Raw genomic sequence first — 288,358 nt, forward strand, 5'->3', positions numbered from 1 at the left:
ATCTATACGGAGTGCATGATATCGCCAACTCTCAGATTTCACATGCCAATGGCACGCTGCCAGCCATCTTCCTCCTCCTCCATCACCACGCCACCCTCCCTTTTGTATCCTTCCATTGCAGGGGCCTCCGTTTACCAAGTGTGCCCAGAGCAGCCAGGCACCATAACCCTCCCCAGCCAAGATGCGGCGTGCTGGGACGGTGTCCCCCCTCTCACTCCCTGACATTCCTTTCTGACAGGCCTTTACATCTGCCTGCGCCGCACTCCGTCGGCAGACAAAGAAATTAATACCCCAAGTGACTGTGTTTTAATTAAGCAATTTCATGCAAATTACACATTTTAGATTGTCAAATAATATACTGCACAAAATGGAAGGCTGGCTGATCTGATATGCATGGAGCGTTTTTCTTCCAGGGCACTGTGCATACATGGAAAATGAACAAAAATGCTAATTTCTAATCTATTATGCAAACAGTATGATACTTACATAGATTTGCACGCTTTCTCGGTATGGCTGAGCAATGCCTTTGTATTGTGTATTTAAGGTGCTGGAGTGTTTAAAAGTCTTGTTTTTGTACCCTTTTGGACGCTGTTTACATCGGTTTTCGTTCCGCGCCACAAATAAAAATCATGAGTTCGAGTTTTTGTTTGTTTGTTTGTTTGTGTTGGTCTATTATTTAAATGACATCGAACACAAATTAGCATAATGAATCACACAAATGCATAATGAACAAATTATACACAATGTAAACATAAATAAAAATAAAAAAACAGCCATTATATTAATGCCAATTATACTGGGGGGGAAATCACGTAACTAACAATATGTACAAATTATTCAAATGTGAACAAAAGCCTTTTTTTCTTTCCCCAAGTTGATTTGATTTAATATTAGAGTAGATCTGTGAAAAAAAATAAAAAGGCCTCTAGAAACCACAGGAACAAAAGTCGGTGAGCACAGGTAGCACAATGAGGCCCTCATTAACAAAGGCAAGGGAGGATTCTTGCTGTTTCTTTGTGATTCAAATACATTTAATCAAAGGTTTGTTTCAATATACTGGTACTTAATAGTGTACATTACCACATACAATATGTCTGAATGAATTGCAGTCCTTCTAGTAGGCTTTTTTAATGGGAACAAATAGCAGGATAGGAATAGGGAACCGAAGCGGTAATGGCAGGGTACGACACGGCTGTTGACGCGGTTTCTTCATCTTCAGCACAGAGTTGTTCTTTAAATGGACCTTCATACCGTAATTGTGCGCGGTGCACATTAAAATCAGGAAACAATAAAGGAACAGGGCTCCAAACCAAGTCTAAAAGATCCTTTCCCAATTACGACGCTTTGAAATCAGACTTATGAGCCCCTCCTGTGTTTGTGTGCAAGTGTGTGTATGTGTGTGTGTGTGAAGGTTTTAAAGCGATCCCACTCACCTTAATCAAGTCAACAAGGGGGTGGAGGTGGGTGCCTGGATGGTGCTCGTGTGTGATTGAATTTTGATGTGCGTCATTGAGGAGTGATTTCCAAGAACCGAACTGGCGGCCGCGCAGCGTGACTTCTCCTCAGGTGGCACATGCATTTCATGGGGAGGTTCACGTGCGTCCACGGGGTCCAGTACACTGAGGTCAGAGCTGTTTGAGGTGAAATAATGTTCGAGTTAACAACAAGGTGAAGAATTTGGACACAAAGATCCACAACAATCTAGAGAGACAGCAAGGAGAAAATAATGCTAAATGGCAATTCTAAAATGCAGCTAATCATCGATCCATCCATAATTTACTTCTGCTGTTGTTTATACATGAGCAAAATGTAATTTTGCATGTGGTTTGACTTTTACAGTTCATACAGCACTTTAAAGTTTCATTTGATAACATTAGGTAACTACATTAGTTGGCATGAACAGTACTTTAGAAATTATTTATTACTTTTTTAGCTTTTATTATTTTAGTGGTCCCACTTCATATTAGATAGCCTTAACTATAAGGTACTTACTTCACAAAATAATTACAGTGTTACTGAATTCATATAGTTTTGCAAAACACTTTTGCTACTGAGGTTAGATATAGGTAAGGTTAGGGACAGGTTTGGTGGTATTTACATGGAGGATATTTTTTTTTAATATAAGAACAATTTAAACATGTACAGCATGTACAAAATAAATGCGTTGTATCAAATTATTAATTTAAAATGTAAATATGTAGCTGTTAAAACCACATAATATCAAGTGGGACCACCTTACTAATACATTAATAAAATCAAAAGTTTTATGTCAACATTAGATAATGCACTGTAAACTAACATTTACTATATATTAACTATTGTTGCTGAATTACATTAATACATAATAATAGTTGTTATATCATTCTAAATTCATAATTTATAAACTTCATACATTCTATTTGGGTGTCAAATGCACATTTATTATTTTTGATAAAACTTTTTATTGATAAAAAGATGATCTGCAAAAACACAAGTCAGGATATGTACCTTTTATTTATTTATTTTTTTTACTTCTATTAACTCTTTAAACTGAAAAATAAAGTTTCAAGTGTCTTTTTTCAAAACATACATAACTGTGTGCATATTCCAGGGGGTTTAAGAAAGACATTTTCCGGGTTTGGTTCTAAAAGAGAGGTGTAATTCAAAGGGTTAATACAGTTTGATTTTAAGGACATTTACATTTATTTTGAATGCCAACCATTTAGGAACTAATGTGTTGCCACACGCTTAAAAACAAAAGTTCTTTATTGGTGTTAAAAAAAAAGTTAAAAACTTGAAACACCCATGGCTCTTCATAATGAGAAAATGTTCTTTAGATTATATATATATATATATATATATATATATATATATATATATATATATATATATATATATATATATAAAGCATGTGCTCAAGAAAAAAAAAAGTTATATTAAGAAATGTTCACAGTTTCTACCATGATATATGTTTAAAAAAATTCTGATATTATCTGCCTTTCAAACACATCCAAAGAAGCAATTAAACTTTTTTCAAGACAAGCACTTCCACAAGGCCTCCTGTTTCTCTAAACTTCCCTCTTGCACTCTTTCTTTTCCTTATGTTCCCGAGTTTCCCTCTCTGATCTAAATAAGGAACCTGATCTAAATTTGAGGACCATTCGGTGTCCAACTTGAAGACATTGCGGTCGCTGAGTGAACCGGTGGCGTCAAGCAGCCCCTCTGAGAGCCTGCCGTTCTGCGGTCAGCCCGTCGAATATAAACACTGCTCCAATGACAGAGCGGGGTATCACAAGCTGGCAGACAGGCGTTCTCCCTCTGTTCACTGTAACAAGATATTAACAGTAATTATATGATCCTGAGGCAATCTGATTAACACAGAGAAAAAGCCTTATTGATCCCAGGTGCGGATCAGCAGCCAAGGATAAATATTTATCCTGCATCTCTCTATGATGGTATAGAGCCACTCAAAACATGCTTGTCAAACAGAGAGAGTTTATGACAGTATCAAGATGAACCCAGTCTGTGAGAGATGATGGGTAAACGAGCTGGAAATGGAAAGCTGGCAGAGAAACGAAAAATGGGATAATGACGTATTAGGCTGGGCATTACATCACTTATAAAATTAACTCCAGGTATAAATATAGACTGGTTTAACTCTCTGCAGACCTGGCACAGAACTGGAGAAGTTCACTTCAAGACTTCACCAATGTACAGTGAAGGCATCAGATATTGATGGTATCAAGGTACTTTTAAAGATACCAGCTAATTAATGATTAATATTCATTTAACAGAGTATTTACTGAAAAGTACCAAAAACATGGTACAAATGTTTTATTGATATATAGTGAAGTGAAGTCAAGTCAAGTCTGCTTTATTGTCATTTATTCCACATGTACAGCACATACATACAGAGAATTTAAACTGCGTTACTCTCAGACCCTTGGTGCATAAAGATAACACTAACATTAGAGCATAAAAATACAGACAGATACAGATTAAATATAAAATACAACTATACAAATAAGGGCATGTAAAAAAAACTGTTTTAATACAAATAAAGCAGCACAAGGCACATTGTAGACTACACTACAGTGCAGATAAAATGACTTTAGTGCAAAAGAGCTTATTCAGATTGATTTAAAGTGACAAAAAGCTCAGAGAGCAGTTCTTTATTTAAACTGACTGAATAGTCGTTGAATGAGGTGGTGAGCAGACCAATGCTGCACAAAGTGACTGGTGCAGGTCAGAGTTTGTTAGTGGGAGGGGAATGGAAGGACCTGGTGATGTGGGAGCTGCGGGGAGGGGAGGCAAGGTCGGAAGGGAGTTCAGCTTCCTGACAGCGTGATGAATGAAGCTGTCCTTCAGTCTGCTGGTCCTAGCCTGGAGACTCCGCAGTCTCCTCCCTTATGGCAGCAGACTGAAGAAGCTGTGTGAGTGGTAAGTGGGATCACCTGTGATGCAGAGGGCTTTATGGTTGATACGGGTTCCGTAAATGTCCTGGAGGGAAGGGAGAGAGACACCAATAATCTTCTCAGCAGCTCTCACTATGCATTGAAGTGACTTGCGGCAGGACGCGTTGCAGACACCATACCACGCAGTGATGCAGCTAGTCAGGATGCTCTCGATGGGGCCTCTGTAGAAGGTGCATATGATGGGGGCCAGAAGTATAGCATGGAAGTACCATCATGTATATTACAAAGCCTTCTGAATCCACCAATGTACCATGGTACTACCACAGTACTTTTCTCAGGTGCTCCAAGACATTTCCAAAAATACCATAGTAGTTCCATACCACCAAAGTCAAGGTATATCAGAGAATGCCATGATATATGTCAAAAACTCCATGGTTTTATCATGCTTTGTGTCCAAAAACACATGAAGTAACCACAGTACTCTGAAGTATTAAAAAAAAATACTTTGGTAATATCTCGGCACATGTCTAAAAATGTGGATTACCATAGTACTCTGAAGTATTTCAGAGAACACTATGGTAATACTATGGTACAAGTAAAAAAATAGGAAAGAAAAATTGATTAACCATAATATTCCACAGTATTTAATTTTTTTTTTATGGTAATACCATGGTACGTACAAAAAAATATATAGATTTACCATAATATTCTGTAATATTTCAAAGAATATATACCATAGTATATGTCATTAAAGCCATGTTATTATAATTTCCATTTCCAAACAATCATTGTATATGGCAAATTATATGATAGATACCATAGTAAAACCATGTTTATTTTTTTTGTCATGTTTTCAAAGTCTTTCACAAATTTTGTGCTATTGTTATGACCTCCGCTCAAGACGTAATGTGCTAGAAAGCGTTCCCAGAGAATGACGAGTCTCTCTCGGTGAGCTGACAAACATCCTCTGCAGTGTGCGGCTCATTAAATCTGCCTCTGGGTAATCCAATTGATCTGCAATTCGTTTTAAGTAGCATTAAATCAATGCGCACAGACATGAAAAGCCGGGCTCCTCGTTGACTTCAGTGGAGCTACCTGCAACACTTTGTAATATTGATAATACGCCACTCTCTCCATTTGAGCTTCCTTTTTTTCTCATGCAAATGATAGCTGTTTGTAACCGGGCCTGATCAGCGGGGTAAGAAAAGGGAGTTGAATGCCGCAGGGAATTGATTTAACTCTAGAACAATGCCAGGAATCGCAACGCTTTTCTCTAAGACTGCCTGTGTGCAGAGATAGTGTTTATCTTGAGTGTAATCCCAGCTTCTCTGCGTCTTTAGTGGAGACCATGGGCCTAAAGCAAGACAGATGCTGTAAATGAGGATTTCCACCTGCCGTTTACAAACAACACATGCTGAGGTGTCAGTGCAATGCAACACTGTTATTCTTAATGAGAATTATCTGATTTTACATTTAAATTAAAAAAAAAATCCTTGAAAGCTTACTTGAGAAGCAACGCTGTTTATGATGCATTTTTAATAAAAAATCCATTGCCACAAATTTGGTAAAACAAAATACACAATGTATATTTGAAATACAATATATAAAAAAGTCTTAATATATTATCCGGTGTTGCTTCTAAAGTACATTCATCTTATTTTTAAATTATATATATACAGTCATAAATAAATACTCTTCCCAAAATATGACGCAGGGGTTAAAGTGTGACAGATGCTTTGGGGTAAGCTGTGCCAATCCAATGCAGAAATACTATCACAAATATTTTTAATATTACTAGTACAATTTAAAATGTTGACAATTGTTGCACTTTATTACGGTTATTACAGGTAATTGAAACTAGAACAATAAAAATATAATATAAATATAATATAAAATATGAAAAAATCCAACTTTCCATTTATTTCAACTTGATGTTACTATGTATATATATATACAATACTAACTAAACTATATAAGGCAAAAAGAAAAAAAAAAAGAAATAAAAATGAATACAAACTATTAATAAAAACTATAACACTGGTTGCACTACACCGAAAAACATTTCTAAAAGTAAACCTACTCCAGAATTTAGGAAAACATGAAAATTAATCAGCAAAACAAGACTTTACAATAGCTTTGTGCATTAGTAAATTATATTCATGTTCATATTTTTTAGCTCATAACTGGACCACATTTTTCCATATCTCTGTTGCCAAGTTCTTCTTGAAATATAACTAGTCATATTAGTGTACTCTTAGTGAACAACTTAATTAAAAAGTGGCACAGTGTCTTTATATATAGTACATAGTACTGTATAGTATATATAGTTCAAAGGTGAAGGAATGAACAAACAATGTAATTCCACAATTAAAAGCACACGTCAGGCATTACAATTCCTGCTATTGACAAATCAAACTTAATAAAATTAGAAATGGATTCCAAAAGCAAGCTCCCAGTGTGATGTGCAGCCCTTCATCTGAATATTACAGCGTAATTAGGTCAGGCTGTTGAATTTTTAATGCTCTCTGAAATCATATTCGTGCTCACTGTGTGTCAGGTAGAGCCCAGCTCCGACAATACATCATCATGCAGTGACACCAACATAATGGCCATCCCTTCAAATGTGTGACCTTTTCCAAGCATGCACAGCCCGGCGCGACATATCCAGCCACCGCGTTTGGCAGGAACCCCCTCACGTGTCATACGCACCAGAGGGAATGAATGCTCAATACTCAACTATCAAATAAGCCTTTGATTCATAATTATTGTAGACAATTGAAGATGGGTTTACAGTGAGGTGTACAGTGCCACACCAAATAGGAAACGTACTTGTGTAACTAATTGAGCAATATTTATGAATGATGAATGATAACTCAAATCCTTGGACCTTAAGGTAAGGTGTGCAACAGCTTGTTTCGATTGCAGACTTACAATGTACAACTAATTAAAAAGGGGAAAATTATATATCTAAGACTCAAATACCATTTACTGTAGATTTAAGTCATCTATTAAACTGGACCAGGAAGAACCCATCAAACCACATATTAAAACCACCCTGAACACCTTAATTGCACAGCAATTCACAGCCATGCTCTTTGATTTTGGACAGAATTTTTGTTGAGATTTTATTAAAATATGAAATACAAATGAAATATGAAAATTAAGCAGAAAAATAAGTGGTTTTTATGGCACTTGTTAAATAATTTCTTAAAATATATTTTTGAAATATTTACATTTTTATTAAAAGGATTCATCAGATTTATCCACTATATTTTTGCTACTTTTCCAAGTGGCTTTTAGTACAAATTGAATTGATTCACCTTGTATTATAAAAAATTGAAAATTGTGCAGCAAAATAAGACTTTTAAATAGCAATTGTGCATTCATAAATCTTTTCTTTATATTTGCATTTTAATTCAAATTAAACAGATTATCGTTATACTTTTGCTACTTTTTCAACAACCTTTTAGATATAGATTGCATTATTTTACCCTAAAACTATAATGCTATGCTCTCATTATTTAAATCTCACTAAAAATGAACCGTCCACTGTGTGGATGCATGAGGAGAGCGGATACTCCAGTGTGCAGTGGAGGTGGCCACCCTAAGGCCGTAACAAAGAGCCCTTTCTTACAACAGGGTCTTTAATGTGAACAGCTCTGTGAAAAAGGTTAAAGGTCAATGGTACCCACTTTCCTGATACTTTTAACCCCCTAATAGACAAGAAGAGACAAAGCATACAATTATGACTGCCCTCCACCAGCTCAGACAGGCCCGTTGTTATTAAAACAGATGGAAGAAAAAAGGTGCGGATCAGGGGAGAACTCTAGTTGACACTTTGCTCACCCTTAGTGTGTAAAATCCTTCATTAGAGAGTGATAGCTCATCCAGTGCCAGCTTTTCAACCCAAACCTCCCTCCTGATCCCATAATTATGCCGAGATGGAAATGATTGCATCTGGAGTTTCCAAACTGACAACTCTATTTGCACCGAAATAATCCTCTTTCTTGGCTCCTGATACCTGAGAATAATCTACCCAGTGGAGCAGGAAGGAATCGCATCCCCCTGCCCGCGCTCTGACATAGCCCCTCAGTAATTTAGCCATCCAGCATGGGCTTTTTGAAGCATCCTGTATCCTAACTGGAGCTTTTAGCTTAGCCTGTTATGCTGTAATTTAGGCCAGGCTCGGAGGCTGACAGCTTACATATGTGCTGGGTGTGTTGTGGGGATCCTAAGATTACAGCACCTGCCAATAAAATGCATGACAGAGTGCTGAGAGGCCAGTACGGAGCACAGTTCTTGTGTAGATACGTTGTGAAACTGACCCTACAATCCTCCATGGTATTCACATTAACACCCTCAGCTTTAACTGGTTTATACAAAAGTTTCGAGTCTGGCTTGCATCATTTACAGTTCTTGTTTTGCCATCTTTGGATAATTTCCTTTCCTTTCCAAGAAATAAAAATGTTCAAAGGCTAAAATTTTACGAAAAATATAAAAACATATTTAATATAATACAAAATACCAAAAAATAAAAAATGTGCAACATATCAAATATGAATTCAAATATGAATGCAATGTAAAATATGCACTAGTAATAAAAATATAAAAATACAATAATATTTAATTTTATGTTAAAGTCAAATCAGAGCAATAAAAGATCAAAGCAATACAAATCTCAAAAGTTGTGTTTGGGAATAGTGCAAACTGCAAATGAAATGTTTGTAAAAATTGTTGAATAAGAGAAAACTAGAATCACACTGGTAAAAAGTGTGTGTGTGTGTGTGTGTGTGTGTGTGTATATAAATGAAAGATTTGGGATGCTTAATTTAAGATTAAAACGAGACATTAAAAATATATTACTTTAAAAATAAATAAATATTTTAATCAAAAATAAACAAAAATAAGACAATAATTAAAATATATACATTTAAATATTTAATTAAGCTAAACTAAAATGTTAATATTTCCTTATGATAAAAATTTCCAAAAGTGTGTGTGTGTGCGTGCGCGCGCAATGCAAACTGCAGAAGAAATGCTTACAAAAAAATAAAAAGTGATGAATAAGAGAAAAACGTGAGTCACACTGGCTAGAAAACTGCACCTTAAAACAGCATTAACAACTTATGAGGCCCATTCATTAACCGGCCGGGTGTTAATCCATCACTGAGAGAGAACCATGAAGGACGTCCTCTTACAAGGCCCTGGCAGGAATAATCATACGGTTCTGAAATTAAAATTCAGAGGATGGTCCATGTATCACCGGCTAGTGAGAGGCCGTGAGATAATAAAGGCAACGTAGGTAATAATAAATAGAAGACAGTGAATGAGAGTCATAAATACCCTAGCGAGCGCTAGTACAGAGGCATGTTTGACAGTATCGTGACGATCGGTAAATACACGCTGTTTATCCATTTGACCTGACACTTTCAGTGCAGACGAGAAAGAAGGAGTGTGTGGGGGATGAAGAAAGACTCCCATCACAGGTAAAGATTCATAGAAACTATAACAACTATTACAATGATTTGTTTTAAGGAGCAGAGAAGCACATTTTCTGTGAATAAGTACTGAGTGACTGACTTGAAAGGTCAAATCAAGTTCAGTTCCTTCATTTCCAAGTACAGACCTTAGTCAAAGGAGATGCCGTGTTCAATTAGGCACAAATGAAATCAATAATGGATTTGTTTCTTACAAACAAGCAGGTTTTCACTGCACAAGATGTTAAATGCTGGACTGTAGTGGTGTGTATTACTTGTGGATTAGTGTGATGTTCATTCACTGCACAGAATCCACTGGTGAGCAAGTGATGCAATGCTAAATTTCTCCAAATGTGTTCTGATGAAGAAACAAACTCATCTACATCTTGGATGGCCTGAGCAGGTGTACATTTTCAGAAGTATTCTTATAAGACAGTCGACAAAGATCTCTCTTGGCCTGAATCTGAATGTGTTAACACTATTAATACATTGCATATTTTCATAAAGAAGCATCCTACTCAAATAGCATGATAGACAGCCAATACAACTATGTTAATTGTAATCGACCGAGTGGGAGGTTTCACAGACATGATGTGTCTTTCATGATGTTACCGTCTTTAGCCACTGAATAATAATTATCAGAGCCATTCCTCTCTGGCTTCACAGGTTAAGTATAAATCAATAAACATGTAATCACAGATCAGTGTGTTTCAATACTTCTTGATTGGTCAATATGCTGTTCCAGTCACGCTAAAGACTTGATATAGCAAGTTAAGAAACAAAAAATACACTGACATTCAAAAGTTATTTTTTTAATAATTGCTTTCTATTTGAATACACATATATTAAAATGCAATTAATTTCTGTGGTGCAATGCAGAAACATGATACGTCTCATCATTATCAATGCTTTTTAACATTAGCGTGTGTCTCTGTATACTGTATAACAAATATAAGCAATCTTTAAGTTACCTGACAAAACATTTACAAAGAAACACTTTTGCCTAACAATGCTTCCTTGCCTTGACTATATTCACAATACTACACAAACTCTCTGACCTTACTGCTTAATCGTTCACAGTTATGAGTCACCTGTGAAAGACCGGAAGACACCGCTGTAGAGGTTATGATGGTGAAGACTGACCCCTGACATCTGAGCTCTCTGTAGGCCGCTTGTGTGTGTGTGTGTGTGTGTGTGGCGGCAGGATCTCCCTGGGCATCTAGGGTCACTAATAAGGAGATGTTTATGCAGAGTGTGTGTCAGAATCTTGGTGTCTTTCCCCCCCCTTTCCTTCCCTTCTCTGTTTTCAATTATTTACAATTTTTGAGAAGGAGAGAGGAAGAGGGAAAAAAATAAGGAGAAATAAGTAGTCAAGCTTTTGGACGTTTCTCGATGCCGTACCGCACTTTTCTCAGAAACATCATGCATTTTTAAAGTTAATAAAGCCTATTCCTTACCTTTTATCCAGACTTTTTAATGTTGTGCGAGAGAGGAGAAACTGGGAACATCAGAGTGCTACTCAGAGACATCGGCTGTGTCCTCAGGTTCAGTGTGATGAACCAGACCATGTCCCTGAGGAAACCGTGCACACATCATTATTACACTAATGACACGAAAGAAAATAGCACCAAATAATACAGCATTGCTACTCTAGAGGTGCTTTTTGGCTCAGAGTGGACTACTGATAATAGGCATCATGTTTGAGCTTTGGTGTCAATTAAGTTTTTGTGCCGCTTTTTGGTTTTCATTCAGTATTTATGGAAAAGCAGAACGACAAAGAAGAAAAACATGAACAGTTTTTTGATGTTTAAACTTTAAGATTTAAGAAAGCGCTGTCAGAGCTGCGGTGCAATCAATAATTACTCATATAAATGTGATTAAGAATGAGTAGATTGATTTGAAAATTTACCACAGGCATTTTATGTAAAGGCCTAAATGTATATTTTTTTTATTATTAAAGGAAATTAAATTCTAAATTAAAAGAAAAAAAGAAAAGAAAATGTTTAATGACTGCTAAGAAATATATTGAAATAAAAATGTGACTAAATTACACATTATATTATTAATTCATAAAAATAAATGTATGGTGAATAAACATTACACGTGGCAGATTCTATGTAAATAAGATTTATATACATTATAGAGCGGCTTTAAAAAAAGTATTTCTTCTTCTTGCTATTGTCTTCTGAAGACAAAACCGGCAGTCTAGTGGTACAAGTCCTATGAATGATTTTTCTTTACCTGGTGTGTTTGTGTGCACTTTGGTTGAACTATCGGCTCAAACATGAGCATTTCCACTGAGCAAAAAAAGGTAGCGGGTGGATTTGGTAGGGAGTCTGACTGAGATGGTCATAAATCAAGGCCAGCCTGGCAGGATTCCGACAGGCTGCTATGGCTTTATCTGCTGAACAGCTTTCATCCTCCTCAACCCGTTTATGCATATCCACTGGATATCCCACCTCCACGGTGTCCAAAGCTCGGGCTCAAGGCCTCTCCAAACCTGCAGTCTTCCCAAAGATCCCTGCCCTTCCACTTAATTGATTCTGCTGGGGTGTCAAAAAAAGAGAAATATATATCTCATCATTTATTTAGGCATGCTTTGATATGGGTGATATTTAAAAAGGGTTAATACATACAGTATAAGGCTTCATTCTCGTGGGTGGGTTTAAAATTTCATGAACAACTATCTGAAAAATAAAAAAAGAAATAGTTGCAAGTTTAGAGAAATGCCACTTTTTAGATTCTTAACTTGATTATGAACTGACTGACTGAACATGAACTGACAGTATGAATGCAGAGTACTGCTCTACAAAAGAAAAAATAATAATTCAGAGAATAGAAAACAAATATTTCAGAGTGTATCCATTGAAGAAAAAATACAATATTTTATCCAGCAGGAAATGACTTGGATCATCAAAACTGGCCTGCACATGACAGATGGCTGGAGGGAAGGGTTAAAAGGGTTTGGTGATGTCACCTGAAAAGGAAAATTGATTATGAGCAAGATACATTTTGATAAAAGATCACAATGATTATCCATCCATCTCTCTATCAAACCTTCTTCTATTCAGCAATCCATCCATCCCTATGCCAAACCATCTACTTCTATACATCCATCTATCTACCAACTTATCTGCTTCTGGTCTTTATCCATCTATCCATCCATATCTAACCATCTGTGGTACCTACCCATGTAGTTCTCTATCTATCTATCTATCTATCTATCTATCTATCTATCTATCTATCTATCTATCTATCTATCTATCTATCTATCTATCTATCTATCTATACTCATCATGTGCAGTAGTATCTACCTAGACATTCATCCATTCATATCTGCCCATTTACACCATCTACCCACTCATTTACTTCTATTCATCTATCTATCCATCTCTTCACCAATCTATCCAGCCATCCTGGCAATTCCCATTTTTTTTCTAAAAAAAAACAAAGTGGGAAGTCGTGGTCTAGTGGTTAGAAAGTTTGACTCCTAACCCTAGGGTTGTGGGTTCGAATCTCGGCCTGGCAATAACAAGACTTAGGTGCTCTTGAGCAAGGCACTGAACCCCAACTGCTCCCTGGGCGCCGCAGCATAAATGGCTGCCCACTGCTCCGGGTGTGTGTTCACAGTGTGTGTGTGTTCACTGCTGTGTGTGAGTGCACTTTGGATGGGTTAAATGCAGAGCACGAATTCGGAGTATGGGTCACCATACTTGGCTGAATGTCACTTCACTATCCATATATAAATCCATCCATTCTATGTATTGTTTTCTTTTTCATCTAAACACCAATAGAGAAATACATGTATTTCTTGGTCTCAATGGACAACTACCATTGATTTCAGATCTTAGACTCTCAGATCGGCCTACAGTGTCCTGACGTAACGTGCCTGTAATCACTAGAACACAAAGGGGAAAAGGAGAGGAGAGGAAGGTGGAAGCACAGGGACGGTGACGGCCCGAGATGCCGGCGGAGCCGTGGAGAGCGAGCAGGGAAAGGCAGCAGGCTTCAGCCCCCAGCATATTCATAAATCAGCTCTTTCAGGAGCTGTCAGCCACTCCATAATGAGGGTTATTATTCAGCTCGGGTGTCAAAGTTACTATCAAAGGACCGTCTCTGGAAGGCCCTCTCACACTGCTCCTTGTTAAATAAACAGCGGCGTACACAAAATGGCAAACAAGACGTGGGTCAACCTGATACAGAGCGGGGCCACGCGGGCCTCTGGAGTAATTTACCCTTCGGGAATAGCCGACTGGGGAGATGGATGATATCAGGCCCTTCAGAAAGATTAATGGAGAGAGAGGACAACAGAAAAGAAGAAGTGAGAAGAACGGAGATGCTGGAGATGCAGAAGGAGAGATGGCATCACATCTTTGTATCTAGAAAGGGGTAATAAAGTTCTTGTTCAATACTGGACGTTTTGACCAAGAAATCCTAATATTTACCCCAGTTATCTGTTTATCCATTTAAACAATGCATGCTCTTCACAAATTGGTGGTAAAAATAATTACCAACCATAAAAAAAGCTCATTGCAAAAAAGGCTGCTCACCTATATGCCATATATTAAGGCATATAAAATAAAGTTAAACGAATAACGACTAATCTATCAAAATTGCAGAGCTCCTACAACTGACAGCAAAATTCCCCACATCACTTGACCTCTCATTGATAACAGTCTAATATTAACCCTCTAAGAATATATGCTTTAAAAAATTCATTCTCTTTATTACTTTGTTAATATCAGATAGTGGCCTCGGAGCTGAGGGTAGTATTAATTTTGAATACTTGAAGGGGGCAGAGGAGACGAGGGGGCGAGAACTGAGCTGTATGGCAAATGAAAGGGCTAATCTCTGTTTAACATTAACAAGGGCTCCACACATCCAGAGAGGCACAAGATTATAGCTCTCAACGTGGGACTCTGGGTTATGGCTGCACTGAAATACTTGAATGAATATTAAAAATGAACTGCGTTTTCATACACAGTGGGTAATGGAGTAACTTACTATGAAATACTTGAGTAGTACTTTATCATATTTATTTAATAGTGTCTGATTAGTCAATTATGTCATTCAGTGGTCAAATATGTTTTCATAATGATCAGTAAACTAACTATTGCTATAGCTGAATGTTTCTCATATCATATAACCATACTGATTATTTTTAGATTAATTTTAAATATTTGTTTTATTTAAAAAAACAACCAATTAACAAAATTAATTATACTTTTTAATAATGTGACTGCAAATATATACTTTATACAGTAATACTAATAAACAATGAAACATTTAATAATAAGCATTTAAATAAACTTTAAAAATATAGACCTTCAATGATTCATATTTAAATATCATGAAACTGATCTGACACTGATTATGGAGAATTACTTGTTACTAAAATATTTAATTGATAAAAGTGTCACAATACTGAAAACAGCAAATTAATTAAAAACAAACACACAAAAAACAACAAAAACAATTACTATCACTATACAAAAATGATTATCGTTATTATTAATCAAATGTATTAAGCTTTATATTCTGTAATTAGTATTTAAATATTAAATGGAAGACAAAAGATTCATATTTATAATCTCATGACACCAATTACATAATGTTGAATTACCTATTAATACATTAATTAGTAAAGAAAAAAAAAAACAATGCTGAAAAGAGCAAATCTGTTAAAAATCAACAAAAATGATTTATAGTTTTAGCGCAGCAAGATGCATGTCACAGAAATGGAGCACAAAAATCACTTTCGACACAGAGAAAGGGTTTATAATATAATTATATTTAGTTGGCTTCTTGGGTGGTAAAATCAATTAAATCCCACGTTGAGTAAATGAGAGGAAAGCACTGATAGTTGCAGGCCATTCCTCAAATTGTCATAATTACCACAGCCAGAGGGGTCACCATCACAGAGCCCGTTCAAGGACAAAAAAAGAGACTTCCCCAGGAGGAAGAGGAAAAGCTTTCCTCTTCTGTTTAAAGAGGAGAGCAACTCCAAACAGTCAGGAGTTGTCATCGCGGGCATTGATTTTCATCTCACCTACCTGAAGGCAACAGATTAATCTTTTACATCTGTGAGTTTCAGACAGGCCTTCACACTGTGCGAAAAATCACCAACGTACCCGAAACCAATTAATGATTTTGTCATTTCAGTGCCAGGACACCGCATGTTTGTTAAAAGTATCTCTGCGATGGTAATTTGCACCATCTGTTCTCATACTAGTGAAGAAAGCTGAAATATGTGATGCGTTTAAGCTCAATAATATGTCATGTGACTGGTAGGGCCGTGTCTGGTGGACATGAAGAGAACATATGTTGTCTTCCAGCCCGCGGGCTGACATTGAAGATGAGAAAAGACAGTACTTCAAGGCAAATGCCGTCCCTGTAGAAAGCCTGCCAGAACCTATATGGCTCAGTGTATTGACAAATCTCTTGTGGACGGCACAGACATGGAGGTTTACGGCGCTAGTCTCTTTCAGTCCCCATCGCTGTGATGGGAAGGACTGAAGTCTTCAAAACAGGTCACCGTCCCAGGGCGGCTCGGGGGAATCCTGAGGACACATTGACTGACACCTTATGGGGCCAAAGGTAAAAACAGAGTGGAGGTAACGGCTCATCTTTGAATTGAATTGAATTGAACAGCTGAAGATACGGTAACCTGGTTTAACATGGCCCACTTGTTTATTACGCACAAGAGGTTGAGGTTTAATTGCAGTGCTGAGGTGAGACTTTGGCCTGAAGATGGATGAGACAGAGATAGATTCCTGCCATTGGAGACTGCAAAACAGACCAGAACCACCGGTGATGAATGACGAGTCAGAAGCTCCGTTTTCCCCAGGGAAACCATCCTGTAGAAAAGGTAGGAAAGATGACAGCCACCCTTTACTGCTACTAACTCATCCACACTCTTAAAATTTTTCCAAAACTGCGTTTTCGCAGTGATGCCATAGAAGAGCCACATTAGGTTCTCCAAAGAACCTTCTACTGTCAACAGATTAAAAGACCCAATGATTTTCTTAGAGTGAAGAACATTTTATAAGAACATCTATAAAGATTCCATGGATGTTCTTCAAGGTTCTTCATGGAAACATAGATGCCAAAAAGAACCTTTATTTGTAGTGTAGGCAAAACAGTGATTATATACAAATCACTCACAATACTTCAATGGTGGCACAGGATAACTCAACGTTTAGTATCAAAACATCTCAACGGACAGATGAGAAGAAAGGGAAGGGGGTATCGGGGGAAGTAAGACGAAAAATAACAAGTGGCATGTCTGCAAATTAGCTTTGACTGCTCAACAAGGAGCTTGTGTTGACAAGGGAGAGCTGATCTGATTTGCTGACACCAGCAAAGACAAAAAAAAGAAAAGAGACAAAACAAATCTAATCATCCCTTTCTATCAAGAGGAAATCGCTGCCTTCTTTCCACAAAGACCCCCCTTGCTTAAATCAATTTCTAACAAACTTGATTCTGAGGCGGTAACGGGGGGAATCAACAGTACCTTTCAACTTAATTCAGTGCCGCGCTCTGGGAGAGAGCAACTTTCATCCATCACCATCATGTGCCGGGAGCACAGCTGTACTGTAACTCTATACACACACACACTCATACACAACACAAGACCCGGCGGAGGGAAAACCCCTGTAAATACATCTCAACATCAGTTTACATGCCCAAACCAATCAATATTGGCATGTTGTGATGGGAGTCACAAGCTTTTCTTATGGAATTCAGTTTTGAACTAAATACTAAAACTATATTGCATTTATGATTTATTAAAATGTTATTTATTGCTACAAGACACTTTTTTAAATTACCATCTTTACACACTGCGATAAATATTCTGCCAGTAAGGAAGTTGAGATGTTCAGTAACTGTGCTTGGATAAATATTATCCATTAAAACAACTGGCTCATAAGAGTCATTTGTTCTTAAGCAAACAGTACGCTTTCGACATTGCATATAATGTTTTTTTTTTTTTTTTTTTTGAAAAAATTGATCTTTTTAATGAATCGGTCAACAAGATTAAAAAAGTTAAGAGTTAAAGAAGTCTAGAAGAAATGACTCTGAGTCAGTTATTTGAATGAATCCAAAGACTCAAACTCTTCTCTAAATTTATCAGAGGAGTTACTAAACTAACATCTGATTAATGCCGGTCTGGATATATTTAAAAACATAACATTATCAACATTTTCAAAGAGAGTTAGTTGACAGAGTCAATTCATTAGTAATATGTTACATGTGCTAATGTATTTATTGCTTTTTTTATTACAGTATTCTGTGGTAATCAGTGGCACAACTATTGCTTCTCAACACTAGCTCACATTAAAAAGGATGCAATTGTTAGCAACTTCTCCATTTATGATGATTAAGAAACACTCATACTTGCCTAAAAAGTCACCTGTTCCTCCTGAGATTATAAAGCGCAGGTGGTGAAGTTTGCACTCCGTTAAAAGCAAGATGAATCTACAGAGACAAGCAAGAGACAAAAAATTAGATGATGCATTTAATAATATTTTTGTTTCACTAACGTGGCTTCAAATTGCTTGAAATGGTGAAACTGTTTCAGCCTTTAAATTTGGTATTATTCCAGTAGTTAACAACAAATGTGTCCAACTTCATATTATTTCTCTACCAGTTGACCTGACAGGGAACACTGACTATAGAAGGACAGCTTAAGCTAATGCACGCTCCAGCGCCCCTAGTGGTGCATCGAGAGTGCAATTCATTCTTGTTTGTGTGAAGCGTCTGCGTTCGCATACTCACATAGAGAGTGCGTTTTGGCCAAGACTGGCAGCTTGCACAGGTGAACATGCCTCGATGATTTGCGGATGGAAGCAAAGACCCTTCTGTATCGTTTCTTTTCTTACTTCACTCTGGCCACATCCTCCCTTCCTTCCACCCCCCCGCCACTTCCTGTCATTAAGCCTTTCACTGCCTGTCCCTAAAATAATCCGAGCAGTTTTTTGTCAATCCACTAATAATTCAATTTAGCAGGCCCGGCACAGAGCTCCGCCATTAGTTTTGAGGACGTGATTTAAGATTGATGACTTGTGCCCCTTGGGAGTCTGTTTCATGAGGTGCTGGGGGGTGGCGGGGGGGCGCCGCGGCCAAGGTGCGGAGGGAGAACAGGCATGGGAGTCGAGCGAATTAAACTTTGGAATTGATTTTCTTAAAATTTGAGTTGACTAATGTGACAAGTCGCAGCGGTGAACGGCAGAGCGCTGGGTTAAAAAACCCGTGGCCTGTCTCCTCCAGGCTTCTCACAATGACACGGCAGCGAGAGAGAGAAAATGTGTGTTAGGAGGCCTTGTGCATGCACACACACACACACACACAAACATATGCTGCCGCTCAGTCGTCAACCTGCTGTCACCGACACAAATTACAGCCAGGAGAGAGAGAGAAAGCAAAGAAGAGAGACAGACCTCACATCACCACAGCCTCGGAGCTGCAGGTACTGCAGGTAGTGCTGACAAGGGACAGGTCACTGCTGTGACATTGTTGAATAATTCAAGAAAAGAAAGAAGGAATGAGGGGGGGAAAGAGAGAGGGAGTAGATAAGTCAATGACAAAAAGTATAGAACATGTATGGGTGGATACTCTCAGCTTGTCGTAACACTCTGCTGCTGTGCCATCAAAAGCAACATATTGCAGTGTCTACAAGTTACATCACTGCAATACAATACTTCTGGTCTGGGAGGCCACATCTGCTAACATTTGCATTCGTCTGGCTGTCGGAGCACAAATCATGGCCTCCCAATCCCTCTGAAATTAAAGTTGACCTCAAAATTAAGATTCTTAAAGGCATATCCGCAATTTTTTTTTTAAATCATAATAAAAAATGTTAACCAACATTTTTTTTTTAAATACTCATATAAGATATATATGAAATAAGTGTCAGCAGCCCAATAAAAGCAGATTTATTTTACATGGAGCCGGTCATCTGATGGAGGCCGCCATTTAAAGATCACATGATCAGTCAGTCCCCCATTAGATATTACACACCAGTGTTATTTTAGTAATACTGAGATACTATTTTTAATCATTCATCTCTCATTTTATTTGTACTGTATATTTTCCCTTTTCATTTGAGTCAAAGTTTTAGTAAGCATTTTGTATTTTTTGTTTTTGTATATCTATATAGTTTTTATTTTCGTTTTACTTCAGTTATTGTAGAACATCAAGGTAAACTAAACTGTTACGACCTCTAGGGGTATATTTTTATTAACTTTTTTGTGGCTCTCATCGAAATCACTTTTTAAAACTACTTTTTCTTTTTGTACCGGCAAGCTTTTGTACCGATTATTTTTTCCACAACTAACTGTGTTTCCATTCAGGTGTTTCGCACGTCCTTTTTATGATCCAGTGGATGGCTGATGTCTCGCCATACATTTTTCCTCATAGAAGTCACAAAAACATCAGTTGAAAAAGGTCAATGGGTTGTGAATGCTGTTTTGTTGAACTGGGGTCTAGATATTAGTCCCTTTCAAACTTCACAATAAAATATAGCACGCTTGCGCTCAAAATTACCACCTACTAGACCACCAAACAGACTGAATTATTTTCTTCATTAACAGCAACGGGGTTGTAATTCCCCGGCCAATGTGAGTCACAAAGTGGTCCCGTTTGATCCAATGGTGCAATTCAGAAACGACTTAAAGAAGCGGTAAGCAAAGACAGCCAAACGACGTGGCCCCTGATGAGTGAATGCTGGAATTGGTTTCACGCTCGAGCGCAGCCTTTAAGACAAAGTACCTCAGGAGATAATTATAGTGTCAAGCATCCGCCAGACCAGCCATTGACGATTGGCCAATATTTAGCTTTAATTAAATCAAAGCAGAAATGTAATTTCTCCTGAGTGATCTTTACACAGAAAGTCGACTTTAGAAAAACACAACATAAGTCTGAACGTGCCGCCTTTCGTCCCCTTTGTCACTGCTGAAGTTTATTTTGTGACTAAACACAACGCCCTGCGCACGTGAAACCTGAAAACTAATGAAACAATGAACTTTGAGAAGTGTTCATTCACCTGAGAGGCAAAGATTTAATGTGTTTATTTCAGACTTTCTCAGCTTGGGCTCATGTGACATCTAGGTCTTATTGATTTAACTAATCACAAACTTTTCTGAGATTTATTGTGATTTCTTATACATCATTTGGAATCAAATATACTTTATTTACAGACTGAATCCCTGCATAATAATATAGGTGTTCTTCTTAAGGTTGGACGGGCTGCATTAGCATGAATAATGCTTGCCACAGGAAGTAACAAAAAAAAAATAGAATATTTAAAACACAACTCATGGAACAAGACAAGGCTGATTTAATAAAAAAAAGGCAAAATGTGTTATTAATATGATTAAGCGCAGTTGCGCTACATGTTGGTGCGCTGCCCACGAGGCTATTGACACCAACCTGCTGTAGAAATGTACGATCCTACAGAAACACTTCAACATTAGGCCAAGTTTTCAGAATATTGCTGAGAATGGCATAAAAACAGCGAATTATGTGCACATACCTGCAGTAAGAGTATCCTAAAATAGACCACCTCCACAAAACGCTCACCGGAGACATCACAAATATTTAAAACCTATTACTTTCAGTGCCTGAGCTTAAAGTCGTGCTATTGATTTCATTTGCTGGCATCCAACAGAAAGGGCTGAACTCTTCCCTGCCTGCTGTTTGGGAATATGGGAATGTTTGGCTATAATCATAGAGTGGACTATTGATCTTGCTATTTTAATATGTTGTGTGAGCAGCTCTGTTTGACTGCCTTTTTTCATTAGCCGAAGGCTCTCTGCCTTCAAGCCGGGGAATTAAAACTGCCTCTTTCTCTGTTTGGACTGCCGGATGAAGCGGCCAAGAAAGGTCAATACAAAATTAATATGGGCATTAATATTCGTAATGCAAACCTGACGCGTGCAAAGTCTTAGTTTTGACTGAGGTCCGCACAAAGTTAGATATGATCCTCCTGAGGCAGCCTGAGGGATGACGGGGTGCACATTAATTGCGACTGTCTTGCGGACATCATAAACTCGCAGCTGATGCTGATCAGAGTGCTTCGGCGATGAATGTGAATCATTTTAATTGATTGTAAAACAGCGGGGGGGAAAGTGCTTCAGCAGCGAAAACATTCAGAGGTTGCCTCTGTGTTAAGAGATTTAATTACATTTATAATATGAGAAGGGATTTGACTATGCAAATTCCTTTAAACTGAAGAGTGTTGTATGTAAACACGCCAGTTGATCGGTGCCCGGGAGGGGAGTGAAGGGATGATCTGTCTGAAACAGAGAGCCTACACAAGATGCAGAAGAAATAAATGAAGAAAACATACCGGGGTCTTCCCACTGGCATCTACTGTTCTTAAATTAAGCTAATTATAATTACTATAGACTAACTAACCCAAAGCTCAACTCCACTCTAAAGTTTTGCATTTAGTTCCATTATGATGCGGTTTTACCCATGGGCTCGACAAGGTATCCACATTTCTCAGATTTGACTGTCTTAATGAGGATATCTGGAAACATCTGGAGACATTTGACCCTCATAAAGAAAGCAAAACCTGGCAAAAGTCCACGCATATACGTACACACACATTGGCCTTGAAATTCAATCAGAAGTGGTCACAGAAGGTAATTTAAGACTTGAAGATGTCTGCATTACATTCCAGGTGTAAATAGCGATTTGTCCCAGCTGAACACTTGTGATCAGATCACCAGACAGACACATATTACTACCAGTATAAATAGGTTCGGTTATGGGCTAATAACTAGAAAGTATTACGATTCTAGGCCAAAGACTTTGTCTTACCAAACTAGAAGTACAGTAGTGTGTTTTCCAAGTAAAAAGAGGGCTGTGCTAGAGAATTCCCATCTGTGTAGATGTACCTGCTGTTATTTATGAGGGCTCTTGTTTAGGCATGCACACCACAGATGCTTGTAATTAATCCAGAATGCAATTAGATATTGTTTCAATTCACAGCTGAGTGTAATTAACTTCTGGGGTCCTTTCTCTCCGAGCAAACTAGCACTGGTTTGAATTAGATAGTATGAGTAGGATTTCTAATCTCTAACCTAACCTAAGGAAAGAAGTGCAGGACTAACTTCATGTTTTCTTTCAGAAATAATCAATCAGATTGTTTAACTGGCATGTTGTTCAGATCATACGAGGACAGAGGTCACAATTGCAAAGGATCCTGAAATGAGAAGCTAATACAGTAAGTTTAGGTGTCCAATCCAGTTAGTGATGGGGTGTACTTGTTTCATCAGTAAGGGCCATAATATTTTTTCAATTAAATAATTATATTTGCAAGAACTGAAAGAAAATTTGGAAGATTTATACAGCCAAATTGTTTAATGCTAAGATTTATGTTTGAATCCTCTCCTTTGGTTGAAAGAAAATCTGATTCTCCCAGGTCTTTATACTCTAACTTTCAGCTTTGGAGTAAATCTATGGCTGCTTTCCATAAGACCACCCTTTGGTTTGTGTTAATGGGGGCCGTTAAGGTCTTTCCAGAGTGTAGACGAGTGGAGCAAAGCTCCATTTATGTTGCTTATGAGGCTTTGGGTGAGCTGGGAAGCGGACCACCTTTCTCTCTGGCTGTGCTGGGCCGTTCTGCCATATCCTTCACTGGGGTGACGCTTCACGGATTCGCCTTGACCTCCCCACCATTTCCAGCCATCAATCTGTGGCCAAGCTGCCTTCTGCCTTTGTAGATGGGCACATCTTTTTATTCTAAATCCGCTCTCATTACGGTTCCTCTCAGCCGGTCAGTAAGAAGACCTCAGCTGAAAGTTGGGGAGGTAATTGAGCGGAGCTTTCCCTGCGCTTCAGACCCAAAGCGAAGGCTGCCTGCCCGGCTCCTATTTGCCTAGATTCAGGAGGTAGTGGCCATGGCTGGGCTGTCGGCCGGACTTCATCTGAGCGTTCATGTCTGGGCAGTGGGTTCGTCGCCTCATTATCAGCCGGTAGAACTGTCAGAAGTGGGAAAAACTAGGTTGTAATGTAATCTGGTCACTGGACTTTTTCCTCTTCTTAATGACGGCCTTTCTCGTTCTCTCTGCCCTTCTGCTCTTCCTAGTCACGTCTGATAGACTCACGCGGTAAGGAGAACGGGCCGATTGCATAATATGATATTGATCTTCACCCGCGGGCAAGCGCCATTATCGCTGATAACCATGTAGACAAGACAAACAATCTAAAATTAAGAAAAAAAAATAGAAGGAAAGAATGCATTAATTCGCAGTGCAAATCTCCGAACATCTGTTAACTAGTTAGGCTTGGTTAATAAGCAAAATAATTAGGGTTTCGTCGTGTTTGATTCCCTCAGCTTCTTCTTCTGTGTTCATATCTGGAGAGCAACGAGCGCTGCTACCCTCAGGCAGAGGAAGCAATAATATGAGCCCAGGAGAGCCATTCACAGGCACGAAGAGAGGAGGCATCCAGAGGAGGCTCCCCGGCTCTCCACCTGGGCGTCTGGGAGGCTAAACGGCGCAGATATCGCTTATTAAACCATCTGCCTCATGCTAATTAGATTATCGCAGATAAAGAGAAGGAGTTTTCTTTGTACATTTTAATGAGATAATGTGTCAACCAATTGCACAGGGAAGATGGATGCAATTCGGGGGCCGCCTGCAGAATTTCAGGTGAAGGTGTGCAGGGGAACAGATGCAGGTTTGAGGGTGATTAATCGCATGTATCCCAAAAAAAAAAAAAAAAAAACAGCTAAGGGGAATGAAAATAAAAACAGAGTACAGAACCTCTAGGATAAAACTTATTATCCGAAAGCTGCAATGATGGATCGACTTCATGGTTCGAGGACACCGAATCGGCAATTCACAAGCATTACTGAGTTTTTCTTCAACTCACAATCCATAGATCATTAAATATTATTAACTACAATTCAGATGCCATAAAAATCTGTATCAAAACAAACTGTGAAATAAACAAAGCATATCAATATTTATTATGTAAAAAAGATCAAAATCATTTCAATACTTTTAATATTTTTTTTACATTTTAAGTGAATAACATGCACGTGTCATTTCCTCCACAACAAATGATTTTAAAACAACTTTTTTTTCTCAAAAGTGAGAAGAGTGAGACAAAAATGTCAGCAAAGAACATCCATGAGAAGAAACGAGACAAAGCAAATAGTATTTTATTACTGTTTTTTTCTGTAATTGTCAAATTGTGTATGTATGAAAAAGTATGATTTAGTATGGGTTTATGATTTAAAAAATAGCTAGCTATTAAAATAAGCCTTAAAGTTAATTAACAAAAGTCTTAAAGTTTTTTTAAAAGGTCAACATTTTAAATAATGTTAACATTTTAAAGGTTATTTTCACCACTGAAATTTGTGGTAGAAATTAATGTATGAATAAGATTTTAATTGAATAGAGGTGGTAGAAATTAAATTAGTTTGGAAATGTTCATGACTTTGGGTAAAGAAAAGTGAAAAGAGTGTAAGTGTGTTCTAAAAGATTTTCCAAAAATACATATGTCTAAAAAAAGCCCCAAGTTGAAGGAACAATCTATTATTATTCATACTAAATATAATCATAAATCTAGGACCAAACAAGACCAGTATTGATTCAGTATTGTACGCCGGTAACAGGACTGACATAAAACACCTGGTCTAACAAGCACCTGGTTTCCCTTTTTGCTCTACGTAGATAAATTTCAGCTCTGAAGGAGGGAAAACTGAGAGCTCTGCTAACTAATGAAGCAAAGGCTATCGATTAGGCCCGTCACAAGAGGAAGGCATAAAAGTACACATTCAATAAAGGACTTCATATCCCGTCCAGCTAGTGTAAAGGTTAAGTGCTAAGAAATATTACCGGGATCAATACGCGACTGCAACTTCACATATAGCACGCCATGTCTTCTCACCTTCTCACAAGACATTTTACAGAACGGAAAGGAAGTCCCATTTCTGTGAAAAAGCATGGAAGCTCGCAACCAGTGGCGAAAACCCCAGTTCATTGCTCGCTGCTGGTTAGCGGCATCTTGTAATAAAGCCTTCGCTGTCATCAGCAACTCAGCAGTGTAAACTGGAGCTTATTAAAATTTAATAACCGTCACTTTGTCTCTGTTCACAATAAATAACAAACTCAATTTCCTCCCCGTTACGGCAAGAGAGGCTCCTTAAGCAAGACAAATGAATGGTTTGCAGCACAGACTAACAACATTAACTGGCTAATTAAACAACAATAGAGGATGCCGGGGCTTCTTGCGATAATTATGCAATGTAGTTTAATGAAAAGGTTAACTGTGCATGAGGAATACGATGTCTTTGACTCCGTGCCAGACCAGTTGGGAAGCAGAAAAACACATTTTCTTGATTCAGGCAAATGAAATATGTTGCACAGCCCCTGCTTGGTGTTTTCTACAGACTCCAGCCATTAGTATCCCAGACAGCACAAACCTTAAATGAGGTGTAAGCATATGCTTTGATGGCTCTGTGATGATCTATTCTCAATTCAGTTCAGTGGGGCCATGGCTTTATGGTTAGCATGTAGTACTGTAGTGCTCACGTGGGAGATGTGGGTTCAAATCAGGTTCACATCTGGTCCCAACGCCATTCAGTCCTTTTCATCCCATCATTTCCTGCCAAATATACATTTGTACACTTCTGTAAATTAAAAAAGCAAAAAAAGAGCTACACTGTATGTGTGTGTGTTATATATATATATATATATATATATATATATATATATACACACACACACACACACACACACACACACACACACACAGGTCCATCTCAATAAATTAGAATGTCAAGTTATATATATAAGTATATATATATATATATAGTGTGTATATACACATGAATATACACACACTGTTTTTAGAAATTAGACATTTAATAAAGTTGCAACAAACTGATCAAAAGTGACAGTAGAGAAATAATGCAAGAAAATATTTCCATATAAAAACTTTTAAAAATTGTATTCATCCAAAAAAAACTTTGCTCCACAAAAATAAGTGGTACAACACTGATAACATTTCCAACATTAATAATAATAAAAACATTTCATGAAACATCAAATCATATTAGAAAAATATGAAAAAATATGAAAATATTTTAGAATAGTAATAAAAAGAAATAGTAAGAGTAATGGTGCTGAAAATTAAGCTATGCATCACTGAAATTATTTATATTTTGAAATATATTAAAATAGAAAACATTTTATTTGTTTGTTTGCATGGGATACATATATAAATCACAGCGCAAATCTAAGAACAGCTTTGAGCTCAGGATCATCTGATAGGTGAAATCCTTACACAGCAGCAGACTCAGTGTGCTTCATATACCTCTATGCCTTTGGAAGCTTGCAGCGGCTGGAGTATACAGATGTGACTTCCAGTGTGGCTTCCTGGGGTTGATCAGGTGACTTACTGAGAGCTCTCCTCCACTGGCCTTCTCTCACTGAAATGCTCTGAGAATGTAATTACAGCCCCTGCTGAGAGGTATGGATAGCCATTTCAGTCAGCCGCATTTCCATAAGCTAAGCCTTTAAATATTCCATTAATTGATAATGTAAATGCCCTTGAGACGCAGACTTTAAGCTGGTAAATCACTACTGGGGCCTCCTTTCCATTGCAACACTACAGTCTCAGAAACAAAAGCTCTTCTAAAACCTTCCAACGGAGACCCAACGGCCCTCCTGTTTCTACATCTACACAGCAAGCCGTTTTTTTTACATCTATATACCACCACAAGTTTACTAATTATGAAGGGTTTAGATGTGGTTTTCACTAGTCCCTTGGATGAAAAGGCAACACTGGCCTTGTCAGCTAGTTTTCATGATATTGTTAAAATGTCACTTTAGTTTGTGTACTGTTCTTCAGAATGGCTTTTTTTTTTTTTTTCATTTGAGATGTAGCAAAAACAAGAAATTAGAGATCATGAATGCAATTTGAAGAGCTCGAACCTGTATTATACATATGAGAATCATCACAGCTCAACATGCCTGGAAAATACACAAAGCTCCTCCTAATGTTCTTAGCCACTGATGTTCTACAAAATTGATTAAAAAATGAATATATATGCTCAGCATTATTTAAAACATAGCAAACCATGCTGCTTAGAAATGTGTGCATATTCCAACCACAGAGTGTTTATTAATTGAAATAAAAACCCTCTAGAGGAGTCAAAAACAAGCAAGGGATCAATAATGTATGGCTGCGCATTGTGCACACGATGCGGCTTTTAATTATTCAGTAAACGAACTGACATACAAGTCCATTAGTGTTTTTTTTAAACACAAAATTACTGTGCAGAAGAGCAGATAGCTTTCACTTTTTCATGGCTTACGAGCTTAAAGAATTTATGATAGAAAAATATTTATCTCGTTTTGAAAGCGTAGGATGCAAATCTCCAATGATGAACCATAATGGATGATGTCTCTTCAAAAATAAATGCGCCGTACGGAGCATTCCCACTGCAGGCGTTTGAGAGGCTTTTGTCATGAATTTGTGATGAACTGTTGGTTGACAAATAGAAAAACATGAATATTGTAAGCATTTACACCGTTTTACTTACAAGTTGACACATTTAATATGCTCACTAAAAGCTAACAGGTTTAAATGACTTTTCCTCTTGCTGAGCGCAGAAATGTATTTTGCATGCAAGAGTGATTGTGTAAAAAGTCTTGTAAAGAGATGCATGTATGTTCTTGTATAACAGCATCTGTGCATAACATTTATCAAAAAAAATATTGCAGAATATTGCTCAGAACATGGTCACAAGCAGAAGCATGTAAACTCATGCACATACAGCAACAAAACTGCCACTATATATATATATATATAGATATAGATTACTTTACATACATATATTCAAATGAATCACATAATATGCTGATTAATCAAATGAATCACAGTTAATTTCATCACATATGTTTTGTATATGTATGTATATATGCAGACTGACATGCAATGAATGTCATGGGTCTTTTTTTTAAGATGCCTCTGTAAAGTTCCAAATCCCAATGTTATTTTCTACTGAAGTGTGATTTTTTTTTTTTTTTTGCTTTATAATATAAATTACAATTGTTAGTCCAAAATACCAATCTAAGGGTCTTACTAAAGGGCCCAAAAGATATCCATCACAACTGTTTGTTACTAGTAAACGTCAGTGCCTTTGATCACTTCTTAGCTGCGTACACATTAATGATTTATTTTCCATACACCCCTGGAGGTGTGCTTAAAGTATTTACGCACCCTTCCTTTCCACCGCCTCATCTATCCCACAAACATGTCACCTCGTTACGCAAACTGACAGGAGTCAAAAAAGAAAGCAGAGACGGTAAACAGCTACACGACTCCGGGACCGAGCATTGCTTTCAGAAGATCACAGAGCTGAAATTGCACCTGACATTTCAAAAGACAAAAAAGTTACGCGCGCGCACACTCCGCTGACAGAGTTTCTCCCCTGTTGCCCTCTCTGGGGTGTTTCTTTATTAATGAGCAGCACACATAAAACGCAACAGTATGACTGAGGGTGTCACTCATCAAAAAAACTCCATTCACAGCCGTCTCCTCGCATGGAGAGGAACCGTTCTTTCTTATAAGGACCAGAGACAATCGCTGATTGCCTGGTCTTTCAGATGACCAGACCTTCAAGCCTCATTTTTCAGACATGGTATGAATATTGTATGCAAAGTGAAGCTAGTTTTTGGCAGCACAGGGAGGCTAGGAAGGAGCCGTAGATATACAGAGGAAGGCTTTTCCTCAAAGACAGCTTTACTCTGTGGAGATGTGTGTGCGTTTGTGTGTTTTTTTGTGTGCAGGAAAAAGTGAAACCAAGAAAATACTTGAGTGAGTGACACTTTTTTTATTTTTTTCCCAAGCAAGAACTGTTATTTTATTCTTCTAATGCAACACGCCAACCTCTGGATGTTGTTTTTTCCCCCCTTTAAGATGTGACGCAGTAATGCGCTAATTTCTTTTCTAAGCTAGAAAACAAGACAAAAACATTCCCAAAATAGAATCAACTCTGCATTTAATTGTCCATATAATCAAAGAAGCTGAGCACGACAGAAGTTTTGGTGTGCACAGCAGAGGCGGCCGCTGTAACTCATAGCTGTGGGGCTAATAGGGTGGAGGGGGGAGAGTCTGGCAGGGACAGGTTTGATGTGGAGCTGTCACTGATGGAGAAGGTAGCTGAGCATGTCCAAAACACCAAACACAGACCTCTGCTCCTCCTCTGCTCCAAAAAACAGAATACAGGAACACAGTTGTTTGAATAATAAATACTTGTGGCACTCGAGTGGCATGGTGCCTGCAGAGACGCGCGCCCAGAAAACGATGTTGATGTGTGGGGAAAGCCAGGCCCGACATATGTTGCCATGAATAAGGTATACGGGACACATCAATGCAGCTTCCGGATTTCAGGTGCAGGAGTTTCTCTCTGGCGTAAATTGACACATCCTGAGAGGGAATAAACTTTTGCAGGAAAAGCAACGTCCTTAGAAAAAATTTGCCACAATTCATGTCCCGAGTTGCTGACCAAGTCTGTGGAAGTTTCTCTGCTGATTTTCTTGGGAGATGGTATCTTATTACCTGTATAAAACCCCACTGGAGGAATAAAAAAAAACTGTCTCTTGCTGGTCATTAACTGGCTGATATGGCCGGGGTGGCCATCTTGGATATTACATTTCTGGACTGATTATCAGTTACTATCATAATACAGCCGACAATTATACAACAGATTATATTAAAAGTCTACAGCATTTTCTCCAAATAAAAACAAATAAATAAAACTAAAATCAACAGTTTCCCAGAATAGCTTATTAGCTTTCTAATTAAATTATTATTGTGGCCTGTGACACATTGTGAGTTTTTCTGGATGAAGTTGTTCTGAAGTGAATTTAGAAGTCAAATTTGAAATTTGTATAAGATGGTTAATTAAATTATACATTTCTTTCAAATTAACTTTACAAAGGTGATCTAAATGTAGGAAATTGTGATACTGACTGATTCCAGCAACATCTAATTCATTTATAACTGTCACTTTTGTTCCATATTTACAAAGCATTTATTAATTGTTATTGTGCCTGTTTGTTGATCAATCGATTTTTGGATTCTGTGTGCGTGTTTTGTGATGGCTGTGATGCATGAAATGATTTATAAAAAATGGAAGATACATATCAAGGAGTTTATGATAATACATTAATTAATAATCTCTATAAAAATAAAAAACATGATACATATATACTGTGCATCCTCGGTCTTGGTCAGCATGGTCAGAACTAGAAGACCACAAACTTGCATTCAGGTCTGGCTCTGTTCTGGTACAGAACTCTATTCACATTGGAAATTGCCAATCTGGTTAGTGCTAGCTAGTTAACATGACCACAAATGGCTACACTTTCTAAACACAAGTCCCTGGTCTCTTCAATTCAACATTACACAAAGAAAAATATGACTTTTGAGCTTCCTTTCTGGCTGCAAGGATCTTATAGTAAAATAATTACTTAATGTTTTAGGCGACTTTAGTATGCAATCCAGAAGTTCTTGCCTGAAGTAAAGGCAGTAGAGCAAATACAAATGAAAAACAGAACCATCATTGATGAGATGCTCTAGAAGACGAACTTTACCTGCAGCCTCCCAGACAAAAGTCTAAAAAGTGGCATCCGGTGGCGTTTCAGGATGGGACATCGTGAACTCTAATTTTAAGGCTGGCTCCATTCTGGCGTGTAACGCTTTTCACATCTAATATTCAGTTTTATTCTGAAATATGACACAATATGAAGTAAAATGGGTTTCAAATGTCATTCCTGACTTAAACTATGTTCCAAGACACAGTTTGACCACCTAAACTTAGTATAACTTCTTTTTTTCCACCAGGGAGTCTACTTTACATACAAAAAAAGGTTTAAAAAGGCTCTTAATTCATGTTTTGAAAAAGATCACCGGACAGCTGACTAATAAAAATCAAACCGTACGCATGCAGGTACTAGTGGCGGAATATTTCATCCACTTTAGGACAGCGGTGTCTTTTGATGGCCCTGGGAATGGAGCCATTTTAGTAGTTGATGTGTCCATCCGTCGCCGATATCTAATACGCTGTTGCGCCGCGCACCGAACATGACAGAAAATCATTAGCCACCATTGGCTGCTAACTGTCACATGAATGATTGAAGAAGCAGTGAAGCGTTCAGTTTTGCATGGCAGTTAAACGTCCGCCTGAAAGACCGAGAGCCCGGCGAGACCCATGATGAAGCATCTTGGGAGAAGGCCACCGTCACCCTCCAACAGAAAGTGAGCGGGAGGGGAAAGAGCACCTGTGTTACAGCCAGCTAAGATCTGACACCGGGGTCAGTCGAGCCATATGGTGTCTGTTCTATACCAAAGAACTCTAAATGCCAGCTGATAGTGCAGTGAGTCGCTTTGCTACGAGATGTGGCTTTGCACAGCTAGCCGGACACAAAGAGGAAGTCAACACTTGAAGGGCACAAAGGGGAACGCTACCTTCTCAAAATCTCTGTAATCCCAGTCCCAAGGTGGTTTGAAGGGAGAGGATTTGCCTAGCAGACCAGTGGACGGGAGCAATGCCTGCAGACTGGAGGAAAGAGTCGTTCTGACATCGCTCCCCCAAGTGTGAGCCTCTATACTGTAATGAAAGGCCGTTTCCTGTCTTCTCCCCATACTGGGCCGTGTAGAGATTCTCCAGAGTTCCCCTGAGCCCCATCAGCTCCTCCTGAGAGAGAAAGAGAGAGAAAGACACACACACACACACACACACACACACACACAGACGGAGACTCCTCAAGGGATTGACCAGTCTGTCTGTGCTCACTGACTACAGACGGTGTTATTCCGGCTCCCTCTCATCTCCGCAGTCCGTGTTCATTAAGGTCATTACTGTAAAATGTTTTTCCTTGGTTTCAAAGTGGGAAACACGTGAATTAAAAAGGTGGAAAATCGTCAAATTACAAATTGAGCCAGCACCTCAATTATTTGCTTCATTTGATAATAACGTGTGGTTAATTATTCAAAGAGGTTAATTAAAACGAGGCTGATGAAACTGGAATAATGCGAGGGCTGCTAATATTTTCCCGTTTGTCCAACTTGCATGTTGGAGCTAAATATTTTTGACAATTAAATCCTAATTAATATAAACATCAAAAGATATTAAATCAACACTCACATGTTCACTCAATCATGTGTCTCAGCGCTTAATGGGTTTGCCATAAAATGTACAGGAATATTATATTACTCTCATTCATTTTATATATGTCTACATCAAAATCATGAACCGACTGAGACCTTATTGCATTAAAAACTGTATATTTTAAATACAAAAGGAGTATTCTCCCCAACTAGCATTTAGTAAATTATTAAGCACAAACCAGCAGAACATTGCAATGATTTTACTACAGTTAACTGGTGTAGATATGCACCACGAAGTGGAGAAACTAAAACCCTCTAAACCTGGTAAAATTACTGTAATAAATGACAATGTGACAAAAGACCCAATGCTCAATACAACTAAATAATAATACTAATAATAATAAATAATACTAATAATAAAAAAGATGCAATTATTTGTTAAACGTGAGGCCTTTTGGGGTATGTTATTATTATCATCATTAATATTAAGACCGCAAAGAGTGATTACACTTTATTTTTTATTATTTTCCTTTTTAAATTTGGTGAATTAGCATAATTGTTGTTCATTTATTGTGTTCATTTTTACTGGTTTATAATTGCAGTGAATTAACTGAACTGATAGGTGGTCAATGATGGCATTATATAAAAAAATGCTAAAAAATGGCTCGTCTATAAATTTTTGAATCTGGAATTATGCATTTTATAAATGTGTAATGTAATCATACAAGCAAGCCGTACTGAAATGAAAGCAAACATTGTGTTTTTATTGGTGTCAGTGTGGATACCAGGTTAAGTTGGCGAACGATAATCAGGGAGGTGAAAGCACTTGCTCAGTCCCACTGGAGAGTCTTGACGTGAGCCCTACGGGGCATTATTATGGGACCCGGAGCGATGTTTCTGCTCCCAGTCTAACCGCCCTGCCAGTCAGCTTGTTTTATTTACTCTGAGCGCTGTGTCCATCTCACTGATCTGTCTGCAAGGGCTGGGGAAATAAAGCTGTTCGTCTTTTTATGGCTGCCGGTACTGTTTACGGCTGATGTGTCCTAACCGCCAGCCGAAGCTATTTATCTGCCTCCAGACGTCCGGCTCACTCGCTATGATTCCCTCGTGCAATATTTCACCTCGATCTCCATCCTCGACTGAAGTGTGTATACACATGTGTTTGGCGCTCACCGGGTGAATATCTACAAACATAAAAAGACATTTAGATGATCACAGTTGTTTAACAGTTTAAAAGTTAGTTAAAATGGTTAGTAAAAAGGTTAGAAATCTTTCTTGCAGTATTTGCATAAACCTTAAAAGGATAGTTCACCCAAAAAAAAAAAATTATTATAATAAATCTTATCACTTAAATGTTTTTCAGTAGTTGAAAACAAAAATAAGATATTTTGAAGAATGTTCCATATACTATAAAATTCAGGGGCTACCATCAATGGTTTGGTTACTAACATTCTTCAAAATATTTGTGTTTAGCAGAAAAGAATACAGGTTTGGACCAAGTGGAGGGTGACTAATAATGACAGAATCTTTGTATTTTAGACACTATTGCATCTTACTTATGTGTGCTACCAAGATTAACTACATCTCAAAATATATTCATATACTCAAATTCTATAACTATCCTCAATAACAATACTATAAAATAGTTATATTTTATTAATTACTATTCATTAAAAACTTTTTCTTATTAAAACAGATATATATATATATATATATTTTTTTTTAAGATTTCTCACTATATGAAAACAAACTTGTTTCCACCAAAAGCATCATGAAAGATTCTGCTGTTTTTCCATTTCCCCTCCCGTCTCCAGTCAGTAGGAACTGACCGGGCTTTTCGACTAAAATATTTTCATCATGGGCTGGCAGCACCCTTTCATGCTTTCTCCTGCAGAGTTCATATAGACATGCTTGGTTTAAACCACCTTATTAAAGAAAAGAAAAAAAGAAAAAAGGGATTGCAGGAGGAGGGTGTGCGTGCGGGGGAGAGAAAGAGAGAAAACGAGAAAAAAAAAAAAAAAAGATGCCGGGGCCTGTAGTAAATCCTGACACTTCCACGCACACTTGAATTTGGTTTCAAACACTTGTCTTTCCGTACCATAATAGATGTCAGCTCCTCTGATGTCGCACTAGCAGGAGGCTGAATAAGGTCTCACTCTTCTGCGTTTTGAAGCTATCAGTCGACGCGACTCTGTGTTGTGCCACATCAAAAAGGGAAGACACCGCATCACCTGCCGTGCTCTGAGCGAAGTATCTTCAAATCAGTTGTCCAAGACATTTCCCCCTATTAGTGCTCCACTCCCACACAGGCTTAAAGACGCAGACGGGCCCCTTTTGGATGTGCTAAGCGGGCCTCTGTGTTACAGCTGATAGATCATACAGCCTAGCTGCTTTTATTACGCTGAGTGGTGACATGTCCGTTAAAGCTCTGCGTGGAGAGGCGAGAAAAGAGGCTGGGGATGTAACGCAGGGATGGAGACACAAGCTGGTACGCAAATAATAAACAAAAGCACACTTGTGTTCACCCAGCCACTGCTGAGTGTGTTTGAAAATGCCACGTTTACTTCAGAGAACATGGCAGAACGCATTATTACAGCTAATAAGTAAACAGCTGGTCAGAAATACCCCCAAAAAGATTTTCATTCCCATTTTTGTGGAAATCCGAATCATATAAAGGAGGCTCAGATAGACAATACATGCACAATATAAATATATGGTTTCAGTCACAATAGAGCACAACTTATTGTAACCTAACGCTTAATCATGAAGTTTAACATGGTCAACTTTTCGGAAAGACAAATTATGTCAAGTAACACACATGCTTTTGAAATTTCATAGCTCTGGTACTCACATGGGTGACACGGTTCGAGTCAGGCCTGTGATGTTTCCTCATCTATTTTCCCAAATCTATTTCATGTCTCCTCCTCATGGTTTCTTTCTAAAATTATCTCTCAAAAAGACCTCAAAAGTCCAAAAAATTTGAAATGGATCGAATGTATTTAAAATGTACAAAATAATAAAAAAATATAATAAAAATGAATAAATGATAAATGAAACAAAACACATTTAAATTGAAACATATTAAATGTTATTAACAAACTGCAAAGAAACGTAAAATAAAGAACTGCGGATAAAATCAAATATAACTGAAGCTAGTTTGAGGCGATGCTCTTGATTTCAGAAACGCCTGAAATACATGAATGCATAAAAAGAATGACAAAAATAAATATACTCACAAATAACATAATACAATTAATCATTATTATTATTATTATAAAATCCCTTGTGCATGTGATTGGCTGCCATGGAAGTGGTGTTTGGTGTATATGAAATAAACTATAGGTACATCTACACTATGGGGCTGTATACAGATGCAAGACTCAGGGGTGTCTGTTTGCCTGTGTGTGTGCATTTCCTGAAAGCACGTGGGTACTGGAAGTGTGTGTTTTGGGGGTGAGTGTAATCCGAGTAGATCATGTTTTCCAGACCTCAGATGAAGAAAAACAGCTCTGGCAGTCTGCCGTTTCATCTCCTGCACTGGGGTCCAAAACAAAGAGAAGATGATTGATTGGATGATGAATAATTTAGAGGCGGAGAGCTGTGGGACGAGCAGCACAAGCGTGAGGCTGCCCCGCTCCTGGTCTCTCCTTAAAGATTGCATTACAAGAAAAAGTTGCCCCTGATTATACTAATGTGTGTCACTGTTCATTTGCTAAACTGTTTTATGGAAAACGAAAAGAAGCCAAAACAGAGTGGCACTTTGGGAGGAAAGAAAACGGAGGATCACGTGCAGTTAGTGCAGAGCGGATTCAACGTACCTGCTCACACTCAAACAGAATCCGTTCCTACAGATCTTTGGGCTGAGGTGGACTCCTTATTACATGTCTCTGTAATGTTTGAAGATATTTAATGAACATGCAGTACAATACACTGAATGAGCATAAATGTAAATGAGCACATCCTTAATATAAAGCACCTCTCCTCTCAGTTAGGAACAGTTACAAAGATGCTGGTTCAACACCATTCCCCCATTGCAGTTACAGGACAGACCACAGGGGGCGCTGATGTGATGCATTAGCAGCCACACAAAATGAAGAGGAGATACACACAGGGCTTTTTTCCAATATCAACTCTCATGAAATTTCATTTGGATTGTAAATGTACAGTAATTTACTGTCATAAATGTGTAATGGGCCCCTAAATCCACCGACATTGTGCTGGCTAATCAACTCATTTGAAAATGAATAGAGATCTATTAAGAAAGAACTCAGCATTTTGCATGGTTAAAAATGGACTTTTCCGCTAAAAGCCAGGAACTTTTTTGGGGAGCGTTGTTGATGCAGGTCTCATTTTCTACAATTTCCTCTAACAGCCTAAACTTAGTTCAAATTTATCATAGCCATTTCAAAACAGAATGTTTCAAAAATCCCCTTTGAATTAGATTATTGCACATGAAAACAAAACCGCATTTACAATGTTATTTAAAATTGAAAAAAGCCTTTTTAATTAAGAAAATAAAAGATACATTTTAAAAAGCAACAGGAAAATGCACTACAAAACTGATTATTAGTTATGTTCATATTTAAATTTTTTATATTATTTTATATATTTTTTTATAGATTTAATGCAAAAATACAAATTAACAGTTGATATATGATTTGCAATTACTTTATTAAATGAACAACAACATTCAAAAAAAGACAAGTCTAAAACAGAAAAAAAGAAAAGGATATAACTTCACAACACATTGATGAAAAACCACTATGCTAATATCCCAAGAGGCAATCCACTGTAAAAACATGTAATCAAATTGAATTTCAATTTTGTGACCAAGTGGTGTGTAATGGAAAGATTGCTGGATGCAAATCACCTGCGCTCCTAGTCAGAAATCAAGTGGCGTGTGCATGCGTGAGTGTGTGTGAGAGCGAGAGTATAATTCACCCCCCGGTAAGAGTAAATTCAGAACGGTGAGGGTGAATCAGTGTCGAGGCGAATGATTGAGCCCTCTTCCTCAGATCCCGCCATCAATGTACAAATGAACAGCTTGGAGGTGAGATACCTGGTGAGGAAGAGGCGCTATCACACCAGTCGTCATTATTCGTCTCCTGTAGTCCCTGAGAATACTGACGCCGAGGGTCCAGGAAGGGGTGGGCCAAGATGGTGTCCTGTTCCAGGCTTATAATGGCCTCCAGGACAGAGAGAGATGGAGTACTGACAGACTGAGGCAGTGTGACAGGGCGCTGCTGCACTCTTTTAATTCTTCCACTTCTATAGCCCATCACTCCTGTGCAGGGTACGGCGGACAGCGCTGGGAGGGCTACTGTGTGTGATGTGAAGCGGACCAGCATCCACACACACGTGTGCTTAAAAAAAATGACTGAAGGCTCATCTATCACAGGAAAAGTGCTGCTGTGTTTCTGGTTGTAGTGTGGTGGGAAGTTGTAAGGTCAGAGTAATTAAGAAAGACCTGCCTTTAAGGTTAGGGTATCTCTGGCCAGCTTTAAAAGTCCTTTCAAACAGCATTTTCAGTGCATTCTGTGCTTAACGTGAGCTTGAATTTATCATTGCAGTGTTTAGAAGTTTGAAGCTTCTGCATTGAAATTTTTTTACAACTTTTACTCACCCTCTCATCATTCCAAAGCTGTATGTCTGTCTTTCTTCTGTGGAACATAAGATATTGTTTAATGTGTTAGAACGTTTATCCAAAAATAACAGATAGAACAAAAAGAGTATAAAAAAAAAAAAACCTGTTAACATAAAAAAAATACCAAGGTCTTGAGAAACCTTTATATGAGGGAGGAAAAAATAAGTAATTATTTGGTCAGATTAACATATAGAATTGTGGAACAGTTAGTTGGTCATAAATGACATAAGTATCAATTGTTTAATAGAAGTTTTTAGGCAAATAATGGCTTCAATTTTGGCCTATCGAAAGGGTTCAGACTATAATGAATAAGTAATATGGGCCACTTTTGTGGTAAATACAATACTATACCATTAAACACGGACACTAGAACCTTACCGTAACAATGATGAAGCACCGTTCATGGCATGAAATGAAGTTTCCAATGCAACTGACTCTGAACAATCCCAGCTGCTGCTCTGTGTCATAGATCTCTCAGGTAATTTTGAGGTGAAGTCATTTTAACCTGAGAACACACACAGGTTGCAGCTGAAGTCTCTGGAAAAGAAATGGAGGATGATAAGTAAGCAGTAAATACCAGTCCCAGCGAGGTATAGTGTTATACTCCTCTGACAGGAAAGAGACTGACATCACTGGAAAACAAAGAACAATAACACCACACATGCCCAAAACTTTGTTGACATGAATTTTGCCCATTTATATCATAAATTGAGCATTCTAAAGTTTAAACTGTTTTGAATTGGCTTAGATGAATTATCATATCTCATTTCACCGAAATAAGATTTTCTGTTGAATTAAGTGCTCAATTTGTGTTAAATGATTGACAACTATTTGGAGTAATTGATTCTATAATGAGATAGAATTCATGAACGAACCTTCTGCATTTGATTACATATTTTGGATTATTGTATCTTCATGCAGCTAGTGAGTTTACTCTAAATAATAGGAGAAAAAGCAATTATCTCTAAACAATTTCACAATAGTCTTGTTAACAAGTCCAATTTACCACAATTATATTTTCGAAACGGTGGGTATTTGAAATCTTCATCCTGTAATTCTTCACTGAGACCGTAACTGTAAATGTGATTTTTGTTTATTTTTAAAAACTGATGGACTATTTAAATTCATTTTCTAATGATAAATGACAGAAGGCTGCAGAAATAAATGCAAACTCTTCTCATATATTTCATAGTTCCAAAATAAGTCACTAAAATGTGTTTACCCAAATGATCCTGCTTGGATGCTTATCCTTTGTTCTTGATATTGTGTCACACTTTCTCAAGCATTAATGTTTTTTTGTAGCCTGTTATGATAGCTGTATTCTCTCAATCATTCTGAGTGCCAAATTCTGATTTCAATATCACTGAGCCGATGAGGGAAGAAACTCATATATGCAGAGCATGCTGGAAGACCAAAGAGTATATAGGACCTGGGTGATTTTTAAGAATCGCATGAGGCTCTAGTGCTCAGGACAAATACTACTCACTCACAACCATCACTGATGCTCAGTGAGCCCAGATTCATTTTGAACAAAACAATGCAGAAACACAATATCAGTAGACTCAAATACCTACTTCAAATGACTTTGGGCAAGACACACCCAGAGACTCCAAACGCCATCAGAGCAGCACTTTAACAGTCTTCTCCTCAGTACTTCACTGGTCAAAGAGAATGCAAATGACATGCCAGTCAAATCACCTCAGAGGCATGGGATGCGTTTGGAGCCTGTTTAAAAGGCCAGACACATAACTATGGTTTACAACACTGTATGAGTGGGAAGAGAATGAGAAAGAGACAAAAACACAGCTGATATTTTTGAAGCCGGCAGACGCTCCACATGGGGATTGCGAGCGCTCATCATCTTGTTTAGAGTGCATTAGCAGGCAGCGCCTCAGCCTCCTTTGCTCTAGTTTTCTTGTTGTCGGGGTGGAGTGTCCTGAGGCGATAACAGGAGCTATCCCTCCCTCTCTTTTCATTCCCCAGTACGCAGGGGCCTAATTTTCCATCAGCAAAGCATGAAATCAGCTGAGAATGTCACACAACAAGAGTCGCTGCGGCTTTGCTACGTGAATTTCGGCCTCTAAATAAAGTTAAACTCCTGGATGTAAGTAAAGTAGCCATGCCTGCGGTTTGTAGACTTGGTTCGAGTGAGTTAAACAACACACGCCAATTATCTAGAAATAGCCTTGAATTTATTCATTTAATTTAAAATCGGGGAATTCAACAAACATCAAGCAACATGTCACTGATACCCCAGACCAAGTTATTACTTTTATAAGTGATCAGACTAACCATTTTTATCTGGCAGATAATAAACTAAAAAAGTCTTATCTACACTAGGTAGTAAAATATCAAAAATACTTGGATTTGAGCCCAAGAACGCTCAAGTAATCACCTAGTAACTTCCCAATAAAAACAAAGTAAATGTATAGCACTGCCTGACAACCATTCCACAAAAGTACACACTGCTCACATTTTTTGTACACTAAATGTACTGTTATGTTTCAAAAGTTTCGGGTTGGAAAGATTTTTTTTTGTTTTTGAAAGAAGTCTCTTATGTCAACCAAGACTGCATTTGATCAATATGATCAATATGTTGATATTGGTTTTCTTTCTATTTAATCATAAATACAGTAAAAATGGCGCTATACTGCAATATTCTTAATACCGATACCGATTTTTAAAATCGATTTAGCGATATTTTCCCCGATAATTAAGCGTTTTACCATAATCAAGTATCAGTTTTGTAATATCAGATTCACCTAAATGCCACGATCTGCTGGGTGTTTGAGAATTCCGTGCTGGATCACCATTGCAGCATTTCTGAGGGGAGACGAGACAACAACGGCATGCAGGTACTTAATTTGCTGTAGTTAATAAACTATTTAACATAACAGCCATTTATGCACAAATTAGAGGCATTACATAAAAGCGTGACTCCTTGAGTTGGTCTCTATTTCTTAAAGCCATGTTAAATAATCCATCAAGTCCTGTCCCAATATAGACACACAACTTTACCAGAATTAAATAATATGCAGTCATGAATGAGCGCATGTTGGAAATAAAAGCACTGAATTTAATTCTCTCTCTGTTGTCTATGCTCATAGTTAGTCTCGTGAAGTTGGAGTCACGTAGATAATCCGTCAAGATCCTCTCCCAATAAAGACGCAACTTTGCATGAGTTAAATAATACAGCCTGAATTTAATTCTCTCTCTGTTGTAAATTTGCTCATCATTAGTCTCGTGAAGTCACTTTCATATTGCTGTTCACTCAGCGGATTGATGATCAGGAAATGCTCCAGCACGGCAACTGCATGTAACTTTTAACAAGATTCACTTGTTTAAAACACCTTAAATTGTATTAACATTTCATATCTAACCTTTATTTTGCGAATAAACATCGAAATAAATACAACTTAATTATTACTGCCACGAGCGATCGCAGTGGGACGAATAGTTCTGTGTAACTGCATAGATAAACCGCGCTCTCAGCAGGCATTTCATAATGTAGAAGGACAAAACCATTATTAATCATTTTGATATAACATTCCAACTGAGAAATGCACTAAAATACGATGTTATGTTTGTTATATTCCAATACTCCAGAGAATATTATTCAGTGAATGAACATTATTCAGTGAATTATTCTCGACTCTGTAGCTATTAAACAGCTTATAAACCTACAGGAACGGTAGAACGGTTTATTTATTTTCTCCATTTGAAAACATTAGACATTCTACATTTATTTTGCTTATGGTTAATTTAAGAGTTGTTTCTGTGGAGGCTTTTTAGAAATAAAAAGTTTTTTTATTGTTGTAATATAAAGATTACATTTAACATGAAAGACTTATTTTCAACACTTAAAAAAAAAACTGAAAAGAGGAAAAAACAAAGTAAAGTATGTTCTTACTTTATAACAGTAAATAAATATTGGTTCTGCATATCGGTTATCGGGCACATAAACATGCAAATAATTGGTATCGGTTAATATATATATATATATATATATATATATATATATATATATCGGTCGATCACTAATTTTCAGCATCATTCCTCTTCAGTGTCTCATGATCCTTCAAAAATCATTCTAATATGCTGATTTAATTCTCAAGACACATGTATTTATATTTAAAACAATTGTGCTGCTTTTTTTTCTTGCCAGTATTCTTTAATGAATAAATAGAACATTATAAATGTTGGTAACACTTTTTAAAGATGTCCTTGCATGTTACATGTACTTACTATTATAATAACAATAAATTATGCATAATTACTGTACATGCAAGTAAACCTAAGACAAACCCTAATCCTAACCATAACCACATAGTACTGTAAGTACATGTAGTTATTTACATTACTCAATACTTAAGGACACAAGGACACCTTAAAACAAAGTGTAACCTACAGTAAATGTCTTTACTGTCACTTTTGATCAATTCAATACATCCTCATCAATATATAAAAAAAAAAATTCTTACTGACTAAAAGTTTTTATTAAAAGAATCATACAAAAAAATCTTACAAGAAACATTTGCCCATAGAGGAGTGTGAGGACTGTTTAAGTTTTGAAGTTGCTCAGAAAGTGAAAACTTTTAGAGAACAAATACGAGTCAAACTGAACTCACAGATGTGGTACTTTGCACTCCAGCAGTTCAGACTCCAATCGCAACTTCTTTCTCTCGTTCTGCTACACAAAACAACTTCCTTCATCAGAGGACGGTTACTCCAACAAACACGCACCCTAAGAGAGCAAGAGCATTTGAGCTATTTCTCTGTACTGACTGACAAAAAACCATGCAAAATAGATGACAAGAACACAAAAAAGGGAACATAATAAACCGGAGCTCAGTTATGATGGTTTTCCCTCTCAATAATGAATCGCCATCAGTGTAGCATCAACATGCAGAGAAGAGAAAAATACTGTAAGCTTGGCTCTCTCCGAGAACAAAACTTCTATATTTAATCTGTGCAGAGAGCGTCTTGTGTGCAAAGTACAAAAAAACAAAATGGATCACAAGTTCTGTGGCATGCAAATTGCATCCCGGATACACTCTGAGCTTATCTGGCCTTGTCTTTGTGATTGACAGGATTTTTTTTTAAATGTGCAGATTATAAATATTTATAATTGGGTTGATATCAGCGGCGCTGAGTTGCCAACTGCATCTATTGAACTAAGGGAGGCAAGGAGACAGCGCTGTAAATCTTAGAGCACAATATGGCATGCAGATGGCATGGCACGCTGATAAATAAGCCTAGCTTTTGAGCGCTGCCACTTTTTTCCGCGAGTTAATGAGTGGAGCTATTTCAGTTTGGAGCTGTCAGCGCTGACGTGCGGTGCGGTCCTCTGCGGACTGCGCACGGCTCCTTGGGTTCAGGGTGAAGTCAACGGGAGCTCGCCGGTTCTCGCGTAATGGGAGGTGACAGTGAAACGAAGGGGGGAGACGGCGGGGAAAATTTGGAACTGGATATCCAAGCGCAAAAGAACCTGATCCAGAACCCAGGAATATCACTGAAAATCGTTTGAGAGCACAGGAAGCGGCACCGTGTCCGTCCTTGCACGGATGTCGTGCACGTTTTACCCCAGACTGCATCTGTCTTACATAAGACGTATGCTATATATTGCCTGACAGGGGTGACTCCCTCGCTCTTCCCGCCGTACAGCCTCGTCAGAGCCGTCCAACATCAACATCTCCTCTCCAAATAGGAGCTCCGAGCCTCCTCTGGTCCTCGGAGTATTGCGGCAGAGCAAATCTCCACACAGTGGGCACTATTCTTCTAGAAAGGGCTTCAGGTTGAGGAATTTGGACACAGCCACAATGGCTTCATTATTCTTCTGTTGCCTGGCCCACTGAGAGTCTAAAACAGCTCTCTCCGGACTGCTGTCAGCCTTCCCCGTTTCCCCTAACAGAGCAAGAGAGAAAAAAGGGAGGGAAAGAGAGCAAGCAGACTTGATATGATGGTATGTTTTTTTCCGAGACACAAACAGTTTGCCTTGGAAAAAAAAAGACAAAAAATGGAGAATTAAACCGGGAAGTCTCAGCAGAGGGCCAGCGTTTGACAACTAGGTCAACTAAAGGTTCGCTTGCACATCTCTGCTTAGTGTTTTCCATTAATAAAACCACAGAATATTAAAGCTTAGACTGAAAACTACAGCATGAACCATCTTGGAGTTTTCTGCCACTGTGGGAATTGCTTCGGTTGAGGAGCTACGGTTGTGATTTCAGCGATACGATCATGTATGGCCTCGGCGGTCGTATTGAACTCAAATCTACTGAACCTCGCAGAATCTAAAATAGCCACCCGTCTTTGATTGCTTTGCGGCACGTGGGTTCATACGGTGCCTCACGGTATCGTGAGCTCTTTCAGCCTCGGATCAAATGTGAAACACCAGGCTAGGCCTGCATTAGACTGTGTACTGCATAAACTCGCCCGGCTTTCCAATAGTCAGGATCGAGGGCAAGCCTGCACATCTTCTCCGCTCAGAGATATCTCAGTGTATATTAAAAAGAAAAAACGGCATGACTTTGTGCCAAACTTTGACATTTAGCTACTGATCTGATACTAAGTTACACATAAATACATGTAAATGTGCAAACAAACAAAATTAGTCACATTTTTTCCCTTCGTCCTCTCATTCTATGCTATATTAAATCCCAAGGGGTGTTTGAATTTAAAGCAAGCATGAAATCCAAACCCTTCAAGCAGATTAAATTCAGAATCAAGCAGCCCATGTAAATGCTGTGACAACAGGGGGCCCTGTGCAATTAGCATGCTGGCTACTGCTAGTGCAATTAGGCAAACCAGGCAGCAAGAGCTGGGAGCCGGGGACATTGAGAAAGGGCCTGTATTTCCATTTTTTCCAGAGGACAGAAGTGTGTGAATCAGAATGAGAGAAATAAATGTTTCTGTTTCCTAATTTAATACTTTATACACTGAAAATAAACCAAGAAAAAGAAATTTAGCGTCGCTATGGGGAAATTTGTCAGTAAACAAGCCCAGAGCAGAGCGGCTGTTGGGAGAAAAGACCCATTTAGAGGAATCTCTCAGGTGGATCCATCAAAGTGGCAAGCTGAGGAACACAATGGAGGACCACCTAGAGGAATAAAATGCTCTCATTTGAGGGTACATCACATAAACAAGCATGACAGGAAAATTCTCTCTGAGCGTCCCACTGGAAATGCATGCAAACACGTTAGACTTAAACAAAAGGTAAAATTAATGTCAGTAAACAAAACCTGAATCCAGTGGGATACAGAACGTAACATGAAAATCATTTAGAACTACTAAAAGAAAATTAAATGAAATGCAGCATTTACTCGCCCTCATATCGTTCCAAACCTGTATGAGATTCTTTCTTCTGTGGGAATGAAGAGATTAGCGTTTATTCAGAACAGATGCAATGGATCAAAAGAGAGAGTGATACATTTACAATGTAGAACATTTCCATTTCAAATAAACATGGTTCTTTTAAGCTTTCTATTCATCAAAGCATTCTGAAAAACGTTAAGCTGTTTTCAACATTGATAATAATAAGAAATGTTTCTTAAGCAGCTAATCGGTATATTAGAATGATTTCTGATGGATCGTGTGACACTGAAGACTGGAGTAATTCAGCTTTACATCACAGGAACACATTACATTTTAAAATATATTTAAATAGAAATAAATTACCTTAAATTGTAAAAAAAAAAAAAAAATCACAATATTCAAATAAAGGCATGGTAAGCATAAGAGACTTGTTTCAGAAACATTAAACAATCTTATTAACTGAATTTTTGAGTTATCACAAAGTTAACATGACTTCAGAAAACTAAATAATAATGCAAAATAATAATAATAGAAAGTCAAACAGGTTTGGCATGACACGCAGGTGTGTGAAATACAATTTAAATTCTTAGGGTGAACTCTAAAAACTAAAACTGTCAAAACATACAAAGAACAAGGCTTTCTTCAGTTTGTCAGCTGATTGATCCCTGATAGGTCAAAATTCTTGGCTCCATTTTGTTTTCACATTCATGCATCTTTCCAGTGTGTTTGCGTGTCATATTGATGTGGACAGCTGCCACGAGCGATAGTTCCAGTGCGATGTGCCATTCCCAGACTGCTGATTTTGGAGAGCTCTGTGATCTCCCATTGGGTTGAGTGTCTTTAGCCCAAGGGCTTAAACTCATCTCACACTCCCAAAGCCCAACTCTGGACACATGACTACCTGTCAGGGGAGAGGCAATTGGGCTGCTCGACTGCAGCTGGGGTCCAGTACACACACACACACACACAGTCATTTAATGGAGCATGCCAAGGTGATGGCAGACTTCTCCTGCATGTCTAACCCTTGCTGCTCATTTTTCCCCTCAGTCAGTCTGATGGGTCTTATTTGACATCTATTATAATGTGGTATAGACTCCATAGCACTCACAGCATGGTGAGACCGGAGATTCAAACACTGTGGTGAATACTACACTTTACTTTCTTAGACTTTAATCAGAGCAGATGCCATATTCAATTCGACAAATGAAAACGAGGCTTTGGGATAAAAGTACAGCCTGTTCACTATGCCATCTCTTTCAGCCAAAAAAAAACTGAAACAGTCAAATCTCCAGTGGTCATAAACTCTGGAAAATGAGTTGTGGAAATTAAACAGGACCTAAGACCTTAAGGCAGTATGACATAATGAACAGACCATACATCTGACCATCACAACCTCGTTTTCATTTGCAAATTGAATACGACATCTACTAGAGCAAAATCAATTATTAGATAACAATTTGGAATTGATGATATATGAAATTATAAAGTATTATATTATGTTCTATTATATATTCAGACTAATTCTCAAACGAACTAAGAATGATTTATTCGAAATATCTCATTATAAGTTCTCTTAGTTATATAAATGTGAGAAATTATTTCTCTTTTAATGCAAATATAAACTGTGCATATATATTTTACAAAGCTATTTTATATCAATTAAATTTGTAAAATTTGTTAATATTGCTAATATTGAAGCATTTGGATATAAGAAAAGTGCATTATAAATAAAATGCATTATTATTATTCATATTTTTATAATAGATATTTTTTACTCTATTTATTTTGTTTATGGACAAGTTGGGTCAAATTGGGAAAGAAAATGACTTTCAGGGATGACTTTTAGGAGGACCACTTTTAAGAAACTAAAATAAGTGTTTTGATTTGGCAAATATTTTTGGTTCATAATTTCTAATCTACAATTCACTTCACTATTATTTAAAAATATGAACAATAGCTGTAGTGTATGTGGTTGTAAAAAAGAAAAGAATGTAATGACTAAATTCCAGCCATTGCTGACATTATGTCAGAGATGCACAGAAAGAGGATCGGTGCTGGTTTTCTTTCCTGTTGCCTGTGGTTCTCTCTTCCCCTTTAGGCTAGCAGTACTTCCTCCAGTTTAGGAGCACATGGGCAGTAGTGGAGAAGGCTTCAGTTGTCCCAAGCAACCACAAGATACAACTTCTGTGCAACAAACCACAAAAGCGGCAAGACCTAGAAGCATGCATTTCAAATGTTGGTTCTAAAGACATCTTATTATTAGTAACAATGAACTTCAGCAATGTTGCTTTTTAACCAAGGTAGTACACACATTAAACTACAATCATTTCTCTACAAAAACAGATGCTCAATGACTCATGTGGCTCATAATCATGTTTTTCTTGGCAGTTATTCTAGGTTACTCCAAACATACTGATCACAAATAGGAAAAATACTGGAAGTGCTAGAACAAGTTCAATTTGCACATGTGACTGCAAAGAGTGAATCACAGTTGTTCTAGGGCCCTCTGAAGATTTCTCCAAATTCTGTTTTCTTAGGGTGAAGTCAACAGTGTCCTTTACAGGGTGTACTTCTGATCCCTGATCATACAGAAATAGAAAGACGTTAAATGCAGCATGTGTCCTGAAGAGCTGGGTGATGCTATTGTTCTCAGATGGTGGTTTGACAGAGAAAGGACTTCAAGACTGTATAATAATGCTTCACTTAAGAACAAGTGACGTTAAAGACATGATTATTGTGAAGTGACTCACTCTATAGCAGCAAAGATGAAGACACATTACAATATAGAATTACTTCAGAATGATAACGGACAATTAATCATATTTCTAAATTAATAAATTACATATAATATAAAATTATTATATTTCACTCCAATATCATTATTTTTTACGTACATTATTTATTTATTTATTTATTTATTATTAAATTTTTTGGGATACATTTGAAAATTTAAACATTTGTAGTACTGTAATAAAATTGCAAAAAAAAAAAAAGTGCTACAAATTGTATTATTACTAATATTACTAATAGTAGAACTGTCTTTTTAATGCATGCCACACATACATATTGTGATACAGTGCTTAATCTTGAAAAAAATATTAATAATTTAATTTACTCATATTTTATCATATATACACATATGTACACTTACTGTAACACAGTGACAAATATTTTATTGAAGTTATTTCTTCATACATTAGCATTTATTTATATTTTAGCATCATGCTAATTCTGAAGGTTTTACCTTATGAAAAAGAAATAAATATATAGAATAGATAGAAAAATAGAAGTTATTTCTTTGTTTTGCATAAGAGGAAATATGATTGGAACTAAATATAATATTGCATTGCTATAATGCTTTATCTGATACCATCCATGATACTTCATTGACGTTTGTCTCAACCTAAAATCTTTCAAAAATTTCAAAAGAGCTAGGCCTACATAAAAGATTTAGAAGAAAAGAAAACAGATGAATGAGTGAACAGAGAGAGAGAGAGAGAGAGAGAGAGAGAGAGAGAGAGAGAGAGGTAGATACAGAGCTTGTGCCATGAAACTCTGATGTGGGTACATAAACATTAAGGCCAAGGAATGGAAAAGAGCATATTTGAGTGTAAACTGATGATCGTATTAAAGGGGCTGTGGGCTCACTCTGTGGCCTGTTACTGCTTTACAACATGGACTTCCACTTTTTACAGAGGGGGTTTTCTACTCTAGGTTTGGCTGCACAGTGAGGTCTTTGGACAAGGGCCCCTCGTTGGCACAGAAAGCCTCTCGGCATGGACTACAATGTTTCAATTACAGTCCACGTGAGCGAGGGAATTCAGAAGCGCTGACAAAAATGACAGAACAGATGCAAAACTGAAGCAAAGAACACTGCAAACTGCAAAACTTGTAGACACATTGCTCGAAAGCAACAAGGCGAATGCTATTTTCATCTGTAATATCACAGAAAGCAGTGAAACAAAAGGTTTCGCTAACAAAGCTTTCCACAGAGACTTGACACTGGTGTTAGTATCTATTTACATACTGAGAATGCGCTCGCAGCAATTTGCATAATGTTTTTCTGTAGCCGCGTGCTCTGGGGAGCTGCATTGTAACATATTGGTGCTTAATGAACTCTGAAAAAATTGATTTTCCACAGAGTAAATTAAGAAATGCATTATAGCTGTTAAAGCAATCTTGGGGGAAATCTGAGACTTCCACGGCGAAAGTATGCTTAGAAAGTAATAAATTACATGTTACACTTATTTGCTTTAATTCATGCTAATTTCACCCAATTAATGTATCACAGAAGCTTTGTGCGCTGTCACAAGAGATTTAATTATTTATCCAGGGATTTTGTTTTTCTTCTTGTATGTTTGCCGCATAGTGTCTACCTCAAAGCACGTATATTGGTTGAAGTGTTTATGCTAATAAACGTCTGATGTATTTGCACTGCTGTCTTAATGACTCTGTGTGTTTACTTTATACACTGATTCTTTGTTATTTTTATTGCAGCTAATGAGCGTGGCTGTGTTCCAAATCACACTAATAGTATGTACATCTCTGATGATAAAGTACATACCTTTAAATATGTTTTAAGACAATGAACCATTGGTCTCCCTCATCACATTCTAGCATTAAAATGTAGCTTATCCAAGTCATTTCACTTGCAGCTTTATGTATTTTTAGTCAACACTAAAGCAGCTTCTCACTTTCGACCGCAATCTGAAATCGATGATACAAGACAGGACATTCAATGAGAAAGAATCAGTCAAAACAGAACAATTATTCCACAACCTACTCTTTACAGCACAAAGAATGAATGCACACTTTGAAAATCTAACAGGAAAAATAACTTTGACATACTATGATTTAAGATGCACATATTCTTATTTTGCATTATGGATAGTGTGTGAACCGGCTAGAGCTGGGGATATGGTCAAAAATATTATCATTATATATTATTTATCATCATTATAATAGAGAAGGAAATACTTTTCACAATTAACTCCAATAGAGCCCCTAAATGGTGTTTTATGATTTGATACAAATTTATCATCGAAATTGTCTAATAAAAATTAATTAATAAAAATGTTAATTGCAATCAAATTAATGCAACAATTATTTTACAATAAAACAAGATTTTTTTTTTTTTTATCAAATATGATGCTGCACAACACAACCGTAAAAATTATGAAAGAATATCTTGGGTGGACAATATTACTTAAAATAAAAATAATATTATTATAACGTTTCATTGCATATTTGACGGTAGCTTTTTCTCAAATGAAACGGTGAAAAGGTAAAAGGTGACTCAGAGCAGCTCTGGAGATGTAGCTCATGATGCACACATTGAAAACATCAAGTGTCACGTGTGTTTGAGAGACATAAAACATTCTGACTTACTAACAACATGCACTGACTGGCTATTGTCGAGTCTATTTCTGATTTGTGATAGACTGTTAGATTAATCCATATTGAGCAAACTGTCCAGAGCTTATCATCGTTAAACAATATCATATCGAGACTGCAATAAAATGTATTGCCCAGCCCACATGCATCACATAACATGCACTGCTGAAAAAGAAAGAAAGAGACAAAAAGTGGATAGAAAGACCCCTTCTGTGTATTATCCCCTTCTCATGAAGCATGAGTCTCTGATTTATGAGTCTGAAACAGCGGCCTGATTGTTTTCTCTTCCTGTGAGCGACATGGACAGGAGATCTGCCTTCCTTTGCGCTTTGGCACATGCCGATGAGTCATTGTTTACAGACTTTTCAGATCTGCTGCCCTCAAAACAACCTTCCTGACAGGACTTTTCCATTCACTCAGAATGCAGGCAATTCAAAGCCTGACACTGTGAAGTCAAACAAGCCCTTTTTTAAGATCTAAGGTTAAACTCCTCTTCTTCTTGTGGGCCATGGTGACATTAAATTAAAGCTAGCTCTTCAAAAACACATTCACTCTCTCTCTCTCTCACACACACACACACACACACACACACACACACACACACACACACACGGTTTGCATTTCTTACCAGAAGTCTTATAGGACATCTGTGGACAGTTTCAAACATTTGCACTCCATGCAACACAGTTCCACTCACTATACAAGCCGGTTATGTCTTAAAGGCATTGATACACATCATTAAATCCCACAAATTCTGTTGTACATGCTGGAATCATTTTGCTTGAATTAGAGCTTTGTTTACCGGCTACAGTAAACAAAAACATCTATCTACCACCCAGACCTTTTTACAGCCTGTAGTTATGCGGTTTATAGCTATTTAGTGGTTTTACCAATGCTTGATAGTGTTTGATTTTGGCTGTTTATGTCTTTAACTTGAAAACATTTTAACTATAACTATTATGCTATGAATCTTTTTTGTTTCTTATAATATATATTATTTATTATATTTTTAGCCAATGACAATGTTTTCTTGAACGCATGGCATGGGAATGCAGCTTTATTTAAGATTAAATGTATTAATATTTTTAGCTTGGCCGTGACAGTTCTGTTTTCCCGAACACACAAAAATTGAAATTCTTTATTCTAAAAAAGTATAAAGAAATATCTTGATTTTTTTTTTATTATTATTATTTAGCCAATGAAAATGTAGTTTTAAAAACATGGGACAGAAATTCTGCTATACTCAAGAATTGCTTTTTTGTGGTACCGTATATAGATTTTTTTTTGTCGTTGTTGCGGTTTTTGTTGTTTTTGCATAGATTATATTCAGTACATGGAAACAAAGCTAACTCCTGACAGATAAAATCAAGTTCCTAAATTGTCACACTGTAGAAGTAGAATGGCTTACGAAGGCAGTTTCATTATGATAAACAAAGAAATCTGCCCTAAACTGACACATTGTAGAGCTGTCAAAGAGTTTTAGTCACAGACCAAACCAAGGATAAAGAGAAACCCTGCCCAACATCCCTTTCTCTAGCGACACCTTCAATTTCTGGGGCAGCTGTGACTGTCCCATTCTGTTGATATTAAAAAGCTTATGTGGTGCTGGTTTTCCAGTAAATTAGAGAAAACAAAATCTCTTGATTAGTCAGTTAAGTGCCACATTAGTCTGGGACTTAATTAACAGATAGGGCAGCCTCTTTAAGGATATGCTACGATGTGTACAGAATGTTTAAACAGGAGATTGAACAAATGGAGCTTGTTAAACCTCGCTGCGAGTCACTTGACATCTTACACGACTGCAACTAGGGCTTCACAAATAGAACGTCAGGCTGCAGAGCGCCATAGATTTTGCTATGCTAATCTGGGATGGGGCAAGAAGAAGTACCACGCAACACCAGCTGGCACAACAGGATGTAAACACTCACAGAATCACAGGCTTGGCAGTCCAAAGAGCTGATGCAAGCAGACACGCACCGATACACTCGTGCATGATCAGACACATAGGTAACCCTGCATGGATTGCACTTTGAAAGACTGAGGATACCTGAAGAGACCATATAGGGAAGAAAAATCCTAAATGAGATCACTTATAATTCTCCTAGAAAGCAATGAGATGAAATGGAGAGCAAATGTCGAGTTTTCCTCTCAAAGCACCTGTTTCTCAGATGTTTCTCCTCTCACCGATGTCAAATTGTGCTGACAAGTGCAATCAATCAAAGTGAAAGATCTCAATCTGAACTCAAACACTTCTCAAATACTTCCGACATCAAAACACTATAGGTTTTCACTCCCTACAGTTTGTCAATAACTAGAACGAGTCTGGAAGGGCATAATTGACAAGCGTTTACTTTTTTTGTGGTGGGGCTCTTGTCTGAAGTTTAAAAACACTGGTGTACCCGTAAGTCAATCACATAACATTTGGTTTTGACGTGTATTATGCGCCAGTTCAGCTGCCTCAAACTTCCACTGGAAACACAGATATGCTGCGAACAAAAAAATAATAATCAAGCGAGTTTCGCTGTCTCTTTAACCTGAGCCTGCATGAGAGCAATCAAGGGGGACACAATCACAATTATTGCCTTGCCGGACTTTGGCCTCCCCAGTTTGTCGCTGACGATTGGTAACAGTTGACAAATTAAACTTTTCCCAAAACCTGTCGGGAGTAGGGCCACAACAACACCTCCATTCAAAATGTGAAACAAACACTCTTCTTGTTCGGGCTTCAGTTGGAAAATGCCGGGTATATTCTCCACAACAGAGCGAATTGCATCCAGTGTCTCCATATTTGCGATCGTTTTCGATTTCCTTAACCTAAACTGCAATCTTAAATTCAGCAATTACGCTTAGTTTAGCTTCTACGTCACGGCTCTCAGCCTGCCCTCTGTTCATTGATTGGACGGCTGTTGCGAAGCCAGAGGAAATCTGGGAGATGGTATGCTTATGCTATCTCATACGGAGTACAGAAGCGAACTGAAATTGTGCGGAAGTACGAATTCTGACGTAGTCAGGCTAGTCAATAACTGTCTCAAGTCTTAATTTGTTCTACATTTACTATCAAGAAAAAACAATAAGATATTGAAGTTGTTACTGTAATGAAAACTGATGACTTCAAAGTTTCCCGGGAAAATAATTAAGTTAGTTAATTAAATTTCTGGAGCTATAAAACAGCAATCTGCAAACAGTAACATTTTATCTTTTAAATCCTACTGTAGGTTTGCATAATAACAACTTAATTACAATAATGACAATTGCATAATTAAATTGCTCCAAAAGCAACCTTAGGTGTAATATCACCCAAGACAAAGTTGGTATTAAAACATAACTAATATCCTATGACAAAGCAACCTCTGAATAATAAAACTTCCCTCTGGGTAAATGTATAACTGCTCATTGACTTCCTCAGTAGTTGCGAAAATAATAATAGTGATGATCAGGTATATCGCATCATTTTCAGGAAATGGCAACTGTAAATTCACACAAGACAATCCAGACACGGTGCTACCAAATTCATATCTGTAATTTAAGAGATGAGAAAAAGGCGGATATTTCCTTTTGAGGTGGAATAAATTATGCATCATTTCATTCCAAAGAGAGGTAATATTATACTGGCTTTGTCTGTCCTACTTTATAAATCCTGAGCTTTAAAACACTCACAAATGCACGCACACCAACACGATCCCTTTCACGCTAACACACACACACAAACGACACGATTTTTGCCAGTGCCATGAGATTTAGGAGCCAGTACACTAAAACATCACAGTTCACTGGCTGTGTTGCCGTCTCAGCGTCACATTCTATCCAGAACAATGCGATAGCTGACAGCTTGCACAAAGATTCATCCGGCTAAGCGGAATTATTTCTGCCATGTGCTAATTTATTAACAACCTGTGCATGCTCTAATGTAGTAAATTTGCATATACATTTTTAACCTGAAAGCCAGATCATGAATATTCCTCGGGCAGTGGAGTATTTCTCTTTGTTAGTCACTTTCGATTCTTAGAAGAGGGACTGAGATGAGAAAGAGAAGCCACAATCGCTCCAATCTTCCATGAGGCACGTATTCTTCCAGGGCCGTATTCTGGTCCTTCCTTAACCTTTTGATCAGAACACAGCTGAATCCCACATTAAACCAGTTACGGTATGTTGCAATTTACTGCATCTACATGCGTTTGACTTGAAATAACGTAATAATGCAGGAAATATATCACATTCAGTAATGCAGAAGTAGTGCAAGCACAGTGGAATGAGGATGGAGATTAAATTAATGAAGGAACAGGTCTAGGAAGCTGGGGTGGCGGATTTTCATGAAAGACCACAGGATGAGCAGCTATTACGAGGGTGGTGTGGGGACACAAGCGGTTATCCCAGTGAGAGCAGGCTGCAGGTGCGCGTTTCACACACCTGTGAAGTTTCCCTGTATTCCCTCACGTCGCCCAGCGATGCAACAATCAGATGCAGACATAAACACCACACTGCTGTGTGCAACAAATAGTACCTGTCAGCCTGACAGGTTGCCTCTGAATGGTAAATAAGTAAAACAGAGACATAAACAGGTGTAGCTATTGTCTGAGGAGCCTGAAAAACAAATCAAGAACATCTGTAATGGTGTAATTACAGCAGAAAACAGATTTAATCTTGTCTAAGCTTGTTCTGAAAGATTATCTCAGGTTCAACCAGGAGAAGTAAAAAAAAGAAGATCAGTTAGTTCTGGTGCTTTGGTTGGCCTTTTTTTTTTTAGCTTAGTATAATAATACCAACATCTTTATATTATAATACCTATAATTAGCATTACATCCATCCGTCTATCATTTTTTATTTTAAATAATGTAATGTATATAATATTTATCTATTACAGGGATTACTACCTAGCAGGAAGTTGTCATGAAAATAAATGTCAATGTAAAAATCATACTGAAAGACATCTTAAATGATCTTAAAATAGGCCTCATTTTCTTTAAGCAAAATATACATTATTTCATTTTCAGTTGATTTGAGTGTAAAATATGGGTTTTGTGTTCCATTTATAGTAGCACCCTCTATCATAATGTTTTGATGTCAGCGTAAAGATCGCATCAGATCTGCACACTGACAGACTTGAGTAAACACGCTAGCCAGATCTGACATGCCACTGACTTCACCACAAGATATCAGACTGAAAAAACTAAGTGATTAAACTGTTTATCTTTTATAAACCATGCATTCCACTGCTGATTGACAAAACCATAAATAGCCAAATGTGCTGCACGTTCAGATGCATCTTTAAAGGCCAGAAGAAAACTGATATCATGTGTTTTTTTCTTTAATTACTGTCAAATCCAGCGTGTGTGGATCGCTATACACACGCTCAAAGCATCGCGGCAAACAAAACTGCCAATCATTGAGAATGACTATAGGCTATTGAGGCCTTTCATTTAAGTGATGTAAAGAGCAAACAATCAGCCCCCTACTTTGGTACCCACAACACATCCATATCAAAGAATGACAAGTAGCAAAGGTGACATCCAATTTCTAGCTCAAGGACTGCGAACAAGCAAATAAACAGGCATTTCCGAGCCACACGTCCAATTTAATTTGCCTCTCCCATGGTTCAATGCATTCAGGGGGTGCAAAAAAAAAAAAGTTGAAGGTGCAAAACTTTAATGTCTAGCTAATAGGCTAGACAAGCCTTCACAGCTGACTCTTGATAAGCAGTTGAAAAAGTTGGGAAAATGCATATGAAAAGTTAAGACATACAGTATGTTCAAAATACGTCTCAATGTGTCTCTTTCATTTTAAACCCAAAGCCGGTGTTGTCAGTGCTCGACTTCAAAAAGACGAGCTGTAGAAACTTTGAACTGCTCTGTGCCCCGTCTGTGGCTGTGGGCTTGTTTTCCTGATCTCGCTAACTACCGCTTGCTGTCGTTACATTGCTGTTGCTTCGCCTGCAGGTAAAGAGAGATTAAACAGCATGCGGTGCCCTTGTAAAGTAGCAAAGGTTTTATGGAGGGGGTCTTTAAATATTTAAGGTGTGAGTACAATGAGGCAGAGCTGAAATACAAAATACAAACCTGCAAATCATTTACATTTCATTCGCTGTGTCTGTTTTACACTTAATACAATTTTTAGGAACAAAATTCCAAAAAGGAAGATAAACGCACAATATGACAAGCTGTTTGTCGTGAGGTGATTGTCATAGGTTAGAAACGGGCTGTATTTTTCCTCGTTCCCAAAAATAATACACGAAAGAATTAAAATTAAACAAAATCTGCTATATAAGAGTTTTTCATGTCACCATTTTTGTCACTTCACAAGCGTATTTCAGCTATTTTTCAAATCTGAAATTACAAGAAAACAAAAATACTGAATTCAAAACATCCCCAGCCCTTGTCACAGTCAATTAAGTTGGCTAGGTAATGAATACATTGTAAGGCATCCTCCATGTGTGAGGGTTTAAATGGCGACAGAACCAGAGGAGATTAATTGAGAGTGACATTTTTGAACTCTATTTTTCCCCCTTCCATGTCCTCCACAACTTGCCTTTGCTTAACTGATTGACAGATCTACCTTTCAAACACTACTCTCTGAAAGACTGTCCACTCAAAAGCCTCATTGACTCTGATGTTTAAAAAGGGCAGGATGGTACATTATGCATATGGCGATGAACAGAAGTGCTTGACTTCAAGACAAGGGATGGGTTTGGCTCACAAGGCAACATTTTTTATTGAACACTACTTCTACGCAAATTGATTCAATAAAACGTATTAGTCATGATTTAAGAAATCTTTTAAAACAACAAATAAAAAAAATATGTGCATTATGCATGGCAAATAATGTTGGTATGTTATTCAGATTGTGTTCTGGTCATTTTGACCAGGAGAGGAACTTTGTTTTCCCAAATATGCTAATAGTTATTGTTAATGTTATTACACTGGACTAAATCCAACTGCTATGCTCATACAAGGTATAACAACTTTGGATCAATTTTGTACTTCTTGGAAATTTCCCATTCCAAAATTACTGGCCTACTACCAAATATCAGATTTAATCTTTGTGTCAACTTGCGGTCTTTCAATTACCACAGGTTTGTTTTGTGTTGTTCCTGTTAGGAAATGTTAGGTTGTAGGTCTCATTAATCACGGACCTCAGTTTTTGAGTGAATATTGCCAAAATTATCCACTTACATAAGGTGCATAAGCTCAGATCAATCTGGCCCATGACCAATCAGTACCAAAAAGAACAAAACCCCTGCTAATTGAAAGAAAACAGGTTGACAAAAACTTGATTCCAAGATCTGGTCATAATATAGTGGGATTTACAAGCAATTTTTAAAAAGCTGATTTTCAGCACAGTACAAAGGATATTATATAACTGACAAATTCTGTTCTGTTAATTGATAAAGGGGTTTAATTTACAGTTCACAATGTGTCTTAAGAATTTAACTGTACAGAAAATGTAACCTTTGAAAGCCATATATCTCTGTACATATTTCAGAAGAATGAAGCATTGCTTTGGCTCTACAGTACTTCTGCCATAAATATCACTAAAACAGCCATAATGCTGGGTTAGCTAAGGGCCAGAGGCCACTAGTTATCATCTTTAAGCTCTTTATCATTCAATATCATAGTACACGCTTGCACAAATCAAACTGCATATTTGCGTGTCCTCTTATGATGCAAGAACAGTGCAACTACAACTCTGAATATGTAATTTTAGAGTACTATAAAAGGTGCCGGGCAACGGCAGATATTCATTTCTGCCATACGGGGTGGAGGTGGTGGCCACGGGTCTCTAATGACTTATTTAATATTGTAAGAGAAATGACCCTGGTACCAAGGAGCGCTACGTCTCTTCAGCCTTAAAACAGAAACAATGGAGCCACCTTAATTGTGACATTACAAGCGGTGGCACAGAGAGGAACAGAGGGGGTTTGATTAAAAGGAGAAGAGGTGGATGACTTTGTGAAAAGGTCACTACACACTTACCTGGACTTCTCAACTCCCCCTCTTTCTGTACAAGAAAAAAAGTGGAAGAATATGGAGGAAAAAGAACAAAAAAAAACTCTCCCATGTGATTAGAGATGAATTCCAATATTTTCAGCAATGCCATTAGTGAAATAAGATGGTAATTTTCCAGCAGGCGGTATCTGGGCAGAAAATGAAGGAAGTGAGGGGGAGGCAGCAGGTTGTTGGTGGAAACAGAAGGCAGCACAGGTGGGGTGGTGTCGAGGTTAATTGAGAGGTTAACAGGGACAAAGGTTTGTCAAAGGTCAGGGAAGACCACAAGCCAGTGGGAAAGGCTCCGGTTTCTCCTGACTTATGCAATGTGGGTGGCCATGTCCCTGATGTAACAGTGCAATCCCTATTTCTTTAGTGAATGATTTTATTAAAAGGCAGATTTTAGTCATTAGAAACCAAGGTGGATAATGACCAATATAATAAAATGTTGAATATATATATTAATGTTCAGAAATTTGGGGTCATTTTTATTTTTTTAATTAAAACTTTTATTCAGTAAGGATGCATTAACTTGATCAAAAGTGTGAAGCTTTTTTTTTTTTTTTACTTGATAGTCAAGTGTGAAGTTTTTTTTTTTTTTTTTTTTTTTAACATTAGTCATCAAATATACTCCTGAAAAAAAAAATTGTGTTTGCCAAAAACAAATTAAGTAGAACAACTGCTGTCAGCATTGATCATGATAAAAAATTATTGGATCATGTGACACTGAAGCTAAAAGTTCCGCTTTGCCATCACAAATAAATTACATTTTGAAATGCATTCAAACACAAAATAATTAAATTAGATTAAATTGCATAATGATATTGCAGAATATTATTGTTCACTGACCCCAAACTTTTGAACAATAGTGTTAATACAATTTGTTTACCATATTTGTCAATATATAAATGTGCATTATGCATTGCAAAAGATGTTACAGTATCTATATTACAGTATGTAACAGACAAAATGGGAAAAATTCTGATAATTGACAAAGGGGCAAAGTCATGCCATTCGGAAGCATAATTAACCACCTTCTGTTGTACAACTGAATAGACTGTACAGCTCCTCTAACCTTTAATTCAGCATGACGTACCATCCTGAATCTATCACATACCTTTAAAATCTCTCTGGAGACATTCCAATTTGATCCGCTGACTATGATGCTAACGATACACATTATATCCATCTCTGAACCTTGTACAGGTGAGTCAATTACCACATGGCTGAATGCGATGGGAAACAGCCCAGCTCCACTGATGCATGACATGCACCTGATAAACATTCAGACCACGGGCAGCTTTTTGAGAATAAAACGGGTAGCCGATTTTCAGTGAATAATCACACAATTCTGCATCACAAGCAGTCTCCAGTTTAACATTTTATTTTTAGAAAATTGCAATGTTGATGGTCCATTAACAAAACAACCCTTGGTACATACTGAAAACATTTAAAAAGTGAATTGAGGACAAAGAGGAAAAACACAAACATCAAAATGGGCTGAATACAGTATGAATACAGATAAAAAATGCTAAGCTCTATTCACATTCTTAAAAAAAAAAATAAGTTCCATAATTATGGCACCTGATTTTTTATATGTGAAAAGATTGCTTTTTTTTTAATAGACTATTACATTTTTGTCTGCTCTTCTGATATTGTAATTAGCTACAGATTTGAAGACACATTTGTGTTGCAATTAAATTTAAATAACTGCCTATTTTCATCTTAGTCTTTATTTATTAAATAGTTGTTTTGCTCTGAACAGGGAGATTTTACATCCATTTATTTGTCAATGTATAGATTTTTGTACTGATCTATTTATGTGCATTTTTCAATTTCTCTTCAATATATATAAATAAGAAATTCCTTCAAATTAATTTGGAGATTAAAACCTCAAGGAAATAACATGAGTTTTAGTTTGCTTACTATTAAAATGCATCTCTTTCATTTGAAAAGCCTTTACAGTAACAAACTTTAAGCATCTTAAATCAATTATACTTTGCATATTTTCAGTGTAAAAGAGCCAGTCTATGTAAGTTGTTTTTAAAGTGAGTCTCGTCAAAAGACACACAAGAACTAGTCTGATTTTGGAGAGGTAAAGTCTATAGAGGTAAAGTTGTTTGTTTTGAACCGGGTTCAGTTGAATTTTTCAGGTCAGTTCAGTCACACGGTGTTCTGAAGTGCAGTTTGGCAAATATGTCATGAGCAGTTCTTACTAGATGAGTCAGACGAATCACAAACGCACGGCGTACCGAAGGCATTGGGCACTATGAACAAAAAACCAACTGTGTTAACGTTGTGATGCTAACATTAGCTTACATAATGGCGACAAATGCCAGCTTTGTACAATTCACAAGAAGGCCTTAGGCAATGCAATCTGAACTACATGTATGGTTTAACAGTCAAGGAAAATAACACTATGCCATAGTGTATTTAGTATTCACGTAAGTACTAAAGCAAAAAGGTGCTTTTATAGGGTATCTTTAGCAAAGGCTTAATAAAGAAAAACAAAAAGTCAAGTTTACACGTAACTTGTAGAGTTACGAAAAATCTTGCATAAAGTGGATTTCGGCATCTGCATTCTACACTATTCTGTGTATCCAGTTCATCTGTGTTCATTTCTTTAAAGCAACAGCAAGCTAACTGCTCATGTCGTTTCAAGAACTTAGGGACATTTAATTAAATGAGCTACAGTAGACAGTTTAAATAAAGACTACGAAATTTGGCATCATTTAAACAGCCCTCCCTGTTTTTCAGAAGCAGTTCAAAATAAGAATCCCAGTTAACACCCACAAAGGTTTGACCTCTGACAGTGTGAAAGTGCTGCGTTTCTCTCAAATTACAGTGATGTGCAGCACGACCTCAAGTTGTGTGACGTCTACCGTTTTAATTTCAACATCTGCAAGTTTTTAAAATTATAAAGTGTGAAGTGTCTTTAAAAACATAATGTCAAAAAACATTTGCAAAGAGATGTAAAAACAGTAAATAGAACAAGCTCCGATACATTAAAGCATTTAATATAAAGCACTGAATATCTATGTTTTTATGCATTTTTTTAGTCTACGAGGATACGTGAAGTATGTCATGTATTTTAGTCCCTTTATGGTCATCTTGAGCTAAGGAACAGATTTTTCAGAAGTGTGAATAGAAAACACTCCATAGATCTCACTCCCACATAGTCACAGACACAAACACACTCCCTCTCTTAACATCTGTCCTGGCTTTGGCCCACATGTATCAGGGCTTTTATGTCGGGAAACAGATCCCGCAGCACTCCATGCAGATCTCCAGGCAGTCCGAGGACTCACAGCATGCATCCATAATGCCACAGTCCATGTCACAAGGGCAGTTGCAGTCGTCTCCCAGGTCGTCTGCGCAGCAGCAGCAGCAACAGGCTTCGGACGTGCAGGTGCCGCACGATGCCTGAGTCACCACCATATTGCACAGAGTGAGAAATTCACAAAACAGGCAGGCCAGGATGCAGTGGACACAGCAGTCTGCTCTCAGAGTATTGCAGTGGGCAGAGCAGAAAAAAAACAAAAGAATTGAATAAACATAAAAAAATTTTATTAATTCTTTTTATTTAGTGTTCTACATTTCACACAATGATATTTGCTATGCATTTTGCTGTTGCCAGTGGTGCAAAAACTACAAACTTCACCTTTATAATCAAATTCACAAAAATTTTCCTTAATATTAAATCATTTAAAAGGGTAAATATTTATTTTTTATGTTTTAAAGCAAAATCTTATTACATTTTTTTATATTAGTATTATTATATTATAATATATTAGTATTAGTAATACGGGGTAACAGTATGTGTGTTGTATGTGTGAGAAGGAGGTGAAGACGGTGGTTTAGCAGCGGTGAGAGCAAAAGAGGAATCAGAGAAATTCAAAAGGAATGAATTCCACTTTTGGGTTGATTAGTAGCTTTGTGAATAATGGGGTTATTATCATGCAAAAGCACAGGGTTGGTCACGTAAAGCTGATTAACAGCGTCCAACATTTTCGCCAGCAAATTGGCGTGTTAATGCTGTCGTTTCGCTTATCTCTGATTAACATTTAACCTTCCTCTCAGAGGGCCACCACATTCGATGCCAAATTACTGTTGTTTAAGATGACATGGATACACAGTTTTGCAGGAGCACTAGCCGAGCATCTTTTAGGAAACTAAAAAATTATAAAATAAAAAAAACTAAAAAAAAAAACTAATGTATTTACATAGAGTAACCAGGCAGCCAAGTGGCCTGTTCGTGAATATATATTGTTTTAAAATAACCATCTGTCCAACTGTTAACTGTTTGTATAGGTAAAAAGGGGGTTTTGTCAAAGCGCTTGCCAGCAGTTTGTTGGGATACGTAAATAAATAAAACTATTTACTAGCATTTTCTGTGTTCCGTGTGTTTTTTTTTTTTTTATGTAGAGGACTTAAAGGCTGAAACCTTACCTCTCTCAGTTGAGGTAAATACTCTGATTTACTTTACAATCAGACTGTAGTGTGGTAATATGTACAGGGCATACAAAGTTAATGTGAATTACAGAAAAACCTAACTACAACAAAATGTCAATGTAAAAAGAGAACATTTTTCACTCAAACTAACATTACAGCTTCAATAAGCAGAAAGATGCACACATTGCGCTTCCGCATAAACAGTGCCGTAGAGAATAACAGTGAACCCCTACCAGCCTGGACGTGCCGCTCGGACCTCTAATCAACTGTAGAACCCAAACTGTGGTGCATTGGAGAAATCACAGCGATGTGTTGTGTATCGTTATCAGCCTAAAACCTGAATTTGCATGGCTTTCATCAGTCCGTGGTGAGCTGTCAGAGAGATCGCTGGGTTTGATTGGGCTCTGGTGAGGAGGGGGGGAGAGAGAGAGCAAGGACGATGCCTGAAGACCACTGGATGTTCATGTTTGTTTGATCAAAGTGATTTTTTTTGTAGGCGTTGGAGCTGACCAGCGGTGGTGCTGTGCAGCCTGGACAGTGTTTGAACATGAAACAAGTTTGCATGCAGGCCCACCAAAGGCTTAAAACACCAGCTTTCTGAAAGGTCAAACAGCTGTACTTCTAGATTTCGCCCATGCCAACTTATAGGACAGCCACATCAACCATTTACAAATAAAGTACTTTTATATACGATACATATTAATCAAGAATTGCATGCTTGCTATTTGATTAGTCATGAATTAAATAGTGGTTCCATTTGCGCCATACCGGTGTTATTTTAGTATCCTTGAGATACAATTTTAATTTTTAGATTTGTATGAATTTAAGCATATTAAGTTAAACAAGTGAAAAATGTTGCTTTGGCAACTAGCTGAAATAAAGTTGTTGTTGTTTTTTTGATGTTATTTAAAGTTCAATTTATATCAAGCAATGATAACTTTTTATATAGTTTAAGTTAACTATAATAACCCTGTGCCATTCTATTAAACAAGTATGAAAAATTACCCATGTCCACATCGATTCTTTCACTCTATTTTTCTTGTCTTTTTTTTTATCTAACAATTTCTTTCTAGAAACGGATTTAAAAGCTACAGTACATAATGAATTCCCTTGGATGTATAATTTATCAGCAGCGATTAGTGTGAATCTTAAGGAATGAGAGTCTGTGTAATGTACACAGGAGACAGTCTGCCTTATCTCAGCTGCAAAACCGACACCGGCCCAAAGAGAGGGTTCATGTTTAATGTCAGCCCGAGCGAAGGATGCCCAGAATCCACCAGGCCAAAAACAGCCCCAGCGCCTTGGAGGAAATAGTTCGAGACATCTGGAAAACTCCAAAGGCTAACATCAAAAAGAAAGGCAGCTTGACATAAAACAAGCTGGAAGAGTCACAGGCCGGCGAGCGGTGTGGGAACGTTCAAATGAAGAAAGACTGACTGCTCCATTGGTCGTACATGGCGGCTTTAGAGACCAAATGAGAGGGGGATAAAATAAAATAAAAAAGCAGTTAATTTGCAGTCAATACGGAAGTGAGAGCAGTAAACTTTTTGAAAGAGAGATCCAGATACGCTAGGGAAGCTGCAAAAATGGGAAAACACGGCATTACGATGCACCGCTAATGACCGTGCTAGCTTTCTGCGTACACCCCGCAGCCTTAATTGAATTTGTCAGAGGGATTTTAGACGACTGCGTGCTTACAACACAACACAATCACAAACACACCATCACTCAAGGTCCTAACCCACCCGCAACAGAACAAAAGATCTCTCAATTAGTTGATTTTCTGCTGTTATCGCAGGCGGCGACGGCGGCCAAGAACAGGAGGAATCGCAATCCCCTGAGCAGAGATCTTGCAAAGCTTTATTCTTCAGCTTCCCAGGCTGTTTAGAGGCTAATTTCACAGGCAAACAGATTATGGTAATCCGTGTAAACATTAAAACACAACAGCTTGCTGTTTTCCAGGGGGAAATTACTACTTGAGAGAGAACATATTGATTCAAAACACAGTTCTACAAATAACGCACGCACGCACACAAGCTGTAATGAGACAGACTTATTGAACTGTTCACCCACCCCCCCTCCAATTAAGATGTGAAAACTATGACGCCTTTTAAGATACACATTTCTGTTAAATCAGTGGGAAGATGATAACGATGCTACACACACCTCGCAGTAGGCTCCTACTCGCAAATCAGTGATACATTTTTTTGAAAACTTTCCAGTCTTGGAAATTTTTCACATAGTTTCCTGCCTGCTCACACACACAGGATCATGTGTCCCCCAGTAAGTGTGTGTGCCTAAGGTTACTTTTATAATAAATGCATTTTAATATTAAAGTAAACAAACATTTAAAAATATAGAAACAAATTGATGTTTCAACCTGCATGTAAGCCTGTATTAGTCAAATTATTTTTAGAAATACAAATCAAGTACAGTCCAATGAACATAGTACAAGAAAATCTTCTCTTAATAAAACCAACTACTGTAGCAAAAGAAACATCAACAACGTACTATGCATAGAGCATAGACGGTTATAAATAAGTGAATAAACTAACTAAATTCATTTAAAATTAAAAAAAGAACTTCTTTTTTCCTGGACTTTTCCTGAACTTCCAGAAACACATCAGCAGGAAAAAGTCACACTCGTCAAGCTATTTTATATTTTTAAATGCTTTTGGGTTAAGTACAGTCACTGTTGGCATCCCGAGCCATTCAGAATGATGATTCCCAAATTATCTCTTCTAATTCAGATGAATGCTAGGTGGCATTGAATGAAACATAGAAAACATACAAAGTGCTTTACAGAAAATCCAAAGTGCTCAGCAAGTGCAAGACTTTGCTTGATTTAAACGGGTTATGGTATCAGACAGGCATGATTGAACATCACGCAGTAAAGAAACCGCAATACATGAGCCAGAAAAGCTTCGCTGGTACACAGGAGCAAGGCTGAGAGCCGGTCTTAATGAGAGGATACTGTGAGAGAAGGTAGCGTCAGCCCCTGCTGAGGTGGGGTTGACACATGGCAGACCGCCCGCTCTCCGAAGTCTTGTTAAAAGGTCACACCTTGGTGACCATTACTAATGCACCAGCGATCTCCTTCATTACTGCCCTCTTCTTACCATCACACCTGACAATGTGCAAGCTGCTTTTTTCAGCTCGGCCTACTGTTTTTCCTTCCCATTTGTAAGACAATACAACACCACAGAAATAAAGAGATCAATCTAGTTGGAGTTATGAAGGATTAGATAAAGCAGTGCATTTATGGGAAACAGAACAGAAAAGTCACATATTAGTTGCGGTTAGACGAAGGGAGGGGAAGACCAGGATAAGAAATCTGCAAGCACATAAAGTTTGTGTGCGAGTGTATGTTTGCGTGTAGAATATCACATACCCTCTGGAGTTGAGCCGGGTTTATGGGAACCCGTAGAGCTGCTTTTGCTCCTTCTGCTGCTGTCGCTGTGGACCGACAGACTAGAGCGAAGCTTTCTCTGCATGCGGTGCGAGACAGGTGACGGGTGCTTCCTGGACTCAGATGTGGGACCGGCAGAGGGTGGCTGTGTGACCCCGCGGGGTGTGCCGTGGCCGTTACCTAGCACTGTGTGCAGACCGTTCTGCTGTCTGGCAGCCTCTCCGTCGATGCCATGTTGCAGCGATGTTGCTGGTTGGGGCAGAGGCTGAGGTTGAGCTAAAGAGAAAGAGACAGATTTTTTTGTAATCATCGGTTTGGACCAGAGAGACTTCACAGCTGGATTGGTAATATGGTGTTTTGGCTGAATTACTGGCCTTTTATAGCTTTTATTGCAATATTAAACAAATAAAACAAGAAAATAACTTTATGGCGAAACTTGAATGACAACTTCAAAATAAATTTCAAGTAAAAAAAAAAACAAACCCATGATTTTTTTTTTATTTAGCAAAAATTCACCAAAATGTTAATCACAAACTTTACACAGAGGATTCATATGTTCCATCATGCCCTGTAGAAAACTGAAATAAGGACTCTGTCTCCCATTCCAATTGCACTTAATCCCAGTTTATTAATGAGCTAATTATAATTAATATAATTTAGTAATTTCAAGGGAAAACGCAACAGTGCTTGATTGTATTTTTATTTATTTTTATATAAAAATAACAGTTCTAAATTCCCAATCCTAGCACTATGAGCTCCATAACCTAAATACGCACTTCCATAAAACCAGGTGCTATCAGTCCTCGTACATGTGACACACATGACAAGGTCGGATTCTGAACTGAGAGGCTCTATCTGATGCAACAGTAGCCATGGCAAAGTGAGGACCTTTAGTGACACTAGTGTGTGTTCAGCTCTGCTGGGAGTCTTCTGCGTTCTCCTTCAGGATACGTACATCATGTTTATTGAGCTTCTTTGAATTATTCAACATTTTCCCTTATTTCTTTTTTTTTTTTTTACTTTATTCTGGCTTTTATGCAATGATCTTTGCATTTCGTGTGGTGTGTTTTAAGGCAGCGACAACTGAAATTCTCCGAGCATGTGAAATGAGTTTTCTCTTAATTACTTTTTTCTTTTGATGGGAGGTCCACACTGACTGTGCTATTATTGTTAACAAGAGAAGAAATCCAGCCCACCTCTTTATAACAACATATCATCCTGGGAAGACGCTGAGGGGAATGTAAAATAACACAATTAAAAACAGCCCATGGCAGCCTCATCAGCCACCTGTCTATCTGCATGTACACTACAGCTAGCAAACAGAAGCGATAACACTTTCAAACACATGTAGAGAACCAAAAGGATACTCTATTGGCTATCAAGAGGCTTCATTTGTTTAATTATGATTCAATTAATTTTTGTATATTTAATAATCACTATACAAAGTGTGGAGCAATGGTCACCAAAACTCAAGACTAGATGGGTGTTGGTCAGTGTTGTTATTGTTAACTAAAACTATTTAAAAATGTTTTAGTTAATTTGCTAATAAAAACACAATAAATATTAGATCAAATATTTAATTCAATATTTGAATTTTTTTACATAAAAATGAGCTTTTAAAATAATTTTTCAAAAAATATTTATATTATTTAAATGTATTCAAATTTAAATCAACTTCAAATTATTATATTTCAGTAAGTAAAGAAAAACTTTTTTTTTGGCTATTGCTTAAAAGTGTTACTTATTTTCAATTTTATATTTGTATTAAAACTAAATCTGAATTTAATATACACTAGTCAAAATTTGAATTGGAACAAAACCTTTCATCAAAGTTGCCTAAAACCTAAAACAAAATGTGTTCTGGTCTTAGGACAACTTTGATGAACTTTTCTGATCCACTACAAATGTTGACTACTATATATTATATATAGCCGTACATACACACATTTCACTTACCGACCGATGTTGTCCAACAAAACAATGTTAAGCTATGTTGATTACTCCATTACAGTCAGTGTTATCATAAAACTAGACTTGTAGTTTTAAAATATACTTTTATTGTCCAACTACATATATTTCAACAAAGTGTATATTTTAGTCAGAATTATTGCGCTCCTAACATCCTGAGCTCTGTCTGTATGGCGCGCAAGAGCGGCAGTGCTTGTTCACTAAAGACTGTGAAGTTTAGCAGAGAATCCCAAAGCAGGAGGTTCATACACTTCTGACAGAAAAAATATAAATATTTTCATGGCTTTCTTACATTTACAGATGGGGAATATACCAGTGACAGCACATCTCAAACACATTAAACAGCACAAGCAGCCTAGTGTCAGCGGCACAAGCAGCCCTTCTGTCAGAGCATATAATGGGCCGAGCTGCTTAAACTAATATGCGAAACGCAACCATAAACTATATCTTAGCAGTTTTTAAAGGCCTTAATATGAAGCTTGTCACATGTTTAGAACAAATTGGATTATGCACTTTCTCCACAGCACCTCAGTCTTTGTCCTCCGCTATATCTTCAGACATTCTTGTATCAAACTACTGTGTATTGATATATATGGTATTGTCTGATATCGAATCCCTTATAAAGAAAATATCTATATATCATACAAACTCAATATACTGCCCAGCCCTAGTTCAGGGTCACAAATGGTCTTTTCTCCAAGAACATTTTTAATCAAGCTTTTTTAAGTTAAAGGGGTCATATGATGCTTTTTAAATATCGTTATTTTGTGTATTTGTGTAACAGAATATGTTGATATGCTTTAATGAAAACAAAAAACACATTTTACTGTACATTACAGTAGGTCCTCTATGCCCCGCCTCTCTCAAACACATCGTTTTCTACAAAGTCCCCTCCTTCCGACAAGCACAGTCTGCTCTGATTGGCCAACTGACCCAGTGCATTGCAATTGGGCGAACACCACAAGCACTCATCGGAAATGTTACCCGCCTTTCCATAATCGTGAGCTTCACCTTTAAAAGTAATTGTAAAGACAGTTAATAATGTCTTTAATTTTACCATCAGTTCAAACCCCAAAGGGGAACAGAGTCGCGTGACAGACGCAATCATGAAGCCCATAAGTGTTTTCAGTACACAAGCCACGGACGGTTAAAACAGCTGACTCCACTGTTTGACCATCTCTCTCGCGCTCTCTCTCACTCACACTCACACACACAACTCAAAGGAAAAATTAAAAATCCCATCATATGACCCCTTTAAAAAAAAAAAAAAGAAAGAAAAATCATATATATAACGATGAGTAACTTAACGTAATCCCAGGTTCTTTGATAACAGAGTGAGGTGTTTCACTATGGGAATCGCTTTGGGCGTGACCAACTACGGAAGCTCCTATGCCACCACGTCTGTCTTTGACAGACAGGTCGACCTGAGATCAGGCTCCGCCCCCACCTATATTACTCAGGTCGACCCCTACGAAGTCATTAAGAGAGATTTCTTCCCGTTCCTATGCAAGGAGGGAAGTGTTGGTGAAACACCTCACTCTGTTATCAAAGAACCTGGGATTACGTTAAGTAACCCATCGTTCTTTTTCTAACTTCGCTCGGTGTTTCACTATGGGAGATATAGACCACTCCCGGATTGCAACATACGCTATACCAATCATATGGGACTTGACGTGCTGACTCCTAACACTGCATGAGCTAAGGATGGCTCAGACACGTTCAGTCTATAAAATCGCACAAAAGTGTGCGGTGTGGCCCAGCTTGCTGCAGCACAGATCTCCTGGACCGAAACACCTCTGAGTAAGGCCCATGATGTCGCCATGCCCCTAGTTGAGTGGGCCCTTAAGCCCTCGGGAGGTTGGGAACCTCTGCATGCATATGCTAAGGAAATAGCTTCTACAATCCAGTGGGACAGTCGCTGACGTGACAATGGCTTCCCCTTGTGAGGAGTAGCCCATGACACGAACAGTTGGTCATTTTTCCTGAAACCTGCTGTCCTTTCTACGTACACACGAAGTGCTCGTACAGGACACAAGGCATTCAACCTCCCCTCCTCTGGAGAAGAGAACGGAGGAGGGTGAAAAGCTGCAAGATCTGTAGTTTGACATCTATATGACGAATCCACTACTTTAGGTACGAACGCCGGGTTAGGGCGAAAGGAAACCCTTGTAAACCCTGCAGAAAACTGCAGACAAGATGGGCTGACCGACAGTGCCTGTAAGTCACTCACCCTCTTAGCTGACACCAGCGCTAACAGTAGTGCTGTCTTGAGCGAGAGAAACTTTAACCCTATAGCTTCCAATGGCTCAAAAGGGTGTTGAGAAAGGGCCTCTAAGACTGTAGACAAATCCCACAATGGGACCATTCGCCTGGCCCCTGGACTCTTACGTCGTGCCCCCTTCATAAATCGACTTATTAAAGGGTGCTGACCTGCTGTCTTGTCACCAAAACCCACATGACAAGCAGATATAGCCGCTAAGTATACCTTTATTGTAGAAAAAGCTTTCCCTTTATCTAGCAGATCCTGCAGGAAACATAAAATGTCCCTCACTGAACATTGAAAAGGGACAATATGAATCCGTCCACACCATTCATCAAAGACTCGCCACTTATTACTATACAGTGAACGAGTGGAAGAGGCTCTTGCACTCTGTATAGTGTGTATGACCGATGGGGGCAGACCTGCTGCACTTAAATTCCACCTTTCACGGGCCAGGCCCAGAGAGCTATCCTGTCTGGGTGAGGATGGTAGATTTCCCCCCCCGCTTGTGACAGGAGGTCCCTCCGGGGAGGGAGGGGCCACGGCTGACCCGACAGTAGTTGAACAATCTCGGCCACCCAAGGTCTGGAAGGCCAACGTGGGGCTATCAGTATCAGCGACAATCCCATTTCCCTCACCCTGGCTAGAGTGGGTGAAATCAGGCTCAGAGGGGGAAATGCATACAGCAGGACATTTGGCCATTGGTGGGCTAAAGCATCCACACCCAATGGTGCATTTCCGTCTGCCAGAGAGAAGTACAGAGGACATTGGGCGTTTTCCTGCGAGGCGAAGAGATCTACGACCGCCTGGCCGTATCTCTGCCATATCTGCTTCACCACCTGGGGATGAAGCTTCCACTCTCCGTACAGGGGATTTCCTCTGGACAACAAGTCTGCCCCCCTGTTCAATATCCCTGGAACATGGGTTGCCCTGATGGATAAAAGACTTATGTCGCACCACACAATCAGCTCTTTTGCCAGCTGGTGCAGCTGAAGAGAGCGTGTGCCTCCCTGTCGGTTGATATAAGCAACCACTGTGGAATTGTCTGTTTTCACTAAAACATGCTGACCCCTGATGAAGCTCAGAAAATGTTTCAGCGCTAGAAACACTGCCAACAATTCCAAGTAATTTATGTGTTTGTGAATTAGCTGAGGGGGCCAAACGCCGTTCACAGTTCTGCCCATTAGAGCCGCTCCCCAGCCCTTTAATGATGCGTCCGTCGTCATAGTGACTCTCGACGACACTGCCCCCAGGGGAATCCCCGATCTGAGGGTCGCGGGGCTTTTCCAACGTCTGAGCGCTCTGACGCACGCATACGTCACTCTCACCTGTCGGTTGAGATGACGCCGAGAACACAGACGCAGATGCGCGACCCAGCGCTGAAAGTCTCTCATTATTAGTAGTCCCAGTCGTACTACAGATATCACTGAAGCCATTAAGCCCAGCATTCGCAGGCACAGTCTGAACGGGACAACTTTCCCCCTCTGAAAACGGGAGAGACATTGAGTGAATGACGCGATCCTCCTCTCTGTCAGAGTGACTCGATAAGAGAGGGAGTTTATACTGAGCCCCAGATATTCTGCGTGCTGAGCTGGCTCTAAGCGGCTCTTTTCCATGTTTATTCTGAATCCCAAGCTGTTGAGATGCAGTAACACCATATCTGCGTCTTTGATTGCTTGCTCTTTCGACGAGGCGCAAATCAGATAATCGTCTATGTACGACAGTATTCTTATCCCCCTGTTTCTCAATGGGAAAAGTGCTGCTTCCACACATTTGCTGAATACTCTTGGTGCTAGACACAGACCAAAGGGCATTGTCTGAAATTCGTAAGCAGTGCCTCGAAAAGCAAACCTGAGATACTTCCTGTGAGACGGGTAAATATCTATGTGAAAATACGCGTCTGACAGATCGATCGTCACAAACCAGTCGTTCTGGCGGATGGATCGACAAAGTGTCTTGTGTGTCAACATTTTGAATGAATATTTCCGTAGGTGCTTGTTTAACACACGGAGATCTAGAATTGGACGCAGAGATATGCTCCCCTTCTTTGGGATCACAAAGTAACGGGAATAAAAGCCCTGACAGCTCACTTCCTTTGGCACTACTCTGATGGCTCGTTTTTCTAAAAGACAGTCTATCTCGGCCGTCAGGACGCGAGCTGACTCTCCCTCGGCCGCTGAGGCTATTATACCATTGAATCTGGGTGGTTTCATGGCAAATTGAAGCCTGTATCCCCGTGAAATCGTGTTTACAACCCACGGATGAGCTGCGCATGCGCGCCAACTGAGTATGCGAGCCGAGAGAGGTCCCCTGTATACTTCCCCAACGCCGGCGCGTTTTGATGACGTCATTACCGTCTCCGCGCTGACCCCTTCTGGAGGTGCGCGCGCTCCCTCCAGCGGAGAGGCTAGGGATACACATCTCAATGTTTGGATTTTTTTGCAATCTATCGCCCTCGGCTGACTGCCTGGCTGCGATAGTGAAACATTTATTGTGTTTAATGAGTTGGGGGAGCACGTCGCCCTCAGCCTGTGGCCTGGATGCGATAATGCATTTTTTATTAAACATTCCCCTGAACTGATGGGCGTTTGAAAACCCAGTGTAAGTGCTTGGTGACACTTGAGAACGTTTTGAACTTGATTGCTTATAGCTGGAGCCCTTACTGAACTGAGAACAACAGGGCTGGACCCCCTCTTTCTCTTTGCGGGCGGAGAGAGAAGTGACGGGGAACATTCGCGTGTCAGGTCGCACGCTTCTTCTTCCGATCCTCGGGGTGGGGTGGGCGGTTTCTCGCCGCCGCGGCCGCAAATGAATGTTTCCCCCCGGGTCCGGAGCCATCAGATCTCGGACGATAGCCCACTTGCTGTCCGCTGGGAGGCGGTCTCACACTCCTAGCTCCCGTCTGCCTTCCTCTCGCCGCAGCGGCTGCTGCAAAACCTTGCCGTGCTGGCTGAGAGGGTGGTCGCGGTGTTTGCTTGCGCGGTAAACAGAGGTTAAAAGCCTCGTCCTCCTGTTTCCTGAGGGTGCTGGTTTCTCTCATTTTCTCGAGAGCTGGTCCGAAAAGGCCCTTAGTTGGGTCGAACGCAGCGTCCATCACCTCAGCTTTTTGAGCGTCGCCTAAACCAGACAGGTTCAGCCATAACGCTCTCTCACCTGAAACGGCCAAGCCCATAACACGGCCACAGCCCTGAACCGCGCCACGAGAAGAGCGGAGAATTAGGTCGTTTACCACACATATCTCGTCCCAGAGAGCTGGGTTCGGCACTCCTGTATCTAATTGTCGCCCCATCTCCTCCAAAATCTCCGCCTGGTACGCTGACAGTAAAGTCACCGCGTTCAGCGAGCACACTGACTGCGCCGCATACTTGTACATCCTCTGATAGATGGACGCGGTCAGGCGCTCCATCTTGTTCGGCAGCGAAATTTGGGAAGAGGCAGAAATAGGTCGACGATATGGATGGAGGTGATAGGCCACTGAAGACTCTATCGCTGGGGGTCCGGCCAGCCCCAGCTCTCCCATTCCTTGGATCTCAAGTTTAGAGCATCCCTTGGTCGGGAGCTTGCTCTTAAAGGGGCTACCCCAATGGCGGGACATCTCCTTCATGCACGCCGGCACGGCGGGTAGGAGTTGTCTCGTTGTGGTTAGAGCAGGCGGTAGCTTTTTCCCGTCATAAAGGTCCCTCTCTGCTCCCTCTGAATCCTGGGCCGCGGGCCACGCTAGGCCCAGTTTTGCCGCGGCTCGCTTGCATACCTCGTGCAGGTTACTGTCTGCCTGCGAGCCAGTGTCAGTCGCGCTAGGAGGTCTAGACTGCTGGACAGGGAAGAGAGAGTTGTCTTCCTCCTCCTCTTCGTCCATGTCCAAGTCGAGGAGGTCAGAGTTAGCATCGCCCTCTGCGTCCTCGTCTCCCGGCTCCTCATCCTCGTGTGCGAGAAGGCCATCGAACAGAGGAGGCATATCCGGGGATTCGGCTTCCATCATCTCAGCCCAGCTCGTCGTAGTAGCTCGCTGATGATCGTTAGCCTTAGTTTTCGCGATGGTTCCAGCCAGACATGGGTCCTGCTGACTAGCCACCGCCACTCTCAGCCTTCTCTCCAAAATTTTAACCGGCAATGACGCACAGTGAACGCACGTTTGTGGGTCCGCAAGCGACGTTTGAGCGTGCTTGGCGCCCATGCACACAATGCACATGGGATGGGGATCCCTGCCCGAGACGGTTGCTCCACATGATGATGGACACGGGCGGGGTGCGGGTTCCTTCTTCGACTCATTCCCTTTGGCTGGGGTAATGACTGTCGACATGACGGCTGGAGAGAGAAAGAGAGATTCGAAGACTCGTCGTAACACGTTAGTCCGATTAATGGTTCACAGGGTAGTTAGCCCTTTTCGCGGCTCGCCCTGACGCGTAAAGCCTATGGTGGCTTGACACCACTGAAAATCCTATCGTCGTGATAACACGCGATAATCTGAACAGAATAGCTCGCCTTGACGCGGACACTATTCGGTGTGACACTCAACACAGTACCAATCCAATCCACTGATGTCGCGTTCGGTAGCGTACTCCAATGACGGCCCGCCAGTTGAACAGTTAAGCGAAATCAGCGAAAAGTTCGGACTTGCTGAGAGAGCTTGTAGTCCCTCACGGGAAGAAAGCGAGAATGACTTCGTAGGGGTCGACCTGAGTAATATAGGTGGGGGCGGAGCCTGATCTCAGGTCGACCTGTCTGTCAAAGACAGACGTGGTGGCATAGGAGCTTCCGTAGTTGGTCACGCCCAAAGCGATTCCCATAGTGAAACACCGAGCGAAGTTAGAAAAAGAACTTGAGTTTCTTAAGATTACATCATGTTGCTCCAAAGGACTGTCCTTATAATAAAAGTTACTGTAAGCTGTTTATTTACACATTTAATTAAAAATTAAATATTGACTTATAATAATGCACTTTTTTTCTTTTTTTTGGAGGTTTTAAAATCCTCAATCCTCAAAAGCTCTTTCATAGTCTAACTGCATGCTTGGTAGCTACCTTACTTACAAATAAAATCAAGTTTTAAAAACATAAATCAACAGCAGTTTTTAACAAGAAATAATCTATTAACTGATATTTGTACATCAGGACAGTCCACCCAGAGAGGTCTGATGTTAAGTGTGCTGCCCTAGGGCACAATGGTGATGGTTTATGGATCCTCTCTTGCAGCATTTGAACCAGACCTGATCTTTAATCACAACATTACATTACCTTCTGCTTCACCAGACAGCCTCAAAAGCGTCCCAGTCAGGAACACGTTGCACATGCATATTGCAACACGTTGCCAGAACAATAGAACAGAGATTGTTGTGGGCATCTGGTGCACACTGATAGGATCGCATGGGCCTGACAAAAGCCCAAAGGCCAATGCAACCCAAAAGAAAAGTTCTCCCTCAATAAAATATAAATGTTGCCTTCAACCCAAGGTATGATAGGTGATAAAAATTGAATACCTGCACTAAGCGTAAAAAACAAGCATTGTATTTCAATCGGTGATTGTACACAAGCTGACAGGTCCCATTAAAACACCATGTTATGGTGCGGAAGGGAGGGAGGGGTGAAAAGAAAACAGTCCAAATTGGTCTTCTAACCGCTCTGCTTCCAACATATCAACAACTGTTGAGAGTGTACATTTGTAGTTGAATAATACATGGTATTCCTCTACACACTCTGTCAAACACATCAGAGCCAAACAGGGGGTGAGTGCTTCTTGACTGTCTAAGCAGCATCCCAATTTGGTCCCCTGGATCTGACAGCCTCAAATATCCTGGGAGCATTTTTAAAAGGCCAGTGTTTGATGGATTCATGAAGAACACACAAATATAATTGCCATTTGTCACCGCACGTTCGGCGTACGCCCCACGCGGGGACGGTGAGCCGGGACGCCCAGGAGAGATGCCGTACCACCATGGAGTCGCTTTCTATGTAAAACTGTGGATAAACACCCCTTTGCCTTGGTGTCACAGAAAATAGCTCCGCTGGAAGAATTCAAAATTGTACCCCAAAGACGTGGAAGCAGAGCATGGCGGACCTCCCAAGAACGAATATGTATGAACATCAACAGCGTGGAGCGGCATAAACAAGACGGTGAAAATTCGGTCAAGCAGGAGCGATGTTAGAAAGGAGGTGAGACAGGGCAGGATGTTCTCTCATTTGTGCTGCTCTCTATGGAGACTGAAAGGTAAAGAGAGAGAGACAGAAAAAAAAAAAAGTAGGTCCCTGTTTTTTTGCGGCTCGAGGCCTTTTAATATTTCATCCTAAGAGTGGAGCTGTTTGCTGTGCCCCATTAGGATGCCCATCAAACGGAACATACATTAATTCACTTGTCAACTCATGTCATCCAGCTAAACAGCCCCCATCCATTTCTTATCATCATCTGCTAATGGCTAACAATCATTACCTGTACAAAAGAGTTCGCCAGCAAAAAAAAAACACAAAGTACTGGTCGACAATGAGAACATGAGGGTAAAAACATCTGAAGATGAAATGGTCAAGTTAGTGGAGATTTCAGCTTAAATGTTTTGATCTTTTGTAGGGTGGTGAAGTTATAACTGAAAACAAGAATAATATGCGATTCTTCCCAGTTTAATCAGGTTTTATTACAAATTATATAATCAGCCGAAAGTCTAAAGCTCTGGTTTTTATAAATATATTTTTTTAATGAAATAAATTAAAATGCTAAAAACTAAAATATTAAAATGATAATTAAAAAATAATTAAATATAAAATTACATTAAACTGACAATATTATTAATATATAAATCCATAATATGTTTATTTTAAAATTAAATGTATATGAAAAGATCAATTCTAATTCTCTAATATCAAATATATATTAAAAAAACATTATTTGAAAAATACTAATAAAAAGATGGAAACATAATCCTTCAGTCTAGGATTTCTGTATTAGAATTTGTTTAGCTCTTGTATATATAAATGCAACACAAATAACTGTTTAATGCTCCATGGGCCCATCTCTCTGATTGAAATGCTAATTTGTAAATGTGCACTGACCTACCAGGAGTTTCCACCATCTCCCAAAACAGCCCGGGGTGGCATTTCTCCTAACAAACACCTATGGCAAGCTTACACCTTTCAATCCAAAGAAATATACTCGCTCAGTAGAAATGATGTCCCCATATTTGGTTGGAGGGAAGGAAAGTAGAATGAATATTATTAAAAAGGGCTGCGACAGAAAAAAAAAAAGAAAAAAAAAAAAAACCTTCAGCATATTAAAAATCGTTTACTCTACTTGACCTTCCAACTCTGTGGCAAGGTCTTACCTCCTGAAAAGAGAAGTAAAATAATTTACATTTTCACTTAGGTGATTTATTGGCCACGCCTGATCCATTTTGTACATAAGATGATTCTAAACCTACCAAATAAAGTGTAAAACGAAAGGTACAAATTGCACAGGTGTCTGGTTCACCCAGAACTTTCCTGATATTGTCTCATGCACAACAGCTATATTTTATATATATATATATATATATATATATATATATATATATATATATATATATATATATATATATATATATATATATATATATATATATATATATAATTATTATTATTTATTTATTTGTGTCCAATTTGTGTCTTTAATACATTTATTTGAGACTACTGTGTGTCTTGATCACAGTAATTGCCCTGTTCTTTGAAGCTGCTCCAAATGTCACATGCCAGAACTACTTTAACTCTATTACGGCACCTCCTCCGGTTTGCTGGCACCCTACAATATCTAATTTCTGAGAGACACCGTAGCTCACATCTTATTTTATACTCATTTCTAGCAGAAGATGAATAGGTAGTCACTATTACTCAGCTTTTTTTGTGCTACAGCACACTTTTAATTCTTTCTGACAATCATTTAAATTTGGCTCTTCGAATGAAACCTGCCGTAGAGAGGTGACACCTGAGAAGGCGTTTAATATTCCAGGGCCACCCTTTTTCGCAGTCATTCACTGTCTGTCCCGCTCTCGCTCGCCTATTCTTTCACTCCATCTCTCTGTAACAATGACAAGCTGAGCCAGGCGCCTGGGATTTACTAATTTCAAATTTAGTAATTTGGCTGCTGATTGAGTGGAAAAAAATAACCCCTTCGGACCTTGTTCTGCTTAATTACATTTTATAAGGCAGTCGGCAACTCCAAAGACAAGGAGAGAGATTGTGAAGGCTTGAGCTTTTCATCAATTATACTTCCATTTCAAATCTGCATTTACACTATGTGGCGTGCTAGCCATCAAAATCATCCAAACCCTCCAGAAATCCCTATGATAGCATGAAACAGGCACAACCTATTTTCAAATGAATACTTATTGACTTTGTGATCTTAAGGAAGTCCTGTATTAAGATGGTTTTGGATTAACCACCCTTGGATTGAACACATTTCACCACACACACACACACACATTACCTATGTAAAGCAACATTTATTTGTTCAAACACAGCCAATGAAATAGACATTGAACTAAAGTGGCAGGGCTTTTTTTTTTTTTTCAAGATGCGTTTTTTAAAATGTTCCCATACATTGATTTATTTGTGGCGGCCCGTCACAATATAAAAACGGACCACCACAAATAGATTTTTCAAAAGGCTTTTACTACGTTGAATAAACATGAGCACTGCACAAAACCGGCATGGGTGTATTTATATCACTATAATGCTCAAGGAAAACAAGTGTCTTTAGAAAATGTTCAATGTCATTTCTATTTCATCTTGCCTGTAATGCCTGATAAAGCAGCGTTTGTGAGCTCAGCACTGCTTTGTGTACAGCTGTTAGTGGAAAACCTTTATCTCTCCCACTCTAAAAGCACCTCCTGCTGGCAGAAAATGAATTTGCCCATCCAAGTCTGTTTTATCCATAGTGATTTGCATTCAAGTTTATATAATCAAATTGAACCCATTACGTAAACATTGATATCGTCTTGCTCTTCTGATTGCACTACAAGAGCTTGTTGTTGTTGCTGCTAAATTAGGCCAAAACCAAAGTTTTCCTACTTTCACCTTGTTTCGAAACACTAAACAACACTCATCTTCCCTTCTATCCGTTTCCATCATGATGGAATGGAAGAATGCCATAAACGCAGAAGTTTTTCACAAACGCGGTTATAAATGCACATCTTGCACGGATTTAGCCGTTTTACACAGCTACCACATTTTCTCGAAAGATCAATTATGACGTGACTCAGACCGAGCCTGAGGGAGCTGCCAAACTTCATACGTTGAAGACTACTCCACCCTCCCTCCTGACGACTGCAAACAAAAACTCCAGCAACACAGATGTGAGGAGGCTGGGGGTGTATTTTCAGTTTCAGTTACATCGGTGACTCAAAGATTCCACCAAATCCACCAAAAAAAAAGGACTTGCATAAGGATCCAGATGCAGCCTGCATCTCTTGGAGGCTGTACAGCATGAGGCCAGACATATAGCGATCCTTACAGAGACACTCCAGGGGCAACTAAATCCAGCTAGGAGAGTTTATTAAAAATATATATCTATCTATGGACAAGGTTCCTTTATTTGCTCAGCTTCAATCTCAGCATTAACTGCACTAATGTGACAGCTGTGGGTCACTGGACTCTGTCTTCGGGGTGCCAATCAAGACCTTAAGCCCAAGAATCAGGCTAAAGGACAGGGGTGCTCGTCTGTTTCTGAGAGGCTTTTTAACGGGAGATGGCCGTATCGATTTTAGCAGTAGCGAGAACGCTGTCTGAATGGAGTTGGTCGGTGGCTCCCCAGTCACCCCCGAGTGATCAGAGGCCTGGCGGAATGACCTAGCAGAGGTGCAGTGAACCTGCAAACATGCAGGGCAGGAGGGGAGCACATCACGAGAGATCACTGTAATAGAAAAGGGGTTTAACCTTAATGTTGAAGCCAAAACCCTGTTAGAGGACCAGTAATCCCTCCTGCTCAACTCTCATAACAAGTGCTTTTCTGCCTGGAAAAGGCAGCGTTGTGTTCTGGTTGCATTCATGCTCTCAAACATGCATCGGTGTACCGTTAATCAAAGCGTGGGCCTCAAATCTACATCTTATTAACAGTCAGACGCCACTTTGCAATCTATTCTTCTTCGCATAGTTCAAACCCCAGTGCAGTTTCCCATAATGTCTACCTTGCGAATGAAAAAACACTGAGCTGATGGTCAATGAGAACAATCAGAAACCTATAGCTCACAGATGTGTAGATCACCTATTCTCTAAGGTAATTTAAATAAATTTTACACACATAAATCTGCAGAGCACCAAAAGAGCTTCGGCAATTGCGAGGACGCTCACTGAAACGCTTGGAATTTTTCCATATGAAATATGTCTACACCAAGACAATGAGGAAATAATTAGCAGAGAGGTAGAATCACAATGGTCATTTTAATCAACCCCTGCGCAAGCATTTCACCCTATTTATTCCAGTTTTGATTCCATGACCCACGGCTAAGTAATCACTTGAAAATTACTCCTCTGTTCTAATGGGCTCTTGCGTCTGAGGAACACGTGGTCTGAAAAATTTGCATCTTGAATCAATCAACTCTTTCCGCCCAAAATGATCGAAATAAAGGCACTCTTCGAAAGTTAATGCAGGTGAAATGCATGTGTACTGTCTTAGAAATATTGGTTTGATTTTGAGAATTAATAGGAAAGCCTAATCATGAAAGTAACCACAAATACCTGATCCTAGACCTAACATACCCCTGAGTGAGATCACAAAATTCCTGCCATAACTGAATGCACAGAATGATATAAATGCTAAAAATGACTGACAATCATGTGAAATATTCAGTGATTAAGCACCTCTTGATCATTACATCAGTCTCTTGAAATTCATTCAGGACAAAACAAGCTTTTCAGTCATTCAGCTAGGAGGCTGCCACATCCCACACACATGAAACTGTGAGAATCTGGATGTGTAATTGTACTGTATTGTCTTTATTGAAGCCCAAAATGACACCGATAGCTCAAGCATCGTCCATTTCTGTTCGCCCATGTAAGTTAACGGACAATGCTGAATAACCGTGCTTCATATTTAGTGAACTCTGCTAGAAAATTAAAGTAAAAATATAAGATAAAATGTTGTAAAGTGGCCAGTCAAGTTGATTTCCTATCGATTCCTGCTCTGGGTTTAAAACATCACATAATACTTCCTAATCAAATTAGTGCACTGCCCTACGACCCTACTCCATCCATACTAGGCCAGACAACCTCATATACATTGTATAGGGTCACATACAGAATCTTGGGTAGATATTCACTTATAATCATTTATTAATAATAACTTTTAAAAGTGAATATATTTTAAAATAATTTATTCCTGTGATGGCACAGTTGCTTATTATTATCAATGTTAAAAAAAGTTCTGCTTAATATATTTGTGGAAACAGTGATACATTTTTTTTAGGTTTCTTTCATACATAGAAACCCCAAAAGAACAATATTCAGTTGAAAAAGAAATATCTTTACCATCACATTTGATCAACTGAATGCATTCTGAAAAGCATTCAAATTATTCATTTCTTTCAAAAAGAAAAACCTTTCTGACCCCAAACCTTTGAAAGTATGTGCATATCACTAGTACAAACTCATCTCAAGAGAGAAAATTAGGACAAAGTCAGCATACTGCAAGAGAGACAGATAAGGAAAAGGAAGAACAAGAGAGAGAGAGAGAGAGAGAGAGAGAGAGAGGAAACAAGGTTGATAGATTAGAAACAGGCTATTTTTGTGTCAAATGTGCATCTTGCAGGGAAGAGTTTTCTATCGAAGTCCACCAGATTTCCACACAACAGGACTGTGGGAAGTAGGTGTGTCAGGACTTTCCCCCTCCAAAAGTGGTGAACATTTTCCAATCACATCCTTTGTTTCAAATCTTTGTTTGCCTAATTATTTCCAACCGTCTCAGTGATGAGTGAGAATTTCCAACACTCCACATCCATCTGACCTCATTTGCATAAAACAATGCCTTGAGTTAGTCAGTTCAACAACTGAGCTGATCCAACTTCAATCTTACATACGGAACAACAACCTCTGAGATGTTATCAAGCTCAACATTTTTAAAGTGCACAAACCCGTATGAGCAGAACAAGAAAAATCCTTATGATGCAACCTTATGCTTCACCAGGTAAGAGAGCACCTATTTCAGTACATTCAAGTTCTCAGCCTTGATTTCCAGATCCAGGCCAAACAAGGCCAAACCACAATGGGATATCCTTGCTCACTAAGCTTCTGAGACTTTGGCAGGAGAACAGCTGAAAGTAACAACTTCAATGCAATAGAAAGACGCTGGTTCAATTTCAGTACATTTTCTTTTAATCAACACAAAACGTCACACAAATTACCAAGACTCAATGCTTATGCACCTATAGCATTATCTTACCAACTAAAATCAGCAAGCAAAAAGGGCTTACATATACATTATTCATTATCGTAATCTCAAATCAAAGCTAACCCCAAAGGCAAAGAATATCAGCACAGCAGTGAATACTGAAATCAATTATCATCACAGTAAACGTTTTAAAATCACATCAGTGTTTTTTTTAGATGTAAGCTTCAGTTTTCAGTGGTGCAGAACTGTAGGAAATGCTGACAAAGGTTGATAATCCATATGAGATTAGAACACAAACTCTTTGAAGTTTGTGACAAAGTACTGACTAGCAACAAGAGAAACATTTTTAATCAGATCAGTTTCATATACGCATCACTGACTGATAAAAAATAAATAAAATAAAGTTCAAAACTAGACATTTCTGATTCAATAAAATTGTTAAAGGGAACTGTTTTTCTGTAGAAATGGCATCTGTTACACTGCTTCAGTTGTATAAAGTGAAAGTTATGATTCATTCTCAGTCAATTGAATACTAAACTTTCGAGCAACATTCACCAAAAAATATGCATAAACAACTCACTGGAGTCTGGCCAAGGATGTCAAGCATGTTTGGATTACACTACTCACACATTTGTTAACACTTACTTCTTACAAGGTCATTATGGGATTGGTTCTCGGTCATGTGATCCTGCCCGTCTGAAGTGGCATCCCCTGGTATCGTAGTTTGGGATTTTTCTGTAGCATCTGAGGATTCATCAGTGCAGCTGTTGCATTTATCTGGACAAAAAAAAAAAAAAAAACATTTTTCTTTAGAAGGTTTTGCTCTACTTCACAGCTGCCTGGAAGCCAAGCATGCAAAAGGCCAATACTGAGGTTCATACTGGCTCGCCTCAGTATCAAGAATAGAAAGACGAGCTCTAATTTGCCAGATAAAACAGATTCCTTTGTTGAACAGTTGCAAAACCATGTGGGCGGATCAGGTAGGCCTGGGCCAGAACTCTGGATCTAATTTTCTCGATTCTGCTCCCGGGTATACGATACCTGCCAAGGTTTTTACAGCCATAAAGAGCGCATTCATCTAAACTGGGAAATGGTTGTGAGCAAAACCTGCCTGATAGGCATACAAAAAGATAGGCAACCTTTAAATGCTGCACTTAAACTTACTCAGCTCTAAGTCCGTAGAGTAAACGAGGCGGTATGCTTCTCCAATTCATTCTATTTGAAGTGGCCTTCAATGTGGCCGCACTCATATGGAGGCAGTAGGCGACCACTCATTTATTTAGTACTGTCAAAGCAGTCCTGTTACACAAACGTGTTTTTCCGTCACTCAACTGCATGCTGGTAATAAAGCATGTGACTCAGCAAACAGAAGTGCGTTTTCACTTTTGGTGAGACTAGAGTGTTTCGTTTTGGGTTTTTTCCTTTCTACAGCCCTCGTTACAGCATATCATGGGACAAGATCAATACAATACAGTAGCTCTAATACAGAGATTGATATCACTTCATCTGGGCTTGAGGCTGATGAATGGAAACCCTTTATTCCAGCCATGACTCCTCAAATGCACATACAGTACCAGCAGCCTCGTGATGCATCGCTGTATTTAGTGATTACAGTTTGAAATAAATTGCTCTATTCTCCAAGCATACACAGTCCCCGGGGAGGGAAATCCAGTCTTAACGGAGAGACTTTGAAGGCCCTACAAAAATCCATTTGTCACCGGAGCCTGTGATTGCTTACTTTGTCCTACTTTGCCATTTTTTGACAGTGCTATAATGATGCTTGGTATAAATAGGATGGTTAACGGTTCAGTGCCTAAGAAAAAAAAAATAAAAAGAAGAGGGGGGCCAAGCTTATTTTACATGTGATAATCTCCCAAGCAACTAGGAAGTTAATTAAAAGCTATAATTGGCAGTGGTTCCTGCTAATAGTTACCAAGGCGCTCCTTCAATCTTTATTGGAAAATAATGAAAACATTATCATGTCTACTGGCGCAACATACATACAGAGAATCTGTTTGCTACTTGCTATTTATGCAAGTCAGTTACTGCAAGTGGGTTCATCAAGAATGGGATACCAGGTAAAGTGAGACAAATAACTGATTTTATGATCAATTATCTTAAAAAATAAAATCAGGAGATAAAACAAATGCAATAATTAGCAATAAGGGTCAAGAAGCAAATGTTTTAATTTGTCTGATGTTATTACAGTGGGCATTGTCATAATGCTCTTTTATATTTCTAAAACAAAAAAACTTTGAAAAAATAAAAAAGGACAAAATAAATAAAAATATAAAAACTGCTCTAATCATGCTTTGTACTATTTAACACACATTTGCTATAAATTCAAAACCACTGTTTGACTTTTGCTGATGATTTCCCAGTTGTAAGTGTAATAAATTGACTAACTGTGTTTAAATACCTGTAACGTTCATTATCACACTAAAGCCATATTAACAATTGTTTGGAGACTGTCATAACATTACATAAAAGGCTTTTGTTAGTTCTTTATATGCATATAATAATATGCATCCATCATTAATCGTCACAGCCCCAATACAAACATACAATTCATCATTCATGTTTCAAAACATGCATTCAATACAATAAAACAATCCGCACTTCCATTATATACATATGAATCAGAATCTCAAAAATTGAGATTTTTCCCGTCTCTCACCTGTTGATTTGGACAGAAGTGGGTTTGTCTCCTCTTGTAGCTGCTTTTTTGGCCCTTCAGGCCCCTCCAGAGGCAAAATAGTCTCCGAGGACATGAGCCAGATGTTTAGATACTAAACACACCCAAAAAAACAACAATCCCCCACGCAATCAGCCCTCAAACCTGTGAGAAAAACAACAAATTATGAATCACTGCGAACCCGATTCACTGCGTTACAGTAAACAAACTCAAATCCAATATCTTTCTTAAGGGGTGAGTGACGTCATACGGCGAAATGTCGTTAAAGTTAGTGGAAAGTTTCGCTTAGGTTTTTGTCTCCACAAACGAAACTCAAAATGCCTCAAACACACTCCTAAACAGCCTAGCAACTTCTTAAGTCAATATTTTGTGTTTGCCAAACGTGTAGCAAATCATTTCGAAGTCTGCTGGTTACCTTTCAAACATGTAAACTCCCAAACGCCATTATTCGCATCCTTTCTTCGGGCAAAACGGAGTCCCGTTAGAAAATGTTTCTTTACTAGTCTGTTTTTACGATTAAAATTCTGTGAAAACTATCTGATTCCTCCCAAAAACAGTACAAAAATCCCTGTCAAGTAGACGCTGAATGATGAGTTTGTGCGCGAGACTCCCGCGCGCTCGAGCTGCTGCTGCTGGAGAAACTTTGAGCTCAAACATTTTCATCACATCCGGATTCCGATGATCACAACCAGCTGCATTCAGATGTTCAAGCTGAGACTGTGAATTGTTCGTGAACTGAGACTGTTTGTTAAAAGACTACGTCTGTCTTACAGACACGCATGTTTGTTTACCTAGCGACCTGAAGGAGTACTTCAAATTCTGACTTCAGTTGTTCCCACCATACCAACCTGTCTAAATATAGCATAACGTTACTTGTGAACCAGATGCATCTAAAGGTTGTTGAAGTAGACTATTTATAAATGATAATCCAGGATTTTTGATTTCATGAGAACATTTTTACTTTTCTATTAAAAAGTGTTTCCAGCCTTGACAATTGCAAATTAAAAAACTAAAACAAACAATCAAATTAGGATTAATTAATATATACTTATTAATATAAATATAAATATTAACACTGTCTCTTTAATAACCCTATAAAATATACTATTAAAAACAGTATGCTATTAAAAAAAGTTCATAGCCTTGACAGTTCCCTGACATTTATGTTTGTTTATTTATTTATTTAATAAATACATGTTTTTTGTAAGTTTTTTTACTGTTTCATTGACTGAGCAACTTTTGAATAAATTATTCAAATAAATTTTTGAAATAAACACAAAATAATTTTTTGACTTCTTGATTTCTTGTGAACATTTTTACTTGTATCTATCTATCTATCTATCTATCTATCTATCTATCTATCTATCTATCTATCTATCTATCTATCTATCTATCTATCTATCTATCTATCTATCTATGCTGGTGGCTAAGCAAGGCAGATAACCAGGAGTTAAGAGTAAGAGGTTTTCCATAATGGTGAGAACAACAGATTTCTATTGCGATTACATCAGTGCTTACGCAGTGTCTTTAAAACCTTTAAATTCTCAGCTGTCTGAAATATGCATGCATACATAGCCTACACAAAGAGCCCTCACCTGATTCAGTCCATTCTCGTGATGGCCTTGCTGGTGGATATAGCGTATGAGCATGGAAGTGATTGATGTGAAATATGCCCTCCTCATTGACTGGGTGAACTCCATTTTCTGCTCCTAATACAGAAATCACTCCAGGTCTGTGGCATAATGATTTACGATGAATCTGTGTCAATGTTGAACTCACAAACCCCACCTAATCCATCTTGCAGAGACCCTCCTCGCTGCAGAGAAATGCTGTATTCTCCATTTATAAGTGTTGAATCTATTACCCCACTGATTGGTAATAACTTTCGGCCTCTGTGCCCCTTAGACAATAATTACTCAGATACTGATGCTCTTTGGGACCCAGCACCAAAGGTACAACTCAGCATCAGCAGGGCTTAGCTGACCTGACTTGCTTTCAAAGTTATACCTTTCAAAGTTACAAGTATAGCCTATTTAAGGGATGGGTTACCAGAAAATGAATGCGTTGTGTGAGAAACAGACGAAAATCTAATTATTATTCCCTTACATTCAAATCAAAGTGACATGGAGTAGTTTTATTTATTGAAAAGAGCATGTTGCTGACATGAGTGTGGGTAAATAATGAAAGGAATGTATTTTTTGGGTCCATTGTTGCTTTAATACGTTGGAAAAAGTCTCTAGTTTCAAATTTTAATTGTAAAAGTGACAGTGGCGTCTTAGTGTGAGGTAGTAGAGTTGGCATAAATGCATTTACACAACAATTACAGCTATATAATTTGATACTAGAGTCTAAGAAGGGTCAGAGCAGGCAAAATATCTAGTCTGACTTTTATATGGCATTATGTCTTTACACTAAATTTGAGCATGCACATTGCAGCCTTAACATGGCTGTGTAAAGGATGCCTTTCCTAAAAGCCAAAATCATACATTCCCAATTGAATATTTCATTGTGTTTTTGTTCACACGAGACAGCAGTTCTATGATATCCTGTGTATTCCGCAGTGACACTGCCACACAAATATTTATCTTGTGTTAAATCATGCACTTCTGAGCCGGAATAAGGAACTGAAGTCACAGAGAGTGCGTCAAGCCGTCATGTTATGTCAGCAAAGCATCTGTCAGAGTCACATTTCAGAGCAAAGGGGAAACGTCTCTATTGACTTCATCTGTTTGTGTGGCAGCATGCCTGATTGCTGAAACGCTGCCAAATCACCCTGGGTAATCCCACTCGACGGAGTCCCTCCGAACGTTGGGGTTCACAGTGCATGCATGCAGGAAAACCGTCTGTCACCTCAACAACATCGCTGACAAAAAGCCACCTACCGTGATTTAGTAAATATTTGAGCTAAAGCAGCAAGAGTGGATGCATACATGGCAACACAGGAACAATGGGCAAATAAAAAACAAACCAGAATTGAAAATGTGAGCTTTTTTTTTTTTTGGAAGCTACACTGACCCAATAGCCACTTAAAATTGTTCTTTGAGAGACTCTCGCACTGCTGAGTAATTATCATATGAATAACAGAAAATGCAAAGATCCTACGAGTACAAGAAGTGATATGCACACGCTCAGAGATCCGCCTACAGAAGTAGCTGCAGTGTTTTGTGTGAGCTTGATGTAAGGAACCCACTTTGAAGTTGGCAATTTCCTCAACTTCTAGATTGGCTTTCCTGAGAAAACTGTGCCACTCAATTATACCTGTTATTCATCAAGGAGAACAAATTGCTCCAAGCAGGCAGGCAGGCAGCGAGGGTTACCTGTAGCTAACAAAAAGGCGCAGGAGGCCCCTTGCGGAGCGCTGCGACTCGACTCTCTGCGTTCTTACCATTTGGTTTTTGTTATGGAATTAAAATTTCACACCAAATGGGTAGAAGGAAATGTGGTGGAATAGGAAACCTGTAATTAGCACTAATGAGCTTATTCTTGGGCTCTGTGATTGGAATAAAAATGCGAGACTTACCGATACTTTTCCCATCTCGACTTTAATGGCCAGCAAAAGAAAGGTGTCACTTTGAACCAAGGCGCAGGCACAATGCACATCAGTAACTGATCAAATCTTCAAAGAAACCTCGCAGAAGTCTCAGCTGAATGAAAAGAAGTTAATAAGTCCTGCTTTGAAGCCAACAGAAAGCCCCCCTACTTCTCAAGCGGACCGTGAAAACTGGACGAACCCTGACGACCTGGATGATTAATGGCGTTATGGTTATTTTTGACCATTTTTTTTCCATATTCGTACTCTTTAGGTCATTCTCCGATCAACATGCTAACGGCACTTGTTGTCCATTTTAACAGTAGGGACATCAGGGGACATTATCAGGGCAGCGCTGAGGTGGCATGGATAAATAAACTCATTAAAACAACAGGCCTCGTGATTAACAATGTGTAATTGCTACGATAGAACCAAAAACAAACATAATTTATTGCATGGTGAGAGAGAGAGAGAGTCAGAGGACGAGAACAGTGGGGTGGCTTGTATACGCTAAATGCACATCTGGAAGGAACTGTTCAACCACTAAAATATGCAGGTATAATCAGTAACAAATGTCTGCACAGGCATGTTTTAAGTTCATAAATATGTATCTCTAAAATAAAAAGAATTTTGTTTGCTGTATGTCTGCGAGTTGTTAGATACTGTAACTAATAACATACTTTAAAGTAAAAGGCCATTGCCCAGTGTCTGCTGTGAAGTGCAGGCTGGAGCGTGCAGTCGCCATGACTTACACATGAACAGCTGCAAAAGCACTTGTGATCAAAGTACTGAGCCATATGCAGCCAATCTGACCTGGTTGACATTTCACTAACAACCTAAAATATATGTCAAATTATCCAGTCTGTCGCAATACCCCAGATTTGCTTTTAAGGATGTGGGTGTTCATGTATATTGAAAGAAAGATCTTGGAAAAGAACATGGAGCAGAGAAGACTGCTTTCTGAAAAGTCAAAAAGATATCAAAAACCATACTATTAACTTTCTTATTGCATATTTCTGGTCATACATTTCCAGATTTATCAGTACACATTATCATATTTTACATTTGCCAGACAAAGTACGTTTTTCCAAAGTATGCTTTTTTTGCATGGAAGTCATTCATTTGTGCAAGTTCATGCATTCCCTGGGAATCGAACCCATAACCTTGGTGTTAATAGTATAATGTGCTATTGCTTGAGGACCCCTACTTAAAAAAAAAAATACACCTTCTCAAGCATTACACCATCCTTTGTTTTTCATTCCACTTTCTTTGCATTCACCTTTGGATTCATACTTTGGTTACCTCTACCAACAAAAATATTTCCAAACAAAGCCACAAGCAGTTACATCTTGCAGCTCAATAAACGAAACAAAAACACCAGTATGTGGGTATACAACTTGCAACACACAGTATGTGGTGTTTCATTTATGAATGAATCATGTTTTGAATGAATTTATTGTGTAACTTTATGTCTTCCTCATAAAATTTACTTTTTTCAATGGATTTATTCAAATGACTCACATATAAACACAGCCATCAACTGGCATAACAAGTTGCATTTAAAGAGCAATATGACAAATTTTACCCACATATGAATTCAAACTTGTGTAGCTAGAAACATTTAACATAATTGCTTAGAGCATGTTTCTGGCCTCATTTAGCAGAAAGCCTTACGTTTTCAGTTTGTGGATTCCCTGGGAATCAAACCCATGACTTTACATTTGCTAATGTGATATGCTACTATTTGAGCTATGGAAATGCTAATGCAAATGCCTCAAATGTGTTCTGATTCACACTAATATCGCTGTACATTATTATCATAATCTCTAAGGAACTTGTTTATTGATGTGCTAATATTGTCATTCTAATCTCAGTTGTTTATTGTGACTCACAGATGTGGATTTAAAATAAACATTAGTAGGTAACAAGGGTCACGCTCAGGCAGGGGGTGGGTGGCATTTTTTTCCAGGCATACGTGACGTCCCATATTCACACTGCCCTGCAGTAAGCCCCCTCACGCTGAGCATACATACCCCTGAGTCCTGTTAACCCACCCCCGGGTACCCATGGATCAGTCTGGACACACACACACACACTCCTGCGAGAAGCCTCCATGCATTATTGAAATACGGGAGAGAACACTAGCATTTCCACCCACTCTGATTAATTTAATGCTCTCTCTAAGTCCAAGATTAGGCTCTGGCATAGGTCGTAATTAAATATTGAAAATAAGAAAGTGCAGGAATATTCAATTCTTTTTTAAAAAATCAGAGTTTTAATTTACCTCATGCGGTGGCGGCCTCGGTCACCTGCAGAGAGAGAATCCACACCACATCACCAGATGCATGAAGCCCGGCTTGGCAAGGCCGTGCCTTTAAATTGAGCCCCCGTTCCAATTTATAGAACAGGAGTCAAATATTTATCCAGTTGATGAGGCAAACGCAGCATGCTGCACTGACAATAATTAAAATCCGGCCCAGACAAAGGTGAACACCTGATCATTTCTAATAGTCTGTATTCGCATGGTCAGACCTGGCGCAGTTGATTTTTGTAGCTGCCTACTAGAAGTGTGAAGAAGTCTAAAGTGTATTTACACTACGGTAAACACAGCATGTTGAGCTCAACATTTGTCAGAGTGACAGTGTCCATGTGGTTTGTTGTTATTAAACTATTTAAATCACATAGTACTGGCTATGTCTGTCTGTCTGTCTATCTATCTATCTATCCAAGTCACATTTGTATCTGCATATAATATACATAAAAATAAAAAATGAACATGTTAATACAATATTTATAGATACATGCCCAAATTCTTTTAACTGAATTTATTATTTTGGGTGTTGTTATATACCAGTTTATTAATGTGAGATGTCATCTAATAATTCTGATAATAATGAGAGTGCTTTCTCTTCAAATAAACATTTGAAACATCTGACTGTATGTGTCTTAAATATATTTCTTTTTGGCAGCGTACAGTTAAACATGTCCTTCTAAATGTCATGTCTAAGCCGCATCATGGCATGGCACGAGAGATGCGTGTTTAAGCGAGGATTCCGACAAATCACAGATCAAAGTTGTCTAATTATGTAAATCATGAATTCTCCAAATGTCAGCATTAGGAAAGAGGATTAGGATTTGCCATGGTAAATGATAAATTACCTATCAAGCAGACGAATCAACAAAAGTGCAGCTAATGTAACGCACATTTGGCCAGTTTGAGAGATGTGGGTTTGTTATCAAATAAACAGTGAAATGGATTGAATTACAGTTTAATGGTGAAAAAGCAAACACTGCCAGTCAATTTAAAGTGGTTCTTCTGTTAGACAGTGAAATTTTATCTAAGACCACAAATGGTTCCCAGGAATAGATTCTGTACTACTAAACAGACACTACACATGACCAAACAGCTGTTGAGATGTTCTTGGATTGTGTGTGTGTGTGCGCGCGCTATCTGGTATTTATCTCCTGGTCATGGTGACAGCAGAATGTAAATTTGGCAAAGCACACTCCACAGATGGCAACGGCAGCCAAGAATCTGACCCATTTTCTCAGTTTCTCTAAAAGTCAGGCCACCCTGCTGCAGACACGAAGCACTGGGCTTATGAGACCAGCATGTATGTTCATTGATTTCTTGTATTGATGTCCAGCCAACAACAAATAAAACACAAACTAATAACATAATCATGACTTTATTTACTAGCCTACATGATGACACCATACAAAATCCCGCCCATCAGTCCATAAATATAGAACATATGGTCCGACAGCTCTACATAAGCCTGTACTTTAGTGTTAATAAGAAATTCAGGCCTGTGTGATTGCACCTGGTCTGTCTGTTCCTGAAAATTCCTGAAATCCACTGTAGCGTCATGAATAAAAAATCATGCCATCTTGCCTGCAGGTCTGTGGTGTTACTCACCTCCACGCAAAACACACCAGAATAAACTTGAGACAGAACAAAACATTCGATATTACACCCTATTTGCATATCATTAGCAGAGCAGGAATCACCACCCCCTATGGGTTACTGGCTTATAAATATATTTAAATATATAAATATCATGAATACATTCATTGATATTGCCCTTGCATCCCCAAAAATGCACTGCTGCCATTATATAGCTATTTCTCCTGGGAGTGAAATGACATATTTGCAGAATCTCAGTCAGACATGTACACATTCACACACACAAAAAAGCAAGAAGTTATTGGTGTGTTTTTCTACTTTTATCATCCTCATGCTGGAAACTGACTTAAACCACTCTTCTCCTTGTTCTGTTTTTGCGGTTCACAAGACAGAGCGATTACATCAGTGTCTTCAAGCCTGAAGACGTGAGCATGGCTCGGGGCGAACACCTGGATGTGGTTACAGCAGTGGTTGAAGGGCAAAGTGTGTATGTGTGTGTAGCGGAGAGATACACAGCCACTCTGATCGGCTCCCTTGCAACCTCAGAGAAGCCCTCAGAAACTCTTATCACATGCGATTAATATTACAACCCTTCAGTCATGAGACAAGAGGCCACCCAAGTTTCCCATAAGGCCTTTAGTTTAGCGCTGCTGGCCTGTGTGTCGCTGTTTTGAAGAGCGAGAGTGAAATGTGTCACCCTTCCTGTCTCAGACTCAACCGCTTGATGCGCAATATCCTGGAGATTTAATGTCTAGACAACAAACAATGACCTATTTTTAGCTATTTTGTTAGTACATGATTTATCAGTGCACATTATTATTTAAAAAAAATGTCAATTGTTTTGAAAAACATACTAAATTAATGTTAAATTAATATTCTGATTAAATGTCAATAATTTTTCCATAAATAAAAAATGTATTTCTTCTATATATTGAATGGTTTACCAAAACATAATGAACTTCTCCTCCCCTGATACCACTTTCATTTTCAGTTGACATCATTTTTTTAAGACGTGTAATATAATGCACAAGTAATATGGACTACTCTTTTTAATTTACTTTTTTTTTTTTTTTTTTGGAGATTGAATGGCCCTGGTCACTATACGCTTTCATTTTATGTAAAGAGCACTCTCACAATTCCACTGAAGAAAGTCTTACAGAAGTAAATGATTTCATTTTTAAGCAAACTTCTCCTTTAAGGACAGCTTATTAAGAACACTTTCTTGTTAGTGCTTGACCTTGCTATCTCAACCTGTCATGTGACCATGATTCATCCAATCCTTTCATCGTTACTTGTTGCTAGCACATTGCTGCCGTACTCCACTTAGCCAATTAACAGTAAAATAAAACCAAACAGATTTGAGCTGATAAATCTTTAATGGTACGAGGGATTTAACACAAATGCACACTTGACAGTGCTAATTTAAAATAAATACTGAGCTTGATTAAAAATTCCCCCGGCTGATGGAAGATAAATGTTTAAATAATTTATCAGATTTAATTGACATGACTGTGATGTTGTAAACAGAAATATTTTGATGTTCATAATGTATTTCGACACCATGGTTTCTTGGGCCTCATCCAAGAGAGAAAGGCAGCAAAAAAAGGGAGACGACTGCGAAAGTGGTAAAGGGATATGTGTGTATGTATGCATGCAGATTTGTGTGTGTGTGTGTAGCTGTCTGATTCATACACTAGCTATGCACTGTGTAAATGAACTTTTGCTCATCTGTATTTACACATTACAGAGTTTGAGTGTAAGCTGCACTGCCATTGGGCATTTTATAATGAGTTATTATGGGAAAAAAGATGAAAGGATAGGGAGAAAAGGAAAAAGGGAAGGATGGTAAATTAAATGAAAAGTGACGAGAAGAGCATTGCAGTCCTGAAGCTCAAACAATAAAGCATGGTGCTAGCAACGTCAAGGTTATTGGTTCGATTCTCAGGGAATGTGTGAACTAATGTGTATTTTTTAATGTAATACAGGTTGCTTTGGATAAAAGTGTCTTTTAAATGCATGAATGTAAAAAAAAATAAGTGAGAATGGAGGAGAAACAGATCTGCATAAAGGAAATCTCTTTGAATATACATAACAACCCCCGAGGTTATGGGTTTGATTCCCAGGGAATGTGTGAACTCATATAATTTATACAGTACTTTAAATGCAGTATAAGTTGCATTGGATAAAAGCACCTGCTTAGTTCATACAGTAAATAAAAGAACAAGTGAGGCCAGAATGAGAGGAGAAACCGGGATTTATCTTTAAGCACAACTAATAACCTCTCATTCTTAAGGTTCAGGGTCCAAGGTTTTGGGTTTGATTCCCACGGAATACAAGAACTGATAAAATGTATATACTGCAAAAATGTATGCAATATAAGTTGCTTTGGAAATACTACTACCAATAATAATGAGGTGAGAATGAGAGGAGAAACAGATGAGCATAAAGGAATCTATTTAAACACAACTAGCAACACTAAAGTTGTAGGTTTGATTTCCAGGGAATGCATGGATTGATTAAATGTTAACTTTAAATGTGATCATTTAATTTGGATAAAAGTGGCTACTAAATGCATAAATGTTAAAAAGATGAGAGGAGAAATAGATGAGCATAAAGTAATTATTATTAAAATACAACTAGCGACCATAAGGTTATGGGTTTGATTGCCAAAGAATGTGTGAATTGTATGCAATAAGTAAATGAATGTTTCTGTGGATAAATGTGTCTGCTAAATGCATGAATGTAAAAAATAAAAATAAAAATAGTGAAGCAGGAATGAGAGGAGAAAGAGATGAGCAAAAAGGAATTCAGCCTCACCCTGGAAAACTGACACTAAGAAAACATGTAAATACAGCAAGACATTCATTGTCAACATGTGCACATCTACTCTCCGTCATCCAGCAGGGCAGGCCGCGGGGGAGGATGTGACATGAAACTTCCTGAGACGCTGATCTCAAACCCACGAGTGGCATGTCAACCAGCTCCCATCCCAGATAAGACTCATCAGAATGCCGATAGAACGGCTTGAGAATGTCCACCAAGCAAACATCTCATCTATAAACAAACACTCTCACTCACCACCCTAAATGAATACATCAAAATTTGATGGAGCGGCCATGTTGCAGATCCACGACCCACAGCAAGACACGCCATGATACAATGTATACCAGCATACATGAATAGCAAACAAGAGGTTGCGATTGCCAGATGCTGTTGACTGAATTTTTAAAGATGTTTTTGGGATTTGACACAGGCACGACAGGGAAACACAAAGGCATACATGCTAACCCAAGCATTCTGATCCAGTAAACAGAGAAGATTTGAGAGGTGGAGTACACAATCTCAGTTTCAAAGCTGTACAAATCACATCAAGTTTACTGAAAATGCAGTGTAACACACAGAAACTACACGAAAGAGCATCTGCTTTGTGCTGACATTTCAGCACAAGATAGTTTATTGTGCCCTGTCGCCCCGCACATCAAAGGCAGACGTCGCTTTTAAATGAAGTCGCCCAAGTGGCAGAGCTTTTTATTAACTTCCAATCAATAAACATGCAGTCGGGGCGAGAGGTAATCAGGAAACACTGCCAAATAAGCTGACAATGAATCAAAGCTGCTGCTCGGAGGCAACAGCTAAATCCTAACAAGCAGTTTATTACCGGTAGCTGTTACTGACATTAGTCAAAACCAAGAAAGATAAAATAGAATAAGGAATGTGATGCTGGGAAAGCGCCCACAGGCTGCGTGTTCCTCGCATGCTTTTGATAACTGCACGCCTCCTCTTTGATATGATAACAAATATAAATTGTTTAAAAACATCAAATGCATGGGAAGTCAGGACCCACACTTCTATGGAACAGATGCAGCGGCGGACGAAAACTCAAGGTGCTGAAAGTTTGTCTATATGGGACGATTAGCTGCTTTTCTGGAAAAGTTTCCTTTTGTTTTAACAGAACCTCATCAGCTGGTCTAGAATTGGTTTCTCAAACCAATCGGCATTTGCTAAATGCATATATGTAAAAAATTATTTACATGAGAATGAGAGGATAAACAGATGAACATAAAGAAATACTCTTTAAACAAAATTAATAACCCCAAGGTTATGGGTTCGATTCCCAGGAAATGCGTGCACTAATAAACTCTAAACTTTAAATGCAATTATTTCCTTTGGATAAAAGTGCCTGCTAAATGTAAAAAGATGAGAAGAGACACAGATGAGAATAAAAGAATTCTCTTTAAACACAACTACATTTACATTCACATTTATGTTTAGTCATTTAGCAGATACTTTTATCCAAAGCGACTTACAAATTAGGAAAATAGAAGCAATCAAAATCAACAAAAGGACAATGATATGCAAGTGCTATAACAAGTCTCAGTTAGCTTAATCTAGTACACATAGCAAGGTTTTTTAACTAATAACTAGCAAACGGGTTCGATTCCCAAGGAATACATGAACTAATAAACTTTGCAAATGCAATCATTTGCTTTGAATAAAAGCTCCTAGTAAATGTAAAAAAAGATGAGAGGATAAACAGATGAGCATAACGAAATTCTCTTTAAAAACAACTAGCAACCATGTTATGGGTTCGATTCCCAGAGAACATGAGAACTAATAAACTATAAACGTTAAAAAGCAATAATTTGCTTTGAATAAACGTGCCTGCTAAATGCATAAATGTAAAAAAGTTAATATAAGAAACAGATGAGTATGAACAACTAGCAACCTCAAGGTTATGGGTTCTATTCCCAGAGAACTAATTAAAAAACAAAAGATGAAAGTTGAAGCAGATTCTAGGGTATTCTGGGCACTTGCTATAGCATTGCTAGTTGGCTTGTTAGGGTTTTAGGAGTTTGTTCAAATCACTAAGCCTCAGTATCAACAATAATAATAGTGATGCATGTCTTAGCAAAAACAAATTGAAATCATCAGCCATATACTGTAAAATTAAGAGTTCTTCAGAGCCCAGTTTGAATCCCAAGTTCTCTATCCATTTTGGCATTCTGTTGGTATGTCAGACAGTGTGAAGAGCTTGTAAAACTTACGACAGGTTTAACATCAGGTGAAGGGGCAGCTTGAAATCAAGCCTGCTCTTGTTCAGGAGTTTGTTGTTTAAAACCCAGGCTAAACTGAAGCAGGAGTTATTAAAGGGCTGTACAGCGGATAGTGTGTGATCCATATGCCTCTGGTATACTAAGAAGATGCTACTGAGGAAAAAAAAATCTCATCCAAATAATTTTCTTGCCCTACAGGCAGTTACATGCAAATAAGAGATCAAAAGCATGTTGGGTGAAAAAAAAGCAGATTGGTGTGAATATCATCAAGCAGTGGACTACATGCACTGGAGAAAAATGATGCTTATGCTCACTGACCAGGTACAGAGAGAGAGAAAGAGAGGAAGAGAGAGGCAGCAGAGCTCTTCACATGAAACTACAGCATCTTTGATCAGCATATACACGGACACCACTTTTCTTCAATATAAGTTCAGCATCCCAGAGAAAAGATGTGAGGCTTTTGAAAATACATGCACACTCATATATAGGCAACGCTAACCTAACTATCTAAATGAGCATTTATTAAAGACTTAAATAGCTAATAGCTACTAAACAAGGCTGTAAATGACAGAAGTACATTTCATTCAGTTGATTATAATATAATAATATACAAATAACTATACAAAATAAGAACTTACACCCATAAAAATAGAATTCCTGCCCTTTATTACATTTACATACTAAATAAATGGTAAATAAATAGCAAATATATAAAAAGTAAATTTATAAAAATACATTTGTATTAAATAAAATTGAGAGGACAATATTGTCTCTAAAGTATACTAAAATATGTTAAGCTAAATCTGGTTATGACACCTACAGCTGCTGTTAACACACTCTTTTTCTCTCACACACCTGCAAGAAAAATGCATGCATTCAGATTATGTATGGACACATTTAAGGCAATTAAATCTGATCAAACGTTTTAAAACACAGACATATTATCATTATTATTATTATTATTATTTTAGCAATTTGATTTTGAATTTCTATTTAAAGTAGGGCTATTACTATTTTTTTCTGTTTAGTGTTAGGTCTTCATCACATCAGAGGAGAACTGGCCTCAAACACTGCATTGCTGTGACTATTGGTTCATGTTAATAGTCCATAATACAGGGCCTTGACCAGAGGTCACTGTAAATTCCATTACAGCATCTTTAAGGACTTTCAAATATTTGCATATTTAATATCTGTTAAATATTTACACATTTAAATGGCCAAATATATATGAAAACTACACCTGATAAAACGATTCAGCTCCAAAATCATGTCCTTAATTGTGCTCTGATAGTGTTTTTTAATTGAAAGATTTCTGCATGTATAATTTAATAAGATGTACATTTGAAATCGTATTAATGTGATGTTCTAGGGCACAGGCAAAGCCAGTGTATGCATTCAGACCCCAAAAAGCGAGTTAATTTTACTGGAGAATAGATATTTGCTTTAATCTCTAAGGAGTCGTGCCATTTAAATCCTCCAGTCATGGCGTGTGAATGCCAGCTATCCAGAGCAGCGCGCGAGAGAGGCTTCATCCGGCTGGATTAGAGACACATCCAAACACACAGCTGCATTTTTAACACTGGTCAGCAGAAGCATTGAAAGAGAGAGAGAGAGAGGGAGAGAGAAAGGAAGGCTTCTCCATTGAACACGAAGCTTTAATCCATCCTCTCATATCTTTTTCACCCTCTCTTTCTCTCTCGCCGCACCTTTCCGTGCCTCATTATTGCCAATCATTTGAATGCGAGTGCCCACTGTCACCTGCTCTGTAATCTGATTACTTCATGCAAGAATTAGTATGTATATTTAATGCAGGATTTTCTTCTCTTTTTTTTATCCCTCTCTTCTCAATCTTGATGAATGCACGGGCGAGGAGCGCGGCTGCCAGCGTCATGCTAATAAATGACATCTGATTTATGCATCTGTATTCTTTTATTTATAAAAAATAGCAAGCAGTCCGATATTAATAATACAAGTGGATCCACTTTGATTAGGCCGGCGCGGCGAGCTGTGCATATTCAGCATTACAATTAAATCTTCTGATGTGAAATAGGAATGACACGCTAATGAAGCGAGCCAGCGAGCCTGAACCAAGACTGTCCAACATCATTATGGGATATCTCAGATGAAGAGTAATTACGCGCGGAACACTGAAATGTCATTAAAAATCTTCAGTAAGTGATTTAACCCACTATTCCTCACTAACGCCAGACTGTTTTTTTCTCCTCCACCCAAGACCGAGGCCGAGCGGAAAGTTCATCTTCAGAAGTTCTGGATGAAGCGGGAAAAAATAATCATAATCATATGCAGGGACTTAAGAGAGTGATACAATCGAGAGTCCTAATTCACTTTTAATTCGGTGCGTCGGTACTCTATACTGGGGGCACGTAATTGAAATCATTCTTTAATCAATTCTGATGATTTGGCAATTAGGTCGTGGTCTGTTTCCTGAGGTCGCCCTGAAATTGATAGCGACATTACTCAGGACTCTTTTAAATATCAAATCTCATATGTGGCCTGTATGTTTAATATATGTTCATGTATTTCATCTGATTTCTGCGCGTCTGAAATCCCCCCTGGACAATAAAAATGTAATATTATTATTATTATTATTAGTGTTATTTAAAGAACATGATTCAAAACAACTGTGCAAAAACTTCTGACCAGTATATGAATATAATTATGTGTCTGATCAGTGTCAGCAAGTGTTTATGACTTTCATTATTTAATTTTTTTTTTCTTTACTGGGAAGCTTTTGTGTAAAAATAATACCAGTTCTCCTGACTTTTAATTATCTTTGTGTGTTTTTGTGCTATATAAATAAACTCAGCTTTACTTTTTTATGAGACGTGGCTCTTAATTTCATCAATGCTTGTTGTTAACCCCTACGTGAAATTACATTTCATTACGAACGCCCATCATGCAAACAATTTTCTCCCATTTATTTTTAGCCTGCACAATAACTCTCGCATTTGAATCCAAATGGTGGTCCGCATCTTTAAGTGGCTCAGTGATCTGTGATATAATGTGTCAGGGGTTTTGTGGCGATGCAGAAAAGCAAATCAGTAATGGGGCCATCGTCAGCTGAGAGCAGGAGACGGGGTGAACACCAGCAACCCTGAGGAGGAGAGACAGATAGACAGAGAGGGAGCCGTCCAACCCAAACGTGCCTTGCAGCCATGCAATTATTTTCTGCAGTGTGTTCCAATATCAACTCGAGAGCAATGCAAATTATTTAAGACACACTTTTTTAGGAGCTGCAATTATAATAATGATGATCTCAATTAGCGTTGCCATTGCCTCGGACTATTTAGCAGGCGATTCTGCAGCCGCAGGCGAGTCCCCACTGGAGAGCAGGAACACAATGTCAGGGCTGAGCGGAGAGGGACGCTTTTGGCCTCTGAATCTCTAAACCTAATTTTGATATATATGTATATATATATATATATATTTTCACTATAGCACATCATTTTTGACACTCTTTGCTAAGAGACAACTAAATTAGGCTGTTGTATATGCAGACTGTCATATTAAAGATGCAGTCGACTATCACACCCAATCATTTAAATAGGACTCTGGGTTTATGAAAACAAACAAAATCACATATGGAGTACTGCACTGAATGTTAAAATACACTTGTGAAAATATAGCTGCAGGAACCACGTTAAATTGTTAACATGACACTAATTTGATAAAATCACTTACCTTAGGATGTCTGTTTAAGTTTCTATCACATTTATCAACTTAGTTTGACCATTTTAAGTCGGTTCACACTATAACTTTGATGTGCAATGAATGTCCAGCCGCCTAGAAAAATAGCAGTACTATAATAAACATATGATTTGTGCATATAATATGTAATATATATATATATATATATATATATATATATATATATATATATATATATATATATATATATATATATATATATATAGATGTGTGTGTGTGTGTCTGTGTGTGTGTGTGTTAACAAAACTGGGAGCTCACTTCAAAGTAACACTCTACAGACTTCCATTGCAGGTGCTTTACATTCCTAAATATAAAGGTTCCAAAAGAAGGTTTTCAGAGTAGAACAATTTTTAGTTCCCCAAAGAACATTTCTGTGAACAGTTCTTAAAATACCTTCTTCTTCTTTGGTAGTGTGAAGAACAGGATATAAAATAAGATCATTTAACACCCATGTGCATATTTGTCTTAAAGGTACAGTGCATTTTTTTTTTTCAATGTTAAAAGAACAGTTCAACCAAAAATGAAAACATGATGGAAATGTAAAGAATTTCTTCATTTTAACATATTTGGAGAAATGTAACATTACTTTTATTTTTGTTTTTCGTGCTATTTTTATTAGTCGACTAGGAAATTAGTAAATGTGACACCTCTACCTAAAGAACAAAATGTATGCTGACCTATTTCAGCTCTCTCAGTTCATGTGGAAAAGGCTTGCACCGCTATCCCATTCTTTTATTCATTGCTCTGTAAATAACTCCACTTTATGAAAAGCAGCGAATGTGACTCACGAATACCTCTAACCACAAGTCATTATTATTTCATGGCCTTTGAAAGAGGGGTCTGTAATGTGGCTCACACTTTAATGTCTGCGCTCGCTCTGATGTTGTGTGGTACACAGCGGCCCTTGTTGCACGTCGTATACCATCCCTCACTTGAATTCACAAACACTTCCAAGTGCATAAAAAGCACGGAAGAAGTGCTGCGGAAACTGCTGGAGTAACTGCGGCAAACCGGGCGCAGGGGGGCATTTGATTGGGCAAAACCAAATTCTTCTCAGTGACCAGTGGAAGAGCTGCTAAAAGACGGATTCTCAGGGGCCTGCTAGCTCTGTCTTTGTGGTAAAGTCGAATCCCTTCAGAGTAAAAGGCCACTGACGGAGCGGCCCATCAGTCGAGATAAAACTGTTATGCATGAAAATGAGAGCTGGGTCACACCAGGGACTTGGGTTCAATCACAGCCTGCCCATGCACCTGCTCGTGACTTTGACAAGTTTGCTTTTACTATTTTACGCGCCTTTTACAATTTTCTTGCAAATTCGTGGTCAACGCATTTCAATTTCAAAGGCAGAAATGAGGTTAAATCACATCTGTCTGCACTGACCCTGAGTAAAACGTGCCGTTTCCTTGGGAAAAGTGTTCATTTGTTTGATCAGAATAAAACCAGGATAAGAAATAAGAGCATTTAACACCCACATACATACTTGTCTTAAATGTACAGCACTTTTTTTTTTTGTTTCAATATTAAAGGAACAGTTCACCCAAAAATGAAAATTTACTCACCCTTAGGCCATCCAAGATGAGTTTGTTTTTAATTCAGAACAGATTTTGGGAAAGGTAGCATTACATCACTTGCTCACCAATGAATACTCTGCAGTGAATGGGTGCCGTCAGAATGAAAGTCTGCGGTTTTCCTGCCGAATTGGGCTACTTTAACAATGTTGACACGGGTTGTTTTTAATGTCTGCGGGTTTTAGCGACCCCAATAATGTGATATTTGTCCCCTAAAATGTGAATTTAACCAGTTGAACCCTGCCAATTAAACTTGTATTTTACCCCCCAGAACGTGATTTTCCCTGGGGACCCGCCTAGTTAAAATGACTTATTGATGGATGCAGCTTTTCGCTTCACAAGACATTAATTGATGGACAGCAGTTGCGTTATTGTTATGCTTTTATCAGCTGTTTAGACTCTCATTTTGACAACACCCCTGCAGAGAATCCACTGGTGAGCAAGTGATGTTATGTAATATAGTCTAAATATTTCCAAATCTGTTACTGTAATCCTACATCTTGGATGGCCTGTAGCCATTTTTAGCAAAATTTCTTTTTTTTTTTCTCTTTTGTGTGAACTATTGCTTTAACTGTCACTCACGTTTTTGAAGATAGACTTGAATGTGCGTGATACAAACCAAAATTTATATAATTCATGACTGAAAACATTTTGTAACATGATATTGATGTACCATTTACATGTTAATGCAATGTTTGAATTTAAAATGGGTTTTAAAGGATGAATTTTGCGATTTTAAGTTTTCAGTTGACATATAATTTCTAAAATGTGATAGAGAAAAAGGCAAACCTTTCCACCGATATACAGTTTGTCAAGATAAGATTAGATTTAATTGTAATATAGTGAAGTAAATGTAGGCGTCCCGTATACGGGACGGGTGACAGTCAATTAAGATTCCTTTTTCCTACCCTAACTTAAACTGCACAGACCATTGAGAGTATGACATCAGTAGGTTTAAACGTTGTTCTTTATGTTTTAATGGTCTCAAATTTTGGCTCAACCAATAGCGTGAGTTCGGGGCAGGACATCGGTCAGTTTCTTTATTATTCATTATTATTATTATCAATCCTAATTGGTTACAAAGTCACTAACAAAAGACTTAGCGACTCGGCTAACGTGCTATGCAGATGCCCGGACGCCATGCATTATTTCTGGGAAATAAACCGCTCCCTCACGCCCTGCTTTCATCGTTTAAAAGTAAACACGCTGCAGCTCAGCAGGGGGCCAAAATCATAGCAAATACGCATGAAGATGTGCCGTTTCCCCCTCAGAGGACCCAACTGCATCCAAAATAGCCTTTTCGAGTAAGTTGCGCTGGGCCTCGCTCTCCTCAGATCAAAGCCGAGGACAGAGAACAAGGGCCGCGTCCATTACGCGCACCTCTGGCTGCCTGGGCGGCTCCTCTCCCCTCGTCTAAACAACACTCGAGGTGCCGAGAGCCGGAACAAAGCCATGTAAGTCGGCTATTAAAGTTTTATTGTTTTTTTCCCGCCTCTCTTTTCCGAGCTGTTTTTGAGTTCCTGCGACGAATTCCTCCACGTTGCATAAAAGCATAATGCAGCCCCATTTCCACAGACTGCGTCTTTGTAGAATAAAAAATATATGTGTACAAAAAAAAAAAAGAACTCCCTGATGTTGGAGGTAGACAGTTGCTTTTCAAATCCTAGTTTTGGTCCTTTATTTTATTCAGCAGTGAAAAGCCATGAATACAGAAAATAATGACGGCCGTTACAGTTCTCAATCGTGACCTCTATCGCAGAAATCCGTAACATATGGACACAGTACACGGTAATGAAAAGTATCAAAAAGGAGTCTCGATTCGAAGGAACCGAATCTAAACGCAAAGTCAAAAACAACCAAAAGGTAGTCACCAATTACATAAACATTTTTTTTTTTTTTTTTGCTACAGTCTCAATTTACTGTATAGTACACAGGGGATCATATTCCCGGAGAATGATAGTTATTAAAAAGGATACATGACTCAACTGCCAGACGTAATGCTTCAGAACGTATGCACAGAGGTACAAGCAATAAATACACACATTAGGAAAAGCCTTACAGCTACGCAACGCAGATGCAGGAAAAGCAGGTTTGCTATTCTTAGCAAGCAATGAGAGAACAGTAAAAATTCAGGAAATTCAGGAGAAAAAAACACTGATCTTTTTAGCTTAGAAAAAAAAATGTCTGGTAAATTCATGGGTCCACCAACATTTTTTTTTTGTATCTTTTTACATAATATGCACAATTATCAAAATTACAGACAAAATCATCCCAGAAAAAAAACCCAGACAATCCTAAAATCTATTGGAGGGGATTGCCGATCCGGAGGTTCTTCTGGTATTATGTGCAAGCAACTATTTTAGACATTTTTTTAAAATGTTTTTACAAAACCCATGCAAACTCTACAGGAAATATGCATTCTGTGGCTGAGAGTTTCTTTTGCCGATCATCATCATCATCATCATCTCCTCCCGGAAACAGTATAGCTGAGGTATGCACACTTTATGCACTTAGTCCATCAACATCATCATCATCATCCTGACGTTTTATTATACGTGTTTATTAATTCTTATTTCCAGTCCACCAAATGAATTTAGACATGCATTTTTTTAATAACACAATATCCCCTTACAGGTATTTTTACATATTCATTCTACAAATGTTCTGAGGACAAACTAGTTCAATGCAAACCTTCCACATCTGCCTTTGGGAATGTAAACTGGTGCTTTTGGTGACATCCTGTGTGAATCGGGCGGAAAAATGTGTCAGTGGCGTTCTAACGATTCGTGCAATCGGCCATTTTTCGCGTTGTGAAGAGGTAGAAGCCTTTTTTGGATAAGTGGGAGAACCCTTTTTGTATCTTCTTATTCAAAGACGCTGCGTCCTTATTTTTGGTGCCATAAAATTATTATGAATGTCATCTTCAAGTCAATTTGCTGAGTCTAGCAAAGGATAAGGGATACGCTTTGTTCCTGGATCCAGCTTCGCTGTCTTATTAGTGTGTGTGTGTGTGTGTGTGAGAGAGAGAGAGTGTGTGTTGGTGTGCTAAAACTAGCAGCCAACCCTTCGGTTTGGCACAAAACGAGAACAACTGCACAGTATGTTTCACACACAGAGAGAGACAAACTTTGACATTATCGGTTACAACACAAAGCAGTTATCCGTTTCAGATGGGTTTTCTGCATTAGAGAACAATCAAGGAAAAAGAGAGAGAAGAAAAGGAAACAGGCTTTGCGTTATTTTCATCTCCATCCGCTGTATAAGAAGAGGCAGAAGTCTGTATAACTTTGGTTTGACTGAAAACAGAAGCAAACTTTAAAGCAACAACCGCTTTTCCTTGATGACATCAGCAACGTTCAAATCAAAGTGTTTCATCTCAAATAACCAGTTGCTACTTATACACCATACATGGTTTAACCACAAACCTTCCCATGATCCAACACGGGCTGTGTCTATATAGCCATGAATTATACAATGAGTCTGAATCAATGGAGCGAAGCAAACGTCAGCTGGAAAAAGATTCGTCCTCTTCCTGTCATGGCTCTGTTGTTTGCTTTTACAATATAACCAAGCCACATCATTTCATATCGACTTGAAATCATGACTTTTTTGGCTTCACTAGATATCTTAAAGTTTGGTTACTATATTTTCGGTTTCGGCTCTGAAGAAACTGACGGATATAAGACATGACACGTTGGACAGTCACAATGAACAGTACATTTCACTAGTTAAAACGATAACAAGATGGCTTACGCAAATCATAATAATAATAAAAAAGAAGGAATACTAAAGAAACGTTTTCTGCACTTCCACAAATGGTTGTTTTGGTCATGATCCATTTATAGCTGCTCTCTCGCTCTACCTCTGTGATGGTCGCTGAATCGAGGTCTTCCCGTTTTATTTGGGGTCGACTGACATCACGAGGTCGGAGCGAGCGCTCCGTAAGTCGATCAAATTACATTAAAATCATTTTCTCTTTGTACAGGGCTAAAGGAGACGATCCCAGAGGTTATTCGAAGGTAGTTAGTGGAAAAAAATCTTCTCTTTGTACTAGTTAAAGTCACAGAAGACTGACCAAAGAGGCTGGCGGCTTCTGTCTAAGCTATCGGCCGTTGATAGTGTTGGCTTTGGTTTCTAGCTGTTGCCTGTGACTCTTTGCAGGTAGACAAAGCTTTAGAACAAGGAGGTAAAGAGACTAGAAGAATATGCAGAAACGCATCTTTTTCTTTCGTGTTTTTCCTCTCAGCGTGATACTCGCAGCACATTTCACGTTTTCAGCAGAAACGGAGCTAGTGAGACTCGAGACCTACTTTGTGAACTTTTTTTTTTTTTTGATGGCTGCAACAGTCTTGATACCTTGGTTGTGTTACTGATGTGATTTGAAGAAATGCCATTTACAGTTGGTGGTGCCGCAAACATGACTCAAAATGAACGTAAGCTACATTACGGGCAAAACAAAACGACAATGATGGGGGGGCGGGGGGGGGCAAAAACAAATTAACAACAACAACAACAAAAAACAGCTTTTTTTCCTTTTAAAAATTTTGTCAACATACAGGCAGTTACACTAATTTTTGATACTACTTGTGTGCAAAAAATAACAGAGCAACAACTTGAATTGAACCAGCAATTGCATCTAACACCGACGACTACTGTGGCTTGGATATTCACAAACTTAAAACTTCTTTTTTTGGCAGTATATGTGGCCGTTGGCATTCTACAAAACGGACTTGCTCCCGTTTCACTTCTGTCTTTTTTCGGTCCGTGAGCCTCGTGTTCGTTGTGTGAGGTGGCCGAGCTGATTCGAATGAAATCTTGTCCTTTTGTTCTTCCTTTTATGTTTGTTTTTAAACAGCAGACGTCTCATGTCTGTCCATCTGTGGTCCCTAAAGATCTGCGCTATAGATTTTCTTCGGGCCAGTCTCCAGATGCATGCTAAATAAATACTCCCGCCTGCTGCTTCCAGTCTTTTTGGGTTCGCGGTGGTTGTGGATTAGTATAGGGGCGGGGCCTGAAAGGGGCAGAGCCCTGGCGGAGGGGTGGGGCAAAATAGTCATTCCAGATCCTCCGATAGGTTGCCCTCCTCAAGCTCCCGGTCATCATCCAGCTCAGGACTGTGATTGGCTGTGGTCACCAATGACATCGGACAGTCCTCGTCATCCATGTTTAGTGGCTCCTCCTTGACGTGAATTGGAGGCCTGTGCAAGCGAAAAAAAATGATAAAAAATTTAGAGGAAGGTCTGGTCAAAAGATTACACTAATACTGCATTTATTTAATAAAAAAAAAAAAAAACAGTACAATAATATGAGATATTTTTACAACATAAAGAAAACTTCAAATTTATTTTATATGTTACTAATTTATTCCAGTAATCAAAGTTGAATTTTTAGCATCATTACTGCAGCCTTCAGAAATCATTCTAATATGCTGATCTTGTGCTCAAGACACATTACTTATTATAAATGCTGAACAGTTGTGCTACTCAATATTTTTGTGGGAATGTCATACATTTCTCTCAGGTTTCTTTGATGAATAGAGAGTTAAAAAGAACAGCTTTTAGATTAAATTGAATTTTTTTTGTAACGTAAAAGTCTTTGCTGTCACTTTTGATCAGTTTAATACGTATCTTCAGAATAAAAGTATTAATTTCTTTCGAAATCTTACTGACCCTGAACTTCTGCATGGTAGTGTAATAATAATAATAATAATAATAATAGTCTTAATAACAACATATAAACAAACAAATAAATAAATAAACAGGATTTTCAGGACCTTATAAAACAAGAAAAAATTGTTTATCCACATCAACTCTGGGGACCCACCGGTGGGTCCAATACTGCATATGCCTATTTAAAAAAAAAAAACAACAAAAAAATCAAAATAACAGCTGAAGTGGTTATTTTACAATAACGACCATCTTATCCCACTTATTACTTATTAAATAAATAAATGGACATAAAATATGATTTAAGTTCAAATTATATTGTTAAATAAGACAGAGACATGAAACTAGAACAGCTATAGAGAAATGTGGTTGCCAGTATATATTTTCCCCAGCGTTACACAAAAAATATTTGAAAGCAAAAATGCAGCTACTGACCAATCAGAATCAAGCATCACAGGAAGTGGCCAAATAAAAGAACCTATAGGCTCCGTAGTCCGTAGTAAAAGCAAATCTACTCTAAGATCTAATAACAAAACTGTAATGAAACACAAAACAGTGTAAAACAAAAAAAAGTACCGGTAACTCATCAAGCTTGCAAAAAAGATTAGACATGCATTCAACACGGCACCCTTAACACAAGATGTGCGTTTTCAAAGTCGCCAAAAAAAAAAAGCGTTAACAACAATTAAACCCCGATTAATGAAGCGCATGTGGAAACGTGAAACCGTTGACAGTAAAATATGCTCGCCGCTGAGAAGTTTACTGATGGCACCTGCTATTTAAAAGGGAAAAAAGGAGTAGCTGCAGCCCCATTATAAATAATGGAGAATTTCTCATCCTCTCGCCCCTGGAGCAAAGAGGGGGGGTTTGTTGGGTGGGCGGGGGTAGAGTGGAGCTTTTTTTTTTTTTATCTTGTTAATAGAAAGTGCAGGCCTTCGTTAATATGCAGTGGTCGTGATGGCACTTCTCAAGTGAGGAGACAACCTGCAGCTAGACTCCACCATTAATCAACTTCAGACTGCCAGTTGCCTCGGACACCATGATCCATGTTTTTAACTCCAAATGGATGAATATCTTTACCGACTGTCAATAAATGTAGGGAGGAGGGTAAAAAAATGGTGAAAAAACACGGAGTGGTTTGGCGATGAGCAGCGAGATGCTGAAACGAGGGCGGAAGTAGGGTTACTAACAAGAATAATAACTCTGTCATACACAAACAAGGCTTAACATGATCTCGGGCCCTTGGCAGGGAGAGAGGTTTGTGCTACCATGATAAATCTGACAAAACCTAATTATTTCTGACACGTCGGATGCATCAGGAAATCCCGCTGGACTGGAGAGAGAGAGAGAGAGAGAGAGAGAGAGAGAGAAAGAGAGAGGAATCCTTATCAACTAGTCTCTGTATTAGGCCGTGTCTGGCTGCTCTCTCCTGGGTCGCGCTCATCAATGGCACGGGGAACTTTGAATATGAAAAGAATTTTAAAAGGTACAGATTACTTTAATATTTATAGCAAAATAGATTAATATTCAGATGTGGAAGCGCCGGGATGTTTCTGTCTCCTGTACTCAGCTACGTGCGCAGGAGAGAAAGGGGCCGACTACGCCGGACCGCCACAATGATATATTTCACACCCTCAAGAAATACCTGCGAATGCGAATTAAAAAGTTCTCCTTCCTTTATTAAAGCAATTAATTCAAGCACAATGGCATTTGGTCATCAGACAATGTAATCTTGAGTAAAGATACACCCTCGTTGGCATGTCCATTGACTATTACTAGTTATTTTTTCTTTTAATGTGAATTTGACATGGTTTAATATAAATTGCATAGGCTTATGGAATTGGTTATTGTAATTTCCATTAGTTCTTATAATTTAACAGTCATGTTAAACATAAAAACATTGGTATAATGTTTGCAATCATTTATTTTGGTCATTGCAACAAAATCGATCAATAAAAGTCGTTTTTGACTGTCACTGTCAGTTTGTTGAAATTTTATACAATGTTGTAATTTTTGCAACTTTATCATTTGCATAAATTCACTCCCTGCGATTTTTACAATGATGATGCTAACATGTTCATAGACATCTATTTTGCCATCAAAACATTTTGTAACTTTTCACCTGCCGCATTTATATACAAACTGATACACACTTAAGGATATTATGAAGCAACAAATAATCAAGCTTTAGTCTTCAAACAACATAATCTTGGGATTTAACGCAATCACCTGCGATTGCATATGTTTTTGTCATTTTAATTTGTCTTAATCTGCTCATTACTAAAGTTCTTAGTAGTTTTTATGCAGTTTTCGTAACTGTATTTAAGTAAATCGTTTATTCTCATCATTGCTCTGCAATCTTAACCATAATAATGATGCCACAATCTATTTTGTTATCAAAAATGTGTACATAGAATGTTCACCTGTGGTTTAAAAAGATATTTGTCATTATAGTTCACCATGTTTTTATTAGGTCTTATCATTTTGCTGACACTAGAGCCATAAAATTGAAACTATAATGTTAGTAAACATCCATTTTGTCATAATTATGTTTGATGGGGCTATAAAAGACAGCACTGACCGTCAACGCTCACCTAACGTTTTACAGGCCACATTTATCGTACAATAACAAACAGATATACTTAAAGATATTACGGCGAGACAAATGATCCCGGTCGGTCCGACGTTCCACTGGCCATTAAGCTCGACACAGGCCTTTACTTCTAATGTGAAGAAGCATGGCTTACAGCTTTCATTTGCATTAATTATAAATCAGCGGCATGCTTGTGAGGTCGGAGGAGGAAGGAGAGAGGAAGAGAGAAATGATTAGTCCTTGCCGTCCCTTCTCCACTGTATTAAGATGTCAGGATGAGTCATTTTGTGTTTAATGAGAGGCTGGCATGAGAAAATCTGGAGCCAGAGTCTGTGCCAGTCTGTGTGTGTGTGTGTGTGTGTGTGTGTAGACACTGGCACAGTGCTTGAGCAAAGATGCTTCCCATGCCCAAAATGATCAGAGACAACTACAAACACTACCAATTTCAAGTGTGTGGGTTTAATAGTGTTTAAAATGTTTTATTGCATGGTTCTCCGGAATACTTGATTCTGATTGGTCAGTTGCAGCACAGTGATGAAATCTATGCATATATATATTCTGATTAATTACCGCAAAACATTCTTTCTTTTTTTTTACCACAAAATGCACATAATTCCTTAAACAAATGAAGGAAAATTGGAAATATTTATCAATTTTACTTTCATAAAGTGACATTTTTCAGAGTAAGCAGTGGATAAACAGTAAGTAAAATTTAAATGTTCTCAATTTAATCCATTGAAAATTCACTTGATAAGTGCATTTAAAAAAATTATGATTCTATTTTATTTCATATTGAATTTTTAGATTATCTTTGTATTTTGCATGCATGAAAGCAAACAAAATAGAGAAAACAGAACATGTCAAAAATCATACATGTGCTCATACGCACACATCTAGTCAGACAGAAGCCATTAATGCAACATGTTCAGAGAAAGGTTAGTCAAATTGTTCTGTTTCTCAGGAGACAAAATGTGAATATGTTGTCCTCTTTAGCCTCTTCATTATTAAATGCAGCCCTTGAAAAAGCCACCAGCAAAACATATTTCTTCCATTTTGAGCATGTAGAGGTCATGTAACAGTGACTTCACCTTTATTGAGCATTTATGTCTTAATGCTTCGGCCAGAAAGAAAGAAAGAAAATATGACAGACGGACCGGCAGAAAGAGAGAGAGGGGGTCTAAAAACACCAGACTTAACTGTCCGTTATTAAAAGTTAAATAACCTGAGGGAGTGAGTACACAGGGATTCTGTCTGGATCTCAGATTTGGCCCAATTCACACTACTGTCCCACTTCTGAATCAAACACACTCCTATTAACACACATTTCCAGAGTGCGCAGTGTGTTTTTTAGCTAATAGGGTCTTGGGGTTAGCATTAGTAACTCTGCACATGGAAATGCATGAAATGTGTGCATGTGCAGGTCTGATGGCGTGCGACACACTTCCCGCTGCCCTTAACGCTCGTGCTACTATCTTTGGCTCGGTAAACACAGCCATCCAGCATGAGTGACATCACTGATTAGGGCGAGCACATGTTCTATATCACCATTCCTCCGACCGGCACCGCATTAATCTTTCATCAGCCTGTGCTCTCTCTCTCTGTCTCTTTCTTTCTCTCTGTGAGCCATTAAAAAAGATGGAAAGGCAAAGATTTTTAAGTAATTAATGATATAGTTAGCTGCTAAATATTAATAGGAACAGTCTTGCATAAAATATAACATCTAAACCTCTGCGATGCGGACAGTGGGGTAATTACAAGGGAATCTATAATTATGGCAGCCTTCACTTCTTACCTATTTTTACTGTATGTAAGAGCTGTAATCCAAGAACCAAATGTACACTTAACCTTCAGGTCTAGAGTTTTTTTTTGTATGCATATGTAATTTAAATGTAATTAAGGAACCTTTGGAATACTTATACCTCTGCTAGTTCAAAGTGATAAATAAATAAATAGATTTTTTATAATTAATAAATAATTATTTTATCACTGTGAATGTACAATACTCAATTTTCTGGCACAAAAAAACATTGCTTTTCGCCATAATTTTTAAACACCTTCCCTTAACATTTTATAAATTGTAAATAAATAACATCAATATTAACTTTATTTTATTATCGCTAAACTATAATGATTCTCTCAAAATTGAAGGTAAATGAGCAGTTTACAACCCATTTTATTTCCATGAAATTACGCATCTTAAAATGAAACTGGATAAACATTGAGTAAGTTTGGTGAATTTGGTGAATTTAAAGGCAATTTAGGAATTAATTTAAAAATTAGTGGATTTAATTTAATCAATTTAGGAACCTTGTGAATACAGAATAATACAGTGCTATAAATCTGAAATAACATATATTTTTTTATAAATAATAATTATTTCTATTTAATTTCAATAATAATTCATTATTTCAGGATCTTAAATACAAACTAAAATAAAAATTGACCCATATACTGTACCACATGTTGTTGTTCCTCATGATAAAAAAATATTAATATATACAATATTTATATTTATAGTATTATCAATATTAGCTAATAAAATAGTCCTTTTTTCATGATCCAATCAAATTCTGTTAGATGAAATCAAGCCATGATGAATATTTTGTATACCCATTACATTACTGACTTAATGTGCCACTTTCTGTCTAAATGCATGTGTATGTGTGTGTTTGTGTGTGTGTGAGAGAACTCACAGTTGGGTCTGTGGGGAGTATCCAGGACTGCTGTGTCCGTTAGTGTCCAGGTGATCTAGTGTGCCGTTGAGATCTTCATGCATGCTGCTCTGTAATAGGCCGGTCGGGCTGCCACTCATCAGTCCTGGAGGACTCGCCCCCATCATACCTGACGCACTATTCATCAAGCCTGGATTACCCAGCAACGGCAAAGAGGTCTCCGCCAACGCAGCCTACGAGAGAAAGAGCGAGAGAGAGAGAGAGAGAGGGAATAGTTATACTCAAGAATTTCCAAGGCTTTTCAGCAGTCGGCATGTCACAGCACACAGCTTCCAGCTCGTTCCAGATTATCTCCTCTTTCTTATCGAGTTACTTCCAAATTATTGCTGAAGAATCAGTATGATAAAAACAGATGAGAACTGCCACAAAGTGGCAGGAAAAAAAACAACTGGAAAGTTTCGAAGTTGCAAAAACAATCTCTTCACCTTACAAGACAGGCCTCAAATGAAAAGTGAATAAAGAAAGCCCGAGCATCCACATGATAATGAAACCATCCAAAACTTTACCTCAAAACAGTCAAAGAAAAAAAAAGACTCCTGACATTTTTGCCTCCTGCACATTAAAGTTATATACAGTAATTAAATTTTAAAGTTTTTGCCACGAGCACCTCGCTGGCCGACACTGCGAAGCCAAATCATTTATGACAGTTTGGATAAATATTAATGATTATGCCCTCGCATTTGCACAGGCTGCTATCAATCTGAGGCCAGGCTGGCAGAGAAGGTACCTGCCTCTACCACACGGTGTCCTTCTAGACTCTCACTGCCTGTGCCAACCTCACACACACACACACACACACACTACCTGTAAGCTGGCGTTGAGAGCTGCCCCATAACCCAGACTGGATGGCAGGTTCTTAACCAGCGTTGGGCTCCTGAACACAACACCACAAATGTTGAATTATATATCTATTAATCTGACTGTAATAACATCTGAAAAACACTTATAGTGTGTTTGTTTGTGTGTACCCTGTTATCTTCTGAGATCTGCGTTTCTGATATTCCATTTCGTCCACGGTCCACACGGCACCCTTTACGTTCTCCACCCGGACGAAACACTTGTGCAGGCTGAGGTTGTGTCGCACTGCATTCTGTTAAACACACACACATACAAAAAATATTTAATGAGTGCATTTACTTCAATACATTTATTTACAATGCAAGATTTATCCATGCATGTTATTCTAAAAAAGTATTTTTAAAGCTTTCTGCTGGTTTAATAAAAAATGAAAAATATTAACCAATCATATCACTGACTATTATCTACTGCTAAACACTATTATTGTTGTAACATACTATGACAGTTATTTAAAGATTAATGGCAGTAATGATTAGGAAATGTAGATGTTTCGGGTTTATAAAATAAAAGGAAAAAAGAATCAAGAAATCAAGAAGCATAAATAAAAAATAAAGGAATAAGGCGTGTATTGTACGTCGCCATAAAAGAATCTAATTAAAACATGTAGCAAAGAAGCCAAATAATAACCTTTGCTCATATTACATTTTTTTCATGTTTTATTTGAGGGGCGGGTGTTTTTTTGCTCTAAGAAAAGGGAGAGAGAGGAATAAAAAAAAACCCTCAGACGCAGATCTCGCATCTGACCTGAAAATCCCAGGATTTGATTGATCTTAATGCCCATGGCTCTGAATATGATAATTTTAATATTAATGAGCAAATGAGCAGTTTTATTATGCATGCTATATAGTTATAACTAATAAGCTGGCGGGGCTGAGAGCTCGATCCCCAAGCTGAGCTGATGAGACCAAGCACAGATATTAAATCACCTTTCATTCCTTTTTAAAAATTCTTTCTGTTAATAAAATGACAAGCCCGTCACCAGCCGGCCGTGCCCGGGCCCTCACAAAAGAGCAGGGAGGCTCCGAATGGAAATTCCTGCTCCGCTATTGTAGAAGGAGGGACCCGAATATGCCGAAAGCCCCCTCTTTGTTCCAGTTGGGACCAGATTAAAATAGGGAGTTGATAAGGACAGAAGCGAAGAGAGCTGGAAACAGGGATGCATATGTGGCCACAAGGCCATAAAATGCCTAAAAACACTCTTCCTTGCATCTCCAAACACACGCTCCGGCATAAATAAGTCGCGGCCCAGCATGCATCTGTACGGGGAGCTATTGCACACCCTTGTGGAGCTGTAATCATACACCAGCATCATTAGCAAGCCAAATCCAAATTAATTCACTTTGCTAAATCTAGTGCTGGGAAATGCTTCGCATGCTGATGAGAGCCGGAGAAACCTTTGAGAGGACCTGCATCGAAGTTAAAATAGAAAGGGAAGAACGGCTGTGTATCTTATCGACACACCCCGCGCTCTCCTGTCTAAAAATAGAGGATGGTTTTTATTGTATCCTCCTTTTCTTTTCATCCCCGTCTGACAATGTATTTGTTGGGACAGAGATACAAATGAGGCCTTTTGTACTGGGAAATAAAGTGTGCTTCTTGGATGACAGGGGCATTAGCGCTTTACAGCCAAGCGGGTCTTTACCCCTCTCTCCATTTATCTTGTTCTCTTTTACTTTTTGTCTTGCTGCACGAGTTATAGTGTGTATGAAGCCTCAGCCGACATCAACAACAACAAGAAAAGGGATATAGCAGAGTATCCCTACAAGGCAAACAGTTAATTAACTGTTTTTAACTAATTAACCAATAATATGCAGGGTGGGGAGGGAGAAAAAATGAAAAGGAGACACTGAGAAAGCAGTAATACGCCACGTCTAACAAAAGGTGCTGATGATTGAGTGGCTGGTTAGTAATTAGCGCATCAGAGCGCACACCTCCCCATCAAGACTCGGCTATTAATTGCACCAAATTAGAAAACGATATCAGAGGCTGAATTATTCTTTCGCTTGTCACAGAGCGAGATAAAGAGAGAATTCGTCCTTTTCAGGATGCAGGTTAAATATTGGCGCGACTGCCGCTGAACGGCCCACGTCCCTTGCAGGCCTGAATAGCATGTTACCTTCCAGGTGGCGGCGTTGCGTCTGAAGTAGGCGAAGGTGCGCGTGAACCAGCTGTAGATTTCGTTGAGTGTTAGCTGCATGTCACCTGACTCCATGATAGCCTGCGATGAGATGCCATTAAGCGGCACGTTAGAAACTGGAGTGCGTCAAAGGCGCTCTCACCCAGATTTAATTCAAGCAGCAATTAATTACAATCTAATCAGGCTAAAGCTAATTTATTTCCCACTCACCTGCCTGATGAGGGTTGCATAAGTAAACGGCGGCCTGACGTCGGCGTTCTTGTAAAACTCGTAGTTTGGGGCAATCTCTGTGGAGAAAAAGAAAGAAAGAAAGAAGCAGATAAATAAATAAATAAACCCAAATGTCGCCACCTGGGATAATTGCTAAACGTGTCTCCGCCAGGAATTCGTTCAGAATTTTATCAAATTAAAATGAGGGGCGAGCTGGAGGTGGGGGGAGACACTTCAAATCAGCATTTTACATGTCCAACTAAATACATTTTTAATTAATCTCTCTCTGGAGAAATCTTAAACATTAACACGCTCGTGAAATTAGAGCCTGCGTCGATATTTTGTATGTGTTTGAATAATTCATGCCTTCCCCGCTGCTCCAACACTTCCGGAAGACCAGTAAATATAAACATCAGACAAGATGTTTTTATATGCATCGCCTTCTTGAATATTGCATCATTTTATATTTGGCTGTAATTAAAATGCATTGAATATTGATGATTTATTTTAGCCCCATTTGCATAAAGAGCGAAAAAAAAAAAAAAAGCATCTACGAACCTGAGGACAAGGCCATGGAGTACTTGTCGGTGTGGCGTCTGCGCATTGCACCCATGCTGGGCACATTGGCGGGACTCAGGACGTTGGGCACCTGGGGCATCTGGGAAAGGGGCGTGACTGGAGCGGTGGGCGTGGTGGGCGTCTGAGGTAAGTTAGGGGGCGAGACAGATGGGAGGTTCTTTGACATGGTGACGCTGGAGACGAGATTCAGCTGTAAGAGAGAGAGGGGGATTGAAACCTGTGCTGGCTCATTCCTACAGCTGTGTTTCCCCTAATAAGCAAAGGAGGAAGCAGCCAATCTTCACTAATTACAGGATGAAATTGTATCATAAGAATTCTAATTAGAGCACGCTGTTAAAGATTATCTAATGATCAGGCTGTGAGTTATCCTGGCCCATCTCTATCCCATAAGAGCTCCCTGGATGCAAAACACACACGCGGTGAGAAGAACATCACCTGGCTTCCTGCCATAACCTGGTGCTTCGTTAGTGATCCATCTCGCTCTTTTCCTGTCTTACCACCCAAACACAAGAGTCAGGTGCACATATCCTTAGCTTTTTTTGTGTCCCAACTTCACCCGAGTGGAAAATTCCACCCTGACCTTTAGTCTCACCGTTAACTCCTTCAAATGGTAATGACATTACATATTCAAACCAAATTGCCTTAATTGCGAATTGGCAAGCAGAATTCCGGTGCTGTGAGAATTAAAAACGACCGTCAGTTGGACATCAACAATCGTTTGTGGCACGTGTTGATAAATACAATGAAATGTCAAGCCAGCTATTCTCTGGTGGCTGCTCTATAGACAATTACAGCTCCACTTAACGATAATGAGATAATGCCAACACTGAGAGTGGCATGCGCTATACCACTTCGCAAGAAATCAATGACTCCTCTTGGGGAATGTCGTATCCTGGCTAACGACTGGAACTAAGACCTTGAAAAGAAATTAATGACAGAAACGCGTTGTCTACCAGAGGGATATCTTAGCAAAAGGGTAAACGGTTATGTTGTTGACATTATATTACATGCTAAGTAAATACTTGTGTGTTAAAGTCAATAAGAAATCTAAATTTACCCCATAATTTTAAATGTGTTCCTGGTCTTATTATTAACAATTCATTGTTGCACATTATAAAAAATAAAATAAAAGATGACATTTTCTACAATAAATATTCTTTCATTTTGAATTTGATTCACGTTGAAAAAAAAAATCTAAAAATGTTTCGTCACTGTTACAACCCCCCCCCCCCCCACTCTGAAACAAAAACTAGCTTTGTTATGTAACAGAAAATTGTGCTAAATGTATTGCCATTTGTATTCCCCTCTTTGTCCTTGCTTGCTAAAATGCAGTTTGATGCATATAATACATTGTATAATTTGTCAGGGGCCGGGTCACGGCACCAGATTTAAGTTACGTCTCTCGTAATATCTTTCTCATTGTGGCCAAACCACCACATCAGCCCATAATTACACACTACTCCTCTAAAAAGGTTCTGATACACTGTCAAACACTGCAAAAAAGCACTTCATAATAAATCCTATCAGTACTGAGCGAGCGGGGAAACAGATAGAGAGTGCGCTGCATGTATATTTAAAATGTTAAGACAAGATTTTCCTCCCCTCTCTTCACCTGGTTATGGCAACAAGCATAACATGTTTGCAGGCATACAATCTGGTGTTTGCAAAATGGAATTTATTAAAGCTTAACTGAGCAGGAGTGAATGAGACACAGGGATCAGCCCTTTACTACCGCTACTCATCTGAATATATATTCAAGGTTGGCTGAGAGGATAGGAAAGGGTTGGGAAAAAAGAGCCCCTCATTATTCAGGACTAGCAGCCTTGGTAACTTTGATTTTCAGCCATCCATGGCATGGCCAAAAGGTAACATTTAATGAAGTGCCATTCAGATTTTAAATGGGGTCGTATAACAGTGTACCAGCACCTTGTGTTGGGCTACTGATAGCTGTTGAGGGTTTGCCGGTGCTCATTTTGTCGTACTAACAAATTTGCACTATTAATCTTTATCAAATGTGTGGGACGGTTCTCTGTCGGCCCTGTGTGTACGAGGGCATGAAAGTACTGCCATATTATCAGTAACATCCTTTTTTGTTAGGAGGACACATGTGTTCTCTTTTGTACCTGTGAAACAGATAACATTAAAGCGTGTGCGTGAGCCCGACACTTGCACTAAGACAAAAAGGAATGAGCTGAAAAAAATCGCAAACCCTCGCTGATTATTTAAGAACTCGCCATAATTGCTCATCATCAAATGCAATTAGCAGTCCTTTCATGTGGGGTTTATGTAATGTAATACTTCATTAATATTATTCATTCATATGCGGTCGTGGATTATAGGCTGAACGTTTTTTTTATTAGAGTCAATTTCACCAAGATGCTGGAGATCTGAGGATGAAAACGGGGGAAAAAAAACCCTTGAATAATAAATCGACAGGTGAGCAGTCGATTCCTGATAGATTTACAGGATAATTATTCTGTCTTGTGATTATCTGCTTTATACGGTGGGAGGTGATGAGAAAAAATTATGCTGGTGGAATTAGCTACGTGCTAAGTATGTTTTCCCCACACAAAATACTGAATAGCTAATAAATAATTCCAATAAATACAATTTATCACAGCCTACTCTCTTTTGTAAACACTTTAATTTCCAGCACAACACAACATGTCTTTTGTATTTTGCTTTTGATTAATGGTTAAGAACATCTTTGGGTGAAATCGGATCCAGACAGATGGGCCGCTTAAATACATTGCTCCATTTTTCTCCAAATACACAGCTATATCTCTGAATGTTTACAGATTACAGGTTATTTCTTCGCAGATAATCTTGCGGTTTCCATCTATCATTTCAAACTGTTTGTTTTCTGAAACGAAACGTCTTCCCCCTACTTTAAGTGCGCCTGCGGTCGTGGCACTAAACAGCTTTTACCGGCCAACAGGTTGTTTGCTGTGCTAAAGCCATCAGAGTGTAATGGCTTTGCGTTTTTGGCTGTGATCGGGTGTATGATTTAATGCTCTCTCAGTCCTGATAGGGTCCCAAGAAAGCAGGCATTACAAATCCCATTCTCCTCTCATCCTCCAGCCGTGTTTAGAGAGCTCATTTACCATCCGAGTCCTGTTTACTGTACGCGTACCAATATGCACTCACCGGTTTTGGTGATGGTTTGGGCTCTGAGGGCCTCATGTGCAAGTGTGCCATCATCGCCTGAAGACGCTCACGTTCTTTAGAAAGCTGTTAGCAGAAAGAGGGAGGGAGAGAGAGAAACAAGAAAACAGACCTGTTTTAGAAATGAGTGATTTTCCCTAGACTACCTCAGTAATACATCTTGTTATCAAGATGATATCTTGTTATCATGTCTGCTTGTAATAAATCCTGCATACGGCCCAGACTGGCTTCCTTAAGCTCGTCTCAAAGACAGACATAAAGCAGTGGTTCTCAACCAGCGAGTCGTGACCCAAAAAACAGCCACAGGTCTTTTCCAGTGGGGTCATGGACAGCTGCAAAGCAACAATGCTAAATGCAAATAAAAAATGCAATTAACCATAAACTTGAGTATAGTTAGGATAGAACAATAAACAGGCTTATCAACATTTTAAAAGGAGAGGTAAACACATCACATATCTTCTCAAACAACTATTTCAGAACAAGTTCATCTGTCAGTTGGTAATATGCAACATTTGTCTGTTTTATGCATTTTAACAAAAGTTTTAATTTTGTCATGTGACAAAATTGTGGCCTATATAGGTCTTGGCAATATTTATAAATCGTATTAATAAATGTTTCCCTATAGATCCTTGTTAAAATGGATTAGGCATAATGAACAATTAACTGTATTTCTTTACAGCATGTATTAATGTGAATATTAATTCTTAAAGTTAAAATATATTAGTATGTGTGATAATGTACATTAACCAAGATTAATAAATGCTGTATAATACAGGTATATAAACTTATTGCAAAGTGATTCCCTTTTATGTGTGATTTTTAGGACATCTTTGTTTCTTTTAGACAAGAAGCAGTTCTGTACAGTGGTGGATGCTTAATGTCCTTGTGTTCTGAAACAAAACCAGTTGAGAACCACTGAGAGCGAGAGAGAGGCAGATTAAAGCAAAGATAAGAGAAACATTCCTCGTGGTGCGGTGATGGAGAGCTGAAGGTGGTGCTCGGAGGTCACGGAAAACAAATAGCACTTCATCTTTTTGTCAATAGCAGAATTTAGGTCAGCAGAGCTCTGACAGTAACAAGCTACTCAGGCCATAAATTAGAGGGTCCTGGACGGTGATTCAAAGTCCTGTGGACACTGTTAGGGCTGGACTGGATCTAGCAGCTGCCGAGAGGTGAAGGGGTCCTGCAAACAGAGTGCCAGTCGGTCCCGCCTCCCTGCCTCCTCCCGGGTCCTTTGAGGTCCAGTTAGTGCCCCGGCGATCTGTTATCATCAATCTAACTCACAGAGAGTGACAAAGACCGGCCCGCACGGCGCACCGCCTTGAACTCTGCCGGTGAGCCAGCATTCGAGCTCTGAACCAGGCCTCATTACCACTGACGGAGGACGAAAAAAAAAAATGCCAAAAAGAGTGGAAAAAAGCCCAGAAGGACAGAAAACAGAAGCACTGCTGTAATTGGTCACAGTGTAAGCACGCCGGATTTGTGGTATCAGCGAACAAGAGAACAAGTCAAGGGAGAAATCGTGATGTCCGTCTGTTATTTTACATATAAACAAGAATTATTCATTGTTCTGTTTCAAGAGCCCAACAAATAAATAGGGATGGTTTTGCAGAGCGTAAAAACCTTTAAAGGTTGAGGGGAACGCTTGGCTTGCATTCAGATGGGCATCACGAAGGCTTAGAGGAGCCACGATCAGAAAGCAATCCAGACTACAAAGGCTAGGCGGCTCTTTGCGTGCACAAACGCATGGGAACAGCTAGATTTACATAAAAAAAATATGCACAGGCCGCAATTATTCTGGAAGCGAAACTGGTTATTTATTTGAAATTAACAGACGAAAGAAGGATTTTAACCCTGTGCGCCGCATCCCATGATGCACAAGAAGGTGTGAGGTAAAGGACAAAGCGTTAACTGGCGGGAGAGATGGCCGCAGCGCTGAGTAATAGCATCCCTCAATCACAGCTCTCATTATCTCACCAGCGTGACACCTTAATAAGGTCACGCTCCAGCTACTGAAAATAGTGGCTCTCTTTAGAGGTTCCTTCAGGTGCAAAGTGTATTTAATTAACACAGTCCAGTCCAGATGCACGCATATTAATTGGACGGGATAGAAAATAAGCACAAACCATGATTCAATTATAAAGGCTTGTGATGGCTTTCACCTTTGTTGGGACGGATTTGCTCAAGGTGTCCCTTGTGAATTTTTTCACTTTATGTGCTTCAAGATTTTTATGGCAACAAGCTAATTAACAAAATGTTTGGTGTTATTCTGCAAAAAAGCACTTATAGTTGAACAAGTGTGTGTTAAAGACAACATGAAATCAAAATCAAGCAAAACATGTTGGTACTGAACATCCACTATTATTTTCAAACATGTTACCCGAACACTTCCACTGTTTGTAACTGGATAACAGGGCTCTGAACCAGTTCAAGGAATGAGAACGAAAATTAAAACCTGAAACTAACAGAATTTTGACAACAGAACCAGAAACTGAAAGGGCCATTAACCAGTGAATAATGTTATTTTATTGTTCAATTTAATATTTGAAATTTGCTGTCAACCAATCATGAATTCAGACATGCAAATGTGACGCTGACGATTCCAAAACGTGAAATCCCCTTGCTCAGCTGTAAATTCGGTAAGTCGCAATGGCAATGCATTAGAATTTATCTGAGGATAGTGTAAGATGGATTCAACAGATCACGCGCACATGCAGCACTTGTAAACAGAGATAACAAAATAAAACTATAGACTTACATAAAAAGGAATAGCCTATATTGGCCAACACTAAATGTATTACACTTAAATCACTGACAGATGAACAAAACGAGATGAGTTTCGGTTTATTGTGACGCGATCCAATGTTCGCGGAATGAAAACGAAACAGCAGAAAATTGTTTTTGTTATTTAGCAAATCTTGACAGTTTTGATCTGTAATAAACAAACAGTGTTGGTATGACCATATGGCGCCGGTGCATCGCACGCACAGACACAACATATTTTGTGACATTGCAGCCAGTTCATTATCAAGATAAAATACAGTTAAAGAAACATAAAAAGTTGAACTGCTCCATTGTACAATCTTTTGCGTTCAGCGTGACTGCCTCATGTCACACTGACCTCACTGATGTCCATGTGAGTGAAGTACAAAGCTATTACATAATAAATAATATTTAAGCATCCAGATATGTCGCGAATATGGAAACATTTGGATTTGTACCAATCGAGGTAGTTTTACCTTAAATATATATACATATTTTTTTTATTTAAGTTTTTATTGCAAAAATGCATAGCCTAAACATTAGAGGATTTGTTGTGGAGAAAAGGAAACTAATCATTCTGTTTATCATAGATGGCCTTTGTGTGTGTGTTTATACGTTAAGATACCAGATATCTTCCTGTTTTTTTTTTCTTCTGTTGTTGGTTTTTTTTATTTTTAGAAAATGCTGTACTTTATTATTAATATTGTATAATTTTTTTTTCAGAAAATAACGTTATTAATCTGTATTTTTTTCTATGCGAACCGGAACGGAGGAACAGAAATGTTAAAATATAGATTCAGCTCAGAGTGAACAGATTGGATTTATTTTATTTTTTTGTTTTCAAGCCCTGCTGGATAAGCAGTAAGCAGAGAGTCCCACACACAACCTGCCAATGCTTCCATTAATTCATTTATCAGACATTTTTATCCAAATAACATATAAAATGTTAAGTTTAAAGCATATGTTAGTACACAAACTAGATAAAGCTAAGCCGAGTCAGGCTGATTTCAAGTTTTGAAAATGCAACAAAATTTTCAATTTGTAGAGAAATCAGCTTACAAATCACACATGCATTGTCAATGTCAATTCATAGTAATAGTTCGCCCAAAAAAGAGAATAGACATTTACTCACCTTCATATTATCCTAAACAAACACTAAACGACATTAAACCAAATTGACTTTTATTGTATGGACACCAAAACACCAATATATTTTTCAAAACACATGCTTTTGTGTTCCATAGAACAATGTCAGTCATACAGGATGACATGAGGGTGTCATAATAATGCCAGACTTGTCATTTTTAGGTGAACTGTTTCTGTAAATATGTATATGCTTATATTCATGTGTCTACTGTACCTGTATCTCTAGCTGTTGTACCACCTGCATCTGTACTCGGCACTGGGCGGTACTCCTGTCATCCAGAGCGTGTTCATTGTTAAGGTGCCTGTAGGCAAACAGGAGAAACGGATGAGAAACCAAACCTTCATACACACATACGCAGGCTGAACTAATAATAGATGGTTGCTGTTGATCAACTACCACTGTTGTTGATGAATATGATTTGTGGATTACAGGACATCCATCCCATTAGCTTTTAACAAACCACCGCCGTCTAACAAGTGTGTCCCGTGCTCGCTTAAAGCTGGTGTTTAACATCACAATAGCATGACTGTCATGCGAATGTGAGGCAGTGTTCAGAAGACAACGGCTTATGAGGGATGTTGGCATACAAAAGGCCTCGCGCAGAGGTTTTGTCTTCTACATTTATCAAGAAATAAATACAATAAATGCAATTTAACTCGAGTAACGTTTAAAAAGAGCCTCCTACGAAGAGTGCATTATTCTGCCGACATATTAAATGTATCTACTCATCCTTTCATTAGAATATTACGCAGAAGAAAAAAAAAAAACACTTCAGACTGCAGAAGCAGTCAATGGCGGTTTTCCTTGATTGGATTTTGTCTGCAGGACACAAAAGAAGCCTGCCATTAAAACAGACCTTTATTCCCGGCGAACGCACGGAGGCGAAAAGGTTTTTAAAAGTGTTGTGATGTTCAGTAATGAGCCTCTATCTAAATTATCATTGGTGACAAACCCACAAAGCGCTCTTTTAGAAGACATGCTTGTGAAATGCCAATGCTGCCACTCTCTTTCCTGTAATTATAGGTTAGCTTGCAGACCCTTCAATGATCATTTACAGTACAACCTCCAGTGCATTAGTGTGAGCTTAAATTGCACATACACACTCGCACGCAAACACACACCCACCCACACCGAGCTAGTTTTAACACTACTAAGCATTTTCTCTATTCATTCTCTATTCATAGCACAAGCTATTGTTTATGTGCAAAACGCAAAATAACAACGTATTCATAATCCTCCTCAAACACGCCAATCAAAGCAGAGGACATTTGAGAACACAATGGCCGCCGCTACCTTTCAATTACGCCCGTGCCCATTTAAAATTATTTCATTCCATCACGCCCGCTTTTGCTATTGTAATCGTTTCAGGTCTAATGCTCAGATATTCTCCATTATAAATCAAGAGTGAGATAGCATTGAACAAAAAAAAATAAAAAAACACCTAGGATGACTGGAGAGTTGGTGCCTTTCTCCGGCCCCATGCCTAATTGCGGTTTCAGAATGCGCATGCAAAGGAGCATTTCATTAATCATGTAATCAGGTTCCGCGCAGGGAACTAATGCTGCAAATACCCTTTTCATTTCAATGCTCATAATGCTATCTTATGCACTTGATGTATGGTGGATGTCATAAATTACAGCTGCTTCAAAAGCCTCGACTGGCTAGTTCTGCAGTCCCGACAGGTAGCTCGCTAAATAACACATCTTATCTTGCACGTCCCGTTTCTCATTAGCGCCTATCTAGATCTTAATCTCATTTCCTTGTTTCTTTTAGGAACGTGAGATTTTCTTATCTAATGAAAGCAAGTTTCCTTCTCCAAGAATAAATAAAATAAATGTAATTTGTCAGGAAATGTAAAGAGTCACATCATCATAATTTTGAGATATATAAAAGCATAGATATGAGAATGTCACAAGTCTGAGACATGAAGTCACGACTGTGAGATACAAAGTCAAAAACAAAAAGTAAATGGGAAAATAAAAAAGTCACAATTGTAAGATATAGTCACAATTAATAGAAAAAATTAAGTGTTACAATTATTATAAGAAAGAAATTGTTATAAATGTAGCACCAATAGTAAAATATAAAGTGGAAAATGTAAGCTATAAAGTCACATTTGTGAGTTACTAAATAGCAGTTCTGAGGAATTAAGTGGTAATTACCTTTATTAATAGCCAGCAGAATTAAATACAGCACAACAGTCTTAAGCGAGTGCTGACGTTAGCAAGAGCTAGTTAGTGTTGGTGATTACATCCAGATTACTACATGGCTATGAAATATTCAGGCAGTAGGTGTTTGACTATGCATTGATAAAAGCAGGGGGCTAGAGGGGGGTTAGATGCAGTCACCAATATCTCTTAATGAGCCTGTGGCGCTGGGTTTAGTTCAAACAGAGAGGTGAGAGGAGAATGAGATGGGGCCGCCAGCTCGCTCTGAGCAAACATCTCTGGAGCCGCCTGTAATTTATGGGTCACTTTACAGGCATATTGATTTTTGTTTTGAGATGGGGAATGAGGGCTCTGATGGTCTAAGAAACAGACGGACAGGTACGCAACGGACTGAGAAGTGCTTCGAAAACCACATCATCGTCGGAGCTAAAGTATGAATTACTTGGGCTTTTCCAGAAAGCATGGACCAATCAAATAATTTCGCTAATTCTCAAATGACTTGCAATTTATAAAGGACTCATGACCTTCAACTGGACATGGGCTTGATTAATGTAACCTGGGACTTCCTGTTGGCTTTCATTAGCGCCCAGTTTAAGACTCAGCACTCTAAGTGGCGGAAGCTCTGCAGGTTGCTTCACTGGTATGAAATGTTAAATAGGTGAAAAGAACAATTAATTTCCCTGCATTAGAATGGGCAAGATTTTGTTTACTGAAATACATAATCTCATATTGTGTCCAGATGTGAAAAGACGCTACAGCAAATGGCAAGCCTGCATTGACAGCACGTCAATCTTTATTACAGGCCAGCAGGTATGTCTGTATTTTTCTCTCCATACTCATCCTTACTCTTCTTAAACACGTGAGAGGAAATCAATAAGGGATCTAGGGCAGCAATCTGGATCTTAAACAATAACAAAATTGCCTGCATGGCAGAACAACATTAGAACGCTATGAATTCATTAGCCCCCTCTTTTAGCTGCACATAACCCCCAAATAAGTTGCCCCGAATCAGACCCACAAGACATGTGCTTTGTTGCATTAATACACACGTCTCGAGGTGTACCCACGTGCTTGCATGCACATTCACGCACGTCTATTTGAACTTCAGAGCTAATATAACGTGCCAGGCACCTCTTGGCTACCCCTCTCCAGGTGCACCGCGCATGAAAGAGCACAGAGCTGCGCTTAAATGCTGATCTTGACAACTTTCTCAGCAACACAACAAAGATTACAAAACCGTGGCTGGTTACTTCTCCTCAAGCTACAAGCCTGCGCAGGTTGGGTGAATCCCTCCGCCCCCTGCTTCCCCATCAAAGGTGCCATTTGAATCTGACACCCATTTTATGTAAACCATTTTAAGCGTGTGTACCTGGATGATACACAGCAGTGACTGGCATCTCCGAACAACATTAAAAGCTTCTTTCTGACACAACGATTGCTCCTCAGGCACAGCGCCACCCGCCATCTCAGATCACACTGTCTTTTGTGGGAGAATTTTCATGTACGAGTTACAGTACGGGCGTCTCACCCCCTTTTCTACGAAGATTTGGAGGATGACTGCTGTAATGGCATCCTACTGCACAGGCTGTCAGACAACGAGCGTTTTTATTTAGTTCTCTTCAATCATTGATTTGCATTCCAGCTGAATTTTGCGGGAAATTGTCACATTATTTCTGATGTATGCTTAGCCAAAATAAACTTACATCAATGGGGTGGAGGGGGGATAATTAACCCTCTCAAAGGCGCTAAATTCTTGACTTGTTTGGAGTGGACTCTTTAAGACTAGCTGGTTTATAAAAGAATATAACCACGTCGCCACTCTCAAAAGCCGTTTACAAGAACTGACGTGGACATTTACACCAACCAAACGCACCAGATTATTATTTCACAGTTACGATCTAATTAGAATATTCAAATTAACCCTTTTTTCTACATTCTTTAATAGTGAGGCTCTTTCCTCGTAGTGGCAACGTGATAACCTGCAATCCCCAGCACTGTAAACACCTTCTCTTTTAATGTCCCCCAACTCGCGTCGCGGCAACAAAGCTGACCAATTACAAATGAGCTAATGAACTAAATTGTTGATGGAGCATGAAGAGTTCATTTCACTCCGTTAGGTGCACCATGACAACACCGCATGGCTATGAGGGTTGCCATTAGTTTCTGCTGCTCAACACAAGCCCATCATCCACTCACATAGCCGTGGAGATGCATGGTCATTTTCAAGACAGACGCCTTTGAGAAATCTGATTCACCATCCGTTTTGTGGATTTAGAGCCAAGTGTGTGAACTGGGGTATGAAAACTTTTTAAATTGAAAAAGTAACAACTAAGCATCCAATAAGCATAAAAATAGAGACATAAAGGGAAAACATAAATTACTGCTTTAGGCCAACTGAAATTTTTTATGGATTCTTGATGATCACTTACTTCAAAAACTGTCCGAAGTCGTCACAAATACTTTCACATCCTGGCCACTTGCACACTCCATGACCATAGAGAGAGTGTGATGCTCCGGTCTCTTCATGCAACGAACTGAAAAGAGAAATAATGAGCATTATATACGTGGTGGAAAACATGGTGGTGGTACCTGTCAGGATACTATGACCAAATGTTGGGTCAAACTGGCTCAATTTGGTGGACTTGATGCTCAGAAAAGCTGAAAAAACACACATGCTCTTTCTCGACATCACACCACCTTGTGATTATTGATCCAGAGTATTACTGAGGAGACACGAGTGTGTTAAAAAACACATGGCCCGGCCAAGTAAAATCGCCCATCAACATTTTTTCCACAGACTTTCACCTTGTAAAGCCATTACGGACAACTTGTGTAAACATCAGAAAACCGGCCCCTGCACTTTAATTTTCACCAGGAGATTCATTTGCGGTGGAACGGGCATTTTTAAGGACACAACCTGTTGTGAAAAAAGACATTGCGGTAAGTTACAACAGCCACTTCTAATGGTGCTGAGGGGCTAATGTGCGAAAGTGAGGCTAAGCAGACCAGCACGACATGTGTTTATGTGCAGCATACACTCACACACACACACAAACCTCACCGGCTGTTTTACCTTGCCGTTATCGATCAAGCACATCTTAGAAAGCAGCTGGCTTTGACAACACAACACACTCCGTGATTACGAACGACCGGGGACCCGAGAGACTCCGCCAACACACAAGAAAAGAGTCTAACCTATTTCTTAAATTATTTCCCTGTATCTCTCTCTTTCAGTTTTTTCCTTTTTTCTTCTCTGCCTCTAAAGATATCTTTCTCAAGGAAGGGCTTTCTGTGAAGACGCTACGTTCTTGAAACCAATTACACAACACATCCACCCCCAGTGAAGTCAGCGGCTGTTGCTATGTACTAACATATGACCGCTACAGACTGAATAATACATGGAGAAATATGCGAATCTATGTCTTACAGCAGCCGTGGAGCGTATAAAAGGGCCATTGCGTGTATAAACGCTCAGGAAATGCCACACCGGCATAGTGTATTGTATTTACATGACAAGCCGCGCCAGTAAAGCAATTTCAAAAGAAAAGCGAGGTATTAAATACTTAATGTACAGTGAGCTGTGTGTTCCTGCCACTGAAAGATGCACCTCCATGCGTTTGATATACCGGAAGGCACTGCGTTCAATAGCGCACTGTCTCATGGGAGGTTTTGTCTCATTTCGACTGTTATCCAGATATTAATAAACTATTGATGAGCAAACAAACAAAAACACACAGCCCTCTCCCTGCAGGAATGATCATATTCCTTTGCAAATGGGGACAAACACATCAACTGTTCTTTTCGTTTTTGTGTTGCACATGAAAAGCAGTTTAAACGGCTGTTTGGTTAGTGTTTGTTAACATGCCTTTGTGTTCATGTGCACACAAGACCCTCTATCAGGAGGTTTGTGATCACATATGTATGAAAAGGGATTTGGAGTTAGTGTCGAGTGAAACAGAGAAGACGCTTTTCTCCAAAGTGACTTTACATGGCTAATCCAGCTGGATCTCAAGGAGTCAATGGTGATCGGGTAAGCGGAAGGATAAACCAGTGCCCTTCCGATTAGCTAGTGTGTGTGTAAGTACCTCTCTCTTCGGTTGTTGAGGGCCGGGGACTGGCCGTTGGAGATACCATGATGGGTGATTGGAGGAGAAGCTTTGGGGTTGCTGGCGGAGGTAGAGGACGAGTTGTTGGTGGTGCTCAGGTCCAGACCGCTGTGTTTTAGTCCATTGTCCTCCATGGCGTGGCTACTGGTGACGTCTTTCCAAAGTTGCTGGAGTTCAGCGGGGCTTAGACCAGCTGCAAGAGAGTCACAAACAGGTTTAAAGACACAATCATTGACGAAATGGTCATCATGAGCTCCCATCTGCCCTTTTCTAACAAGGTAGGTAAACCTTTTCTGCTGTGCTGCGAAACTTGAGCATCACACTTAAGCATCTGCAGGTAAACCGGTGCAAGATTGACCTGGACGCTCATCCCTCGCTTCGTTTCTGTGGTATCCGAAAGTGCAAAGCAACCAGGAACTCATCTGCACATGATTATGCATTCATAAACAAGCCTCTGTGTGCAGCATCAAATCATCATATAATCCCTTGGATGATAAAATGACTATTCCGCTTCGTGTCACCCCGGCTATACTCCAATTAAGAGACATTTTTAAAATATTGCCATCCAGCGCCATTTCGATAAACACAGTAGCACCAGGTGTTTGTTCCAGGAAAAAAGCAAATGGCAACAGCTCGTCTTCCTCAGAGCTCTGAGCTCGTACTGCGAGTCCGTAAACAACAACAACAGGCAAGGAGGGGAGGGAGGGAGAGAGTGAGAGAGAGAGAGAGAGAGAGAGAGGGAGAGAGGAAAACAACAAGCACACAGACACAGGCAAGAGAGAAAGAGAACTAGGGGAAAATCATGAAATGGCAAGGAAAATGCAGCAAGAAACAAAAAAGGGGAGTTTAAAAGAGGACCCAAACACACACGCATGCTCTCAGGTGATCACGTGAGGATGTTACCTGGCGGCAGAGTCTGTCCGGGGAGGGTGGGCTGTCCTGGGCCGGGGGGCAGAGAGAGGAGGCCCTGCCTCTGCATGTTGAGCAGATGCTGCTGCTGCTGCAGTTGCTGCATTTGCAAGAGCTGCTGCTGAAATACCAGCTGCTGTGCTGCCAACTGCTGCTGCTGCTGTTGTTGCTGTTGCTATAGTGAGATAGAGAGAGAGAGAGAGAGAGAGAGAGAGAGAGAGTGAGCATATACACGCAAAACACTAATCACACACATTGACGAGAAAGTGTGTTTGATTATACATGTGGCCCAAGTGAAACCGAGCAGTCTCGTTCTCTTCGCCTGTTTGCGTGGACTCAAATCTGTGTGTGAGATGTGGGTGGGAGGGTGTGTGGAGCCCCCTCTTTCCGCCATTGATGGTTAACTGTCTTGCATTTCTAATGGTCCATTACAGCTTATGGGGACGCAGGGAGGGGGTGACGGAGGGAGGGAAGCGGAGAGAGATTTACAGCACCCCCCCACCATCCCCTCCAAGCCCTGTTTACTGCCAGTCGAGCCTCTTGCATAAGCTGGCGAAGACAACAACAAAAACAACAACAACAACAGCAGCAGCGGTGGCGGAAACCACAGAAAAACAATGCAGCGCTTCAGTGATCAAAGCAAATGTGCTTGAAATCTTTTCATAGATAAAAATAAATCTGTAAAATCAGGCAAAGGCTGATGTTTAGATGCGAACGAAAAGGATTAGCAAAACTCAGTGAACGGAACAAAACAGAGAACAGAACACTTTTTGTGACAAAAAAAACCCTTCAAAACAAAGCATTTAATTAAGTGAAATGAAACTCATAGTATTTACAGTAAACATTTTTGTACATTGGATCTCATTTATAAAACATCAGCTATGAAAATTTATCAAAAACTGTCACATGATATGGACATAAACTTGTAAAATAGATATACATTAATGTTACAAAATAATTAGTATTGAGTTAAATTAAACAATAATTAGCTAGATCCAATCAATAAAGAGCAAATATTTGGGCCTCATTTATGAAACGACTGCAGATAAAAAGACATTATGCCCAACACATAATTTTATGTTGTACTAGTTTATAATACCATTTTTATGTAAACTCATATATGGAAATTCATTCAGTTGGTAAGTGAGGCTCAGTGTTGTATAATTCTGTATGTGATGAAATGACAAGACACCATTCTTTAGTCTTGACTGTTCGGAAATGTAAAATGGTGTAGTAGTTGCATTTCCATGTTGTACAGACTCAATTTATTAGCTGTTTTTTAGGAGGACTGGCTTAAAAATGACTGAAGTTTGCTTCTGTGGACAAAGTCTCCAGAGGTCCATTAGCAAACGGAGAGCTAGTTTCTGCTGAGACCCTGTTAGCTCTCTCTCTCTCTTTCTCTCCCATCAGCTTTCCCCTTCCTCTTCTCCTGTCAGAATACATTACAACCTACTCAGTGACAAGAAAGCAAAGACCCCCATTACAGGAGGAAAGTTAAACTTACAATTTTTGCTTGGAATTACACTAGCGGTAGGACTGAGCAGACTCCAGAGGAAGACCTTCAGTCAAGACCGGTGAGGAAGACCTCACTCCTTTAGTTTAGGGATGAGAGAGCAAGAGAATGAGAGGCAAAACTTGTGATGCGCTCACTGGAAAACAGACTGCATAATGGAGTGAGCCGTGCGGATTGGCCCCGCCGTCTCGTGAGAAATAAGGGAGCAATTTCTATTCCATATTTGATGGCTGGGGCCTGAAAAAAATCTATTCTCAAATCCAAACAGAAACAAAGCCTTCGGGAGGTCAGTCCTGCTTTCTGTAGGCCCTGCATAATGGCTTGCTTGAAGAGAGACAATGGCAGAAGATGCTAGATGAAGAGACTGGTGGGGGCGGGGGACATTTCCCATTCACGATACCTAGCTGTTCAATTTAACTGCTTCCGCACGTTTTGTTTGGATTGTCGCCAACCACCCCCCCCCCCTTTTTTTTTTGAGCACTTCGCTTTTTGATGCCTGCTCCTGCGTGTCAGGAACCCTCAGTCTCCTTCTGTCTGTCTGTTAGATGGATCTACGGTCTGACTGTCAGTTTGATTTATGAGCTCGCTGCGGTCAAACTTTTTTGCTCATCGGCCCAAACCTACCGTGGTGGTTCATTAGCGAATGGACCCTGCGCGGTACGTTAAAACCCACATTTTACCGTCAACTTAACTCTGAACTGCCGACAAGAACGGAGTTGAGACACCTGACAATGTTGTCTGCCTAATTTTAGCTCTCTGCATCATTTGGTAGCATTCAGAAGAAGTTTCCTCTGTGGTACTGTGAGCATAATGACAGCTCCGACTGATTTACAAGTCGCTTGTGGTTGGCGAACGCAAGGAAAACCATCAATTTGCTTCTTACATATATGTATTGGTGTTTATCGTACCTCTTTCACTTGTTTTCCCGGGTGCTGTTGCTGCAAAAGCTGTAGATGGAGTTGTTCCTGTTGTTTCTTATAATATTCTTGCAGGTGTTGCTGTGGAAAGACATGGATATTCTCTATTACAATGTGTGGAATACAACAGACCATAAAAACGTATAAATGCTTAGAACAAATGGGCTAACCGCTAGGCTAATTTATAGCCCCAAAAAATGATTGTTTAGGGGTTTAAAATATTTCATTGTACTTTGTGATTGTTTCTCTTGTTTGTTATTTGTGATTGTTAAGTTTGTTATAAGAACATTTGCACTCACCACTAGGAGCAGATGTGTTAAATGTAAACACTCTCAGAGCAAATGTGCTAAATGCTAGGCTAAAGCTAATCAGTTGATGTATATGGCTTGAAAATGTATATAAATATCAATGTATTTCCCTTGATCTATAAACTAAGTGCTTTCACTAACTGCTTGGAGTAAATACAGCTTCTAGAACAAATACGCCAACTGCTAGGCTACATCTGTAACAAAACAAAGCAGCTGTTGTACATGGCTTTTTATAATTTATATTTTACTTATTTCCCTTTTCCCACAGAAGTGTGGCCTTACCTCAAAGCAGAGCTACAACAGAACAAACAGATTCACAGCCGACTCTGGGCTCCTGAGGCCACACGACATGCCTGGATGTGCTTCTGCATGTCACATCATAAATAACATCTCTCTCCGGTCGAGACAAAGAGACCAGCACTTCCCCTCATCATGCGTCTCCATATGGACTTTTATGCGGCTGCACATTACCGCTAGAGGAACAATTAATCTTATTGCCTATATATTTTTTCCTCTCTGATGCCTTGACAGGCAGTGAAATTCTAAAATGAATGTGAAGCACTCAAAGGAGAGGATTCATCATTGTGAATTAATGCATTTAGCACACTTCTCCTCTTCTTAGAGTGCTGTCCTCAGAAGCTCATCATCACAATACAGGAGCCAAGCTCTCCCGTCTCGTTCAGCAGGAGACGTCTTCAGCACAAGACGCTCGTCACCGTTTATACAGATCTAATTATAATCAAGGCTAACTGAGTTAATGGAGATGTTTTTAATGAAGAGCTCACTTGGAGAGATTTTAAAATCACTTTTCAAGATGTAATCTACTCTTGTCAGAGACGCGGTCTAGTTGTTAACTTGCATGCCTCGATATGATGTGGTGCTCATGCGGACAATCAAAGTTTTAGCTATTTTACCTAATCATTTCATGTCCTTACAGTACAACACCTGCTGAAAAATCAGCTTAAACCTGGTTACATTAATGAACCAAACAACACGTGTTGGACTTTCTTTTTTCTGTGCTCCATTTGTCCCCAAAAGACGTCCCCACTGAAAACAACTAATTACAAGCCTGTCCATATTTGTTTCTCTGATCTAAGTATGTCAAGGACAGATGAGAGGATCTGTATGCTACCATTTCAAAACACGACTGCATTTGGGACAGTGAGTAAGAGGGTGTGTTTATGTGTGTTCACCTGCTGAAGCATGACTGCTTGCTGTTGTTGTAGGAGGGCTTGGAGCTGTTGGGGGGAAAGGACCTGCTGTTGAAGGATTTGCTGCATCTGTTGGGGTGTGATCACCTGTGGACTCATCATTGCCACAGACACTGGCACCTAAGAGAGACGGAGATGGAGAAAACACATTAGCCATGTCTTGTGAAAACTCTTCAACTGTAAAGCCATGCACTTCTCGAACTCTCTGGAAATGGTGCGAGTGCAGTATATGTAGTCATTTGGCAGTGCATGTGTACTTTCTTACTCTATATATTTTCTGTCAGCTACTCCCAATGGGCTGCGCTTTAAATAGAGGAGGACCTTAATTAGCTGAACCCTTCAACTCCCTCAGGCAATTTCTAGTGGTACAACACACAAGGCAGGCAGGAAGACGCACATCTCCAGAGCCAGCTGTGGGTCGTAAGCGGACACATGGCCGGTTGAGGAGCAGCTAAGCTAAGTAGCATGGATTCAGGCTGGCAAGGGTTTGAAGCTTTGAAAATTCTGTGAGAAACTCCTGATTGAAGCCGAGCTGCTATGAAGTATTCTGTTTTACAGAGGTGAGGGGAATTACCAGCTGCCTCTCGCTGCGCATTGAAGTTTCCAAGTTGCACACTTGGAAGAAAGCAGCCAGAGGCACAAGTCTTCCACGAGATGTCATTTTTAAAAATTCATGTCATTTTTTAAATGATAAGAATCATTAAAATGCCAGCTGTCAAACTGTGCGAGAGAACTTTTGCAGCTAAAAAAAAAAACAAAACAAAAAGAAAATATTTTCGCAACCCAGCATTGAAATATAGCAAGCGAGATTTCTGGAAACATGTAAGATTTACATTAATTTGGCTAGATTCTTTGCTCGTGTCTAAAACTGTACAAGGAACAGAATAAAAATAATTGCCAGACAAATGCTATTTGAGAAAGACCGAAACAATTTTCCCCTTCTTTTTTTTCTGGACGCTGCACCTGTCTACAGCTGACTCTTCAGGGCATTCTTTGTACTTTATGAAGCAACAGAGCAGCTTCGACAGATGCTGTCTATCATCAAGACAGCCGAGCCTTTGGCGTCATGACAGGTAAACATCTCTATTGTTGTGGTTTCTGAGTTTGAGAAAAAGACGCCTGGCTCCATTAGACGTTGTGAGGGGTCCGAGCGACTCTTCGCGCCAGCTAATCAAGACTGCTTGATTGCTTTCCGTACGTCTGAGCTCTCAGGGCCTTGACACGTCCTTGTTTTAGTCTCCTGGCTCGGCCCAGCTCAGGTTCCCCTCTTTGATTAGCAGAGACATTTGCATGGTCACTACACATTTTTCATTTTAGAAGTCATTATGCATTAGCGCTCCTGAGCGCCGAGCTTGACTAATCCTGATGAACTGAGTAGCAGAGCTGAAGGTCACACTCCATCCCCACTCATATTCATATTCAAACAAATCCAAGCACCATTCTTCATTATACTGGCCCCAAACTCAATGAGCATCACCACCATGGAGGGAAGCACATACACAAATACACTTTCTTTCTGTCTGCCTTTCTTTGGGGAGAAAAGGTGTGACAAGGGAGGAGGTATCAAAAAAAAAAAAAAGGAACAAAGCAAAAAAGTCACAAATTAAACAGCTGCATGTAATTATGCAAATGTATGCTTACACCTTCAATGTTATTAAACCTTAAGACACATTTGTGATGTGTAATTACCCCCAGGTTCAGCCAGGGTTCTGTGCCGGCCTAAATGACAATATAAAGACCAAAGCATGAAAAAACAAGAGGAGATGTTCTCATTATGCTCATTATTTGTATATTTAAATGAGCTACAGACTGAATAACAAACGATCACCTCGCCTGCACTGTGGCTCAGCGAGTACAATAAACATGTACATTTCAGAACAATTCGCTAAGTTTATTTATTTTTACCAAAGCTGACTGTGTGTTATATTTTCGCCTTGAACTTGCCAAAGAGAGACTCGAAATTCAAAGGCGACTTGAAATAAAATGGAATTAGGATATGCCCCTCAGCCTCTCATTAGCTTTTTAGCAGATCGATGGATGATACGCATCATCATTTCATCGTTTTTCCAAACAAAAAAAGAAGAGACAAAGTTGAAGTTTCTGCCCACTTACTTCCGAGTCGCGCACAATGCTAATTCCAGCATTTAACGCCAGCATTTTCTGCATGTTATATCAGAGCTTGAAAGATGAAAGCAGATAAGTAATTGCTCTCCTGGTTCTTATTCTTCACTGACAACCCATAAATTTAATTTTACACACACGTTCATTTACATTTTCGAGTATATGACATGATAATTGGTGGAATATAACACCTCCATTCCGCTGGATACTGCGGGGGGCGATGATTGACAAGCTGGGTGAATTGAAAGGAACAGAGGCTGAATTGCTTCTCCCCGAAATGATTTCACCAAGACGGGGCATAATTAATGAGCGTTTGTTGAAGGGTCGAGCCATAAACAGTCACAGACAATGGGTCTTTTCCCTTGCAGGATGCCAGATGAAGAATATGACTGTGAGAAGCAATGATGCAACCCAACGAGTGCTAGAAAACCTAGCAGATAATGGCATTCTTCATGAATCAAAGCATCAACTTCAGTCGCATGCACTTGAAGCACTTGTGCTGTGAGAAAATTCACTTACAGACCATCAAATGACATCAGTTTCTCACTCTCCTTTTAAACTACATGCACGTCCAAAAATGGCATTCCATGAAGCTTTGATTTCTATTGGAAAACTACAAATACAAGCTGATCTCCATTGACCTGCTCTTTAGAGCCATGAGGCTCAGCATCTATGAGAGAGCAGAGCAAATAGCTTTAAATTGGTCAGTGATGAGAAAACATCAGTGGCCCTCCTGAAGAACAAGCAAATCATTACTGGGCTTTGGCTACGCCAAAATGGGTCTCAATGGTCAACTCCATATCATAAGAATGAAAAGCGCAAGACTTGAGCCTACCTGAAAACACATAAATTGTCCCATTGGTGTATTTCCAACAAGAATGGCTGAGAGAGCCATGTTAAATAACTATAATTAATATAAATGCAAACTAGCTAAATGAAAAAAGTTTCTGAATTAGATGATTCAGGCTGAATGTGTTGAATCTTGGGGGCCACCACTTTAGAAAACCACTAGCCAGAGATACTTATGTTCACCAATTTCTCTCGTTCTCAAGGAATGGGTCTTTTCTTAGACTTCGGAAAAGATCCTGACCTTTCCACTTTGGTAAAGCTAGGATTGCTAATTCAGTCAGTAATAAATGGTTTCACAGTCAAGGGTTTATTGATGGAGTTGCTTTATTTTGGGACATCCAATACGCACACTCACTGATTTGTAAGTCATTGACAATATAAACACATACTTACGCTAACCTAAACCTGAAACACGCTAACATACATACACAGTGATCGTTTGGATTAAAAGATCAATGTGGATGTTCTCTGGGATCGGAGTTAAGTAGATTACAGGAATGTTTTCCTAAATCAATTTATTTTACAGTTCAGCTAAACAGTATGGGAAGTGTAATGCACTTCAGATGATGATAGAGTGGATGTGGCCTGCATTAGAGCTAACAGGGATACAATGGATCTTTCACACAGAATTAGATAACAACACTTTCATTTTTGTCATTGTAGGGAGGGATCAAATGCATACTACAGGAAGTTAAGCCTAATGTGCTTTCCAAAGGGAACTACGAGCAGAAGAGGAGAGCTTGTGCCATAAAACCGCTCAAAGAAAATGAACCAAATGTGATCTTCAAGAGTTTGTAAGATGAGAACGAAGTCTACATGAGTCTGAAAGTTGTCTTCCTTTGTTTTTCCTCAAATATGTTTCTTAACATATATGAAAAGAAGCATCGTGTGGCAGTTAGAGGGAAATCTGTCTCTCTCACTCACTCCGGATCGCCCCCCTCCTCTTCCCTCTCTTGAAAGCTTTGTGATGTTGCAGGTAATAGGGAAGCTGTTGGATCGCTCTCCTCGTCAAGTGACACAAAGTAAATTACACAAGCTTCAAGCAGCTCGCTGAATTATAGTTCATCACTTGGAAAGACTTCCCACCACCGGGCTACACGTATCAGATCTGCCAGTTAGGATCCAATTAACACCCTGGCCAGAGTAATCAGACTGCATGGGTAAGGGCTGCTGGAACTGGTTTATTACTCCCATGCATCTTCTGTCAGAAGGTACAGTTGTTGCTTCTACATCAAAGCGGTGCAATGGCACTATTTTTTTCCCTCACTCCCACCATTCCACTGGTTCTTGCCTAAGGGTTGTGCTTCAGTTTCCTTTGCATTGCAATGTGAGCCCCTGCAAACCGAATCCCTTGCAATTTACAGATGCTGCCCACCAGTTCAGGTATCCGGGGTAAAGAAGGATGCTTTCCTGGTTACTAAAGATCACAAATCTGCAAATACAGTTTCTTCCCCCTCCTCCTTCGTTTTGGAGTGGCTGAACTTTGATAAACTTGGAATTTGAACTGAATTGGTCATACCTCAGAGAAAGCTGAAATGGAATTTTAACTGGAATGCTCAGAAAGTGCTTTCTAGGCAAACCCTCAACCCAATGAGGCCTATAAACTTCCAAATTCAGTGCTTTTTAAACTTTTACCAAAACTTTCCATCACTTTTAAATTGTAATTCTGTTCTGTTTCCTGTGCCAGTTTTGTAGTTCCTTTTTCATTGGTTCCCCTTGATTGTTTTCCCAGTTATATTTTGTCTTCTTGTTACCCTCATTAACCCAGCCTGTATAAATATCCCTTGTGTTTCCTATGATTCGTGGTTAGTTGCTGGATGTACATAATGTGGTTCCCTCCTTTCTTTCCTTCCTTTCTTTTGATTTAAAGTCTTGAATTTAGATTCAAATTTTACCTGCCATCCATTGCTTGCTACTCTACTTAAGTTACAGTGTTATTGATTTATTTGAATGTCAATTTTTTTTGTTTTTGTTTTTACAATTCTTTCTTACATTCAAATTCAAATTGCAATTCTGCACTGTTTTCGACCTCAATTCAAATTCACTTCCAATCAACTGAATTTAAAAGGCCTTCCAAATTCTCGTCTGAAAGGTGCACAACCCTACTGTTGGGTGAATACTGTTAATAATCAATGTTAATATAAGGGCACGAGTCTCCTTTTATAAATTCTGCCGGCTTTGTGCACGGTTCCAGTTGGCGGTCTGAGTAGATGAATTTTAAGGAACATGGCGCAGGAGTCTGATGCTCAGATGAGCTGTGTGTTGGTGACCTTTAAATCGGCGACACTCTGAGGATGGCTCACTGCTCAGGAAGTGATTGGGTTGAGCTATCTGCTACTTCTCTCTCGACTTGGAAAACATGCGAGCAACGAGCCGCTCAGCCATCCTTCCCAAACGCAGGAACGAGGAAGCCTCTGGAAGAATGTTTGGTTGTGAAAAAGTTACATTAGCAAAGCTGGTTGGGTTTAAAACAAACTGTATGTTTCTGTTGTGGACGCAAATGCTGTAAAGTGTACCGTAATTGCATGCTAGTGAGCTGAAATTGCTTTGTTTGGTTATTTAAACTTGTAAATGCTGAGATATTGCTCTCTGAGCCTACACCGTCAACAGGTCAGAGGTCAACTCTTCCTCTTTAAATACCTTCCTGACACCTAAACAGCTGTAATATATCACCACAACAGCCTGTTGTAAGACACCCACATGCCTCTGTTTGTTCAGCATCCTCCTGTTATCTTCTAACTGCTGTTTCGTCAGTATTCAGTATTGCTAACATGTGTTTTCACACAGTTAAATGCCCATCATTCCATCAGGACGAGATGCCTGGGCGGCACACAGAGCCAAACAAACAAACCCGCATGTAGCTTATAGTTGGAGAATGGCAGCTGGGCTGATTGGGAGGGCAGGAGACACAATTGCCAGTCGCGCAAGCTTTCTGTAATCCCCCTTCCCTTTCGTCCTCTCGCTTTTTATTTGTGTTTTAAATGTCAGTGTATAAAATGCACAGGAGATATTGCCACTCGGAGGGAGAGGCGGTACGACGCGAGAGGACTGTTGTGTGCCTTGGGAAATCCTTGTAAGCAGCATGAAGAAGGCACAAGGATTTACGAGGAAGAAATAGGTGTTTATTGACTTCTCCTCTGGGCTTACGGGGTAATAATAGACCTGTCACATTACGCAAATGTGGAAAAGCGGCTTCTGAATGCGTCAAAAGCGCGAGATGAAGCACTGGATAGAATTAGTCAGCCGACAGGCTTTAGACACTAATACAAGTAATTAAAACCGTGAGCTGCAGCACTTAGATGCTCGTGTAGTAAATAATTTATACGCCATGATCTATGGATCACTTTCCCTGCCTTTCCTGGACAGGGAAAGGGGCGGATTCATCAGTGTCAGGGAACAAGCAGGCGTTTACTTTTTTTATCCAAATAAGTCATTTTTCAAAATGCTTGTTACTTGGCATGTCTAAGTAAACGCACATGATCTGAATTGAGTTTTTGTAAGCATTTAAAAGAATAGCTATCAAAGAGAAAAGATATATAAAGGAATATTCCATTGGAGATGAATGGAACCACTGTAAATGGTTTCAATATTACAGCTCCAAAGACGAGAACAAGATGTGTGTTAACATTATTTTAGTGTGAAAAACTGCTTTCTAACCTGTGTAAAGTTATATCCATGTTTAGAACTGTTGCTATGACAATGTACCTCCATAAACCCTAAAACAACTGTAAAAACTAAGATTTAAAACAACTTTAGAGCTCAAATAAAACAAGTTTTAAGAGAAGAATTGCTTTTGTAAAATTACAAGCTTAAAATTTTTGCTCCAGAAATTGGCCCCATTCACTTCCATTGTACGTACATAACAGTAATCTTGATTTTTTTTTTTAAAGCCTTTTTTTTTTTTTTTGGAAAAATAGGGATGAGTCAAAATACTTTTCGGGGTAATCAATAAATTGTTGATTACGCTTAATTGGGTAAATGAGCACGGAATATTTGTTGGGAAATAGAGGTTAACTAGATATTTAGATATTTAAAACAGCACTGAATAAGTTATAAAAATAAAAAAAAAGACTCAACAGCATTGATTAACTACACCTGAAGACAGCACTCAACAAGCCCTGATTCATATTGATTCATATGGCTAACAAGAGGCAAGGATGGTATAAGCAAATGTAAATATTCAATATTTACCATCCTCTGGTGTTATTAGAGTCAGGGGCTCGGTCATGGGCCACCAGTTATCACAGACCTTCCTCATCCAATATCACTCGGCTTCCTCAGGAAGTATCGCACTGCAATTTGCAGTCACGCTGTGTGCCGGGAATCCATTCTCTGAGTATACAGACGGCTGCGAAACTACAATAGATACATGAAAGTGCATCCACCTAGGCTTTGCTTTACAACTAATATCTTTGCACAGAAGGCAAAAAAATAATCAAACAAAAGGAAAAACTTTCTCAAATACAAAAGCCATATTTGCCCAAACAGGCCTGAATATATTAAAAGCAAAAGGGACCGAATCTTTAACTTCCGCATAATTAGATACACAAGGGTGAGACTCTTGGAGAAGGTGTTGCCATTGTTATACTCTGTGAAAATATTAACGACGAGGGTTAGCACCAATTTTCCCTTCCTTTAATTAAATGCACGGGGTATTAATGAGGTAAACCACCGCTAGCTGATAGCACTTATTAGCAGGGAGGAGGGCGCGCTCTCTCTCACACTTAATTTAAACCTAAAAATATGTAGCCTGGCAGATGTCAAGCGCTTACATAATTTGAGGCGACACGTTTGTATTGTGGGGATGTGAGAGAAATAACACATCGGCACTCAGTGGGTAAGTAAACAGGTTTGGTAATAGGGGATGCGACGTGTGCAATGCCGCTGTGACCTTTACCAAATCACCGACAACAGCAATGCGGCGCAGCTGGAATCAATAATGGCAAATTATCTTGGAGGGGTACAAATGACAGCTAGTTAGGATACACAATGCTACAGGAAGCCAGGAAAAGCTGATATTTGGTTTCTGCGGAATTGTATTGTAAATAATCCAATAGAAAGTTGCCAAAAGCTTTTTATTCTTCATTTAGCCTGTTTAATTTTGACTTTGTAAAATCTTACAGATGAAGCGAATGGGGCAAAATCTATAAATGTTAAAACTCACTTTTAGACCACAAAACATTAACAATGTGAGTTATCTTGATTTCAGAGTGAGAAACAGATTACTAACAGCTTCTATGTAAAGTTATATCTCATTTTTCTTTGTTGCCATTTTAATGTAACTCATAAATCTCTCAAATGACTTGGAAAAATTATGGTTTAGACAGCTTTATAACACAAATAGTACACTTCAACAGAAAAATTATAAGCTACACATCAAAAAATCGCCTCATTCACTTTCATAGTAAATTCTTCACTGCAACCTTGATTAATGCCTTTTTAAAGACAAGGAACAAGTCAGTATTATTTTTTGTTTTAATCAAGAATATGAAACAAATGCTATCAGTTGAGCATGGAATATTCCTTTAATATGTCAATATCTTTTGACAGCAGAGATTTCAAGGTTGCCTGACAGTGAGCTGAGGTAATGTAGCTGTAAACAACAGAAAGGTTTCAGGTGTGAGGTATTTTGTTTAGTTTCTTTTGGAGAAGGGCAGGCCTGACAGGTTGAACAATTTTACTGACAGCTCCAGAATTACATTGCCAAATCAAACAGAGTAGCTGGAACAGAGGAAATCTTTTCCAGAGCACCATGTATTATGGATGGACTTAAGAGATTAGCGAGGAACTGCTCACCTGCAACGGACGCTGTTTGTCGTTGTTCTTTGGAGATTTCAGGCCACTGCCTGGTTGCTGTAGGAGTAATTGCCTTGCTGCTTGTAGGGCCTGCAAAGAAAAGAAAAGAGAAAAAAGGGACGCAAAATTAGTTTTTTTCCATCCTTCTTCCTCCCCTTCAACTCCAGCACACTCAAATATCAAACACTGTGAAAGGTGACATCAACCCGGCGCATTCCATCCACTACACTATTCATTGTTGTTGATGAGCCATGAAGAATCTCTCAGATATACATTTTTCATGATAATCCATGAAGCCGTGATGAAAGATAAATACAGTTTGTCTAGCACCTCTGAAGAGCAAGAGGGGAAAAAACACACAGAGAGTGTCAGTGGTATTGACCTGTCTAGTGTGTGCTCAGCTGAAATACCCACTTCTCTGCAAATTACCAGCCCATTTGCATATTCATAATATCAATTTGAAGTAGAGGCAGGCGATGTGAAGTGTTCCTAGAAGCTGTAATTAAAGTTGACAAAATCAACATCAGATTACCTCAGGAGTGAATTAACAAGGAGCTGAGCATTAGCCGGGCCTCTGAGCACATGGGTGATGCTGGCCCTTCTCTACCAAATCACTCCAGATACCTACTTATCCAATGTCATACAACAATACAAGAATATTTGGTTGCTAAGGCAAGCATTCCTATTGCTCATCCTTAATGTTAAGGGTTTATTCAAATCTTTAACCCTAATTTTTAAACTTAACTCATTAAACTAATGAGTAAAGAAAGTAACTCTACTTGTTTATGCTAGGGGGTCAACTGATGTGTGTTTTTCAGGGCTAATGCTGATACCGATTATTACAGATCAAGTAGACCGATAACCGATATTTTGAACCGATATGTAAGTCTGGTGTAAAAATAAGACGTATAATAAAAAAGGATAACAAGGGCTGTGAACAAAAAACTTTCCTTAAAAGCTTTCAAATTATTTTATTAGCAAATCGGTTTTGAAAGTAACCGATATGATAACTACAAAATTCTTAATATCGGTGCCAATAATCGTCTGACTCCTTTTGCTACTGACAAGATTGATACCCATTACTTTTTTTTTTTTTTTATAGGGGATCAAACTGAAGATTTACAGCATGTTGGTGAAAAAATGGGTGAAAAAAAACATACATTTACATTGCATGAGTGAATGCTCTAGGCTCTTTTAAATTTGACCAATAAGCAACAACCAAGGCCGCCCTATCAAAACCACTTAGAAATGTCCTAGCCCAGCCACATGACCACATCAATGCTCAAACAACACCTCAGAACACCTTAGTAACCACCACATTCCCAAAGCAATAACAATCGCCCTTAACATCTTACTAACTTTTGCATAAGGAAACATCCACTCCTTTTTCTTCATGTTACAGTATATTTGTGTAAGCCTGATGGCAGGTTGTTGAAATTATGTACTTTACAGTGTTCCTCATGTATCTACAGTAATACTAATGCACACCTTCAAAGGACAGCAACTCTTTCCAGACTTCCAGGAGTTGTATATCGACTGTAGACAGAAGTGAACAACGACTCTGTGAACACTGCCACAGACGGCCTCAGCGCCCCGACACAAGAAGAAAGCAACAAAATAAATAAAGCAATATAAACAACACAATAACTTCACAGGTGTTTCATCTGTCGGGGAAGAGGAGAGCGAAGGTCGAGGGGCGCGGAAAAAAAAAAAAATCTCCTTCAGATAAAGAGTGACACTTCTTCCAGCAGAATCAAGGGCTTGTTTTATTTCCTGGTGCTTGCCAGTATCCATGACAACAGCTGCCCTGACAGGATGTGCATATGGCACTGCTCTGCCAGCTGGTGAGAACAATGTTTGAACTAGTACATTGAGATGCTGAGCAAACAGGGGGAGAGAAGGAGAGAGAGACAGAGAGAGAGATAGGGGGAAAAGTTGCCACGTCTTAACCCGCTGGGAAGGCAGCCATCCCCCTGATCAATTATGAAGAGACAGGGTGAGGAGCTGCCACTGTCTGTCTGGCTGTGCGGTGAGGAGCCAGGCTCTCCAAGATCCTGGTAAACAAACACAACACAGTGGCGCTGGGTCCTAACCGCATCGATCTGTCTCCTCTGATGCACACACACACACAGAGCTGTTGTCTGATACTTCAGGGGACACCAGGATGTGGAGGAGAGCTGGACTACTTCAAATCAGTTCCCTGTCCTGTCCTGTCTTTGAACAAACCAAACAGACATCAACCTGATTCTTGTGCTTTCAATGTGGCATACTTATCTAACTGGATAAGTTTTGGGAAAAAACAAGATTTCACATTTTTCCAACTAATATTTTTAGTCAATTTTAATCAAACTTTGTTGTCACTTATTGCTTCAACGTGACAATAAATATTCCAGAATCAGATAAGTTTGATTTGAATTAATCATTTACACTAGTTTTGTGAACAGATTCAATGAATCTGGTTAATTTGTTCATGAATTGGCTGTCTCTTCAGTCTATTCTGTACAGAACAATTTAAAGTTGATTAGACTTTTATGCATTTATAATGCTTTTGGTCTTCTGAACCCAGTTTTATGTAAAGAATGGATTCAAACACAAAATTATGAAGAATATTATTCCGGGTCACTTTTTTAATATAACAAAGGTGAATGGGAACTGGCAAGCTGCAAAGTGACAAAAGTTACAGAAACATAAGTCGGATTTTAATTAATCATTTAGACAAATTTTGCGAGCAGGTTCATGAATCTACTTAAAAAGTACTTGCAGTTTGAATGGGGCATAGGCCCTACTTGGAAGTTTTGGGGGAAAAAAAAACAAGGATTTATGTTTTGCGAACTAATCAAGTAGTACACTAAGAAAGTTTCTGCAAATCACCCTGCCTTATTTTTCCGTTCTAAATGATGCATTTATCGATTAGTGATGGTCCTCATGGTACTTTAGGATGCATGAGTGAGTTATAAGTTCCTTCGCAAAGTCATTATTGGCAGGACTGCGTGGATGAGATTGTAAATTGCGGGAGATTTCACGCCCATCCAAGCGGTGATTGTGATCATGTGGCTTTAGTGGTCGGCTAATGGCTTTGGCACAACAATTAACAGGAGGAAATGTTTATCCGCGCACCGATCGATACAGACTCGCTGTACTCTGATTAATAAAAGGACAAAGTCAAAGAAGTCATTCAATACACTGCAGAGGTCAGGAGAGTGCCGCTTCCCACAGCACACGGGCGGAGACGTTTAATGGCTTTTCCATTACGAATGTAAACTCTGGGAAGGGGGGGAATGTAATCAACTCCACTTTGCATATTAGAAAAAACATTTGTTTAGAACAGTTAACGGGATAGTTCTTCAGAAATCATGGGATTTTTACTTCCTCATCCTCATTCCAAACTCATTCAGTTTTTAGTGAAACACAAATTGTATTCTAAAAGACTATTCTGGGCCACTTTTCAATATAACAAATGTGAATGAAAACTGGTAAGCTGCAAAGTAACAATAAAAGTTCCAGAATCAGATAAGTCTCATTTGAATGAATCATTCAGACTAGTTTTGTGAACAGGTTCAATGAATCTAAATAGTTTGTTAATGAATCAGGTTAAATTTCAGTCTGTTCTTTACATAAAACTGGCCTAAGAAGACCAAAAAGCACCATAAATGCATAATGTAGTCCAAATGATTCTATATTCTTGTTTAAAGAACAAACTAAACAGACAACCAATTCATAAACCTATGAATCAGATTCACTGAATCTCTTCACAAACCAGTCTATAAGATTCATTTGGACTGATCTGGTTCTTGAATTCAGTGATCTGAACACTATGGTAAACAGTCCATAAGACTGCATGCTTTTGCAACTTACTGATTAAAGAACAAGCCACACAAGCCAAATGGGCTACTATAATTATATATATTTTGCCCTTCTGAAGTCTCAGTTCTCCTTCATGTTCATTATATGGAAGAGTGACCAGAATTGTTTTATTTTTTTTATATGAATGAAAAAAGTCATAAAGGATAGGAATAATGGGCTGAGGGTGAGTAAAAGATGACAGAACGTCCACTATTTGGCTGAAATATTCCTTTAAATGTTTCCAGCTGAATTCTTCACCTGTCCTTGTCCTGTAATGCTGCAAAAACATTCCTTATTAGTGACAACACTGCATTATACAGCTGATATTCACCCTGGTGTGAAAATACCCAGAATGCAACACAAAGGCATATTGGGTGCTTTCCAGATTCAACAAAAGCAAAGCAACCACTGAAGTTTTGCTGGACGGCTGAAAGCTGCTTGCTTTGCTTTGCTTTTCTTTACCCTATAAGTTTTGTTGCTGTGTAGAAGAAATGCGTGCTGCCATCCATTAATGCACACATTGTATAAACAGCACAATGCATCACATTCCTCAGAGCTAGGAGCTCAAGGAGAACCCGGGCTGGAGCGTAAATAACAAGGCACTCAGGAACATATTTGATGTTGATATCTATCTCTAAGGACTGGGAGGGGGAGAAAAAAAAGAACAGAAAGAAACAAACTTGCACATTCAGTACAATGAAGAGCACATGGAAGACACGCACACAAACACATGATTGTAAGGGTTTGGCAATCCTTATGAAAATATCATTCTGCCCAAATGGATCAGCTGTAATTGGTTTCAGAAAGCGAGGTGGGGGGGAAGGGGCGATACTGGTCACTATTATTCGAAACTGGGAGAAAAACACGAATGTTTACACAGGCGTTTCTCAGCTACGTTAATAGCCGAGCGGAGCTCACCGGAGAGAAAAAGAGACAGGCGAAAGAAACAATATGTCAACTCTCTCACCCCTTTCACCAGGCAGTCTGTGTTAAGACTTAACACAGGGGTAATGAGGAATACATCTCAATGTTCCCGGCGCTAAAACAAGCATGAAAAATATTAGCAGCCAGTCGCAGCTTAGCACATCATTAAAAACGCATCCTCGTTCTCAAGGATCAGCACTTGAACAAAGCTTTTACCGTCGCAACTGTGACCAAATGCATCACGATTTTTTTATTTTTTTTGTGACGCAAGGCTTATCCGAACAACTCTAGATTAGAATGCTACACGTGTTTCGTTGGAAGTTTTGTGCTTCAGAAGATCTCCATGCCTGCAGTCGCAGAGGGCACATCAACCCTCGGCTTGTGGAAAAGACGCACTACAAGACAGAGATAGAGCGAGAGAGCATAGCCCTTATCAAGCCAACAGGAGTCGGCTGCCACGAAAAACAAAGGACAAACAGTTTAAGCTGAACAAACAAACAGAGCTGATTGGCCGGTGGTCTGTGCGGTCTGTGCAAAGATAGGGCCCCACTCTTGACAGCAAAATATTGACACCATATCTGTTATGTAAGTGTGTTTAGGACATAGGGGTCTGATGAGGGGCCAGGCCACTCATGAATAGAAAGCATCGCTCCAGGCACGGATTTCAGAAACAAGACGTGCACTGAGGACATAACAGCCCTGCAGTGGTCCTACGTTGGGTGCCACATGCACGTCAGTATGAATGACAGCTGAACACGTTAAAGGTCCGTTTGGACACACAACGGCAGTAGGTCAGTGTGTGGACAATGTCCCAACCTCTGTTGTGAGGAGGCTGACTGACAAGGGCGGAACAGACCGCCTTTTATCAAAGGTCATCCATAGCTGTGATCTGTGTTAGCACTCCAGTCGACGGTGAACCAGGGCTTATCAGAGAGGCTGGTCGGGCTTGTTGAGCTCCAAAGACTGAAGCTGCACCTAGCTCTATGAAGACAAACAAAGTTCAAACTAGCAACCTGGAAATATTCAATTTGGTCTGAATTTAGTTTTTATGTGAAAGCTCTGAATACCATCAAACATTTTCAAGTAATTAACAAGCTCCATTTAATATTACAACACTTATAGTAATAATATTTTAATGTATTTTTGATCATGAAAATTACTTTTAATGATAATAAAATTATTTATTAATTATTTATTAACCTAAAATTTGATTATTATTTAATGCATTCTTGATACAAATTAATTACAATAATAATGTAATAAAACAAAATAATACTAAGTAATCTCAATTTATTATTAGAACAAAATATAAGAAAGATCGACATGATGAAAACTGATGATGACAATTACATTTAATAACAACAACAAAAAACAAATAGTTTAATGTATTTTTAATGATGAAATTATTGTTGTTTCTAATATTAATAATAATAACAAAAATTATAAAAGTAATTAGAATCATTCCAAGTAAATTGAATTAAATTAATAAAATATATTTAAAAACTCAGAGGAAAAATTAGCTATTTTTTAGTTTGTTTATGTGTTGTTAGTATTAGTAACTTGCCACTTTCACTTGGATTTTTTAGATTTATTTATAAATAACATACATCACTCTTTGTTCTGTTGCTTCTTTTGGTCTTCAACTTTCTTCTTCCTTTTCTGGCTTTAGCTAAAGGAAAATTCTGTCTATCCACCATGTGCATATGTAACAAATAAATGACTTTGACTTGTGTGGTCTGAGTTTAGTTCTTTAAAAAGGACTCAAGTGGGAAAACAGCAACATGTCCAGTAAGGATGAACCGTGTGCTCGCAGCATCCATTCCAGCAGCTGACACAAATAAAAAATGAGGAGAGGGGAGTGAGCGAGATGGAGAAAGAGAGCGAGATCTCAGTTATTGTGGATACAGACACAGAGTGTTTTTCCTCAGCCAAAAGCCATACTTCTCAGACAAGAGAAAAGGATGTGGGAATAATGAGTGTTTTTATGTATGACTCAATAAATCAGCGGTGTGTGCAGCTCGCGGGCCGGTCCGTGGAGACGCTCCTCAGCTGCAGGGCCAAGCGCGAGCTAACCGGCAGAACAATGGGCTTCTGTGAGCTGCGCTCTCTCTTTTTCTCCTTTCATTCCTTCTCCAGCTTTTTCCTCTCAATCGCTCGTAAGCAGTTCCCGTCTTTCCTCGCTCCACACCTCATATCTCCGTCTCCCTCGCTCGCTTCTTGTTTATTGATTTTCTAGATTAAGGATCCCATGGAGAGGGATTGTAACACACAACCATAAAATTATTTTGGGGTGTGCTTATTTGCCTTCCCCTTGCATCTATTTGGCCTGTGTCTGTAGACAATTATGCTTCCCCAGCCCAGTCTCAGGTGCTAATAATGAAGGACAAATAGAATCATATGTGTAAACTTCCCCTTCTGATGAAAATTTATATTAACTTTCTGCCACTGTAAACACAGAGGCATAGCTCAGCCCTCCCTGGTGAATTCGAGATGAATTCGCTCATTTCTACCCCAGAAAGCCGGGCATTTACGGGAGGGAGAGAGAGAAAACAGAGATCTGCTTCATTGTGTAACCTCACACTTATTTTTTCAAGTGCAAGGAGACAAAACACGAGTCTGTCCAGCCCATCAGGGTGAGTGTGTATGTGTAGACAACAGCAATGTGTGCCTGTGTGTGTGTGAGTGCATGGCCCTCATTGGGGAAACAGTGCCAGCAATAACAGGCCAAACAGAGTCGGCTTCCTCCGTTCACTGCAACCACAAACATTCATATGCTTCCCGCCTCCTGCAGACACCGTTATGGATGTTTCTCGCAAATCCGCGCCGCACTTTTGCACTGGACCAAGTTTAATAGTTTACAGTATCGCCAGCAACCTGTGGAGGGAATTAGACGGCAGGGGCCCCGTACTGAAAACAACATCTGTATCCCATTGAAATCCTGAAACGTACTGAAAAGAGCAAGAGAAAAACCATTTCTACTCTAATTTGATGCTTTTGCTTAGATGAGCATCACTATTACTGTTGCTTAGAGTGATTTTTGAAAGATTCCTAGGCCTAGTTTTAAACTATGTTATGCTACAAACATAAATGGTACTATACTTTTATTCATGAAGCTTGTTTAGGAAAGGTATGCTGTTCAACAATAACGATTTTTATGCTTGCTCAGTTAGGTAAGCTAAGATTTCAAATTACACTGCCAACATTTCATTTGCCGACTGTAAATTAATTTCACTTGCCTATCGTAATTTAATTTATAAATCTTAAAAGTATTTTGATGTAAATACTAAAATATGAAATATTCAAATATTTAAATATTTTAAGATATGTACATTCGCTTATGGAGTAACTATTTCTTTTGGATTCTAAAAGTTTTTACTGGTGGACAAGACTTGTGATAAAAAAATTTGCACAGTAACAACTTACAATTTGGTATCATATAATCTAATGCATTTAATTTTAAAGATGCTTCATAAAGAGGCATCACAGATCAGTTCTGAAACCAAGCACCTCTCCTCCTCTGTATCTCTCTGGGAGCTCAGACCTTGTTTCTCCACATCTCTGTCTGGCTCCTTTACTTATGAAATTCGATCTCTCCCTGCTTCTCAACGGCAGGCTTTGGTAAAACCTTGCTTTCAACTGCTGTATATCATCTAGAGATGTTCCGATACCCTTTTTCTCTTCCCGATACCGATTCCGATACCTGGGCTCAGGGTATTGGCCGATACCGAGTACTGATCCGATACCTGGGTGTGTATCTGTATATACAGCTGTATATACTACTAGCCCTGTGTAAATTGCTAGAATTCTTTTTATGGTGTGCTTCAGACAGATCCCTCAATAAAACATGAACAAATACATGGTGAACTACTGTATTTATTACAGTATTTTTATTATCTAACATGAATTTGACAGTATTATTTATTTTCATATGCAAAAAAGAACTTCAAATGCAGCCAAAAATCTAACACCGCAAACTAAAAAAGGTATTTAAGTTTTACAATATAACTGTATAAAAAAACTGCAACAAATAAGTCTAGGAATATAAAAAAAGATCTATTAATCAGATAATCTCTTTACAACAAAACAAGTAAAAAACAAGCAACCATCTAGGCATAATTATTATTATTATAGAGACGTATTATTATTACTGTAGGCTACAACAGTAGCTTTATATATTGTCAATTTACTCATGTAAACCAAACATTTATTTTAATGGGCTGCCATGAAGATCTTTGAGTGTCTGTGTTTATGATATGACAGTATTCTCAAATGAAACGGTAAATTCTCATGAAGTGACGGTTTATGCGTTCGTGTCCTCATGACACACAGCAGAGACTACAAAACAGCGAGCTCTCGCGCATCTGTGCCAGTCACCCACAGAGATGTAGATTTTGCGGGAGTAATATTTAAATAGTATTTTGCAGTTTAATATTCACAGACACTAGTATATATTCGGCTACTGTCTGGAGCCCTGCGCTTTGACTGAAGCGACTGAACGCAGCTGCCGGTACTGAATATACTTGAGAGTCTGTAACTACCGGTACTACAGAGACATACTGCTAACCACTGATCTATAATATAGAAGCGGCTTCACTGTCTTTTGGCAGTTTAGAATGTGATGAGTGATCCAGTCATATATAGATCAGGGCTGCTAACGCGTTTTCATTTCTTCTTCGCTGCTCTAAACAGGGGTTGCTTGTGGCAACACAGCACAACTTCCTGTGTTTTCAATGCATTTTGAGCAGCGAAGAAGAACCGTGCAGCGGTTAGGCAAAGCTTGCGGTCATAACTAGGTATTTTTTAAGAAAATGGTATCGGATCGGTATATGGGTTCATGTACTCGCCGATGCCGATGCCAGAATTTGTTGTGGTATCGGAGATATTTCCGATACTAGTATCGGAATCGGAACAACTCTAATATCATCTGGGTTTAGATAAGGTGACTCTACTGGGCCTTTTATCTGACTTCCTTACAGAGGCACGATCAAGAATGGAGACTGCTTTTCACTTATACCATCAACACGTGCCAGCAAGTGCAGGTCAGGGAAGGAAATAAAGGAAGAGCGAAGCGGCGACCGAGTCCCCACTTCCTAGCATGTGCTCGATGCACTTGGCTTCTTTTTCAAGTGATTATGATCCATCTCTTTTTCACAGTTCCACGCCACTGAGCATCACACGGTCAGAGGAATACCTCTTTATAAATGTTGCATTGAGGGGCGAGAGAGCGCACATGCCACACTTCATTTAGAGTGAGGCCGGAGGAAAAAAGGAAAAGAATAGCACAGAGCCTTTGTCAGGCTGAGCGAATGGACTTGTTTGCATTGTGTTTGTTGACAAGAACTTATTAAGAGGCACATATAGTGGAGTACACAGCTAGAGGCAAAGAGAATAGCACAGAGCCTTTCTCTCAGTCTCAATCTCTCAGTCCCATTGACAAAAGAAGTGTCTGTGCAGGGTCTCAAAAGCAGTACACATGACCATGATGAAAATACAAACGCACATATGTACTCCAGGTAGGAAGGTTAAAAAAATGCAAATCCATTTTCTTTTAGCCATATATTAGGGTAAGTATGTATGGTAGCTTCAACTAAAAGTATGAGATATATCCTCATTTAGGTAATTGTATATATTGCCTGATCACCCTCCTGGCAGCACTCTAAAAGTCAATAGTGTGTCTGAGTGTGCATGTGTGGTCCATGGCGAGCTCTTACACTGTTACCCACAAAGGTCGATTGGCCCCTTTGTGACCTTTAATGTAAAGCACAACCCCTTGATTATGGTGCAACTAACCACAGACAGCACGTTGTGAAACAATATGCGGTTTCTCCTCCAGCTGGAAAATACGTGCTGAAGGAAGCTCAAAAATGGTGCTCTGACATTATCGCTTTTCAATAGCGCAGGAAAAATGATCACCACAAAATGGAATCGGGTTACAAGAGCACGAGCCACTCCAGGTGAAGACAAACTATTGTTTTCAGTCCATTTACCTGAGTGTTCAACTGTCATTAGTTTGCGGTGGGCCTCTAGTCCATTCAGCCTGGGTGATGGATCTTCCCAGCCCATCTCAATGAGCGTCGGGCTGTGCTGTAGATCAGCAGAGTTAATAGTGTTACATCTAGCTGGTGGTGGGCCAATGCATCTCCGTCAATCCTCCCCGCTGACGGAGCGCTGGGGCCCCGGGCCCTCCCGGCTACGTGTGCCAGCGATCTGTAGCGTTTGTCTTGTGAATATTCCAATTACAGTGTGTTCCTGACCTTTTGAGTGAGCTGAGCTGGGGTTGAGTTATCTTCCCTCCTGACACACGGCACCTATCAGTCAATGTTTCAGTGAAAGAGACAGATCTCTTCTAAGGGTTTCAGGCTGATTACAGAGAGTTATGGATTGTTACACATACCCCTAGACATGCGGCGATTAAGATGCATTCAATGCGCAGATAAACATACGTGTTCACTCAAACACATCGGCTCTGTGTTTTCACATGCCATGTATCTGCTATAATCAGCCGGCTAACTGCCTGACTACACTCGCTCCCGTAAACAAACCCTTTGACGGGCCTATATGGCTTTTATGAGGTTTATTTCGCAAACCTAGCGTGAACAAAAAAGTAATACTTTTGTAGTTCCCTCCCCCCTCCCAACAGCTAATCTACATCTTTCATTGAATCAAGAATGGAAATGGCCAAGAAATGCTTCTTTTTCAATTTCATGCTGAGGTAGCTCAACTTAGTGGATGTAATTTCTCCTAACTAGAAAATTCATCACAATGTCGTTGACTTATTTCGACCATGAGAGAACCCACCCCCCCTTGTCTCATTCTTTTTTCCCCTTTCTATGCTTTGATGAACATCCCTAAAGAATCATCACTCCCTTCTTAACATGTCTGAACATAACTAGACAATTACATGGGCTGTTAAAAAGAAGTGACTACGATCTACATCAAAAGAAATGACAGAGGTCACCATCTAAAAACATGCATGCCTGGCAATATAAACCACAACTTGTATATACAACATGAAGTATATCACATATAATTATAAAAAAGAGATATAAAATAAGACTGGATGAGCCACATATCAAAACAGACAACATTTGCACAACCGAAATTAAGCAGTTTAACTACAATACTTGTCTGTGAATATTGATTTTCAGTATCTGATCATATTGCTGGTGCCAATGTTTTATAAAAGCTCCTCAAAACCTCTTAATCATGGTAAAAATCACAGCTAATTGCTTTAGTAGCAACTTCTTTTAAGCCAAACCGAAACAAGCACCCATGTCGCCACACAACTGAGAAAATGCCCAGCGGGCAAATTCATGCATCAAATAACTCCTGGTAAATACCTCTAGCAATAACAATCACATTTCAATTGAAATGGAGTAGCATTGGAAGATTTAAGCGTGAAAGCAATATCAGCTTAGCGTCAAATCAAGCATGAAGCCTCACACACAACCTTAATTCATGTTTTGCATACGACGACAGCATTTCCTTATCGCCACGTTCGCTCAATCCCTCTCACGCACAATGTGGCTGGCGTATGCTGCTAGTTCTTGTTTTTTGTGCAATCTCTGTGGTTTTCTGGCTCATGATGGAGATGTTTGGGCTGAAATGACAGCGACGGAGAGGGGATATAGCATCGATCCTACACTTTAAAGATAAAAATGTCCCGGACGAGCCCCCAGAAATAACACCCACTGAGAAAGCCTGCAAGCCTGGGCTAAGTGACATGTGCGTGCATTTGAAAAGCCTCTTGTGTATTTGCGAGCTGAGGCTGGGCTTATTTACAACATTTGTTGAAAAGCCCTGAAGAGCTGCAAGCTGAGAGGGTCTCTTACATTTGTATTCAGTGTCTGGGGGCAGTGAGCTATGAGCCAGGCCAGACGCCACTCATACGATCCCTCTCCCACTCATTCTCTACCAGCATTATGGAATTCAAATATTCAAGTGGAAGAGTGGCAACATCTGACTACCTTGTGCATAGTAAATAGAAAGAGGGAGGAACAGGGGGAACGGGGGGGAGAGAACAGCTTTTGCAATAGTAGCCCTCGACTCCTTAACCAGATTTACATCATTTTAATATTTGTTCCGGAAAACCTTCACATACAAACATCCCCAGGCAGGCGTTTCACAGGCTGATTTGTTACTATTCATGGATAAACCGGAAAGAAACTGTAATACTAGACATGCTTGTTAAATTCACAAGGCTCCAAAGCTGCCTTCTAGAAAATCCTGCCTCTTGGTTGTCAGCTTAAGATGCCGGGCATCTGCATATGTGAGCTTTTTAAGCTCTGTTAAATGGTTTGTGGTGTCATAGGCTGTCAGAGATACTGGGAGGATGAGGTTCAGGATGCTCTAGTTTCCTCACCATGTTTTTATTGCGTCGGAGTTCAAGGCGACTCTAAAAGACTCCCCACTCTCGGGAACCTTGCTCTGAATCACCTGCTTCGAGAAATACAGCTTTTGGTTCAGTTGATCAAGGTTTGGGGAAAGAACTACACTACCCATAAGCATCTGCTCCAAAGTCTTAAAACGTAAAAGTATGTCACTTTGGTCTCCAGTGGAGGCTTCTGCCCTGAGGGCCGTTTCTGCAGGCAGGGCTGTTGGAAAACATCGAAACAGCAGGAAATGAGATGTGAAGTGGTCATTGATCTTGACTGGCTGACTGCCGGAGTTTTATTTACACACTGAGGTTAAATGCAATTGCTAAACACAAGCGGCTGGTCAGAGTCATGGCCTAATGGTTAACCCATACGCTAACACATTGAGCCATGGACAAGGAGAGTCTAATATTGAGTCATAACATTTGCCAATATCCCACTTGCTCCCAGCCTTCTCAATCAGCCTTCTTCAATCAATAAAGTGGTATCAAATTAAATAAAACAAAATACAACAAGTATAAATTAAAAAGGGGTATTTATAAGAGTATAGAAAACAATAAAATAAAAAGTACAAATATATAAAACTGTAAAATATTGTATTAATATTAAATAATAATTTAAAAAAAAAAAAGATGGACTACATAAGCACTGGTAAGGTAATAAGTCACCTTTGCAAATATATAAATAATTCTGTTCCACACACAAAAAAAAGGAAAAAAATTGCCCTTGTTACCTAAATGTGCAAACGTGGCTCATTTCATTCATAACTCTAAGACTGAAGGTGTGTGTGTCTCACCTGCACGTCTTTGACCTGTGTTTCCCCCCATGACGCTACTAGTGCCACCCAAGCATGAGCAATGTTCATGAGTGTTTGTTTCCAGCAGATTTCACTCTGTTCCTTTTTCTCTAAATCCCCCCTCCTCATCTTGTCCCTCGCTCGATCTCTCTTTCAAAGCCACGGCTTGACATTTCACTCGGTCTCTGGAGAGGCCGATGGGAAATGGAGTTACTACTGCAGGCGCACTGTAAATTCCATACAGCCACATGTTATGTGGCCTAAACACAAATGACCACTCCAGGATCTGAGCTCAATGGTGATAATAGAATAATGCCTGCTGTTGTCTAGGGAGGAACGAAGCATGCACATCCGTCACGGAGAGCCTTATATCTTGCAGTGTCATCGCGAGAAGCATCACGCCTCTATATGTCAAAACGATGTCTGCTGATAGTGAAATAATAACCACGGAAAGTCATTGAGATGCGTTTTATTTTGTTTCTAGTATCAACCTTTGTGAAAGCTTTATGAAATGTGGCTCTGATGAAACCGTATGTGTGTGTGTGTGTTATTTACACACTGTAGTGGAGGAGTCTCGGGCCGGTGTGATAAAGCTAATGAGCTTCTTTGTGCTGGAGTGTAAATGAGACAGTCACCTCGCTTTCACTATCTGCACGGTAGAGACTCCAGGGGTGATTACTGCTTTAAATTATGCTCAAGGGCAAAGCGCTATTTGCATCAGAGGGGCTTTTATTTGGCTGATGAGCGGCGAAAGCCGTCATCACCCTGCCTGAAGATGTTGCACTCGCAGCTCCCGGTGGACAGCGGGGGAGACGGAAGCGAGACTGGCTGTTTGTGTGGCGTCTCTGCGTTACTTTGTTACTTTCCACTCCTGAATGACAGTCAATGGACCCCTAGAGACTATCCCTCCCACCTCTTCTGAATGCATGCATGTGTGTTAATGTGTTTGTGGGGTGATGATGGAGTAAGACTCATTGAATATCAATTAGCACTGTGGTTTTTCTCGGTTATGCTTCTGTTTATGGATATTTTCCAGGAAAATCGTTGTGGAAAATGAAGTAAATAAGTGCAAAATAAGTCCTATTTAGATAATTCATTTTCCATGGACACCTCCTCCCTCCTCCCCAAGTGGCTCCCTCAACTGCGATACTACCTCCAATTTCATTTGCTCTTACACCTGGAGAAGACGGGGAAAATATGGCTGACACTGGCTGTCAGGCGTCTCATCTTAAATTCTCCTCAAGCTAAAATGTCGGGTTAATTGCTGTCATTTTTACACTGGGCCAGTGACTTCCTGTAACAATCACTGTTAGCAGGGGAGAAAAATATAACATGAACAATGTCCTGTGCATCTGGACACGACATTCATAAATACACGTGGAAGAGTGGCTAATAAAAAGAAAGAGGCTGATCTAAAAATAAATAAATAAAACAGAAATATTCCACGAGCCAATGGCATGTTTATATAGTATAAAATACTGCAGAATCTATAACTGAATTTTAATGAATGAAGACAAAATGCATGGCATGTGCATTTTATAATGGCACCCTTTTTACACATATTTCCCAAAGAGAACTTCCTCTAAGGACAGGAAGTTAAATTGCAGAGTACAGCTAACTCAGTGGTGTGTGGTGGTGTTTTAAAATGAGGCAGAAGTTGCACACACACACACACACATACACATATGTATAGATATTTAGGCCTATATATGTGTCCCTGTTTCGCTTAATGTTGTCAGATTTTCCTGGTTAAATATGCTATTACATAAAAAGACAACAAATATAATTCTATTTTGCATTTTGTTTACTATTTTTAATACTAATTATACATTTCATATTGTTTATGCATTTTTATATTTATTTCAAAATAATAACTAAAGGCATTTCACGCTTTATTTTGATGTGACAGAAAGTAGTGTTATCTAAGCAGGAGAACGGTTTATATACTTTATAGTTTGTCGATTATGCCATAATTTAATTTAGTCCAGGAGCTCGCTGGAAAACAAGAGGTGGGATTTATTGCATGAACCAATCACATGCAATCATAACCGATCATATCTAATTTTAGAGCGATGGACGCATCGCCTTCTCTCACGTGACTTTCTCCAATTCATTCTCAATTACAACCCAGAAAAGTCGCTGTCTATGGACTGAAGGGAGACAAGCCTCCGATGTAACTTTACCTGCTGGTGTCGCTGTTGGACAGTGGTTTTTTTTATAAAATTGTAATGCGATTTAGGTTTGTAATATCGATTATTTTGTCATCCAATTTTTTGAGGAGACACTGACTCCCTTACCTCGGAGGGAACGCCCCTGGGCTAACTATACATCCATATGATCACAGATTATTATACTAGAACAATCATCTAGAGGTTCCATTATATCACACCACATAATCAACAGATATATGCAAACACATTCTTGTATACAAACATCATTATAAATATTACAACATTAAAAGCTCATTTAACAACAGCCTACAGATCAATGACGTCCAGGTCCTTTACCACCATTCTTGCAGAAACGTGAAAAAAATAAAAATAAATAAACTTCCAGTGCTGCAATGCTTCTTTCATAAGAAGATTATTATGGAAATATAATGTATAGCAAGTGTAAATCTGTCTCTGAACATGTTGGCAGAAATATAGCCACAACAAACTGTAAAACTGAATGTAAAAATTGTTAATAAATAATAATAATAAAACAAAACAAAAAAGATCAAAGGCAATTTGAAATTTCTGAATGTTTTTTTCTGATTAAGAAAGTTAAAAAATAAAGTTAAAAAATATTCAATAGTTCAATTACTAACGGCCATTTTTAACTGGACTGTTTCATCTCTCGCTCTCTTTCACACACAGCACCAAAACTCAGAGATCTAGGTGGTTATTAAGCGGATGTGTAGGAATTCTCTGACTGTGGCGTGTGTGTGAGAGGGAATTGTGCAGGAAGTGTGTGAAGTTAACAGCACCTGGCCTCCGTTTAAAAAGCCTCCCGAGGCCTGTTAGCTGGCCCACTCATTTCAATGCGTCTGTCTGCGCTCTCCCGCTCGCTCTCTGGAAGTCAAACATTGTCACTCTCTCCACTGTCTCTATGGCACTTATCTCTCCTCTCTTCACTCTTTCTGCTTACACTGCCCTTTTCTTCCACTCTTAGTGTGGATTATCTACAGACAGATAACACTAAATCTATTCAAGTAATACAGGAATAATAACACTGTAATAATATAATATAATGATAAATAAAAGGAATAGAATTAAATATGTATAAAATGAAACTTTTACAATTGAATAAAGCAAGATCAATGTTATTTGTTATTGTAATCTATTGTTAACTTGTTAAACTATTAATTATTATTAATACTAATAAATGCAGTAATATTATCACTTTTATTTCTATTTGTGTGTACAGTAATAGTAAAACAATAAAAACAACATTAACTTTCTACCAACAAGAAAGAAAAATAACAGTGATTATTATATAATAATGAATATAATAACAATAATCATCATCATCATCATCATTATTGATATAATTATAATATTAATATGTCTGTTTGATGATTCTGTGGCTAGTTGTTTTTTTGGCTTTTACTGTATTCTGTTTAATAATGACACTGAATATACAATTTATTGTATATACAAATTTTTATTATTTATTTTACATTAAATGCACATTTATATACATTCATATTTAGAATATCAATATTACATTTTTATTTTTTAGAATTATGTGTGCTTACTGTAACAATAAAAAAAATATTTTATATAAAACATCCATCTCTAATTTTAAATTACAATAATTCTTTAGAATTCCTAATATTTAACACTTTATTTTTTCAGTCGGTTTATAATATATTGATCATAATAAATACAAACCAAATATATAATATATAGATATTGACATTTGCATAATTAATATAAACCTATAGTTAAGATGTTCATTGTTAAATATTTCAATAGGTTTATAATAATTATAAAGCATCATTGATCAACTACTAACAATTCACAAATATGAACCATTATCAATAATGGTTTTGATACAAGTTTACAAAAACACTTTTGTAGGACCCAGCATTAACCACCGAACACTGATCTCACACACGCTGAAGTGTGCAGGTTAAAACAGAAGTCAGTAATGAGAAAGCAGGGGGGGTTGACCCCAATCAGACGCGTGTGTGAGACACAGAGAGAGCGAGAGAGACGGCCGGTGTGATGATGAATGGGAGGAGAGGCCGTGAGATGGGGGTGCCGTTGTAATCACCAGCTGGAGAGGGTGGCTATGAAGGGGGGGCGCTCGGAGGGGCCCACAAAGAGCCGCAGGACACACTTCACTCTGCTACACTGATCCTGTCTTACCCACGGGCCCATGGGCTGCTTTCAGCTGCTGTCACCAGGACAGAGCAATTCACTCACTCACACACACACACACACACACACACACAATCATAGTAATAAAAACAACTGCTGTTTAATAGCTATAAACTTATAATGCCGAAAAAAAAAAGAAAATACTATTAGGAATTATATATAAAAAATATATAAATATACATTAAAAATATAAAATCAATAATTGTGCAATTATTTGGCCTACTTCTAAGCATTTTAGTAGTAAAACATTCACATGGCAAAAAAAAATAACATGGAAAAAGTATTGAAAGTCTTACTTAAATCCTTGAAAACACAACAAACAGTGCCTGAGGAATCACAAATTCTGTTTTCAGACACATACTCACATCCAATGACACACTTGCGAGTGAATAAGTGAACACACACTCCACACCGCCAGCAGACTAACCCTGAGCTCAGCCTGACCTCTCATGCTGCTCTTTTGGTGAGCTGTCAAACCCATCATTCACTGCACCGAGACACATACATACATGCATACAGTACACAACTGTGCTGTTTCTGAAGTCAAAATAATTATGCAAACATCCCCTATATATATTTTGAAATAAATACAACATGCACTGGTCAGTTGGGTTTTCTGGAGTGAATGAGCTGTAAAGGTGTTGTGAAGTCAAATAAGGAGGCCCTCTAGTGGCCACAAACAAAGAAACACGAGCAAGGCTCCGTACTTCACACACAAACACACATGCTTGGCAAACTCAGCCAGTACGCTTCTTGCACAGAAGCACCAAAACACCTACAAAACAAGTCAAAAACAGCCCAAATTCAACCAGATTTCTGCACTAAACTCTTGAAATCCTTATCATTACACTAAACTTAAATGTAAACCGCCACTAAATAAACACTAAAATACAGTAAAAACAAGAATAAAACAATAAAACAGTCCAGTTCCTGTCTAAATGTGCACAACTGAAGGGTGTCAGTCAAATAGCTGCCTGCTGAGCCCTATGTGAAAGCCAGCGAGAGAGAGAGAGAGAGAGGGAGGGAGAGAGAGAAAGAGACCGAGCGCGGCGGATGACAACGGACGAGGGGGGAGAGAGACGCAACTTACCTGCTGTTGTTGCAGATGCAGCAGCTCGACTGCGCTTACTTCACTGCTCGTCTCCCCACTTGATCTTCCATCTCTACTGCCAGCATCTAATTGGCTGCTTAGGATGCTCATTCCATTTTGACTCATTGAACTGTTGCTTATTGTCTCATTGGCCGACTCCTGCATCATGACTTAATACCTAGAAGTGATTAAGAGGCACCGGTTAAGGCTCTTGTTACAATCCCCTTTAGTTGCCTCCTAAAAAAAAGGGGTGGGGGGGGGGATAAAAAAGTAAAAGGAAAAATAGGGGCAAGAAAGAAAAAAAAAAAGCTTTCCATTATCAACCCCTGCTCCCTTTGCAAATTAAAGCATTTAACGGGGGGAGGGGGTGGAATTATGCATTCACTGTGTAAATGAAGCAATACAAAGAGATGCACGTTTCTTCCTGCCTTCTATTTATTTATTGTTTAATTTTGCTTAATGCATGCTTTTTAAAAAAAATTATATTTCCTTTTTTTGCATATTGACCGTCACACACACAGATAAACATCACATGGTGTGCTTAAAAATACATTTAGTGAATTTAATGTGGTGTGAATAATTTCCAAAGGAGCATATTTGAAATATAACACGTATGAAGCCTTTTTTCCCCCTGTTCAAACGTCTTAAAATATCCCCGTTGCGTCTCGACTGAACGGAGTTGCTTAATGACGCACAGCTAATCATGCAAAATTAAAATTTGGTACAGGAGGTGAGGGGAGAAGAGGGGGAATTACAAATCACATGCTTCTGTACGGTGATGAACGATATAATGGTCTTTTCTTTTAGCTGAAGCTAAATAAAATTCACCTGCTAGTCAAATGATGAGAGAAAAAAGCTTGTCACATATAGACTAGTTCCCTTCCTCCTTTTTCTTTTAATCACATATTCAAATATTCATTATTTCCATATATTTAGTGCCGTCCGCCGAACACAATTAAAATTCAAACACCAAATTCAAACAGAGCAAAAAAAAAAAAAAAAAACGTCAATTTTTACTCTGTCAAATAAATGAAAAGATATTAAATTAATTTTCCCTGCCATCTATTAGATATGAAAACAGGGGAGAGTGGTGGCTCAAAATTCTTTCACGAATATCACTAATGATTGTGCTAAAAACAGCATAAATTATGCATATTACCTCTTCTCTGGTAATAAATGTTTTATCATTTTCCTTGCATAAATGTTGTGTATGTTCACAGGAACCCTGCTAAGATCTGTGGAGATCTTTGCAATAAATAAAAGAATCGTCCGACCCAACAAATGCAATTCAAGGTGTGTTCTGCATAGCTAATACACCCACAAGAGTCTTAATACACACTCCGACATTCACATATTCATCGAACCCCCTCCTCTCTTCCCATCACACATTTTGTTTTTTCTCACAAAATAATGACGGGCTGTCTCATATTTCAGCGCATTCAAACATAAACAATATTAATTACACTAATGGCGAGCACGCACAATAAAATAGCCCTAATCTCGTGTAATGTTTAGAAGGGATTCGTTTTTCCAGCAACACTTTCATTTATTTCCCTGACAGCTCCGCCATCCTTCTTTCCACAGATTAAACACATCAATTTTGTCACCTGCTACGTATGGACAATTAGCAGCGATCCTTGAATGAGAGCGTACAGTAACTCGACAGCAGAGACATAAAAAAAAAAGAAAAAAAAAAGAGGAACGGCACTAATCAAACACACGACACAACAAAGACTTAGTCTTCTAATCCACGGCTGCTTTTCAGATCAGCAAATGACATTTTAACAGCACGGCTTGCGTCTTATGAGAAACACTAGAAGCAAGTTTTTTAATTTATTTAAAAAGAACACCACCTAACCAGTATGCACTGGTCAACTTGGGAACAAACACAAGTGCAGAAGATTTGCAGACCAGGAGAAAGAGATAGAGAGAGAGAGAGACAGAACAGTGTGAGGGCTGACGAATCTCTCCTGAAGAAACACAAAGCTGCCGTAGAGATTAGGCGACTAATAAGTATTCAAATTAGGCATAAATTTTACATGCCCCATGTTTAAAATATTCAGAGAAAGGCCGCTTGATTGCCTTTACATGAATTTTATGAACAACGTAATGGAGTGTTTTTTAATGCTACAATGAAGGAGACTAAAAAGTGAGGGACGAGTTTAGGACACTGTTCTTACTCAAACCTTTAAAAAAGAAAAAAGAAAACGCTAATTAAAATTACATTTCAGATCAATGTAATCCCAGTTTGCACTTTGGAAATTCAAATATTATTTCTACAAACTCATTATTCCACACATGTTTTAAAATAACTAAAGAATGGATGACATTTTGATGTAATATTGGGAAGGAGGAGAAAAAAAAAAGAAATACTTTTTTTTTCCCCCTTCAAATTTGGTTTTGGGTTTAATGACGCGGAATACTGATCCTGTCATTATAGAAACACACATTATTAACACTGTATCCTCTAAATCCACATGATCCACAACTGGCATGTAGGTGTCTAACCAAAGTAATGCTCATGCAGATGTATGCAAAGTGTATTCAGAGAGATCAGGTGCTGCTTTAACCTTAATGACAGCGGTGAGATAAATTAATTAGCCATCTGAAGGCAGCATCCAAATCTGCCAATTACAATGTCAATTAGAAACACATCCTCGCTCACGATCGTTTCCACGCAATGAAGCGGACGCGAGGAGGATGGTGGGGGGGGGGTTTGGGTTATGTGTCTGAATGACACTGAGTGAAGGAGAGAGTCTAGTACAGTACGGTACCGCCTGAGAGAGATAGACGAAGAGAAGGTGCGCAAGTGAATGAGAGAGAGAAAGAGAGAGAGAGGGAGCAAAGCCAGCACCCAAAGTCTGTCTTTGTTCATGTCTAGTGTAGGACCCCCATTCCTCTGTCTTTGACCCTTGGGGCCACCTGCCTGTCATTCTAACACACTGTCTTTTCCTAAAACACACTGGGGTCAAACGTTCGTGCTACTGGAACATATTTACAGCCCTTGCTAGTCTTTTAGTGTGGACAAACTCCAGCCCATTTGACACTGGCAAAATCTTGCAATAAACACTGAGCTATTACCCATATCATCATGATAACAGTAGTCAGCTAAAAGAAAGTCGGTGTGTATTCAAGAAGGTTGATAAAAACCAAATTGCTGCATTTCTGGAATAAAAGATGTTATTTGGATCCGTTTCTTTTCTCCCTTGTGTGTTTTTTGTGCTTTAAACGCTGTAACAGTACCACGCTTACAATTCCTTTCTGGCTGTGTAAATGTTTGCCCTCGAATCGTAGGCTGTGCAAATCTGTCCTTTCCATCAGACAGGATTCTGACAATGCATTCAAGGGCTACGCCTGTGATTTTGGGTGGGTGGGTTTGCAAAGAAAGGTGTGGGGAGGGAAAGCCACAAATATAGCCCAGATGTTTCTCATACACACACACACACTCCTTCCTCATCATGGAGGAGTAAAGTTACTCATGCTGGTTTGAGCTGATCTGATTTTACAATCACAAATGTTGCCTCTTTATTAAATATGGCACCCTTCTTATCGGAGCTTGGATATCATGATTCTAAGCTCTCCATCATCTAAAGCGCTCGGAAACCGCGGGACATGTTTTATACAAGTCGCTGAAAAGGGGCACCAGAGGCTGCGATTCTGACATTAACACCTTCTTTCACACACACACACACACACACTAACAGAAATCATCCACTTCCGCCGAGACGCACTTCATTTTTCCCCTCCCGTGGAAACCGGCTGCCCTCTCCCCTGATAGGACACGCAGAACAGACCTGAAAAATAGCTTGATGATTATTTCAGGGAGGCATCGGAAAGGCAGACTCCGTGATCCAAGAAGCCTAGTCATTATCAGTGCATTGCTCAGGTGCCCGGAATCCTAACATTGCAAGGAAGGGTGAAAAAAGATGGAAAAAAACCCTAAAAATTACATTTCACAGTCTGCTAGCTTCACCCACTCTGATTCAGTTAAGATATGGATACCATTTAAAATAATCACAAATTCTGTGCTCCACTGAAATTAATTCATCATTGCCATAAGTTACAATGCATACAAAATAAAGCAGTGCTCTGCTATTCTCCAATATTAAACAGTAGGGAAATGCTTAATAAATCAAAATGCCAGCTTTTGAAAATGATGATGCAAAGTTTGTATTTCATCCAGTGTATCTGTACTACATGTGAAATTGAGAATATGCTAATTAAAAAATGCCACTGAACAGCTAAAAATGCTCTTTAAAAGTTCAACTGTGCATGCCAGCAGTCTTTTTTGGCTCTTAGGGGTTGCCGTACACCGTTAATGACTCTCCTCTAAACTGGAATGTACTGTAATATTACAGGCCCCCTCTTCTCAGAGGGATTTCAAAGTGATTCACAATGGACGAGATTATAGAGTAAAAAGAGCACGTGGGAAATCATATTTATACCACGAGTTCAAAAATGAAAAGGGAGGATGAATACATCGCTTTTCAGGATTAATAGTATGCAAAGTAACTGAATCAAGTGTTGTTATCAGTGGTAAAATGAGAACACATTCAAGAAAAAAAAATTCAATTCACGATAAATAGACCATCTGTGATTCGATTCATTCAGTGCTGAATGTTCAGAACTTAATTCTGGGTTATTTACATTAAAAGAAGGAGAAAAGGAGAGGGAGATGAAAAGAAAGAGAGAGAGAGAGAGAGAGCGAGAGAGAGAGAGAGAGAGAAAAGCACAGACTAAGGGGACAAAGAAAACTGCGATAAATCCTGAAGAAGCCCTGAAACAAAACCAAATCCTTGAGAAATAAAAACACACATAATTCATAAATGCTAAAACAACGTGACCTAAAAAGCCGGATTTTCGTTCAGATTTTCCAGCACTTCCGAAAAACAAAACAAAAAAAATAACTTAGTGTTTCAAGTCTTTCCATTCCATTCAAATTCTACCCAGCAAGCACCTCCCTCTCGGACGAAAGCAGCTCAGAAAGTGGGTGACTAGACAGTGATGCTGGCATCTCATCAAGCAGTCTCTGCGATTGCATTTTGGGTAATTTCTTTAATTAACTCAGCCCAGCTAATCACCAGTAATTGACCTATAAAAGTAGGAGGCCCCATTGTCTGCTCCAATCATCTCGAGCAGGAAGAGAAAGTCTTTCCCTCGCTCTCTTTCCCACTATTTATCCATCGTCTAAGTCTTACACTATTTACCTGCCTCAAACGCATATTTCATTTCATTTCATGCTGCAATTATCCTTTGTGACACTGGCTGCGTGTGGGGCGAGATTAAAAGCCTTGGGGTGGAGGGGGCAAGCACACTCGCCCCTGCCTGGGACACGCTGCCGCGTTAACGACCGGGACGGCCCTGGTGCCGCCACACAGACACGAAGCCGCAGAGAGACATAGCTCATGGTGACGTTTCCACTTATTTGAGGCTGATTAGGGTCATTATGTCGCACTGTTCTGATTTATGTTGTCATTCTTTCGGCCCGGTCCTGCATCGATAGATCTTAATGAATTGGTAAATAAGGGTGAAGATTACACTTGACAACACCCCAACATTTCTCATTCATACCCGACAAGATTTATGTAACCAATTAGGGCGGTAACAGGCGAGATTGGTCGAGAGAAAAATAATCTTTCCCGAGGAAAATTACCCAGAGTCTAAAACCTCAACAAAATAGATAATGGGCAGTCTTTAAGGGAGACTTAGTCACAGAGCGAGAGCCCGGGCTGAAGGGTTCTCAGAAGTGCATTTAAGGAGGGAAGCGGCTCTTGCAGGACTTTCAAATTGATTTTTTTTTCTTAAAAATTCAACCACACGACTGCAGGAACTCAAGAACACGCATGCCAGCCACACACACACTAACTAATCAGTCACCATCTGCATGTCCAAACCAGAGGCCATGAAATCAATGGATTAAAAATTAACCTCTCGCCAACAAAGAAGCACTTTGATGTGCAAATGTGAACTCAAGGAGGTAGATTGCAAACTAGTACAATGCACACATGCGCACACACACAAAAAAAAAAATTAAAACACAAATCAATCGTTTCTCCATGACTTCACTGTGTGATGATGCCTCGACTGAAGAAATCCATTTGCATTTTTTAATAGTCTGGTATTTCAATTATTTAATTTACATCTGTGCAGCAAGAGTAACCAGTCGACTCATTTCGCATTAAAATATCAGATAAAAAAGGCTGATCATCAATGAGCGCAGACAGGCCGAGGAGGACCCGGAGGGACGCGGGAGAACAGAGGGAGGAAAACGAGAGTGATGCTGGCGTCGTCTCATCCAGCTTCCCCCTTCAAGCACATGCAAATAAGGCTGTGATGCTTAACTGCATCATTTATGGGGATAATAGCGGCATCATCATTACGGGACTCAAATTAAATTACATCACAATTAGCATAACAAAGTGATTGGTTAAACTTTCAAAACAAATACCCGCCTTAGTTAATGAGCGGTGTTAATTAGCACATACAAAACGTAGGTAAACATGTGTTTTGATTAAACAATTTTTGAAATTCATATTTACTTTGTTGGTTTGTGGTTTTTCTTTTTATTTATTTTTGGAGAGAGTGTACAATGAGGAATTGAAAAAGCTCAGGAGATTTGCATAAAAAAAACTCCAAATATGCAGCATTTAATTTTATTGCACTAAACAAGATATTACACAGACTCATGAGAACGATGTAAATGATCCATCTGATTCTCTATGTAGTATGTACTAATCATGCAGCTCATTATGCATCAGGGTATTAAATTATAAAGAAGACCACGTCCACATTCCAGCACAAAGCCATATAAAACGTAATAATATGCTCACAATAGCCCAATAGCGAGCGTTGCTCGCACTTATGAATATTTAAGTAAACAAATCATCTGCCCGCCTTTGAGAGGGATAATTAGTACTTGAGGGCTAATCATTTTACTGACCCCACCTCCTAAATGGGACAGGCTCGTTTAAGTTTTAGGTGACTATGTAATCTTAACTCTTTAATAAATATATAAAACCATAAAAAAGAAATAAAAAACACACACACGTACATGTAATTAGAATTGTACAATTATTACCCTACAAAAAGGACAACAGCTGTTTAAAAAATGATTCATCTCTTAATATACAGCTGACAAAAAAAAAAAAAAAAACTATACAATTGCTCAAATGATTTAATATCCCACCAACATGCTGTAAACTCCCCAAACACTTCGCTTCAAATAAAATCACCAACTAGGCAAAGTCAAAGCACACTGTTCTTCAGCACACACTCACACACACTTAACGGCACGCGCGCACACACCCGCACAAAACCACATTCATTATCGTCATTGCCATTATCACCAGCAATTAACCCACAGATGAAAGCAGCCCACAAACCAAGCCGGAGCATGGCACAAGCCTTGAGGAATGACAGCGAGAGTGAAAAGACCCGACGGAGGGATGAAAGCAGGAAAGCATGGATGGATGGAGGAAAAGGTGTTTTTATTACCTGCAGGTGAGCGGTGTGGGACAGCAGGCTGGAGAGGGTGTTTCGCGGAGAGTCGGGCGTCACGGGGAAGAGCGTGCGATTATCAGTGTCATCACTCCAACTGTGTTTATACAGACTCGCATCATAAACAAGCGCCTCTTTGGCCCCGTCCCTCACGCGTCGCTCATGCATACTTAAATCGGCAGTGCACCCATTAAAAAAAAAAAAAAAAAAAGAGAAAAAAAAACGACCCCTATCTCCTGACAATTATTCCTTCATCTCCACTTGTCACTGAGCAATTACGACAGCGTGCAGACAGGGCCCAATAGGAGACGCGGGGCTTTGGGAAGCCGTGCGACCGGCCGGGAACGAGGGGTGGTGTTGAAAAAAGTGCCTAAAATGGAAATGTGTCACCCTGACCCGGAGCTTTTCTGCCTTTGTGACGCATTGGAAATACTGGAATCATTAGCATTAAATCTCTCCGAAAATTATCTGAAAATGCAAATAATTATTGCAGGTTTTACTGCTTCTGGGCTTCCTAATCTAAAAATGCTCTTCAAAAATGGCTCTCTCCCTCTTCTTTAATTTAAAAAAAGAAAAGAAAAAAGGAAGTCTTTCGTCTTGCTGACCGAGTTGCTGACTGAAAGAAGCGAGTGTGTGAGAGTGTGTGTGTGTGAGTGACTGTGCGCACCAGCGTCTCTCACAGCCTGCGCACGGAGCCGAGGACTCGGATCGCGCTCCGCCAGCAGCCTCTCACTGCTCTCATTTGAGCACGCGGCTTGCGGCACACGCACACAAGCTTTCTCTCTCTCCTTCTCCTATTTTTCTCCTGCATTCGGACTCCAATTGAGAGGGGACTTAACACACACGACCAGATGCGGATGACATCCCGAGCCCCTAAAAACGTGAGGTACGTGTTCCTGCCTGCTTTTTTTTTGTATTCATTGAGATTAGCCTGCATGTGATCTTCTTGCAAGTCAAAACTAGTGAGCTTTGCGTTTTCCTAAATAAAAAACCAAAACATGCAACAATCTCAGCCGGGAAGAAAAAGTAACCTACCTTTTGAGGAACGACACACAATCTCACTCCCTGAAGGTAGAGGCATTTGAAGATATTCTTAGAAGCCTTGAAGCATTAACTTGCATCAAAAATGAGGAATAGGATGCCACTGGTAGGCAACAGCATCAGAGCACGAAAAAAAAAATAGGAGGGGGGGAGAGAGGTGGGGGGTACAAAGAATGAAAGAAAGAAAAAACTAGCTGACATTCACTGTCAAAGCCATCATCAGTGAACTATTTACAGCGGTATTTACACGAGTGCCTCTTGCCCGATCACGTCAGAGAAACCCGTGGCATTTTTACGCCTGCAATTAAAACAAATCAAGCAGACCTCTGATTGTTTTGGCACCCGAGGACTAATCGTACACAAAAATCAGCGGTTTGATTGTCAGGGTGGGGAGGTGGAGGGGTGGCACTTCTTTTTCCTGTGTTTCCTTTTTTTCCACTTTCGAGATGGATGGAGGGATACTTTAGCAAGTTGAGTGATAGTATTGTGGAAATAATAAATAAATACGCCTGCTGCTGCTTTCCTTATTAGGTCAAACTATCCCAAAAAAGTCCTACGAGGGAAGTATTTGAGTGATGAAGGACAGAAAAGCTTGGAAATCAGATGGGTTTGCAAATTTGTTTTTACACATGCATATTTGCTCATTTACTGCATGTAATTAAACTTTCAAAATCTGTAGCTTTCATATCTGCAGTAATTGTAAACTACTGGTGTTTGTCAACCCTTTTTTCTCATTCTCTCGCCCTGCATGCCACAGATGTTTCTCCTAGCTGCTCCCGCAGACAGGAATCCACTCGCAGAGACGAAAGCCACGCTCTCCCCCAGGAGAGGAGTACAAAGGCCAGTCTGCACGCGGCAGATGCAAAACCAAGTCCATCTGCTGCAGGCTTCCCATCGCCACATGGAGATTGAAAAGTGAGGGGAACGTTTGCGTAGACGCCGCTGGAACGAGAGCGAGGAACCAGCTGTTATTAAATGGGGGAGATGTGAACGAGCAGGTTTTAAATACAAAAGACTGACGCAAAAGCAAGATTTATATGGAAATGGACAACTAAGCAATTCCATATTCAAGCTCTAATAAAATCAATTACTTCATGTACAACTGTAGAAGTTCTTTCAAATATGCACACATGATGGTGAGCAAGAACTTTCACGTTGTGCACGATCCACCCAAGCATGACAGATTTATTTAGCTAAAAAAAAAAAAAAAACTCCTATGCACCTTAAGACCACTTGAACATCCCACTCTGAGCATGATATAACAGGCTCCAAGCAGCAGATTAACTGCATATTTTAACTGTACAATATCATTAGAAAGCACTAAGCTCAAGTCAACGCGTTTTTTTTGGACCTCCACCCCTCCAGACTAGGGCAAAGGCTCAATGAGGAAGTGTAAATGGTTGTACTGGCAGGCATGGAAGGCCTCTAGGTTTCAAGCGTCACTGCAGGAATTGTGTCTAATGCGTCATATTTACATTCTGACCCAAATGCTATAAGGCTACATTGCGCACTAACCTTCACTTCACGAGACAAACAGGCCGCTTTAGCTTTTAGGGCTTGTTAGCTACTCTTAGTTCTCACTCATATCTGGTTTTATTCCGTCTGTCTATCACTTAACTCCCTCTCTTTTTTTCCTCCTCATTTCACAGGGCTTTGGACCGCAAGGTCAATGAGGACTAACAATTCCAGCAGCGGCTCTCGAGCGCACGCAGAAGAAAGTGTCGGGTGATGGGGGATGGACTCGTGTGATGGCAGAGCTGGTGTCTTTGAGCGCTGGCATAATTTCCATGGCAACCCCCTTAACTATTAATTTTCAATTAAAGCAGACACAAAATGCCCTGACCCGAGTCCCTGGAAGGTGTCCAGAGTGGGAAACTGGGCCTTTTTGGAGCCATGATATCAATAGGCTCCTTCATAGTGGCAAAAATCACACCCCTAAACAACACAGAACATCTAAATCCTATTTTTATTTCACAATCACACGAGTGAGAACACCAAAACCACAATTTAAACTCATGCATGTAAATATTAAATGTTTAATGGGATGATATTTGAATGATGTCCCTTGGTCGATTACCAGAGGTGTTACCTCCCCCTTGTGTCAGTTTTGAAATCTGACAGGATTGTCAATTGCTAATAAAAAGCTATACAATTTTGGGGTGAATTTTAGTTACCACTGCGTGAAATAAGGTGTACAAATCAAAAAAAAAAAAATTTTTAGATTCTATGATTTGTACTATGCATAAAGTTAGACAGAAATCATTAGGAAAAATATGAATTATTTTTTCATTCCAAATTACACTATTTAAAAACTGTTGAGGTATAATACTTTATCACATTCTCCTGTGTGATTTTAGATGATCCAAAGTAGCCTTGAAAATCTGACCATTTTTACATGATAACTGGAAAAAAGAGGTCATCTAGAAATACTGCAGAATCTAACATTTCTTATTCTTTTTTTCCATTTTTAAAAACACCAAGTCATTGTTTACACCTAATTAGATTCAATTTTTAATTCCACATTTTCAATTAAACCCAGTATGCTGGTGTTATATCTGCTCTATAGACATTGGTATCAACCCTTGAAAAACTCCTACCGGTCGACCACCACTAAAGACTGAGCTAACAGCAGATTAAGCTGAGCTAGTGTGCACTTACTGAGAGTCTGATGTGTGTTCCAGGCCTCAGAGAAACGCCAGCAGCATTAAAGCTGTTCTCTGGCTGGAGAGTTATCCACTTGAGCTCATCTCCGCCTCCGATCCATTCGGCTGATGACTGAGCCCGTGGAACGCACTCCGTGCTTGTAAACAGCCCTAATAAACTCTCAGCCGAGGGTCTGCCTGTATCCGCAGTGTACACTTATTTGCACATGTATGAGTTTGAAACAAAATGTGACACTCAAACACTGCAAATTTAAAAGTATCTTAGTCCCTAATCACAGTCAATTTAAATCAAGCACCTTCAGCCTTCATTAAGAGTTACACATCCCAGACTGATCAGCTGCTGTTTACCCAATTTAAGATCGCGGAGTAAGTCAATAACCATTGGCTTGGATGATTAACAGAAGGTTGAGTTCCCCCTTGTGTCAAAATCTACAAACAGCGTAACCAATATTAACAACAATAATAGTCTGCATTATAAACAAATGCATATATAATTATTATTTTTGGTTATTAACTATTAATTTATTATTTTTATTATACACACACACACATTTAATTACATATTAATCTACATTAATAATAATAATTGCTTTTAATAACATTTTAAAATTGTATTTTAAGCAAATTGTTTATGCATATATTGGTAATACATCGCCATTTCCCACCTTACTATCTAAAAACAAAACCACAAATCCAAACATTATTTGTCCTTGTCAAAAATCAGCTTCTCTTAATTTTTAAGCTCAAGATTGTGGCATCTGTAGTGATGAGGATGTTCTTGACATTTCACAAGGCAAGAGAATCTTAGTCCGATTACCATGGTTTGATCTATCAATATACACCGTTCTCTTTTTGAGTTCAAAAACGTAAAGTAAAACTGCGAGTAATGGCCAACTCATAAAAATAGCCTCTCTTCATCTTAATGATGTTCTTCATCACCGATCGATATGACCTGAAATGGACCATTAGAGCACAATGATTATATAACAGGGAGCTAAACATTATAATATACTGTACTTAAGCGCTGCCGTACCCATGGCAACCTTCTTTTGCCTTGCATGGCGGCACCTTAATGAAGTCCTATTAAGTAGCCTATAATGATAGTGTCCAAATGTATTTGCATATATACTTCGGCAGGCGAGGGAGGGGGACGGAGGAAAGCTCAACAATCACAACAGTGCACGATAAGATGCGTGTTTAATCCACAGCATTACTCTGAAAATAACAACCCCGAGCCTCAAAGAGCTCTGAGACTCAACGCACATCAAAATAAGCCGCTATCTGTGCCGGTAAATAAGCTACGTTTGGTGGCACCTCCATTAAAAAGCTAATTAAGCTCAGGGGCCGGGAGCCAGACGGGGGCCGGCTTCAGCTCAGAGGTTCCCCGCGCAGGATTCCTCACATGTGACTTTCATTTGCGACCCTGGCCGGACGCCCGACAGGACATCCCAGAGAGAGTGTTTGCTCGACTCAATATCAACAGGCACAGCGAGCGGCCCCAGGAAAAGGGCCCTGCCTTCAGTTCCTATTGAAAACAAACCAACCCCGGCAGCCGCGACGACATTCTCGTGCTCTCTCGTTCTCATTTTCTCAGTTTAATGATACCTGCTCCACTCTAGCATCTGTAGGGAGGATTGAAGTATACATTTCAGTGGAGAAATAAAAGAGATAGAAATGACAGAAGTCAGACAGTTCAAGCTGACCGGCCACTTCAAACAGAAAGCCCCGCAGAACGAGACAGACACTCCAGGTTAAATTGGCTCTTCTGTGTCTACCCTTAAAATGTGGGCTCCTTCAAAAGCGCATTTGAATTAGATGAGTTGATGAAATCAAAGACTTGACTGTGTGGGTAAATTTATACAAGCAAGTGCAGCTCACAGCAGTTTACCTGTTATGCGGCAGATTGGCGGCAGATGAAAGCAAACTGAATGGCAGCCGACTTCCTCTCTCGCTCAAGAGATATTATCATACTGTAAAGGCTGTAATTTGTATTAGCGTCGCATTGTTGGAGAAATGCAGGTAATGGGTATTTGATGCGCTTGGAGCTGCCAAACTTGTAATAAGATGAAAGGCAACATGACAAGTACTCAGTGATGACCACTCAACACGTTTGTCAACATGACAAAAAAAAAAAAAAAAAAAAAATCTAAAAAAAAATAAAACAGTGATTTTTAATATTTTGGACTCTTAACAACTCAAAAGATAAAAGACATGATGGAAAAACATTGATTATTGTAACACAAAACAAAGAAATAGATTTTTTTTGGCAACATTTAATGTTTATCAACATGACCAAAAAAATAATAATTCATTTGTTTTTAGACTAATTTGTTTGTTTTAATCTTAAAAGATAAAGGACAGAAAGCGGAAAATAAAACAAAAAACATTTTTGGTAATACATGTAACTCAACACCTGTCAAAAGAACAAACAATCAAAATAACTATTAATTAAAATAAAAAAAAAGTAATGCATTTGTTTTTTAGACTCAAGATAAAATATAAATGAAAAAACATTGATTATTGTATTGAAAAATTTATATATACTTTTTTTTTTTTGGTTATACATTTAACTCAATATTTGCCAACAGGACAAAAAAGTAAGTTTGTTCTTGTTTTGAAAACTCAAAAAGACAAAAGGAGAAAAAAAAACACTCTAGTGAAATGGATATTATTATTATCTGTAATAATAATAATAATAATAATAAATAAATATATTTATTATTATTATTATTTATAATAATAATTATTATTATTATAATAATTATATATATATATATATATATATATATATATGTGTGTGAAAAAATCTTTCTGCCCAAATCTTCATTCTTCAAATGAAAATACCAAGCTAATTCTGGATTTACAAACAAAATAGTAAGACGAGTTTCATACCTATCAAAAATCACACATAACTCTGCTCAATAAGATTGAAATGTAATATTTAGAACAAATGCTTTCCTTAGGTATGAGAATAAACCGGGCTTAGTTTATTTTACATTTGATTTACACAATCTGATCACAAATACTCCAAACATTTCAAATATTTTTTTTTTTTTATCACAAAGACTGGGAGAAAAAGAAAACAGAGAAACATATAAGGATAATAAGCAGCAGGAAAGTTGGACACGTCTTAGCTCGTTTCACATTACACCAGAACCCCAAAAGTACCATGAGCTACATCCAATCCAGAGGTTTGATTCTATTCAATCAGACAGCAATTACTCAAAAAAATAGGAAAAAAAAGGAGAATTAATTCAGGAAAATGGCATCCCACCAAAGAATAATAAACTCATTATAAGGAAATTTCAACTTAACCATTCTCCATGCCGCAGCTAATTTAAACCTAATTTTTACTAGCCACTAATTCAGTAGGGGGGCGGGGATAGGAATTACATCTGGAGGTAATTCGCTGTATGGAGGCTAGCCAAATAAAAAGAGGGGCAGGGATGGCTGAGGGGGGTTTCTGGTCTCTGAAAACTGCTGAATGTTTTCATAGTGCTGTCATCAGACAGGTCAGAGAGGTGTGATTAGCAGGAGAATCCAACAGAGACACTGAAGTCCTGATGAAGTCCCAGATGATCAGACTCTAGCAAGGAGGCAGCCTTGTTTGGACTAGACGGTCTCACCTCACCACCGACATTTAAAACATCTCGTGCTGGATCACACGCCTGAACATCTGTGTCAACACATGACAAAATATGAAGCGAGGAAAAGTTGTTTGGGTGCATCAGACAGCCTGAGAATTCACGGAGAAGAGCAATTCCCAACCCCAACCGTGACCCAAATGGGTCTTTCTTTAACAACGAGCAGTTTTATAGCTGAAGGTTTGATCTTTATTAAAACTAACAGAGATCTTTAGGTTTTATGAATGTCACATTAAAACCGTCTTGGAAACTTTTTATAGTATAGGCCAGATTTTATTGCTTTATCCTTGTTCTAGACCCAATATTAAACTATGAAAATCCAATATGACAATATAAACAAATATACATGTTACAATTAATATTAAAATAATATTATTGTGAATTTTTTTTTTTAGGCAAGTTGCAAGTCACTGTGTCATTATTTCCAATCATATTATGAAATATTATTAAAAGTATTAAGAAAAAACTAAGTGATACTGTGCCATTTAAATCAATACCCTTAGCACAACACGTTTTACACTTAAAGGAGGAAATGACATTTGTTGCTGCAGAAAAATTGAGAGTTGAGAGTGTGCAAGAAGTGTTTGCCATCACTGAAGAATCCCCAGAAATTGAACATTAACAACCTGTGAACAAGCAGACAGGCTCCTTGAATAGTTGAAACCCTACAAAGACTCGAAGTGAAAGACTAAGACTCGACGTCTCGTTTGTAGGCATTGCAGATACACGTCGGATCTGCTCCAGGTGGGAGAAAATGAAAAGTTTGGACTCCAGTAATCTACAGTGAAAAGTGACTAAAAGAAGACATTTACATTCGACACAGAGCTTGACGGCCCCCACCTCAATCCCAACTACCCCCGTGTCCTCTTGAACAGAAAATGTGTTTTCCAAATGAAAATAAACTGAGGCCGGCCAGTTTGAGGCAGTTAAATTCAGGAATATGAGATCAAATAAAGACTCCTGTGGCGGCTGAAAAGAGAAATGAAATGGCTTCTAAGGAGAGATGTACTGGGTAATAAAATCACTTCTTTATATCTTCCTAAATGGCACATGTTCCCATGGAGTGGTTAAGCTTTGGCGCGGTCGGTCAAAGACAGTATGCAAGTGGCAATTTTTACTTCCTGAAGATCTCCCTACCGATATCCTTCTTAAGTCTTGCGCTCTGCAATTTGGCAGAAATGGCGAACTCTTTAAGCGTCGAGTTTGAGGAAAACTTTTGGCCCGAATTGCTTTAACAACACGCGGTGAACGAGAACTCCATATTCCATTAGCCGAACATAACTGGAGGTCGTAATCTGGTGCCTCCGACGACCTGTTTCCATTATGGCTGGAACGGAGGATGAATACTTGCTCTTGATTGGACGCAGTCAATAGTGCAGAGCGCAAACAAAAAACATCACAGGAACAACCGCTCTACTCTGAATCGCTTCAATTCATCCGTTCGTCCATTGACGGCGGAATTATGGTGCATTACCGAAAACATGTAATTGATTTGCCTTTGAAAAGGTAGCCACAATAACTTTCAGACCACATTTTAGACGGCTATATTGAAGGGCATTAGCAAACGGAGGAATACATTATAATTTATAATACAGTGGTTATTAAAGTCCCAATAAAAAAGGTTTAGAGAGTGGAATGATTCACTTATCAGTTTGCTTGCGCAGTACTTAAAAGCAGCCCTCTTCTGTCATTTTAGCCGCAAAAAAAAATAGCCTGTGATGACATTGAAAACAGCACTGCATGTACAAATTTCCCCCGATGCAAATGGTTTCCATTAATTCTTGGAATGGAACAAAAATGGTAATTGTTTATGCAAAAGGAAGGGAAAAAATATTAAATAACAAAATAAGAGTTCAAAATGGAAGCATTTGCTATTGAACACGCACCAGTCCCCATTTGATTTTCACATACAGGCCAATCAAAAACACTGAAACAAACTTATTAAACGGCAGCTTCTATTCAAATCACAAATTGCTCTGTACCGTAAAAAGCTTAGAGTATTTGTACCAGAAGCTAAAGCACAGGAAAAGGGCCTTTCAATCCACAATAAGTGATTTTAAATAAGCCAAATTAAACGTTCCCATAGAAGTCAGGAATTTGAAAAAGTACAGTTGTACAGAAAGAATGTGACGTGGGTTTCAAAACATACATATACACTGTACACTATCAGAAAAAAAAGGTACAAAAGTTCACAATGGGGTTGATACCTTTTCAAAAGGTACAAATATGTACCATTTAGGTACACTGTAAAAATCCAACTTTTGAAAAGTTATACTAACCAATGTAAAAGAGTAGCCTGAACAAAGAATTTTTAGTAGAAGTCAGTTAATTTTTGTGTGTGTGAACTGAACAAAAATACTCTAAACATGTCGCTAGTTTTGTTTTACCTTACTTGGATACTCCAGTATTTGTTCACAACACATCCAAATGTTCTCCCAGCTTTTCAAATAGAGTCATCTGAACAAACTGTTTTACACTAGACAATCTTGCACAAGTTTCTAGCATGCATTGCAGCTTGAAAACATTTTATGTTAAGAATTATTTATATATATATATATATATATATATATATATATATATATATATATATATATATATATATATATATAAATATATATATATAAATATATATATATATATATATATATATATATATATATATATATATATATATATATATATATATATATATTATTTTACTGGTTTAATTTATGCTGCTGGTGTTGTCACTGTCAGTTAGCTGTGATGTGGATCAGAATTTTTTTATTTTTTTTTATTTACTGATTTAAAATTTGTTGATCCTGGTTGAGAATCATGTGCTGAGGCACTAAGTGCATCTCATTGCAACTTGTTTAATTCATTTGTCTTTTAATAAATGTTTGCCTTTAGTTTTAAGAGGCAAATAATATACTCATAATATGTAGAATTGCGACCGCTGTGACTGTTGACGTACGATGCATCTGATGTGTTTTCTGGTGCGCCCAATAACAAAGATAACACCTCAGCAGTGTCACCGCAGTCTTGTGAACGCACTCACAACAGACCCAGAAGAGAAGACAATGCTGAACAAAGTCGTAGTTTTTGGATCAAAATTTATTTTCGATGCTTCATAATATTCTAACTGACCCTCTGATGTCACATGGACTACTTTGATGATGTTTTTCGTACCTTTCTGGACATGGACAGTATACCGTACACACGGTTTCATACTAAATCTAAAATATCTTAAACTCTGTTCCGAAGATGAACGGAGATCTTACGGGTTTGGAACGACATGAGGGTGAGTTATTAATGACATAATTTTCATTTTTGGCAGAACTAAGCCTTTAAGTTAGGTCAACAAATATATATATATAACAGTGTACTAATATACTTACATGCACATTTTAGGGGTGAATAAGACACAAACGTGTATCTTTTGAAAGCTTTTGTGCCCTTTTTCCTGAGAGTGTACATATATGCAATTGAAAGGCATATTATAACATTTTATATTTAATTTGTTCCATTTTCATTGTATAGTATCATTTTCTAAGTTTTGATAAATGTCTAACATCAATACAACCTGAATTACATTTTAATCAAATTGCATTTTTCACATGGTATTACAATGTTTTCAACAGTTGATGCTGCTCTGTTGCGGTTTAATTCACTTCTGGGCTGATAATGTTATCATTTTGAGCGATAATTGATTAATTAATAGATTAATTGGTGTGCAACTCTTAATGAACATCTTCAACACATCCTTGTATCTGAAGAATCACAATCAAAACAGAAGATACTATGAATGCTACAACCACGACACACTTGAATACACACATCCGAACCAAAGCCGACAGCATACTTCCAACATTTTTCCCCTCATCAGGACTTCGGCACGTACAAGACTCTCTGTCTTTTACTGGATTGAAAGCAGAAGGGAAGGAGGAAAAAGGAATGGAAGGATGTTCTGACAGTTTAAAAGTGCCCAACAGCTGCCGCCGGGTCATCTAAACGCACATCCACCTCCCCAAACAAACTCAGACACGACTTCAAATACATAGCTGGACTCTTAGCTAATCCTTCCATTGTTCAGGCTCACCGAGTTTTGGCCCCCATCGCCCTTTCTGCTCAAACTACACCCCTAGACTAACAACTGAAACCTCTGTGCCAGCGACCAAAATTAACTACGACACGGTCATAAATACCTACAAAAACCACCGAAACATGCATGACGTGAATTTTTCGGCTTGCATCATGAAAGAACCCCATCAGAGGAAGAGCCCAACAGCAGGAGACAGGCACTAAACAGGGGTCTTTTGTTTGGCCCGGACAAATCCAAGCTTCCCCAGAGGACATTTAATACTGTGCAGAAGTAGCAAACTGGTGTCTACAGTAGTCCAATGTGCACAAGTACAAGAAGTGCTTCGGGGTTGTGTTACGAAGTGCTCTGTATTGAACACCAGTCAATTAAAGACGAATTTGAATGTTTCCTCATGACAAATAAATGCATCGGGGTGGATGGCTGCCACCATGGTATGAGCCAGAAAGAATGTAAATGTCTTTTAATTACTTCAAAAGTGAGAGGAAAGTAGCTTCAAAGCATTATGCTGGCACATGGAAAAGGGTCGGCGTCCAAATTCGCCTGACAAGTTGCCACAGAATCAAAGACAAATGTTTCATTAGCAGGTAACCTTTTTTTTTTTTTTTTACTAGTCTCCGGCAGTTCCGATTTAACACAGACCTTGCACAAAAAGAAATTTACACACGCAAATTATAAATGCAAGGTTCTTGCAACGGGACTTGAACTTTTCACACCTTTTAAAGCCACAGAATTGGCCGCGTTCAGCTTCTCTGCAGCTGCTGCTTTGCACTAATGCAAGACGGTGTCATATGAAAACTATTCCTCTACCCAAACCACAGAGCTGGTCATTAATGAAACACAGCCTGCACAGTGAGGTCATGAAAAGTCTACATTTCAGCAGCCACATATACAGTGAAAAAAGCATAATTCCCAAAGAATAGAGTAACAGGAACAAAAAAAATCTAAATCAAATTCCAGTCCCAAGGACAGGGAAAAATAAATAAATGGCAGGGAACGGTGGCCTCTCACATTTTCCCCCCGCGCTTTGCAAACAACCGTCAACTGCTGCTCAGAAACAGCGCTGCTTCACAATGAGAGCAGACTAAACAATCCGATCCCGGCCAAGGCAAACGCTCTGCAACTCTGCACACAGTCGCATTTCAGGATGTCTCGGCTTAATTGCCAACTATCAAATCTCACAGTGGAATCTGTCCATTTGGCAGGGACCCCGTCGGCGGACCTGATAAAATATTGTTTAAAAAGTGTCAGCTTTGTCCCATGATGAGAAGAAAATCGTTTTGACGGGATTCGAGTTTCAGTTGGCTCTTTTTTTCTTTTGTCAAAAAAGGAAGACCAACTCTGCATAGTTACATTTGCAAAATCATAACGTGTGGAGCAAGTTAAAGACCTTGAAATCAAGTTTTATGGCTCTTAGTCCGAGTCTATCAGCTTTGAGGTCTACAAAGAGTACTCTAAAAGCTGACTAATATGTATGTGTGTATATGTGTTTATATATGGTCTATGTACTTCTATATGAGCATTATATGCATTCTAAAGAGCAATTTTTTAGACAAAACAAACTATGCAGTGCAGCATGAGTTATTCATATTTTTTCAGTTTCTGTTGTTTCAGTTTTTTTTCGTATTTTCAGTTTATGTAAAAAAAAAAAAAAAAAAATTCTGAGACTAAATATAAATAAATAATACAACAATTTCATATGGGACTTCTAAATAAAATAAAAAGCCACACCTCAATGTGTGTCTGCACAGCAGAAATGCTTTTGAGCTACTGCTACATAAAGTTCCTGGGGTACTGAGGCTACCAATGCAAACCATTTGAAGATGCAGAGGGGACAAGCGCTATCAGGACTACGAGGGCAGCAGGATATTCGGTTTGTCACTTGCGTCTTGTTGCATTCTGTTTTTCTAAGTCTGACTTTCAAACTCCCAGATCCCCAAAACTTCAAACAACCAAAATACCAGCACATTCATAAAACAGAACAGAACCGCTGGGAATTTAAGACGGAGGGAGAGAGTGCACGCACACACATACTCACACTCGTTCGCACAAAGGTAGCAGGCCTCGACAGCAGATGGTAAAATTAACATTTCAACAGTTCTCTTCTTTCATGTAGGTCTCGGCAGAACCGCCTTTTTTTCTGGAAAAATGTAAAGGCTAGGGTTTGGAAAGATGCAAGGCTAGAGAAAGCATCTGGAAAAAGGGAAGGAGAATATTGGCTTATTGCTCCTGATGGTCCTCCTCTATGAAAAATTAAATAGGTCTGTTTTGCAGGTTTGGCTCTCTGGAGTGCCCTCCGCTCTGTTATGGAAACATCATCTCAGTAATTTATATGTGCTAGAACACCTGGTGATGAAGGAAAATAAACTTTTTGGGGGCTTCTTTAAATCTAGTCGGCTGACTTTTTCACCCTTGTCTAATCTCATCCGGTTTCCCTCGTTAGCGTCCAGGCGACGCTTGGCATATGCATTCAGAAGAAATAACCTGGAATTAACAGTGCTTTTCACAAATCGACGCGCCCTCCAAACAGACACGCGCAGCTTCGCTGAGATATATTCAGAAGCTGTCTAATGCATTTCAAATAAATACAAATCCAAGTGGGCGGAAAAAAAAATAAAAGATCAAAACACCAAAGTGACAGACTCATTTGTGTCCATTGAATGGAACGCCTGAGTAGAGGCCATTAATTTGGACACAGTTATGGCTAAATTACATGTGTTTCACCTCTGTGACATTTTAAATGCAATTAAAAGCTGGTTATGAAAGAGTGCAGACTTCCTCGTGATGAGGGAAATCGCTGCGGTGATTAACATGCAAACGAGCTCACGCTGGCGGAGTAGATTGAGGTTTGAAAACCCCATTTACTTTTGTGTGATTATCTATTTACCAGTACACAGCCTTCAATCTCTCGCCGTTCCCCTGGCGCACATCACTCAATTACACCCCCACCTTTATTTACGACTGTACGACGGGCTCGAAGCGTCCATTCTGCCGAGCAAGCTTTTGTCTAAAAATCACGAGTTGGATCAGCAGTGGCCCTCCTCGGAGGGAGCGCACAGCTGGAGCATGTCAAATATCAGCCCTACCATTTGGCTACGACGATTCTGTAAACGCTTCATTAACAAAACGTCTCCAACCGCAGTTTTACAAGTTGGCCCCTGATAAATTGTTAAGTTGGAGGAGATGTTCCAGATGAAGATGAGGGGTCTTCTGAACACACGGCCTCGCCAGAGGAGCTCTGGATTTAGATTGAAATGAACTGCTCTGGAAACACTCAGAGCGCTATTATGTTTCGGCGTGTTGATGCAATTATCATCTGAACGCCTGGCAGCATCAGAGGAATCTAATTTAATTAATTTAAACGGATGAATAACCACAAAATTCCTGTTGCAAAAATGTGCACAGCGATAAATACTGGAAATTCAAAAAATAAGTCATATCTTGATTTTAAAATCCAGAAAAACAAACAAATCCCCATTTTTATCATGCATAACAAAGATTTTAATTTAAAAATCCACATATATAAGAAAAAGTGTAGATAGCACAACTAGTTATATTATTGCCTTCACTGCTTCATTTTAAATGGACTTGCAGCATGCTACATTATTTTTAAAATGCACAAATATTTAAAGCGGTCACTTAATTAATATAAGCTCATAAAAGCTGTGCATAATAAAAAATAATTAGCAAATGCTGTTTATTATAGTGCAGATCACACCACAGGATGCCAGCGTCCCTATTTAAAACTACTTAATTTATTGTCACTGCATTTATTAAACATGCTAAACTAGATAATAAAATATCATTCTAATCAAATATTGATATTCTCTTAAACAGACCTAATTAGAATGTTTCAATAAACATTCTTCTTGACTATAATATCCCATCACTAGCAGAGCACAGGTTTTGCCACTCACTGCAGACAGAGGAGTCTGGTCTGTATGATCATATTCCCCAGGATTCATGCTTCCGCGCTGGGACAGAGTTTAGAGAAGCCCTCGGCTCTCTTAAAGCTCCTGCCTTTTCAAGTGCTCTCAGCCTGCACAAAACAAACCCTGTTGATCCAGCCGAGGGGGTTCAGGAGAGCAAAAAATGGAAACAGTGCCATCCAGTGATGTGTCTGGGCATTCCTCAAGTGCTGACCTCAAGGCACGATCTCCAGGAAGCCCACAGACTGATATGTACTCTGGCAAAAGCCTGTAATCTGTCATTTTTTCTTTGTGGTGACTAAATACAAAGAAACGTCTCGACGGAGCAGTGGGCAAAACACATCAGAGTGAATAACAGTAAGACCCTGCATGTGTGCGAGCTGATTCTTAAGCAACTGTGAAGAGTTACATCAGGAAAACCAGATCAAAACTCACCTGTCGTAATGTGATCTCTGGCACTGTAGAGGAAAATAAGCAGATCGTTTCTGTCCTGAACACTTGACAAAAAACATCCGAGGGTAAAAGGTTGGCTGCTATTAACTACTACTGATCTTAACGCAATCTGATCGTACATCTGAACATCTGATAAACTTGTACTTAAAAGCATCTGGACTTCATTTATAGTTTGAAAATATATATATTTTGTAATGCAGACATTGCACTGTCCGTCTAAACCTCATAACACTTCACATTATGTAATCATCAAACACTTCAGAGTTAAAACTATCAAAATTAGGTTTAGTATGAAATCAAAACTGACCTGTTTACTTATTGTGCACAAATTATGATTTCTGAAACTACTTATTTTTACTATCATTAGTATTTACCTTCGCATCAAATAATACAAAAAACATATTTTGTATATATATATATATATATATATATATATTATCCTGTATCACTTGAAAAACACACTAGATTCAAAATTATCTTTTGAACATTTTTAATGGTGATTTTTAGGTTTAACATTTTAAATACTTAACTGCATGATGCTCCATTTCCAGAAATTTGCATATAAATGCTGTTTTAAACGTATTTATTGCTTTTTGTGCACTTATACATTATAATAAATATTTCGGTATAAAGCAAATAGTGTAGTAGCTAGAACGATTAAATTTGCATTTAATTAAACATATATGAAAGCTAATTATATAAATAAATGATAGATTGGTCTGTTAAAGAAACATCAGAGGAATATTTTGTCCAATCATCCCCCTTATTCCAGCTATAAATCTATTGATCTGTGAAACACAGGACTCAAGGGAGGAGATTCACTTAATATTATACAACTAATCATGAGATGAATAATGATTATACCATTTTGTAATTAAACGTCTTACAAACCATTTAACTCACTGTACGTTAGAAAGGGCCACTGGAGGTCGAAGCCATTGTTTTTCATTTTTAGTTGTGAATCTAGTGAAAGGAAGGGGGATACAAAAAAAGTGACAACGGTAAAAACACATTGATGGTTGTTAGCAGTTATGCTGCTAATCCTCTATGCTGTCAAGGCAATGAAAGGAAACAATTTGAGCAGGGAAAAAAGCCACACAAACACCTCTTTCTCATTGTGAAGTGGGTAAATTATATATTTAGAAAGCTCATTAGTAGACATATGCGCGGTTTCATATAAGGAGAGAAAAAAAACAGCAAATATATGCACAAACTCGTAAGTGTGTGTATATGTTGTGAGAGAGTATTCTTGGCTCTGTGTATCACAGACTCTGATCAACACGCAGGTGCACAAGACGCATGCTAAAAGCCAATTTGCTGTCAACAATTCCTTTCTTATCCCTGCTTAAAGGTAATAATTACCCTGCATTAGCGCTGTCAGTTTGTTGTTGAGCATGAAGGGCAGTCTTGCGAACATACAGTGTGTTTGTAAACGCAGGGTCCAAAATTAACACTCCCTGAGCGCCAAACTCAACTAAAAATTGGCTTTGCTTGCCAGTTGGCTGAAAAATGTAAGAAATGCAACATTATTTGGTTTTAATCCAACTGTGAGAATGAATCGCGTTGATTTATTGGTGCGTTCAAATCAGGTTGGAAAGATCACACTTGCGAGTCAAATGAACATCACCACAATCTCATAACTGCAAGTGGGAGAACTTTTTTTAATCCTATTTTGGGGGCGTCATTAAGAAAATACAGGCAATGCAATAAATTAATCGTTTGCATTAATGGTACATTTGTTGAATTGCTTATTCTTTTCATTAATGATTTTTTCTTTTTTTTACAGGTACAGTACCATATTTTTTTCTAACCACAAATTTGTAACAAATTTAAGTTTATCTAACACGCCTGATGCATTTTGTTTCTCCAAAACTCAATATTGTGACATTTCTTCCATTAAGTCCCCATAAATGGTACCATGAGGAATTAAATCACAAAACCTCTAAGTTTATTTAACAGGTAGCATTTCAGGCCACATAAGAAATAACGAGTAGTAATATTTATTTTACTATATCTTAGTAAAAAGTGAATAAAAAAAAAACTGTTTTACTTTTCCCACAATTTCACTCATAAATACACTAGATAACAGAAGTTAGATACATTTTGAACAGCCGGTGTGAAAGAATGTGCAGTAAACTTTCTGAATTCATCTGCTATCCAGTAAAAAGTGATTTTTGGACCCTGTGTGTGAGCGCATTATTGCATTATACAACGCGAGCACACGCAGACACACTCAAAATCGCTCTTATGTTCTTGTATCATTGATAATACTTCATGCTTTGCCTGCAACCAGTCAAAGGAAACATTGAGGTACTTGAGATTTTATTGAACGACGGCTTGTAAACGTTGTTGCGAGGAAAGGCGTGTATATTAAAATCCTCTAAAAGGCACTGAGCCAGGCTGAAACGGGGCTAGAAATCCCAACAATGGTTTCCAGGAGGGCAGTATCACGGAATGCAAAAGTCTGCTGTGATGAGCGTGCGAGAGATTAGAGACGAAAATCCCCCCTCCCCCCCTCCACCATTTACATAATGTAAAAACTCTTTTCTTTCATTCTCTCTTTCTTCCTCTCCAACTATTCACTAAATAAATGAGGAAACTATCAAAGCGTTGGGATGTTTGATAAAAGACAGACAGAGTGGATTCAGAACGGCCCGGCGCTCTCCACAATACACACGGCGAGTGGCAGCATTCAGAGGCAGCCGACTGAGGAAGGGCTGGCAGAATATTTATAACGGAGGACAATGCTAATGTATTAGGGTGACACCTATACCTCCTCTAAGCCAAAGGGAATCACATTCTAACACTGGCTTTATCTTCCGAGGGAGAACGCTGCGCTGGGAGGAGGTTTTCATAGATATTTGGACAAATGTAAATGTATAGAGAACGTGGATGATTCTTCATGAGGTTGAAAGGGAACAAGGATTTTACTGAATGTGACTCATTTTGCTGTTCATTCAGATCAAGATGAAGTCAAAAGACTGAAAAACCTGTTCGGATCGGGTTAAAGACAAGGCCTGTTGGTTTCTGTTTTAGCAAAATGCTGTCAGGACATCTTAAACTACAGTAACAGGTTTAAGACAATTGACTAATATATATATATATATATATATATATATATATATATATATATATATATATATATATATATATTACTTATATATTTTTAAATTTGCTTCAGAAGTGAAGATAGATATTGAATTTTCCTAATTAATTTATACAATTTTTTTTTTTTTTTTTAAATCATGTCTTTAAAGTCAATATCTAATGGAATTCACAAGCCACTGTGAAAGTAATCCATCGTAATAGATTGAAGATGGTAAAAAGTGTCATTTTATGATACTGTACAGTATTAAACTACACTAAGTGGAAGAAAATCCTTCTGTTGACAACCTAAAACAACAAAAACATCTCCGCACCTTTCATTAAATAATTTGCATAGTACCATCAAGCTGTAAAGTCCCTCAAAACTACTTAAAACTAAAAAGAAAAAAAAAGTAAAAAGAAACACTGGATTACATAACCTGACAGCATCTGACTGAGCTCTGTGGTATAACTCAAGTACTTTTATAAAAGTCATTCATTAGAAAGAGATTTAAATTGAGCCGTTTGCTTTCTCTCAGGCCTCTCAAAAAACATTGAACTTGTGAAATTCCTAGCTTTCCCATACCTTCAGAAAACAGCTCATCCCAGTCATTCGTCTGGAATCTATGAACCAATCACAGAAGCGCCTGCTCACTGTGTGTGAGAGTGTGTTTTCTAGATCATTCTGGTCTATTTCAGTGAATTCTCATAAGGCAACCTATTTTATTTACTTTATCTTCAATAAAATGGTTCAGTGAGCATTAGCAACTTTGAGACACGAGTTTCAATCAGTCCTGTGGCAGCACTGTCAGTCTGCATCCAGCTCTCTGTGCCTCTGTGTGTGTGTGTGTGTGTGTGTGTGGTGCAACATGCCGCAGACAGGCAAGACAGAGAGCGAGAGAAAGTCATCTAATAACAGGAGGAGCAAAGCTATGAATGAAAGCGAGAGAATTAAGTAATGAAAATAGATCTGGAGAAAGCAAGATTGAAATATTAGGAGAAAACAAATGGAAAAGCAGTGAAATGGGCCAAGAAAGAAGTGAGTCTAAACAAAACTCATTTTACTTGAAACTTACATGAAACTTAAATATTCGATCAACAACATCTGTTGTTCATTTTGATTTAAACAAAAATTAATTTCAAATTGTCCCCCAGTTCATAAAAACAAACCAAAATCACTTGTTACTGCAATGCATGGGTCTATCCATCCATCCATCCATCCATCCGCTCCTTCAAACTTCAAGGCTTTTTTACACAAACTTTCAAACAAAACCAACATTCAATAGTTTTGTCTTCACTTTTTTTACTAAAAAAAAAAAAAAAAAAAAAAAAAAAACCTTCGAAAAGTGTGTTTTGATGTTGATTGCACTACACTACATTCAAGATTTTTACCTTAAGATTTTTTGACAAAAAAAATGTTCTGCAGTAATCGACATTAGGCCACAAATGCTGTCGTTAGAGCTTATCTTAATTCCTCCTCACCAGTCGGAATGATGGAAAAATAATCTGCTCTCTGAGAGTTTCATTTAACGGGACTTAAAGAAAACAGCTGGAGAAGTACAAGAGGAAAAGAAGAGGGAGACAGACAGGAAAGGAGAGTGAAAGAGATTTGAAAAGCCTTCACAGGTGAGGTGGGCTGAGGGACGCCCTGTCTGTTTGGTCTCTCTTGTAGAAGAAGAAGGGCATGTTTATGCAGACGGAATCTCTCTCACATGACTCCCTCTGGCTTCAGCACTCAACATCACTCCACGAGCCTCAGAATCAGTTAGTGTGACCGCAGAATTGGCCCAGAGGCACGGCTTTCATGAGAGAGGGTTACAAAAGTGAAACGCCGCACCATGGAGGGAAATCAGAGACTCTTGGATTTGGCAGCACAGTCGCTCCGACACATACATTCCAGTCTGAGACGGACATGTGACCCGAATCAGGTTGCTCTCGTCCCAACAACAAACAGTTTCACCATCTATCAAATCAGGTAACCGTGACACAGTTTGATTGTACAGGCTTGCGGTTTGTGGTGTGGAAGCCAAATTCCAGCCTCTACCAATCCTTCCACAAGATCACTTTTCAAGCCACGATCAAATTATCATGAAGAACAAAGTGGTGGGCTTGTATCTTTTGTAGTAAAGCTTTTCCTGTGAATGAAGCCAGACAAAGCGTTCAAATGGAGAAAGCATTTCAAAACAGCGCTATCAAAGCATTGAAGGGGAGAACTCTTAACATATAAGATTTCTTTCTTCCGACGAAAATAACATTAGCTGTTTATATTAAATATCAAATGCGAGAAATGCATTGAAATCCTACAATTCTTGTGAGAATAATCACATTTTATAAAACACACAGACAAAAAATAAGACTAAGCTAATTTAATCTAATTTACATTTAAATGAATCCTTTTTGTGGCCAATTATTCACATAATCTAGTAGTCTTACAACTCCACAGGAGGCCGAAATCCTTCATACTCAGTTGGTTCAAAGCCTCTAAATAAATTGGCTGCAAGAAACCAATGGCAGCTTCCATCGCATGTTTCATGTCATAATCCCCGTTTAGTCAACTCAATTGGAGTTGATGTGACAATTGTCCGAACATAAGTTACTAATCTGAGTCGTGGTTGTTTAATACACATTCTTAACAATGAAATTGGCAGAAATTGGTAATTGGACTCACATGCTCGTATATTCAATCTGCGCCCATTCATTTCTAATCCACCCATGACTATTCTACACCGCGATCCATTTCATGACGAAATGGGGAGTTTAAAATATACTCCAGGCAACACACGGGGGGACGAGACGGCGTGAGACCAGTGCACTGGACATGATCACCTGCAAGCAAACGTCTGACTAATTCCCGCCACCTGGACCATCGGGGTCAGACTTGTGTCAAAGCACTCAAAAAGAGGGTCTCGTTTCACAATCCTCCCACCACTTGGAAACATTCCAGCGCTTATAGCTTCTTCACAATAAAATGCGTAGAATTCTGCATATCAGAATTGCTGGGCTTGTATTAGAAGGCTAAAAAGACCAGTGGACTAAGCAGAAGTCGCAGAGAAGGACACTGACTCTCGGCCAATTCAGACGGCTGATTAGCATAGCACTCCTGCCGGATCGATAACCTCATTGACTCGGTCTGTCTCCTCTATCAGGAATGATGGCAGACTCTCTTTTGTAACTCTATTCTTGAGGCAACTGTCCATTCTCTACAAACTCTGGCTCTATTTTTCAAACTGGCCTCGATTTGTTTCCTTCTGTCTCGCTGTCTTTTGGGATGTGAGTAAATAAAGCTGTCTAGATGCCAATGAGAATGATTAGCATGTAGCTTTTTGCTTTATCTGGACCTGAAAGCCTGGAAGTGAGGGAACGAAGGCGCCACCGTTATTGCCAGAGTTTACTTTGCAAACCTCTTATTATCACTTTTAAGAAAAAAGATGTGTCAATGGGCAAGACAAGGAGCTACTCAAGCTCCAATTTGCTCACAGCATGGCTTTATGAGTCCTTTCCAAAACCAAAGCTTAATGGGAATATGGAACGTTGGGCAGAATCCAAAAAAAATCCTTCTTTCTTATACAGAGACAAAACAATGAAGCGAAGAGAGTTTTTAGAAGAAGAGAAAGACCAGAGCCATGAAGTGAACCTCTGATGGCCTTAACTTTTTTTTTCCATCCATCATAAAAAGTCTTAAGTTTAAAATATTCGATCAAAATGGGGGGATTGACCAGTGACCTGATCCCAGGAGCTGCTCGGGTTCTGGGGGTTAATGGGGGATAAAGATTAGGAGGAACCGGGTTTCGCTTCATCTCCATCCCCAACCACCTTCCCTTTCCAATCCCAAATCAGCCACATAATGAGAGATGGAGCCTGGTTTGCTTTGATATTCTTCCGAGCTCTCGGCTCCGAGTGTCCAGAGCAAAGCCCCGTGGAGGTTACTCTCAACTCCAGGGAGAGGAAAAGCTCTCTCTGAGCCATTTTAGATGGAAATGACAGGCACTCTACTAGAACAAGAAATACATTTTCAAAGTGAGGAACACACTAGTCTGTCCAACCGAAGAGTGAGCAAGGCCATCCCTCGTCTTTAAATTCGGGTGAGATATGCTTAATTGCTGTGGATTTTGTAATGTGTGTGCATTGGCGGTGTGAAGTTGGGCAGCAATTATACTTTTTTACTCACTGATCAGAGAACTTCTGTTCCAGAACAGATATGCTTTAAGAGTTCATCTTTGAAGATTTAAGTGGATACTCGTCAAATTAAAAACTAATATTCAAATCTCTTTAAGGTGGGGAGAGAGGAGCCGGGCTTTGGTTAGCCTTGTGAGGCAGTGACTTCTGGGGATTTCAGCCCCTGCCTGAAGCCAAGCCACCCAAACTCTTCAGCAAATGCAAACTTTAATCAGTGCCGCACCTCAAAGGGAGAGTAATGGCTCGGAATAGCTTTACTGATGGACGCTTCTCTACAGAGCCGAGTTGAGCTCTGGACTCCACTGAGTTTAGCAAATCGTGGGCTGTTATTGCTAGCATAATGTGAAATTCTCAATTTTTTCTCAATCATTATTTGTAGACTAATTATTAAAGGGAAAATTTTACCCAAAAAGTGGCCAAAATAATTAGTCATCATTTACGCAAGTTGTTCCAATCCCATATTACTTACTTTCTTCCTTGGAACGCAAATGGAGAAATGTTCCAAAATGTACTTACAACTCTTTTCCATATAAATGAATGAGGATACAGGTTGCACCATTAAAGTTTCAGGGGACCCTTCAAAAAATGTTTTTCATTTGTATTTCTACATATTAAAACAAACTTCCTTTTTTCCCTCCATTCATTATATGTAGAAGATTGGCCAGTACATCCTTCAACATTTCTTCTACAGTGTTCCACAGTTTTTAATTTCTGATTCCATTCATTATCACTTTAGAACAAAGATGAATATAGCAACTGAATACCTACAGTAGCTAATATCAGGACCCTTAAAGTGTCAACAAGTCTCTTAAATTATCAAACATGACATGAACTTGCCCTCTGCATGATCTGCCTTGAATAGATGCAGGTTTCTCTCATTTACCCTTCGCAACTGTAGCCGCCTGTCTGGCAATGTCTACATCGCTAATGACGGTGACCACAACCTCCACATAATCAGCGGTCACATTTTCAAAGACGGTGGGATTCCATATGCGTATTTTTCACTTACTTGGTGACAAAACCATCATCAGGGCTTCAATGAAGGTCCGGAGGGAGCTGGATAACATGCTTCAAATCTTTACCTGCTGGGTTATGCACCACAATACATTTATCTTGACTTCTACTGCCTTTAACGTGAAACCTCACAACCTTCGAGGCCGTCAGAAACTAAGTGGACTCTCTCGACTATCATGATGCATCAAGAATCTTTAAGAGGTCCCCGGACTCCTCATTATTAACGCTCCTCTCAGGATGTGGTTGATGGAATATATAATGGAAGTGATTTTTGAGAGGACATATCAATTATGGCCGAGACAGACAGACTGAACATGCAAATTAGCACTTTAAAGATTGCTTTTACTCACCGCTTTCGCCTTGGTTTCAGAGTACTCCTGCTGCGCTATGAGCAACGGCCATACCAGGTTTCATCCTGAACAACACAGAATGGGAAATGTTTGTAACATATTTTTTCCCTGAGGCATGCGTTATTATTATATATATATATTTTTGCATATTACCTTTTTAAATGCTATAAACATGGTAAAATAGCAAAAAATGACAGTGCAAGCATGTCGTCAGTGATATTTAAGGAGACTGCAATGACAGACAAGGTTTACAATTTGTGTCACGCGATAATTTTTCATCTCCACTGCAAAATAATTACAACAAAGTCTGTCACACTCCATCAATACAACAGGTCAATCAAATAACTGGATGTGGGCTCGTTTCACGTCAATGTGCCGCAGTTGTGTACGATCACACTCTAGTTTTTTATCTCATTTTCAAAGAGTGCATCTGCCAAAAAGATGAAAGTGTTGACAGAAGTACAAGAGAAGCTGTGTTTTTCGATCTTACCCTGAGGGGAAACTTTCAGTTGATGTCCGTTTGTTTGGGAGAGCCGAGTCCAAGTATAAGAGAATCTGTCAAAAAAAAACAAACACAAAAAAATATATTATAACATACTCAGATAGCAAAATTTTCAATTGTACATTTTTAAATGCACTCCGATACCTTCATCTGAATTTCATACTGACACACATCACACCCGGAATAATAATATGCATCAGAAATGAGGGAAAATATTTTGCCCTCGAAACAGCTTGCCATGCCTGGCAGGTTAAAACTAAGATAACATAAATCAAACTTTACATCGAGGCTTCTGCCGTTTTTTTTGCTGACACTCACAGATATGTTCAACTAAATGAGCGTGTGCAGCTCAGTTCACCTCATTTAAAAAAAAAAAACAAAAAAAAAACTGCAAGTTGGAACATATTACTTCTTTTTTTGAAGAGTACAGTTCACTTGTGAAGCTACAGTATGGGACACGCACACACACACAAACCAGCCGAATGGCTTCGGATTCTCTCTGTCCCAGAATTCCAAAGACCCCTGTAGGCAACTAACAACTTCAGGATCCCATGGAATGTGCTCCCTGAACTGTACAAAAAAAGAGGAGGGGGTTTGCATAGGAGAGCGTTTCTGCAAACACAAACTGCCATTACTTTAACCGCCTGTGTTTGAGGAGGTGTTACAAACTGAGACTGAGTGTTTAGAGGAAATAGCACAAACTGTCTATTAGCCCGAGTATTAAGATACACATCTTGCGCACTCAATTACACGTGCACGTATATGGTGTTCGTTATTCTGGAAGTACACTCGGTTCAGGAGCACAAATAGAGTATATTTAAGCTCACTTGCTCAGTCAACATTTGCATGAGAGATTTACTATAAAAATTAGATTAGACTGTGCTTTTTGCGCGTGCACGTGTACACAAACTCTGGAAATGAAATGCGATATAAAAAGCTTGTTAATGTTCCGTTCATTCCCAACTCATTTCCAGTTTGTGTTAATACCGCAATGTCTTTGGACTGTGAAAACTGACCTTTTAAATTGACTTTTCCGATGCTATTAGTTCACATGACCTCGTGGTGACGGGTTTACACAATCATGGACCTGTTTCAATTCGAGATCTCTAAATACTATCAAATAATATACACACATACTACATTAGCAGAGGCTGTCGTAATGCCACTGTCTGATATTTTCATAAATCCCAACATTAAAAGTCATGATAAACTATTTCAAATCAAGGACAGGAATACCTCTCCGGACCCTCTGAGGGGTGTGTGAATGAAAGAAGACATTATGCGAACAAGTCAGATTACAGTACACAATCATTTTTTACCTTTTCAAGTAAATACCATTCCCGTGTTAGGAGGTGGAAGCCATCGTAATATATTTTGACTGAGGGCCGAATGGCCCTTATCAGTGCTAGTCAAGCAATTCAGGCCCCCCGAACAAAGATGAGTCTTCAAACTCCCTCCATTCATCAGCGGACGTGTAATTACCCCCGGTTCACAGTCTAGACGTTACCGCTTTCAGGGTATTTAAGATCCCCTTTGCAACATGCAGCATGCTCGCGCCCGGCCCAACGTTAAATCTGCGGCAGATAAATTAACGAAGAATACAAGTGAAAAAAAAAAGAAGCGCGACCACAATGAAAAGAACTTTATCCTCCCTGCTGCTAAATGAGATTTCTTTGAAATGCAGATCAGTGGCGCTAGATTAGTGAATTTTAGCTGCTGTCAACATCATAACAAAATACAAATGTGATTGTTCGTCTAGGCCTTATCTCCTTGCTTCCATCTGCTTCTTCCCGTATTTACTCGGGTCGATTTACTATGCAGATCTAAATAAGACGCGCTTGCGGCACAATGGCTTCTTAAGCTTCTACATCAAGGTATTTGAGAGCGCAGTCACATGAAAAGCTGCCCCATCAAAGGCACATCCCTAATGAACTTCCCTATCACAGAGGGATGGCGCGACGCTCCGGAGAGGCTTGCAGAGAGGCGCTAAATCACAGGAAGGATACCTCAGCGGCCCGGGAAGATTAGCACACGACGGGGACCCTCAAACAGGAGGCTGTCCGAGCCAAACCCAGGGTAGCTTGCGGATCAACAGCCAAATTAAAACACCCAGGTAGTGGAATAACAATGTGTACCTCAAGGTAAGATGGACGCTTGTAACAGTGGAGCACACAAAGCTGTGTTTGCCACAACGATGACAGTAATCTTCAAAGCCGAAGAATAACCTCTAATTTCACGCCATATTTGTTGCATCCTGCATACACAGATGGGATTACAACTCAAATCCCACAACTTACCCCAGAAATGGGTGAAAAAAGTGCGGTGGACGAGAGAGAGGGAATATATATGAGGGTTCAAAGATGCATTTTGGGTTCAAATCGGCATGCACCAGCGGTTTACAAAGAGGGGCCAGCGCAATTAGCCCCAGGGGCAAGCACACACACGGGACCGGCACATGTGGCTCGGAGTAGGGCTCTGACATCATGGCATGATGAGAGAGCAATGGGAATATGGCGGAGGGGGTTGAATGGGAGCGTGTGCCAGCCACGCGTGTGCCAGGTTTCAACTTCCGGAGAACGAAAAAGACCAAGGGGAGGGGGTGGGGTGGGAGACTGTATTCTCCACTGGGGCCCTTTCGGAAAACATCCTCACACGGAAGCATCCAACAGCCCTGCGGTCTTGTGACACAAACAGCAGTTGTCTTTTACGTGTCTTTCCCTCCTCCCCTCGCTGTCTTCACCCTGCCAAGTGGGCTCGATGCCAGTCGCATTTGCAACCACAAGGGACTGTTGCCTTTTTTTTCTTGTTTAATGAAATGACAAAACAACAGATCTACATATGCAGAAACAGGTGTTGTAACAGGTTTGACTCCTCTTGACCTAAAACGTGTTGCGTTGGGGAAAACAGGGAAAAAACAATGGAGAAAAAAAGTTTATTAGCAACAGCTGCCTGGAGGGTGTTTAGGCTCTGATGGGCATTCAAATCTACACCATCTGCCCTGCTGGTTGCCAGAAGTGACAATCTAAATTAAAAACCACTCATCAAATATCATAAAAATAAACTATTGTATTGCTGCGGCCATATGCTGTAAGTGGCCCTATCAAAGACAAAGAGGGAAGTCAGTGGGAGTATAATTAACCCTCCACAGTCTAAAAGACATCCCTGAGCACCAAACACAACAACGGCACACACATTCCCACAGGCCCCTGAACACACACTCAGAGTCATAGCTACGGTTCAGAAAGGATGCTTGTGTTTCATAATTCAAAAGACGATTGTGCTATAGATTCATATTAGTGGACATTTATTAAAATGTGCTATATATGAGTGTCAAAACAATTTAGAGGCTAGAATATAAATATAAAATCTGATTATTCAACACAAACACCTTACAATAAACTATTGTGGAAATACCTTGATATAGTGAAGAAATACCGTGGTATTTTGATACATACTATACAATGCACATTCATGATTTATGACAAGTATGTAAAATAAAATTGTATAAATTTTAGGGCTGCAACTAACGATTATTTTGATAATCGATTAATCTGTCGATTATTTTTACGATTAATCGATTAATCGGTTTATGTACTTATATTTTTGTTTTTTCCATTTTTTCCCCAAGTAAATTATTAATAAAGGGTCTTTATCATTCAGCATAGATTTTTAAGAGATTTTAACCATTTTGCATTGTCATATCCTCATCAAAAATATACCTGGAGTTGTTTTATTATGTTAGTAATCCTTTGTCGAACTCTTCTGCAATCAAAACACTGATCCATACTCTAGCAAAATTAACAAGGAGATTTCAAATATTGTTTTCACCATGGCAGTCCTTAGAGCTCCTAAAGTAGTTTAACATCCCAAACAAAGCTTAAGGAATCTTTGAGAACATATTTTCACGAAGTATAAGGATAAAACAGAATAAAATTGCAGTGCATTGTATTTTATTATTTACTGGGAAAAAGCTTTATAGCTTATGCTGTGAAATTGTAAACAATCCTTCGAAAAAAAGTGCCAATGGCATGAAACCTGAATGGAACTCACAATTTAAAGTAAAATCCATCAGAAGGTTGTCCAGAAAAAAAAAATTGGGACACACACAAAAAACCTGCTGTGTGAAAAAGAGCAGTGAATACTTAGAAAAGAAGTGCATTTTAAATATACTCAAACATTAACCTCTCTCATTCAGTCATAATTAGGCTGCAAGTCTGAATTATGAACTGGTAAACGACAAACTGATCACATAACATGTTTGTAAAGCTTTAAATGTTAACTGTTAAAAAGCAATTTTATCAGCTTTTACGACTAAACATTTGCAAACAACCTTGTACTGGAGAATCTGCACAAATAAAATTCTTAAGGGGCGTTCACATATCGCACCTAAAAACGCGTGGAAAACGCTAGTCGCGACGCTTTCTCCTTCTTTCCAAAGCGCTCGGGCAGAGGCGCCCCTGAGGCGTCTGCCTTTGCTAAGCAACCATGACGTGCTCTCTCCATGACGTGCCCTCTCCATGAAGACCCGGAAATTTCAGCAAAGGATAAATGGATGCGGTGTGGACGCGCCTGGAAAAACGGGCGCATCGCACCGCGTGCGTGTCGCGACCGCGTCGCTTCCATTATGAGAGTGCATACTGCGCGCCTACATAGGAAATAACGAACTTGAGCACGCAAAAGACACGATATGTGAACGGCCCCTTAAACAGTTCAGTAGTGCAGAGTTTACAGGTTACTCTTCATTTTAAAGGCTCAAAGTAAAGTACTCCCACTTCCCGCTGAATGCTGCAGAGACGCTGTTCGGGAAGCACGTGACATAAAACGAGGCCAGCTATTGGCTATTCGCTACTTCACCTGCTGTACTGGCTGAGTAAAACCTCCGGTGGCTCATTACTGCCACACTTTGGTCACCGCAGATTTGAAATATGCACGAAATGAGCCGCTTATGGCAAATAAAATTTATTTAGCGACGAATCGATTACTAAATTAGTTGACAACTATTTTAATAATCGATTTTAATCGATTAAATCGATTCGTTGTTTCAGCTCTAATAAATTTTAATAATAAAATCACATTATTCTACATTTACCCTTACAAAAAAAGCTACTCTAGTGGTACCATGGTATAATGATGGTATTACACTATAATATATTTACCATGGTACTCCTTGGTTACCATGCTCATGATGAATCTAAGACTGAAAATAAATAAAAAATCTGAAACTGATAATAGACATCAATAATATCTGATATCTGCATATATCTAACAACACATGTGGCAACATGGTAAATTATGGTAAAAAAAAAAATGTTTTTTTTATATCTACCATGGTACTGAATGGTTAACACGATCATAATCTATATACAGTACATTCTAAATTTGTAAGATCACTAATAAAATAACTAATGCATTAATTCTTACAAAAACCATGGTTTTACAAGCCACTCAAAGTTATTTTGAAGAATACAACAGTACAGGTCCAAAAAACAAAAACAAACAAAAAACATTGTATTACTGTTATCACATCCAAAAAATATGGCAATACCAGAGTATATTGCTACACAAATTAAATGTCAAGCACAGCAATCAGGCATTCCTTTAAAACAATAGAGAAACATGAAGGTCAAACACATTAACTAACAACGTCAGCTCAGTGACTCAACAACAACATCATGAAGCAAAACCAAGAAAACAACAATTCGGGCCAAAGAGTCAAACTAAAAATATTCACTCTGCCCTTGTCAAAGACAAAGGGAGCATTAATTTGCCCTGTTATTATTTAGAGAGGGCAGGAGGAACAAACCTGAGCCCGTTGTGACCCTGCCACAGTGTTGCAACTTGTTCTAGAGGGATGCCAGCAGAAGGCAGCACCATATGCCTTCAGCCTCGGGCCCGATGCTCTTTCTGCAGCCTAATACGCCTGTCAGGAGACGTTACTGTCACAAATCCTCTGTTTTTCCACAACGTGTTTTTAATAAACACTTTTTTTTTGTTCTCTATTGCTAGCAGAATTGTCCTCAGAGATTCCACTTAGAAGGTCAGAATTAGGTTCTACTGTACTGACAGCATCATTATTTTAAATTATTTTAAAATTATTTTTAAAAGCAGAATCTTTGTGTATGCGTGTACACACACACATATACATACATACATATATATACACACACATACATATATATACACATACACACACACATACACACAATTTGAAATAAAGAGTCTGCTTCAACTAAGCCTGGCGTAAACAGCATCACGCAAACTAGCATCAAGTCAACTTCCACACTTCCTCTCGTCACAGGCCACAGGCAAGTTTGGTCCGAGTGGGGCTGACCTTGCCGTTTACTACAAATGACACCCCGCTTCATCCACAACGACTAGGGTTTAAACTCAACCAGAGACTAAAACGCTCAATAAATCAGTGCTTTCAGCCAACAACATTCTGTCATGCCTTTAAATTGAAAAAAGGGTGAAAAAACATATCAGCAATGATAATATCAGCTAAGCATACAATTAACAATTTCAAGGGCATTTGTACTGAGATAAGATGCTTATGGGTGATTTTAATACCTCTTCATAAAGGTCATGTGATATCATTCGTGTGAAAGAGCACCGTCACAGTCAAAAGACAAGAGTTGGGGATTATATTCAAGGAAAAAAAAAATTCACCAAAAAAACATCAAACAAAAGGTCTAGACTGAACATAGTAACCTCAGACTGAAAAGAAACATTCCGTTAGTCAAAACATTACACATTTAAATTGATCAAATAAGCATAAAAATTACATCTACAGACAAACAATGCTTTAAAACAACAAAAAAACATTTCTTATTTCTAGTAGCTGACCTCAAAGGAAACACTCAGTGTCTTAGTTACTGAAGCACACCAGACGTCATTAGGATGATGTGGATAATTACAGCACATAAGACCTCTTATGCATGTAATACAGTCTTTTATCCAGAGAAGTCAATCTCTGCGAGGCTGACAGCTAGCAGCATATGATCCCGGTAAACAAATACTTTCACACGGCACAAAAGTGCCATTAAAGGCCAGAACTGTCAACACAAATTCCACTCTTGCGAGAGGAAAGGAAAGGGAGGGGGGAAAACGAAAACCAAAAAAAAAAAAAAAGAAAGACTTGATCACCTCTGGTTGCCTTAACATGCATGGAGGTTGTCATGGAAACATTTCTGTGAGGTTAGCATGGATACAAACAGAAGGCTTTCCGGCTTAATTGCCATTAGAGTTTTATGACCCTGTTTAGAGATGTATATTAAAACACACACAGGGTAATATGCCGCTTATTGTGATAAGGCGAATGAGAACTAACAAAAAACCCTCAAAACACCTTAACTTTAAGTTCAGGTGTGCATTTTTTTTTTTTTTTTTTTTTGTTAGACTCTATATGAAAGAATGAAATTCATGATTTCAAACAATGAAACAGTCCCACCCACATGACTCTCGATACGAATAAAGGCTCAACCAGCTCGCAGTGGCATCTTAACTCAGACAAATGATTTTATTTTACTCAATGCACACACATTAATCTTAAAAGGATGTGTCTTTCTCCTTTTAACGCGAAGCAGAGCATCGCACACACCCCAGCCGATGATGAATGCCGTAATCAGGCTGTGACTACAAAAACATCGGGATCATTCGAATTTAGGCCCCTCTTTCCTGTCGTGGGTCAGCCGTGCCTCCCTCCCTCCACGTGTCGTACGTAAAACATCACGCTCATTGAAACACTGCTAATTAAAATCACCTGGGAAGAATTGCGTGGGGCTAACAAAGGGCCGGGCTTCACGTTACAGAGCACGTCTGGAGCTGCCGAGGTGTGTGTGTGTGTGTGCTTGAAATTTTACTACTGCTATTACGGCCTCTTTGAAGCGACACAGCATTGAGTGACGAAGCGGCGTGATGCACACCTGCACAGCTGCCAGAGTGAAACTGAGGTGCTTCTGCAACCAAAACTCTCAGAGCTAATCACAGCCATGATAGGAGCTGTAATACTATACACCTTGTGTATAGTAGTGAAAAAAAAAAAAAAGTGTCATGTACCCTATTGATTTAGTCCCAGATCCCTTGAACCCACTGAAACTGTTCTGGCAGTAGATGTAGAGTCTTAAGAGGAGTGCTGTCCATTAACACTCCAATATATCAACCTTACCGTCCTGACACTCACCTCTCCTGTGAGCAGCTCCAAAGCAAGGAAGATTTCACTCTGGATTATGGAAATGGAGCAAGCAACCATGGTAAGATTAATGTTAACCTTGATAATAATAATAATAATAATAATAATAATAATAATAATAATAATAATAATAAAATCTACTATAAATGATTTATGATCTTTATTACTGTTTGAGTGTGTTACTTCTTAAATACTACATATATAATAATAAATATCACTTTCTATACAGTATTTTTTACACTTCGTGATAATCTGACAATTCTAAATTTTATGCGAAAGCACACACCTCAAAAAATAACAAAACTAAATTATTAAACAGACTACTGCAGGAGTGCATTACAATTAATAAGTTAGCTCATTTAATTTAAATTTTTTAGAAGCTTGCAAAAAATTAAAAATTATAAACCTATAAAACACTCATATTGATAATAACTGTACAAACAGTAAATGTATTGAAATCAATTATAGATCATGTAACGTTACATTTCTCCAGATGTTTACAATTGATGCCGTAATGCATGAACTCAAACCGTTTACTGTTAAATAGAAATTGTGTTGCTATTTTCAATAACAAACTAATGCATACTAACGTTTCACAAATAAACACAAGAAAAGTTGCTTAGCATAAAAAGACGTGCAATAATCAAATATGCCAAAACTGTCATTGGAGGTTTATTGTTTATAAAGACAGAATCACAGTACTGACTTCTCCCGAACTCTCTAACAACACAAACACTGTCAAAACAACAAATAAACCATCCGACAGGCACTAAACAAGCCGTCCGCAACTTCTCAGTGAAGTCAAACTCGTATGAAAGGCATAAACGTCAAAAACTCACCAAAACAAGCGAAAGCACCTCCTTCGCGGTTGCAAAGTTTGGCGTGTTTACGAGTCAGTGGTTTAAAAAAGCGCTAAAAAACAAACGCACAACACGCGCTGTTGATATTCCTCCGCTCGGAGTTGCGAGACGCTGCTGTCTTCAGTCAGTGTGCTGCTGTTATTACCGATGCAACAGTAAAAAAACGCCCGAGTAACACCGACTCCTGTTTGAATGCGCTCGCATGACGCGCGACGCGAAGCGGCGGCTTGTTTTTTTGTATCTCGATTCAATACATCGCAATGTATCGGTCGAGTTTGGTGGGGGGGACTAGCTTATTAGAATGCAGGGAGGCACTAACGCGGACGAGCTTGTTGTTATTTTTTGGCGTACTGCGACCCCACGTGACGTCATGTCCACCTGCCGGGTAAACAATACAGTCATTAGAAGTTAAAGGAGTTTGTTTTGTTTGTCGAGTCCCTTAAATACACTAATAAGAAGAATGCAATATCAGTAGTTTCATCTGCTGAAGAGAGCAGTAGAGATAAGGAAGAGGAATGTGGCGTGCTATCATTTATTTTCTCCTTCTTTTGTTTTTTACTCACTTTTTAATTTTTTTTTATTAAATTGTAATTCCTATTTATCTGTGTTTGTGATCAATACATATTTATATATTATATTGTTTATTATGAATAAATAAAATGAAACCAGAAATAAATAAAGTCATTAAAAGTGTAATTTCTAAAGGTTGAGCATAGAATCTGAAGATGTGTGCTGGAAACAAAGGAACAACCGAGAATTATTTTGCTTAGTTGAAAAATGTTTTGTGTGATTTCTTTCTTTTCTATTTCCTTAATTGTTTAACATAAATTCAGGCTTTATTTTATGTTATTTTAAAATAACTTTTAAAAAAATTTGAGCATGAAATGTATTAACACTTGCTTCAGTTCACACACCCCAGATTCATTTAAATGCACCTTAAGCAAAACATCTTTAGATCATCAGCAGTCTTTTTTTTACATTTTCATTGTGATGAAATATTATTTGAGTTATCAACATATGTTGTGAAATAATGTTTGCTTTTGAACATTTACGTGTTTGAATTACTGTAGCTCTTTGGTTGATACACATACTGTAATGGTGATTTATGCATCGTATGTGAACTGTAACTGTGTGCTACTGCCTTGAAATTTTCAAATGAATAAAACGGGGAAAATTATATTTGGATCAAAGATTGATAAAATCACAAGTCTCCCTTTGTGAATTAATTATTCTTGCCTCTGTCTGAATTTACTATCTTCATTACCTATTGTGGTATCAAAAACTACCTGTATTAAATATGAAATTTGTATAAAGGATGGATATATTTATTTGAAAATCATCAAAATATTGTTCATGCATATTTATATAAATGCACTATATAGCAGATTTTCACTTAGTTTTATTATAACATTTTAACACTTCCAAAATCTGACAACAAATATCTGCCAGATGTCTGCAGAGGTGTTAGGAATGTTGTGTTAATTGATCAGAAATAGAATATTTGATGCCTTCGTTTCACCACATGCATGCCATTTAAATAAAAGATTTAATTAAGAAAATGCACCATTTCATGAGTTTTATCACAAAGAAATCAAAAACGTGCATTTTCTATTAGGATTTTAAGGGAGGAAAATCGTTTTGAGAAGACTGCGTGAAACATAAGGGTTTGCTGCCACCTACTGGAATGTTTTGGAATTCACTTTTGAGTCTTGAAACAGTGTGCACACAACTTTGGTTAGATACTCCCACCTAGTGGTCAGCTGTGAAAGTGCACAAAAACACTGAAAGCAAACCCAGTTTTCTGGAATTCACAACTCACAAAGATCTATATTGAATAAATAACTATACAATAAAGGACAAAAGCACATATAAATAAAATAAAAGGTTTACATTTTTATAAATTAATGCAGTAAAAAAATAATTTCAGTCCTTCATCTCTTGGCTACAGTATATAAAACATACAGTTTATTGGACACAAACTGATCTTGTGTGACACTATGTGCAATGGCAGAGCAGGTTGTCACAACAGGGTAAGTTGTCACAATGGGAACCTACTGATCACTGATAATTATTTGATAAAATGCTTTAGTTCTGAAATATGAGATAATATCTGAATGTAATAAAAGCCATCTTAATGTGCATTTAAAATATATTACAGACCGAAGGTCTTTTCAACTAAATTAAAACAGTATAACTAATAAGATAAAAATAAAAAACACAGTTAAAACATAAACAATAAAATAAAAATTTTGGCCAGAAGAAAAAATAATTGAATGATTTATATAAACTGTAAAAAGAAGAAAAGAAAAAAAAAGAAAGAAAAAAAATCTCAACCTGACATGTTATCATTATATCATTTGAATGTAATGGCAGTGTGGTTATTATTGTGCTCACTTGAAGCAGACATAAAAAAAACACTGCAAAACTTAGTTTGAAGAACAGAATTCACAAAAATGTGTCTTTATTCTGTAGGCAGTTTCATCTAGGTGTTTGAAACCAATATGCAGGGAAAAAACCAGAAGCATTTAAAACTTATAGTGACTTTGATATTGCCCATTAAGTCAATTTCCCACCTGACAACTCTCTTCTACATTTCCAAACAGAAGCATTGTGTTTTTTCGTAACACATACACATATATAATTCAAAAGCATTTAATCGAAGCTACCAGGTTCAGCAGAGTTCAGCAGATGACATGAACACATCGAAGTGTCCCACGTCGACCAGACACTGGTGACCAGGAAGACCAGCATAGTTGGGTAGCACCCGCAGCTATTTTTAAGCCTGGCAACTACACAATGTTCAGCTGCAACCTGACGCTCTGTGCCTAGTCACGTTATAAGTGACGGTTTCAGCCGGTTGGTGTTGTACTCTCAGACTTTACCCATCCAGCATTACCCAGGCTTGTCTGGGGAAGAGCTTGTACTCTCCATGGTCTCCTGCAACCTACAGCCTCCAATATATAGTCACTAGACAATGAAAAACAACAAGACAAATGTACAATTGGAGAAAACGGTGGACAGGGCATTAGAAGGATGCTCTGGAGATGAATCTGAGGAGGTGGAACCCGAGCCCCCACTGGTAGCCATACGAAGAAAGGTGTCATTTGCGGATGCCTTCGGTCTGGACCTGGTTTCTGTGAAGGAGTACAACAACCGGGATTCATCAAGGCTGGATGCAGATGGGAGAGAGGGTGGGGAATATTACATCTCATGCCTCTTCAATGTCCCAGGGTTGCACCAGGACATGGAGGTGAGGCTTCAGCAGCAGAAGCTGGAACTGGAGCGCATCGAACTGCTCCCTGGATCCACCACGATCCGGGGCATGGTTCGTGTGCTTAATCTCTGCTTCTACAAGGCCGTCTACGTCCGTGTCACTCTGGACGGCTGGCAGAGCCACTTCGACCTGCTGGCAGAGTACATGCCCGGGTCCAGCGATGGCGAGGCCGACTGTTTCTCATTCCACCTCGCGTTGATGCCTCCGTTCCAGGTCGAAGGGTTGCGGGTGGAGTTCTGTCTGAGGTACGAAACTGCTGTTGGTACGTTCTGGGCCAACAATGGAGGGACGAACTACATTGTCTTCTGCCACCAAAGACGAAGAAAAAGTGATCTGAAAGAGAAAGAGAGTGGAAAGGAGAAGTTGGTAGAGGAGAGTAACCAAAAAGGTATCAGGAGCTGCCTTAAAACAATCAGGTGGGGAACACTGCAGAAACACACACTAGAAGCATCTCTATTACTCATACTAAGTGTTTAGGGATGTGAACTTTGGTGTATAACTCAGATGTGTTGCTACTTTTACCAAGTAATCACACTTCTAGTCTTAAAAGGATAGTTCCCCCAAAAATGAAAATTCGGTCATTAAATTACTCACCTTTGTTCATCTTTAGATCACAAATTAAGATATTTTTTATTAAATCAGAGCGCTTTCTGACCCTCCACAGACAGCAATGTAACTAGCATGTTCAAGGCCCAGAAAGATAATAAGGACATCGATAAAACAGTCCATGTGACATCAAGGGTTCAACCATCCGAGAAAACAAAAAGAGTGACTTCATTCAGCCATTTCTTCTCTTCCGTGTCAGTCGATGCACGTTCACGAGAGTTTTGCTGATCACACAGCCGGTCTGATGTAGAACCCAGATGTGCTTGTTTGCAAGCAGAGGAATGCACACGGATAAACGTAACATGGAAGAGAAGAAATTGCTGGAAAAAGTCACTATTTTTGTTTTCTTTGTGCAGAAAAAATATACTCGTAGCTTCATAATGTTACGGTTGAACCACTGCTGTCACGTGTACTATTGTTATGATACCCTTGCTATCTTTCTGGGCTAAAATATGTTTCAGCTGATCTGCTGTCTATATGCAGTGTCAGAAAACTCAAATGTAGACTTCATTTCCCAATAAAACTAGATGTATTTCTCTGGTTGTCCAATCAAGCACTCTGTTTTGAGAGATTGTATGTTTGAACATATGGTCGGTGAGTGTAATTGAAAGCCTGCCTTATATTTACAGTAAAAAGACCTACTCGGAGGCGACACCTGCAGAGGAGAGTGGTGACATCTCAGGTGGGTTTCTTATGTGGAGATCTGGGAATGAGGAACTTCGATTCTGAAGACCAGTCTGAGGTTTGTTTGTTTTTTCCAGAACAAGTCACACCCAAGACCGGGCATACCAGGGAGAACAAACCAGAGAAAGAAGCAGGAATCAATTCCTGCAAATCCCTTAAGGACTGCTGCAAATCTCTGGTAGGGTCAGAGGTGCAGAGAAAACAACATTTAGAGAGGTAGTTCGCCCGTGGTTTGGGGCGGGGTTTGCCGGTTTGTGGTTTACTGATAAATATACAACGTTATTGTGGGAACAATCTCTTTAAATGCAAAGCAGTAACTTATAAGTAAGAAGAAATTGATGCATTTTATAACATTATATTCCACTGAATAAGTGACTCTTGTTACAAACATGCCATGGCTCTTTTTTGACAGGTGGATCGTCGTAGGAAACGTCAAGCTGCTCGTTTGGCTCGCGTGAAGGACTACTTCGCTCAGGGAGCAATGGAAACCCAGTTGGGATGTAATTCCAACACAGATGAAAGTACAACATCCATCCCAAAGCTGTCTATACCAAACAGAACTGACTTGCCAGTTGTCCACAGCCGACAAGGATGCAGTATGGACACACCACCAATACTTATGTACCACCAGGTCCCTTTGCCTTCTCTGGATTGGGGCAGTACCACAACAACACCCCCCCAAGCAAACCCTCCAGATGTCTGTAGTAAAACAAGACATCAGGTTGAAGATCACCTAGCCATATCTGCTTCTGAGGCCTGGGAAACTTTTCTTAACAGCACTGATATGCAGCACCAAGTATGTGTTCCTCCAAAGTCAGAAGTTTTAGTCCCAACGGAGGACAAGAGAGCTGAGGAAGACCACGGTGAAGAGTCTACTGACAGGATACTAATGGAAACTATCCAATCTGTTCCAATAGAGCAATCAAAGGATCTCATCACAAATCCTTCTAGAGATCAGGTTGTGGATTACCAACCAGTGAAAGAGCCAAGGGCTACTACCCTACCATGTTCTACCCAGGGATCGGAGCCCACAAGCGGTTCTTTGAGTCAAGACACGACCAAAGCTAACCCTAGGGACGAAACTCAAACCGCGCATGACACCGAGACTCAGAATTCAGAAGCCGGAGATGTAATCTCACCTGAAGAATGCACAGGCAGCTCCGACACCTCAAAGGTTAAAGAAAACACACACAGAGCGGTCAAAGGCACCCTGACATTTACGGGGATCATGGACGTGCCACTCGCAAATAGACAGGCCGAGGGATCTTCTTCAGAATGGAAGGATATAAATAAAGATGCTAGCGAGGAGCAGGTGGAAATGAGGGCGTTCTGTAGAGAACTACATGAAGAGGACACGGAAAGCGGTAGAAAAGGACAAGATGAGACAACTACGGATCACAGCGCAGAAATACAAGGCAAGGCATTTAATGAGAACGAATTATGCACGTCGAGCAAGAGTTTTAACAAAGATAATACAAAGCTACTGAAAAACGAAAAAAAGAGGCATTTTAGGGCAAGCGAAGGACTTAAAATGAAGGAGCGACTGAATGAGACGACTATAGAAGCTGCTAGTGTTGAAGAGAATGAAATGCATTCAGAAGCGCTTATAGAGGACTCACGAGAAGTGGGTGACAATTGCACAGATGGAGAAAAGAAAGAGTTTGCCCCTACCCACATACCTACCTATCCAACAGTTAGCACTGACCCATCCAGGCACCTCCTTCGGTCAGCGTCTGCAAAGGAATCTTCTGCAGAGGAGGACTTTGAGCTTGGGAAGACCCTCAGAAACGTTCAAGAACCCCAGAAATTGGACGGAGAGGATGAACTCTCCACGCCATTACCCAGCATTCACCTGTCCTGGGTGGGCGGCAACAGCAGTAGGCTGTTGAGAGAATTCTGCTCGCTGGGTCACACGACCAAGGGTCTTGTGTATGCTCTTCTGTTTGTGATCTTCATAATGGCGTATCTGTACAACCTGCCGGCCTGCATGGCCCTCTATCTGTTTTCTCTGTGCTGGTGGTGCAGCCAGGGTATGAAGCAGTGTCTGGACGGGGCTGTCGATGTGGACTGACACCGGACAGGATGTTCTTGAAAGGTTCTGAGCAAGTTATGTGTGACGCTGAAATGAAAAGTGATTCTATGGGCCCAAAATCACTTGATAACATGAGATTTAGTAGGGCATTTTTGTTTCTTTCTTTCTTGTCACTTGTGTTTCCATTAAAAGTCCCATTTGAAACAGAAGTCTTTTAATATCATACTAAACTCTAATTTAGTGCTAATCCAATTTTATGATATAATTAAATGGCAAAACATTCTGATAATGTCAAAGGCAACAACTGCTTTCACAGATATATCTCCAAGATATACATTATATATAACAGTCTTAATGTCATGCATTGTTCCTTCTTAAGAAAACTTATCTTGTTTTAAAGATTTTTAGATATTTTAACTGGAAAATTACACCAAATATTTTTGGTGTAACACTTTAGTTCAGGGACCAATTCTCAATATTAACTAGTTGCTAATTAGCAAGTCTATTATTAACATATTGGCTGTTTATTAGTACTTATAAAGCACATATTCTGCATGAGCATATTCTACAATACATCCCTAATCCTAAACAATACATAAATTTGACTACCTCACTGACTATATTAATAAGCAGCAAATTAGGAGTTAATTGAGACGAAACAAAAAGTGACATGAAGTGATTCTACGGGCCCAAAATCACTTGACAAAATTAGGTTTTAAGAGGCATTTTTCTTTTTTCAGTTTTGTTCCCATTAAAAGTCCCTTTTAAAACAGGAGTCTTTTAATGTAATACTAAACTAAGCGAGAACTGCACCTTAAAATAAAGTGTGACATTTTTTGCAAACAAATGCATACACCTAAGCACAGTTTAATTGTGACTGTATCCAAAATATTTTTTCTTCATGAGCCTTAGTATTAAAAAGTGTCACAATGAACAATATTCAGTCCAAACCTTTGACTGGTGCTGTACCTTCATGTAATGTGTTACTGGGTTCATACAAAAGCACATTGAATGCACTGAGGACACAGCTGCATTTCATGTCTCTTTGGGGATGTGTGTGACTGACGTGACATTTCCTGCCAATCCCATCATATCTCTGTTCCCAGAAGAGAGAGAGAGAGAGATACGAGGGCTGGAGAACGGACAGGGCTTCTCGACCTTCTGATCTGTGAACATAACTCAAAGTAATTTATACTTAAAAGCCTCAAAAACAGTTTATGCACAAGTGAAAATCCCCTCATTTACTCACAATCATGTGTGGTGAAACGCAAAATGAGTTTGCAAGCTCTTCTCCATGCAATTACAACAAATGGAGACTTAAGCTTTAAAATGCCATTAAAACATCATAAAGAATCATAAAAGTAGTCCATATGTGAAATCTATAATGAGCCTAATTTACATAGATACATGGTGTGCTTGGGCTCAAAAGAATGGCACGATTTCTACGCCTCGTTGAACTAGATTATGGGTATTTAGTGAGACAGACTCATCATTTTGAGCTGATATACGACACTGTTTATTGAATTTGCCAGTGTGTTGGTCTTCGCATGTGCTTGTTTTAGTTGTGGGCAAATGCATTATCTCTGTTTATATGTGAGTGTGTAATAGAGATGTGTGTGTGTGTGTGTGTGTGTTGCTGCAGTCATATGATCCAGTCTACTATGACTCTGACCTTTCGATGTTTGGCTGCTGACCTCATGTCCAGCTTGTGCTGTAAAGAAAGTGCAGACATTCATAGTTGTACTGTTCTTAATGCCTCTGTTCAAAATGTATGTAACTATTATTAAGAGCACTAAAACCCTTATAATTACGAAGCTAAGAATTATATACGTATTTATTCACACATAAGATATAAGACTGAATAGGGGTAAAATACTATAGTGAACTCAATGAATACTTGTCCTATTATATATGCTTACACTGCTGAAAAAAATAAGAATATGCACCATTTGCGGTTTTAAAATGCAGTTTGCATTGACCAACTTCAAAACAAACAGGATCATTGAGTCTTTCCTGTGTGTTTCCATTGAGCTCAGCACAGTTTGTTATGAAAGTGAAGAGGAGGAACACGATATTCCCAAACCCCACTCCCAGATGAAAGACACGTAGGCCACGCGATAAATGTTGCTGCGATCACATGAGGGATTTTTTTCCGAGGCGTGAATACTTCAGATGTTTCATGCATGCCTGCTTTGCAGTTAATTATGTCTTACGTGTTGGCACCCTTTCCTTTTTCTCTTTCGTTCTTTCTGAAAGTACAAGCATCTTAAAGCTGATTCTAAATGTTGGTGAGCTATACCAATCTGCATGTAATGTCAAATTTTGTGCCAACTTCATGAACAAACATACCCTTATCAAAATTAAAGTTAATTTCAATCTAAATCACTGAAAGCCATATTATATTTTTATTAAGATTTTAACTTTTATAAAATAATTTTTTATTATTTTTATTTTTGTATTATATTTTTATTTTATCTGAAGCACCTTTAATTTTTTTATAATTTTCTTATTTATTTTAATTTCATTTTTATTAGTATTTTCATTTTGTACTTTCTTTTTATTTTATAATTTGTTTGTATTTTATTTGTACTTTCTTTTTTGTATGTAGTTTGTGCCTTTTTTATTTATGTGTGTTGTTGTTGTTTCTTTCAAATTTATTTGCACTTTATTTTTTAAGTACAATATTTTATTTTATTTTATTTTTGCATTTTATTATACATATCTTTTTTTTTTTTTTACTTATTTTATGGACAAAGTAGGGTTGCAGCCACTAGATGGAGCAACAGCAGCACTTTTACTCCTGACAGCTCAAACTGGAATAAAGCATTCACTGTGACAGATTGAGCTGGGTCAAACACTCAGGCAGCAGTGAGTGAAAGCCAATGAAATGAAGCTGCCACGTAGAACATCGTAATATAAACAATTACTGACTGAATATGTTTGTTTTGGGGACAGAAAAGCTAGCATTAGCTCATTGGTAAAACAGAGCAGGCTCCCTGACACATGATGGCAGCACATACCACTGAGACCTGTCTTGCTTTCTCATATAAACACACGCACACACACATAAAACATATAAAGCACACAACACAGTCATCTGTCTTCTCGCACGTCCAAGCACAGAATCTGGGTTACATCCTGGGTATCCCAGGAGGCCAAGTGCTCATACATCATTATTGAAACATCCCAAGCTCCTGAGGACGGATCACACATAGCTCCTAACGCTCTCTAATCTCTCTCTCTCTCCCTCTCTGGGTTACGTGTGAGCTTGCCAAGTAACCTCATCCCTCCCTGTACACATTTATATAGTGTTATGTATGTTATCAAGAGGATGTAGAGCGGCGTTCTGCAGACTCTGCAGAAACTGGAAACTGCAGAAGCAATCAAGTTAAACGACTGTCCCTTCATGCTATTCACAATAACACAACTTTTGATAAATAACCACCGTTGCTAAGTTTACATGCACTCTAATGATTCATTAATAATTTGACTAATACTGCAATCAGAATAAAAAGCCATAATGTGGCTTGAGAAGGTAGGTCATAACTGAACAAAAAAACCTCTAAAACCACTTAACCAGACCAGTTAAGACCAGCAAAACATCTTAGTCAGTTTAAGAAAGTTTAGGATCTGACTAATTTGATTCAACAGAGCAAAATCTCTTTGCAGTTGCAATCTGACTGACAAAGGTGCTACAGATCTCAACATAACACCGGGAAAAACATCTTAAACCTGCCTAAATTGTTTCACTGGTCTTAGCTGGTCTCCATGTTTTAGAGAGGTTTGGGGCACTTTTCAGCCAATCAGATTGGGAAACTAGATGGGTGACCATCTAAGATCATTATAAACTAGCTAAGACCAGTAGGACCATCTTAGGCTGGTTCATGACCTTGTCAGCAGTTTAAATCTTAAAATATATCTTAAAATGTTAAGATTAAGGGTTGAAATCTGATTAAATTGACAGAGGAGTTATAACATGGAAAGAAAACATTTTAAACTGGCTTAAACTGGACTGCTGGTATTAGCTGGACTCGTTGGCAGGTTTTAGAGAAGTTATGGGGGCTTTCCAGCTAATCAGGAGGGAGCTAAATGGGAGACCTGATAGACAACCAGCTAAAACCATAATAGACCAGGGGTGTGTTTCCCAAAAGCATTATTGGCTAACTTTGGTCATTTTTTCCATTGAGCTCTATTGGTAACCATGGAACTTGCGACCATAGTTGATTTTGGGAAACGCACCCATGACTGTTTTAAGATGACCTTAGCAGCAGGGTAAACTTTAAAATCTTAACATCTCTAGATTCAGGATTGCAGTCTGATGAAACTGGTTTTTAAAAACTTTTTTAGCAGGGTAAATATTAGGATAAAGCATTTAATAGATTCGGAATCTGCATTCAGACTTCAAATTGATGAAAACAGACATAAATTATCTCATGATGCTTCTTACCCATTAAGTCTCTATTCACTTTGTACTATCAGTTACTCAACTGAAGCTTGTCTGTCACACAGATCCAAAACCATCTGAACTCCTTGAGGTCAGAGCTAAGAATGAATAAAAGACGAAAGAGAGAGATAGTGAGGGAGGAGAAGTGTTGTAGAGAAGTGTGTCCATGGACACCTAGGGGCTTCTGTGGTGCCCTGGTGGCGCTGGCTCCAGTGGATGAATCACGATGAGGTGTCGTCTTGTGCTCAATGCGAGAAGACAGGGGTTGACCTGCGTTGCTCTCTCCCTCTCTCTCTCTCTCTCTCTCTCTCACTCATTCTTTTTCCTCCTGCGGTTTGTCACAGGGCCAGTCTGGACAGCCACTCATCCTGAGCCAATCACTTCAGTTTGTTTTCATGGTAATTAGTCATCTGTGAGTTCACAACAGAATGCAATCAGCAGTGTGCGTGTACCGCGACCCCAGATACCTCGGCAGCAGTCTATACCAATTAGTGAAGTGCCAAGATGAATGAAATGTTAGGAAAGCGTTGGAGCTGTGTGTTAGCGGTTGATGCACGGTTCAAGTTTTGGGACATGGGATCAAAACAACAATATATTGTTTCAGACATCTGCATTAGAATTCACAAATCTATCTATCTATCTATCTATCTATCTATCTATCTATCTATCTATCTATCTATCTATCTATCTATCTATCTATCTATCTATCTATCTATCTATCTATCTATCTATCTATCTATCTATCTATCTATCATCAGATATGTTCCCAGTGTAAAGAGACACATTACTTGTAGCTGGAAACTTGACGCATCACGCCTGATCAGAACACGTGTTAACATTACCGTGTACTGTTTTTTTTTTTTACCAGAAGAACAGTTTACTGCAAGACTTGGAGAGAGGTGAAAACCGGATGATTCATCCCAACTGTTCCGAGAGAGTTTCACTCCCCCGCTACTCTCAATGTTCCGTCTCATTCTCTGTCTCTCTTTCACACACACACGTACACTGTGAGATTGTGAATGTCAGATGAGTATGTCTCAGTGTGTCATGCTCTTTTATTCCCGTCCTCTTTCTGTAACACACTCACTCTCTTCCTGTACCTAAATAACGAGGTGTTTTATTCTATATAGTCCAGTTCTCACTTTATATTAGGTGCCTTTTACTACTATGTTCTTGTTCAAAAATAGTGAACCGTTGTAAAAACGCTTGTATGCAAGAGAAAGGGGTGGTGGTTTGGTTACTGATAACTAAAGTACTTTGGCATTGTTAACATTGTTCACTCCATAATACTTCCAAGACTATTACCATGGCACCATAAACAAAATGCATTTCTAAAACACCATGATAATTGTAATGCCAAAGTACCTTTTTATTGTTAGTGAAAGCAAAAGTGTACTGCAGTGATATATGGCTTCGTTAGGGTCACAGCTCTCTACACACACCTACACACATCTGAAGGTGCTAAAGAAGGCTGCAAATGGATTGAGGAAGTGTCTCCTCCGTCCGCTGGAGCCTCAGCGCTTTCAATCACCTGCTCCAGGCCTAACTCAACGCTCAGCTCCACAGCCATCGAATTACGCTTTATTATCACTCCCTGTCAAACACATAGGCCTCAACATGACATCCATCTCCTCCACTGCAGCGTTTACTGCCTGACAAGTGCTCAGACCAGGCGTAAACACAACCTCTGCCGTCATTCCCATTGCTGAAGGCAAGAACGCAGCACAGATGCTCGGCTCCGAGTCCTGCCTGAAAGGAAGGGACCAGCGAGACACTTGTTTGTGGAGATGAAGAGGAGGTGTGTTGGATAATGATGGCTAGTTTGTGATGGGTATATCTGGTGTGGGGTGTAGGTGGACACACAAGTAGGTGCAAGTAAACCAATGCATATTTTGAAGAGACGTCTGGTTGAGATTCGATTAAAACAGGCTTTATTTTAATACATACAGGAATAAAGAATAATTAGGTAGCAATGCATTCTGCATGGGAGCTGTGAAACGTCACTATGTTTATTCAGGCTAAAAAAACTTTCAGCATATGCCGACAGCAGAAGCCACGCGCAGTAATAATGAAGTGCAGAGATGCTATGTGTGAGATATTATTCTTGTGCATTTTGTCCCCACAGCCGTCAACGACTGTCTGTTCACACAAAATCGGAAAAGAAGATCTCAAAACGTCTGGCTTCCTCTTCTGATGCACACACACATTTGCTAACATCATCCATTCCATACAGCATGGAGAATGTGGCCAGTGATTCACATGGGGTCACATCACAGGGTTTTGAGGCTGCTTATGTTACCACCACACGCAATAAAGAGATGAGACCATGAAGGCATTTCAGTGCAACATCTAACAGTGGAATACGGAAAACGTCAGGACAGTGTTTCTCAACATGTTCCACTGGTGACCAGTGTGCAGAATTGGGTTTTTTCTGCTTCATGTTTTCTTGTAAACAAGCTGAAGTTGCTGGCGATTACATCAGCAATGGTAATTAATGTCGATGACACCATTTATTGTCTTCTTCGTTGGAATTCTGACTAGGCTGCCAAAACGTGTCGGTTTAAATAAAGTTTAAATCCTCCAACCAGTAACCGTTGTTGGTTTATCTTCTCAAGAAAGGTTTGCTACGTCGCTGTGCAATAGTGTATTGAATATAGAAAATACACCAGAATAAGCTGTACTGTCATGTTATTTTGGGTGTAAATATATAAATATGTTATAAATATGTAAATGAAAGATGGTAAATACCATGGTCCATGAATTGTAGTACCATGGAATGGTTCAAAGGACCTTAGTATTACCATTTGGCACCAGCACTATACCGCACTAATATAGTATATAATAATAATATTAATATTAATAATAATAATAATAATAATAATAATAATAATAATAATAATAATAATAATAATAATAATAATAATAAAGATATTTAAAGCTGCGGTAGGGAACTTTTGACGCTCTAGTGGTTAGTAAACAGAACTGCTTGCGTCTTGCGGAAGAACATTGTAGCCGAAACTACTTCTCTCTGTTTATGTCTATGAAGAATCACAAAGGTACTGGGTTACTCCGCCGCAGTACCCCCGAAGCAATCTAAAATAGTCCGAATATAAACACTTATTATAGGTGCACCCTAGTGATTCAGGACAAGCTAAAAACACTGTTTGGAAAATGGATTCATGGTGTACTCGCTTATTATATACATTTTTCTACATTTTGAACACAAACAAAGTTACGGACCGCAGCTCTGATTGGTTATTTTTTACCGGGAGCGATGGAGTTTCTGCAAATGGCAATAGGACCACTGGGAGGAGCCAGAGGAGCTTGATTTTTTCACAGATTATCTGTCTCATATTCTACTGTCAGGACATAATGACAGGTTTAATAAATATGTAAAAAATATTTTTTTTACAAAAGTTCCCTACAGCACCTTTAATATAATACAATTATTAAATGAATAATATAAATAATTTAATAATTATGAAAATATTATATATATATGGTTCAAAGTACCATAGTATTACCACATATTAACACATGCTCTATTACCATCTATACATGTATGTATATAAAGTAATATAGCATATATAATAAAATGTTAATAAAATAATAATAATAATAAATTTAGAATATAACAATATAATTATGAAATGCAATGATTTACTTAAATGTTAAATAATTTAATAATTGTTAAAAAATATATACCTATACATATAGACATACACATATACATACATATGTATATATGGACATATATATATATATATGGTTCAAAGTACCATAGTGTTACCTCTTGTAATGAAAAATACTCCAAAAAGTAATAATATAATATAATATAATCTGAAATGGTACGCATTATAAAATGGTATACATGAAGATGCACATAACTATCTGTACCTCAGTACTTCTTTGTGAAGGTTGATGACACATTTCAAACCTCACAGAGCAGAAGCTCAAATAAAATTGTGTGGAAAGTGTGAATGAGTGATCTCATGTTTAACAAAAAAAGAAAAAAAATAACACCACTCTTTTCACCTCAGCAAGTCATTTAATGGTAGCAGAGAGGTGAGGAAACGAGGCACGCAGCTTCCACAGGATGTGAAACAAAGTCGACAGCCCTGACTTTCACCTCTGCAAACGCTGGCAGCTAGAACTCCACCTCCACTGAGGCGCTCACACACGGCTTCCATTGTACTCACAAATTACACCTGACTGAAAAAACTAAACAAAAAAAACCTGGCCTTGATTACTAAAACCAGTGGGCTTGTTTTTATTGCTCTGGTGGAGGTTTTATGCTTGCTATGCATGAGGGGGAAAACGTACATTTCCTTGCACAGCTTTTCACAGAGATTGATTTCACCTTGAGTGGCGTGCTAGACAAACAGCACCTCGGCCTGCAGCTGTCAGCTCATGAGAATTACTGCCTACAGCTCATGTGGACATGGTGTACCGGCTTATGTATGTGTGGATATATACTGCTAGAGAAAAAAAAAAAAACAGCTTGAACTAGGCTGAAGTGGTTTGGTGCTCTCGGCTGGTGTTATGCTATAGCTGATAACGGTCAAAAACACTTCTGGGACAGCCATGGCAGAAGCTTTATTTTGTGCTCAGTGACCCATTTTTGTGTTGAATTTGATGTGTGTTCTGGATTATTGTCCTGATAGAAGATCCAACTATGGCCCATTATAAGATTTCTGACAGAGGCAGTCGGGTTTAGATTTTTTATCTGTTGGTATTTGATAGAATCCATGATCCCATGCTTCTGAACAAGATGTCCAGGACCTCCGGCAGAAAAACATGCTGGAGTTGGATGCTGGATGAGCGAGGATCATTTTTTATTAGGCTTTCTGACCCCAAGACACAACTAATCTCTGCAATTCTCCAGCAGTGATCCTTGGAGAGCCTTTGGCCACTCAAACTCTCCTCCTCACCGTGCATTAGGATGATGTACACACACGTCCTCTTCCAGGCAGGTTTGTAACATCTTTAGTTGATTGGAACCTCTTAAATATTGCCGTGTGGGACGTGATAACACAAGTCCCTCTCACAATATATTGCTTTACAAATCGATTGCTTTTGCCGCTCAGAAATATTCACACAGTCATGCAGCACGTAGGCTTATGAGAAGATCTGCATTCTGGTGCGGTTAGTGTTCACACTCACTGATCCATATATAACTGAACCACGCTCTTGCCCACCTCTTCCAACCGAGCCAGTGACTGCTGAACGGAGCGACCACACTAGTCAAACGAACCAGGCTTTGGGGGTCAAACACTAAACCCTTAAGATTGCCTAGTATGAGCACAATTTTTTTTTTTTTACAGTTAATAATATTACATTAACTGTATATGTGTCATTGGACCACAGTCTTATGTGTTATTAGGATCAGACAATATTTGGCCAAGATATAACTTTTTTTTTTTTTTTTTTTTGAAAATCTGGAATCTGAGAGTGCAAAAAAATAAATATATTGAGAAAACCCCCTTAAAAGATGTCCAAATTAAGTCCTCAAAATATTACTAATATTACTAAGTTTTGATATATATTAATAGTAGGAAATTTACAAAATTGCTTAATGGAACATGATCTTTACTCAATATTCTAATCATTTTTGGCATAACATTTTTTTTTTTTTTTTTTTATCATTTTGCCCCATATAATGTATTTGTGGCTCTTGCTACAAGCATACCTGTGCAATGTGGTTTTGTGGTCCAGGGTCACACACACGCACACACAATCAGATCTGCTGCATCCACCATTGTTTATTACTGCATAGAAACACTTACTTACATTCAGTCACACAGGCCAACACAAGCGTACCCTAGACTGTTTGTACTTTTCTTAAGTAAAAGCGGTTGGTGAATTCCGTACAGGTAGATAACGATGGCAGAAGTGGAAGTCTTCCAATCAGATGGTTTTCACAGCTGTCACAGATCTATAGGAGCCATCACATATCACGTCTCCATGGCCTATGCCTGGCATAAGTGTATGAGGGGGCGGAAAAGCTCCCTTCCAGACCTGATAGGTTGCCATAGAGACTGTCTTTGCATTGAATCGATATAGCCATCAAAAAAAAAAAAAAAAGAAAAAAAGAAAAGCCATGCAATTCAGCTGTAGCCCAGAAAAATCTAATGAAACATGCCAGCCTGCGCAAGACAGATTCAGCTTGATTTGCAAATACGAAGGTTGTTTCCATTTGAATAATTCCCATTTGGTTCGGTCTGCTTGTGTTTGGGAGGACAAACGGGCATGTAGAGGTTGACCGAGTCCCGTCAAACAACAAAATCAATCAAGTCTCCAGCTCTCTGAAGCACTATCGAGCTTTGCGGAATTTAACATTGACATACACATGGGATTAGCATACAAGTGATTTTGCCAATGCCTGTCCTAGCATTTTAGAAAACAGGTTCGATCACCTTAACATTCTCAGTCAATACCAAAATGACCAAAATAAACACCTATTCGCCAGAAAGGGCGGTTTGTCTGTAAAGTGTGTTAAATTGAATTCGCTCCACATTCGTTTGAGACGTCGGGAATGGACCTGGCATCATCTCACAGCGAGGGGAAAAGGATTCCTGCTTAAACAGGGACACAGTGTTTTCGGGGAGTGGGAGGAAGAGAAAGAGAGAGAGAGAGAGAGAGAGAGAGAGAGAGGAGGGATGTCCTTCTTCATGCACAGACACAAGGAATACTTATCAGCCGCTCAGAGACACCCGAACACATCAGGACAGACTCCACCAATGGCAGCTCACATGTGTGGTGATACGGAGGGTTTCCAAGGCTACCCCACCCCCCTCGTCTCCATCGCCTCTGCCTGAATGTCAAACAGCTAATAAACGTGACTGGAACAGCTCCATCGGCTCACAACCCTCTGTTTGCCTTCATCTACGATCCACAGCATATGAGGTTTAAAATGCATTCAGATCCGAGTGAAACTACATTTTTATGTCCTCTGAAGAAAATGTGAAAGGTGCTTTCCTTATTGCTAGGGATTTCTGGGTGGCCAAAATAGTCCATTTCCTAAGTCTCTGTGAAACTGTGGTCAATAGAAATGTCTCGGGTGCTCCTTCAAAGTGAAGATTTTTGCAAGAATCTTTTTTAATTTTTTTGCCAGTTTTATGGTAACTGAAAACCATATGAGTTTTTGGTAATACATTAATTAAAGCCTTTATGTATAATAGATTACATAATGTAATGTATTAAATTATTAATTAATCATAATGTGCATTGTAATACATTATATCTTGTCATAAATGATTATAACCTAATTTAAAATGCATAGATTAAGGATGAATTGATAAGTGTTATTATTCATGAGTTTGTAAAATGCAGTATGAGGTGCATTACAAGGCATAACTAATGCATAAAAAACTACTTTTACTACTTTTTTTTTTTTTTAAGCCAACATTACTATAATAAGATCCATCAGCTACAAATACCCAGAAGGGCACCTTTTGGTTAAAGCTACTGAGCAAATGTACTTCTTGAGAGGGATAATCTCTGTTCCCTTTGGACATTTTGAGAGAATTCATATGTGCTGAAGATCTCAGCCACGTGCCTTTGGCTTGTCAAATTGATTGGCAAATTTAGGTCTATATTATCTTTGTCAGGATGGGTTCCAAGATTCCAACATTGAAACCCTAATAATGTGACCTCTTATAAATTACTACATTGTCTTCATTGAATACATGAATAGTACTATATTAAACCAAGGGAGCTCACAGTTTCCTGCACAAACATGATGCCTCAAATTGTGACACTTATTTAGGTGTGCCATTACTTTTGTAAAAAATCCACCCAGTAAATTTTCATACAAAGAATGAGGGACTTGAGCCATATCTATACTAGAAAGAAAGCAACCAACACCTAGTAACCATTCAGAACAGCTTAACACCCTCTCAGCAACCACTTGGATTTTAAAAGAGCATCACAAAAACAGACAAAATTATTCTTGTGGAGTCAACCCTGATAGTCCTTTTGTTTAGACACTCCAGTGTGTGTGTGTTTGTGTACATCGCTTCGCTATTTTGTGGGCATTTGGTTCATTAATTAGACTCTTTGGCCCAGTGGGGTACTGGTCTGTTATGGAGCAGTGATAATGCATGCAAACGATCTGCATCTCCAAACCAGCAGAAAGAATAAACAGCATCAGATATTGAACCCATGTATTATGGGAGAGTGAGCCTTTTTCTCGCAAATGCGTGTTGAAAACTGAATGGGAAACAGTTTGTTTAAAAATTTAAGGGAGACAAAATCACAAATGACTTCTTTTTAATTTCTCAAATGTTCAAATGTTGACAGCACTGAGATTAAATAAAGAGCAAATGGTGACTTTCCAGGAAAAAAAAAGACCCAGTCCCATATGTACTGTATCTCCTCTAGACTATGCTCAGGTTTGTAATAGAAAATCTCTAGATCACGTTGTAAAATTTAATTTCTCATCAAAATTCCTCCAATGCAGTTATCTGAGATATGCCATCGACATTCATTATATAGCTGAAAAAATCCATCTTAAACCAGCCTAAAGTGGTTTGGTGGTCTACAGCCTGCACAAGCTGGTTTGTTGGCTGGATTTAGAACAGTTCTGGGCACTTCAGCACAGCTTAGACCAGCTACGACCAGCTATCCATTTTAGGTCAGTCTAAAGGCACAATATGTAGCCTAAGTTTTTGACTCTAGAGGCCACATTTTCAAAACAATATCAAAGGCGGAGCATGATGACTCTATGAAGGAGAGTGGAACGATGTCAACAATGGGCTCATCTGCTTCTTCTCTAGAGTTTTTCGGGCAAAGTCTCATAGGTTTGCATTGGAAAGTCTCTAGATCCTAATATGAATTAAAATATTTTTCATCAGATTTTTCCAAAAACAAGATATCTTAGCTATAGGTTTAGCCCTAGACATTATGCTCATGGACAGTTGGCTGAACGTCTGATGCATATAGAACACAAAATTGCAAACACTTCAGGAGTCGACAAGCCACAAAACGAAATATGATTGGTTGCTTCAACTGCCAGTCATATGGCCTTCTGGGCAGTCTTTGGCCATTCAAATTGGCCATGATTCCCATACCTTCTGCTGCCAATCTGAAGGTCTGGCTATGCTAGACTATCTGAGCTTTGCCATCATCACTCATTTTATTGCAAAAAAAGATTCTAAAATGGCTTTGTGGTCTCCCAGCCTGGTCAGCTTGGCCTTTTGTCTGGTTTTAGGAACTTTTTGACTGGTCATTCAAGCTAAACCAGGTAAGACCAGCAAATTATCTTTGATTGGTTAAATTATGTATTTCAGTAGGATTGTATATCAGATATTGGCTCATTAGCTTCACCTCTAGAGTTCTCAGCAAAGTCTCAAACTGTGCTTTGGTTTGCATTTTTTTTAAGTCTCTAGATCCTAATATGAACTCAGAACTCACTATATCAAATTCTTGATTTTTAAACCAGCTTAAACCAGCTTAAACCAGGACATCCAAGACCAGCAAACCATCTAGGTTTAATTAGGTATTTCAGCTGGTTGTCAGGAACACAACTGGACACAGATGCAGGTTACGGTGCAGGACCAATTTATTCAAAAACCTCAAAAGAAAAAACTTCCTCCAATGAACAAAAACAGGCCGGGAAATTAGGAAAAATGTCCAACAGAAAAAGAGACTTCAAATGTCCTTGCAAAAACACCCGGCAGGGGGCGCTCAACGGCGCGGCCGCGATGATAGCGGAGAGGGGAGGAAGCCACGCGCGAGCCAGCGACCGTGCAAAAACTCTTCTGGGAAATGCCGGTGCCCGGTCTAGGAAATGAGGGAGGGGGGGAAAAGAAAAACAAAACAAACCAATAGCAGCAAACAGAGGCACGACAGAACACGGCTTGACAGGATCAGACAAAGTGGATACACGGGGATTGTTGCCGAACAACGATCTGGCACCGATAGGCGCGACAGACGGGAATAAAAAGAGCAAGAGATGAACAGACATTGAATTCAGGTGAGCGAGGTCAAACCATTAGAAACGGAAACTGTGATAATGAGGGGGAGGGAGGAACGCCAAAGATAGGTGCAAGACGAGCGATCAAAACCAAAACAAAACACCATGTGCGCACGAAATGCAGACATATACAGAAACACACACACACACACACAAGAACGGGGTGATCAGACAGTGGACATGACAGTACCCCCCCTCCGACGGACGCCACCAGGCGCCGCAGGAAGGGGCTCACCTCGTCGCCGGTAGAAGTCCTCGACAAGTGTCCGATCCAAGATGTCCCGGGCCGGAACCCAGCTCCTCTCCTCTGGGCCATAGCCCTCCCAGTCCACAAGATATTGAAAGCCCCGACCCCTACGTCGGACATCTAGCAACCTCCGCACCGTATAGACCGGGGAGCCATCCACTAGACGGGGGGGAGGGGGGGTTGGGGCAGATGGAACAAGAGGGGAATAGAACACAGGTTTAACCCTGGAAACATTGAAAACAGGGTGCACCCGACCAAGCGTGGTAGGGAGCTTGAGCTGCACCGCCGCCGGACTCAGGACCTTCGTGATCCGGTATGGGCCAATGAACCTGGGTGCCAACTTGCGTGAGGCTACCCTGAGAGGCAGGTCCTTGGTAGAGAGCCATACCCTTTGACCACACACATAGCGGGGAGCAGGAGTTCGGTGACGGTCGGCCGCTGCTTTAGTCCGCCTATTAGCCTGGGCCAAGGCCGCCTTGGCCCTCTTCCAGGTGCGGCGACACCGTCGGACAAAGGCCAAAGCAGACGGGACCGCAGCCTCGGGTTCCTGTGTGGGAAACAAGGGAGGTTGCTAACCGACAGAACACTGGAATGGGGACATACCTGTGGCAGAAACAGGAAGGGAGTTATGGGCGTATTCTACCCAGGACAGCTGTTGACACCAGGAGCCGGGATTGTGGGATGCCAGGCAGCGAAGAGAACGTTCCAAATCCTGGTTTGCCCGCTCGGACTGCCCGTTGGTCTGGGGATGGAATCCTGAAGACAGACTCGTAGAGGCCCCGATCTGCCGACAGAATTCCCTCCAAAACCGAGAGACAAACTGGGGACCCCTATCAGAGACCACGTTGACCGGAAGACCATGAATCCGGAATACATGATCAACCATCACCTTAGCAGTCTCTTTGGCTGAGGGGAGCTTGGGAAGGGGAATGAAATGGGCCGCCTTAGAGAAACGGTCCACCACCGTAAGAATGACGGTGTTACCCTTGGATTCCGGAAGGCCAGTGACAAAATCAAGGTCCAAATGTGACCAGGGGCGGGAAGGGATGGGCAATGGGTGGAGCAGACCAACGGGAGGCGCGTTGGAAGTCTTGTTCTGAGCGCACACCGAGCAGGCAGCCATGAACTGCCTGACATCCTTGGCCATGGATGGCCACCAGAATCGCTGACGGATGGCAGCCAGCGACCTCCGGACTCCTGGATGACAGACTAGCCTGGATGAGTGACCCCACTGGATGACTTCAGAGCGCAACTTGGTGGGAACAAACAGATTACCCACTGGGCACCCCTTCGGCACAGGCCCCTTAAGTAGGGCCTCCTCTACTCGTCTCTCGATGTTCCAAGAGAGGGATGCCACCACCACCCCTTTGGGCAAGATAGTGTCTGCTGACTCCCCTCCCCCAGGAGCCTCGAAGAGACGAGAAAGAGCATCGGGCTTAACATTCTTTGACCCGGGCCTGTAAGACAGTGAGAAATTGAACCGGCCAAAGAAGAGGGCCCAGCGAGCCTGTCGAGAGGTCAGCCTCCTGGCCGAACGGACATACTCGAGGTTCTTGTGATCCGTCCAGACCAGGAAGGGCTGAGCCGCGCCCTCCAACCAGTGACGCCACTCCCCCAAAGCCAGCCTGACCGCCAACAACTCCCGATTACCTATGTCGTAATTCCGTTCTGGGGGACTCAGGCGGTGGGAGAAGAAGGCGCAGGGATGCACCTTTCCATCCTCGTGCGACCGCTGAGATAGGACCGCGCCCACTCCGACATCGGAGGCATCCACCTCAACAATGAATTGCCGTTCAGGGTCTGGAATAGACAAGACAGGAGCAGAGATAAAACGGGACTTTAATCTATCAAAGGCCTCCTGTGCCCCAGTATTCCACTTGAACGGTACCTTGGGAGAGGTGAGTGCCGTTAAAGGTGCAGCAATCTGACCAAAGTTCCGGATGAACCGCCGATAGAAGTTGGCAAACCCCAGGAACCGCTGCAGAGCTTTACGAGAGTCAGGAGCTGGCCACTCGGCAACGGCCCTTACCTTACAGGGGTCGGCTTTGATCTCCCCCGCAGAAACAACGAACCCCAGGAACGGAACCGACTGGGCATGGAAGACGCACTTCTCCGCCTTAACATAGAGCTGGTTCTCCAGCAGCCGTTGTAACACCTGGCGAACATGCTGAGTGTGTACCTGCAGAGATGGGGAGAATATCAAGATATCATCAAGATACACGAAGACAAAGCGATTCACCATGTCTCTCAACACGTCATTAACCAGGGCCTGGAAGACAGCTGGGGCATTGGTCAGACCGAATGGTAGGACCCGGTACTCAAAGTGTCCCGTAGGTGTGTTGAAAGCTGTCTTCCACTCATCCCCCTCACGTATGCGAATAAGGTGATAGGCATTCCGAAGGTCTAGCTTGGTGAAGACCTTGGCTCCCTGCAATAACTCAAAGGCAGATGACATTAGAGGCAAGGGGTACCTGTTTTTAATAGTGATGTCATTCAGGCCTCGATAATCTATACAAGGACGCAAGGAGCCGTCCTTCTTCTTGACAAAGAAGAACCCAGCACCTGCAGGAGATGAAGAGGGTCGGATGAGACCGGCTTTGAGGGATTCATTAATATATTTGTCCATGGCCTCTCTTTCAGGGCCTGAAAGGGAAAACAAGTGACCCTTGGGCGGAGAAGTGCCTGGGAGGAGCTCGATGGCACAGTCATAAGGGCGATGTGGAGGTAAGGAGGTGGCCCGGGACTTACTAAACACCTGGCACAGGTCGTGGTACTCCACCGGGACCCCCTTCAAATCAGCAGCCTCCACCTGCAAGACAGGACACACAGACACAGGAAAAGAGGCAGCACCCAGACAAGACGCAAGACAAAACTTACTCCAAGACAGGACAGAGTTGTTGGACCAATCCACGTGAGGGCCATGTTGCACCAACCACGGGTGCCCCAGAACTATGGGAGCACTCGGGGATTCAAGAAGGTACAGCGTGGTCACCTCCCGGTGATTGCCCGAGACTATAAGATTAACAGGGGGAGTGGCATATGAGACAGTGGTTATTAAAGTGCCATTCAATGAACGGGCAGGAATAGGTTTGGGAAGAGGAATGGAAGGAATTCCCCAACGGGTGGCTAGAGAGAGGCTAGAGAGGCTAGAGAGAGGTCCATAAAGTTGCCCTCAGCTCCCGAGTCGACCAGTGCTGTACAGGAGTTAAGGACACCACCAAACTGAATAGAGACAGGAAGGCGACCCTCGATGCGCAACGCCATGTTAACCAGATCGTCAAAGTCACGTGGCAGGTCCTGAGTGGCCAGCTCATCCTGGATATCATCCTCTAGCCCAGCACGGAACATAGCTCGACAGGCCCCCTCATTCCAGTCGCAGGTCGCTGCAAGAGTCTTAAAATGAATGGCATAGTCCGTCACTGAGCGACCCGCCTGACGGAGCCGTGCTAGCTGGTCAGCCGCTTCCTGACCTCTTGCAGAGCGGTCGAACAGTCTCTCCATCTCCTGGCGGAAATCTTTAAAAGAAGCACAACAGGGAGCTTTGGTCTCCCAGACGGAGGTTCCCCAGTCTCTGGCCTTGCCGGTCAGAAGAGTCAAAACAAAAGCCACTTTGGACATCTCAAGTGCGTATGTGCGTGGCTGCAAGGCAAACACCACAGAACACTGGGACAAGAAGGCCCGGCAGGAATTGGGGTCCCCATCATAGGGTGGTGGGTTATTGCATCGGGGCTCAGGCTCATGGTGAGAAAGATGGTGAACTGCACCACCCCGAGGAGCCTCTCGTTGCAGCTCTTGGATCCGGTTGGTCAACTCAGCCACTTGGTTGGCTAAGAACTCCATCTCCCTTGTGGTATTCGTGAGTCTGGCTTCGTGTTGGCCAAAAAGAACACCCTGCTGGGTGACTGCGGTTCTGACAGAGTCTGTACCTGCTGTGTCCATCTTGGCCAGATCGTTCTGTCAGGAACACAACTGGACACAGATGCAGGTTACGGTGCAGGACCAATTTATTCAAAAACCTCAAAAGAAAAAACTTCCTCCAATGAACAAAAACAGGCCGGGAAATTAGGAAAAATGTCCAACAGAAAAAGAGACTTCAAATGTCCTTGCAAAAACACCCGGCAGGGGGCGCTCAACGGCGCGGCCGCGATGATAGCGGAGAGGGGAGGAAGCCACGCGCGAGCCAGCGACCGTGCAAAAACTCTTCTGGGAAATGCCGGTGCCCGGTCTAGGAAATGAGGGAGGGGGGGAAAAGAAAAACAAAACAAACCAATAGCAGCAAACAGAGGCACGACAGAACACGGCTTGACAGGATCAGACAAAGTGGATACACGGGGATTGTTGCCGAACAACGATCTGGCACCGATAGGCGCGACAGACGGGAATAAAAAGAGCAAGAGATGAACAGACATTGAATTCAGGTGAGCGAGGTCAAACCATTAGAAACGGAAACTGTGATAATGAGGGGGAGGGAGGAACGCCAAAGATAGGTGCAAGACGAGCGATCAAAACCAAAACAAAACACCATGTGCGCACGAAATGCAGACATATACAGAAACACACACACAAGAACGGGGTGATCAGACAGTGGACATGACACTGGTGGGTTATATGAAAACAACTGAGCCATTGGCTTCTCCTCTAAAGTTCTCAACAAAATCTCAGCCTTTTAGGATTTTATGACACAACACAAGGTTGTCATATACAGCACATTAAACAACTGATATTGAACTCTGACAAGTACAGTATACCACTCTAGGATAAGAAAACAGTCATTTTCTTTGCATTATTCCTAAATAAACCAGGCCTTTGGATCCTGCTGCACATCAAAAACATATTATGCAGCCATCATTAGTGTATCTTAGGAACCTGTGCAACGTTTGTCCTCAGGAACATCATTCCAGAAACATTTTTCACTTCTATTGATTGTGAATGAATGTGTCATTTCACGTCCATGGCGAAAGAGGACGATGGGGGATTGTTCTTACGTATTCCTAACATAATCCTGAGATTATTTCCTTCCGTTTAACACATTGAATGTTCTTTCTCTGTACACTGTTATGTATACCTCTCCTTTCATTGAGACAAAAGAGAGGGAGCACATGGACACATGACACAAGGTCGTGTCATCTTAGTGCTTACCGCAGATGCAGTGCATCTGGTCTTTGTCTCTCTGATGACTTCCATTTAAAAACTCACAATTTTGGCTTCCACTTTACTCCTAAAAAGTGTCAACTGAATCAAATTTACAAAGATCTGGGATGCTAGCATCACATTCAAAATTAATGTTTGCAATAACATGTGCATTTGGTTTGGCCATCAAGCAGCTACACTAAATGACCTACAGGAGAAAGCTTTGGAGTTAAAGTGTAATCAATGACAACATTGGGGAAAGTCTATGTATGCCTTGTGTACATAATCATGTTTTTATAGATTAAGCCAGGGACTGACAAACAGGCGGCTGCTGTAATATGCCCGAACCCGTCTCATAATTCTCTGCATGGCAAATATATCTGCTGGGCACTGGCTCTGTAGATGAACAAATCAGGGCACGTCTTTAAAATCAATTAGAAGAAGAGGAAAAATTGGGGTTTTCTTCTTTGCTGGGCTAAATTAGACTCAAGACATATCTTCATGAGGTGGCCGGGATTAAATTATTAAATCCAAAGGGATTATTCCTCCGTCCATGTCCTAATGTGGCACAGAAATATCAAAGACAACCAGCATCCACACACATGCAGAGCCCATTATGCAATCATAAGGCCAAAAAAAAAAAAAAAAAAAAAATCTGTCAACGATTTTTAGGAAATTCAGACTTGCCAATTTCACCTGGCAGATGATAAAACTGGTTAAAAAAAAAAAAAATATATATATATATATATATATATATATATATATATATATATATATATATATATATATATATATATATATATATATATATATGTATAGACTTATTTTGTAGGCATAGTAACAAAAGAAAATATAACAAAAGAAGCTATATATACAGTATATATATAATTTGTCTAATTTGACATTACATTTTGTAAAACCTTTTGTATTCTTTAAGGAGCTTTTGTTATTTGCAAAATGAGATTTGGGGGGAAAAGTCAAAGCCAAAAGAAATTAAATTACAGGAAAACCCTTAAAACATCATAATTCATGTAGTAAAAGTTAGTTTTAGGGGCAGACGTTAAACTTTAAGCTTATCATGAAAAATCTCCACTGAAGTTTCTATAAAGCACTTTTAGCATGTAAATGAGATCTAGATGGTACCATCATTTCATTCAAATTGCATTTAGACCTCTTAGACAAAATTACTAGTGGAAGAATCACGGTTTTAATGGGCAGGGATGTTTTATGCATTTAAGAAGTACCTCACTTATGGTGCATGACTGGAGAGGAATTCAAAGAGGAATTTCACCAAAATGTTATATGGTTCTTGACAGCTTTCTTTTTTTGGACATGTGCATTTGATGTGCACATCTTGCATGAGACACAAGTGTTTGATTGTGATTAATATTTAGTAATTTACTGTACAAAGGGCAGAGACATTAAAATAAGAGAGAAAATCTTGGGAAGAAAGCCAATGGAACTAGCTACTTTCTACACTCACTTAAGAACAGGAAGACAAGTCAGGGAATTTCGCATTCATAAGGCACCCAAACATCAAATTATGGCTAAAAAAAGATGTGCTAATTGCATTAGGATGACTTGTAGCCACAGGTTCTTGCTGTGCGGATGACACCAAGAGTTACAACATGCTGAATGGTGTTATGGTATAAAAAGCAAAGAGATTCATTATCATTTAAAATGTTCGCTCCAATAAAATCGAATGTCTCTCAGGAGGGAAAACAAAGGCTTGCAGCATTTCTGATGGGTTGTGCATGTGGGTACTGTATTTTACCTTTATTAATGTCAATATAAAATGGCATTCACAATGCAGTTTCACTTCTGAGTGAAAACTGATTGGATTTTAAAAGTGAGTATTCCTTGCAAGTCATGCACATTTAATAGAAAGTTAACAGAATTTTGACTTAATGTGGGCATTTAAGTAATTGCAATGCATTCGGCAGTTTAACCACTGACTAAAACTACAGCGTATTCAAATGTTCTGATGAATACAATGCATTATTAAAAGTGACTAATTGATAAGAATGAATCTTGTGCTGTCATATGAAGTGGCCACAATGGACCGAATCTCCTCGGACTGAGAGCTCTGGAGAAAAGCCTGAGTGTTGCTGTAAGTGACTCACAATCTCATACATTTCTGCCAAAAAGAATCAGAAATCAAACATTTACACAGAAAATCAACAGTGACTGAGTGGTAAACATGTTTGAGTATTCAAAAAGGGCACTGAGGGAACATTCAGACCCAAGAGATGCGTAATTTCTTCTTTATAAGACATTTTCTCTGTTTAAAACAACCATTTTTGCAGTTCTGAAATTACACACATCAACTTTAAAAAGTCTCTTACTTCAAATTTGGTATTCTCTGCTCTTCCAAACTGCCAAATCTTGTTTTTATCGAATTGATTTTTTGCTTTCTTTTTCACCTCTCGTCCTCCCACCAGCAAAATGTGGTTATTAAAGTAGACGACTCACTAACAGAATCCAAATGACCATCCAAAGACATTCACCTGGAAATTCAAAATGAGTCTCTCTGTTGTGTCATTTCTCAATTCCATCACCTTCTCATCTTATATCTTGATAAATGTTAAAAGTGGATTTTGTCAACTTTCGGACTGAACTATTATACTTTAAAACTGGTCTAAAACTCAATAAACTAAATTTAATAGTGTTTCCATAAGGTTTCTAAAGGCACTGCAAATAGATAAAGATGGACAGAACCTCAGTTTCACACACAGAAGAAGAAACGGGAGTAATTTTATTTCAAACTATTCAAGCCAACAAACAAAAACAGTGCACTTTTGACCATATTTGTATCATTTCAATTTCCCCTATTGAAGGCTTTTGCTTTTGTAAAGGATGAACTCTTAGACATCTTTACCTGTAAGTCTTTCCTGGAATACAGAAGAAATGCATGCTTAAAAATAACCCACTTCTCTGACACAGCAGCACTTTGGCTGCACTCTGTAATTACCAGCAGTGCAATCAGCAGCGTCGTTCATTTCCCCTGATTGACAGGCGCCGACGGCTCAATTGCAGGAAATGTACAACTACGAACTTCATAACTAAATGGAACTGACATGCGTGTGGTTGCACGACTCTTGGTGCAACCGTAATATCCTTCCACCATGTTACACCTGACTGCTCAGCATCAGTATCCATCAGACGTCATCTAAAACACCGCCTGCTACGAAGCGGAAAGGTAGACGTCAAATCTCGAATGTCAAAACTGCATGTTGCGGAGTTAAATAGATCTAATGCTTTTGAACCAAAGCCAGTGAATCTCCTATACATTCACAGTACAGTCTTGGACTACTTTCATGCAATCTTAATATTACAGTAGAGTGGCTTTTTTTCTCGAGAGGGAGGGGTGCGGTCATTGATTTGAAAGCGAAGCATTCTGAAGTGCTCCACCGCAGACGTTCAGCCAAAGTAATTGCCGTGAGTGAGCTAGCAGAACCGGCCACGGACAAATAGGTCACTTAATAGGTTGTTTACCACGCAGTTGGACATGATTCATGGAAGGAAAGCAGCAGAGGTCCTGTGGACCGGGCCGTGGAGGGAATTCTGGGATGGCGCTGCGATAATGATGGACAACGCATTTGTAACTGTGGGCTTGCTGCCACTTTCAACAGAGCCTGCATAACTCCTACAGAAAAGACCAGTGAAAAATCACAAGCATATTTTGCGTCCTCAGCATGCTTTGCTTCCTGCTGGGCTGTTTAAATGTCTTAACCAACAAAAAGTTCGTTCAAACCAGAACTAAAAGCTGTTCTAACTAGCATTACTAACATGCATACTAGTTTAATCACTGTGATTTCATCAAAAATATCTTAATTTTTGTTTTGAAGATGAAAAAGGTCTAATGAGTTTGGGACAACAATTCATGGAAAATTCACAATCAATGAGTAATTAATGACAGAATTTGTATTTTGGGATGAACTAACCCTTTAAACCTGGTTGAAGCTGGTTTTACCCTTATGTTCTGGGTTATTTTGACCCAGAAAGGATTTTCTTTTTCCCAAAAATGGAAGTTAATTTTAACACATTGACTAAAAATTTGATTTGGACTAAAAATCTCTCATTATGCACAGGTTTTGTATTTCTTTTAGGATCAGGTTGCTTGTAGGACTCCTTGATCTGAGTTTATGCACCTGGCAAAATTAGGTGCATAAACTCAGATTAATGAGGTCTATGAACAATTACTTCCAAGAAGAAATACAAAGCCTGTGCTAATTGAAAGACAATGAGTTGACAAAAAAATTGAATCCAAGATTTGCTGGAAATATAGTATAATGAGAGATTTACGAGCAATTTTCAAAAGGCTGGTCAATTTTGTCTGAGCACACAAAACTGGATAAAGGAGTTCAGCACAGCTCAAAGGTCTCCTGTTTTGGTCAAACTGGTTTTTAGTTGTTTTAGCTGGCTACAAAGCCAAAAATCTCTTCAAAGCTAGTAAACATTCAAGCCTGGGATTCCAGAAATCCAGCTTAGACTGGTTTAAGATATAGGTAACATTGCATTCAATGCACACATTTTATCAGTTCAAGGATTGCATGGGAATCAAACCCAATTTCCAACACCTTTCTCTACTATTTACTGTAAGCTACAGGAACACTTCTAAGCACCATATATATGGTGTGTTTACATGCACAGGCAGCATAAACAGGAAATCCAGAATACAATATAACACATTGAATGCTGATTGTTGATTCACATGGACAGCAGACAGAAAGCAAGCATGCCGATTAACATAACAGAGCTGCTGTAGCTTGGTACTTATACCGTCTACAAGCCAGAATCTAGAAAGATTAATTAAAACCATTTCAACTGGGCACAAAAAAGGCTCAAATTATTAAACGGATCAGCCAAATGAACACTATAGCGATACTATCATCATCAGCTGCTCGTTTCCGAAGGGAAGCGCTGACATCTAACAGAACATGTTGACAGTTTACAACTGTCATTGTGGTAAAACTCTCCAACAAAGAGAATTGTAGATGTAATTTGCTTTGAGGAAACAGTCAGTGTGCGTTCACTGAGGGCGTGATGGCCCAATTATTAGTCTGTTGACATCCCTCTCTGAAACAGCCAAGAATCCTCTCCTGATGCTTTCATGTGGACTGTGAACCCCGAGCGAGGGCAGAGAGCTTCATGACAACAGTGAGAGCGAGGCTGAAGTCTGCATCACCATGGAAACAGTGGAACCATTCAAATGTTGCCGTCTCTCTTCCCTGAAAACAGTCCTCTTTGCAGAAATGCACTCCATGCAATCACTCCATGAGGAAAGCATTTATGCTAACAATTTGATGACTGTTTTTACTTCCTCATTTTATCAAGCAATTTGTGCATGGCACTATATTTTGCTCGGGGGGTAGTTAAAAGAGCCAAAAAGCTGCCACGTTGAAAACCGTTTCGCATTTAAACCTGGTAAAAACGAGAAAGGTTTACGATTTTAAAAAAATGTAGGAAGTGCTGTGAAATTAATACGGTTTGTGATATTGTGACCATTTTCTGTTTTCACTGGAGCGTACCCCATACAGAGACATTCTGAAATTAATGTTCATTTTTCAATTCAACGTTACATTCAAACTGTCATGCTGATAACTTAATTTGAAATGGGAAAACTGTATTAGATTAGAACAATGCAATTTAAGACACTAATGGTTTCAGATACTGAATGGCATTGATAGTTTCTAATAGTAATTCTAATAACCAACCAGAGGACAAATACACAAAGCATTGAAGAAAGACAATGAGTACAGCCCAGAAATGATAACCACAAAGTAGTGCCGTAGGCTTGAGTGTGTCTGTATTTTGCATTTGTTTTGGGTGATACTCTGGCTTGGTAACTCCATAACTTTCTGCAGATGTTTTCAAACTGGGGCCCAGGACCTCCAAGGGGTTTTCAGAGGAGTACTAGGTTCTCTGTCGAAAAGTAAAAAACTGTGTTAAAAAAAATAAAAATAAAAAGGTATAACATAATTATTGTGGCAATGTAAAATTGCAAATAATGTATAAATATAATAATCTGAAAGAAAATATTAAATAAAAATATATTTTTATAAAAAGAAAACAAATAAAAAAACACACATTTAATCAGTTATTTTTCTCTCTACACTATATTGACTGCATTATATGTTTTAATTTTAGTGTCAAATTAAATTACAATTTCCATAATATTTTACACATATCTATAATACAGTACATTTTCCACACTAGTCTTTAAAAAGGTTTTATTTAACTCAACTGTTGTTTAAATATGACAATATGGCTGGTTTAAATTGAACGCAAAATAGGTTGTAGATTAAAAATCAGACAATTTCTAGAGGCATCAGCAGTAATCAAAAGGTGAACCTTTATGAAAAAGGAAATTAAAAAATGTTATTATATTATTCAACTTATTAATGAATTTTCATTTATTTAACATATTAATACATGTTCATTTCCAACATAATTTGGGTTCATTTTAAGCAAGAATTATAGTATTTTTTAAGCTATAGATGAGTTAAATAAAACTACTCAGAAGGTTGGGTTAAACATTTAATCCAACCGCTAGGTCAAAAAATCCAATCTTCCACAATATATTTTAGTCTGAGGTCCCCCCCGAAGGGCAACCATATTTTGGATGAATGAGTGAAAAAGTGAAACCCTTGCTGAACATATTCCCTGTGCTCTCCATGTATCTGAGAAGAGACATTCTTAAATTGTGATTAAAAAATAAAAATCTGATTCTGTGTACTGTATATATATATATATATATATATATATATATATATATATATATACACACACACACACACACATACAAAATTAAGATGCAATGTGTTTTCCTTGCGTGACCACACGTTTGCCTTTGAGAGGCAAAAAGGTCTGGTTGTAATCACCCAGGCACTGGCCCATGAAATGGTTTTGGATTTTGGTTCCTCGGACAGAGGCTTGCACTCGAGGGGTGAATTCAGAAACGCAGAAAGAAAAAAGAAGCACAGTCGCTTCTGTGTAATTTATCTTTGTAAAAGAAAGAAAAAAGGGGGGGGGGGGGGGGGGGAAATACCAGACAGAACACAAACAAAACAAGAAAATAAAGTGGTTTGGTCTCAAAACCATTGATCATAAAATCCATTAAGATTTGACAGCGCACCAGATTGGAACTAGGGCAGCGAGCTACCTTCACCTAGAGATGGAGCAATATGGGAAAAAAGAAATGAAAACCAGAGGTATAATTGGATTAAAAGGCAATCAAGCTACTCTAAGATTAATCAAATTCTTGATTATTGGAACACAACTCTCAGATTCTGAGAGGAAGCAATAGCTGTTTTACATATTCACCATATAATGATCATTATGAAGAACACTTCGAGATGCTTTGAAGAAGAGACTTACCTCGAAGTCATTTCACAGTGTCCCTCTTTCAGTTGTCCAGCCATGAGTCATGAGACCCGTCGCCCATCGTCTCGGCCGGCATCTGAGCTCTGTTAAGTATTTAACATCCAGAACATTAGCACAAAAGCCATAGGACAATCCATTCGTCATGTCTCCTCAAAGGAATTCATTATGGATGTACCAAAGGCTCGTTTCAAGTCAAGAAACCTATTTCAGGGCACAATTAATCATGTGTGTGTTTTGTTCTATTCCAGCACAGGTGCTTTGGTTTGTTGTGTCAGTGGACGACCGTAATTAAGCACTCAAGTTCACTAACTGAAAAAGACTGAAAAACAAACAACTAAAGGTATGAAACTAATAACACCTGGGTAGTGCATTGAAATGTATCAACCAAAATTTGGCTTTTCCGTTCATACCACAGTAAATCTGCACCGCTTTCAGTTATAATATGCAGAGCACTATAGCAATTTAGTTTAAGATTTAATGAATGTGTGATCACAGGAGTGCAGCACATTTTACAATGCCAATCCATATTTTTCCCCATTTATAATAATATATAAACATAAAAATGTATTATATTATATTTTTGTAAGATTGCATGACCAATGGCAGTATGACCTTAAATCCCTATATAATAATATAATTTATCTATATTTTTTAAATATTAATATTAGTTTCAAATATACATATACTGTAAGGTATAATGCCATAAAATGACCTCATACAATGATACAAGATCATACTGACATTGGTCAAACTGCCAACTCCAACAGAGTCAGCTAAAAAAGAAAAAAGAAAAAAGAAAAAGAGCAGTACTGCTAGTCACCAGCATGTTCAACTTGTGTTTTGAATGTTGGTGTGCTGCTCTCTAGCTTCTTAAACACCACCCACGTGGCTTCATCATCGAGTTCTCCATAACCCTACCATCCCACCCGGCTCTGAGCGGCCCGTAGGTGCCCTGGTCATCGATCAGTGCTCAAATTGCAAAATATCGAAAAATGAGAGTGTTTCTCTAGCGGGTCAGGACAGCGCCATTTATCTCCTGCCCTATGTGTCCTGCATCCAAATGAACACTTAAGCAGAGAACTCGCATTTCAAACCAGGTGATAATCTCAGAGCCAGCATGAGGGAGGGACGGGAAACGGGTCGGCAGGAGGAAGACAAGGTCGTACAAGCACCACGGCAGGCTTACAAGGTCAATACTTTTTAGTTTGGCAGGTGTGAGCTAATTAAATTACATAGATCTGCGTGGCACGCAGACTCTAAACCCCCCTCCATGACATACGCCAATTAATCTGTGGCATGGGGTAAAAACTAAGAAACATCACTAGTGGAAACACTGGAGCAGATTTGTTTATTTCTGTCCAACTGGGCAGAGCTGGAGTCAGAGCTGGAAAAAATCCCTAAAAAGTGAGATAGTGGAATAAAAAACATCATTCATGGCATTAAGTAAATAGAGGTAGACTGTCATTTGACATGAAGTGACACTTTTTATATACGACTATAAATTGTCAAGGGAGACCTACCAATCAAAGTGAATTATTACTGAGGACATTTGATGGCTTGATAATTTATCTTAATTTTTATCTTAGCTACTTTTTCGACACTCACCTGCTGTCAGTGTGATAAAAAAGAATGCTCTTAAGAGGTTTCCAAAAACCATAAACAAACATGCACAGACACACATTATCAACAAGGGTTTTTTGAACACCAAATTAATGTAATATTAATACTTATTTACACAGACTGACATATTATGAACTCTGTGCAAACAAACGCTGTTTCGTTTTATTTTCAATCTTTGATGGAAATGTTTTTATGCTCTATTTGGAAACTTGAATAATTTCTAGCTCCGCTGTTATGAAACGATGTCTGGTGTTATTTGAATCTGATTTCCTTTGGTTAGTTTAACAAAGTTAATTTACATTTGTTAAGCCACCATTACGTTTTCAGTATTTTCTCGCTGGAAAAGTTCATGACAGAGACCTTTGTCTTTCAAGAAAAAAAAAAATATTTGGTTTTAAAAACACAAGTATGCACATATAGCCTTAGTGAGTTGTTTGGTTTAATTGGGTTGCATCACATCTGTTGTATTAACTACCATAAAAAAGATTCATAGGCAGCATAAAATGCACCCACGGACAGTTATCTTTTATTATAGGTCTGCATTAATGGGGTCACATTTGTGGATAATTTGATACTTTTATCTGAATTTCATATGACAATACTTTTTCTTCAAGGCCCTCCACATAGGAGTCCTTCATATACAATGTCCATTTCCAAAAGAGCTCATTATTCAATTCAAACTACAGTCAAAAGCTAATTACCTTATTACATAACCAAGACTTCAAAGATTTTTCTTGGCTCATAAGTAAGTTAGTAAGTAGATTAATGTCCTTTCTTTTATTTAAACCTATAGAGCTTTTCAGCCACAATGCCAAATTATAGGCAAACTCAGAGGACTCATTTGCTATTGATTCCCTTGAAAACCCTGGCTTTAGTTATACGTGTAGCAACCATGTTTTTTGGCGCACTAATTACCATTAGTGTAACCACAGTTTTACTACAAATACCACGGTTAAACTATGGTTAGAGTAGCAAGACCATGGTAAATTTGTGGTTACCATGGTTTATTTATAGTATCTAAGGTTTTTTTTTTTTTTGTAAAGCCAAGGGCAATTTGAACAAAAGTCTCTTGTTAACCACAGACATTATTTTTCTCATTAAAAAAACTATATATTTAAAACATAAATCCTGTGTGTCATACTTATTTAATGAATATCAATACTTATATTAATACATATTTGAAACTGTTTTTGTTTTGTTTTATTATTAAGACAATAGGCTACTTAAAGTAATGCAGTGCCTGCAGTTGTGTTTTGGAGCAGGTTTTGTCATTTCCAGTAACTATTGTAAATAAACCGGTTTTGTAAACAGGTAACTAGCTTGTTGCAAACAGCTACGAACTATATGTTCCAGTCAGCTTACAATGGATTTCCGAAATCTACCCTTTAAAAAAAAAAAGAAGAAAAAAAAAAGGCTATGCACATTTGGGAGAGATTACGATTCATACTATGGGAAACGTATAAGGCCTAGCTCATGAATATTAATTACGCCATGCGGACGTTGTCATCCAATAGAGAAACAATATATTATTGTGATGCTGACGTCGAGTCTTTACTTTCCAATGGCTCGTCCAAGCTTCTTGAATACTAATAAGCAAACCTTTCCCATAGTAGGTTTTGTAAAATCAGGAAAATCCGCGAGATCACATGACGCGTCGTCATTGCTCTTGCGCTTCCCTCCTCACAGGCGACCAACAACATGGCTCCCAAAGACCAAAACTCACTCGTGATGCTCTGCCTTTTGCTCCTGACGCTCGTCCAGACCGCCGAGGCGTTTGACGGGGGAGACGCGGCTGCTTTGCTGCTGGGCGCGACAGTGACGCTCGTGGGGGTCTGCGCGTGTCTGGGCTGGTATGCGCGCAGGCGAAACGGCCAGTTTTAATGACAGCCTGCTGACCAAGGCCTCATCCGGAAATGTGACTCAGTGCGTAAAGACTGCCAGTCCTTTATACTGAAAATAATTGGAAATGCGCGCAAAGGAAGGACCACTATAATATATGCTGTGGATAATATGAGCTATTGTTTGTATTTGACGCATTATCCTTATTATGTGGGACACTGAACACTTCCTGTTTCTGTGCGCCATGTGGGAAACTTCTACAACAGTATTAGCATTAAAAGCCCATTAGGTTATTACTGCATGACAAAAAGACCACAAGATCACATGCAGACGTTATCTGACACATTTCTATGGACTTGGACATATGGTGGACTTGATGTTGGTCTCCAGCCATGCTACAATCACTGCAAGACAATCCGCTTCCAGTTTCAACACTGTGATAAAAGCACTAAATTGTTAAATGGCTACTGCTTTTTCTGTCTGTATAAAGCATTGTCACTGACAGTGTGCTTTACAGAAGGAGGGCGATGCTTGCTTTGTGTGCTTATGTTAATATATTTTGTGAGCCTTATGTGCCTTTTTGTTTTCAAGTAGGAGACTATATCTGTTGCAAACTGATGGACCATGTTTGAAGTCATATGCATTAAAATTCTTTTCACTTGAACAAATTAGAAAAACTCATTTTAATTAGGTGTGGAAACAAGTTGTTTGTCTTTTTTGTGTGTGCAAATTGTACTCTTGGATATACAATTTGTACAGTATTGAGACATCAAGTCATTCCTTCTGTGTAATTTCATTAGTAAAATTCCAAATAAGTTACATTGATTTTCAAGAGTTATGGCACAGTCACTTTTTAGGGAAAACATCCACAAAAATACATGTGTTAGCTTCTAAATGATAAAGTAACAGCAGACTAAAATTAGTCTGAACACATGATTGTCAAAGACTTGTAGATCATGTTAAGATACTACTTGTCCATAGTTAGGATAGAACTGTTGACATGAAGGCATTTTAACACACATCAAAACAACTTACATTGCACACAAGATATGCATTTTTTTTTTTTCAATTTTTGGTTACTGAATCCAGGACAGCGGTGTTAATATTACATTCTACTGTGTGAACTACAGGAACTTTAGCACTAAACTCGGGACTAGCTGGTAAAAGGTTGTTGCACTCATCTTACATTTTATCTGCTTTAGCATACATATATTTTTAATTATACATACTAAAGTGTTTAAACAATACCTTTGGGTTCGCTCTATGTCCAGTGCCAACTATGCAATAGAATGAGACACCCATCTTGGTCTTTATTCAGGGCAATGATGTGCATCACACACAATAGGTCGTGTTAATTATTTATGTTGAGTAAATTTATCCCGTGCTGCTGGACCATATGTAATATAGGCACATAGACACAATGGATGAAATGATACTCCAATAAGTTAAGTTCAAGTCCAAAATCTTGTTCGTTAAACATAGAATAAATAAAATGTATAAATAAGAAAACAGGATTGGCTTTACAATAAATAGATAATTTTCCATTTGTTTATTTATGTGCATGTGATAGACAGACAGATAGATAGATAGATATTGCAGTGCATAAGAAATACATGTATAAAGTGACATAGGCTATGTACTGGACTACTGACATAATACATATACAGTATATACAGTAAACATTTATTATAACACATACGACGGCACATATGACAGTAGTACACTCTAATAAAGGGCGAAAGGGATCCGTGATGCTGCTGCACCCATCAGTGCAGATGATGCTGCTGCTCGGATCACAAATAGCGCCAGTGCGCATGCGCCGCCCGCACCGTTTACTGTATAATCACAGTGGGGGAAAAAGAGCAGGCAACAAAACTAAAGCTTTTTTTTTTACGACAAAGTGACTGCTGCCATGTAAATATCCGCCAGGGAAACAAAGGGGGACTTTCAACAGGTATGTTTTTAAATGATATTTTTATAGCGCTGTCTCTGTTGATCTCGATATTTGCATGCATGTATTTGAAGGAATTGCTGTGCCTATAATGGACGCTCAGCCATCCAGAAATCATTCCGATTTAAAAAAATTTTTTAAATAAAATAGATCGTGTGTGTACTGAAATCATACGCAAACACCCTAAAGATCCGGTATCTGTTGCTTATTTTGATACAACGCTCTGAAACGTTTTCAATGGTGGATATTTTGTAAAAATGCAACTGGAGACACAAAGGTTTATTATTTTATTATATAGGGAAAGGCTCTTCGTGCGTTTAATATAAAAGAAACGGCAGGCTATTATATAGAGTCGATTTATAGACGCAATCTATTGTTTGTTTATTTATTTTTACTCGAATTAGTCATCATACCAATACTAATAAACAATAAATCTAGGTTAGAGGGGGGATAAAACTGGAATGTAATTCTAAAGCTCATGTTTTTTTCTCCCCGCAAATGACTTGCATGAAACTGTGTTGTTGCACTGAACGTCTGTATGAAAGACACAGTAAGCTATATATTTAAAATATAACATGACGCATTTCTTCATATTCCTTTATACAGTCAATCATATGAGGATTCATGACTGATTCTGCACAGTATCATGATAAACAGAGGGAATGAACACGGTCAGATTCTGCAGGATCTTTGGGTGTGATCAACAGCTTTTCTTGCTGCATTTCGACAAATGTTCCTTTCGGGTGTAGCGGATAGCAATCATTCGCTTTCAAGTCTTTTTCCATCATAGCACCAATGAATATGCCTCTAGACGGATGTCTAGCCATGATGATGAGCATCTTGTCGACTGCATTCTCTATCTTTGCCATTATTTATTTAATTTGCTTTGGAAAAAGGGGAGATGTTGGGGGTGGGGGTCTGTTATTTTAGCCAGGATTTATGTCAGTGTCCAATGCCGAATCCTTGTGCTGAATTAAGCAACTGTATGAGCTCGGCTCAGACAGCATACCGTTGGAGCCGCAATTTCGTATGCAATTAGAAAAGCAATGTGAATGACAAAAGAAATGAGCGATGCAACGCAAAGCCCCCCAGTTTGTTTTGTGTGAGCGAATCCTAATGGGTGGATCATGTTTTTCAGGGATCCTTTTAGGTGTGATGAGACAAAGGAACAAAGGATGCCTTAGAAGACAGTGACGAACAAGGCTGGAACCTGCTTCAAAGCACACCAGATGGATCTATCGCTCCACGCTCCATCCAGATCATGATACTTGGCTAAAGCTTTAAGCGTTCTCTATGATCCCTTCTCCATCTATGGCGAACTACAGCCATGCAGGGGACCACAACATCTTGCAGAATGTCTCTCCGCTCGCCACTTTCCTTAAACTGACCTCCCTGGGTTTCATCATCGGTGTTGGCGTGGTCGGAAACCTCCTGATCTCCATCCTGCTGGTCAAAGACAAGAGCCTTCATCGAGCGCCCTACTACTTCTTGCTGGACCTCTGCGCTTCGGACATCCTCCGCTCAGCCATCTGCTTCCCCTTCGTCTTTACCTCCGTCAAGAATGGCTCAGCCTGGACGTACGGCACGCTGACCTGCAAAGTGATCGCCTTCTTGGGCGTGCTCTCCTGTTTCCACACTGCTTTCATGCTGTTCTGCGTTAGCGTGACGCGGTACCTGGCCATCGCCCACCACCGCTTTTACACCAAGCGGCTGACCTTCTGGACATGCCTGGCCGTCATATGCATGGTGTGGACGCTGTCGGTAGCCATGGCGTTCCCTCCGGTGCTGGACGTGGGGACGTATTCCTTCATCCGCGAGGAGGACCAGTGCACCTTCCAGCACCGCTCCTTCCGTGCTAATGACTCATTGGGCTTCATGCTGCTCCTTGCACTCATCCTCCTGGCCACCCAGCTTGTCTACCTCAAGCTCATCTTTTTCGTCCACGACCGCCGAAAGATGAAGCCGGTGCAGTTCGTGCCTGCCGTCAGCCAGAACTGGACCTTCCACGGCCCGGGGGCGAGCGGTCAGGCTGCAGCGAACTGGCTGGCGGGCTTCGGCCGGGGCCCCACGCCTCCGACCCTGCTGGGAATCCGGCAGAACACTAATGCGGCGGGCCGCAGGCGTCTGCTGGTGCTGGACGAGTTTAAGACAGAAAAGAGGATAAGCAGGATGTTCTACATCATTACCTTCTTCTTCCTGAGCCTGTGGGGACCCTACCTGGTAGCCTGCTACTGGAGGGTGTTCGCACGAGGCCCAGTGATCCCAGGAGGTTACCTGACGGCAGCTGTGTGGATGAGCTTTGCCCAGGCGGGAGTCAACCCCTTCATCTGCATCTTCTCCAACCGGGAGCTCCGGAGATGCTTCAGCACCACGCTCCTCTACTGCAGAAAATCCAGGTTACCGAGGGAACCCTACTGTGTTATATGAAGGTTCAGTGGCGTTTCTTGTTTCTCCGATGTGGTTTATGTTTGGATGCCCTGGATGATCAGGGATGTGTTCAATTGTACAGCTCTCTCCTCCTCATCCTTCTCCCATTCCTCTCGCTCCCCTTTTGAGGCCTGTAGTTGAACCGTCTGAATGGAATATGATGACGAACAGACAAAGGACACGTCCCGCGTTTATGTTCTAGTAAACAGCTGATGCGAAAGGCCATTTGAAACCCAACACGCAAAAAAAAAAAAAAGAAGAAGAAGAAAAAACTGAAAAAAGAAACATGGAAAAAATGGAAAGAAAAGAATAAACGGATACGTCGAGAAGGGACTGGCCTTTGCTTTGGATATCTGGAAGACTTTGGAAAGGGTGTAAAGAAATCAAACTGTTACCTTAAGGAATCACTGGAATTTGTGTCTAAAAAGTTGCACTAATGAGAAGACCCGAAGATGCTTTTTTTGCGCCGTCACATTGCAAGGATGTCTTGTTTTTCCCAAACTGAAATACGAATGCTTTAATCTGCAACAGACTTCTCTTTCACTGTAAGTAAACAAAACATGTGGGGTGACTAACTGTTGGAATACACCTTCACAAGAGGATAAATTGGTTTAAATGTAAGTGATATCTTTTTTTCCTTTTAGGGTGGGGTTAGGGCGGGCTGGTGGGTGGGTCTTAAAAGGGAGGGTACTGTCGTGTGGTTTCCAAAATTGCAACTTAAATTATTTCCTGTAGTTTTATGATCCATATGGTATGTCTCTGTTGTCTGGCAATGTTATTTTCTTATCTCATTTTTCTAAGTCTAAAAACTACTGTTTGAATTTTAAAACGTTGCTCTTGAGAACCTTGTACTTAAACTGACAGTGGAGAACCAGTTATGCTAAGTTCAGTGTGGCATATCCATGTACCCGAACATGCCAATTTTGTTACAGATACCACTCCAGCTGTTCTTGCCTTAATGGTTCTGGTGTATTCTTCATGTTTTCATTTGCAAGGTGAGGGTTGCTTTTGAAATACACTCCTCTAAAATGTCTCCTTGAGGCATATCGGGATGCTTTCCACATCAGGGTGAAGTGCATGTTCATTTGAAACACGGTATCCACCATCACTATCACAGGTACAGCCCGTGCACCGACAGCCCATTTCTTACCCTGTAACATTTGCTAAACCCCAGCGAGTGCGCAGAGCACAGGGAGCATGTGTGTGTGGACGTCTGTGCGTGAGTGTGTGTGTGTGTGTGTGTGTGTGCTTGGCGAACAGCTGTCATGTCAAGACCAGAGCCTTAGTCTGAAATCTTGCACAATTTGTAAAAAATGTAATAGGAAAAACAAAAAACATTGTATTTAAGGCACAGAGTCTTGTTTCTACTTTCCCAACATTTGCTCTCTACTAATTGTTTTGATTAACTTACTTTTTTCTCTTGTGGCCATTTTAATATTTATTCTGTATTCTTTTTGTATATTATAGGTAGATAGTGTGTAAGTTTGTGAGTCTTTCATTTTGAAGTCCCGAATGTGAGTACTGTTTAAGTTAGGACTGCAATTGCTGAAAGTTAACTGTGTAATCTGTTGCTTACATTTTTGAAAATAAAATTTTACATTTTGCAAAACCTGTTCTTGCTATTTACTCTAAAAAGCACCAGCTTGGTCCCACGCTTGGTTTAGCAGGCCCAAATCGAAACGAAAGCTCAATTAGCGGGGAAAACATGTATAAATATTGACTGAGGCAGCCTAACTAGCTTATCTTTGCTATTAATGAGTGCTTCGCATTGAACTGTCATGATTAGTCTCTCGCTAATATGTTTCTGTGGCCTGTTTGTGTTCCTGTTTAATTACTGTAAAAACGTCCTCTTGTCTCCTCTCTGATATTACTCTCCAAAACATGGCTCACTTTAGCCATTATGTGCTTTTTGCTTTGTCACTTTACCTCTTCATCTTTTCTATTTCTGGCTAATTTTGGACTGTGTGAAGTTTGTTTGGATGCCACTTTTCCCTTGTGAGTGCTTCTGAAAGTGATGAATTATCTATGCATTCTGCGATAGAACACAACAACAGAGTTTTCCTCAGTTAAAAGTAGCATTTTCGTTGCGTATTTCGAGCTGACCTGAAAAATGCTTCAAGTGGGCATGCATTTGCTGCAAAATCACCCAGTTATGATCTGAGGGGTGTCATTAATATCACTGGGAAGTTCTTCATTTAACTGCAGCCTTCGTCCAAATCCATTTAGGTTTTGTAGGCGACCAGGGATGCTTTCATTTGAGTCCATTAGCCCTTAAGTAATAGGACACTGGTTAAAACAGATCCTGCCAAATATTTCACCAGCCTCAATTGAAAGCCTTGGATTTTATGTAAACACCCATAGAAATTTTGACAAATGTGGGGCGCTGTACATCTAAATTAGGAATGGAGGTCCCAGAGCGAAGCCTGGTGCAATTATACTGTGATTTTAGCTGTAGTTTCCTTTGTAAAGGTCACCATTGTCTTATAACCTCATGTCAAAATTATATCATCAAAAGTATCAAGTAAGATGACAAAGTTTAGGACCCATTTGGGGCATTTTCAGTCTCTATGATTCATGTCTTTGAGGTTAATGTCATATTTGATCGTGCCAATTAAATTACACAATTTTCTATGGGATTGATGCTAATATATACAGTGGAGAAAATATTTATTTGATCCCCTGCTGATTCTGTAATTTATATGGTAGGTTTACTTTAATGGATAGAGACAGAATACCTACCAAAAAAAATAAGAAAAAAAAACACATTATATATATAGGTTAGAGATTGATTTGCATTTCGGTGAGTGAAATTATTATTTGATCCCCTACCAACCAGCAAGAATTCTGGCTTCCACAGATTGGTTATGTGTACATGTGGAAAACATATTAGTCCTGAGCAGTCCTTAGCCATCTTCAAGAATTGGCTTAAAACACATCTCTTCCATCTTTATTTGACCCTCTAACTTTGCACTCACTATTCTAATTCTATTCTTAAAAAAAATCAAACCAAGATTACACGCCCTTGCTACGTGTACTTTGTTAAGCTAACTGAGACTTGTTATAGCACTTATATATCATTGCTCTTTTTGTTGTTTTTGATTGCTTACACTGCCCTCATTTGTAAGTCACTTTAGATAAAAGCATCTGCTAAATGAATAAAATTATGTAATCTTCCCAAGGTCTCCCACCACCATGAGCAAGACCAAAGAGCTGTCAAAGGATGTCAGAGACAAGATAGTAGCTCTACACAAGGCTCGAATGGGCTACAAGACCATCAGCAAGAAGCTTGGTGAGGAGACAACTGTTGGTGTGATTATTCGGAAATGGAAGATATATAAAACAACAATCAAGTCGCCCTCGGTCTGGAGCTCTGTGCAAGATCTTGTCTCATGGGGTAAGGATGATCAGAAGGTGAGGGATCAGCCCCAAACTACACGGGAGGAGCTTGTTAATGATCTTAAGGCAGTTGGGACCACAGTCACCAAGCAAACCATTGGTAACACACTGCACCACAATGGACTGATATCCTGCTCGAGAAGACACATGTACAGGCCTGTTTAAAGTTTGTCAAAGAACATCTAAATGATTCAGAGAAGTCTTGGGAGAAAGGGCTGTGGTTAGATAAGGCCAAAATTGAGCTCTTTGGCATTAACCCGACTCGCCGTGTTTGAAGGGAAGAAATGCTGACTATGAGCCCAAGTACACCATCTCTACAGTCAAGCACAGAGGTGGAAACATTATTCCTTGGGGCCGGTTTTAAGTGTACAGGACGACTTCACTGCATTGAGGGGCAAATGGACAGGGCCATGTACTGTAAAATATTGGACGAGAATGTCCTTCCCTCAGAACACTGAAGATGGGTCATGGATAAGTCTTCAAGGATTGCAATGACCCGAAACATATCCCGAAGGCAACAAAGGAGTGGCTCAAAAAGAAGCACATTAAGGTCATGGAGCGGCCTAGCCAGTCTCCAAACCTCAATCTTATAGAAAATCTGTGGAGGGAGCTGAAACTTAAAGTTGCCAAATGACAGCCAAAAAACCTTAAGGAAAGAGGAGTGGATCAAATTCCATCCTGAAATGTGTGCAAAAGCTGTTGAGCAACTACAAAAACACGGGTTTCTAAACAAAGTGTTAAGTCATGTTTTGCTTGGGTATCAAATAGTGAAATGCAAATCGGTTTCTAACCTATATAATGTTTTTTTTTATTTTTTGGGATTTTTTGTTGGTATTCTGTTCCTATATGTTAAAATAAACCTACCATAAAAAATACAGTCCCTTCATTTTTTTTTTTGTAAGTGGGCAAATTTACAAAATCAGCAGGGGGTCAAATAAATATTTTCCCCACTGTAACATTATGTTCTTTTCTGTACACATTTTGATACATTTGTTCCTAGCAAACCCCTTGCTCACTAATAAGCTCAGTGAATGTAAATTCTTTAAACTGACTATTTTAAAGAATTTGGTTTGTTTGTTTATTCCTTGTCTAAAACATGACCTATGAAATGCAAGTCTATGGGAAAGACGCCGAGATTCATTAACCAGTGCCATTGTAAAAATACATTATCCACAGACATATTTGCAACCCATTAATTCTGCAACCAAAAGTGTTTAATAATGGGGCATTATAGAGGTAATGTAAAATAGTATTCAGCAGGTCATGTGATGTAAACATGGCAACCACCATGTGAGTAACACAACAAGACCATTAGACCATATACAGTATGACTTATGTGAGTGTACAAACATGTTTATTCGCTGTTTATTTTTTGTTAAATGTTAAACCAAAACTATTTAGTGCACTTTGAATGTAACTGAAAAGTATGATGAGCTTAACAGAACCCTCTTACTTTTCATATGCCCACTTTTCACAAATCCAATTAATTGCAAATTACCCCTATTTTTCTCACTGAATATTCAAATTCCCTCATAAATGCATTACATTATAAAAGTAAAATGGCTTGCGAACGCTTTTATGTTTAACTCATTGTTCATGGGCGGAATGCAACAATGCACTACAAGATGAGAATCCTGTGTGCATCAAAAAACATTTTTCTACAATTTCTTCTTTGCCAAGAACATGATGTATTCTTCATCTAGACTTACAATTACATTAGATGACATTTTACAGCCTTCCACAGCAGAACAACTGCCAATTATAGTCTTTGACTAAGCTTCCGCAGATTGGCTTTTTTCTATTACTGCCTTTAGCATCTAATAAACCTCAAATAGACTTGTGAGAGTCACGCAGTCCATAACATGGCTGACCAGCGAGGCTGCTTTAATGTATGCAGTGGGCAGAGTACCCTCCTGTAGCATGCTGATGTACTGCGACAGCTTTATGCACGTGTGTTTTGTCAGTGCATTAAACAACGTGTGTGAGACAGGTGAAGCGGAGTGGATGGGGAAGGAGCGAAGGGGGGGAAGTTCATTACTGCACTGTTAGCTCGAGCTGTAAAGCACGATTGGGGCCACAAGGTCCCCTTTTCTCTCAGCATCCCTGGTGAAATATCACAGGGCCAGCTAACAGTTATCAATGTTTCAGGAGACGCCTGGTGCTGTCGAAGCAGAGTTGGAACTGCAGGGGTTTATTGTAGCTTTCGAGGGGGCAAAGAACTCCTCGAATGTAGCGCCTGCAGATCGATACCTAAAGTGAACAATAATGGAGAAGTCATTGTGTTCGTTGTTAAATTTGTGCCCTGCAAACAAAATTGACTCAATGCTAACTACAGCAGAGGGGTTCAGCATTGTGGTTTCAATCAATCCACATTCTGCAGTATAAAAACGCAAATATTAGCATTAATATTGTTAAATCTTAATCGTGGCGCTTTTCTGATAACAAACTACTCTGTTTGCATGACACACTTCACTTTCAAAAGAAATTTTGAATGTGCCAAGCAGGGTTTCTACATGAAAACCGTTGCATCATGAGCAAGTTTGTTGACAAGCTGTCTAGAAAAAACCCTGTCTGCTTTAGTCTGAAGATGTCTGGATGGGCTTCGAATGCCCTTTATCTGGATGAAAAAAATGCATGGCAGAATGTGCAAGATGGAGGTGCTTGAATGAAAGGCCAATAAAAATCAAGATGATGATGGCTGTTCCCTTGGGACCCGCTACGTTGCTGTATTTATCGTCATTCTCATTCCTGTAACGGCCCACCAGGGCCTTTGAATACAAATGATCAGGTAGACCGGACCATAAGTAGGCTATGTGTGCATGGCTACATCCTTGTCTCAAAAAGCCTGCATACTTAGTTTTATCTGCCTGGCTTTGAAAAGTATATCCTCTGCTTTAAATTATAACTGATTAAACAGCGGGATATGAATAGAAGCAGCTTCAAAGTGTTCCTGCAGCTTATTTAAAGAGATGGTCATTATTTACAACCCCTTACATCATTATGTCTTCCGTGGATCAAATCTGATGAAGTGCATCACAAATAGTTAACTCAGTAAGTGCCGTGAATCATGGAGTCATTTAACGATTCATTCAAAACTCACTGAATCATTCACTCGACCAATTCGTTCAAAAGCAGATTTGCTCATGATAAAAACAAATCACACATAAGTGAGTAATTGAATTGTTCATTAGAAACAGCTGATTCATTCTTGAGCAAAACAAGGGACTGTCTTTATGTGCAAGATTCATTCAAAGGCACTGATTTATTCAAGAAATGAAACACCATTGTGCTTGCTCGCAGTTTCATGTTTCGCTTTTGAATATGCCGACTTGCAATATTATGCAATATTATGTTTAAAGGGTAAGTTACCCAATTGTATCATGTTTACTGCACTGTTGTACAGAAGCAATATCACACATGCAACATATCATAACATACTATCATAAAAGTCAATGAGTTGTATTGTTTTTATACTATATTAAATGAATTTATTAATATTTGTATTTTTTTATTTTTTTATTAAAGCTTTCAAATTTGTAGTGTTTTCGTAAATTGTTATAAGCTTTTAGTTTTGTAATATTTGTATTTACCTTTAATTTATGTCACTTTTAGTCGTTTTAACATTACAATCTTTTTTACTTCAGTTAATTGCCAAGGGAACATTTCTAATTTCCCTTAAAATTTTTAAGTTTAAGTGTTGCAACTAATATTCAAATGTAACTTTATTTCAACTTTACGACTCCTAATAGTTTTACTTTGTTAAACTTTGTTAAACTATTACTTTAACAGTAACAACACTGACATCCAGGCTGCGTACAGATTAAAACGCAGTTGATCAAAAAATATTTGACATGACATGAGAATAAATAATGACAGGACTTTTGTAGCTCTTTAAATACCTTAACTTTTGGTTGTATCTTATCTGAATCAAGGATTGAAATGTAGTTTAAAGAGACTCCCTCTCCCTGACTTACATTACACCAGAGGAATTCAGACATTGTCAGATCACCAGTGCCACACTCAGTAATGGATGACGTGCACACCAGTTGTTTATTATACTGACATGATGTTGAGAGAGAACATTATTCATCCATTCTCCATCGTTTCCTTCATGTGGGTGCAGCATAAACAATGATTATCTGCTGGAGATCAAAGAGCTTTCCTATAGCTGCATGGGAACCTTGATTAAAATCGAAATGTTTGCTTTTGTATTCCAACAACTGACACGTCCCCTCCAAACCCCTTCAGGGTGACTAGTGAATCAACACACTGCTGTAGATGCTTCGCTCAGGTCTCTGAGAGAGCTAATGGCATTGCATGTTATTTAATAAAAAATGAGTCAGTTTATTTCAAAGACAGACAAATTGTTATGATAAATGTGAAGATGTTCTTCAGCGTGCAAATTATTCTATATTGTATGTGCATTACAGCAGTTTACTAATGTTAGATCAATGTTTCACAACTGGTTTAGCTTCAGGACCCAGATATTACATTGTACATCAAGTGGTGAGAACCAAAATTGTGAAATATTGAATTTCGATGGTTTCATGCTCTCGGCAGCCAATAATTCACCTCACAAAACACATTGTGCTCAACACAAAACCATATTTATCCTCGTTATAAGTGAACCTGTGTTTAATGTAGTTTGGGTTGTATTGTCTTTTACCTTATGTGGTTTTATTCATGGTTTCTGAGGATGAAGATACATCACACAACCTATCGATGACAGCATGTGGCTAATTTTGATGAATTCGTCTCAAAATAACTGCACATTTGATAAGTCTTGACATTAACAAGAAGATATGAGAAGAGTTTTCACGTCTCTGTTTTATACGTATCAAATCTCTTTTGTTTTTTCCTACATTCCACAACCAGAATAGACTCAATTTTGGGTTGTAAACTGACCAGTCACCAATGCTTTTAGTGCATGAGTGATGGTTTTCATGGCAAATGTGTTAAATGTCCAGTGGTCAGAAATCATTGTCATTTCATTTTCAGCCTTGTGTAGTAGTGCAACAAGCTGGCGTGTTTGATACGCGAGGACAGGATGTCATTTGCATGTCATCTCTTTCAGTTACAGTGACACAGAGTCAAATGCTGAGACTGCAGACTGCATCAGCGTAAATGGGACATGCAGAAGAGACCACAAGTAAAAATGCTTCTATGTTATAATTGAATTAATTATTTAGGCGATTTAGTATTTGAACTGTATCAGAAGATTGCTGCACTGAAATACTGTGAGCGTTATGTGAATAGAAACGCATAAGGTAACAACTTTGTCTTGCAGTGTGCATTTGGTTGAAAAGCATGGTAGACCATTTGCACCACAGAATTTAAAATAAATAAATAAATAAAAATGTAAAAATTACATAAAATAATCAAAAATGTTGAATTGAGAGATAAAAAGAGGCAAGTACCTTTATCCTTTCGCAAAAAAAAAAAAAAAAAAAATTATCAAAATTGCAAAATGTGATTCTGAGTAGAGAAATCTGAATTGTAAGATATAGACTTGCAGTTATGAGAAAAAAAAAATCACAACTACCTTTTTTATTTTTTATTCCATGCTGGAATGAATATGTTATAAATTGCAATATGTAAACTTGCGAGAAAGACTGAATGATGAGTTTATATCTTACAATTCCTGTTTTATATCTAATAACAATTATTAAAAAAGGTTTATATCTCAGAATGGTTCCTTATACTAATTAACAAAATACAGTAAATGCATTGTACCAAATGATTAACTGAAAGTACATAGTAGTCAGAATTGTGTGAGAGAGAAAAGACAGATTTGTGAGATATTAATGGGAGGGAGAAAGTTGCAACTACAGTGCCTTTTTTAATCCCATGCCAGAAACAAGCTTCCATAGAAAAGAGCTGACTAAATGCATAGTCAGATTCGTTTGAGATAAGACACCAAAATATTTTGAGCAAGATGGATTGACAGAACATGTGTTGAGTAGTTGTAATATAATCCAAAATATGGATTACTTACAATCTCTCATTCTCAGCGAAAGAGCTCTGTTGTTTTTAATACATCAAATGAATCCTGAAGCAGAAGTCAATCTCCATTGGCATACACAACACTGAAAGGGAGGGTATCCTCATACTTTTGGACCCAGCTGGAAAATGAGGGGTTTGATTTGTCATTTGAACCAAGCAGATTCAAACCTGAAAAACTCAGGGACCTGTGCCTGGTAGATGGGAATGAAGTGGAGAGCTGAACTGAAGAAGAATATGAAAAAAAGAGAGAAAACAACGAACAGGAAGCTTTGACTGTTGTCAAACCAGCAGCTCCTCTCTAACTACCACATGCTTGTCCTGGTTGGTTTGTCGGCTATGTGTTCAAATGCCAGAAGGATAAAACAGGCACCGCAAACATTTTCCCTTTGCCTTATGAAATATTTAAAAGCCACTCAGAGAAGGATAAATTCAGATGCCTTTTCCAGGAATGAATTCTAGCTTTAAAAACTGCAGATTTTTCAAGCTCTTTACATATCATCTCTGTATACTGCAAAGCCAATACTTTGATTTATTGATCAATTTTATATATTTTGTGTACCTTTATTTCTCTTTCTTAAGGCATTAGGTAAGATTTTACTACATTTTCTGGTTTGGATTTGTACATCACATCATTGTCAATATACTGCACATTTTTCTCTATGCATGAAATACTAAAAAATGTGCAGTATAAATCTCATTGACCCAGTATTTGATGAATCTGCCACAGCAAAATATTTGAATCTAAACTAGGATTAAAAGTCATTGATTCCTTGAATGCAACCCACTTTATAAACAAACGTAGTGCACTATTGTTAACATGTGGTCCTTATAGCTCAGCCAATGGCGTGAGTTTGGGATGGGACTTCTTGTTTGACTGTCCAATGGGAGACCAGGGGTCGAGTTTAAGGGCCTGTTTGAAAAACCAGTTTTGCTTTTCTATTTGAAACAACTAGGTATTATAAAAAGTACTAATTAATACTCTTAAGCGCATCAATTCTATACGGTAGTATATATTTATTGATATTTTTATGAATGATATAAGCTTATGATGTCCTCACATGCACAAAACCCATACTTACACACTTCATCTTAAATAAGTATTTTGCAAATAGCCATTCCCTTAAAATCTATTTATATTAATACATCATATACCATATGGCTTATTTTAAGCATTAGTGCCTACTCACAGCTATTATCCTAAAAGCTATTTTCAATATTTTTCATCTTTTTATAAATTTTTTATGCATTATGTGTCTGGCACTGCTCGTAACAACTTCATGTACAAAGACTCATTTATTGGTCATTGTCTCACTGAGAATCTCTCAAGAAGAGCTGCTCTCGCTGCCTGAGAAACTAGATCAGCGATGATGGCATTCGTCAGCTGACACAGATGAACCAATTATCACCACGTCACCTTATGAACATCACCATGATTAGAGCGCTACCCGTTTGTCATCCCAAATGATTGTGTTTTGGAGCTTGTGCTGGTCTGATTGTGTTTGTCAGCCATGCTGATGATGCAGAGAGCCTGTACTGTATGTGTCGATAGTTTCCAAGGCAACTAACTCCACTGTGTAAATAATGCAGTGTTATAGAGTTGTATAAGAGCTTCTCTTGTTACTGTAAGCTGACAGCATCAGGGACGAAATAAACATAACATTACTCCCTCTTTGTTTAAACATCTACTGTCCCTGAAGTGTTATGGACTTTCTACTCAAGGGCTCAGTGGTTCAGTGCAGGGTTTAAACCTACAACCTTGTGTTTACCAGTCTGTTGGGATAGCTATTTCTACTTTAGAAAAAGTGCAACTGATGTGGAAATCCTCAACACAAGATGCATGTACACAGTTAGTGATAAACCTTTGAGAAAAATCTCAATTCGGAGCAAATTGAATGCATAAATGAGTACATTTTCAGATATTAAATGACTGCTTGGCCAACAGCTGCAAAGACAGTCATGCATCAAACCTGGAAAATGATCCTTATGCACCTGCACAACAAATGCTTAAATAGCTTTAGGATTCGATTGCTAGAAGACTAGCTACACATCACATTTTAAAGAGTGTATTTTATCAAACAACTATAAACTTAAAAGTAGTTATCTTTTGTTTCCTTGCAACTTAAAAATGCTGTCCCTGTGGTATAAATAAAAAAAATTGTGGATGTGCAGTGATATACCTATTAACAATTCTGGTAGTGCTATTTATTTTGCAGTACATCATCCCATGTACTGCATTTTCTTTAAATAATTATTTATTTATTATTATTTATATATTATTACAGTACTTATTACTATTTTGAATGATCTTTTATTTAGCAATATTTATTAAATATTTTAAAACTCTTTTTAGCCTTAGTTTTTATTTAAGTCTTCGTAATATTATTTTAGAACTTTTCATTTCAGTTGATTGCCAAGGCAACATTTATTTAATTTTTTTTGTTGGTGTTTTTACGTTTAGGTTTTCACTCTAATATTTATGTTTTCAATGTGAAATTATAAAATGGCCACTTTTAATTTTATTAATACACAGTATTGGTCTTGTTTTGAACAAATCAATAATGTGCGTTTTTCCACACAAAATGTATCACGGTATCTTGTTCCACATCTGAAACTTGGTTGATGTTAACTTTATCTTTTTAAACCCTAAAACTTTTTTTCCTGGTGGATTCTTTTTAATTACTAATATCCCATTTCACTCAGGAATCTGTCACGTTATGGAAGTAAAATGGATTGCAAATAAAACTAAAAACTCTAAACTATATCCACAGCTTGAGCCCTTGTTGCTGTGATTTTATGACAAACTATGATTTATTAATGTGTCAAAAGCTTCAGAACTGATCCGACTCATTTTACAAGTGTAGCCTTTGAAAACCTTGAGGGTTATAATGGGTCAGACCCATCAATGAGGATTTTAATTTCGTTTTGATTTAATTTATGCATCTACGTCTGTGTGACACATTCACACAAAGATGAATCTTGGATGGGATTTTGTAGGGATTGTATCTGCATGCAGCACTACACCCATCTGCTTGTATATTTCCTGATTGCAGACAACGTTAGCATCAGATAAACCTAAAAAGATTAGCATAGTTCACTAAAGGTTCTGTACTAGTGAAAAAACTAGTGTCTAGCGGGACATTTTGCATTAACAGAGTCGACACAATGTAAAGTGGAAGGGAGATGAGAAAAATAACCCATCCTCAGTAAATCTTGTACAGCGTGCAAATAAAAAAACAAGTAGCTGCACAAGATGTGGCCCTCAGCGTTGTCACGCAGCCATGCCTTATCATGGCCAGAGAGTCCTGTTGGGCCTGAAAATTACAGTGCCACGAGATACCGCTGTGAAACTTGGCCGCGGATTCCAGTTCGTTCTAACAGAGCTATTACTTAAACCAAACGAGCCCCGTCGGATCACTGGGGTCAAGTGTACTTTTGTGCTCCAATTAGATCACAAATGGGACTTGAAGCATTGTAGCAAGGACAGTGCTATTCAGCGCTGTCGCTAGTGGTGAAGATTATAGGAGCCCGTGGCTGGGGGGGAGGGGGGTAGCCTAAAAAAGATGCTCAGGACAGTTGATGGGCCACTGCTGCTCATCGTCATGAAAGCTTATCATTTGCATGTGTTTTTAAGCCTTGCCAATTTAAACATTCCCAAAAGTTTAAAGCATTCAAACACAAGACGCGGAAAATCTCAAATCTCAACCGAGTACTTGCGAACCGTGTTCATCTCACGGACTGCAACACCGAACAGAGCTCTCCTTCATGTCCTCCTGCACCTGAACGATCAAATACAAATTGCTGTTTAAAATGCAAACAGAAGAAGCACCATGCACCATTCAGCACCATGCGTGGTGTTCTGTGCGCATGAAGAGAGACGCGTCCCAAAGCACTTGAACTTGCTTCTTCTTGCTCTTGTACAGACAAATACATACAAAATTATGTCAAAATACCCATCTTGGAGAGTATCCTAGAAAAAACTGTCTGTTATTTCTTAAGTGAAAGTAAACAGTGGAGAAAGAAATCGAATGTGTATCATAATAATGGATGCATTGTCTCCTAAAGTGGCCGCATGTATTTTACTAGCTGCTGTCAGTGTCCTTAATGTTAATCCAAGAAAATGAAAGAAAGAAAACTATGGCTCGATCCCCTGCCTCTTTAATTGCCGTCACTAAAGTGCCCTCCCTTATGAAAGGAAAATATATTTACCAATATATTTCTTAAAATATATTGTCATATATTGTAATATATTATTTTCCCTTTTTATTTTCTAATATTTTATATATTTTAATACATTTAATAATATATTGATGATACATATCTTATATAATATATTGCAAAATATACAATTGATTGCCGCTTTCAATATATTGCAATATATTGGAAAAAAATAATATATATAAGAATATATGCCTAATATATTAAATTATATTTTCCAATATACTGCAATATATTTTTGTTTCATAAGGGCTTTCTACAAACCCCCCCCCCCCAACCCAGCCATACTAAGACAGATGACTGCGGTGTGAAATAAACACTGAACGCTTTGAATCAGGGTGAGATCTGTTTATTGACAGATATTGAGGTATGTTTCCATTCACCTGAAACACATTCTGCCATATTGTGTTCACACTGAGAAATCAATGCTACCAGAAATATTCTTATGCTTTTAAAATCCCCGTCATTGATTGATAAGCAGGTTACCAGGGTTTTTTTATGGTATGGGGAGTTAAAGTAGCAATACTGCTAACTTAACCACATTTTCAATTGCGTAACAATAGCTTAGCTGTTTTTAGTTGTATAGCAAGCTATCGAGATACTTTTGCCAACACGTAGCAGTGTTTCACTGTTTTTGTCACGTATTTGCCTTCCAGCCTTACATCTGAGCGAGCTGATGAAATAACCCAACACAATTCCCTAGAAATTCTCCCAAACAGAAGTTTCATTCATTTTGGGGGGGATTGGGTTCAGTCAGACAGATTCATTGATTTATTTAAGCTATTTAGCAGCTTTTTTTTCTGTTTTGTAGTATACACATCTAGGTAGGTTCTGCTGTTAATTCATTTTATAGTTGAAGTTAGTGAAAATTCTTCTATAAGTTTCATTCATTTGGCGACTGGATTCGTTCAAACTGATTCAGCAATTTTACAGTTATTTTTGTAGTGTGTAAACATTTAGGTATATACTGTTGTTTATCACTATTTATCATGGTGTTTACTCATTTTATTAGGTGTTCATCTATCTATCTATCTGAGCTACATTCATATTTACAATTGATTCCAATGTTTCCTTGTTCCTTTATGAGTGAGTCACTGAATCATTCACTTAATTGACTCATTCATAAACAGTGATTCATTCAGGAATTAAACAAATGGCTGTCTCTATAAGAAAGTCGCTGAATCATTCACTCAATCGATATGCTCAAAAACAATAATTCATTTAGAAACTAAACATGTGACTCTCTTTAAAAGTGAATCACTGAATCGTTCATTTAAAGGATTCATTCGAAAGCACTAATTCATTCAGAAACAAAATAAGTGATTGGCTAACATGCAAGAAAAAGCATAACTTAAAAAATGACCAGTTGAGCCTTCAATCTACATCTACTTACAAATGTTTCAAAATAGCTTCCCCAACACTTGGGCAATCAACCAGAAGCTAAAAAGTTACAAGTTAAGACTTAATACCTGTCTAGTCATCCAATCTTGGTATTTTTCCAGCAATCAAAAGCCTCCCTGACATTTTAGAGGTCAAACCTAAAGAGGCAGATGATGATTTTGGGTAAGTGAGACGTCTGCTGAAAGAGCTTCTTGATCATTGGACTCGTGTGTTTGTGGGATAGGTAGAGAGAAATGTCAGGTTAGATTATGCCCCTGCTACATCATATTCAGCTGTCAGGGAGAAAATGTGAGAGCTGAGAAGACGAGAAGAACAGAATCAACGGATGAAAAGATGCAACTTATTTTGAAGGCATTAGCAAACGGAAGCAGAAATGGAAGGGATGTGAAAATATGCTTTCCCTTGAAAGAAAGGATTTGTGCTTTTGTTGTTGGTTTTAAATTCTGTTGTTTGCATTTTTAGTTTTCTCCAATGCACCACTTTTCCAAGCATTGAAAACATTCTTGCAATTGAGATTAAATTGAGAGTAAACAATGTTTTTTACAGTAGAAAATTAATTGATTTGCTACTATTCATTTTACTGTGTGGCATTTTCTGTTGAAACAGGAAGTTAGGGCGGGCTAATCCAATTTTTTTATAAAAAAAATACTTTATTTACCTTCTTAGCAGATGTATTGGATACTCACAAAAAGGCTCATGCAATAAACTTACCCAAATACCCTTATGCAGAGACAAATGCTTAGCCTGAATTAAAATGACTGTAAGCAGCCATTTATAATAATTCCCAGTGTATGTTGTGGCAAAACTGAAAATGCCACATACTTGCATTGTGTTGTGATTTGCACTCATACATCTCCAACACAGCAACACATAAAAAAATGATATGAGTGCTCATGAGATGCTGCAGGGCCATCTCAGGTGAAAAAACCTTGTTTGACATGAACCTCACTGTTAACAGATGCTAGTGCTTCTGTGTTTTATTTTTGGGTGAACTGGCCCTTTAATACCCATGTAAACCCCATTAATGTCATGGTATTATTTATGCAATTATAACTGCAGTGTAAATGCATTCATCCCACCTCTGACCTGTAAGAAACGGTCTGTAAATATTTTCAAATACAAATTATGCAGCTTACGAAAAAAAAAACATGTCAGTTGTAGCCAAAATATTTATGTTGTGTTTTGTTCTCAAATAAAATATTTCTTTCTAAAGCTATACTTTGTATTTGATGCTTTTCCATTTTTGCTTTTCTTTGGGGGTAATTTCCCAGCCAAATTTAATTGCTTGACAGTCCTATTGTTTTTATATTATTTCAGACATGTTAACACACAACACACACACACACACACACACACACACACACACACACACACACACACACACATATATATTGCATGGTTCAAGGGGCATCTCTCAAGTCAAAAGCCTGTTTGGTCCAAGCAGGTGTCAGTGACTCTTTGTCCCAACATGCGTCTCTGTCTCTCTTATCTTCTGGGACGAAGCTCCAGCAGCAGGTTTGCGTCAGGACCTCTACTCAAGATAAAGCTGAAAGCAAAATCCTGCTGCTGACAACCTCTCGCTCTCAGATAAGCATCCCGGAGACAAAAGGGTTACACCACAGCCATTTTATTGCCGTCTACTAGCCCCAAAACCTCCAACTGATGAATAGATGCTTAAGCAGATAGGTCACTGCTTTGTGCTTCAAATTCTCAAGAGCAACTTTATTTATTTCAAAACACAAATATAAGCTCAGTGAAAACAAGCCGGATGTGAATGTATTTCCACTGCACACTTAATCAATACGCTTCTTAGTGAATTAGGCCATGCAGACAGGGCCGAACCGTCTCTCTGAGCCTCGGGGATCTCGGCTCTATCTGTTAATGTACAGCTCGCTGGCTGAGCCAAACTAATCCTCTTCAGGTCCATCCCTAACATTGACTGTGTTGTACAACATTATATCACAACAGAGGAACTCAGCTCTATTACTCATGTGGGTGTATGTCGTTTTGGAGGACTGAGCCTGGTGGTGTTGGGTGCATGACCCTTTTTTCTTAATTTTGTTTTTCAGCGGAAATACATAAAATGTCATTATGCAACGCAGTTAACCTCATTAATGTGACACTATTGAATAAAAAAGGATAACCTGTGGACAGGATTTGACTGGATAATGAAAAGTAGGTTACGTTTGGTCTGCCTTATTTAGAAACACCAGCAGATTTGTTACACCGCAAGCATTTTTAGCAACATGGCACCACATGCAACCTTTATCTCTGTTTACTTTGAACCCATAAACTGAGGTGGAAATTATACAGTTCAATTCAATTAACTAGAGAACAACAATCAATGTTCAGGAGGAACAAACTCTTGGCTCGCTGCAAGCCGATGGTTTCTGTTACACACTGACTAAAACTGACTAACTGTTTCGTCCCTTCTGTTTAAAATTGCACACACAGTAGTTTTTACAAGATGACTCCGCTGATGAAGGATTCTGGGCCGTCTGACCCAAATCACTGCACACTGATATTAAGCATTCGGCGTATGAACTAATTAGAGCAGCATTAGCACCCGCCCTTCCCTTTCTCTCTTAATACATTATCATTTGTGCAGCAAAAGCTGGAGGGCGAAAAAAAAAGGGGAAGAAACATAAGAAAGAAGAAAAACATGCATTAATCATCTTCGCCGAAATCCAGGTTGGTCTGAACATGCAAATTTAGAATATTGTTTTTTCTGTGAGCGTTAGCTCGTGCTTTGCGGCTTGCTAGTTAAGATGAAAGTGTCCTTCTGTTAAGCACATATGTTTAAACCTTGCTCAATATAAAGAAATCATTGCAAAAAATAGTAATTAGGGTTTGGAATGTAAATGTGGAAGAAGAGGTGAACTAAAACTAAAACTAAAACTAAAAAGCTCATTTCAGACCCCATTAAACCCAAAAATTCAAATTTGGAATTGTCTTTTGAAGGCTGCACAATGTAATGCTTAATGGCCATATTAAAGATTTTAGTGTATTGAGAGATCCTATTATTGTTTTGTATATATATATATATATATATAGAATGTTATGTACATTCTATCAGGCATTCATTGATTAGTCTATTAACTTTTTCTTTCTTGGGGTTTGTTTAATGGTTTAGCTGCGAAAGACAAAAAGAGTTTAAGTGACATTGTTAAAGTATGCTCAAAAATGACTGGTATTTCCCAATTAAATGATCTCTGTTCTCTCTGGGAAAAAAGAGTGGTCCAAACAGCAGATAGAATACTGTGCCAACCAGATCATCTGCTCAAGAATGGATTTCTCATGCAGTCAGGTCGGCGGTATTATGTGCCAATACGGAAAACGAATCGTTATGCAAACTCATTCCTTCCCTCTGCTATAAGATTCTTGAAGGATAACTCATAACTACCCAAATGGCTTTTGTATTCCACTGCTTTGTTGTGTCACTGGCAGGTGAATGTGTGTGTTGTGCTGTATGTCAGAGTGTGATCATTTTGTATACATTTTTAACTTTATAATTCTTATATTTATTGTGTGCTAACAATTCTAATTCAACCCTTATTGGATGGGTTGGCTGTAGAACTGAATTTTCCCCTTGGGGAATAATAAAGATACTTGAACCTATATATATATATATATATATATATATATATATATATATATATATATATATATATATATATATATATATATATATATATATATATATACACACACACACACACACACACACACACACACCTATCGAAGCAAACACACCGCGAACACACTTGGAGCATGGCGCATATATATATATATATATATATATATATATATATATATATATATATATATATATATATATATATATATATATATATATTCTTTTATGTGTGTTTTTGTAATTTTTATTATTATTATATATTAGTGTCTTATCAACTGAGATTGTATTTATTATTTTATTTTTATAGATATATTTTACATTTAAAATCATAAAATACAATTGTATTCTTTTATTGTTAGAATTTACACTTTGATTGTAATTTCAGTTGAAGTTTTAATAATTTTCATGTGTTATTTTTTCTTTATTCAGAGTTGTTTTAGTATCAACTGAGATTCCATTTATTATTTTATATAATTTTTTTATATTGTGAACTAATTTTTTATTTTTATTTTTATTTTCATTGTAATTTTTATCAGTTTTAAACATTTTTTGTGTTTTTTGTCATGTTTTAAAAAATTATATATCTATATACTTACTATATTTTATTCATTCTTATTTCATTTTAAGCTTTAGTTATATCAGTACCTCGATTTAAATACATTAAAATGAGGACACAGAACAAGTTCTATTTTATTTTACTTCAGTTAACTTTTTTTTTTTCTAATTTCAAGAAACTAAAACTTTTTTATGCAACATTATCAACATTAACCCTGTAATAAACACAGACGATATTTACTTTTGCATAGAAATTGTGCTGTTTTTACATTTAGATTGCCTTAGTCATCATCCAAAACTCACTTAAAGTTAATATTTAGACTAGTAAGTTAATGACATTTTATATGTAATATTTTGTGAATCACAAAATGAATGACCATACTTTACATTATATTCAAAAGCACTGAATTTAGTTTTAAGTGTTTTATTTTTTTTTCCTTTTTTTTTTTTAGACAAACTAATTTTTATGTAATCAGCCATTGCATAAAAGTAATTATTTGTCTACCGCATCGGACATTATTTTGTATTCAATTTCTTTGACTTATGACATACAACCATAAAAATAATTTGCTCTGGTATAAAACAAGCACAGTTTACCCACAATTAACTGTATTTCCTAAAGTATAGGACATTGTCATTGAAGGTGTTTCAACTGATGTTATGCAGCAGTTGTATTTTGATGTGTCTGTCCAACACTAGAGTCTGCATGCACAGTTTAAAGCCTCACTGCTTTGTTTTTCATGTAATTGTACATGCTGAACGCTGTTCTGTTTTGGGCACCGCGCACACGGTTGTGTGGTGTAAGCCAGCCGCTTTGTTTTGCCAGAGTTTTGATAAAGAGAGCCTCTCAACACTGATCAGAGGAAGCTTTGTTGACGAGTCTTTGACGATTTAAAACCACACATGACACAAATCTTTATGAACACCCCACTGCTTTCCAAAAAAGAGGACAGGAACGTAATAGGAGCACCTTAGCACAACATAGCAGTCAAAAAGCCAACATATACAAAGACCATCACATATATACAAGACCAAGGCATCATCTCTGCCTCTGACCTATTTGTTTTGCACGCAACAGAGAACAACATTGCAGCTTCTTACGTAAGAGTATAATTATAGTCACTGTTGATGGTTTGCAATTGGTGCGGATGCTAAAACAAAGAAAATTGGAGGCGTTACTAACATAGATGAGGTCTGCTTCCTGACAAAAATCAATTTTTGGTTTGATATAATTGTTTACTCAGACAGTGGTGTTTTAAAAAGGGAATGCATCAACCATTTATCCCATTCGATTGAAATGATTCCTAACACTTAACACACACAGCATCACGCAGTGCTCCATGAAGCAGTGGGTGCAAAATTGTTCCAAGAAAACATAATAAAGATGTATTTTCCTCTACTTCAAATCACAAAGTGCCATTTTGCGTCCTTAGAGCTAAAAAGACTGAGAAACAAAAAGTCAACTGTCTTTGAAACACTTTCCAAGTTATCTGTTTGGTGGTGTTTGAAGGCATGAGACAAAAGCTCTTCATATCTTTTAAAGCATCAAAAGGCCTTTTAAAATGTTTAGCAGGAGTTTTTTTCTTTTTTACTTTTTTTTCTTGACTCCCACAACTGTTCATTTGATGTGTAACAAAGGCGAGTCATAACTTAAAGTAATTAAATGAAAAGTTAAACCAAAAATGAAAATATGAAAAAAAAATATGTGGATTACTTGTGGATTATTGTTTTTATCAACTGTTTAGACTCTCATTCTGACGGCACCCATTCACTGCAGAGGATCCATTGGTGAGCAAGTGATATAATGATTCATTTGTCAAATAAACAAACCATAATTTTTGGTGACATGAGTCCATTTTAATATTAGGCTGAATATTTGTTTAAAAAGTGTACATCAGGCATCATCTCATATTTAGAAAAGGTATGTACATTTCCAAGACAGCATATCTGTCAAAACTGTCATACATAATTCATCACATTTGCCATATCTGAGGATGTAAATGTCTTGTAGTGTCAATCTGTTTAAACTAAAAATATGTAATTTCTGAGCCAAAGGAAGTCAGGTTTGAGTATTTTGTGACGCCTATAGATTTCACCTGACAACTGGAGATGTTTATGTGGATCTGCATCCATCCGCCGTGGAAAGCAGGTAATGGAACGAGAGTTAATGGTGTGTGAATGAGAGGCAGTAGGTGTGGAGTGGGTGTGCAGATGCATCACGCAGGGCGGCTGAAATAACACACTGCGTTACACCATCACTGTATCCTCAAATACCTTTGAAGATCTTATTCATCTCAATAATTAGCGCCCCTGCAATGTGATCATTTTCCACTCACATCCTCCTTATGCTGTGAAACTGATCCATAATCTGAGGTTGTGACGTAGAATTTCAAAAATAGATCATGGCAACACTTTGATAGTCAACTTTGGACATTTTCCTTGACTTTGCAACTACTGAACATGTTAGCTACCTGCAGTGTTGCCAAGTCTTGGCAGTTGGGCTACTTTTACGCTGTTGACGCAGGAGTTAAAGCAATCTCCCTGGAACGAGAGGGGGAAAGTTGGGCTAGTTTTGGCATAGTTTTCATTTGCATTTGGGCTGGTTTTGTTTCGCAGACCTGGCAGCTACCATTCATAAGATTATTAATAAACTATCTGCTTAATATCACTTTATTTTGATGACATATTCTACTTAATATAAGTAACTTATTCTGCTAACAATAAAAAACAAGATCAAGGGCATGTATTAAAGCATGCAAACTGGGTCCATTTTGATTTCACGTCTTTAAGAATAACATAAAGATGATACATGCAAGGCTCACATTTGTTCAGTATAAAATCATGGTTTATCCACACTGAAACAAAATGGTGCAGAAACAATTTTCAATCAGAAATTGCTAGTAAATTTCACAAATAATTACAAAGAAATAGTAAATAGTAATAGTAAAAGGTTTACATGTAAAGGATAGTTTGAGACCTAGCTGAGGTCCAACGTTTGCAAACGAATGTTAAAAAGTCTTCAAATCACCACAGGCATCATCTAATTTACTGGGTCGACATATTAAATCAGTCATTCCTAAACCTTCACAGCAGTGTGATATATGAGGATCTGTTGAGCTGCATCCCTGATGTACAGAAAATGCAAAATTCACATGTGTATTTTTAATGTTTTATCCATTTTCTTGTTGATATGTGTGCTAACCCCTGCACGTTCCACCACGGGAGGCCGGGTGATTAAAGGTGTTTATCAGCTGGAGTGGACGGTTTGCCAGCCAGCCAGCGCGCATCATAAGATCCATCGTTCAGAGCGGAGTTCAGGAGCACCGCTGATGTGCCCCGCAGTCAGTGACGACGAGGAGTGAGGCTGACACAGCATGGCACACCTGTTTCACTGCTCTGCTTCAAAATCAACAAATGACTGGCTGCCAAAGCCAGCGCTATTCCCTCATGACGGGAAGACTGGAGGCCAGCTCTGCCGAGGTACTAATATTTCAAACTAATGAGGTTCCGCACTACTCGTAATTATACTTTATATTCTAAAGCAGCTTCTGTTGCCCAGGGTCTTTCATAGGATTGCACTGCTAAAATGCGATTTGTAATGCGATCTGATTAAAGAGAATCCTTATTATGCATATTCTTTGAAATTTATTTTGCTGCAGGAAAGCTGCCTACATTATTCTAATAATGTGTAGTATAATGGGTGGAGCTATTATCTATCTATCTATCTATCTATGTATCCATCTATCTATCTATCTATCTATCTATCTATCTATCTATCTATCTATCTATCTATCTATCATCTATATTTACGACTATCCAACTACCTATCTTTCTATCTATCCATACATTAGTAAGGACTATAAATCATCCAGCTTTAAAGATTAACAAACTATTCCACAAAACTGTAAACCAGTATAATATGGTTTCACTCTGGTTACACAAACCAGATGGTTGAGCTGAGCACCTTAAAATGTTAGGACCAGCTGTAAGCTGGTTTCTTGCAAAATATGGGGGTGGTGTTGGCGCAGTGGATAAGACACATGCCTTTGGTGTGAGAGACCCGGGTTCGAATCCACTGTGAGACACCAATGTGTCCCTGAGCAAGACACTTAACCACTTAACACTTGACATATATATATAGCAATTGTAAGTCACTTTGGATAAAAAGCATCAGCTAAATGAGTAATATAATGTAATGTACAAATTGACAGCTAGGTGGATTTTAAAACTGGTCATTAGCTGGTTGACCAGACATCTAGTTCTAAAAACCTGATAAATATGGCTGGACCACCGTGAAATGGCTACAGACCAGCTAGAAACCTATAACTGTGCTCTTGCTAAACCATCAGCTTAAGATTGATTTTAAATAAGGGAGATGGCTGACTCACTAGGACAGAAGATGGGAAAAAATAACTCACATCCTGATATATTATGCTGGTATAGGCTGTAACCAGCAATAACTGTGATCCTGAGTTTGTCGTACAAGCACACACAGATCTTACTGCAGGAGCTTGTGTGTCTATGTGTTGTACTACATTCACAGTAGTGCTTGTCAGCACACACTCTCATATTAACTCCAAAAGCTGTTGGAGAGCCGCCCCCTGCCATATGACAGCTGCTTCCCCTGGAGCGTCTGTGTTTGCCCCCGCTAGCACTGCCTGCCGCGAGCCAGGTAGCAGCCAAAGGGGTGCACAGACCCTGATCACATGGTTATGTCACTCGCTTCCTCAAGCTCAGTATCTGTACTTGCTAGTTCCTTCTCTTTCTGCATGACTGTAATGCATGAGACATTTCAGTTCTCTGCCTGCATGGAGAGAGTACTAACACCAAAGGGTCAAAGGCCAATCTGACACGGGGGTTTTTAAGGCGAGTGGATGCCCGAAATGAACTACTGTACATTGTTCACAGCTCTGCTGTCACTTCCTTCTCACTGTGAGCTGTTTCTTAATGTCTGCCACAACATATATTGGTGATATTTTATTCTTGGCCGTTACATGTACAGAGAAATATATGGTAACATATTTTATTCACTTGTTTTTAAAATACTACTAATAAATGCATAACATAATCTTCAACTACACATTGTCACAAGATTAAGCAGTCAGTTACTACACTGATTTAAGTCATAGACTGATTTGCTAACAAGTATAATGTTCAGGATCTGGATAACCATTGTTTGGGATTGTGCTAGTTTTTGATTCAGTACTTGCTCAAAATAATCATTTACTGAAAAAACAAACTATCCTGTTACTTTATATCCATATATCTGTTCACTAGCTGTTATGCAATATTTTATACATATATATTAATACAAATGAATATGTCTGTAATAGCAGCTATCAATGTCTGTTTTACATGCAAAAGGTCATGTGAAACCTTTTACATGATTCATTTTTGTCCTTAGGAGAAATGTCTTTACATTTATGAATACATTTGCATTACATTTCTACATTTGGCAGTCACTTTTATACAAAGCGACTTACATTGCATTCAAAGTATACTCTTTATCAGTCCACGAATTCCCCGGGAATCAAACCCAATACCTTGTCATTCTTGTAAATTATATTTTTGTTTGTATGTGTATGTATATATATATATATATATACAGTATATGCACTATGCAATGACATTCATAACAATGCAATGACATTGATACACTTTAGGCATTACTTCAGTGTCCAGTTACTTTAGGGGCCACTGGAGGTCTTCAAAAATGGTAAAACTCTCTGCAAAAATATATTTTCAGTGGACAAAAGCCACTTACTCCAAAAAATTCACATCAAATTTCAAAACTAGACCAAAGATGACAGCGTCTGTTACGGTGCCATGGATGACTCCATGAGTTCTTTGAAAACGAGAGAACTGTCATTAGCTCGGGATCCAAAGCCCTAGCAATCCTCCAACCCAGTCACAATGAATTTGAATTTCATTTTAATGATTTAGGTGCGAGGTTATTTCTTATCTTTATTCCTAGACACCCCCTAACACACTCCAGTCAGGCAGCGCTCCCTGTCTTATGACCTTCTCTGCAGCCATATTCTTCACAGAGCAAGAACACAGCCCTCATCGGGACACAGCTTCTCTCTCCAAAGTCTCTCCATGCTTTGGCGCTTGTTTAAAATGTCCCACTGAGACAAAAGACGGATTAAGTAAAGTTGCTTCAAATCCTTGACAGGCGAGTTAAGGGTTCTTCCTGAATAATGATGATAAACATGTGCTTTCTTTCCTCCCTCAGATTTGATTTGCGGTGAACAATGCAGCAGTTTCCATTCTGCCATTCCTCCCAAGTTAATATTTTTAAAACAAATTCTCCCTCCATGCACGACGGCCCAACTCAGGCTTGAAAAACAATGCTTAATATTACAAGTCCCTGTAGCTTTAGCTACAACGTGAATTATTAATCTTCCACAGCTTGCGAAATCTTGTTTCAAAGCTTTGTATTTCCAGGGGGGTGGGGGGTTAGTCAAACACAAAGAAAGAAGAGTCTGAGGGGCGCTTGGAAGGGTGCACAAAGTCTTCAGAGACAAACTGTCGCTGTGAGAGGACAGAAAAGGACAAGCCTGACCTCTGCTAACATGGTTGAGCTTCACCTCAGGTGAGTTTGTGCAGCATGCGTCTCACTTTGTCATGTTGCTACCGCAGTACCGCATCTGTCTCTCTCTCTCTCGCTCTCGCTCTTTCTTTCCTGAGGCCTGCTCGTGAAGAGAAATGTTATATTTAGCTGACCAGTATTTTGTTTGTTCACTGAATGTAACGGTGCCCTTGGAAGACTGCCAGATTGCTGCAGAGCCCAATCTCTCTCTCTTTCTTTTCTCTTTTCGTCTCTCATATATATGTATACATTTATAAATATATATTTGACTGACTGCCTCAAACCTTTCAGTCAAAAACTGATTTGTTGTGAAAATGCCATTTCCAAAAGTACCAAGTTGACTTGCATTGAATTCCCAAAATACTAATAATCTTGAAGAAGCATCAAGCGTTATTGAAGAAAAGTGTATGTTCATTTAATCCTGTCAATCACAAAACACCTTGGGTGTATTAATACTGTACATTCATTACTGTTTTATTAAAAGGATAGTTCACCAAAAAATAAGCTGCCATCATTTACTCACCTTCAGAATCTCTTCCATCTGAAAACAAAGGAAAAAGTTTTGAAGAATGACCATGCTGTACTTTTCCATAAAATAGAAGTGGATGGAGACCAAAGACAATCAAGCTCCTAAATTACTAGTCTTACCCTCAAACCTGTACAACTTTCTTTCATCCGTTGGAAAAGGAGATGTTTTGAAGATAATACTGCTCTTTTCCATACAATATAAGTTAATGGGTACAAAAAGGACAAAATGCATATATAAAAGCATCACGAAATTGGTCAACACAACCCATGTGTTATATTCCAGGACTTCAGAAGTTTTTTCTACCAAAAAAAAAAAAAAAAAAACTTTTCAAAGCATACCAAAAAGTCATTATTCACTGAATAGGCCTATCTTGCCTTGACATTTGTGATCTCCATTCACTTTCATTATCTAGAATGATTAACAGTTAATGCTCCTTTGGCTTCTGTTGGTACAATTTTCATTGACAGAGCTAGCTAAGCAGAACAATTGAACATTTTGTCAATTGTCAATTATTTTCATATTATTCTGAAAAATGCAATGCATTTTTGTATAGTTTAGATAAAATGGCATTGACCCCTCTTCTGTCTGAATTCTGACGATTCATCATGCTCAGCTCACATCAGATATGGGCTTAATCGGATACATTACCTTGGCAATGCTTCTGCATGCATGGGTTCCACGATCCTGGAAGGTTTTGCCATGTAAATGCACTTTAAGGTTGTTAAATGCATTTGGTTTTGAGGACAAATATCCGAGCAGACACTTCAAAAAGACCCTGACCTACTTCTAAATGTGGACATACTCAAAAGGAAACAAGTCAGTCTGTGTATGACTTTTGTCTTGATTACAGCATAAAGTGCAGTAAACCTGCTGCCCTGGTGGATTTTGTCTCCGGGAATGAGATTATTCTTCCCAGAAAGCTTTTGTGCTCTCAAAATTTGTTTTCCATGTACTCACATGTCTTTTCGCAGAATCTCTTCTCTTCATATGAGAGATTAATGCGAGCAGACAGGAGCGAAAAGCTGAATCACATTTTCAAAGGCTGCATCGCACGACAGTGGGGTGAGAACCTCTGCTCTGGCCTCGTCTGGTCGCTGGACCGCGTTGGCTTTTATCAGCACAATCTGCTCCTGTGTCCCTCGTGATGAGAAAGCACCTGACCTCCAACTGGGGACAAGCTGGCCAAACCAACCGAGGTTCACCGGACACCCACAAGTCCAATGTCACCACCATTCGAATACAAAAAAACAGAAACAACAACAAACACTTGACTGTTAGTCATTACGAAGATGATTTACGTATTCATAGAGAATTTACTCAACCTCTGCTATAATGTTATCTTACTCTGAGATTCAGTGTAAAAGCCCCAGACTGAGAAACTTCAGATTTTCTGACAAAAAAAAAAGGCTAGCAAAAGTTTTAATTCATGTCATCAAATGATAGTGACCCTTAAAGCACCAGTGCCTGCTGCCAGCACAATGGAGCTTACAGTTTCCTGCACTACATTGTAATTAGATTTGTATTTTTTGCTTTCTTCTGCCAACCTTCCTGTTTTGGTGTCACACCGCTAATTTAAACGATTTACTGGCAAGGGAGCTTCTTCCACATTGACCTTAAGACAAAGATCTTTCAAGTTAAAATTTGTCAGCTAGCAATGTTCTACAGTGGATATGGATATGCATCATCTTTTCTCAATTTGTAAAATTCTTTCCACCACATCTCAATATGAAATGATATTATGAAGTGGAAATTATATTTAAAAAAAGTTTTGCCATATATCTGTGCCTAGCATTTAAAGAATATTACATATACAAAAGAATATTTTATAATAATAATAACAATAGTAAGTTAACATTTTAGAACATTTACAGCTTGATAATAATACGTAATAATATTGAATAAAGTCTAATGATAATGATAATTATTTTACATTTTAATTTTATATATATATATATATATATATATATATATATATATATATATATATATATATATATATATATATATATTTATTTATTTATTTATAAAATTTCACACCAAAATTACGGCTTGTTTGCAAATGATTCATTCATCTCGATTTGCTCGTCACTGATGTTGCTGTCTCCTTGGTGTGTCTTTGTAACCAAGTAAAGAAACTAAAATAAAAAGTTGATATTAGTGACTAAATTCTTGGTTGCTGTGTAAAATGTTGACAAATAAATGACAATTTGGGATTCGTGTAAGAACTGCAATCATTTTCCCACAATAAACATAAAAACGGTTTATTTCAGTATTTGTTTACATCATTTAATTTTAAATGTTACATTTTAGTTTAAAAATATGTGTTTATTATAATTTTATCCTAATGTATTTTCACATTTCAAGATTGAACGTCTGGGACTAGGACCAGAGAAAACCATAAAATAGCAAAAATAAGTTTCCAAGACAAAATCTGTTGGTTTTAATAAAAATCAACCCCTGGAGCTCTAAAAATGTCTGTAATTGAACAAACACACATATATGTGCATCATACATCTGCAGAAAAACCGTCGCAAATGGCTTCTGTAGGCGGAGAACTGCCGCCTCCTCAAGTTGCAGCTACGCTTATCTCAGTCAACAGACTGCGGAGAGTCTGACTCGTGCTTTTGTCTCGGCCCACGTGCACTTCTTTATCTCTGTCTTTCTTTCCTTCACCCTCCTCTTCTTCTTCAACAGCTGTCCAAACCCAAGCACCCCTCAGCCTCTTCATCACCCACTTACGCCAACTTTGCGCGGCCCATTAGCATGTTGAAAGCCCAATCAAAACAACGGGCCGTCAGCCTGAAACAGAACGACACTCGGTTACTCTGCCTCCATGATCCATACGCCTGAGACTTGAGCTTTGTCAGTACAAGTGTTCTAGCTGTGCTGATATCCATGTGTTTGTCTGGAGACTTTCTGGATGTCTTAGTATGCCAGCATACACCTCGACTCTCAATGCAATGCAGAGATCGTTCCCGAATGGTAATCTGTGAACTGGAGCCCTGAGGGCAAATTCATTTAGTGTACTATTGCTTGGTTCAGCACAATTTTTGCATTGTGTTCATTTACTCTAATGGGCTTAATATAGCTGTTGCCAATTTGGTAGAAATGGGACTAAAATTTAACTAGGCGACTGCGATTAGTAAAATTAGCAACAAGCAAGGACATTTCCATAGTGTGCTACTGTTCAACGGCTGGTGTCATTTTTATTAGCAGGCATTGAACGGCCAAAGGCTTTCTGTCACTTGCAAATGAAGATATATGGCACCACATTTCTACAAGTTCAAGTAGCATTATGGACTCTCTGAAAAGTGTTTTTCTCCCTCCACAGATGCCCCAGCTTCATTCTGTATTCATTTCAGTGTACAAAAAAAGAAAAACATCTGCATAGGGTGAAGGGCTTGTCATTGTAGGACGAATGTAGAGAGAAAGCGTATCATTTGCATGAGCTGTCTCAGCATTAGCTTTAAGATGGATTTCGCATCAGTAGCTTTGTGATCCCCGACTGTAAGGGTCTCTCTGAGATCCCAGACAAGATGATAGACTATTTAAGATTTGATAGCAGAACGCAAAACTGACACTCACCAAATGCCAGGAAAACTTTTTTGAAAGTTGAAACACTCTTTGAGTCATTGATTTGATTTGTTTAAAACACTGATTCATTTAGTAACAACACTACTACACTGAATTTGGTGTACATTTTTAATTGCTAGTCAATTTTATAATTAATTACAAAGAAACCGCAAGTAACATTAAATTAATCATGAAAATTTGAAGATAGGATTTAAATGTAAAATATAGTCTAGTTACAGTGCACCTTAAAATAAAATAAGAGTCCAGAGTCATGCAGTGGTTAAATATGCTTTAGTCTATTTGGAAATACTTTGATATAACTGGAAAAAAAAACAGACAAAGTAACTGGCAATATTGTGTCTAAAATGTCAGTTACTTAATATTAGCTTTTTATTTACTGAACTGCTGTATTGCTGTAATATCATGCAAGTGAAGACACAGAAAGAATGGTTAATATATAAAGTCTGAAACAATAACTGGCTCTGTTTGTTGCAAATATACAAGGGGAATATTTCTTTGTCACAGGGACACGACTGTTTTATAATGAAATACTGCAGCATACAGTTTCATTGCCAGTAAGAAAGATTTACGGCCCGTAAATGTTCTCAATTCACCTGCTTTTGGCAGGTGAGTCAGAAAGTAATTTTTTGACCCAGCTTGTTAACTCTTTCTGTTATATATTCTGCTCTGTTTACCAAGATGGAGAGTAGAATTTAACACAGCAGAGAGACAAATCAAGCGGCCAAGCAAGCGCCGCAAATGATTTTTCAAAACGAATTTGTGCATGGATTCCCTCAGGTTGTGGAACAAGCGAGCAGATTTAGTTGGGAAGACGCCCTAAAACAGGAGCTCACCTGGAGATGACCATTTTTTACACTCTCTCCTTGTGTCTCTCCCTCTCTCTCTCTATTCTTTATCTCAGTCTGTCAGAGAGGCTCTGTAATCACTTCATCTGTTATCAGTCATTCCCACTGTTTCTGCCATCCCAGAATACTCAGCTCTTGGTTGAAAGTCTCCTCTATCGACAGCCGCGGGTTATCAGCAGCCTGTGAGGGAACATCGCTCAGATACTCTGTTTGCTGTGCTTGACTCTACATTTATATTGCTTTATTCTCAACTTCTCCAATAAAGTTTTAGATAGATAGATAGATAGATAGATGCACATGCAATCATTAGCAAATCTCAAAATCTTTAAACTACTGTACATTGTACTGTATAATGTATACAGCATATGGTAATGCACGTGTAGCGTTTGTAATGAATCATTCATGTTTTATTTTTAATTTGGACAAGACGCATAAATATGCTCTTCTTTGTCTCAGTTACCGTGGAATTTATACTGACACCTACTGGTGTGGATGTATAGTTAGTTTACTATATATATATATATGTATATATATATATATATAGTTTATATGTTTATCTTGGCATGCTTGCTTGTTCAATGCAGATATTACAGTATAGCATTGTTTTACAGTGTGCATCCATCACCTTGCTGTCGGATCCATTGACTTTGATTCGTCCATTGTCTTATTTGTTCCCCTTTTTTGCATCAGCTCCAAATCCATAGCATGACTCAGCCCACAAGCAAACTGTCCACATCTATATTTGCACCGACTCGAAAGCGTACCGTTAAGTGGGTCACATCTTAGGAAACTTTGGCCTGCTTTGCCAGTTGGACCCATGGTAATGAGGACAAAAGGAGGGCAAAATTTGTTGGCCCTTGTGCGGCGCTGACTCATAAGCACAAGCGCCGCAGACCGATGCCGTCTGACCAAACTTTGGCCCGACTAGCCTTGATCTCGGCCTGTATGACCTCGTCGAACATCTTCATGAATCAGAAAAGTTTGGCACACCTCAAATTCATTCTCTGTTCAAGTCTGCTGCAATCTACACTGCCGTTCAAGTTTGGGATCAGTAAGATTTTTTAATACATTTCTTAGGCTCGTCAAGCCTAAGAGTCTACAGTATTTAATCAAAAAACTCTACTTTTGTGAAATATCATTGCAATTTAAAATGACAATTTTGTTGTTGTTGTTGTTTAATACACTTTTAAATATAATTTATTCCTGTGATCCAAAGCTGAATTTTCAGCATCATTCCTCCAGTCTTCAGTGTCACTTTAATCGTTCAAAAATCATTCTAATATGCTGCTTTCTTAGCAATGTTGGAAACAGTTGTGCTATAAAGGTATAAGTAAAGACTTATATTGTTAGAAAAAAGATATATTTTAAATTAACCTTTTATTCATCAAAGAATTAAAGAAAAATACATCTGTTTCGACATATCAGAATGATTTCTGAAGGATCATGTGACACTGAAGACTGGAGTAAAGATGCCGAAAATTCAGCTTTGATCAAAGGAACAAATTATATTGTAAAGTGTATTAAACACACACAAAAAACTGTTATTTTAATTGCAATAATAGTTCACAATATTACAGGTTCTTGATAAGCATGAGAAATTATTTTAAAAAAACATTTAAAAAAATATTACTGTTCTTCCAAACTTTTGAATGGCAGTGTTCATAGAATCGGTTAAACAGAAAAGCCTGCAAAGGAAGCAGCAGTTTTATGACTTTGCAGCTGAAATAAATGAGGCATGTTGATGGCTTTGTGCCTAGAGTAATAAAAGTGATTTTCTTTTATTTTTCACGACGATGCCTCGGTGGCACAGGTAGCCTCAGTACTTGACTTGATGGGGCCTGTCCATTTTCAGATCCCTTTTGCTCCAGTGGAGATGAAGAGGACGTGTTTGTGCCGAAAAAAATATCCGGGAGTGCATGTGCCCTGAATCAACCCTGGACAGTGTAAGGTCACTCTGGACGGCTGGAGGGAGGAGGGCACGTCCTGCTAATCCAAGCCCTCGGCCGGCTCACATGCAGGGATTACATCCTCGCTTAACATTACCACGATCGCCTCCGTGCATCTCGCCGCTGACCTGCTCTCTAAGCCGGAGAAAGAACATGACCAAAACACATGCTCAATCACGCCGCATCTCCACAGCTGTTTCTGCACTTGAGGAGTTGCCATGGCGACAGTCAGCCATGTTGGCCTTGATGTTTTCACAGTCCCCTCTTATTACGCTCTGTGCTTTGAAATGACTCAGGACGTTTCGGTGCACCGTGCAAATGCTTCTGACAGCACGGTCCGCTGAAAGAGAAACTGTGAAGGTAATGTTTGCGCCATGAAAACTTGAGGACAACGGCTTTGATTCTGATATAGTGCACATCCTAAATATTAGGATGGTAATGGTGTATGTGAGTTTTCAATATGATTAATAGGTTCTATTAATTCTACTAATCATGCAAGTAATCTTACTCTGCACCCTCTCTAGATCTGATTATGAAGACAAACACAAGGTATACTAATTATAAAACAGTAAATAAATATCCAAACATTATTAATAATAATACTAATTATTATTATAAGTATTTGTAAAATATTGTAAAAAAAATAGTTTTGTAAAAGAAAAAAGATGGCAGTAGATGGTGGCCGACACTCTCTGACAGCATCTCAGAGAGGGACCGCTGAAACCAGCCCCTCTGGCAACCCATTTATTTTTAACTCTCCTCATCCCACCATCTGTAAAAGAGAGAAGCTTCTGGCTCTCCATTAGTGCGGTCACGTGCTGTCAGCGATGCATGGGCCAACGGATGGCAACAAGGGACCAAGAGTCCCCTCTCCACAGCTCCTCTCCACGTGAAGGGTGATGCCCCGAACTTACATCTTTACCTTGAGGGTCTGAGGTTACTTATATCTAATGTTTCCATTAAACTAGCTTGGACAAACTTTACTTCTGATTTTAAAAGCTGGTCAATATTTGACTAGATGTTTAAGCTGGCTGGTTATTTTTCAGGTACAGCTTGACCAGTATGACACTGATGACACCAAAAGCCCCAAATGTTTGGCTACTGTATTAACATAAATGTAGATTTATTAATGTGGAAAGCACATTTCAGATATTTCTGTTTTTGATGGATATAATGAAAGATCTTTGAGTTCATAATGAGATTTCTGACTTCTGATTGCAGACTTCTTGGCAAATCTAAGGGGAATTGTGAGTTGTGGTTAAGATGTTCTCTGAAAGAAGATCTGGAAGTAGAATATGAGATAATTTGGGTCTTTGAGAGAATGGTCCTGGTTTCTATTTTCAGCCAACTGAAGATGAATCTGTTTTTTTGAAAGAAAGAAATACTTTCAGTCAACAAGGTTGCATGGTTTACACAAAAATATTAAGCAGCACAACCATTCTCAACTGTGAGAATAATATGAAAATAATAATAAGATATGTTTCTAGAACAGAAATCAGCATGAATGGTTTCTGAAGACTGGAGTAATGATGCTAAAAAATATTAATATTTTATATATATTATATATATATATTAATGCTTTAATTTATTTATTCATTCATCCATTCATTCATTTATTATTTATATTAATACATTTTTTAACTGTATTTTGTATCAAATATATCCTTGGTGAACAAAAAAAGTATTGTGACTTTTTTATGGTCACCAAGGATTTATTTGATCAAAAATACAGTTAAAAAATTGTATTAATATAAATAATAAATTAATGAATGAATAAATGAATAAATAAATGAAAGCATTTTTTTTTATTATTATACTGTCCACTTTAATACTATAGTTCTATGTCAATATATAATATCCAGTTAATACTTAAATGAAACATTAATGTTGCTCCAGGGACTGAATGGAGTTCTTCAAAGCGCATCCAGAACATTTGCAGTTGATAAAGATGAGACCGATCCCAATGGATGTTCGATGGAAACGTGAAAGCACTGTAACACAGTTTGTGTGTTTGCGATGCTTTATTTTGTCGTGCTGGTTCCAGGACTGCCAGCTGTGCCGTGCTCCAGTTTTAAAAGCTGAAGAATAGTCTCTCCAGAGAGCAAAACATGCAGTCTTAGATGCAGGAGAGGAATGGATGCCCACTTTCTAGCATTAAAGGGTTAGTTCACCTCTTAGCCCATCATTTACTCACCCTCAAGGCATCCTAGGTGTATATGACTTTCTTCTTTCAGACCAATCCAGTCTGAGTTATATTAAAAAATGTCCCCCTGGAGCCGCATGAGGAACGGTTAACTATGGATGTATGCGCTTAATTTCACTTCTTTTGGACTGATCAACTTTATAACACCCACTGAGTGAAATTCTAAAGATTGAAAGAAAAAAGACACTTTTTAATATAAATCCATCTCGGTTATTAATATTCCAAGTGTGTGGTGACCCTAATAGAGCACTGCATAAAAACTCCCACCCTCTTTGTAATGACAGTCGTGATCTACAGGCGAGCATATGACCATGCATGCATGTGAGGCCATGGGTGTCTTTTTTACGATTTATTCTTGGAGCAATCAGGCATTTCAACCGCTGTGTCTATTCTGTCATTACCGCTTTAATGAAGCGTGAAAGTGGCTCGCTAGCTCACCTTGAGTGTGTGAGCGTGTGTGTGTGTGCTCTTGTTTTTGTGACATATCAGAACACAACTCTGTATAATGACATGGGTATGACACAGGTATTACAAGGAGAGGGTGACTTATGAGGACATAACCCATCTCCTAATTTTTCAAAACGCTTCTGAATCATACAGAATGAGTTTTTTTTGAGAAAGTAAAAATGCACAAAGTTTCCTGTGAGGGTTAGGGTTAGGTGTAGGGCGATAGAATATACAGTTTCTACAATATAAAATCCATTACGCCTATGGGATGTAACCACTTTTTCACAAAAACAAATGTGTGTGTGTGTGTGTGTGTGTGTGTGTGTGTGTCTATAGGAGTGAAGAGTGTGTCAAGTGTCCGCTGCTGTGTGTCAAACTGACTCACCAATCAGGAGAGGAGGTGTATTAGTTCATTGCTCTTTCCCTCTGTGCGTGTGTCAAACTCTTCAATGGGTCTTTATGTAATGGTCTAAAAAGTGCACAAGCCGCTCTTAAAAATTGTATGAACGTCATTGCATTCGAAAACAAAATATCAAAACAAGTGGAATTTATTTTTAACAAAGCAATGTCTCTCATCTGAACTGAACAAGAACGTAACTGACCATGTTACCCTCAAACAAATGTGACCTTGGAGCACAAAACCAGTCTTAAGTCGCTGGGGTATATTTTTAGCAATAGCCAAAAAAACATTGTATGGGTCAAAATAATCGATTTTTCTTTTATGCCAAAAATCATTAGGATATTAAGTAAAGATCACGTTCCATGAAGATATTTTGTCAATTTCCTACCATGAATATATAAAAACCAAATTTTTGATTAGTAATATGCATTGCTAAGGATTCATTAGGACACCTTTAAAAGCAATTTCCTCAGTATTTGGATTTTTTTCCACCCTCAGATTACAGATATTCTAATAGTTGTGTCTCAAATATTGTCCGATCCGAATAAACCATCAATGGAAAGATTATGTATTCAGCTGTCAGAAGTTATATAAATCTCAATTGCGAAAAAAGTATACTTAAGACTGGTTTTGTGGTCCTGAGTCACAAATGTGGTGCATAATGGTCTTAATTTACCCCTAAAGTCTTAATACTGGATTTCATAACAGTTTTGTGCAGCACAACTGTTTCCATCACTGATAATAAATCAGCATATTAGAATGATTTCTGATGTGACACTGAAGACTGGAGCAATGATGCTGAAAATTCAGCATTGATCACAGAAATAAATTATATTTTAAAGTATATTAAAACAGAAAACCAGTATTAAAGTATATAATATCTCACAGTATTAGTCTTTTTCTGTATTTTCGATCAAATAAATACATGTATGTATACTTAATAGTTCATAGTAATATTATTTATATTATTTATTTTTTATATATTTTATTTATGACTATATTTAATAGTTAATATTAAAAATAAAAGTGGCTGAAGTACTAGAGCTGTGTGGCAAAAAATAAATCTGGGAAATGTGCCATGTACCATATTTTCATAAATCTATTAAAATTCACCTTGTTGGTTTAAAACCACTGCTCAAGTTGGCTCAGAAAAGTGAAAATAGTTCTGAGAAAAGCTCTAGTGGCCTTTATTTGCATTCAGTGCCGCTTCTATAAATATTTTATTATCTAATGCAATGATTTTTAAAGGTAGCTTTAGCCGTTCAAAAACGATTTGGGCTACTTCTCATCAGGGCCAATGGAGCCAGTGCATATATGCTAAGATATATCTTAGCAAGAAATAAGGACAGAGAGGAATAATCATGGCTGTTCTCTCTTTGCAGGAGTTTTGGCTGTGAATCAAACCTTCCCAACACAAATTCTCCCTGTCTCTATCTATCTAAATGCCTGCTCTCTTGCTTTGTTGAAAGAGCGCGCCCAGGGGGCTCAGCGTTGTCTGGTTTAGGGGAGAGGAATCTCTCTGACTAGGCCGGGTACGAGGCAGGAGGAGGGTAAGTGGCGCTTGGCTCATTGCTGCTTGAGTTTTTTCTCCCGTGTTCCCAGACTCTCTCTGGCTTTGGCCGTAGAGCACTGGGAGACGTGAAGGGTGATGAATGGAATGGTTTGTGTTTTGGGAGGAGCGGAGTTCCCTCCTGAAACCTTTCAGCAAGACATGCCATCACTCATGACAGGCCGGCCGGGAAAGAGTAATCAGCCCAGGTGCTGCTGGCTGGTGATTTTCAGCCAGGTTTTTTTTTTCTTTTTGGCACACTGCTCAACACAACGGATAATAGTGTGACAAGAAATAATAATAATAAAACAGGACTCTGCGGTTGAGATATGTTTCTCCTTCAATGAGCCGTTGTTTTACTCTACAAATAAGCTATGGTTCAGTCCATACCAGAGGGCAAAGTTCGAACCAATTTTGAGTTCAAATTCAATAAAATCTGTAATATATATCAATTTGTGTGTATATAAGCAATTGAATGCATGCTGAACGCAACAAAAATAACAAAATGAACAGCCTAACTGGATCATATTATGCACATTCTTCTTTTAAATTGCTCTGTTTTTATGTATTAAATTGCACTTAATTAAATGTTCAATGCTGAATGTTTATGTCATATAAAATATGTCAGCCAGGGTCTAGTTTCTTTGATTTGTGTATAGCATCAAAATACTCTTATGAACATTTTCAATAGTTCAGTAAAAGGCCACCAACACAGATTAATCATGCTTAATTCTCAAAAAACATCTTCAATGGAGAATCAACACTGACCTTGTAAAATAGTCCAATGTTAAGTTTAAACTGTTTCTAAGTGCATTGTGTATATACATATGCTCAATAATGTTTTATAAAGACTTCGCAAATGGTTGAATCAGAGTGTCAACAAATTGTCAGCCCACATTAGATTAACCTTTGAAATGATATCTGGTTGAAAGTAACAGTTATTTGACCCTGAATCCTTTACAGTCACTGTCATTTATCTGGCATTGAGAAGCATGAGGGGCACGACCACCTTCTTACGCTCCATCTGTCCAATGTGTGCTCAAGCGGCAAACTGCTGACTCAACTTAAGGCGACTACTATACAGACTCGAAATAACTTTAAGTGGGTCCCGTTGTCACACCTATCAACAAACTGTTTTTGCAGCACTTATGAAAAGAAGAGGGAAAAAGGGTTAATGCAGTATGAAGTATATAAGCAAAATGTTTTTTAAATGTATGTTACATTACTAGAGAAAACTGAGAAAAAGGACTGTGTTATTGTCTATTGCCAAAAACATCAACACCCATAAACGTATGTACAGTGAGACCAAAGATTAGTTTCCAGCTAAGGCTGGACAAAGTTTAGAGTTTAATGGTGTATTTACAACAAAAGCAATATACTAATAAAGAAAAAAAAGAAAAAAAAAACTGTTGTCAAAACAATCCTGTTCACATGCATCCATGAAAATTGATTATTATGCATGCCAGGCCAGTAGTTGGCGATGCTAGTTTGTAAAAACTCACTACGCTTTTGCGCACACACCTATAGACGAAACACATAATACACACGTGCGTGTCGTCACCATTTTCACAAATTCAATTAGCGAAATAACTTGCTCTATGGAAACCCGTTTTCAAAAGTTTTTAGGCCCCCATAATGCAGTTGTTATATAAACGAATGCCCAAAATGAATAAAAAGTTGTAATTTTTTAGTTGAAAATGGTTTTGTTTAAATGCGCCCTGCCGCCCTTAAATGTAAGGTTTATAATCTACTGGGTTCGATTTGTGAGCATTTTATGTTATCTGACTGTTCATGTAGACTTGTCAACAAATAAATGGAAACATCTTTGTGCAGGTAACGTGGAAAAAGAGTACACATTGTTCGTTGACATGTAATACTGACAATGACTTCATATGTAACAATACAAAGCTAGCTGAAAACAGGCAATACGTTTAACTCAAGAAGACTATGTAAATAAATATGGGCGGTACATTTACAAAAGCGACATTTTTGTATCTTATTTACCCCTCAAGGGAGCATACTACAACCTAAAGTGTACATCTCTAGTCTCAACTTTCGTACCTTTATTTAGGAGAATGTAGGACTAGAGAAGATTCATTAATCTGATTGAAAGGATCGGTTGACCCTGCATCCTACATCACCATTCACACTGACAGGGCATCGTGGGGCATCTGAGATCCGGACACACTCCATTTGTCCGATATGTACTCAAGTGCCTGGGCTGGGATCTCACACGCTTAACTGCTCACTCAGCTTAATTGATCTGACGATTTGCGTTTAGAGCCAAGAGGAACAACTGCATCTTTGCCCAGGATTCATCCTAAGGGATCGATTTCATTTACTTCCAATCTTTGATCGGTGAAAGTAATGGCTCGGACAGAGAGATACATGCAACCTCTGAATCTAAATCAAGTGGAAGATCAGAGGTCAGTTCGAATGAACATCACCGTATGGGACATTTCATCCCATTCTGAGACTTATTGTATGACTGTAATACATTATCACTAGAAGAATTAATCAATATTTCATTTACTTCATGTAAATGAATATGGTGACTAATGC

The 288,358-nt window shown here is 38.8% G+C and overlaps 5 protein-coding genes and 2 long non-coding RNA genes across 9 annotated transcripts; 2 read left to right on the top strand and 5 right to left on the bottom strand.

The window, feature by feature from the left end:
* Positions 1 to 34,732: 34,732 nt before the first annotated feature.
* Positions 34,733 to 40,366, bottom strand: LOC127956760 (uncharacterized). Its single transcript, XR_008153633.1, has 5 exons — positions 40,229 to 40,366; positions 39,033 to 39,191; positions 38,634 to 38,670; positions 36,829 to 36,897; positions 34,733 to 36,547 (listed from the first exon to the last, which is right to left on the bottom strand). It is a non-coding gene; the product is annotated as an uncharacterized LOC127956760 (long non-coding RNA).
* A 20,340-nt stretch (positions 40,367 to 60,706) lies between these two features.
* Positions 60,707 to 87,260, bottom strand: LOC127956758 (myoD family inhibitor domain-containing protein). Of its 2 annotated transcripts, none has more exons than XM_052554940.1 (5): positions 86,875 to 87,249; positions 86,442 to 86,603; positions 84,410 to 84,541; positions 67,182 to 67,475; positions 60,707 to 62,835 (listed from the first exon to the last, which is right to left on the bottom strand). In XM_052554940.1, the coding sequence occupies exons 2-5, from the start codon at positions 86,533 to 86,535 to the stop codon at positions 62,585 to 62,587; spliced, it is 771 nt and encodes a 256-aa protein (XP_052410900.1). In that variant the 5' UTR covers positions 86,536 to 86,603; positions 86,875 to 87,249; the 3' UTR covers positions 60,707 to 62,584. The 2 variants fall into 2 exon arrangements, with proteins under 2 accessions (XP_052410900.1, XP_052410901.1); XM_052554941.1 differs by lacking the exon at positions 60,707 to 62,835 and adding an exon at positions 66,445 to 66,963 and having other exon boundaries at positions 86,875 to 87,260.
* Positions 87,261 to 105,895: 18,635 nt separating this feature from the next.
* On the bottom strand, positions 105,896 to 207,163 carry LOC127956739 (forkhead box protein P2). Of its 2 annotated transcripts, XM_052554909.1 has the most exons (19): positions 206,848 to 207,163; positions 197,809 to 197,873; positions 197,319 to 197,383; positions 165,390 to 165,567; positions 145,995 to 146,084; positions 137,211 to 137,348; positions 135,701 to 135,790; positions 133,274 to 133,454; positions 132,350 to 132,563; positions 130,694 to 130,798; positions 126,310 to 126,397; positions 122,169 to 122,252; positions 119,001 to 119,211; positions 118,443 to 118,519; positions 118,212 to 118,313; positions 116,206 to 116,327; positions 116,042 to 116,111; positions 115,199 to 115,410; positions 105,896 to 109,444 (listed from the first exon to the last, which is right to left on the bottom strand). In XM_052554909.1, exons 4-19 carry the CDS (start codon positions 165,555 to 165,557, stop codon positions 109,300 to 109,302), a joined length of 2,097 nt encoding a protein of 698 aa, XP_052410869.1. In that variant the 5' UTR covers positions 165,558 to 165,567; positions 197,319 to 197,383; positions 197,809 to 197,873; positions 206,848 to 207,163; the 3' UTR covers positions 105,896 to 109,299. The 2 variants fall into 2 exon arrangements, with proteins under 2 accessions (XP_052410869.1, XP_052410870.1); XM_052554910.1 differs by lacking the exon at positions 165,390 to 165,567 and having other exon boundaries at positions 206,848 to 207,162.
* A 2,482-nt stretch (positions 207,164 to 209,645) lies between these two features.
* On the top strand, positions 209,646 to 215,849 carry LOC127956212 (uncharacterized). Its single transcript, XM_052554000.1, has 4 exons — positions 209,646 to 210,558; positions 211,378 to 211,430; positions 211,510 to 211,610; positions 211,845 to 215,849. The coding sequence occupies exons 1-4, from the start codon at positions 209,843 to 209,845 to the stop codon at positions 213,501 to 213,503; spliced, it is 2,529 nt and encodes an 842-aa protein (XP_052409960.1). The 5' UTR covers positions 209,646 to 209,842; the 3' UTR covers positions 213,504 to 215,849.
* Positions 215,850 to 219,495: 3,646 nt separating this feature from the next.
* Positions 219,496 to 232,070, bottom strand: LOC127956571 (uncharacterized). The gene is made up of 6 exons (XM_052554603.1): positions 231,355 to 232,070; positions 230,796 to 231,268; positions 229,372 to 230,693; positions 229,021 to 229,227; positions 228,520 to 228,678; positions 219,496 to 219,657 (listed from the first exon to the last, which is right to left on the bottom strand). Exons 1-6 carry the CDS (start codon positions 232,068 to 232,070, stop codon positions 219,496 to 219,498), a joined length of 3,039 nt encoding a protein of 1,012 aa, XP_052410563.1.
* A 6,983-nt stretch (positions 232,071 to 239,053) lies between these two features.
* Positions 239,054 to 240,727, bottom strand: LOC127955890 (uncharacterized). The gene is made up of 2 exons (XR_008153411.1): positions 240,642 to 240,727; positions 239,054 to 239,186 (listed from the first exon to the last, which is right to left on the bottom strand). It is a non-coding gene; the product is annotated as an uncharacterized LOC127955890 (long non-coding RNA).
* Positions 240,728 to 245,786: 5,059 nt separating this feature from the next.
* LOC127956278 (probable G protein-coupled receptor 85) lies at positions 245,787 to 250,093 on the top strand. Its single transcript, XM_052554114.1, has 3 exons — positions 245,787 to 246,060; positions 247,196 to 249,101; positions 249,480 to 250,093. The coding sequence occupies exon 2, from the start codon at positions 247,351 to 247,353 to the stop codon at positions 248,482 to 248,484; it is 1,134 nt and encodes a 377-aa protein (XP_052410074.1). The 5' UTR covers positions 245,787 to 246,060; positions 247,196 to 247,350; the 3' UTR covers positions 248,485 to 249,101; positions 249,480 to 250,093.
* Positions 250,094 to 288,358: the final 38,265 nt, after the last annotated feature.

Source organism: Carassius gibelio, chromosome B4 (assembly GCF_023724105.1).
Source record: "Carassius gibelio isolate Cgi1373 ecotype wild population from Czech Republic chromosome B4, carGib1.2-hapl.c, whole genome shotgun sequence".
NCBI lineage: Eukaryota > Metazoa > Chordata > Actinopteri > Cypriniformes > Cyprinidae > Carassius > Carassius gibelio.

What these genes read in the sequence shown, in the direction of transcription:
- LOC127956758 (XM_052554940.1), bottom strand. Translation starts at nt 86,535, where the DNA reads ATGTCCTCGGAGACTATTTTGCCTCTGGAGGGGCCTGAAGGGCCAAAA. An exon ending in ACTTCTGTCCAAATCAACAG is followed by an intron (nt 84,542 to 86,441) that starts GTGAGAGACGGG and finishes TTTTTTGTCCAG; the next exon opens with ATAAATGCAACAGCTGCACT. An exon ending in CCATAATGACCTTGTAAGAA is followed by an intron (nt 67,476 to 84,409) that starts GTAAGTGTTAAC and finishes CTTTCTCTTTAG; the next exon opens with CTCAACCTCAGCCTCTGCCC.
- LOC127956278 (XM_052554114.1), top strand. Translation starts at nt 247,351, where the DNA reads ATGATCCCTTCTCCATCTATGGCGAACTACAGCCATGCAGGGGACCAC.
- LOC127956212 (XM_052554000.1), top strand. Translation starts at nt 209,843, where the DNA reads ATGAAAAACAACAAGACAAATGTACAATTGGAGAAAACGGTGGACAGG. An exon ending in AGCTGCCTTAAAACAATCAG is followed by an intron (nt 210,559 to 211,377) that starts GTGGGGAACACT and finishes TTATATTTACAG; the next exon opens with TAAAAAGACCTACTCGGAGG. An exon ending in GGAGAGTGGTGACATCTCAG is followed by an intron (nt 211,431 to 211,509) that starts GTGGGTTTCTTA and finishes TGTTTTTTCCAG; the next exon opens with AACAAGTCACACCCAAGACC.
- LOC127956571 (XM_052554603.1), bottom strand. Translation starts at nt 232,070, where the DNA reads ATGGACACAGCAGGTACAGACTCTGTCAGAACCGCAGTCACCCAGCAG. An exon ending in AGGCACTTCTCCGCCCAAGG is followed by an intron (nt 230,694 to 230,795) that starts GTCACTTGTTTT and finishes CATCTCCTGCAG; the next exon opens with GTGCTGGGTTCTTCTTTGTC. An exon ending in CAGCCAAAGAGACTGCTAAG is followed by an intron (nt 228,679 to 229,020) that starts GTGATGGTTGAT and finishes TTTCCCACACAG; the next exon opens with GAACCCGAGGCTGCGGTCCC.
- LOC127956739 (XM_052554909.1), bottom strand. Translation starts at nt 165,557, where the DNA reads ATGATGCAGGAGTCGGCCAATGAGACAATAAGCAACAGTTCAATGAGT. An exon ending in CGGACAGACTCTGCCGCCAG is followed by an intron (nt 132,564 to 133,273) that starts GTAACATCCTCA and finishes ACTCTCTTGCAG; the next exon opens with CTGGTCTAAGCCCCGCTGAA. An exon ending in CCAAACCATCACCAAAACCG is followed by an intron (nt 119,212 to 122,168) that starts GTGAGTGCATAT and finishes TCTCTCTTACAG; the next exon opens with CTGAATCTCGTCTCCAGCGT.